General features: G+C 45.4%; 1 protein-coding gene across 1 annotated transcript; it reads right to left on the bottom strand.

The window, feature by feature from the left end:
* Positions 1-20,641: 20,641 nt before the first annotated feature.
* On the bottom strand, positions 20,642-165,736 carry FKBP1B (FKBP prolyl isomerase 1B). Its single transcript, XM_085610597.1, has 4 exons — positions 165,515-165,736; positions 145,221-145,268; positions 45,339-45,451; positions 20,642-21,313 (listed from the first exon to the last, which is right to left on the bottom strand). Exons 1-4 carry the CDS (start codon positions 165,549-165,551, stop codon positions 21,185-21,187), a joined length of 327 nt encoding a protein of 108 aa, XP_085466723.1. The 5' UTR covers positions 165,552-165,736; the 3' UTR covers positions 20,642-21,184.
* Between the last annotated feature and the right edge of the window lie 122,622 nt (positions 165,737-288,358).

The following is a 288,358-nucleotide window of genomic DNA, read 5'->3' on the forward strand; positions in this document are numbered from 1 at the left end:
CTCATACATACATTGTATTTGTTATTGTTAGTGTTAATATACCCCAGACCTGGCCACATGGGGAACGGAGAATGTTACAGATAATAAGAAATGAAATGAATAAATGGGACAGAGTAACAGGAGAGGGGATACGATATGATAAATGGGGCAAAGTAACAGGAGGGGATATGAGAGCATTGAGGGTATTAGGGTGAAACAGAGATTCTCAAGAAAGTGACTAGAGTTTTACATGTGGGATCGGAACATCTGAGTTTTCAGGTTCCTCTCAAAGGAAAGAAGGTTGCCATTTTTTGTCAAGTTTTCAGGCAGATTTTCAGAGTCATGAGAAGGCTTGGTTGAAAGTCTTGGACTTTTTCTTAGTTTTTGGATTTTCAAAATCAATTGTAAGGGTTTCTGGTATTTCTCTTCTCTCAGGTGTCTCAGAGTTTGTTTTTCAAGTAGCTGGGTAGTCCTAGGTGTATTGTTTAGGTGTGATACAGACCCTCTTGAAATGTATACTACTATCTAGGGGCAGGCACTGGAGATCTTTCAAGATGGGGGTGATGTGATCAGATTTTCTTATGCCCTTGACAAGACGTCTGGCCATGAGTAGAATGGGTCTGAATGGAGCAAATGCAGAATTGGGAATGCCAGTGAATAAGTCATTGCCACTATCTGGGTATGATAGGTCCAGGGAATGATCAGTGGCCCTGAAATCTTCAGGTGGAATGTAAGGTATGAGTTTTTGAGAAGAAGGCTCTGAAGGGTACAATTGCAGACTTGGCAAAGCCAGTGCGTAAGGCACTGCTGCTGTTGAGGTGTGATAGGACCATGGCATGAACAGTGCTGCTGACATCTTCAGGTGGAATTGAAGGTATGAGATATTTGAGAAGATGAAGCTGGAATGAGGTGGTTGTGGTTAGTTTGGATATATATGTTATGTTGTCAAGATATTCTAGTAAATGCTTAATCCAATAGATTTAGCTGTGGGGATCAACACTGGTGTGATGCCTAGGTCAGTCTTTGTAGCCAGTGATGGACTGGAGGAAGTGGGCTTGGCGAGAGAAGGAGGTGGAATTCAGTTGTACAGAAGCTGAGTTTTGGAGAGAATGCACTCATCCATTGTGCAAGGTTTTCCATGAATAGTGAAAGGGTGGGGATATCTGCTGTGTTTGTTCTTTTGAGGAAGATATAGATGTTGTCTTCATACTAGTGAATTGTTATTTCTTAGAGTATGTAGCGTACGTCCAAGAGGCTTCCTAAAAAGGTTGACTAAAAGAGGGGACACCATAAAGCCTCGAGATATGCTGCAGCATACAGGGGGTGTAGGGTATGGGGGGGGCAGGTGGGTAGGGATGTGTGATCAGAATTTGTCAATTTTCACAACCTGTGATCTAGCGGTGATGAAGGATTGGAACCATTTCATGACTGTGCCATCAATTTTTAAAGCATTTCATGGTTTATGGTGTTGAATGCTCCTGACACGTCAAGTAGCACTAGAACCAACATTTCCTCCATCCTTCTCATTTGCAACATCTTCATTTATTTGAGGGGTAGTGGTTTCCGTGCTGCATTTAGGCCATAATCCAGATTGGTTGCTGTTTAGGAGTTATTTCATGTGTGGGAGAGAAGTTGAATGAATACAGCCTTTCCAAGGAAACATAGTTTGGAAACTGGCCTCAGGTTTTTAGAACTCACTTGGGTCTACATTAGGATTTTCATAGGAGAGGTGATCTTTCTGGCTTTGATTAAGGATTTAAATATACCTCTATCCAAAGAGGAGTTGATGGCAATGAGGAAAGAGGGGCAATGTCCTTCTCACAAGTTAATCGGTCCTTATTACCAGTTTTTTTTCGGAATATGGTGAGGTATTTACCACAGATGGTAAGCACCAATATCACGTGTTAAATACCTCCTAATCCAAGTGTTTAAAAGGAAAATGGGGCACACCAATCAGTTTTTAACACTGAATTTCACATGTTTTGCCTTTTTGCTACAAGCTTTTTCCACCGATAACTTTTGGTACGTTTGGTCTGCCAGAATTTATCAGGGGAAAACTGTGAGGAGGTGATAATGATCACACAATTCGTAATTCTGATCCCTGGGCAAACACGTGTTTAAGCAGATAATGGAATTTAGTCCTTAACTGGTAATGACGGCCTCAGTAGTTTGGCTGGTGTCATCTGTGTGTGATAGTGTTGTTGAAAGTATGATGTTTGTGAATGAGTGCAAGTTTAATTGGTTGAATCCTGCCCACTTTGGAACTGGGAGAACGGCCTGTACACCGCGGTATGTTTACATCGCGGGCGTTACAACACAAGTCGTTACAACGACTTGCGCAGGATGGCGCTCTAAACTAAGGAATAGTATGATTTACTATTCCAACACCTTCCGTACTGTTACGTAAGCTGGAGTTGGAATAGTAAATCATACTATTCCTAAGTCCAGTGCCCTCCAGCGCAAGTAGTTGTTACGAACGCGGTGTAAAATACCACGTTGTGAATGTATGCGTTGTAACGTCATACATTCTTGGAGCTGTCCTGCCTGGGATGTAGGGCATATCTAGCATCACGAATGTATTTACGTTTTGTTGTGAATTTTAAGAATCTTTTTTCATCAAAGAAGTTAGCAATGTCATTAGCAGTTTTGGATACGTTTGGTATTCTCATTTCTTTTAAATAGGTTAATGCAATATTTGATTGATTGGAATAAAATCCTAGTGCTGTTCAATGCCTCACTTATCTAATTTGGCCTCTGTGTGAAGGACTAGGTTCTTGTGTGTTGTTTTTCTTCGGTTGTTTTGGGCTTGAAGAGGGTTTGCCATTTTCACCAGGTTCTTTCTAATTTTAAAGTTGCTCATTTACAGGTATTCAGTTTTTTGTTGCACCAGTGTGCAGAGTATTTTTTTGTTTGTTGTATTTTTAGATAAGGGGCTAGTTTGTTGATTATGTTTAATGTGTCTTGAGTATAGTAGTTTGTGAGAGCTCTGTACAGCTGTGTGTGGTTGAGGATGTTGAGTGGATCCTCTAGTTTGGAGGGGTGAATCTAGATCTAGGGTAGTAACTTTATTATGAGTTGAGGTGTGAAATCGGGTGGCATAAACCAAGTAGTGTACAGATTTCTTGTGATTTCGATGGGGCGGGTCTTGTTGATGTTCCAGGGGATATGAAGCCTCCTAGAAAGATACTGGTGGAGTACTGAGTCAACATAGAGTTAATGAGATCATTGACGCATTTGTGGAAGTTTATGTTGTACCTATGTGGGCAGTAAATGTTGTGAAATTTGATGGATTTGTTTTGGTTCAGCTTGATGAAGATTAAAAAGAGTTCAATGGATGTGAATGATAGAGAGTTAGCTGTCTCGCAGGGCCAAATATTCTTATGGATGATCGCTATGTTCCCATTGGGTCTGCCTTTGTGTAGGGGGGTATATCCTCCTGGGACGAAGTTGTGAAGGTAAGTCGAGGATGTTGGTGGTGAACAAGTTACTTACCTATGGTAATGGTTTTTCTGATAAATACTCCATCTAACTGCAGATTCCTCACCTTAGAATGTCTACCCAAAGGCCAGACTGGATCCGGAATTTATTTTCATAGCAGTGATCACATGCACCACTAGGTGGCACTGTGTGTTTCTGCATTGATTATGCACCACCTCAGAAGCGAAAGAGCGGAGCCATATATACGTGCCATTCCTGCACACGTACGCCAGTTTCTTATCTTTTCCCTTTCTGGACCCTCCAACGAAGAGTGAACAAAAAGTTGTTACTGCCTTATGAGTGCTAACTTAAATGTTAAAAGAAGGCCACTCTACAGAATGGAAAGGTTGGAGGGCAGTGGGGAATCTGCAGTTAAATGGAGTATCCACCAGAAAGACCGCTCCGGAACGTAAGTAACTTGTTTTTCTGATGGATACATTTAACCAAAGTGGTACCTTCTCAAAGTGGAACACCTGTGGAGTGGACTTGGACAAGAAGTCTTGCAGAACTGGGCAGGAAAAGTTCCCTCCCTGCTAGGCCTGGCTGTCAAGGCAGTAATGCTTCGTGAATGTAGACACCGAGGTCCATGTCACAGCCTGGTAGTTATAAAGGAGAAGCATTCCTCTCACTAACGCAGTGGCAGCAGCCTTAGGCCTCAAACATAAATGAAGTGCATCAGATTCTGCTGTAATTCGTAATTTTAATTAGGCACATTTCAATTTTTATGCATATTTTAATGGTGATTGGAATTTAATCGTGCTGATGTTGCAATGGTTTCAGACCATGCCTGATGTGTTCTCTCCGTACCATACGCACAATATATGGGTAAAGCACAACAGCACTTTAGGCACTAGATTTCATCTATTTCTCTGGTACCTTATGTATTGCATAAAGTGGTCAATCCTGATTTTTAAATTATGTGCTTAGGCCCTGCTGTAACTCGTAATCTCATTAGGCTTGTTTTTGCATATTTTAACATGTTTTGTATTTAACTTTGTTGGTATATTGTTATGGTTTTAATTAACTAAACAATAAAAAGATTCTGATTCTTAGCCCTGATGGAATGGGCTCTTAATCTTTCTGGGGGCTGCTTAATGGTCAATGTGCAGTATATCTTAATGCATAAATTGTTGGCACTGTCTATATGAAAGCTTAGAGCATTTTTTGGTGTTTAACTGATAGAGCCTGTATTCCTCTTTCGAGTGGAGAGGAAGAGCAAAGAACACTGATAGAGTGATGCATTGCAGAAGTGGATGACTTTTGGTAAGAAGGCCACCCAAGTCCACAGCACTACTTCATCTGATAAAAAGATGGGGTACGACAGTTGCACTGAAAGTGTTTGCAGTTCACTCATAGAGCTTTCAAGGTCAGGGGACGTAGCTAACTCTGATGCATCGGCTCGATGGTGGAACACATGAGAAATGTGAAGATCAAGTTAAGGTCCCACTGTGGCATCACAAATGACCAGGTAGGGAACCTGTGTCAAACCTTTACTGAACCTCATTACAATAGGTGATATGAACAAGGATGCTCAATGTGTCAAACGTAGAAAAGACGAAAGAGCCAACAAATAACCTTTTCTTGCTGGGTGTGATCTTGCTTAGGGAATTTAATGCAAAATTGGTTGACTTTAGGTTTTAGCCCAATGTCTTTATTTCAAAGTCTCAAAACAACTCACAAAGAAAAAGAAACAGGAGTCTGAGATTAACAGGTTTCTTTTCTTCTGCAGGGTCTTTGAACTTCCTGTCCGCCGGTACCCTCAACGGAAAGGAGAAGTAAGGTAAGTCACTATTATAAGTGTCTCAATCGTGTAGATCATAGTAATGACCTTTTTATGTCCTCTCTATAAAGAGAGTGAGGTTAATGGGAGGGTGCTTGGAAAAAAAAAGGAAAGGACCGGCGATAAAGTTGGAAAAAAACTCTCTCAATCCGGCCCTTCTCCCACTTGCAGCTTTTCCCTCCAGCATACAGGCTCTACTTAGGAGCCGCTCACGCACCTGGCTGAGCCACGTTCCTCCTGGGACGTGGCTAGGAGTGGAGTCCGACTGGCAGACAGGATACACCTTCTCTTCTACAGGTGTTTCCGGGTTCTTCCTGGTCTTCGATTTCTCCCGTTTTGGCTCCTCCTGTTCTTCAGGGCCCGGGTCAGTAATCCGTACTGGGTATTCTCCTCCAGTCACTCTACTTGCAGGCGCGCTTCTCGACTCTCCACTCTCTCTCTTCTCCGACTTTGTCCCATCTCCTCCTCTAGACGCGTCGACGTCCCACGGAATTTCCTGTCTCGACGGAGCAGTCCTTCAACAAAAGAAGGACGCAGTCGGCTCCAGGGAGGTAAATCGCCTCACCTTCAGCCCCAGGTTCGTGACACTGGGCTAAAGACAAAAAAAATAAAAGAACATCCAGCAGCTTCACCTGTAAAGGATCTGTATATTGGACACCACATCCGGTTACAAATTGTTCCCAGCACACGGCAAAAATGGATTTCACGGAGTGAAGCTTGGCAGCGAGGATGAGTTTTACCACAACCAGTGGCAAATCAATTGCAGTCAATTACCCTCTCTCAGTCTCCATGCATGGAGGTGTAGATTGTAGATTCAGGTATAGAAGTGCTGGACCAGATGCTCATGCTCAGGAGGACTGGGTACTACACTCTTCTGGCCCAATCCAGGGTCACCAGGATATTCTTGGGCCTGGTTGTTCCTGATCTTCCTCAGAACTCAGAGCAGGAGAAGAAGTGGTGGAAAGGCATACCGGAGTCGCTTGTTCCATTCCAGCCAGAATGTGTCTCCTAATGAGTGCGCTTCAGGACACTACATCATGCAAACTGTTGACACTGCACACTCTCTACAGTGGCGAAAAGATCAGCCAGGGTTATCCCCACTGTTGGAAGACACCATGTGCTACCTTGGATGTAGCTGCCACTCGTGATCTGCCAGACAATGGCTGCTAGTTTGTTTGCCCTGGCATTCAGGGTGGTCCTCAACCACAAAGATGCCCTGATGCTTCAACCATCTCCAGAAACGCAAGGCCTCCTGACACGGACCAGCGACTATAACCTTCTTGTTGCAGTACCACACCGTGTTGGCGTTGTTGACTTGCACACGCCTCCCCCTGATCAACAGCAGGAGGATCTTCAGAGACAGATTATTAACCTGCAGCTCTAGTGGACTGATGTGGAGCCAGCCTTCTACTGGAGACCAGAGACATCTGATCTCCACCTCCCGCAGGTGACCACTCTAACAGTGGTGGAAAGTACACACTAGTTGTTTAAATACCCCTCACACACCAAAAGGGTCCTTGGTGTCATGCTTCATCATAGGGGTCTTCCCGCCCCTCTACGGGACGGGGCGTGCTGCGACCTACGTTTGCGTGGGAGCACTGTTGTTGTTAGACAACTATGTGTTGTGTAGGGATGTGAGAGGAAGGGCCAGGAGTGGATGGGAGAATGAATAAAAAAATACCTGGCTAGGTAGTCTAAAAAACTTTAATATACCTTAGAGCTGGTATATTAAGGTGGGGGAGGAGGTGTGTATGCCTCAATGAACTATGCCTCCTATATCTGCCGACATGTTTCGAAGCTCCCCAAGCTTCTTCTTCAGGACCTTAAGGATCCCTTCCTATACTCACAGTGATTTGTTATATAGTCATAAATGTAAGGTGTAAGAAAGAATACTACAGGAGAAATTACTGCATGTAGTTATAAAACCTCAATGGGTCTTTGTAGTCGTTAACCTGTAAAAAAGAACAAACGGGGAAAGAAAGAACGTACTTTATAAGCTAAATACTTAGTCCATTATGAGCATTGGTGACCTGTAAAAAATAGTGATATAAGGTTCCATTAAAATTCATTTTAGTGCAATGAAGTGTCCTGGCGTGTAAAAATAAATAAAGGACGATGACAAAAGATAAACACACACTCAACATGAAGCACCCACTCTATTAAAATTGACTTCGGTTAATGAGCCCATAGAATTCATAAAAGGGCATAAGCCTTTGTTGTAGCGGTATGTTGGTGGCAAGGCAACAGAAAACAACCTACTTGAAGTTTGTAAGGTTAATGCACCATGAGCCTTTGAACGGGTAGAGGGAGTGCCTGATAGGCTATCTAGGAAAGAAAACAAGTTTTTACCAGAGAGGATTACTCGGTAGTCCATGGAGATATCCTCGCTAGAGTGAAGTCCCTATCAGCTGTGCCGTACTTACGACTCCTGGGACAGTGCCCTGCCTCGTGCGACCTCCCCGAACGGCTCCGCTGGATAACTGAGTCGTGTTCAGGGTGGGGTTTAAGTATGGTAGCTAATTGGAGTTGCCGCCTCAATTACGGTAGCGTGAAACGCTGGTGGCAGCACCTGTGTGTGGCTGCATGAGTAGGAGCAATTTGCGCTGACTCTACATCCGGTGAACCAGAAGCGGAAGTCTAAAGGCGATAATATTACGGGCGAAGATACAAATACTTGGAAAATATTCAAAAGTATGCCCTGTTGTTTAGTCTATACACCGGTTAGCGTGCGAGGATCTAAATTCAAATTGGTAGCTAATAGGAGTTGCCGCCTCACTTATGCTCTCGTGAAACGTTGGTGGCAGCACCTGTGTGTGAGTGCACGAGTAGCAGGGGTTATGCGCTGACTCTCCCTACGGTGAACTGGAAGCGCAAGTCTAAAGGCGATAATATTATGGGAGAAATTGTCCCTCAGAGGATATAAATATATGGAAATTGTGCCATGTTGTTAAACCTATACACCGGTTACCGATCGAGGATCTAAATTTAAATTGTGCTTAATGTATACTCGGCGTGACCCGGAAGTGAGGAGGGAGGAGGAGAGGAGAAAGAAGTTTCAAAGAAAAACTAGTCATTCTGATTGAATGTCTAGTACAGCCCGGGACAAACTGTAAATGTACACCAAAATGTGGTAGTCGCGTGTGGTAAGCGCATAACTATGATACATTGTTTATTAGATGCAGGCATGTTTCTGTAGCTATAACTACCCTTTGATATAACCAGTATTAGAATCGGTTATATACTGGCTATTTATAATGTGGGCACGTATCCAGACGTAGGGACAGGATGGTCCATCATTGCCGATGTAAGTTACCTAATGCGGTGTACAACATTGCCCCGCCTAAGAAATGCTAAGGGCCATGGTTAAAGTCCATTTTAATAGAGTGTGTGCTTCATGTTGAGTGTGTGTTTGTCTTTTGTCATCGTCCTTTATTTATTTATTCACGGCAGGACACTTCATTGCACTAAAATTAATTTTAATGGAACCTTTATCACCATTTTTTTACAGGTCACCAATGCTCATAATGGACTAAGTATTTAGCTTATAAAGTACGTTCTTTCTTTCCCCGTTTGTTCTTTTTTACAGGTTAACGTCTACAAAGAACCATTGAGGTTTTATAACTACATGCAGTAATTTCTCCTGTAGTATTTTTTCTTACACCTTACATTTATGACTATACAACACATCACTGTGACTATAGGAAGGGATCCTTAAGGTCCTGAAGAAGAAGCTTGGGGAGCTTCGAAACATGTCGGCAGATATAGGAGGCATAGTTCATTGAGGCATACACACCTCCTCCCCAACCTTTTATTGATACCAGCTCTAAGGTATATTAACGTTTTTTAGACCACCTAGCCAGATATTTTTTAAATTACTCTCCCATCCACTCCTGACCCTTCCTCTCACATCCCTACACAACACATAGTTGTCTCACAACAACAGTGCTCCCCCGCAAATGTAGGTCGCAGCACGCCCCGTCCCGTAGAGGGGCGGGAAGACCCCTATGATGAAGCATGACACCAAGGGCCCTTTTGGTGTGTGAGGGGTATTTAAACAACTAGTGTGTACTTTCCACAACTGTGGGGATACATGCTTAATCTGGGAGGACCTGACATACATACACACCTGTGGGTGGATCACTATGTTTATAAACTTAACTTCGGGAGGATGTATCCACCTCCACTACTCATGTTGAGTGGTACCTCTCTACTCCCCATTTTGTTCCTTTTTGGACCACTCCAACAGAGCAGTGATACGTCCATCACCACTGTCGTTTCTAGTTGGGGAAGGGAGATTGGCCTGCCGCAGGACAAAAAGTGGTCAGTTAACCACCACTATAGGTTTTAGCTGCCTCCTCCGAGATCTTGATGGTGTCAGAAAGTGGCATTGGTTATGGGCCCACTAGGAGTTTAAGCTCCTCTGTAGGGCCGGCATGTGCCACCAAATGTGGTTGACAAAGAGGCCAAGAAGTCACAGCATCACCCTGACCCAGATGCCGGGGCAAGCCCAAAACCTCCAGATCATAGCCCAAAAATCCGAGACTCATTGCTGTGAACAGAAAGTCCTGAACTCCATCTCATTCAGGATCATCCCAATAAATGGGTGCCTGGAAGGAGGAATCAGGTAGGCTTACAGATCATTGATGGTGAACCCCAGTCATGGCAGAATTTCTGCCGTCACATGGAGGTGATCCACAACTGACTGTGGCGAGCGCGTCTGTAGCAGCCAGTCATCGAGGTATGGGAGTACAGAAGTTCCCAACCTGGGAAGAAGAACAGCGACAACCATCACCACTTTTGTGAACACTCGAAGAGCGTTAGAGATGCTGAAGGGAAGCATGGTAAAATGAAAATGCTCCTGGCCCACCTTGAACCTCAGGTAACTTCTGTGGGACTGCAGGAATGATAAATGGAAATATCCATCCTGCAAGTCCAGGGAAACCTTCCAGTTGGCCGGGCCCAAGGTAGAGAGGATCTAAGCCAATGTAAGCATTTTGAATCTGTCCTTCCATAATGAGGCATTGAGACGGCATAGATCCAAGATGTGCCTGAGGCACTGTCCTTTTTTGTAATGAGGAAATAGCAAGAGTATCAACTCCTGCTTTTCTACTAGTCTCTACGGCACCTTGAGAAAACAACAGATGCACATCCTGTAGGAGGACGGCCAAGTGCTCCTGAAATACATTCTGAAGTGGAAGGGATATTGAGTGGAGAGGTAAGAAAGGGCAGTGCATAGCTAGTTTGAATAATTTGCAAGGCCCACCTGTTGGATGTGATGGATGGCCAACCCCGGAGGAAACGTTTGATTCTGCTTCCTGCTGGGAGGGCATGTACTGGTCAGGGCAAACCAAAGTGGTTTGTTGGCTGTGTAGCTGAGGAGGAGGATTTGAATGACTGGTGCCTCTGGTGGCCCATATCTATGAGCTCAAAAGCACTGGGCTTTCCTATGCTTCACTGGATGGGAACTTTAAAGCATTCCATTGCCTTTGTTTCAAAGAGGAAGGACCCAGCAAATGGCACATCTATCAGCAAAGCCTGCATATTACCAAGCACCAGGTGTATGTCATCCAGGCATGTCAACAAAGGACTAAACGGAACCAGCTGCCTTGTCATGGCAAACTGTGGAATCCAAAGCTGCACAGAAGATATATTTGGCTGTGTCGTGTCTCATGTATCATCTGGGCTACATAAGCCCTTAAATCATCTGGGACTGCCAGCAAGATCTCACTGGCCATGTCCCAAAGGGCATGGATGTAAAGAATCAACAAATAGACTGCACCGGCAGACTACGACGCCAAACTGAGAGAAGAAAACAAGCATTGCCAGTGGCATCAATTTTCTTAGAATCTATATTGAGACAAGTGATGTAGAATTAAGAAAGGATCTCTTGAGTGGGATGCTTGGGAGATAATCTAGGCCACCAGGCACAGGTCTATGATGTCTGGCCACCTGCCTGCTCACAGATGGGCAAGGATAACCATCAGCGTATCCATAACAGCTTCATTGAAAGGAAGCAAGTGCTCTGATTTAGCTCTAGTGTCAATGGAGGGAAATTGTAGCACTATCACCTCAACTGGCCATTGATTTATCACTGCAAATGAGGCACTCCTCGGTTAGTGGCCTATGTGGCAAGTCATGTTCTCTCTCGGGGGAGGAGTTAAGCCAACTAGCATTTTGTAAATCAAGGTATAAGGCATCATATGTGTATTGAACATCCTGGAATGCACCATGCTCTGGCACAAGTTCAGTCCGACCAAAAAGATAATGGAGCCTCTGTTGATAGTTGTGATGCAGTAGAGGAACAGTATTGGAGTCAGGCTGCATGACCACCAGTTGTGCTTTTGTAATTTTGTAGCGCAAAATCAGCTGAGTTCGGGCTGATGCTGGTTCAGGATCTCACACAGGTGGTGGTGGTGGTGGGAACCAGCGTGGGTCGTGCGGCAGTGTGAAAGTCTGTATTGGTGTCAGTATGGGCCTGGTAGCAGGTTACAAGGGGGCAGACCCAGTGTTGATAACTAGACCAGAGGCTCCTGTGGTTCCTTGGGACCCATGTCACACCAGAAAGAGCTGGAAGCGCACTGAATATCTGCAGCATGTCTCTTTGAAGGCCTCAAACTGTTGCTGGTTTGATGAGGACTAGGGAAACTCTGGTGCATTGGGATCTATTGAGGAATTGGCTCGCTGCCCGATGACCTCGAAGGAGCATGCCTTGCTTCGTGATGCCCTCCTGCCTTCTCCTTGGTGTTGGAGTGGTGGGATGGTGTTGAGTCCTACTTTGCTTTTGTATGCTTTCATTTGGACTTGGACTTACTGGAAGACTTCAAGTGAAATGGTCAGGAGAACAGCCCGAAGGCTAGGACAAAATCTGGGCCCGTGACTTGGAGTGGGATCCATACGAAGGCCGCAACTTCTTCTTGGGCTCAGCAGTGTACCGCTTTGCCTCTTGGTAACATATTGCATGAGAGTGCATGAGGGCTTGCTTGTCACATTACAGAGTTCTGTCCCTACCCCAAGCACCAAAGATGCCTCGTACAGATCTGTGACCGACATCGGGTACTGGTAGCATCATCGCTTGAAACCTGTTGTTTTCAGTTGGGACATCATTTCCTAGCACACTGTATAATATGTGGTAGTCATAAATACAAATAAAAATCGGTGTAGAAAGATAGGAACTGACATCAGCTCACAGGAGTAGCGCTTATATGTGGCTTTGCTCCTTCACTTCTGCAGAAGTATGAAGCCAATGAGAACCTAGCAGAGAGTGGGAACAATGCTGTAAAAAAGAAATCTCTGGATTCAATCTTGCGCCTGGGAGATATTCTAAAGTGAGGAATCTGCAGTTAAAATTATCCATCAAAAAGGCAGGTTTAAGTGACCGCAGTACGTTTTTTTAAATTAATGGTTTTGTTAGAACTCAGGTAAGAGTCAGACCTTAAGATGGCCACCTAATTACTGTTGCCTTTTCACAGTTTAAGATAGCCAGACCAAAAGGGCAATTCTGTCTCACAAGATACAGCTGCAGCTCAACCGGTCACTGATTGTTCCCACAGCTGTTCTGCTGCCGGTCACTGTATACACTTTGAGTGTGTCCAGGAGTTCATATGAATCATATTGTGCTCTCTCATTAAGGTCTACTGGGAGCTTATGCACAGGATATAGATCCCGGGGGCATATTAACAAGGGCTTTATCTCCGCTTTTTTGGCTTTAAAAGCCAAAGACGCGGAGATAAAAATATCGCCCCATCAACAACAGGGTGCTAACATGCAAAATCGCATGTTAGCACCCTTTTTCACTATGCTTCCCTTTGCATCTCTAATGAGATGCAAAGTGGGCGTTCCAGAGCAAAATAATAGGAGAAATGACGCTAAGCGACATTTCTCCTATTATCAAGCTTCACGCTAACCCTGTTAGAGACAAAAAAAAGCAGTGCTAACCACGGTTAACGCTGCTTTTTTACGTCTGCTAATTTTCAGACTTAGCCATGTAATCCAATGGGAGGTGGATTACATGGCCAAGTCCACCATGGGCTATCAACAAGGATATCCCTATCCTTGTAGTTTTATCGCTGCATTACCAGCGATAACCTCCCAAAATTCCGCCATCGCTGGATTTTTTATCGCCTTAGCATTGTTAATAACGCGATAACCAGGCGATATTATCCAGCGATAGCGGGCGTTAAAAAAATTAACGCTAAGCGCCCTTAGCGTTAATTTTCCCTGTTCCTTGTTAATTTGACTCCCAGTTGGGTGGCTCTTGCTCAGAGCAACTCACATGATGCTTCTGCATAGTACTTCTAGCTCTAGCCCACCCCGATCCTGCTTATTACTGTGGCTTTTTTGTTCTCTGGCCATGGCATACAATTTCATTTCTCCCAGCAGCGTGTCATATATTTTTCTATTGTGCTGCCCCAATGAACCTTTACTAATATAAGCACCATTTCGACTTCCACCTCCACCATTAAAATCACCACGACAACAACCGAAGCCAAACATCATGAGACCTGGCTTTAAAGAGAGAGCACAGTAAAATACAAATAGGAACAAATGCTGTTTACGTGTTAGCTCATTAAAACCAGACCTGTTGGCTTTGCCAATGCTGGTTTTGTGTTTCCGTCTGCGAAAGCCTCAGAAAAAGTCCTTATGTTTTGAGGGCATGTCACCTACTGTATTCTATTGTTTATGGAATTTTAGGTTTGGGATTTTAGTCTAGCGCTCCAAGCGGCTAGAACTTCTCTTTGGTGACATGTCTGTTGAGGAGAATTATTCTAGTGGGAGAGTCAACTTCCTGGGATGGTCAACTTCACGATGAGCAAAAGGCACATACGAGAAGTAGTTCAGAGCAAATGAGGCCTCAATTGAACGGATCTTTAAGAGTTTTCTAAAATACCAAGTAAACGTTTTTTTTGTTTTAATGTGTTAGTTATAAAATGTTGTCACAGATGATTCAGAGGAACAGAAATATTGAACTTTGTCTGAATGGGAAAAATAGTTACCTTCCTGTAAACATAACAAAAAGAATGAGGTATGAGGATAACATCCTCATGTAAAAAGAAACCTTTGTCATTCAAAGGAAAGGTTGCAGAAGATGGTTAGAAGAAACCAAGGAATGAGAAAGGTGTCGTTACCATCATAAAGAGGGCCTCTGCTCCAGAAGGCAATAATCCGGAGGCAAGCAAGAGCATACATAGAGGATGATGTTTAGCAAAATTGCTTTTTGTTCTCGAGATGGATGAGTTTGAGGATCCAGATGCATTGGGTGCCTATCTGGAAGACGCAGATGATGTGTTTTTGACAGAGGCTGAAGAGGTCAAAGTACCATCAACTTTGCAGATAATGGATCCACAAATGGAGTATTTTTCCAATCCTCAATATAGTCATCTTCCAAGATCAAATAATTGGTAACTTACATTCATAAGGAAGAGTGCATTCAGAAATGTGTGAGGAAGACATTGGAAAGTGATATATCATGACAGCAGATTTTTCCATATTTGATGTGGAAATATGGATTAAAAACCCCAGACCAAGACTCAGAATTGAGAATTTCCGAAAATCGGGTGTCACACCAAAAAGGGTTTAGCTGAAGCTCAGGAGATGTAAGAGGACAGGGATATTGATATAGTTGGGCCACTAGTTCCAATCTTTGATAAGAAAGAGGAAGCTAAGGCGAAAGAGGTTCAGGGGTCTTTCTCAATGCAAATCAGGATATTTAGACAGAGAGAGCTCATGTTCATTCTTAATACACGTGCCATGAAAGAGCCTGGGGCCGAATAGACTGCTCTTTTTTGTGAAGGTTTGATTAAGGACATTGCAAAGTATTTAAATGATTTTACTTCATTGGCTAGGGCCCAGACAAATTGAGGAGAGTTTTCAGCACAGGGCCAGGAAAAGGGAATATTTTCCCAGGGATGGGTTTCAAGGCCCCGGTATTATTAGGGGAAAGCATGAGGAGCAAACGATGGTTGTATGCTACAGGACTCTTTCCCAAGAGAAGGCGGTTCAGTAAGACTCAGAATATCATGCTAGAGCACAAGACGCAACAGCGCCTCGGACAAGCTGCGTACAGATTTTTTTACACCGAAAAAGTGTATCGAACAAGCAAGAATTTGTGGATGAATGCTGCAAAATAACATCAGGTGTGATAGTTTTATAGGAAGAAGGATGTTATGTCTTCGACTTTCCAGAAGTACAAGTTCAGGCAGAGAGTCCATGATTGGTTTGTCTTTCATGGGCATACAAATATCTGCAGATCAGATGTTCAGGAGTTTCTCCACAAAGGGGAAATTGTAGAGGTTCCAGTTCACTACAGTTTTTTATTGTTTAAGACCTCAATAGAGAGCAATAAAGCATCGAAAAATGATAGTAAATTGCACATTCAAAATATCGGCCCTTCCTGCATGAAAACTACCCTGCATGCAAATTAGGCATCGTTACACCATGGCTAGGCTGCCAAAATGGTGTAAGCACAGGGACAAAGGGAGGAATGTGCCAAATTCCTTTTAACACAGCACATTCGTGCCCTGTCACGCAGCGCAGCAAGGTGACTTGCTGTGCTGCGTGACATTCTCATAAGTATGCCCATTAGTGTTCAAAGGTATCTCCCCCAACAACACCCCCCACCCCAGCCACCCCCCCCAAGCATGTCGCCAGTATCTAATGTAGCCAAGTGAACCCTGAAGCCTCCCGCGCCGCCTGACGGATTCCCCTCCCACAGGGCACAGCGAGTATAACAAGAGGCCAGGGGGAAGCTGCTTATCCCGGGTCCAGAGTCCTCCCCTCGCCCTGCATTCCCATGATCATGGAGAGAGTCTCAAGGTTTGTAGTTACAATTCATCATGTCTGCACTTGGATAGGATTGTGATTTTTAAAATAAATCATTGAAATGCATCCTTTTGTTTCTTAGTGTTTTATTCCTCAATGAAAGAAGAGTTGGGGTTCCACTGATTTTCACTGTAATGTCTCATGGGATTTATAGTTACCTTAAACACATTTTTAATTTGCATGTTACCCCTTTAGCCTCCCTGATCAAAGGCCTTGGGTTCTCGGTTCTGTCCTATGCTGACAACACCCAAATTGTAGTGTCAGTCACAGAAAACCCAGACAGCACAGCAGAACGCTTCCACAACTGCATGTCACAGATTAGTTGTTGGATGTCCAACAACTGTCTGAAGCTAAACTCCGATAAAACGGAGGTGATGTTGTTTGGCAATCACCCATCATTTTGGTCCCCCAACTGGTGGCCTCAGGATATGGGCGCGCTCCCCACCCCTGTGCCTAAGGTGAAAAATCTGGGAGTCCAATTTGATGAAAAACTCTCCTTTGTAGGACACACCAACGCCATCACCTCGTCATGTTTCTTCATTCTTAAATCACTCAGGACCTTCGGAAAGCAGTGACCACTGCTTTGGTCGGATCAAATATAGACTACTGCAACTGGCTTTTTCTGACTGCCCATAAGAAAGCTCTAGACAAGCTCCAAATGGCCCAAAATGCGGCTGCCAGACTGCTTTTAGGAATACCAAAATTTCAATCGGTCTCCAAGGCTCTCCCTTCGCTTCACTGGCTCCTGGTTAGAAAGTGGGTGATGTTCAAATCTTTATGCATAGCCTTTAAGGCTCTTCATTTTAAGGGTCCCGATTCCATCAAACAACGTTTTGAACAGTACATCCCATCTAGGACCTGAAGATCCTCCTCTCAGGCTAATTTGGTTGTACCTAAATTCAGGAGAGCTACTTGTGGAGGCAAGAGCTTTGCAGTGGCCACTCTGGAATTCGATGCCTCTGACACTAAAGACCTCAACAATCATGCTTATCTTTCGCAAGGCGCTTAAAACCTAGCTGTATAACAACTAGCTCAGTGTTGGCTCTCACCTGGACCACACTCTTTGTTGTCCGGTGCTTCTTTTCCTGGTCTACCCTCTGGAAGTCCGCGCCTAGACACCCATGGGTAGTAGTCTACTACCCATGGGTGTAGTGCGCTTTAGAAATCCTCATTTCATTTCACTCACGTATTACTCAGTGGGTTGTAGGGTGTGTACTTGTTTCTGTATTTTTTTAAAAACTTTTTATTAAACATTTGTCAGATTCTGCATACATGTACATAAACATAGGTTGAATCATAGTGCCCTCGTGGCTGTCACAGTTTACAATTCCAAGACATATTATTACAAATAAAGTACAGGGAAAGTCTTCCTAAACGGTGTCTACTTCCCACCACCCCTTCCTTCCTAGTCATTCATACCCCCCCCCCCTATAAGCTTCCCACCCCTTTGTTTCTGTATTTTTGTGCATTATTTTGAGGTTCATGTAGTAGAAATGGCTTAGGGAGATGTCCCCAGTTTCAGTAGTGATTCTGAGGCTGTCTACAGAAGTCAAAAGGCTACGAACCAGTGCTCAAATGTCACTTACGGCTGTGTTTCCACCATGCCCCAGCTGAAAATCTAACATTCACTAAGTAAGGAAACCTTATATATGTGCTGCTGAAACTGTTTATATATCACTTCAATTAGGAGGTAAAAATTAGATTCCAGCTACGGGCTACTCGATTTTTCCTGGATATTCTTGATCTCTTCAAACACCATTTCTAGATCTCCACCAATCTTTGAGAACACAACGCCATCAGGGAGAGGCATGATGGGTAAACCCTCTGAGCCCCTAAGCAGCTCCTTGTAACATTATGTACATGTGGCATTTTATTTGAATAATACATTTTTTTTGCTTTTTCGATTTCCTCACGGAGATGCAATTACTTCTGCAATAGGGGTGCTTGCCTTCTTGAAACCTAGACTTTCTCCACTTTATTTGCCCCTTTCTACCGGCCTTCTTTAGTTGACGAATTGAGAAATTAAACCAGGAGTTAGATTTGAGCATATCAGGCAGACTGCCACCCCGTGACAGACATCACCTTCAAAGGTGCGCCCACACCTTAATTTAAAGAAAAAAACCTTAAGGTTTCTCTCTGCCATTAGTTGCTTTTATTTTGATTGCTTATGCTATATACGTCAGCTGATTGAGTCTCATTCCTGTCCAAGTTGTCTAGGCTCACCCATTTCCTCAAGTGAATACAAGAGAGCTATTCTACTCTTACGATTCCCTCTCTGCTGGCACACGCAATGCACTGACTGATTTGAAGAACAGTAATTTAAAGTCTAAGGGTTGCTCTTTGTTGTATCAGTGATAGGCCTCCTCGCCAGCATAACAGTCTAGTTCAGGGTTCTCCAATGCCGGTCCTGGAGGGCCGGATCCATGCCAGATTGTTGGCATTTCCAAATTTGATAAATGTAGTTATCTTAAAAATCTGCCATGGAGCCTGCCCTTCAGGTCCAACATTGGAGAACCCTGGTCTCATTGATGCCCTTCAGTCTGCAAAGTTTCACACAGATGACTTTGAAAGTTTACACCTTCAAAGATCGTGTACCGAACTAAGTCAGGAGAAGGTCGCTTTGTCGACTCCGTCAATAAAGTCGCACATCAATAGGACTCTCCTGGAGTACCCTTGAAATGCCTCGATGGAAGGGGAGAGCGGCAAGCAGGTAACACCGCCTGCAGAAAAAAAAGCTGAGAAATATTACTACTTTCAGGTCGAAAAAAACCTTAAACCAGTCCTTCCGGCCCCAGGAATCCTTACCACAGTTATCATGCCTCTAACGGGGGCCATCTTGGTTGTCAGCTCAGGCACGGTGTGATGTGTTATGGGTCAAAACCACTTTCATCTTGTCACCTGCCTGACCACTCATGTCCCACATATGCCTAATGCCTTCCACTTAGCACAAACCTTCAGTACAGGTGATGTGTCTGGCTTTGAGAAAGTAGGTTATTTTTTAGATGTTCTACATATTTCTGTAAGCTGCTAGGATGAGGCTGATCATGGGGTGATGAGTAACCTGTCTGGGGACACAAGATGCAAGTTACACCCAAGTGTATTCTCCAATGGTTAGAAACATCTGCAAAATTGCAAAACCCAGAAGACGGCTATAGAGCAATCGATGAAACTGCCAGGACAAAATACTGGATGTTGTGAGTCCACTTCCAGAATTATGTACATCAATTATGTTACACGGGATAACCTGTTGAGATGACAATATATCCAAAGTTAATAGGTTTCTTTCGTAGTAAGGTGCAACTGCAAAAGGTATATTGTCTATTAAGATTCTTCTGTTACTTGTAGATCATCCTGGTAATAAAACATTATTTTTTAACAAAATGTCTTGGAAAACAGCCATGTACAATTTCAATTTGGAGACTTTCTGACATCATTAGAAGAAAAATTTCTATTTACTCAGGAAGGAGTTCAGGTCACAAAAATGAGACAAAATAGAGTATCTTCGTAGGTACATTTGTAAAATCCCACACTGTATGTGGTAAAATGAGATTGAGAGAGTGCATTTTAAAATAAGAAATCATTCTTGCTCGAATTATGTACGTAGTTGGAACCAAAGTTTGTGCAAAAAAAAAAGAAAAAACGTAGTATTCAAATTTATGTTCATTAATGAAACCTACTACTTTGTGGAACCTGGATGCCAGAATTTCAGGCTTGGCCGTCAAGTTTATATGTTGCTTAGGGGCGATGAGGCTGCTGGATAGCATCCTTCAAGGATTTGAAGCTGATGAAGTTAACATACTTGCAGATGAACGTTGGTGTCCTGCACACATTAGGACTATTATCATGTTTGCCTTATCTGTAGCAGCCAAAAAGATAATGTAAAGAATAAACATTCTTCCCTGTAGGTCAGCAATTTTCCAAGGCTCAGAATTATTTTACTCATCTCAGGATCCTTTCTCTTAGCCTATGGTTCTTCCAATCATTAGACCACAATTAACTCTTGTCAGAACATCCCTTTTTCTTGGCTCAAGAATCAGATCAATTTCTCAAGAATCCTCCTAACAACTTTAGAACTTTATATATTTTTCACAGTAAATGAGTCATAATGCTCCATCCCCCAGCTATCACTGTGTGTTGAAGGTACTGCTTTATTCTGCAACAAGGCCCCACACCGCAATAGTCTAATACAAGCACTGGCAAAGCCAATCTATACATCCTTGGCGAGCTTGCAATATTTATTTTTGTTGGCAGAAACATGCAACAAAACTGAGAAAATTATGGAAAAAAGGGGTATCCCCGCAGCCTAACCACACTAGCACTGAAGTGCCTGTGCACATGTGATCAGACAAAATGCCTTCACTCACAGTGCAACACAGCTAATGAATGAAGTCAGCTGAGCCATGCTGCACTTTGTGGTGGTTGGAAGCAAAATGTGAATGACACCTGAAGGCACCAAATGCCTGAGGAGGGCAAACCAAATGCCTCTGTATGTATGTATATATATAGGTTTGTTTTTTCAGTAGAAATACTTGGAAACTGTTTATAAGCCAGATTTAAACAACAAAGAACAACAATATACAACTAGGATTTGAACTGAGTGCACAGAACCATCAACTGGTGTGCTTTTATTTTTCATATATATTTTTTTTCTCAAAACAAGACATTGCTTTTAAAACAGCAGCAAGCAAAATTTACATTTTCTTTTGAAAAGTGGCAGCGCAGGTAACTCTGTCTGGTAATAATGCCCATTCATGTGCACGCGGCACAATTCATTCTTGAGCAACGTCTCCTTGGTTTGAGTGTAGGTAAGGCAGTGGTTTCCTTGAGGAGTTTTTTGTTCCTAATTGTGAATCTGATCTCATGCAAATTAAATGAAATGTACAACCTGAAGATTGAAATCCGAGATTTCCATTAAAAGCAGAGAAGCGTATAAAGAAGAAAAAAAGAAACACAACAATTAAAAACAAAAAAAAACACAATTAAAATAAAATAAAAAAAACACAACCAGTGGTAGCCATTCCTGGCTTGAAAGCAGAAGCTAGGAAGGTTCTTGTTACAGGCATGACAATGATTTCAGGCTATCAGAGTAACAGGAAGTGGAAAAACTTTAGGACGCGCTCCCTGTCATGGCTACTCTATCTTCAGCAGCTCCACGTCGAAGAGGAGCGTAGCGTTGGGCGGGATGACGCCAGGATGACCTGTGGGTCCGTAGGCTACGTCAGGTGTACAGGTCAGCTTTGCTCTCTGCCCCAAGCACATCTAAAGATAGGAAAAAGAATAAAGAATGTGTTACAGAACTGCATGTGTGAATAGAAGTTCAGGTATTAATAATAAGAACTCATTCAGGGAACTTTTATTAATTGACTGCAGCGTTGCACCTTGGCACTCTTTCAGGAATGGAGGACAGGTTCTGGAACCATGGACTAGAACATTATGCCTGTACTGAAATGTGTTTATTGCTTAGACCGGCTCATAAGGCTATGATTCAGAAATCCAACCCCGACCTATACACTTCGTCAAGTGACTTATGTTAGTAATTTATCACATAGTTCTAGATATCAAGGGTTTTATTACTGAAAAGCACAACTAAATCAGGGGCCCATCCCTTGCAGTGCTGCAGGGCCACCTCTGCATCAAAGATGAGGTTGCAGAGGCAAGTGCACCACTGTTTCACGTTGCATGGGTGCACGTTTAGCACTTGTGCGATGTGAAGTGGGCGTCCCCTCCTTTACATGCGGCGCAGTCCCATGTAAACTAGGTATGGCATTCATCCTTGCCCCACGTACTGATACATGAGGTGTGTCTCCAACGGTGCTGTTTAGCAGTGGGTATGGAGGGTTTTGTGACACTTACTTCAACACAGCAGTGCAGTTAACAGTAGCCCCATGAGGTGTGATGCCTGGTACCTCTCTAATGGCAGTCCGAGGGTGTGCATAGACAGTGGAGCAGAAGCAGCCCTGTTATGGTCTCTGCATGCACACACTGCAGCCTACCTATGAACTGGGGCATCAGGGCTCACCTCACGTCAGGAAGACCACTGAAGGAAAATGCAGAGTAGTGATTGGCGCCGCTGCTCCATTTTCTGTGTTCTTGGGAGAGTTTTGTTTGCAAAGCGTGCACATGGCCATGGTCATCAGTGGTTGCAGCTAATAAGCACGTAAAGCTGTGAACCTGTTTTGGTAATTAAGGCCTTCTGGTCATAATAAATGAATTGTAGTAATGATGCAAGTCTGCCAACTTTGGCCATATTGCACGTCCAACACAATTCGGTCTTCCGAATTGACCTTCTGTAATACGTGAATGGAGTGAGGAACATCTTTCATCTGCACCATCAGTCGGGGAGGAATCTGATCTGTAGGTACTGCATTATTCGACCAACCCCTCATTACAGAACATGTGCTTGGGGGGGATAGCACAGAATGCAGGGCACTCAAGATGCAGCATGTAGTACAGTGGGCAACCCTATATTTGTAGGAGTGGTACTTAGAGCCCATCTAACACAGGCCCCCTGTAAGGGGGAGCATAATGAGCAAAAAGATTCCCACTGTGTGTTTTCCTGTACCATAGTTTGTGGCTCCATTTCTCAGTGTCTGTATCTCTGCGAGCCAATATTCAACACTTTCTTACAGAATCCGTGCTCCCTTGCCGCATGGACCCCTACTTCTTGTCCGTTTTTCACAGACTAAGGGGCTGTATATTCCTGTCCCAGTTTATGGCTCAGATGTACCTTTTGCGGGATGAACAGAAGATGGTTCCATATCATCAGTGCACCGCTTTTCCACTCCTGGGCTAACTTTTGTATATTTTATAAGATTGTTGGTCCAATTGGCTCAATTAAAAAGGACCAAAACTACAACTCCCAGAATGCACTGATATGTTAAATCAAAACCCAGAACTGGAAAAGCATACAAACTACGCCACTGGAACCAAGCTATGAGCCCTAAAATAAGGGTAAACCCGGTCTTGGGTTGCTTGTTCAGAGGACCTGCCCTGGCAGTTAGTGCTGGCCTTTTCCTATTTGATCAGGATCAAGACTGATGTGCATGTGGCTTGGTCCAAACTGAGGTGGCCTGGCGTGCAGAATGTGGCCCGAGTAATTTGTGTCATAATTTGTACTTTTAATTTACATGTTGTTTGATAGTTTGAATGATTGGTATGAGATGGATTGTGTATGCTGTTTTTGTATGAGTTGGTTGGGGTAGGGTAGCTAAAAAGAATCGAATTATGCGCAAAATCAATTGTGTATATTTATCTCAAACTTTGTTATATTTCCATTAAGTAATTTTGTGATTTGTGAACTGAATTATCACTTTTTGAAAAGAAAAATCAAAAAAATAAAAATAATGTTTTTTCAAATAAATTTGTTATTTCTAAAAGATTCTTTGTAGAAGGTAACAGCATTTGTATTTTTAGGGGCGTGTATAAGCTTTCGGCTATTCCTGAAAGAAATATAGGTCTGTTAGAGGTTTTTTCCTAGTTAATTCAAGCATTCCATCCATCGCTTTCTTGAATATTTTAACATCCAAATACAGCAATAGGAAAAAGAAGGTGACCAGTCAACCTTTGCGAAGGCCCTTCGACTTCGCAGCAAAGTGTTGCCACGTGTTTCCACCTTTTGATTGTTTTGAGCTAGAAATTTTTTTTTTGTTAAAGTCTGCAAATTATGCGGAAGATGATGAGTTGTGTGACAAATGCAGCAAATCCAGAAACTGCTTCGAGTGCTAAATGCCATATTTCCAGTGGCCCTGTCTGCATTCTATCCGCCTCACTGCACTGGCACCGTGCCGATCTATGCATTACAGTTAAGTTGCCTTGCCGGAGCGAAAGATATCTTACGCGCAAAGCTCCGGCGTGCATACACAAAAAGTCGAATGCATGGCTACCAGCCAGGGCGATGTCTGTGGTCCACCAATCCATGCCTTTGCAGTGTTTTTAGCAGCTAAACGCATTAGCCATAAGGGATTACAGCAGGTTTGTGTTTGGATTTCCTCTGCTTATTCCCACTTGCTCTTATTTTTAGGAAAGCCATCAAAATCCATCTTTTCCCCCAGTGCTCCATTGATATTTGCAGTTGGTAAGCAGTGCAAGTAAATTCACTTTAAAACGGCACACTACAAAAAAGATGCGTATATACTATACACAATACGATAATCGTGCTATATAACCTATCTCTTTTGCAACTGCCATGGTCACATCCAAACGGAGTCAATCCGCAATTAATACATGAGAAAGGGGACATACACACAGGTCGCCAACTATTTTCAGAGTTTAGCTTCAAGATGCCTCAAACAGAAGCTTTTCGCCATTTTCATTTTCCATTTGTGCGAAGATTAAATGCCAAATTCTAGCGCAGACTGTAATTTTACAGACCGTGGAGCTAAAAGCGTCCTCTTTTGCCATTATCAACTATTTTCCCATTCGGGGGCTTGTCACTGCCTGTCACTCTCCCACAGTAATTTCCATCACGCTTCAATGCAGTCAAAACCCATAATTTCCAGCATTCTCGCGCGCCCCCGGTACCCGCGCAGTGCGCAGGCGGAGCGCGCACGTGACGACCTTCGTGAGTCACTGGAAGGGGTCGCCGGTAATTTTACATCGTATGCTAAACTGATTCCCCTGTATTTCTCATTTATTTTTCTTCATAACCAGATGCAGCGTTTGATGTGGTTCATGCGCATAACCTTAATCAGCGTTCTACAAACTTTTTAATGCCACGCACCCAATGGGGGGGGGTGGGGGGGGGGATAATAATAATCATAGCGCCCCCCCCCCTCACAATTCGAATAAACTGGAAATGTTTCAATATGTCAGTGAAGTTTTGTTACCGTTTTAAAAATGCGATCAGATACATGACTGCCAAACATACTATTCTGGTCAGGCAGGCCTTACTACCTTGTAGAAGTATCCACAATGTGATTATTAGAAATGCGGGAGGGGGTTTTAAAGCATACTTGGAGTCCCATCCCTTTTGACATCTTTACCCAAATAGAATATAAATGACAAAAGGTTAGTGATGGCCCATTATAGAGCGGCTTATTGCCGTTCATTTTTCCCCCACAGAAAACATATTACTGTTATCAGCATAATGTTGCTTTTGGCCGTGCCCCGCCAGCCCCAATCACTTGAAGCATCCCTAGGGGGGGCCCTCTCCCCAGTTTGAAGACTTTGCCTTAAATAGAAATTGGTTTTGTCAAATTATGCGTTCAAATATCGCCTTGGCAGTTACCGTCAGAAATAACATTGGGTATAGACCTGTCATACACTGAATGCATCAGGCAACGGTAAGAAGACAGCTGTTTTAAGTACAATTGCGCCAGGCATAACAAGCAGTAGTGGGCCTGCAACACTTATTGTGCCACCCACTTAAGTAGCCCTTCAAAATAGGTCTCAGACCTTCCATTGCAGCCTGTGTGTTGTTTTGAACTACCATTTTGACCTAGCAAAATAAAACCTTTGCCAGGCCTACACCTTCCTTTTTAATAAATATACGTCACCCCAAGTATAGGTCCTGAACAGCCCATAGGGCAAGGTGCACTATATTTAAAAAGTTGGCCATGCACTTTAAGTTTTACATTTCCTAATTGGGAAAACTCTCAAAATTGTTTTTCACTATTGCAAGACCTACTTCTCCCATTGGATAACATTGGGTTATTTTATTACATTTATTAAGTGACAACATTTGCTTGGGAAGAGGTAGAAATGTCCTGTTTGGTCTTTACCATTAAAGAGGAATTTAAATTACAATTCTTTAAAGTCCGATTTTAGGTCACAATTCTCAAAATGCTACTAGAAAGCTGGCATTTTCTTGTCCTCGCCATTTGGCACATGCAGCCTGCGTCACATTACTAGGTGTAGTTGGCAGTTGGCCTTTGTCTATTCCTCCCAGACAAAGGGGGGACTGGGTATCAGCAGTAAGGGCCAGCCTGAAAGGATGGGTGGGGCAGAGCGATCACCTACCACACTTGCACTTCAATAGGGGCTGCCTTCTGCTCCTACAAAGAACTTCACACTAGCATTTTGTAATTCCAGATATCTTGGGGACTGGGCAGGGGAAGGAAGGACATTCCAAAACCCTATTGGGAAGGGGGACAGGGAGTTTAAAAAATTTTCATACTTCAAAACTGCTACCAGGTAGAAATATTGGACGCTGAGACCCACTCTTCTGAACACTCCTGATCATGCAGACTCTACAAGAAAAATAACTGCCCAGCCGTTTGAGGAATGCTCTTTTGCCTGATGGCGGTCTTGCGGCTCAGGGTTACCAGAATGTCTTCAAGGGTCAGTCGACTAGCCTCCTTTTCTGAGCTACAGGAACACAGCACTCCTGACAGGCTGCTTCATAGGAACGGATGCAGCACATTGCATACCAGCACAAGTCCTCACATCGTCTGTTCCAAACCGGTGACTTCCTTTGAACTGACCTAGCGAGCTCATCTAAGGTCCCTACCGGAGGATTCATCAGCATTGACCGAGCGGGACACACAACACAAATCTCTGCAACGCTGCCCCAGACTAGTGGCTTAATCAACCCATTCAGCATGAAGCTTCTCTACGCCAGCATTGTAACGCCAGTCAACTTTAACTGCACCAACCTAGTGCTACGCATCTTGATGCAGGACCACACACAGCAGCTCCCACTCTATGGCTCCTCAACGCAGCGTGGCGCAGGTTGATGCAGACTTCCCATCTAGATTCAAAGATTACTCTATTTTTCTAGATTGGGGTGGGATTTTTCTCGCTTTTCGGTTTCACTTTATTACGGTTTGAGTGCTGCATAAATATTTTACCCATCGTCTCTAAGTTAAGCCTGACTGCTTGTGTGCCAAGCTTGCTGAGGGTTAAGCATGGGTTGATTTAGTGACTTTTTTTGGTTCACACTGACATGGACTTGTTGCTTGAAGTAAATTTCCCCTCCTTTAACCAATGACCCAATTTCTCACAAGTATCGCAATGCATGCAGGAAGTTGTAGTCCAGCTATTACAAAAGACAACTATAAGTCCATGATTCAGAAAGAAAAAAACACTAGATGAAAAACACATTGCATAGGTACAGGGGTGCTCACTGGAGGGAAATGTGGGAACCCACTTAATAATTATAAGGATACTGTAAGTCAGGTTTTGAGCGCCATAAAGACCCTCGACCTGCTTCCTCATGCTTCTATGTGGCACCAAACTCCTTGGTGTTTTGCAATATCTCTATAATGCACAGTTTTGGGTACATGCTCCCATATACATTTACAAAATAGTGTTGCTTTGTGGTGGACTGGAGTTGAACTGAAAGATTCTTTTTAAGAAACTCACATTTGGCATTCATAATATGTATGACGCCGGAACAAATAATTGTAAAAAAAAAAAAAAAAAAAGCTTTTTCAATCAGAAGGTGTTAGGATGCCAAGGCAAGAACGCTTTGATAGCAATGTACATGCTGCATAAAATGGTATGGAAGGAGAAGAACTTTCAGATAGTGTGAAATGTTATTGAGCTACGCAGGTTCTTACTAGAAACTAGGAATCTGTGAGGAGGAATAACTCAATGATATGATTAAACCAGGGCTGAATGAATGAGAACGGCTGTCCTGACACAAAGATTTAAAGCGATTCAGGACCCCTGAAGAGTAAGGGAATGATAAAGATACTCTAATGTGGAGGACTATCCGCAAAAACAGCAATGACTCTTTGCTTTTATAGTGACTCATTTATTCCTAGTCTGTTACCTCTTTCCGATTAACAACTTGTGGATACTCTGCCACCTAATGGTGGGACTGGAAACTGCTTTCAGGGCTATCCATTTAGAGCATTGTGCCTCAGTGCAGGGAACAAATGCATCACGCGCAGCATCCCACCTTTCCCTCATGGTTATGTAACCCTCTTCTTGAAATGAGCACTGGCAAAACTAGATCTTTAGGTCTCGCCTGACCCAGCGCATGCGCTGGTCTGGCGAGACATTTTGTGAGGGCTCAAAAAAGTGCTACCACTGTAGCCTAGAGCTACAGTGCATGTGCGCTGGCACGCACGCCTCACTTTCGCGGCCGCTTCGATGTTTGATCGCGATCACTTTCACTTTTGCGCCCGCTTTGATGTTCTCCGTGAGCCTGTTTATTACTTCTATGTAGTAATGGTGGCACCCGTGCGCCGCCATTACTACAGAGCAGTAATAAACAGAAACAAGCATTGGCATAGCCAATAGGTCTCACTTTTGGGACCTTATAAGTATTCAGTTATGCAACTGTTGCATGGCTAAACACTTATAAGGTCCAAAAAGCGAGACTTATTGGCTATGCCAATGCTGGTTATTAATACACTGTAACTTAAATTACAATACACATTTGTTATTATGTGTATTCACCTATGTGATGCTATATGTCTTCTGATACTTCACCGCTTTACCCATCCTTTCATCCACCCAGCACAGGGACCTTCAGCCAAGAGGGAATTCACTTTTAATGAGGTAAGCAGCCTTTCAAGCACTCAAATGGAGAAGTAACCATGATGGAATTGGGTGTGGAAGATCAGCCCAAAATATTTCCATAAGAACACTTTGAGAAAACTCTCAAATCATCCACTCTCTGTAAACACATTAAGTACACCATGGATTCCCCAAGCCCACCCATTGGCTGCAGGGCATATAATACAGTTTTCTGATGCTTAACTTGCTCAAGACCTCTTTCATCTCATTGGACCTAAAGTGCAGATATTTCAGTATTTATAACTTTTGTTAAATCTTTGCATGCAAATTCACCCATCAAAATCGCCAGGACCACCGAGTCCAATGCTCACGAATCTTGTTGTAACCGACTTTGTGTAATCTACCAATATCACTGCATATCTTGCTGTTGGTTGCACTGATTCAAAAGGATCAGTGATATTCAAAACCAACTTCACCCTTAGATCTTTTGGCACTTCCACAGGCGATGATGGAGCATTTCTCCCTTTTTTCTTTTTTAATCCAATCACACTTTGAAGACGATCATGCATCACACTCTCAACTAGCCTATCTATGCCTGGCCACCAATTCAGTTGCCTCACTCTGGCTTTAGTAAGGCTTCTCACTAAATGAACCTCATGAGTTAGATTTGCAATATTTTCTCTTAGCTCGGCAGGTGGTGTCTACCTATTAACTCTTACATCACCATCATAAATCCCAATTTCCATCCAAAACAGCGATATTCAAAGTACGGCCCTCTTGACCTTTACATGCGGCCCCCCTGGGCAACAGTAGCACTGGGCTGCTGTTTTCTCGACTCAGCACCACCATAAATTATTTTTTAAATAAACTCCAAGCATTTATTTAAAGATTAATTGCAGATAAAGAAAGGAAGTAACTAGGTTGTACTGCACCCCTGAACTTTAGGAATACCTTCATTTTTAAACACAGCAAACGTGTAAAAATATGTCAAGTCTCTTCAATATTCGAGAAGTGTATTTCACCAGCCTGCAGAACAGTTTCCCCTGACTAAATCAGATTATAGCAGTGCATTCAGAAGTATATTTTGTTAAAGTGCTAGTTTTCAAACATGAATTTAGAAACGTTCATATTGTCTCCCTCACCACAATGCCATTAGTGATTTAATCCAAAAACACATAGGGTTTTGTACAGCGCATTTCGAGATCCTCTTAGATGTGACAATAAAGAACAAGCATTTACAATCAAACGGTCTCGGCATTGTTAAAGTTAGAGCTATTGGCATTGCTCATGACAATGCCGTTTCTTTAAATGTTTTAAAAACAAAAACATTAACCAAATGAATGTCATGAGCAATGCCAATAGCTCTAACTTTACCAATGCCGAGACCATTGCATTGTAAATGCTTGTTACAAGTTCACAACGGGTCTGATTTGGAAATGTGGCCACTGGTTTGCTCTCTGGTTCGCCAACGGTGGCCACTTTTATTTTATGTCCCAGTCCGACGCTGCGCTCGTTTCTGCAATGAAAGTTGAGTTCATTATTTCTACATGGATGGTGAGACCGCTTCACACGTCTCGAAAGGCAGAAAGATGTTCGGTGTCTCTCTAAACTGGAGTTTAAGGCAGGGGCTTGTGGTCAGCCCCTGAGCCTCGGCTCTCCGGGGCGTTATTGGGGTACCCTCGCCCCACCGACGGCACGGGCGCTGCCGGCTCCAGTACTCTGTGCGAGACAGAGTTTAACCCCGCGAACCACAAGTGCACACGATGTGTTAGTGCTCGTAAAAGGATGCTACAAACAGCTGTTTTGTTCATTCGAGCAAAAGCGTTCTACTCACGTGCAACTCGGAGGGGTAAACATTAAAATAAATATTACTTAAACAGGAGTATAAATAAATCACCGCCAGGCCGTCCTGCAATCCTAAACTGTCCAGTTCTTGCAAAATGCACAGACTGTTGTTCCGTAAATCAGGAATCTGCTTTAATTACAAAAAAAATGACGGAAGAGAATAAATAATAAAACGAAAATTCGACTAGATGAAGAAACGCCCCCCCCCCCCCCCCCCCCCCCCGGAAACATGGAAGCGCTTTAAACTAAATTCGATCTAAAATCCGAAGAAAACGCCACGAAACTAGACTTTCGGCGCATAGGTAGCACATTAAATTCCCAAATGTGTGGCAAAACGACAAAGCACACCTAGTTTAGCAAAAGTACCCTGTGTATTTGAGTATATTGTTTTCAAAGTGCGAAAAAAATTCAGTGGAACAGTCATTTAGCAAGTTGGAATTCGGTGTTTGCAAAACATATCGTACGCGTTAAATGCTCCTAAATTATTATTTTTTTTCAAATAAACCCTATTTAGAACACGGTTGCGAAATTAAATGCATTTCAATCAACAACAACAAATATTGGTTGCTTGTCGAATCACTGCGTGCGCCGCCAGTGATGTTTCCTTCAAAAACGCCGTTTGCATAAATTCACATTGAATTGCATTTGACCGCACTTCATAGCGCCTCGCAGCCGGCTCTCAGTGTATATTTGTTTTAAAGTGTAACGGTGCATGACAAATGATGTGTGGGGAGTCGGACCCTCCACACACTCTGTGGGACTCTGCCCTGATCCTCGCTCTTAACTGCATTTCCATCAGGACAAAGCGCCGTGAAGCAGCTGCAAGGAGATACATAGCGCTATCTAAACACCCACATAAATAGGCTCGCAAACAACGCACCTATGTTCCATTCAGAAACCTGTTACCTACAGGAGACCTATAGATGAGACGCAGCGGCGATGAAAAATGACCACAGAAAAAACCGTTTCGGAGTGCATTCTGTACATTGAAATAGCAGCCACGTCGATACAAAAAAACCTTATTTTCCCACAAAAAATAAAATTTCGATGCTAGACTGTCAGTCATATCTGGTTTAAGCTCTTAAAAAAAATTGCACGTAATTGTCTCAGGCAATAGGCTTTGGGATTCATTTTGCAGTTGGTTATTCTCATTTCCAAATAATATGAAAAGGATAAAACGGCCTCAAAAAACGGATATGGCTAATGCATTCTTGCTTTCATTTGGCATCATCGTCCCGAGCAATGAGAAGGCGCATGTGACTGGTGGCAGAGGCAGCTCGCAGGATATCCACAGCCCTATGGAGAAAAAACAAGCCGAGGGCACCGGAAGACACCACCGCCTTTCTCCGAGGCAGAGCAGAAATGCCTCGGAGAAAGGCAGCGTCCTTTTCGGATTCGGGGGCGTGTTTTGCTGTTGTCTCCTCCTTGAGACTTCTTGCAAAAAACATGCCCCCCGATCCGAAAAGGACGGGGCCTAATCTGAATGACTGACCTCTTCTCCAATGGCGGGCCAGCATTCAAGAGGCCAGCCAATGGAGAACAGGGGAGAAGAGGGGCGGGTTCAAGCCCCTCTTCTCCAAGTCATTAAATCTCTCGACTTCCGGTTCTGCCTTCGGCAGACCGGATGGTCCCGAGACCTAAAAAGGATTGAAATTGAAATAAAACCGGATCACACAATTTGGGCAAGTGGGGAAGCCGGGATTCACCGCAGGTTTTCTGGCTCCACATTGTGCACGTCACTTCAGCCACTAGATGTATAGACTTGGCTTCCCCTACACCCACTTTAGGCTCCCCCAACCACACCCTGCTGGCATCAGTGCGGCCCCCGGTCATGCCAAAGACCAAACTTTTTGTCACCCGGGAAAATGTTTGCAAGTACACATGATCTAAAACATACCATAAATTCCTCTCCTTCAGTCATATTTATCATGCACTTGACGACCATTCCTCACCCAGCTCTTACCTTTGTTCATAACTTTATCCCTGGATTTAGCCTCATTCCATTTGTTCCCACAAGAAAAACAAAATGTTCAATGGCACATGTATACATCAACGCCTCATGCTCAATAAACTAGTCGATCTTGCTCCTCTTAAAGATTATGACTTAAAGGCACAGCTTCTGCAACTTTGCCTATTTGTTTGAGCACAGCTCACAAATCTCTCACGCAAGCGTCTACAGTCAAAATAATTTTTTTCTGAATATCAAGGTGTCACAAAGTGGGCATCGTACTCATTTCCTTATTAACAATCTCAAACCCCACCTCAATTTGTTTTGTATGTTCGCATGTTTCCACCTTTTTCGTCATTATTCTCAATCAGTGGACAATGCTGATAAATTCTTGAATTAATTTAGAATAGTTTTCAGACAGGTCCAAAAATGACTCTACCTGGTCATTATCTGCTGGATTTGGCAATTTCACAATGGACTACACTAAATCGGATTTCGGAATAACCCTGTCTCTAGGCATGGCATGCTCCCAAGTATGGCTTAGTACCTACCTTGGAGGTAACTCTTTTCTTTACATCTTCAAGGCACTTTCCACGAATCTACCCAAACCTACCTCCCCACCTTCTTTGCATTGAAGCCACTTTCCATGAATGTATCAAAACCTGACCTACCCAAAACCATGTCATGCTCTTCACGGTCTCTGCCATACTCTAGGATATCATCTTGAAGAACATAGCATGTCCTACGCCTTCCAACAGAGCACAACAACTAACAGGACCCATTGTCACGGGCCCAGTGACTGGCTAGGAAGCATTTTTTAATCTGAATGCCCGCATCACAAGTTGACATCTAGCCAATCCAATCCCCAGGTCGAGGACAACATCCTTACAATCTTACAAGCACGTGCATTCATAGGATCCCACAACCCCGTGTTTTGCATATTAAAAAGGTCGGGGTTTGAGTTCGGGTAATGGAGAGGACTACAGTGAATATAAAGGAAAAGCTCAGGTTAGCGTGAGGTAGATTAATTGTGGAGTTAGGATTACAGTAAAAGTTTGTAAGAGCAGGGATAAGGGTCAGGATGAGGGATAAACTAGAGTAATGGGTAGGCTTAGAGTAATGAATCGGGTTAGTGAAAGGTTAGGTTCAGATATAGGGTCAAGGGTTAGGATTAGAGTAAGGACTGGTTAGGGTCAAAGTAAACTTTAAGGGATTAGTGTTAAGGTTGGAGTACATTTTGTATATTAGGTTAGGTCTGCTCTACAGTCAAGGAATGTAGGTGTTAACATTTGATTTTATCATCACTACAATTTTATATTTCACATTGAACTACATGTAAGCCAAGACGTTTTCCCATTAAATTTAATTAAATTGGCACTTGCATAGTGGGCACATCCCGTACCAATTCACACATGTGGGGTCATTCTGCAAAGTTTCAGAATATTCCGTGGTGAAGCTATAAGAGAACCTATACAATAAAGATTCAGAACAGGACTGAAAAGGTGGGTTACACATTCCTCTGCTGGTAACGGATCCTAGGAATCAAAAACCACTTTCCACATCTCAAGGTTCACGGTCAGCTATCCCGAAATTCCAAATCATCCATCCATTGTAAAGAAATATTAAATGTGGATATGGTCTAGGGTGGGATATTCAATGGGATTAAAAACTGCCATCTTGTTTGGCCTACAAACTGAAATACTTGTGTACAATGCTGGTCAAAGCATACCAGATTTCCAAGCTCTCCACATGACACATTTACAGCTACGGAATGCAAATGGAATTGAGGTTCATGGTCCAAGGTTATCAAACTTTTGGACCGATTATGGACCTCGCGTACCTACTGCCAACGAACAACCCAGGCTTATGGCAATGAAAGCAGCATCAAGGAAGTGGTGCTTGCATCTTTGCCGAAAGGTATCATTTGACCAGCTTAAAAGAGTGGTGGGACTGTGTGCAACTTCTGAGCCACATGCAGCTTACATCTGGGGTGGCCTACTGCGGAATGAAACTGCGAAAAAAGCCTGGTGGTAATTACCGACAACAAGCCTAAGAAAATAACCCAACACCTACCTTTTTATGGCTTTGTAAGCAAAGTGTCTAAGAAGTGTCGCCTGACATTTAGACTTGCGTCTCCATCTTTTGATGAGGATCGAAACCCTAGTAACGAGCACTTATGCTCTAAAAGAACAGAAGTACATTTTCCCAGCATCCCTTTGAAGACAAACCATGGCATGCCGAGATTAAAATGAAAAATCTCTATGTGGCGTTTGAAACGAACAGCACGCGCCAATTAAATGCATTTGCTGTATGTGTGTTCTTTCGCAATGTAACAGAGGAGACAGTGGGAAGTCAATTAGACATGAGTCGCCATTTACCAGGTGATGCTTTAAATGGAATCCACTGCTTCGATAATTTGTGTCAACTAGTATGTACTGTTTGGTCAGCTCCTTTCAACTATACCCCTTCTCCTTCTCTTGGGGTCTATACTAAACGATACAGATGTCCATAAAGACAGTTTCCCGCTGAGCACTTTAAACTTTTATCTCAATTCACCAAGTTTCATTTTGATGACCCCCAATCTCCACTTCTGACCAGTACGTGCTGACAGTGGTGCAGTGGAAGCCAGCAGCCCGCGGGCACACAACTGTATCTGGGTACGCCGATAGTACACACCTGTATCTGCATACACCTATAGTGCACACCTGTGTCTGCGTACGCCTACAGTACACACCTATATCTGCGTACACCTATAGTGCACACCTGTATCTGCGTACGCCTACAGTGCACACCTGTATCTGCGTACGCCTACAGTGCACACCTGTATCTGCGTACACCTATAGTACAAACACCTCTATCTGCGTACACCTATAACCGATAGTACACACCTGCATACGCCTATAGTGCATACACCTGTATCTGTGTACGCCTATAGTATACACCTGTACCTGGGTACGCCTATAGTACACACCTGTATCTGCGTACACCTATAACCTATAGTACACATCTGCATACGCTTATAGTGCACACACCTGTATCTGTGTACGCTTATAGTACACACTTGTATCTGCTTACACCTATAGCACACACCTGTGTCTGCGTATGCCCATAGTACACACCTGTATCTGTGTACGCCTATAATACACACCTGTATCTGCGTACGCCTATAGTACACACCTGTATCTGCGTACGCCTATAGTACACACCTGTATCTGCGTACGACTATAGTATAACCACCTGTATCAGTGTACGCCTATAGTAAACACACTTGTAGCTGCGAACACCTAGAGTACACACCTGTATCTGCGTACGCCTATAGTACACACCTGTATCTGCGTACACCTACAGTACACACCTGTATCTGCATACGACTATAGTATAACCACCTGTATCAGTGTACGCCTATAGTAAACACACTTGTAGCTGCGAACACCTAGAGTACACACCTGTATCTGCGTACGCCTATAGTACAACCTGTATCTGCGTACGCCTATAGTACACACCTGTATTTGTGTATGCCTATAGTACACACCTGTATCTGCATACACCTATAGTACACAGCTGTATATTCGTACGCCTACAGAACACACATATGTGCGTACACCTATAGTACACACCTGTATACGCATACGCCTATAGTAATTTGTTAAAACAGCAAAGTTGTACTACTCCGTTCTAAGACCATAGCTCAGGCTACGCTGCGGGTGCCCTGACAGCTGCACCCTTTAGTCTTGCCGACATTTTTAAGTGTTCCTGAACCAAGCTCTCACTCCTCGTCCTCGGAGTTCCCGAGAAGAGAACTGGGGGAGTGGAGATGCCACTTCTCTGAATGCCACAGGTGGAGAGTGGGAATCTAAAGGGCCACCAGGCCCCAGTCAGCCGCGCTGCATTTCTGTGCATGAGTTTACCAATCTTGCAGATACATACCTGGAAAGACAACAACATAAATATTAAACTAAGAAAAAGTCCATGCCTATTCGAAAACAAATATCTGTAATGGAGCATCGTGGCTGGAAAACACATCACCAGGAAATTTCACAAACAACTCGGGGCAAGTCGCATTCCAGGACAATAAACTCCATTGCCTTGGGCAGAGAAGTCAGGTGGTTTTTCCCTTGTGAAAAGGCTAATCTGGGGCCGTGATCACTTAATGGCTCTGCATATTAACAGGGGCCACCCCATCATGATGTAGCATCACTGAATGTTTGTAGAGCCAGGTACGTGGATTAGCTAGTCCTTCCTCTGGGTTATGCTTCGGTGTCACTCATGTTTGAAGCAAGCCAGCCCAGGGAAGCTTTGTTGGGGCCAAGAGAATGGTGGTGAGCAGCTGATGTTCCATGGGGGCGAGCGCCTGATGTTCCGTGGCGGCGAGCGCCTGATGTTCCGTGGCGGCGAGCGCCTGATGTTCCGTGGCGGCGAGCGCCTGATGCTCCGTGGCGGCGAGCGCCTGATGCTCCGTGGCGGCGAGCGCCTGATGTTCCGTGGGGGCGAGCGCCTGATGTTCCGTGGGGGTGAGCGCCTGATGTTCCGTGGGGGCGAGCAGCTGATGTTCCGTGGGGGCGAGCAGCTGATGCTCCGTGGGGGCGAGCGCCTGATGCTCCGTGGGGGCGAGCGCCTGATGCTCCGTGGTGGCGAGCAGCTGATGCTCCGTGGTGGCGAGCAGCTGATGCTCCGTGGTGGCGAGCAGCTGATGCTCCGTGGCGGCGAGCAGCTGATGCTCCGTGGCGGCGAGCAGCTGATGCTCCGTGGCGGCGAGCAGCTGATGCTCCGTGGTGGCGAGCAGCTGATGCTCCGTGGTGGCGAGCAGCTGATGTTCTGTGGCTGCTCGCTGGAGAGGCAAGAGTGTAGACATGGCCGTGGTGGTGACTGTCAATCCCTTCCCTATAGAAAGGGCACTGCAAGGCAGCGGTCATCCTTTGAATTTCCCACATCAACAGGGAAGAGGAACAACCTGTCAGGGGGCGTTTGCAAAGCAAAACAGGTTATGTGTACCAAAGGAGGCTAAGGAAGTGCCAATCACAGCCATGCTATCACTTGTGCCCCAGAGGCTGAGGCACAAGAGGCCCCTGGTCCCATTGAGGTAGAGTACCCTCTTGTGCAGGTGGAGATGAACTGGGAATCACCGAAGAGATAACTATTCCCAGGGTTAGCATCCACAGCATGGCGAAGCTTCCAGTGAACCTGTTTATCCCTTCCACTAGTCTAAGAGCCCTTGGTTGGAACAAGCCACTGACCAACCTGCTGCCCTGCTCGACCGGCGTAGGAACTGATGTTTCATGATGAAAACCAGGCTCCTGATTCTGAGCTGCATCTTGTAGTACGTCTTCTGGAGTTAGTCACAAAAATACGAAGGGAGTTTTGCCTCACTCATCCTCTATTTATCCTTTATGTGGGTTTCCTAGTCAAAGAGTCCTGCTCAGCTTTGTACGATGAGACTCTGCTCGTCAACCTTGACACACCTTTAGCGTTCTGGCATTTCTGAGTGCACACCTCTGTTCACTGGCTGCTTGGGTTCTGCGAAGGGAAGGGCTTCTATTCGGAGTAATGTGTGCCGATAAGCTGTGCAATGCCTTAAAAAAGTTCAGGGCCTTGCAGTAGTTCAAGCCAGTGAGATACCTTCCAATGGTCTGTGACTACCTAGGTGGTTTTCCAGGGTGAGGCCCATAGCTTCAGAAGCATGCCTCCAGCTGCCGCAAACATCTGTGAGGATGGCCAACAGTTAGGATTTCAGACTGTGGTAGAACAGTACAAGAGATCTTGTCCCAATGCTTTCATTTTGGATTTTAATATACAAGGTGGGGCATTTTGCTCAGTGGCCAAACACTGCTTGTGACATGGTCAGAATGGAATCGTCCAATTCCCAAGGCCTCAGCAAAATTCTATAGTGAAGCAAATCCAGTCTCTGACAGCCCTTTTCCCGCGTAGGCGACCAGTGGCCTGTGCCATACCCAAAAACAAAAGTATACAAAAAAGTGATGGGTGGAATGCTTGAATTCATCGCAGCCACTGGTAATTACTCAGGGTGCGACCCAGCCCATAGTTATTTTGCACAGCATGCCGCTCAGTTTGGAACCAGCCATATGTAAACCAGTCTTGATCCTGCTACAATAGGGACAGCCCAGCCCGAACTGAGAACCCAGGTCCTCCCTGAACCGTAATACAAGCAACCTAGGACGGGTTTCGGCCTAATTATGGATCATCAGCCAAGTACAGCTTTATTCCAGTGATAGTGTGCACAGGACCCATGTCTGGGCATACCCGGAGCACTTAGGGCGACACTAAAGTTCACAGAGAAATGTGGTAAGATGAAAGAGAACGTAAGCAGACTATTACTATGGAGCATGGACTAACTCTTAATAAATAAGAATATTTGCTGATCTTTGTTGAACTGCACCTGTTTTTAATATTCATTGAATGGAATATCTGGGCATTTTGGCTAGAAATGTTTGATTTAGGAATGGTATAAAAACACTTGAAGTTAGGGGTTTGACACAAGCCACAAACACACCTAAGCGGTTAATAGAAAGAGGAAGGTGGAACAATATAGCCTTAGAGCCCGACCTAGCGGTCTCTACCGGCCACTAAAAGTGCGCTCCAACATTAAATACCTGAGCCAAAGGCGAAGTCCTTTAACAAGGGAGCGGACCTTTAATGGCCGGTAGAGCTCGCTACGGAGGGCTCTTAGGCTATTAGAACTACGCCCCCTGACCCCTCCCCAGGGGGGCAGAATGTTGTAATTTGTAAAAACAAAGGCCTCTCGGAGCCAGAGGGGATTTAAATCCTCTCAGACTGAGAGGCCTTTGTTCGCAGCAACAGCTGTGAAATGAAAAAAGCACTAGAATGTTGCTCTTTGGGCTTCTACCAGGCATTAGAGGCCCGGAGCACTCCATTGTATTCAATACAGCACTGAACATTCCAATGTCCCATGACTAATACTGCTGAGCTTAAGAGGAGGACTAATGTAATTCAAATTGCTCACTATTTGCTGCCACTTGTATAATCCTGTTTTTACTGCTTTTTATCTCAAAAATGAAATCTCCGAATTATGATGAAATATCTTTATATCCTGTTCATTTTTAAACCATATATGGTCTTGTTTTATTATGAAAGATTTTAAACATACTGTACTTTTTCCTTTTATACACTGATTCATTGTCTGATGCTTTTATAATACTTGCTATCGAAATAAAGCTAGTTGACTTGAATACAGAGTAAAACACATACTACATACTAGTCAATGACAATAAATGTACATTAGCCCTGTGTTTTCCTCACTGCTGGCGTCAAAATTGGTGTGCATACTGCATAGCACCTGGTAATCTTACATAAGAAAAGGATATTCTTGAACACTGCTTTCCAAGTAAGCAGTAAGGTCAAAGGTCACAGCACAATTATCCCTCTTTGTGCCTTTGGACTGTATGCGTGCTGGCACCGCTTAATTTGTGAAATAGGTGCTGGTGCCCCAAGCTTATCTCAGGAGCACATGGCCAGAGCTACTGAACGCTGGGGTTGCCGAATACCAAGGCTCTGTTGCCTTCTTTCTTTTTGATGCCTCTTTCGTCCACCACACTACACTCCCTGCCCTTTATCCAACTCTGCAGGCTTTTTTCATTACTGCTTTCTCCCCTTTTCACGGTTTAAATTCATTTACTTCCTCCTTCTTTCCCCCTTTTTCGTTTTTTTTTTAGGTCTCGCCAAACCCAGCGCATTCGCTGGCGAGACTTTTAGTAAGGGCTTCAAAACATGCTACCATGGCCGGCCTATAGCTTGTGTGCATGTGCACAGGTTTACAAGCAGTGGCGCCATATTGCTTTCCTCGTCATGCTCATTATGCGCATCGCTCGCCGCGCTTGATCGCAATCACTTTCACTTTTGCGGCTGCGTCACTTTCACGGCCGCGCGGCCAATGCTTGTTCACATTCAAATAATGCTGCTTCTTTCTACAGTTTGCAGTCTCGGATTGCAGGTAGCGGGAGGCTAGAGGTAACACGGCAATCAGAGGCTCTTCCTGGGCGCGCCCCGGCAGAATAATACTTTTTGGAACCCTTCTCTCTCTCTCATCTCCTCTCGGCCCTATTGGTACCCTTGCATGTGCTCGCTTGGATCCTTTCTATAACGCATCCCTTCGCCTTATCTATCACTCTGCTTCTTTTTTTCTTGCTTTACTGATCTTTCTGCCATCTCTCACGCTTGGTCTATGCTTCTATCCATCTCCATTTTCACGTCTGTGTACTGTGCCTGCGTGTCTAAAATTCACACAGCACCCTGTTCTTCAAACGCTGCACTTTCTTGTCGAGCCGCACCTTCACACACATTACTTTGTTGCACACAGCCCCCTGCCCTTCGCATACAGCATCCTGTTCTACCCTAACAACATGCAGTTTTATTGCACAGCATTCTTTTTTTTCCACACACAGCACCCTGTTTTTGGTTCATACAGCTCTCCTTCACGCATGTGACCCTGTTCTACTCCCAAGCACCCTGTTTACCACACACCGCGCCCTCTCGCCCTCACAGAGCCCCCGGCCTTGGGTCAGGGATATTTTCAGCCTTTGCCGTGGCCCAGGCCCAACCGCCCTTTCTTGGCTCGCGCTGGTTGCCTGTGCTGATCATAGGCATCCTGGGACAGTCACACGGTGCGCGAGGACCACAAACAGCTATTCATTTCTGTTTACCATAGCCCGACTTCCATCGCTACCCTCGTGCTCTCTTCCGCCATTACTAGCTCGCTCCCTTATTTATGTATATTATCTCTCCTTTTCTAGATCACCCACTCTGTTTCTTCCCCCCCATTGATCTTTCTATCCCCTTTTCAAGTTCTGTCACTGCCTCTCTCTTTTTTTTCTATCACAGTAGCTATAACCATGTCCAATTCTCCCTTAACTTTCACTGCCTAAGTATCTTTGCGTCTCTCCCAATATCTGAATGTCCCTCTCCTTTCTATTGTTTGTTCTCCTCCATATTTATCTACACATCCCTCTGCTGCCCTCTCTCTCTCTGTCCATCCGCCACTCACTCTCTCATGTATGTTTTGGCTCTCGCTCTGTCTTCTTCTTCTCTAGCTTCCTGCCTTGCCTACTTTCTCATACTCCCTCTATTTAGGTCCTAAAAATAGTAAAAGTTTGCAGAAGGAAAACTCAAATTTGCATATATTTCACGAAATAAAAGTAACACATACTGAGGATGAAATGACCCATATCATATCTAATGTCTGTGCATTATGTTACTGTATGTATTACTCAATCATTCTGTCCATGTAATAGAAAAGAAAATAATTGTATTTGAATGTACAAAAGGCCCTTCAGGAGGAACATGAGTAAAGAGACGTGTTGTGATTAATAGTGCCCCAATTTTCTGCTTTGGTTCATCAAAAGTGAAAGATTATATCTGTCCAAATTCAAAAGTAGAAGCTACCAAAATATATCCTGCTCTTTTGGGCACGTTTGAGTATCGTGACCAAATAAGAGGGTTTCAGGTGAGCGTTGTGCCCAGTTCTGGAACACACTGCAGATTATTGTGCCCAGTTCTGAAGGTCACACCTGGAGTGTTGAGTAATGTTTAGACATCACATATAGCATATTATGCCTAGCTCTGAAGGCCATATCTGAGATACTATGTATTGTAGGATGCTACATGTGGCGCATTGTTTCGAGTCCTGAAGGCTACATCTCGAATACAGTGGAAGGTCTGGACAAACATCAGGCATATTGTGTCCACTTCTGGAGGAAAGAAAAAGGTTGAAAATAGTTCTCGGACAGGCATTGAAGAGTGCACTCTTTAAACCACACAATCTTTGAAGAGAGACTCAAGAGGGTAGCCACATGTACACTGATGGAAATACAAGAGGGAGGATATGCTGCAGATACCAATATTCACATATGGGAATAAATAGAGTTGATGGGGTTGCATCTTTCAGCAGATGAGATGGGCTGGTGCTTGTGTACGTCTTGCTCTCTTGTTGGAACCCATTCAACAAAATCAATTTTGTACATTCATTTGTTCTTTGTACAGTTGGTTGTTTTTCCCGTGATGAGAGTGTTTATTCTGCTGCAGTCCCTTTTTTTCCTTTTTTGGGTTTCGCCTACAGAAAGCTACAAACAGATCTATTTTCTCCAATTCATTAACAAATATACCTATAGTGAGCTTTCTTGCCAGACCTATGTGCTTGCTTCTTATTCAATAATTTTTCTTCTCTTCTTTTATTTGTCCCTCCCCGGAGCACAGCTTCTTTACCATCCTTTTCATTGAGTGACTTGTATTTTTCCACTGCTTACAATCTGGGCAATATGTAAGCAGATTTTTCTTATTTAGCGCGTGCGCCGCGCACAGTTGACCCAAAGGTATTGGAGAGCTTAACATGAGCACTAGTTACAACATAAATACACATCATTCTTTTTTTAAGAAAAACTAAGTGTTTAATTACCCATTAGCAGCCTGTATCATGTCCTTGATACTTTCCAGTCCATGGTCTCAAAATAAAATGGTAATTAAATCATTTTATTACCATTTTATTTTGCACACTTTCTGTGCCTGCATGAGGAGGAGGGGGGGGGCGATACTCCGCTGGTGCATGTGTTTTCTTGCTTTCTCTATTGTCTTCATGTTAACTCCTCAAATCCTCCCCTCGCTTAGTGGCGGCTCCTCCGCTAGGGCAGAGGAGCGTCACCCCACTGCATTTTTGCAGTGACACAAAGGGAGGAGTGGTAGCATCCTCCTAAAGTGCGCAGTCACTGCTTGGCCAGCCCTCTCGAGCTGCCCAAAACGGTCTTGCGCCTGCATGGAGGACATGCCCAGGCCCCCAGTCAGTGCCTGAGCAGCGAAATACGTCACTCAGACCAATCATGACGCTGCTAAAGCAGCGTTGTGATTGGCTGACAAGTCACCTGGGTGTACTTTCAGTAAGGTCAAGCAAGGGAGGACTATGGAGGTGAGGAAGCGGCGAGAAGGTAATTTATTTTTCCTATTCCCGCTTCCCCGGCGTCCACCCCTTCCGCCCCTTATCTCCCGCTTCCTCCCACCCTCCTGCCTCTGCCCCCCTACCTCCGATCAGTGCCGGCCGTCACTGACCTCGCTGTCTGTGTAGCTCTGTTCTACCTTGATCTATACCGTAACTTCTTCCGCCCCTTTCCACCTGGGTTTTATAATTTTATTTTTAACCCGCTGTCAGAAATTGGCTTACTAGCTGGTGAGGTTAGAGGTCCACCAGAAGTATTACAGGCACTATCTTGTTAAATCCAGTTAAAGGTTTCAGTAACATAAATGTGTTCAACCCCTAGTAGCTATGTCACAGAGCAGATAGGCTCAACTTATAGAGAATATGTAAAGCATGTATATGCTGCAAACCAGCTTAAAGGTCAAAAACACAACACAATAAAAATTCCACCTCAAATTTAATTAACAAAATGACAACAAGCATTGGCATAGCCAATAAGGCTCGCCTTTGGGACCTTATAAATGTTTCGCCATGCAACAGTTAATGTTCTTGCCCTGGTCTCTTCTACCAAGGAAGAGGTATTCGAGGACTACAAGGCAAGCAAGGTTTGGTGTGGCACTGACAGCCAACTTCCCAGAGGTAGGATAGCATGGCCTGGAGTCTGATCTGAACGAGGAATTACTGGACTGTCCTGGATTCCAAGAAAACCTGCCTGTGAACACGAAAGTAATGCCCAAATCTGCAGGTGGAGATGCTCATGGAAGGGATTCATGTAACTTACCTTGGCACAGCTGTTTAGTAAGACAGAGCCTCATTAAACAGCTGTGCTAAAGGAATCATATCGGCGGACCGGGTTATATGATTTTCGCCATTTATTCACGTTGAAGCTATGACGGCACCTACATCTGTGTGCTTGAGCAACAGTTCAGACAAAAGCTGGGAAAAGCGCCTACTGGTTTATCACGTGCCCCATAAGTGGAGTGCGCGACCACAACACTGCCAAAGTGTGCCATTGGCTCAGGACCAGCCCTGAAGATTAAGTCATCTGAGGTGTGCCCCAGGGTGCCTTGTGAAGAATCAAGGTCAAGGCCTTGTGTCACTGTGTGACGACAACAGCACCCGATGAACATCACACCAAAGAATCATCACCTGAGGGCATGTTGTTGCGCAGAAGAAGCCCCAAGTACTCACTGGAGTGCCAGAGTGAACTGCGAGGTAAGCAGAGGTCTACTGCCAGCCGGCTGTAAGAAGGCCACGGATAGAAGTCTTTGATCTTACTGTGACCCTTGGAGCGACACGCAGTGTGGCTGGCTGCCGCACAGCTTCTCTGAAGACTGCTGTGTGCCCCCTGGAAGCTCCCAGCTACTGGTGAGGTCCCACTGCCGTGGGACGGGTGGACACAGCCCAGCACTGCTCCTACATAAAGGGTGAAAGGGCCTAGACCCAAGAGACAGAGGTAAGCTGAACCAATAGGCAGTATCCTGAACTCTGGACCTGAGATGGGAGCACAAAAACATGGAGACCTACTGGGGAAGGTGGAGAGGCAGCAGATCTATCCAGGAGAGGCCCCTAAAAGCATAAAGACTAAACACCCATAAGTCAGGTATTCTTGCATTATTGTAGGTGTAGTTGAATGTTATTATTTCTGTGAAATAAAGCACTTGTCTTTTATACAAAGAGGAGCATTGGACTGCTCGCCCTTGCTACCACTGAGAGTCAAGTGTGGAAAAAGTTGTAATTGGCAGAACAGGCAGAGCCACAGAAGGGCTGACCCCAGGACAGCAGTGATAAAATGCCTCAAGGCCCATGGCTGTGGTCCAGTAGCCCCTGCTTGCCCCGTGGCCTCCTGAATGACAAGCAACATTGTGTGTGAATCCAAGGTCAGACAGGAGCAATGAAGCATTGCAAGTGCCACAACTAATGTCCCTACCTGTGCAGCCGGCCATCCCCATGAGGATAGCAACATTAAAAGCTGGCTGCACACATGCAGAAAGATCTACCAGACCGTGCTCCTTATGTGCAGGCACAGATCTCCGGGAGCCATGCCATTCTGCGAGCAAGGGCACAGAGCAAACAGACCCAGTCCTAGATGATCATCATGTGATAGACGTGCGTACAACCTGAGGTAAACTCATCCCTAACCATTGCATTACCTGTGCGACTCCTTCTTCCCAGCCTTTAATTACTTCTTGTTTTCCAATTCGAAACTTGAAAGGCTTGTTTCTGTCTCTTGACGAGTCAAACTTCTTTCCATTCTGGAGCATTCCTGCAAACAGAAGAATCCGATCGTGAGAAGGCAGTCTTAGGAGGTGCATGGGATGACTTGAAATGTGTTAATCTGACAGACAAGGATGTCAATGGTACATTTATAATGAGACAGAGGGATCACCCAAGTCCACAACTAATTTTTTTAACCCTATTAAGAAGTCTTTGTGATCATCTGGAAATGGCAAAAGCATCTCTGGAACCACTGCTAATAGATATTGGTTCTAGCCTTACCCGTCCCCATGATGCATACTGCTGTGGCCAGCCGCTTCCTTTACACCATGATGGATGCATAAATGCTATGTGGTGCACATGGTGTGCCCCCTGAACATTAACAAGAGAAGGTTTACCTAGCTGTTTCTTAGAACGTCCGGGAAAGAGGAGCTGGAGGCCTAGAGTGGACACTAGAACTACATGCTAGTTCAGGTCTCGCCTAGGCAGCGCGCATGTGCTGCTCTAGGAGATGACCTTTAGAAATTGGTCAGCTCTTTTCAAGCACGAGTGCTTGTCATGGCATCCACCTTGCGGGAGCGAGCAGCGGCTTGCAGGGGCCATCTGTTTCTCATTAGCGTGGCCGCATGCACTTGTTCTTCCACTGCCTGTCTCGCCCTCGCTCTCCCTTGTCAACGTGGCCATCTGTTTTAGTATAACAATGTATTTAATGCTCATGTGCTTCAAAACATCTCCGGACTTCTTACTGTTATCACGGTTTGTTTATTTTTTACCATATCTTTAGCGTGCTGCTTTTTTGATCAAACGTTTATGCACTATCTTGTTTTTACTGGTCTTAGGCATGATAACACAGTAATGAAGCACTGTATACCCACCCGATGTTATAATAACTTGTGTTTTTCTAAACTTTGAGGCACTCCCGTCATTTCTACTCTTTATAAATAGCAGGTTTTCCTATGATCCTGCTAACTTTATTTGATAGGTTGGGTGAGAAAAAACTAAACTTTCGAGTCACACTCCTCTCTGGAACAGGCACATTGACCTACTTAGCTTTTTGTACAGTAATCTATATCTGAAACTACTGATATTGTCACCCACTGAATTACGCCGGGAATATAATTCTCTGGATACCTATGGACAGTTTCAACAGGAATACAGGAGTGAATTCGTAATACTTGAGCTAAATTTTATTTATTTATTGAGGGTATTTTAATTTCATGTAATAATAATAATTCAGTAAATGATGTTTCACCATGAATGGATTCATTCTGTGCTGTGTTACAAGACAGAGGTGTGCATGTGACATGAGTTACTAGGGTGTTTTGTCTTCTCGGAAGAGCCCCAACATGAAATTGATGCATGGCCATTAAGCTGCGTGGTGTATTTTAATATAGGCCTAGGTTCCTTTAAGCCATGGTCATGCGTTTCCCAATTAAGAATGTGCACATAGAATGTTTAAGGTTTGATTTGAGTCATTTACTGCAGAGCAGTTTTGAATGAGATGAAGTAAATATCCTGCTCACAGTATACCTGCGTGTTTTCTTCTTTGGTGAGGTTCATTGTACATTACCACTCTGGCGACAAAAGGGATACTGCAGGAGAACAACACCTCAACACTACATGTCCACAATGGAAAAATCACAAATTGCTGTTGGGAGAAGACCTTTGTGGAAATTGTGCAGGAATATCAGGATAGAGTAGACATCTTCTGTGTAACATCTGGAAAGGTAATCTCAGCCTGGTTGAGCCGTGATTCACAAGCGCAAAAAGGAGAAAAACTAAGCCTATAATCAAAGTGACGTTTCCTCAACAGTCATCAGAAAGTTGGGCAAGTTTAGTTGAACACGACAGACGAAGGCGTAGCTAATGTGGTGGTCACTCACCCAAGAAAGGAGAGGTGCTGCGGGATATGTAAACACGCACGGTCAGTGTGTTACGTGATGATGCGCTTAAGCTGGCATGCTGTCATTTTGAAACAGAAGTATACAAAACAAGCATTGGCATATCAGGGGCAAGGTACTAATACGTATGGGGCTGTGTGCGGTCCTTTTGATTATTTTTCTGCCTAAATGTTTTACTTTTCATGTTTTCCTACACAGAGTATCGTTTTTTCTCAATCTGACCCAGAGATCGCATTAGCAGTTTCGCAAGCCTCACATTTTCAAATTAAATTCACTATAAAAACACACATATACACACACATATAAAGGGACTTTCAGTCAGCCGTCTTCATCTATTTGTCTATTCAAATGTTGTGACATTTTGTTTCCACCTATCACAGCATAATGTATGGGGCAATAGGCCAGCCCACTTCAGCCATCTGCTGTCTTACACTGAAAATGATGCCATTTTGCCTGCTCACATGTGTACCACTGCCTGAAAAAGGAGTACACTTCAGCGTCAGCGCTGGTGTTCATGGGCTGCAGGCCGCTCCTTTATTTTAATACTTCTGCAATTGTTTTTCATATTGTATATGTTTGGGGGGGTGGGAGGGGGGGGGGGTGGAGGAACGTAATAAAAACAGAAATACATATTTGAGAAGGCAAGACCTATTGGCTATGCCAATGCTGGTTTTTAATAGCTTCTCTGGTGTGGTGTACAAGGGGGGATTGTAGGAGGGTGGTAAAATGATTTAAAATATTGGGTACATTTGTCTCATTTCATCTGTATTTCCGTGTTGGGCATTCCATGTGGCAACACTGCCTATTTTATTGCAACAGTTCCATGGTTTTGTTTTTCTGAGGTTGTGTTGAGCTTTTTTTCCTACTACTCGTGTAGTTGACGATTTTCCTGAATACCATGTATATTACAACAAAAAAAAGACCAAAATGTATCATAAGGGGTGTAAATCGTGTAATCTAAAGCTCTTTCATCCGTGCTTAAGTACTTAGCATATTTTATGTATTTGCTTTGTATACCCTGCTGCATCCAAATAGCAAACGGTCTTGTGAATCTAGCTTGATCTGGAGTTTCATACAAAATTTATTTAATTCAGATCCTACACCCTTCTCCCCTCTGGGAAGGAAAAAGGCTTTGACAGACTAATATCTATCTCTCTGGCCCATTAAATGGTTGATGCGCTTTCCTTTTGTAAACATCAAATTATTATTTTATTTTTAAGCTACTGAATAGCCATTTTCCTCACAATCCAGTCCTGTTCTCTCCTTCCATACTGAGAGCAGAGCCGCAGCTGTCACAAATGATAGTTTAAATATGCGAAAACCCATCACAATTCACACCACCAGCGAGGTGCCCACAGTGGCACAATTTGCACATAGTTTACTTACGTATATGACATGCGCACTGTGGGAAGGTCACCCCTCTATGAACACTCTACTCTGGAATGGACTTGCCGGTGCAAATCGTCTGTTCCCTTAAAGGTTTTATCTTAATACAGCTTCAAGGCAAAAGGTTGTCCTCTGATGCCTTGCACTTTAACCTGCACGAGCCCTAACCTGGGGCAGGTGAACATCCACCAATGGGCAGTGTCCACAATGGTAGGACATGCCTACACGGGAATTAGGGATACGCTGTGGCAGACCACGCCCCTTTCCATGCTAGTGACCATGGACACAATTAAAGCTCCATAGGCCAAATTTACACGCAAGAGTGGCCAGTGTGAAGTGCTCTGTGCACCTTTGATTCAAATCTCAATACATTTTCTATAAACAGGTCTTATTCACAAACAGAAAAAAGCCTGAGATTCTATGAACCAAACTAAGAGAGGTGTAAGTAGTTATGGGATTAAACACAGCAGATGAGAACAGGCAGTAATATGAGCGGGAGCAGGAAGGAGAGTAGGGGAGTGACTGCGAGTCGAGAACAAGAATTCTGGAAAACGAATGTTTGCCCAACTTTGAAGTTGGACAGTGGTAAATCCACCCGCTATTGTGGCAAATTCTCTAAGGCGGAAGAGGATATTTTGCCCTATTTAAAGTTCTCCACCTCTGTGGCTGGATCTTCTATTGAAGCTTGCAATGGAGAAGAAAACTGTTGGAAAATCCACCAGTGCCCGTCTCTGCCTATACATTTTCCTGTGGTATGTGTGGCCACTAGAAACATGGCCCAAGAGTCAGGGCAGCCTCGGTATCCCCACATCAAGTCTTCCTAGTATAACGAGGGGTGATTGATGCAAGTAAGAAGCACCACCATTTCTTTCTTAAGACAGTCTTCCACTTGGTGGTGGATCAGCCAGTCAATGTGGAGTTGCTGACCCGCCACACTATTTGACAGTTACATCTGCACCAAGGCAGACCCAACAGCTGTGGTGGAGGATTTCCTGCAAGGGTAAAATCCACCATTAGCTGAAGTCTAAATCAGATCTCAGTTAAAGTAAATACAGTCAGCAGGGTGGTAGATACACTTTTACCGCACTCCTCTAAATCAGGACCTTGGTCCATGAGTGGGAGATTATAAAGCAAAGAATAAATAAGCAAAGGATGTAGGCAATGAAATCCCACTGCTTATCTTACTTTCATTGTACTGAATTTTAACTTCTCATTTGAGTTACTGAGGGGATTACAGAGAAGCAACGGAGATACAGCATCAGGACAACTGTGGGTAGAAATAGTTCCACGAGTCCTCAACCAGAGAATAAGCCCACAGCCTTAGTGGTGGGTTTTAGGGCTCCTCTGAACCTCTTTATGTTGCTTCATTGTGAAGAGGTAGAAGGCGAGACCTCCATGGGGAAGAATCTTAAAATTTTAAAGACTTACCGCAAACTCTGGGCATCCGGCATGTGCATGTGATGTGTGCAGCTGCTTTTAAGCAACTTGAATCCCAAAAAGCTGTTTGAAGCGGAGGAGTCATGGAACAAAAGCTGCAGCAATGGGTGCCGCTCTTGGTCTCCTGACCTGTTGCCGCCCATCATCGATATCCCAGCCCTGCACCAGGACGCTCAGACACAGGAGCAGAGGGAAAGAAGCAACGGGGTGCGATCAGCGTAGCGTGCATGCGTCATGTGTGAGCAGGATCATTAGGCTCAGGCACGTGTGGGCGTATGTAGGAGTCTGTGTGGGATTGTATGCGTAGGAGTGAGTGAGAAGTGCGTTTGTGTCTATTAATACATTAGGAGCATGTTTGTGAGCACCCACACAAACATGCTACAAACACTAGCACACAAAATGACACATGAGCATACTGTGGCCCTGACAGGTGCCTGGGGGCACTGGGCATATTATGGCATTGGCTTGCATATCTGGATAGCCTGGCACATAATTGCAATTAATAGTATGCGATGGAGCGATAGCATTAACTGCCATGTGATGGTGGCTACCTGGACATATTGAACAGGCTGGCATTAATAGGACACTGGGGCACACAGTCCCATTGGGAACACAATGACCGTAACTGATGTACATCTAGTTACCAAAAACAGAAAACAAAATTTGGCGACACGCTTAGAACATTAACCAAAAATAAACATATGTTTGTTAGCAAAATGAAAATGTTAAGCATATCTGCAGAAACCAAAGAGATTGTTTACTAAAGCGAATATTTTTGGACAAGTCTATTCTCAATAACTGAAAACATGATGTTCAGAGTTGGGGTGAGTTTATGTACTTAAAGTATTTGAAGCTGGTTCTTGTTTGTGAATTCATTTAGATTTGTGGACGTTTATAGAGATTGTGTGGCACAACTCCCTTCGTTGCAGCAAAGATCTTTTTTAATGCTGTGGTAGTTATTCACTGATAACCGACACTGAAGCATTTCCTAATAAACATTAATAGTTTTATGAGCGTATCTCTACTATACACAACTGCCTGGCGTTACCCTGTTCTGCTGCCTGTGCGTCCAAGAGTGGCCGAGCGAGCAGTCGTTTGGGTATCTAGAGAGTAGGATTGTGAGATGTTTGCCCATTTTCAATTCCCCAACCTTTCCATTCTTTGAAAATTCTTAGATCACCTTTCACTTCTGTCTTTTCCCGTCCTGTCTCTTTATTTCCTGGAAGATGACAGGAAGCTGTGTCAAATTTCATACCTGCGTTTAATGAACGGATTAGAACTCCTATGGCTATTAGTCAATGTCTTGTACTGTACAGTAAAATCCATATTTGGCCATATGTATTTTCACATTTTGCCTTATTGGTGGAGGTGATGTGGGTCGCTTTGGTCACACTGTGCACTTTGGTCGCCGGGGCATCTATGCACAAATTGTTTAAATGCTTACGCGGCGACCACTGGCCACGAGACGACCTGTTATTTATAAAAGTGAATTGTATAAAATGAGCAAATGACAAACCTATGGGATACCTGTGAGATATTTTATCGTCCACAGGAAAAACATTGAACTGGACAGAAAAGGATAAAACCAGGGTAAGTGTCATGAAGGATGGAGGTCTGGAAGGTTAAAGTATTGCAATATGTGAGGCACCAAAAATAAATTCAAAAGGAAGGACACTTGTATCAAAAGTGCAGAACACATTCAGTGGCTATTGTTACAGAAAGGTTAGTAGATGACTACCAAAAGTAATTTATAATACTGTAACGACAGACAATCGACCTGCAGGAGAAAAATCACAACTTTTTTGTAATAATGATAAACTTCAACCAATCCATCTTTATTGTTGGATTAATTAAAATCACTACAATGTGTAAGAGTAGAGGTAATAAAACGCTACTGTCATGATACCTCTACAATGTGCAATAAATATGACATAAGAATTAAGAGTAACATAAAACATGGATTATAAAATGGCAATCAAAAGTGCTAGTGCAAAAGAGACTGCTTGCATATGTGATCACACAGTTTGTGGTAGTTAAGTAGTGTTTGCTAGCATTGACCCACGTTTTAAGAGAGTCCACTTCCTTTTGGGGAAAGGCTGGGGGTCCTGGGGATGGAGGAGTGAGTCGATGGGAGTCCAGAGTGGTTTGCTTGCTAGCTGCCTTTTTCAGGACCCTCTACTCCAAGAATGCACTTTAGGGTTCATGACATTGGTCTCTGGTCTGCAGAATTGAGGCAGGCCAGGCTGGCTTGCCTGCGGGTGGCCACCCCTTCCTGGTTCCATAGCGGGCGCAGCCATTTTCGCTGTACGTCCAGACTAGACTTGCAGCGGCAGATAGTATGGAGCAGATTGTCTGTAGCAAGGCTACAAAGCCGGCAGGCCATGTCCCCTTCTGACCTCAGCCAAGGACTGTTGTGTGGTCGAGATGGTAAACTTCAAATCCATTTTAATTTTAGTAGGCAGCAGGCCATGCAGAGCACAAACCCTGCTTCTGAAGCACTGGTTAATGGAATATCCCACAAAGGCAAAGTACTCTGGGTTCTCTGCCTTCGTAAAGCCGCCCACTGCATCCAATTATCCATAACAAACATTGTGAATAGCACAGCAGAAAACCCCCATAGAGACGAACAGCGTGCCTGCATATCGGCCTGCATGCAAAAATAGAACATTCGGCTGGAAAATCTGTCCTTTGCCTGATGCTGCAGTGCTTTCTCTCCTCACAACCATGGTTTTATCTACTACGGAGAGCCCTTTTCTGCTCCTATTCAAGGCCCCCTCAGTTGGTATCCAGGTGAGGACAGGCCATGAGTGCATCCACAAGAAATAGGTTGCTTTCCACCGTGTATGGGGGCGAAGAAGGGATTCCAATTAAGAGACAATGCTCCCGCCTGGGAAGATCTACCAGGCTTTACTTTGGCTTTTTGATGCCTCCATCAATTCTCTCCTATCACACAGACAGATGCTGCTCCTACAACTGCCTACTCCAGATAGCGCTTCTCTGTGCAGCAACACGGCTCACTGCATCAGGATTCGCGGCTACAAACTACAAAAAAAGTGCCCTACTTTTAGCATATTGAAAAGAAAAACATTTTTTCTGTAGATCTGACGTCTAAGAGGTGATCATAAACCTTGATCCCATAAACCTTGGCTTTAAGTCACCAGCTCAGTTGGCTTACACACTTAAGTGCAAAATTCGAATGCCTGGATCTTTCCACAAAGCACTCGTCTCGATTGGCCTTCAACAAAGTGCTAGGCAAAGCAGAAGCGGTACCACTTGCCCTTTTACCAGCCCCCCCCCACCTTCCCTCTAGGACATCATAGGACAGGAAGTGCCACAAGATACACTTTAAAGCTACAGTCAGGCCAAGAATTGGCAACTAGAATTAAGTCAAAGTGCTTGACCTCTTTACTCCAGGTGAATGGCTAGCAAATTACCTTGGCAGGAGTTGTGACCCTTTGAATTTATAGAAAATCTACAGGCCTAGAGCCTGGATATCGCTGGCATCAGGGACCAGGTATTCCCCTTTTTTGTTTGGGTTTGTTTTCCTTGTGCTGCTAACGGCCTGCTTGAATTGGTCATATACGTTTAGTATTAGTAATCATGCATGTACATGAGCAATACCAGTCTGTAGTGTATTGCTAATAACATAATTTGCATTTTATTGCACGTATGACAGTCTCTCTATACCGTGCCTCGGTAAAGGGGATTGGGCTGGGAAACTATCATTCTTGAGTGATCACCTAACCCTAGGTCACGCAATAAAGCTCCGGGATTAGATGGGTTCCCACTAGAATACTACACGACATTCTCAGTACACCCGGTCCCTAGATTGGTAGTGATGTTTGCGGCGGCGCTGGAGAAGGGAGAGTTACCGAAATCTATGAGAGAATCAGTACTCGTGACGTTTTTGAAACCGCATCGGGACCCGCAGCAAATGGCCTCCTATCGCCCCATATCGCTGTTGTCTGCCGATTGCAAACTCCTCGGAAGATACTTGCGGATAGATACTGTTAGACCTGGCATCATTGGCATGAGTCTCTCCTCCATTTTTTTTCTGTTTGCCTCCTCTGTTTACGATGTTTTTGCTGGATTATTGCTTTGGGCACTGTGCCACTGCTGATCAGTGCCACAGTGCAAGTGCTCCCTATGTTAAATTGTTACATTGATTGGTGTTACCATGATTGGCTTGGTTGACTTACTGTTCAGACCCTAGTCCAGTGCACTGCGTGTGCCAAGGGCGTGTAAGTTAACTGCTGCTGGTGGGCTTGCAGCACTGGTTGTGCCGCCCACAGAAGCAGCGTGTAAAATGTGTCTCAGGCCTGCCACCGCAGCGCCTGCGTGCAGTACCTGACTGCCATGTCGACTTGGTAAGGAAACCTACTTGCCAGTCTCTAAACCTTCACTTTGCCACCTTTCAGACACCTCTATGGTAGGCCCTAGGGCAGGGTGCATTGTTGGTAAAAGGTAGGTCATGCCCTGATGTGTGTGGCATGACCTAATAGTGAATTACAGCCATTTTCGTTTTTCACTATTGAAGGGCTACCTGCCTCCCATAGGCCAGACTGGGCAGACTGATTATTAACTCCATTATAATCTATCTGACTCAGGGAGCATGGTAGCAAGTCGAGTTTAGTATCCCTGAACTCAGAATTTAATAACACACCCTTTAGGATGGATGGTTTTTAAATTCTATGTTTGAAAATAGCACTTTTAGAAAGTGGCTATTTTCTTGTCCAACGATCTACCGGTCTCTGCTGGTTTGGTGTGTGTGTCAGGGGCTGGGTGGCTCCAGAGGTCTGAGTGAGTCAGTGTGGGGTGAATGGGGCGTTTACACAGAGTGAGGGAAGAGTAGCCTGCCCTGCCTGACACAATACTGGCTCCGCCTCCTGCTGGGCGACTGATAGCCCTGCTCCTGCCAGTGATAATACTGGCTCCGCCTCCTGCTGGGCGGCTGAGGACTCTGCCCTGCTCAGTGAATAGGCCAGGTGCCTCTGCCTGGCAACACCCACAACAAACCTGAGATGGGGGGAATCTCCCTGCTTGGACAAAGGGAACAAAGGGAAAAAGGGGTATAAGAGAAGGACCCCTGAACCAAGAACTCAGATCACTTCTGACAAGGAAACCTGTACCAAGGACAAGAAGCCTGCTGATCTAAGGACTTGCCTCCCCTTTCTGCCAGAGTGCTGTTCTGCTGTGGAGGAACCTGAAAGCTGCTTCTTTATTTTTGCCAAGGAACAAGGAGAGAGGAACTTGGTGTGTACTCTCTGAACACTTGCTAGGAAATCTCCAAGGACTGGAAGAGTGCCAGTCTCCTGTTGAAGTCACAGGGCCAAAGGACTTCACCATCTGCTGAATTGCTGAATTGCTGGAAAGTGTTGTTTCCAGTACACAAGGGAAAAACCTGCAGTCTCGACGCCAGCAGCAACGCCAGTGAGCATTGGGTATCGGCCCCGGCTCCAAGTGACCCCGTCTCGACGCCGGTATCGACGCCAGTGAGGAGTGAGTATCGGCTCTACCTCCAAGCGACCCCGTCCCGACGCCGCTGCTGATCGCATCGACTCGACGCCCTACTCGACGCCGTGAGCGCTGCTCCGGCCCGACATCCCTCGACACCGCTGCGGATTGACCCGACTCCGAGGCACGATCGACGCCGACCTCGACGCCGACATCTCGACGCCGTGGATCATCGTTTTCTTCGGTTCTCAAGGTACTGTACTTGTGGGGTCTGTTGCAACTCCAGGCTCGACGTAGCGCTCCTCGCGGTCGACGCCGAACCTTGGGAATCTTGTAGACTCGACGTCGTGTGACTCCTGTGGGGGTTACATTGTTGCCAAAGAACTGTGCTCAGAAGAATACTTTGCTAAAGAACTATTTGCCAAGAAGAAACCTTACTTGAACTATTATTTTTCCTTCCAAAGAGTATTTATTAAGACTGTGGTATATTTTTGTCGTTATTTGGTCTTGTGCTAAGCCTTATATAAAAATACTATTTTTATAATAACTTCTGTGTCGTGTCCATCTGTAGTGTATTCACTTTATTACTGTATGTGGTCATAAATGCTTAACACACTGCCTCTGAGATAAGCCTGTCTGCTCTGCCAAGCTACCAAGGGGGTAGCAGGGGTTATCTGAGTGTGTAATCCCCTTTCCCTGACTAGAGTTGGTTGGTCCCTATTTGTCAGAAGTGTATACCTCTGCCAACTAGAGACCGCCGGTTCTAACATTGGTGGTCAGCGGTGAGGATTTAATTTTGCATTTATGACTCATGTGCAGTGATTAGTGTATGCTACATAGTGAAAGCAGACCATAACGCAGCCACAGTCTGTTTGGTAGGATATTCTATTTTTGTTCTCCGCTTTCCTGGAGCTTATTTTCTTAAACACTGCCAGTTTTGACCATGGAGAATGCCAGAGCTGCTACACCTGTGGAGATTGTTGTGGGGGAATTTGATAAGGAGAAGATAGATTCCTACACGCTAAAAGATCTAAAAGGATTTTGCAAGCAGTTTAAAGTTCCTACCACAGGTGTCTCAAAGAAAGAGGGCTTCCTCAAAGCGCTGAAGGCCTGGTTAGAGGCCAGAAATCCCTCTGATCCGGTGGTGGTACCGGAAGAGGAAGAAGAAGAGGAAGAGGAAGAGGAAGAGGAAGAGCCCACAGGTGGGCCAGTGTCATCTCCAGGCAGTAGTGCGTCCTCTAGGAGCCTTTCCCCCGAAGAATTAGAAGACAGGGAGAAGGAGAGGGGGTACAAGTTAGAAATGGCAAAACTTAAATTAGGAGGGCAGTTGGAATTAGAGAATGCGAGAAGCAAGAGAGAAGCTGAAACGGAGAGCAAAAGATTAGATTTTGAGAGAGAGAAATTAGCGTTTGAACGTGAGAAGATGGTGAGGGAGATGGAGCTTAAAACTAAGAGTTTAGAGTTGAATCCCTCTGGTGGCAGCACTCCATCTGTGCCTGCAGAAAGTAGGTTTTATTTTCCTAAGGATGTGATCAAAGATTACAGTAAGAATGAAGATATTAGCCAATGGTTTAAAGCGTATGAGTTAGCATTGTTGGCCCACCGGGTCCCTGAGAAAGATTGGGGAACGGGGTTGTGGAGCCGCTTTACAAATGAAGGGAGAGATACCTTGTTGAGCCTTCCTGCTGAGGATAGGATGTCTTATACTCATATGAAAGATGCTTTAATGCTGAGATATGGCTTAACTCCAGAAAAGTACAGACAAACCTTTAGAGAATGTAAGAAGTTGCCTGGTACTACGTGGGTTGAATATGTGTCTTTTTTCTGCAGAACCATGGATGGTTGGATAAAGGGTAGCAAGGTTGATAGTTATGATGCTCTTTATGATTTGTTTGCTTGGGAGCACTTGTCTAATAACTGTTTTCCAGAGCTACGCCAGCACCTTGTTGATAGCAAGCTATCTAACCCTAGAAAACTTGCTGAGGAGGCGGACCGCTGGGTCAGTACCAGGGTCCACAAGGGTCCAGTGGGAGACTCAGCCAAAGGTGGGCAGGGTCCCCAGCAGAAGAGTGGGGGGGACAGGGGTAAACAGAGGGAGTTTCAGAAAGGGCCCCAAAGTAGTCCCCAAGGGAACCAAGGGAAGGGTTCCCAGCCTCCCCCTGTAAAGAAGCCAGAGGCCCCGACAGGTAAACCTGTTCACAGGGGCCCCATGACCTGCTATGCCTGTAAGCAGGTGGGACACCGTTATTATGATCCCCAGTGTCCCATGAAGGATTCGAATGCACCGCCGCGTGCACCCCCTCGGCAGGTAGCGAGTGTAGCCCTGGGAGGGGAGGAGATGGGTGCCCCCGGTGGGTGGGGTCCCGCAGAAATGTCCCTGGTCTCTTTAGGAGACGTGGAAATGGTCCCTCCAACCCCTCTGCCTAGTAACACTAAGAAATATAGGCAGTGGGTGACCATTAATGGCCATAGGGTGGAAGCTCTCAGAGACACCGGAGCGAGTGTGACAGCTGTCAAGTGTCACTTGGTGTCCAGAGAGCAGGTGGTCCCTCATGCATTCTACCCCGTTGTAGCTGCTGACAACTCACAGAGTCAGTGTGAGGTAGCTCAAGTTCCCTTTGAGTGGGGGGGGGGGTCTCAGGTACTCTTCAGGTTGCTGTGAGGCCCGCCATGCCTGTTGATTGTCTCTTGGGCAATGATTTGGAGGACTCCCCTTGGGCTAAGGTGGAGAGAAAATCGCATCTGGAAATGTTGGGTCTGCCTGAGTGGGTGTGTGCGACCACCCGGTCCATGTCAGTTAGTAAGGGTGTTGATGGGGGCCCGGAGCCTGAAAGTATGGCCCAGGTCCCAACCGTGAAGAGAAGAGGCAGGGGGCGCGGGAAACCGTCCCCCATCGTTCCCGCGGTCCAGGAGGGAGCAGACCCTGAGGGGGATGCCCTGGAACCGACAGGAGAACAAGTGGCCGAACTGGGAGACCTGCCCGAGCTGACCCATTGGCAGCAGGATGGTGTTCCCTCCAGGGAGGAATTTTGTGCTGAGCAGAAAGTGTGCCCTTCTCTTGTGGGTATGAGGCAGCAGGCCTCAGCCCAAACGACAGGTGATCAGTCAGGATCACATTGGGTCTACTGGGAGAACGACCTCCTGTATAGCGAGCCTAAGGCTGCTGAACCTGGGTCAGCCCGTGTGCTGGTGGTACCCCAGCGCTTCAGAGCCTTCCTACTGGGGTTGGCTCATGACGTTCCGTTAGCTGGACATCTGGGGCAGGACAAGACCTATGACAGGCTTGTCACCCATTTTTATTGGCCCCAGATGAGAAGGGATTCAGATATCCATTGTAGGACCTGTCAAACTTGCCAGGCAAGTGGGAAAAGTGGGCGGAAGCAGAAGGCTCCCCTCCAACCTTTTCCCGTCGTCAGTACCCCCTTTGAGCGAGTGGGAATTGACATTGTGGGGCCACTGGACCCCAAGACAGCCATGGGCAACAGGTTTATCCTGGTCTTGGTGGACCATGGCACCCGGTACCCGGAAGCCATCCCTCTCCGAACAGTGACGGCCCCCGTGGTGGGACGGGCACTGATGGGTGTTTTCTCCCGCATGGGGTTCCCCAGAGAGGTGGTGTCAGACCGGGGCACCAACTTCATTTCGAATTATATGAAGTCTCTGTGGAAGGAGTGTGGGGTAACCTACAAGTTTACCACTCCTTACCACCCTCAAGGTAATGGGCTGGTTGAGAGATTCAACCGGACCCTAAAAGGCATGATCATGGGTCTTGAAGAACCAATGAGGCGTAAATGGGACGTCCTCTTGCCATGCCTGCTGTTTGCTTACCGTGAGGTGCCACAGAAGTCTCTAGGGTTCAGCCCCTTTGAGCTTTTGTATGGTCACCCGGTAAGAGGACCTTTGAGTCTGGTTAAAGAAGGCTGGGAGCAATCTCCCAGGAAACCTCCCCAGGATGTATATAGTTACATGCTGGCCTTTAGGAACCAGACCCGGCGCTTCAGAGATCTTGCTCAGGCAAATCTGGAGGCCAGCCAGGAAGAGATGAAGCGATGGTACGATCAGAATGCCACTCTGGTTGAGCTTCAACCTGGTCAGAAAGTTTGGGTCATGGCCCCTGTGGAACCTTGTGCGCTCAAGGACAGGTGGACCGGACCATTTGAGGTTGTGGAGAAAAAGAGCGATGTCACCTACTTGGTGGACTTGAAGTCTCCCAGGAACCCCTTAAGGGTCCTGCATGTCAACCGGTTAAAGCCCCACTTAGAAAGGTCCGAAGTGGGCATGCTCCTTGCCACAGATGCTGGGATGGAGGAGGAGAGTGAGCCTCTTCCTGACCTCCTGTGTGCAAAAGAAAAAGATGGGTCAGTGGATGGTGTTGTCCTCTCTGACACACTGACCCCCGAGCAGCAGCAAGATTGTCGCCATCTGTTGGTACAATTCCCTGATCTGTTCTCCTTAATCCCTGGTGTCACTCAGTGGTGTGTCCACGATGTGGACACTGGGGACAGCACTCCTGTGAGGCACAAGGCCTACAGGGTGACTGAAAAGGTCAGAGCATATATCAAGGAGGAGGTCTCCAAGATGTTTGCCTTAGGGGTGGTTGAGTCCTCTAGCAGTCCTTGGGCCAGCCCAGTGGTCTTGGTCCCAAAGGCTGCCGCGCCTGGTGCTTCACCAGAACTTCGGTTCTGTGTGGATTACCGAGGACTCAATTCGGTCACCAAGACTGACGCGCACCCCATCCCCAGAGCTGATGAGCTCATCGATCGGTTGGGGGCTGCCCGGTACCTTAGTACGTTTGATCTAACGTCTGGGTACTGGCAGATCGCCTTGACTGATGGGGCAAAAGAGAGGTCTGCATTCTCCACACCAGATGGGCACTACCAGTTCCGTGTGATGCCCTTTGGGATGAAGAATGCCCCTGCCACATTCCAGAGGTTGGTTAACCAGGTATTGGCCGGGCTGGAAGATTTCAGCGCCGCCTACCTGGACGATATAGCAGTGTTCAGCGCCAGCTGGGAGGAACACTTGCGCCACCTCCAGGAAGTGTTGTTGGCCCTGCACAGAGCAGGCCTCACAATCAAGGCTAGTAAGTGCCAGATTGGGCAGGGTTCAGTGGTGTACTTGGGGCACCAAGTAGGGAGCGGCAAGGTGGCCCCCCTGCAACCCAAGATAGATACCATCCTGGCTTGGGAACCGCCCAAAACCCAGACTCAGGTGAGAGCCTTCTTGGGTCTCACGGGTTACTACAGGAGGTTTGTCAAGGGGTATGGCAACATTGTGCACCCCTTGACCTCGCTGACTTCCAGAAAGCAGCCGAGACTTGTGATCTGGACTGACGCCTGTCAGAACGCCTTTGACACCCTGAAAACTGCAATGTGTACAGCACCGGTCCTCCAGGCACCCGACTTTTCAAAAGAATTCATTGTCCAGACAGACGCTTCAGAGCATGGTGTGGGGGCTGTTCTAGCACAGATGAATGAGGAGGGCCGAGACTTACCTGTAGCCTTCATCAGCCGGAGGTTGCTTCCCAGGGAACAAAGGTGGAGTGCGATAGAGCGTGAGGCATTTGCTGTGGTCTGGGCGCTGAAGAAGCTAAGACCCTACCTGTTTGGGACTCACTTCCGGGTTCAGACAGACCACAGGCCCCTCAGATGGTTAATGCAGATGAGGGGTGAGAACCCAAAGCTGTTGAGGTGGTCCATTTCCCTACAGGGGATGGACTTTACGGTGGAACACCGCCCTGGTACAGATCACGCCAATGCTGATGGTCTGTCCAGATTTTTCCGCCTTAGTGATGAGGACTCCCTGGGTGAAGGGTAGTTCTCCCCACATTTCAGCATGAGGGGACACGTGTTAGACCTGGCATCATTGGCATGAGTCTCTCCTCCATTTTTTTTCTGTTTGCCTCCTCTGTTTACGATGTTTTTGCTGGATTATTGCTTTGGGCACTGTGCCACTGCTGATCAGTGCCACAGTGCAAGTGCTCCCTATGTTAAATTGTTACATTGATTGGTGTTACCATGATTGGCTTGGTTGACTTACTGTTCAGACCCTAGTCTAGTGCACTGCGTGTGCCAAGGGCGTGTAAGTTAACTGCTGCTGGTGGGCTTGCAGCACTGGTTGTGCCGCCCACAGAAGCAGCGTGTAAAATGTGTCTCAGGCCTGCCACCGCAGCGCCTGCGTGCAGTCCCTGACTGCCATGTCGACTTGGTAAGGAAACCTACTTGCCAGTCTCTAAACCTTCACTTTGCCACCTTTCAGACACCTCTATGGTAGGCCCTAGGGCAGGGTGCATTGTTGGTAAAAGGTAGGTCATGCCCTGATGTGTGTGGCATGACCTAATAGTGAATTACAGCCATTTTCGTTTTTCACTATTGAAGGGCTACCTGCCTCCCATAGGCCAGACTGAGCAGACTGATTATTAACTCCATTATAATCTATCTGACTCAGGGAGCATGGTAGCAAGTCGAGTTTAGTATCCCTGAACTCAGAATTTAATAACACACCCTTTAGGATGGATGGTTTTTAAATTCTATGTTTGAAAATAGCACTTTTAGAAAGTGGCTATTTTCTTGTCCAACGATCTACCGGTCTCTGCTGGTTTGGTGTGTGTGTCAGGGGCTGGGTGGCTCCAGAGGTCTGAGTGAGTCAGTGTGGGGTGAATGGGGCGTTTACACATAGAGTGAGGGAAGAGTAGCCTGCCCTGCCTGACACAATACTGGCTCCGCCTCCTGCTGGGCGACTGATAGCCCTGCTCCTGCCAGTGATAATACTGGCTCCGCCTCCTGCTGGGCGGCTGAGGACTCTGCCCTGCTCAGTGAATAGGCCAGGTGCCTCTGCCTGGCAACACCCACAACAAACCTGAGATGGGGGGAATCTCCCTGCTTGGACAAAGGGAACAAAGGGAAAAAGGGGTATAAGAGAAGGACCCCTGAACCAAGAACTCAGATCACTTCTGACAAGGAAACCTGTACCAAGGACAAGAAGCCTGCTGATCTAAGGACTTGCCTCCCCTTTCTGCCAGAGTGCTGTTCTGCTGTGGAGGAACCTGAAAGCTGCTTCTTTATTTTTGCCAAGGAACAAGGAGAGAGGAACTTGGTGTGTACTCTCTGAACACTTGCTAGGAAATCTCCAAGGACTGGAAGAGTGCCAGTCTCCTGTTGAAGTCACAGGGCCAAAGGACTTCACCATCTACTGAATTGCTGAATTGCTGGAAAGTGTTGTTTCCAGTACACAAGGGAAAAACCTGCAGTCTCGACGCCAGCAGCAACGCCAGTGAGCAGTGGGTATCGGCCCCGGCTCCAAGTGACCCCGTCTCGACGCCGGTATCGACGCCAGTGAGGAGTGAGTATCGGCTCTACCTCCAAGCGACCCCGTCCCGACGCCGCTGCTGAACGCATCGACTCGACGCCCTACTCGACGCCGTGAGCGCTGCTCCGGCCCGACATCCCTCGACACCGCTGCGGATTGACCCGACTCCGAGGCACGATCGACGCCGACCTCGACGCCGACATCTCGACGCCGTGGATCATCGTTTTCTTCGGTTCTCAAGGTACTGTACTTGTGGGGTCTGTTGCAACTCCAGGCTCGACGTAGCGCTCCTCGCGGTCGACGCCGAACCTTGGGAATCTTGTAGACTCGACGTCGTGTGACTCCTGTGGGGGTTACATTGTTGCCAAAGAACTGTGCTCAGAAGAATACTTTGCTAAAGAACTATTTGCCAAGAAGAAACCTTACTTGAACTATTATTTTTCCTTCCAAAGAGTATTTATTAAGACTGTGGTATATTTTGTCGTTATTTGGTCTTGTGCTAAGCCTTATATAAAAATACTATTTTTATAATAACTTCTGTGTCGTGTCCATCTGTAGTGTATTCACTTTATTACTGTATGTGGTCATAAATGCTTAACACACTGCCTCTGAGATAAGCCTGTCTGCTCTGCCAAGCTACCAAGGGGGTAGCAGGGGTTATCTGAGTGTGTAATCCCCTTTCCCTGACTAGAGTTGGTTGGTCCCTATTTGTCAGAAGTGTATACCTCTGCCAACTAGAGACCGCCGGTTCTAACAGATACCTACAAATAATACGCCCCTTGGTCCACCCGGATCAGTGCGGATTTTGCACATCCCAGAAGATACGCCGGGTTTTCCACATCCAAGATTAGGTGAAGGGGATTTACCCCCGGGCGGCCTGTCTCATCCTAGAGCTTGAGAAGGCCTTTGATTCCCTCACATGGCAGTTTTTTTGCGATTCTGCAGCGGGCGGACATTGGTCCCACCCTCCTCGCATATACGCACCTACTGTACACTGGACTGACCTCGCGAGTGCGCCTGGGCCGCTACATCTCGGCGGAGTTTGCGGTCCAGAGGTGCACGCGGCAGGGATGTCCATTATCCCCCTTACTTTTTGCCCTGGCAGTTGAGCCCCTAGCCATACGACTTCGGCAGGAGGGGGAGCGCTGGGGCATCCCTATAGCAGGCACGGTGCACAGTGTTTCATTGTACGCTAATGACCTGTTAATATATGTGCGCGACATCACGGACGACTTGACCCCCCTCTGGGAGACTTTGACGGAATTTACGGCGGCCTCGGGACTAAGGGTGAATTGGGATAAGTCCACGATATACCCGCTGCATCCGGATCTACCCCCACAGGAGGTTAGTCTGGGTGCTCAACGAGTGCCCTGGAGTGCGGAGGCCCCTCGGTACCTTGGGATCCGTCTCTATCACTCCTCCACAGATATGTTCGAGGGTAACCATAACAGGGCATTGGCGGGCATTAGGGCTACAGTTGGATTTTGGAAGAGCCTTCTGCTGGCCCCAATTGGGCGAGTGGCATTGGCCAAAATGATTATGGTCCCACGATTGTTATACTTCTTTACCAATCTGCCAGTAATCCCGCCCAGAGCCTTTTTTCGGGACTTGGACTCCCTCCTCAGTGCACTAATTTGGGGGTCTGCCAGACACAGAATAGCTCTGAAAAAATTGCAGTTGCCCACCACACAGGCCGGCCTGGGAGCTCCCTCATTCGAGGCCTACTTTTTGGCGGAACAGCTGCAGTGGCTTTCTCACTGGACGGCAGACAGGTACACTGTGGAAACTCACACCACCGCAGGGCGGATATCGGTTCCAGAAATCCGTCGCCTACTACTCCCAGGCACTAAACCGAAACGTACCTACCCACTACAGCTGGCGGTGGCACGTAGGTGCATGCAGAGAATTCACCGCATGTCCACGGGGACCCCATTGTACTCCCCTTCACTCACTTTGGTGGGATGGCCCAAACGGGAACACTATTACACAAGCAACATGCTGCGCACGTGGACATCTTGTGGCATTACAGAGATGGAATCCCTTTTTGAGGACGGGTAGCTAAGACCATTCTGCAGTCTTGTGGATGAATACGACCTTCCCCCGGGGCAGTTCCTGCTTCACCGCCAATTTCTAGATAGCTACCGACCATACCAGGACCTTGCCAGGGGGGAACCGCACACACATCCAGTTCTCCACACGCTTCTACACATGGGAGTGGGGCGCCATCTAACTACATGGCTCTATAAAGCCATACGAGAACTGACCAACAAACCACTGGAGACCCTGCGGGCCACATGGGAGACTGAAATTGGGCGCGTGCTTCACGAGAAGGAGAGGGCTTTGGAGTACCCCAAGAAGGTATCTAGAAACGCACGCTTTAAAAACATTCAATATTACATACTGCACAGGGCTTATTTAATACCTGCATGCCTCCAACGATTCTACCCCGGCACGCAGTTCCTTTGCCCCAAATGTCATGCGCAGGATGCAGATTTCCAACGCATGTTTTGGAGTTGCTCTACCATCAAAGTTTTTTGGCAACACATTCACACTGCTCTGGGTGACCTTACAGGGCTAACCTGCATGAACACATGGGAGGCCAGTGCCCTAGGCATCTTTCGTGCAAGCAAGCAGCACAAGGTGCGGACTCGTTTCCTCTCCCTTGCGGTGCTATTAGCTAAACGCAGCATCGCCATACACTGGCGTTCCCCCACCGGCCCTCCGTTGGCGGCTTGGGTGGGAGCCAGACACAAACGGGCGGAGGAGGAGACATTGCGGGAGGAGGAGGTGAGGGGGGTCCGCAAAAACCCTATATCTATGGAATGGGCCATGTTAATATATCATTTCAAGCAGCTAACCCCGGGCGCGAACCCCACAGACGACCCACCCACATTGTCAGCCCTGCAAGCGCAGTCACAGACCCTACCCGATCAATCTCATGTTATCCCGACCACGTGATCACGTACAAGGCCCCAGAATTGGGTATATTATCGCAGTTGCAGGTCGAACCTAAGATTAACTGTAAGTACTGTCATTTACCACTGCTGTCCTAGGGAGTCAAATATTACAGCACTTTGGCTGAATAAAAAGGTTAGCTAGCCCTTATGTACTCCTGACTTTCCAACAGAGCGCAATCTAGGCTTACTTCCAGTAGTTGGTTACAACTCGGCATGTATAAGAAATGCAATTACAAAAAAACAACACAGCTTTCTGCCAGATCTAGATCTTTTAAAAACTTAATTGCAAATACGAAAGCAAGGCTGATAAAACCCAGAAACACCACAAAAAGCCTCCTTGGACCGAGACAGGAGCAAAACCCAATTAGAACACTTACACAGTAAGGCGTCAAGGAGGCAGGGTGGGTTTGCTTGCCACAGTGAGCAGGTGAGGTCTGGGCTGCCCTCACCTCCTATCCTATGACCCTGCTACCCTTTACCCTCTAAAACAAAGCTGGTATCACCTGGAAATTTAAGAAGGGGTAAACCTAATTCCTAAAGAGGCTTCCTCTGGGACCTTCTCCTGGGACAGCAAAGTCCTCTGCATGGTAAGAGACGTGAACTCCTACCCTGGGTGGTCAACTGTTCTGCTGTCTGGATCCCTTATGCTGATTTTTTGTCATAGGCAAACATGGATCATCCTTGTGCACCATGACATAGGCCTGTTTTATGGATTGCGGTCTTGTTGGACCCAGAGGGGCGCCCAAAGCACTGCGCTAAAGCCATCACCAGGAGTTAAGCAGTACAAGTGCGGTGGTGGCAGCATACTATCAGTAGAGGGGCGCGGCCAAGCCGTGTACCAAGATGGCCGTGCGGCGTGGAAGCTCCGTCTGGTGGCCCGGCACAATCCTGGCTGTCTCAGCTTTTATGGACCTTTAAACTGCTGCAATGCCAGTCACGCGCACCTCTTCTGATGGTGCCACTGTGGAGCCGTTTCCAGCTGCATAAATCACCCACAACCTGCTAAAAACCGCTCCGAGACCTGGGGAGGCAGAGTCTTCAGCGGCCCACGACGCGGCCTACTGGAAATCCTGCGCCGACGACCCCAAGTTGCGCCTGTGTCCCGAGGCTGGGACCGTTGAAGACCTCCTGGACGCGGCCCTACCAGCAGTGAGTGCACCGTCAGCTTCCCCTCCCGCCTCCTAATCCACAGCGGCCATCACGGCACCCCCCCCTTCCAGCCCCCATGGGGGGCCATATACTTCATCATTGATGCTCCCGTAAGCCTCCGGGTGACCGGGTCCTTGGGAGTGCCAGGGAGGCAGCCACCCGGCTGCGCTCGGTGACGAAGGGGGGGGAGAGCTATTTGGAACACCGCAAGCCCACCATCAAACACGCGGCGGCCTGCCGGGGTGCGACCGCGCTCGGCCCCGCCATCTGCCCGGAAGAATTGCTACGTTGGTGAGCTGCCCCAACTGTGCTCCGCGACTGCGGATAGAACTTACGATTTGTGGCCCATCCTAAGGGGAGATGCTACACGGCCCACCAAGTCTCCAGAATCCCCCCTTATGCTGATCAAGGTGGTCATCTGGAGCACACTGTACCTGGGGCTAGCCTGCCTGCCTTCCCTGCCTAGGCCCAGGCTTGTCCATCGCAGTGAGGCTCACCCTCCGAATCTTGGCCGCTTGACACCCGGGCCAGCAGATAGCTGAGGCAGTCAAACCAGCCCGCTGATACCCCAACGGTCATAAGCCAGTGCCTCACGCCTTCCACGTGGCAGACAACAGTGCGCCTACGAGCTCACCACAACGCGTCCCCACCCCACATTGAACCTGCAGCGATTTTTGGCTCCAATTCTGCCATCATAATAATTGAGACCGTATAAGTATAGTTAATTTCTATCATTCTGAATATGCTGGGCACCACCGGAGCGTTGCCTCGCCCCAAGGTGCGTAGTACACTGTTGTTTTAACAGATTACAATGCATCAGTCTACGACTTTGTATTTCCAAATAGGATGTTTACAGGATGCATTAGATATTTGGCTGTTTGCTTGCGAACTGGGTCTCGAGGGTGGGGGGTGGTGGGAGGGTAAGTTACCCGTTTCAATTACGGCTCTCGCATGACATTCACATATTTTCCGCCACTATCCACTTTTTCATTACACTAACACATGACAAATGGTCACAGCCCCTGATATAGTTGATCATTCAATCCTCTCACTTATCACCTGGAATGTAAGAGGACTCAATAACCCTAAAAAATGCAAACACGTGATGCATTATTTGCAGCGGCATAACGTCAACATAGTCTTCTTGCAGGAGACACATTTACTCAGGTCTGACACCACACATTTTGCGTCAGGATGGGGAGTTCACGGTTTTTTCTCCAACTATAATAACTATGCCCGAGGCACTTTGATTCTCATGCACAAAAGACTCTTTCTCCTTTACTTGCTGCCACACTGACCAAGAGGGACGATATACCATTGTGGTAGGCAAGCTGATGGGCCACGTAGTTACTCTGGTGTGAGTGTACGTCCCAAATGTTGACAGCCCTGACTTCTTCCACGAGCTTGACGCCAAACTGATGTGCATGGGTTCTGGCGGTTTACTGCTGGGTGAGGATTTTAATTTGCTCCTAGATTGCACCATTGATAGATCATCCAGCGCGGCGATCTCCAAGCCCCGGGCACGGCAAGTATTACTGGATACATGCGAAGCGTACCAGCTTTCAGATGCTTGGAGAGTCCGCAACCCAGCGAATCCGGGTTTCATGCACTACTCTGCCCAGCACAACACCTGGACCAGACTAGATTTTTGGTTACTCTCCCCCACCCCCATCACCTGGTACACTACACTAGAGATACTCCCGCGGACCTACTCCAACCATGCCCCTATCGTGCTTAAGCTTCGCTTCCCCAGACTTGAGGGACATGAGCGTCAGTGGAGATTCCCGGGCAGGGTGTTAAATGATGACCTATTTGTCTCTGAAATTAGGGAAGCCACTGAAGACTACTTCGAATTGAAAACTGGGTCGGTGGACACATGGGCCACTCTCTGGGGAGGCCTTTAAGGCGTACATTAGGGGCATTGCCATCGCAAAGCATGCTGGGGTCCTGAAAGATCTGCGGAAGACTCTAGCCAAAATCGAGCAACAGGTCCTCCCTGCCTCTATGCTTCACACCACTGAGGGAGAGCGGCGCCATCTGGCGTTACTGGTAGAGTTCCGGGAAGCTGCGGAGAAACTCATTTCCTCAGCAAATATGCTGTGGCACTCGGGTATGGCGAGGGCGAAAGACCGGGACGCACTTTAGCACAGCTGCTGAGATCCCCATATTCCAAATCATACATTACAGAACTCCGATCTGATTCAGGGGCTATCTTAACAGATACATCCGCCATCCGGGACGCATTATTAGCCTATTATGAACGTCTATACACTTCCAAACTAGCACACACCTCAACTGAGCGTGAAGAGTATTTTGCTGAGATTGCGCTAGTGTACATGGATAAATACATGCAGGACTTCCTCGCAGAGCCATTTTCAAAAGATGAAATAATAGATGCCATAGATGCGCTAAACGGTTCCTCTGCCCCTGGCCTGGATGGCTTCACAGGGGACTTTTACAAACGTTATAAAGACATCCTAGCTCCGAAACTCATAGAAGTTGAATCATGAATCTTTAGAACGGAACCAGTTGCCGCCTACTTTGCGAGAAGCAGTGATCGTCTTATTACCCAAACCTGGCAAGGATCCCCTGCACTGCGGGTCGTATAGGCCATTATCACTACTGAACTTCCGACTATAAAATACTAGCGAAAACGATCGACACGTCTTGCTCAGCTGATGGACAAAATAATATCCCCTGTCCAGTCAGGGTTTGTCCCACACAGATCTACTTCCCTAAACCTTCGCACACTCTTCGCGGTCCTGCATAGAATCAACCTGGCTACACTGGGCGCAGCAGTTCTGCTGGATGTGGAGAAAGCATTTGACTCCCTAGAGTGTCAATTTTTATGGACGGTCATGCGCAGGCTGGGAATGCCCTTTGGGTTCATCAACCTCACAGCGCTGCTGCACTTGGCCCCTACTGCCAGACTGCTCTTAAACGGCACGCTCTCCCGTTCCTTCACACTATCACGCGGTACCAATCAGGGCTGCCCCCTGTCCCCACTGCTTTTAATACTAGTGATGGACCCACTCATTCGACACTTCCAGGAGCGTCATCTCCATAGAGGGCTCCAATTTAACACAGGCCCACTACAGGTATCCTTATACGCATATATTATCCTATAAGTCTGGGACCCCAAAAACTATTTAGATCTTCTCATCCGAGAGATCATCAGATTTGGCGACTTCTCAGGCCTTGGTGTAAACTAGCACAAGTCTGTGATATTCCCCATCACCGCGGGCACGGTCCGCTGGGAGTGTGACAACCTGCTAGCCTGGTGCTCGGACTCCGTTAGGTATTTGGGAATAAACATACACTTAAATACCAATGAAATCATATTATCGAACTATGGCACGGTGATTCACATACTAGAGAAGCAGGTGGATAGGTGGCTCAAACTTCCACTCTCAATTGCTGGGCATATCGTGCGGATCAAAATTATTGTCCTGCCCAAATTCCTGTATTTGTTAAATAATATTCCTATTCCACTACCGAATAGTTTTTTAAAATCCATACACACCCACCTTATTCGGCTGACTTGAGGGTCAAACGCCCCAGAGTCCATTGGGAGATCAGGACGCTCCCTTACCACAAGGGTAATTTTGTAGTTCCTAATATTCAGCTATATTATTTGGTGGCTCAGTGCAGCTATGCTCACGCCTGGTTCCACCCTGATGCCAGAATCCCCCATTAACGCTCTGAGACAGACCTAGTCCTTCCGGATACATTACGCACGGTCTTACCCCTGGGCTACCCTCGCAACCCTCTCGATATTCAGACAGTCTCCACTACCAGCTGGGCTTGGCTAAAACTGGTTCGGATATTGGTATCACCGCCACTGTACTCTCCGAGCCTACCGATCCCGAATAAACGGTGGATACCCATCACTGGAGAGAGGATAGTGCAGCGCACCCTTTCCCGATTCGACATGACTACCATTCGGGACCTTTACATTGACAGCCACGTTTTTTCTGTCTCGGACGGAGATAAGTTTACAGAGGTATCGTTTATGGACAAATTTGTGCTTGCCCGACTTCGAGCCACTGTAAGGGCAAAAATCCCTGGTTTCCCCATTGAACCCGACCCGTTCACTCCCTTGTCCACAGTTTTAGATAGCGCCACTGGAGACCACCTGATTTCCAAACTATACAGATCCTGTGTGGAGCTGATACCAGTCCACGATGCTATGGTGCGGGTCGCGTGGGAGGCGGATCTAGGTCTCCCAATTACTGATAATCAATGGGCTGCGTGCTGCCTGCAAACCAAGGCCGCATTAGGGTTACTCCTAGCAAAACGGGAAATAGCGTTAAAATGGGGGAGGAAGGTGGCACCGACAAGTAAAGACTGGCTAAACAGTTTGGCATATTGTAACCTAAATTACGATTTGTAAGCCTCCACTCTGCCAAGCACATCCCGCCCACATGACATTTGGGGCCCTCTTAAACAATACACGGCGACATCACAATCTCAACCTGACACACGGCTTGACGCTGGCCTGGTGTCTGCAGGTATTGGTTGATCCAAGGCCAACTACACAATGGACACAGGTCTGTGCTCTCTTCATTTTAAAAATATGATTGTTTCCCATTTTGCCGGCATCGCAGGAACAAGTCCTGAAGGTGTGGTGAGCGAGTTAGCATAAAATGCAAATGTAACTTTGCTTGAACGGACTATCTAACTTTCTGTGGTACTGAATGTCATGCATCATACGACCAATGTAACGCGTACTGTTTTCTATTAACTGTCATGGGACTGGAGCTGGAACAATATATTGTTTTCAATCTGAAATTGGTAAATAAAGGTTTTTTTTTTTTAAATGTAGTGATCAGTAGTAGTGAACGGGACCATTTTACCCTGTGTCACTGGAGTAAGGCCTACAGGCTCAGTCACCTTTTTAAATGTTCTTATACTGTGTTCTTAACTCACCTCTGGCCTACATCAGGTAGTTGTAGAAGATCGAACGGATAGAAACGTGCTGAGTGTATGTATGCTCAGTGGAAATACAGTTTTTAAAAGATCTAGATCGGGCAGAAAACTGTTTTTTTTGTAATCTCATTTCTTATACATGCTGGGTTTTAACCAACTACTGGAAATCGGTCCTAGGTTTTTTGTGTTCTGGTTCAGGGAGGACCTGGCTTGGCAGTTCAGGTTCAACTGTTCTCTTTGCAGCAGGGTCAAAACGGATTTACAAATGCCTGTGTGAAAACTGAGTTAGTATGGTATGAAAAAAACACAATGGATTGGGATGAGGCCCAAGTAATTACCTGTGTCTGGGATTAAATCAAGCATTCCATTCATCACTTTTTTGTACATTTTAGTGCGCCCCTCTAAATTATTCATCATCAGTGGTGCATTGCATAGAGTAGTTTCTCGACCACACATCAAGGTCATGGCTAGGGTTATGGAATTTAGCCCCTTAAAGGCTAGCCGCTCAGCCTGTATCATGATACCCGGACACAAGAAATTTGGGTATTTGTTCATCTTTCCATTTCAAGACTCAACTGTCCCCTAATGCAAAGCAACACACAAAAAAGGCTTCAAGTGTTGTTATGTAAATGTAAGTAAATCCAGTATTTGTAAAGCGCACAGCTACCCGTAGGCATCCCGGCACTGGGGGCCGTCGGGAAGATTAAGCGAGCTGTTGCCCAGAGTCACATGGTGCTGGGCTGACCTGCCACCGGTGCCGGGGATCGAACCGTGATCCCCAGCGTCCGGCGTCAGTCGCCCTGGCTGCTGCGCCACACCTCTTCTCCTTTATACCTGTGTTAATCTATACCATGCTTCAGTCTCTAATGAGCTAGCAAGTTGTGTGCTTGCTTCAGAAATTGATGCTTGATCTGCAGGTTGCAGGTTTGATTCCTGGCAAGTCTAACTCAGCCTTTTAATTGTATGAGACCAAGAAAATCAGTACAGGTTTCGAATGGGCAATAATTGTACGTAAAATTGTTTGATGCAAAGCATTTGGCATATAAACAGTACATAAATAACAGATTATTGTGATGCACATAGAACTGGGCAGTCCATGCTGAGAATAGTTCCTTCAACATGAGCTCAGACGACGGCATGTACAGGGAGGGGGGCAGGCTGTTACAACTCAAAGCACAGTTATGACAGTATGGAGTAGGGTAAGAGAGTCGTATTTAATTCATTCTACCAGGGGGGTTCATTTAATAAACACTTTGCATCCCCCATCAACTTCCAGCCACTGAAATTAGTTTGGTAATATGGGAGCATTGCTGCCAGAAAAGCACTTTAATATCTGCAATTCTGTAGCAAAAGAAACAGCAACTTTGAAAAGCAATTACTTCTCCCCACCCCCTTTCCAGCAGTTCTTTTAACAAGTTTTCCAGTAACAAAGGAAAAGGTCTCCTTGGAGCGGCTCTGACAGCCGCCCTGCCTGCCCGGCCTGAGCGGGAACAAACTCCCACAGAGGAGGCCGGCTTGACATGACTCACTGGCGGCACTGTGCCTCAAACCTTTGCCGCGCGCGCTGCACAACAAAGGGCTAAACCGTGTGCGTAATTACACCAGCATTGTTTTACGTCTTTCTGAAGAGTGCGCTGCTTCCATTTCATGAACATGTACAAAATGGTTTCTTCCTTTCAGCAAAGAAAATGTGAAGACTGAACAAGGGGGGTGGAAAAACAAAGTGAAAAACAAGAACTCTCCAGTGAGGGATCCTCCCTCATCTCACACTGTGAAGATAACAGGAATTTTGACATTGGCACAAAGGGGTCATTGCAATGTTATGGAGCACAATACTGAATACAATATAATAACTATATTTGTATGCTACACCTTAGCCTCAAATTAGATTTTTGTTCTATTGAAAGATAATCGGCGTTTAATAGAGGTCAACTCAAAGGTACTCACTTTATTTGCCTTGGAAAGACGAAAAGGCGCAGTAGAGTTGCCAGGATTTTAACATGTGATCATAGGGGTCGAACAAAAAATCTTGCAGTGAGTACTAGTCCACTGAGCACTCAGACAAGACCCTATCCAGCTCTTCCGAGCAATTGATTATATATTTTCCAGGCCTACACAAAATTAAGAGGACAGGGCAGAAAGCGAGAAAAATTGATGAATTCCCATAGGAAAAAATAGGCTCCCCACATCACAACTGGAAGGATACTAGTCATCCAATTTAAAAAAATGAAAAAAAAGAAGAAGATGTAAAGAAGAAATACTCGGAGGTGGGACAAACGCAAGAAAAGAGATGAAAGCCACTGAGAAAAATAGAGTAAGGAACGGATATATATAAGGCACCTATCTCGTCATTAAGAAGGGGTTGACCCAAGCATGCTATAAATTTCACTGCAGATAACTAGCCTTTAACAACATACAGCTCCGCATAGGTGGCACCTTAAAATAAATTGCCATCTCCTCCTATGCATCCAGGATCTGAAATGATATCCCCCAAATCTATCAGGACCCCAAACCTTGCTCCCATTTAGGAAAGATAAGGCCAAATGTTATGTTCTACAAATTTGTAGACTGCACTATCACACGGAAGGGTATCCTGGCACCAGAGCTTAATTTGTGCAAGTAGTTTCCCTTTGCTCGACACTGTTAGACCCATCTGCTTTAGGGTGGTCTTTCCCCCAACTTTTTGGCTTTCTCCTCCATTTTTTCTGATCTCGTTTTTGCTGGCACTGGGACTCTGCACACTTTTCCACTGCTAACCAGTTTTAAAGTGCAGGTGCTCTCTCCTCTGAACATGGTAATATTGGCTTATCCCCATTTGGAATATTTAATTTACGTATATGTCCAGAGTAAAGTTCTCCTACATGCATATAGGGCCTGTAAATTAAATTAAAGTAAATTAAATGCTACTAGTGGGCCTGCAGCAATGGTTGTGCCACCCACTTAAGCCTGTGTGTGTGTGTGTGTGCAGTTTTGAACAATCCACTGGGGGCACCAGAATAAAGTTTTCCGCCAACCAGGAGATATTTTTATTCACTTTTTCCTTTGCATTCTACCCCTCACTCTGCCCACATAGGAAGTAGTACTTTAGGTGCTGTAGAACACCCCTGCTCCTAGGGGACCCTATGATGGAGCATGTCACCCTAGGGTGAGTGAGGGTTCTCGTCCAAACACAAGCAGTGCTCCTCATTTTGCTCTGTATCTCTTTACCCCGTACATAGTGTGTGTTGATTTATCTAGATTGGAGCAGTACGGTAGATGTCGGGTGAATAATGCTCCCTTCAGACCCCCGTGTGAGACAATGCAGTTTTGAACTGCCATTTCGACCAGGTGAAATAAACCTTTTGCCAGGCCCAAACCTTCCCTTTTAATATATACATCAGCCCTAGGGTAGCCTTGGACCGCCCCTGAGGGCAGGATGCAATGTATTTAAAAAGTAGGACATGTACGTTTATGTTTTACATGTTATGTTATGTTGCCGGATTTGTAGAGCGTGTAGCTGCCCCAGTAATGGGGCATCCCAGCGCTAACCACATTTCCTGGTAGTGAAAAACTCATACATTTGTTTCTTACTACTGCAAGGCTTATCTCTCCCATAGGATAAGGTAACATTGGTGTTGCCTTATTACATTTTAGAAGTGTCATTTCATCATCATAAGCTTTATTTCAGCAGTCGCCAGAAAAGCAAACAATAATTTAAACTGTAAAAGAGCATGAAATAAAAACATATTACATAGACTGTAGAATAATTAAAATGTTGTAATATCCACAGTTGAAAATATTTATGGTATCCACAATTAAGACTAGCAGCATGTTGGGGGGGAACATCACAACAAATTTAGGAGGCAGAAACTAAATTTCATTCAACAACTCCTATACCGGTTATCTTCTGCTACTCAGTCTATAAAGAGAGAGAACCAAAAATTACAACAAAATGCAACCAGGACGCACAAGGATGTACTGGGCAACAATAGGGCAGTCTTTAGGTCTGTGTCTCCACATGTAGAACAGAAACCGGGAGACAGAAAAGACTATTACTTGAGCTTTGTCAGCCCTAAATACCCTGGTTGCAATTTTGTAGTCCGTGATGCCCAGGTTATGGCATCACGGCAAGATCCATTTCCTCTTGTGAGCTTGATACTGCGGGCAAAAATACAAAACGTGATCTACCGTTTCCTTATCTCTGGGCAAAACGGATAGCTTAGATCAAGTACAGCATTACAAGAGTATGCTGCCACTTTGCAGTAAATGATCGAAGTGGCAAAGTCCCAACTCGGAACTTGATGTAAAGTGTCTTAGCACCCGGAGGCTCAATTATATCCATGTACCTTTTCGGAAAATATATATCTTTAAATTCCATGAGGGTAGTAGTTAGAGTACCTGCTCTCCCATTCTGGTGCAATCTGCCATCTACATATCTCCATTACCGCTCCTTGAGCATACACTTAGAAATGCCACTGGTCATTTCTGAATGAGCCCACGTCTCCGCAACCGATCTCCACCAAGTGTGTTCTTAATATACCTCAGCCAAGGAATTCTGGCGGACCCGGAAAATTTCATAATCTCTTCCAGGCCTAACCGATAGGGTAATAAATCCAAAGAGGACCAGATTCTCCTCCAGTACATCAAGGGTTTGAGATTTATTTGGTCGGTGACTGAGCGAATACAGAGATCAAAGTGAAGTGGTACCAGTGTTGTGCTAGGAAGAAAGTTTGTGAGCAGCCAAAGGAAACCATTTTCATTCAGCTCCAGATTGTGGACATTAGCATGCCTCCAAAGCTCCCCACCATATAAGGACCCCGTAATGCTTGCAAGTTGTAAATTTGCAATGCGACAAAGCTGGATCCCTTTAGGGCTCTCAAAAAGCTGCCAGTATAATGTTCTAATCAGAGTTTAGCCTTGTGAATCTGGGATGCCCAACTAAGTGCTCGTTAAGAGTGAGCCCAAGAGATTCAAAAATATGGACCCTCTCCCAATGGGTACCATTAAAGAATGGGTGCTATCTAGCCGTCTTGCAAGGGTTCAATACCATGTACTTGCTTTTGCTAGTATTGATCTCCAGCCCTCTCTGCTTACAGAAGACTAGGAACTGATACAGAAGATTTTGGATATACATTGGGGATCTCAAGACCAGTAACGTGTCATCTGCAAACATGAGTACTTTCCCGTTGGCCAGGCGCGAAGCGTCATGCTTACAATGTACTAGCATGTTAACAAAGTCATTGATTTACAACAAAAACAAGGTGGGGGCTAGAACACACCCTTGTCTCACCCCCGAATCACTGGAATTGGATCTGTCAATTCTCCTGTGGGCTGTACCCAACTTGGGCATAGTTGTCCAGGTGTAGTCTCCTAAACCTGTGTTATTTCCAAATGTGAAGAGATAACCAGTTCATGTTTGGTGTCTCTAAAATCACAATTTTAAATCCTAACCTCTGGTGGAGTCTGATTTTAAATTGCAATCCTGAAATTGCCACTTTTAGAAAGTTGGCATTTGTTGGCCTTCGAGATTTAGTGCCTGCAGCCGGTCTCTGGTCACATGACCGGGTGCACCTGGGCTTTGTGTATTCCTCCTAGACAGCCACACTCAATGGGAGCTTAGGTGTGACAGTATGGGTCATCACTGGCAGGATGGGAGGGAGGAGCTGAGCACAGGATTGCCACTCTGCTGGACTCCTGCTTTGCCGTGCTGATGCCCTCTTGCCTGGGCAAGAAGAACTGGACCTGTATCTGTTGAACCTGGAGTGACTCCGAGGGATAGTTGGCTGGCCTCCTGATCTGAAGCCTTAGGGACATAACAGGCTTCCAACCACTTTGACTCTGCACCTGGACTCTGCCATCTGTGGACGCAGCAGAACTGAGACTTCCTCTGCTGCGCAACCTCAAGCAGAACAGACGCGTATCAGCTAGTATGTGGCCTAGACCCGTCTCAAAGACTTGCATCACCGCCACAGCCTGCATAGCCTTCAGAACCTCCACTGCATGACGCATCCTCAGCCCAGGTCCTCGCATCTCTCGTCACCGGAAGACTCAACGACAACGCCGGACTCCGCATTGCAGCCTCGCAGCTCCCTGGAACTGACACATTGCCCCGAATGCGCCACACATCCTCAACACCGGACATCGCATCGTAAGCCCTGTCGACGGGATCCTCGACATCAGCGCAACAAGACCTCACAATGCAGCCTCGCCGCCTCTCAGACTCGATGCATTACCCCAGCTGCGCAACACATCTTCAACCCGTATCCACGCAAGGCTCTTCAACCCAGGATTTAAGGTACTCTGTTCAGCAGACCTAACTAGGTCCCTGTAGGCAGTCTGGGCTCCATCGCGGTCAGGATGAACTCGTGAATGTCTCCCGGTCCAGCGCCATTTCCTCTAAAAAGAATTATAATTCAATATTTCTGGTTCTACTAATTGGCTTTTTAGCCATTTTGGTCTGGTTTTATTCATCAAACTCCACTTTATTTTTCAAATACTGTTGTGGGCTCCCTTTTTGGTGTGTTTTCACTGTTTTACTGTTTGAAGTGTTACACAAATACTTAACAGTACACATTGCTTCCAAGATAAGCCTGAATGCTCTGGACCAAGCTACCAGGGAGTTGAGCACAGGTTAATTTGGGGTTGGCTTGAGTCTTACTCTGACAAGGATTGTGGTTGCTGCTTCACCGGGGCTCTCGCCCCAGTCAGCCAACAATCCAATTTCTTACAGGCACTTAATTGTCAACACTGGCACTAATGAAAGCTGCTGTTACACAGTTGCACAGTTTGTGTAATTTAGAGATGAGCTGAACAACAGTTGTTTGCCAATTCAATATACAATAAAACATCTAATATAACTGCAGCCCAAGCCATTCTTACAGCTTTGAGGGCCTCGAACAGTCTAAGTTGTCACACTTTTAGTAGTGTGATGGCTAGTACTTGTGTAGGTACTGTCACTGTAGCGCTGGCAGTAGCAATGGGAGGTGCTATCTAGCCACACCTAGGGCCTAGTGGGACTACTCGAATAGCCAAATCTTCTTGCGGAATTCAAGATGTGAGTGCACGCTTTTATGTATAGTGGGAGAGGTTTCATGCCTTAGAAACAATGTAGGAGAAGGCTCTACAGCCGGATCTAGTTTTCCGTATGAGTGGGTTCTGTGCAAGTAGGAGTCTGGATGAGCGGATGTGTCTGGAAGGAAGCCATACCACTACATCACGGCACAGTAACAGTCTACTTCAGCTCTCGGAATCCAACTACCCCATCCAATCACTGGCTAGCTATATCTTTGCCCTGTTTTAATGTTTTCATACGAATACAACATAAATCATTTCAACTACGGAAATGAAGAGCAGGCTGGTGTATATACTCATGAGGACATTATAGAATGAACAGTTATGAATGTAAAAATTTTGGTCTACAGCACAATAGAGAACAGGGTAGGAGAGAGATGTATGTACATTTGTGTACAAAAAATGGAGAGCCTCGACAGTGATGTAGGCCACCTAGGGTTATCAACAATGAAGACCTTGGAGATAGAGTCACTGTCTACTAGCCTGATGTGCCGCAGATTAGGGTTTCCGAATTCAGGCATAGTGTACATGCACTCCACATGCAGCCAGATGCTACAAGGCTTGAGTTTAGCACCAACCCATCCAATAGGGGCCAAATAGGTCATCAGCATGGCAGAAAAGGATGAGAGAAGACTAGGCCTCAAAGTTAAACCACCTTAAGTTTAAATTAGATTTGTAAGAAGGACATAAGTCTAATATAGGGAGGACAGATCCCGAGTGTGTTCTATAACATTACCCCTTCGAGGGTGACCATTTATTTATTTTTTGAAGCTGCAAGTTTTCAGATGTAGATTTTCTTCTCAGGATCCTATTTTTGCAGGATATTTGCCCATTTTTTAAGAGAAGTTTGCAAAACACTGTGGCTTATTACAATACACAATCGCTAGCCTTCTTAGAGCGTGTAAAACAGCAGCAAAAATGAAATCTACATAACAACTAGCCAATCTTGAGTAAGGACCAGAGCCAAACCTCACTCTATCATACAGTACTATATTCCTTAGATGGAGGGGGGGGGGGGGGGGGGGGGAGGTTGGGGGAAATGCTGGCGTGATTCCTGAGCGACTTCCTCCCTGCGATGGCCTGCTGGTACGAGCAAGGGGGTGGGGGGAACCGCCGCCCCCAAAACTCGTGTCGCCTGGGGCAATGCATCCCCCCCCTCTTGCTACGCCACTGCAATCAAATTGTATTTGATATACAGCGCTCTAAACCTCGTGTTACTACTACATTTAATAATTGCAAATACATACCAACTAAAAAAAAATATTCGCTCATTGTCTGAATAGCACATGTGATCTTGTGGCTAAGGGTTGTTTGCTGCAAAATCTTTGAGCAATAGGACCATAAGCAAATGACATTATCTGAAAGCCCCTACTATCCCAACCCAACCATAACATGGGGGAGCTCATAAGGCGGCTGAAATAACAGTATTATGTGCAGTAAAAACCACAACATTGTCATTGGCTTTAGGTGTCATAGTGTTTAATAAAGTTATGCATTCCTTAACTGGTTTACAGGTAGTGCAGGGCCAGTTCATCTGAAAGGGTTACGGCAGTACAGAATCTGCCCAGGAACCATAAAGTAAGCAGGAACTTCGCCATTAACAATCTAGTGACAGGATTACCATCTCCCTAGCTGCTGAGGCTTTCCATCCCCAGTGCGGAGCCCTTTCTTGAAGCTTGTTGCATGTCACTTGGATCTTCAAAAAATGTTTCCACAAACGTTATCTAGGTCAGTACTACGCATATTTTTTTGAACAACGACCCAAATTATATGAACAAATGTTTGCGACCCACCTAGCTTGTTGCATGTCACACTTAGATCTTCAAAACAATTTCAACAAATGTTATATAGGTAAGTACTACCCAAATTATTTTGAACCACAACCCAATTTTTAGAACAAATTTTTGCGACTCAACTAGCTTTAACGGACATGAGGTGGGGTGTTTTTTTAGTTTAAGAGTAGACATGTGTTCAAAATGCAGCGAATTACCAAATTAACACACTAGATCAGTTCTTATTGAACTCTGGTCAAGATACTGATCTGCCCATAAAAGTGGCAAATGGTGAACTGCGCTGGAACATTTTTCAGAAAGGGGGTTGGCCTGTGGCATCTGTCCACTAAAATCACAAGGCTTCTGAAAAATCTTGGTATTAATGCCAGTGATTTTACCAAATTTGAAAGAAAACCTTTCTTTAGCAGTGTATAGGGCTAAACCAGCATATCCACTTTTTGTGTTAAAAAGAGGCTCAGTGGTACATTTTGGAATATTTATATAAATCAGCTCATATGATGTAAACACTGCCCTACAGCATTGCAGCATTTCACATGAGCACCAGATTACATTAAATAAGGTCAGATTAATTTTATTTTAAGCACAGGAGAGAACGTAGTTTGTTCAGAGCCAAGACTTGAACGCAAAGTTGACACCTCTGGCCACATCTATATCTTACAATTTGTGTGTGAAAGTCATACAGAAGAGGGATGATTGTGTATGTCCACACGTATAGTAAGCACATTCTCTCGTGAAATGACTAAGTAAAAAAACAAGCATCGGCATAGCCGATAGGTCTCGCCTTTGGGACCTTATAAGTGTTTAGCCATGCTGCGCTGAGTACTGGCTTACTCTTGGGTCTTGTGGTCCTGGTGCATCACAGGGAGCCCGTGGTAACAGAGAACCCCAGATTTAAGCATGTGTCCCTAGTGAGGCGCATGGTGATTGCCATTGCTGTTTGTGGTATGTACATGCCCCAACAGATGTCAAAAATAGCCAATACAGTGTATTGGTCTCTTTGACCTTACAAGCTGTGAAAGTTGCGTGAGCGCCACTATGATGTCACAAACCATGTAATGCAAAGTTTTGTCTTACCCAACTGCCGGTACAATACACCATGCGCCTCCTCTGACATCTCCAACAGCAATGGAGGGCATCGTTCTAAGCTTATGACATCACAAACAGGTGTGGTAATTAAGCAGTCTGAGCTTGTAACATCACAAGCACCAGTTGGAATGGAGCATGTTAAGATCATGACATCACAAACAAGTATTACAATGAAGCGTGCAAAGCTAATGACATCACAAACAGCCAGTGATATGCACCGTTCTAAGCTCATGACATCACAAACAGCCGTTGGAGTGACGCAGTCTAACCTCATGACATCACAAACAACCATTACATTTAAGTGTTCTCATATGAAGACATCACAAGCCGCTGATGGAATGATTCATTCTAAGCTCATCAAATCACAAACAACCGTTGGAAGGGAGCGCTCTAAGCCTATGACATCACAGCCAGTGGGCAGTACGCTGTAAGTCTGACATCACAAAGCCAGTGTAATGCAGGGTTGTGAGCTATGACATCAGTCATTAGAATGTAGCGTGAGGAATGCCAGCAATGAGGAGTGAGGCGAGAGGGAGAGAGAGAGAAAAAGGGAAAGAGCGAGAACGTGAAAGAGAGCGGGGGGAGAGAGAGAGCGTGCGAAAGAGAGCGGGGGAGAGAGAGAGCGCAAAAGAGAGCGGAGAGAGAGAGCGCGAAAGAGCGGGGGAGAGAGAGAGAGCGCGAAAGAGCAGGGGAGAGAGAGAGCGCGAAAGAGCAGGGGGAGAGAGAGAGCGCAAAAGAGCGGGGGGAGAGAGAGAGCGCGAAAGAGCGGGGGGAGAGAGAGAGCGCGAAAGAGCGGGGGAGAGAGAGAGCGCAAAAGAGAGCGGAGAGAGAGAGCGCGAAAGAGCAGGGGAGAGAGAGAGCGCGAAAGAGCGGGGGAGAGAGAGAGCGCAAAAGAGAGCGGAGAGAGAGAGCGCAAAAGAGAGCGGAGAGAGAGAGCGCGAAAGAGCGGGGGAGAGAGAGAGAGAGCGCGAAAGAGCAGGGGGAGAGAGAGAGCGCGAAAGAGCAGGGGGAGAGAGAGAGCGCGAAAGAGCAGGGGGAGAGAGAGAGCGCGAAAGAGCGGGGGAGAGAGAGAGCGCGAAAGAGCAGGGGAGAGAGAGAGCGCGCGAAAGAGAGCGGGGGAGAGAGAGAGCGCGCGAAAGAGAGCGGGGGAGAGAGAGAGCGCGAGAGAGAGAGCGCGAGAGAGAGAGCGCGAGAGAGAGAGCGCGAGAGAGAGAGCGCGAGAGAGAGAGCGCGAGAGCGAGAGAGAGAGAGAGAGAGAGAGAGAGAGAGCGCGAGAGAGAGCGCGAGAGAGAGCGCGAGAGAGAGCGCGCGAGAGAGAGAGCGCGAGAGAGAGAGCGCGAGAGAGAGAGCGCGAGAGAGAGAGCGCGAGAGAGAGAGCGCGAGAGAGAGAGCGCGAGAGAGAGAGCGCGAGAGAGAGAGCGCGAGAGAGAGAGCGCGAGAGAGAGAGCGCGAGAGAGAGCGCGAGAGAGAGAGCGCGAGAGAGAGAGAGAGAGAGTGTGTGTGTGTGTGTGTGTGTGACCGGGAGTGCTGCGTGCGTGTGCACGCAGTCTGCTCATTTTCAAGCACTGCACTTGTGCTTGTGGCGCGCCCCCTGCTCGCTCCCGCAAGGTGGATGCCGCCACAAGCACGAGTGTGTGCTTGAAGATGACCCGAGCGACGGCTAAAGGTCCTCCTATGCAGCGCATGCGCGAGCTAAAAATGGCAGCAGAAAATACTGTGCGTATCACCCAGTGTCTTGCTTGGGAATACGTGCAAGGGTTTGTTTTAAAACTGGAGTTAGGGACATAGTTCAGCACCTGTTGCTGGAACAGTTTTCAAATTGGAGGTGCTGACATCAATATTACAACAATGAAGTCACAAAGAGTGTGAAAAACCCTAGCTTTACACAAAGTATAGCAAATGTATTCAGCAGGAGAGTTGAAAGGATGTAGTATGTAGCTGGTGGTGCATTTTTTAGCATACTGTCGCAAACATACGACTAAAGCATCATGTGTTAGCTCACTATCATTTACTGACAACACATTTGCCATTGAAATGTGCACTAAATGGGCACATATATACCGTTTTACTGGTATAACTACACAGCACACAAATAATGTGTGAAAATAAGGTTTCAGTGAATATTTATCATTTGTGCATCAAGTTACGCGTCTTTATTTGTTTAGATCCTATTGAAATGTTTGTTTCCATCACACTTAAGAATTTGGAAAAAAAGAGCTTTATGTGTGATTTCTTAACTGCTAATATATTCTGAAATGTGCAGAGTGCATTTACAGGCCTTTTTGTTTTGTGTTACAAAAAAAGACATTATACAACCATTCCTTTCACACTCCCTCTACCCTAGCAAAATTGTCACATAGCTCACTTTATAAATTGGGCTCCCGGTTTTATGGTATTTATTTTTTGCACATTTTTTTGCAAATTTTATCTGTATTTATCCATATTTATTTTGGGTTTTGTGGAATAATGAAGCTCAAATTAGTATATTTGCACGTTTATTTAACCGATAAATATGCACTCATGCTTGAATGCCAGCCAGATTTCAGTGATATAAACACTCGCTAAAGATAAATCAATGCACTTCTATGAAAATATGCACATTTCATTATCAACCTTGTGCATATCTACTGGTGTTAAAGCCTCTATACTAAAATTACTTCCTTTTTTAACCCCCTCACCTATCAATTCACACAGCTATTGGCCTGGCAGTCATGGCAGACAGTATTTAGAATTACTCAAAAGGCAACCCAATTTCTGTTTGTATCCACTTTTAAAAATAAATACAGACAAGAACATAAATGTTTCATGTCTGTAATTATCTGTTAAAATCAGTAAAAACGGAATACAGGACGCCTTATTAAAGTACTCTCACTTTGCAGTCCAAGAAAAAAAGGAAACTTCAATCCCCATATTAAAAGAATAAGCAGCAATTTGCCAGATGACACAGCCGGGCATTTGACCTCTGTCTTTGAAGCACAGCAAATGTGACAAATTGATACAAAATTTAAAGCAATCTTTATTTATTAAGGTTTCACGACTCACCAGAAATTGGCTGGCGACTCACCAGTGGGTCACAACCCAAAATTTGGAGAACACAGCTAAAGACAATTGCAAGAGAATGAGCCGAACCTTCTGGGACTTCTTCTATGATCTACGGGTCTAAATATTTGGGGATCTGATTATCTCCTGCTGGCCCTGCCCTACGTCCCAGAAAGATGGCCTTTGCGCAAGGTGTACAGCGTGCGACGGCCATTCCGCGAGTTTCTCCGGCTGTGCCTTATATGTGCTTTATGGAGACAATTCTACTTTCCATATGTTCTATCACAATGTTCTTGTTCTTTTAGGAGAAATGTTAATAAAAAAATGCATTATAGAGTGGCAAGGTGGTCAACTGGAGAGAGTAATCCAAAGTGTTTAATTCAATTTACATTTGAATGGTGAAATAATATAGATCCCTGTTTGAGCGGCGACAGACGCGGTTGCCTTGTGACTGATGGCTTTCATACGCTATTAGTCACAGTATTATGTTTTGTAACCCCCCGTTTACAGGACCTTTGTATGTAGATGTGTTTTTTTCCCCAAAGCGCTGTTATTCAGAGACTGGTCCAGGTTAGCAGTGATCTCCTTACCACCGTCCCAGGGACACTGAGTTTTGCTTTTAGCTGAGATAATGTTCTCTGCCTTAATGCTTCTCACCATGACACCTGCTATTTTTCCAGTGTTTACAACTTGTGAGTCATGTACCAAAACTATCATAGCAACTATTGTGCAGTTGAACAAAATGTCAAAACCCTGAGACAATAACAGCATCTTTTTCTGCAAATGGGAAGAGTGGCGCGTTCCTGAACCTTTTACGACAATTACAGCGCTGATTGGGAAGTATCACATTGGAGTCAACAATTCAATAGGCAAGGACAAGTACTGTTGCAGCTGTGCAGTAACGTGTGTGCGCGTGCAGAAGAGAGAAAGAGTCGGAAAGGGCAGAGGGGGTGTTTGTGTGAATCAGAAAGTTGAGACGACAGATTTGGGACATCTGCTCTGAAGAACAAGTTACTTACCTTCGGTAACGATGTATCTGTAAGAAACATTAGTTAGTTAGATTCCTCACCTTAGAATATCCCCAGGCGTCAGACTGGATCCGGAAGATTTTTCGTCAGCAATACCCCTTGCGCGTCGCTAGGCGTCGTCTGCGGCTCCGCGTCCGTCGTCGGCGTCGTGCGCCGGAATGACGTCGGAGTACTTAGACGCCGCCCTCGCGCGCTGACGTCAGTTCTTGTACATAGCTTTCCGCGCAAGGAACGCAGAGCCATGCAAAGGCCTACACTGGTGCCAAAAATAAAATCTAGGGGCCTGAAAAGGACAACCTTAACCCTAGATGTCAGTTCGCAGAACGGGGAGAATGGGTAGGTCGGTGAGGAATCTAACTAACTAATGTTTCTTACAGATACATCGTTACCGAAGGTAAGTAACTTGTTCATCTGAAAGAAACACGTTAGTTAGATTCCTCACCTTAGAATAGATACCCAAGCAATACCATCCCCGGTGGTGGGTCTGCGAACCAAGATCACACCAGAAAGTCCTGGAGGACAGAACGGCCAAAGAAGCCATCCCTCCGGACTTGGCTGTCAAGGCAATAATGCCTGGCAAACGTGTGTAACGAAGCCCACGTCGCCGCCTGACAGATGTCCTGCAAAGGGACTCCCCGTCCCAAAGCAGTAGTAGCCGCTGTGGCCCGAGTAGAATGGGCGCGCAGCCCAACAGGAGGGTCCTTTTTTGCCAAAGAATAGCAAATTTTGATACACAAAACGACCCACCGAGAGATGGTCCGTTTGTGCACAGCTTTCCCCTTCTTAGCGCCCACGTACCCAACAAAAAGCTGGTCGTCCACCCGGAACTGTTTTGTGCGGTCCAGATAAAAGGAGAGCGCACGTTTTGGGTCCAGACGGTGGAGCCTCTCTTCCTCTTTGGAAGGATGCGGAGGCGGAAAGAAGGTGGGCAAGGTGACAGACTGCCCAAGATGAAATGGAGTCACCACTTTCGGAAGAAAGGAGGGACGAGGCCGAAGGACAACCTTGTCCGGATGAACAGACAGAAAAGGAGGCTTTGAAGATAAAGCCTGGAGCTCACTCACCCGTCTAGCCGAGGTGATGGCTACCAGAAAAGCAGTCTTAAGAGTCAGAAGACGAAGAGGACAATTGTGAAGAGGCTCGAAGGGAGCGCACATCAGGAATGTCAAGACCAGATTCAAGTCCCACTGAGGCATTACAAAAGGGACAGGAGGGAACGTGTGAGTAATGCCTTTCAGAAAGCGTGTAACCACAGGGGACTTGAAAAGAGAAGGCTGATCAGGAAGCCGCAAGAAGGCGGAGATGGCAGCAAGATAACCTTTCAGGGTGCCCAGGGCAGAGCCCTGCCGGGCCAAAGAAAGAAGAAAGAGGAGAACCTCAGAAAGAGGGGCGGAAAGGGGATCCACAGCCTTTGCTGTGCACCATGCCACAAATTTGTTCCACCGGCAGGCGTATACCGTCTTTGTGGAGGGACGCCTGGCTGCCAGAATGATATCACAGACTTCAGGAGGCAAGTCAAATGGCATCAACTGCCGCCGCTCAATCTCCACGCATGGAGGTGGAGGCTGGACAGGTTCGGGTGGAGGACCGTCCCCTGCTGCTGCGACAGAAGATCCTCCCGAAGGGGCAGACGTATCGGGGGATCGGTCAACATACTGAGTAGCTCGGGATACCAGTCTCTTCGTGCCCAATCCGGAGCCACCAAGATGACTTGGGCCCGGTCGTGCCTGATCTTCTTCAGCACTCTGGGCAGAAGTGGTATAGGCGGAAAGGCGTACAACAGACCGCAACTCCACTCGTGACGAAAAGCGTCGCCGAGCGAGTGCCGCCTTGGAAATTCCAACGCGCAGAACTGCTGACATTGCGCGTTCTCTTCGGTGGCGAATAGATCTAACCAAGGCTCTCCCCACTGCAGAAAGAGACCTTGCGCCACTTCGGAGTTCAGACGCCATTCGTGATCCATCATGCACCGGCGGCTGAGTTCGTCCGCTCTGGCGTTCAGAGAGCCCGCCAGATGTTGAACCACTAGGTTCACGCCCTGGTGTTCCAGCCACGTCCAGAGGCGCAGAGCCTCCTGACAAAGGGTCCACGACCCCACCCCGCCCTGTTTGTTGCAATACCACATGGCGGTGGTGTTGTCCGTGAACACCTGCACGACACTGCCCCTGACAGAGGGAAGGAAGGCTTTCAGTGCAAGTCGGATCGCTCTCAACTCCAACAGGTTGATGTGGAGACGAGACTCCGCCGGAGACCAGAGGCCTCTGATCTCCGCCTCTCCCATATGGCCACCCCAGCCCAGGAGGGACGCATCCGTCACTACGACATGCTCCGGTTGGGGAAGGGAGAGGCTCCTGCCCATGACCCAATCGCGGTCCGTGAGCCACCACTGCAACTGTTGTGCAGTGCCCTCCGAGATCAAGACATGGTCGGACAGGTTGCCGTGATGCTGGGCCCACTGAAACTTCAGGTCCCACTGCAGAGCCCGCATGCGCCGCCTGGCGTGATGCACTAGTAGGATGCAGGAGGCCATCAGCCCCAGAAGCCGCAACACTAGCCTGACCGAAACCCAGGATAGAGGCCGAAAGATGGGAATCAGGGCCTGTATATCCCGGACCCGCTGTTCCGGTGGATAGACCCGGAACTGCGCCGAATCGAGAACTGCTCCGATGAAGAGGAGCTGTTGAGAGGGACTCAGGTGTGACTTCGGCACGTTGATGGAAAATCCCAGCAAATGCAGGAGATCCGCCGTAGTCTGGAGGTGGGAGACGACTGCCTGGGGCGAGCCCGCCTTCAACAACCAGTCGTCGAGATAGGGGAAGACTGGAACCCCTGATCTGCGCAGATGAGCTGCGACCACCGCCATCACTTTCGTGAACACCCGAGGGGCACTGGTGAGGCCGAAGGGGAGCACGGTAAACTGAAAATGCTCGTGGCCCACCGTGAACCGCAGGTAACGCCGGTGGGCCGGCAGGACGGGGATATGGAAATAGGCGTCCTGCAAGTCCAACGCTACCATCCAGTCTCCGGGGTCTACGGCAGCTAGAACCTGAGCCAAGGTTAACATCTTGAACCTTTCCTTTCGGAGGAAGGCATTGACGTTCCGTAGGCCCCCTTTGCCCTTCTTGGGAACCAGAAAGTAGTGGGAATAACAACCACGACCTACTTCTGGACTCGGAACGCGCTCGACGGCCCCCTTGGCCAAGAGGGCCGAAACTTCCTCGCGGAGAAGATTCAAATGATCCCCCGAGATACGGTGGAGCTGCGGTGGAGCTGCGGTGGCATGGCTGGAGGGGTCGTCTCGAAGGGGAGGGAATAGCCCCTTCGGACGATTTGCAGCACCCACCTGTCCGATGTAATGGACCGCCAGTGGAGCAGGTGATGGCGAACTCTGCCGCCCACTGGCGTGGAATGGGCCTGAAAGCTCGGACTAGGAAGGCTTTGAGGCGGATGCTGCCGGGGTGGATGTGGGCTGACCACGTCGTCCTCCAGATCCGCCACGGCGGAAACCACGTCCGCGACCGCGCGCAGGTTGGTTCTGCGGCTGGTGGCTGGGAGGACGTGAGGAGGCGCCCCTTCCTTGGCCACGAAAGGGGCGAAAAGCGGAGGTGTGCGCCCGCGGAGCCGAGAGGCCCAAGGACTTGGCCGTAGCCCGGGAGTCCTTAAAGCGGTTCAGCGCACTGTCCGCCTTCTCACCAAACAGGCGAGTGCCATCAAAGGGCATGTCCATGAGGGTGTTCTGGACATCCCCGGAAAATGACGTGGACCGCATCCAGGCGTGGCGACGGAGTGCCACCGTGGTGGAAATCGCCCGACCCAGCGAGTCCGTGGTGTCAAGCCCACATCGTATGGCGTGCCGCGCTGCATCCCTCCCATCGGCCAAAGCCTGGGTAAGACGTGTCCGGACCTCCTCCGGACACAGGGGCAGCACGTCCTCCACCGTATCCCACAGAGAATGGGAATAACGGTCCAAGAGACAGGCGGTGTTTAAAGACCGCAGGCCCAAACTAAGGGACGAGAACAGTTTCTTGCCAAACTGCTCGAGTCTCTTGGAATCCCGGTCCGGCGGAGCGGTCGGGAAGGAGGATTGGGAGGTAGAGGCCTGGATAACCAGACTCTCGGGGGTGGGGTGTTGGGACAGGAAACTGGGGTCGCCCGGAGCAGGGCGGTGGCGCCTGGCAACGTTCCTATCCACAGGAGGAACTGTGGAGGGCTTGGACCAGGTGCCCTGCAGAACGTCAGTGAGGGCCTCATTGAACGGCAGCAGAGGCTCAGTGGAGCTTGCTGCGGTTTGCAGCACCTCAGTGAGGATGTTAGTCCTCACAGCCACGGCAGGCAGCTCGAGCCCAAGGGCTGCGGCCGCCTTGCTCAGCACCACAGAAAATGCTGCACCCTCCTCCGAAGCCACAGTCGGAGGAGAAGTGAATCCAGTGTCTGGCGATGTATCAAGACCACTGGCCTCCCCCAGTTCATCTGCCCAGTCCTGTGAAAGCTGCGACTGAACAGCCAGAGGGTCCTCAAACCCCTCCCAGTCGCCCCCGTCGTCCGATTCCTGATAAACAGGAGGAATGATCGGAGCCGGACTGTAGAGATGAAGGGTCTCAAGCGGCGCCGGACGCGGCGTCGGTCGACGCCGTTGCGGCGCCGGGTCCGGAATAGGGCTAAACTGGGGTTGGACGCCGTCCGGAGTCGGCACCAACGGCGGCGGCGTCGGCGGCACCGGAGGTGTAGGCGTCTGCGCCGGCGGCGCCGGTGACGGCGTCGGTGGTTCATGCGCCGGCGGAGGAGTGGTTAGGTCAACCGGCGTCGACGGGGGCCCAGGCATGGGCCCCGCGGGGACCTGCGGCGTCGAGACCGGAGTCGTCGACGGCGCCGGGGCCGAAGCCGCTGGCAGGCAAGGTCGCCCAGTCGAGCCCGCGGGGCCCGAAGGCGCGCCAGCGGGCATCGACGGCGGGGCCAGGCTCCTCATGGCCGAGAGGAAGGCACTGACCTCCGCCGGCGTCGCGTTAGTCCCAGGGACCAGAGGGTATGGGGACGGGCGCGGCGCCTGCGGCTCCGCCGGAGCCGCGGGGGTGGAACCACTTGGACCCTCGGCCGAGTCGCGCGACCGGCGAGGGGAGTCCGAAGAGCGATGTCGCCGCTTGGACTTCTTAGAGCGTTTGGACTTACCCGACGACTTGGAGCCCGACGATCGATGGTGGCGTCGGCTAGGGCTCCGCGAGCGATCCTTGGACCTCCTCCTGGACCGGGATCGCGCACGACGCGGAGCCGAGTGGCGAAGCTCGAGAAGCTTGCGGGACCGCTCCCGCCGAGCCTTCGAAGTCAGGGCCTGGCAATCGGAACACGACTCCGCGTCGTGGTCGGGGCCTAAACAGTAGAGGCACCGGCGGTGGTGGTCGGTCACCGACATCAGTCGATGGCAATCCTCGCAAGCCTTGAACCCAGGCATCCTACCGGCACCAGATGTCGACAGACAAGGATCAAAAGTGATCAAAAAAGATTTAGTCAAAAAAGACTAAAAAGGGGTAGCTCTCCCGGATCTGCGCTTACTGGCGCGGAAAAAAGAAGAACTGACGTCAGCGCGCGAGGGCGGCGTCTAAGTACTCCGACGACGTCATTCCGGCGCACGACGCAGACGACGGACGCGGAGCCGCAGACGACGCCTAGCGACACGCAAGGGGTATTGCTGACGAAAAATCTTCCGGATCCAGTCTGACGCCTGGGGATATTCTAAGGTGAGGAATCTAACTAACGTGTTTCTTTCAGATAAAGATGTCGACACCAAGAGTGACACTGACGAAATCTCAAAGGAGTTTCTGCACTCATGGCAATGTAGCATATTTCCTGCAATAGCATCCCCTGTATATTGGGAAAAAAAGACAATTTTCTCTGCCTTTTGCTGTAAACTGTAAGTTGCTGCCTCACCTTGCCTTAAGGAAGCACATGCCTTGACAAAATTAAAACTCTAGGCCAAGGGAGTAGCCAGGAAATTAAAATTACCGCCACATTGACCCATACCTTGAACTCCATTGGGTGTGTGAAGTAAGTAAGCCCTAGCCACTCCAGCAAAGGTCTCTTCATCCCTCCCCTCCCCCCCCGCCTTTTGTTTATCTATCTCTACATTCTTTAAGTAGGGTCACTAGAATCTTGCGGCAGAGGAGCACCAAATTACGCGGCAGGGTCGACCAAATTATGCAGCAAGAAAAGGCAAATGATGCAGTGTTAGATATTGGGTTGTTAGTTGACTGGGGTGGGACCCCAATTGTTTTACCCTTCCATTCATCAGTCCTTTCGTCCTTCCTTGTTGACAGTTTCTTCCTTGTATTTATATATGCCCTTCCTTTCACTCTTCCTTCCAGTCCTCTCTCTCTTTCCATCTTCATTTCTTTGCTTAGCTTTGCATTTTTGACCTCTGTTATCGTTTTCCCTTACTTTTCTTTTTTTGTAAGCTTCTGTCTGCTCATAAATAAGTGTCAACACCCCTTCCGCTTAAGCTGTAAAAAGGGAGGGGATTCACAACGCCGCTGCTATGCCACAGCGAGTACACCAGTCCCTGCAGTGCAGAACTTCCTCCATATCAGGCTTCTCACTGGCTTACAGGAACAATAGCTAGTTGTGGTTTAATGGCTATGCTTTGAGTATGGAAATAAGGTACCTGGTTTCAAAGCCTGGCATCTTCCCCTTGACCCAAAATGCGTGATACTGTCTATTTGCATAGAATATATAACAAGTAACTGTGTAATATGGTATAATATTGCTATCAGTGGTTTCTGGTAACATCATAAATCACGAGGAAAAAGGCAGAGTGGTTTAAAAATGTGATCAGAACCCCTGGATGACAAGATAGGACCATGTAACACATAGTTAAAATTATGTATTTTTTTTTAGATTAGATTTTGTGATAGCTTAAAATGTGTTTCTTGAAAGCGCAGGAACAATGCGCACTCACTGAAATTAGAACGTTTAGGTTTTGAATAAATTGTTAATGAAACAAGCGGATTTATGCCATTCTGTGGTTTCAGTGTTTACCATATCAATATAGATTTACAGCATTTGTCACATAATTTGCAAAATGTGACGATTTCAACAGAAATGTTTGTTTAGCTCAACTGGATGAACAAAGTACTACAAGAGAATGTGTGTGAGACCGGCCTCACGGCGTGGCCCTCTCCATCATCCAGCCAACCTGCAACCACCCTCAAGACACGACATCCCCGACTCCGGCCGCCCCAGCCACCCCCGATCCGCGGGCCGGCCAGAGGCCTGACCAACTCACCACCCTACCACGAATGTCCAACCAAGGAAGCGGGAGCCCTCAACACAGACCCAGAGGCGCCAGCCCAGTCACACCTCAGGTCGCCTTCCCCGGGAGGACTCAATCGGCCACCAGGCCCCTGGGGAGCAGGCGCCTTCCCTACCGAGCGTCTGGGGTCCCTCCCAGACCCACTTGAAAAGACCAAAGAAGTGAGCGGCCGGAAATCCCGCCGGAACCCCTCCGTCACCCCAGTCCCCCCTCTGCGAGCACTCCGGACTTCAAAGAACCAGCGGAGTATAACAAGGGGTGCCGGAGAAACAAAGAGAGAAGACCTGGAACCATCTGAGCCTGCAGACGCTGTCGCGGCTCCTGAACGCTTAAGTCACCTGGGCCTGCTGAGTGACTCGCGGCCTCTTGCTATTGAACCATCTGAGCCCTGCGGACGAGGTCGCGGCTCCCGAACACTGAACCACCTAGGCCTGCTGAGTGACTCGCGGCCCCCAGCTATTAAACCATCTGAGCCCTGCTGACGGAATCGCGGCTCCTGAACTCCGACCACCTGTGCCTGCTGAGAGACTCGCGGCGCTCCCCTTGAGGACGACTCGGGAAGAGATCGCCCAGAGACACAACACCCTCCGGCTCGAGGATTGTGAGCTTCCGCAGGGTATTTCGCAGAGACACTATCTTGAAAGACTGTCCCGCTACCCCCATTCCCCACGACTGACTTGTGGTACGTTGTGCCACTGCTGTACTATTTGCCTTTTGGGTCATAAAGATCCCTTGAAATCATCGATAAAAGAACTTATCGTCCTACAAAGAATACGTGTGGTGTCCCTCTGTTCACAGTGCAGTTCAGGGTGTGCGCGCCTGGTTCGGCTTACTTGGGAGAGGTGGGTCAAAGGGGTGGGCAAGACGTGTATCGAACCCCCTTCCGGCGAACGCCTTTCCAACATTTGGTGGCAGACGACGGGATCCGAGCCGACACCGAAAGAGAGCGTGCAGGGAACGACTGACGCACTACCAAACAGAGATGGAAGGAGAAACCTCCCTGGGTGCCGCAGGTACCGAAATAAGCTCACCGTTCCGAGAGGATCAATTGGACTATTACACGCATAGAGAACTAAAACAGTTTTGCAAAGACCTTGGCATCGCTACCACCGGACTGAGCACAAAGGAAGACTTCCAGAAAGTACTGAAAGCCTGGGTCGAGACGGGGGCGCCCCCGACCCAAACGGAAGGAGACTCTACCCATGAACAGACAAGCACCCCGACGAGAAACAACGGGCCAGAGGGGAACCTGTCCCCCGAGGAACTAGCGGACCGAGAGAGAAGCCGCAACCACGAACTGGAACTGGAACTGGCAAAACTAAAAATCGAGGGAGAGATAAAACTGGCAGAGAAGAAGTTAGCAGTCGAGCAGTTACGGCTACAAGGGGAACTCGAAGAGAAGAGACTCCAAAGGGAGCACGACGAAAAGAAACTCCAGCTAGAACATGAACGCGGCCTGAAGGAGATTGAGTGGCGGGCTAGACACGAAAAGTCACAGCCGCCCGGGAATCCACAGCCCGCTCCCGCCGGGGAAACCAAAGTTCACATCCCCAAGGATGTGGTCAAGGAGTATTATAAGAACGATGATATTCAGCAGTGGTTTAAAGCCTACGAAGTCGCCATGACCTCTCACCGAGTCCCGCAGAAGGATTGGGGGGCTGGCCTATGGGGCCGGTTCTTAAGCGAGGGAAGGGACACTCTGCTCGATCTGCCCTCCGCGGTCATGAACTCCTACAGCCACATGAAGGAAGCCCTCGTGGGCCGGTACGGACTCACCCCCGAAATGTACCGACAACGGTTCCGAGATTGCAAAAAGATACCGGGCACCACGTGGGTCGAATACGTGAACTTTTACAGCCGAGCCTTGGACGGGTGGATCAAGGGCAGCAAGGTCTCCACCTTCGAAGAACTGTTCGATCTGATCGCCTGGGAACATTTGGCGGCCAATTGCTTTATAGAACTGCGCCAACATCTCCTGGACAGTAAACTCACCGACCCTCGGAAGCTGGCCGCTGAGGCTGATCGGGGCCCCGTGGGGGACTACGGCCGCAACAGTCAGGGTCCCCCCCGCCAGAGGGGCGGAGGGAACCACGGCCGACCAAGAGACTTCGCCGGGGGGTCCTCCACCAGCCCCCCCAGCAGCCCACCAGCGGCGGGTTCGGCCCAGTCTCCAGCCAGCACCGGAGCCCCAGGACGACCAGGTCCACGAGCTAGGATCACCTGCTTCCGCTGCCAGTAGCCCGGACACTACGCCAATGACCCCCAGTGTCCCCAGTATCAGCGAACCACAACGACCAACCCCACGACCCGGCAGATGGCCTCCGTGGCTCTGGGGGAAGAAATGGAAGACTCCGAGGAATGGGAACCGGCGGCCATGGCCCTGGTCTCCCTTGGTGATCGAGAAATGGTCCCCGGGACACCCTTGCCCGCCAACACAGAAAAATACCGACAGCGGGTGACCATCAACGGCCACCGAGTCGAGGGCCTTCGCGACACCGGGGCGAGTGTCACCGCGGTCCACCGCAGCCTAATTTCCGAAGACCAGATCCGGTCGTATCCTCCGACAATTCTGAGAGCCTCTGCCAGATGGCCCTGGTGCCCTTCGAGTGGGGAGGGGTCTCCGGAGAGCTGAAGGTAGCGGTCCGGACCTCGCAGCCCGTAGACTGCCTCCTGGGCAACGACCTGGAAAGTTCCCCGTGGGGGCAGGTAGAACGAAGAGCCCACCTGGAGATGATGGGCCTACCAGAATGGGTCTGCGCCACCACGCGCTCCATGACCGCACGAGTGGCCCCCTCCAAGGGCGGTGAAGCCCTCTTACCGAACACTTTCCCCGAGAACAGGGACCCCCTACCAGAAGCAGACAACCCTCCTTCCGAGGAAGAAGGAGACTAACCCAGGGGAAGGACCGGAACCTTCCGCCCCAGAGGCCCCGATGGAACCCGAAGAACTGCCTGAGTTGGCCCAGTGGCACTGCGAAGGGGGGCCCTCCCGCGAAGAGTTCTGCGAGGAACAGACCACTTGCCCCTCCCTCGAGGGACTTAGACAACAAGCCGAAGCCCAGGTCGCCGGTGACCAAACCGGAACCCATTGGGTCTATTGGGACAATGGCCTCCTCTACAGCGAGCAAAAGTCCGCCGAGCTAGGCGCAGCACGAGTACTGGTGGTACCCCTGCGGTTCCGGAGCCTCCTCCTGGGCCTGGCCCACGATGTACCCTTGGCAGGACACTTAGGCCAAGACAAGACATACCAGCGATTGGTGACCCACTTCTATTGGCCCAAGATGCGAGCGAATGTAGAAACACACTGCAAGTCCTGCCTCACGTGCCAGGGCAGTGGGAAAAGTGGCGGAAAACGCAAAGCTCCCTTACAACCGTTCCCCGTTGTAAGTAGCCCGTTCGAGCGGGTCGGCATCGACATCGTGGGACCCCTGGATCCGAAGACCGCCCAGGGCCACCGATTCATCCTTGTCCTGGTGGACCATGCCACCCGCTACCCCGAGGCCATTCCCCTCCGCACCGTGACGGCTCCCGTGGTGGGCCGGGCTCTCATGGGGATCTTCTCCCGTGTCGGATTTCCCCGCGAGGTTGTAAGTGATCGCGGCACTAACTTTATATCCCGCTACATGAAGTCCCTGTGGCAGCAGTGCGGAGTCACGTATAAGTTCACGACCCCCTACCACCTCCAGGGCAACGGCCTGGTGGAACGCTTCAACCGAACTCTGAAGGGAATGATCCTGGGCCTCGAAGAGCCCCTGCGCCGGAAATGGGACGTCCTCCTCCCTTGCCTCCTGTTTGCGTACCGGGAGGTTCCCCAAAAGTCTCTGGGGTTCAGCCCCTTCGAACTGCTGTACGGACATCCCGTTCGAGGGCCCCTGAGCCTGGTCAAAGAGGGCCGGGAGACAAGCCCCCGGGGGACACCCCCAGAGGTGTTCCGCTACATCCTGGCGCTCCGCAACCAGACGAGGAAGTTTAGGGAACTTGCAGAGGCTAACCTCGAGGCCAGCCAAGAAGAAATGAAGCGCTGGTATGACCAGAACGCAACCTTGGTCGAATTCCAGCCGGGCCAGCAGGTTTGGGTCATGGCTCCGGTGAGACCCTGCGCCCTACAAGACAAATGGACTGGTCCATTCAAGGTGGTCGAACGGAAGAGCCAGGTCACATATCTGGTCGACGTACAGTCCCCACGGAACCCCCTCCGGGTCCTCCACGTAAACCGTCTCAAGCCCCACTTCGTAAGGACAAAATTGAGTTTGCTACTGGCCACCGATGAGGGGGCAGAAGAAGACACTGAACCCCTGCCCGATCTCCTGAGCACGAAAGAACGGGACGGTTCCGTGGAGGATGTGAAACTGTCGGCCACCCTCACTACCCAGCAGGCCGACGACTGCCGCCAGCTGCTCGGACAATTCGCAGACCTTTTCTCCCTCATTCCAAGGGTGACCGACTGGTGTGTCCACGACGTGGACACCGGCGACTGCCCGCCTGTGAGACACCGAGCCTACCGGGTGCCTGACCGGGTCTGCACCTGCATCAAGACCGAGGTACAGAAAATGCTCAACCTAGGGGTCATCGAGCCCTCCGACAGCCCCTGGGCCAGCCCGGTGGTTCTGGTCCCGAAGGCGGCCTCCCCAGGGGTCGCCCCCGAACTAAGATTCTGTGTAGACTATCGGGGGCTCAACGCGGTCACCCGCGCAGACGCTCACCCTATTCCCCGAGCCGACGAGCTCATCGACCGCCTGGGGGCCGCCCAGTTCCTCAGCACCTTCGACCTGACCTGCGGGTACTGGCAGATCGCTCTCACGGAAGGGGCGAAAGAGCGCTCTGCCTTCTCCACGCCAGATGGCCACTACCGCTTCAGGGTCATGCCGTTCGGAATGAAAAACGCCCCAGCCACGTTCCAGCGGTTGGTGAGCAAGGTCCTGGCCGGACTCGAGGAGTTCAGCGCAGCGTACCTTGACGACATCGCCGTATTCAGCTCTCAATGGCACGAGCATCTCCAGCACCTCCGACAAGTACTAATGGCCCTGCGCCAAGCGGGCCTGACCGTGAAAGCCAGCAAATGCCAGCTCGGACAAGGCTCCGTGGTCTACCTGGGGCATCAGGTGGGCAGCGGCCAGGTCGCCCCTCTCCAGCCGAAGATCGATGCCATCAAGTCCTGGGAGCCCCCCACCACGCAGACAGAGGTTAGGGCCTTCCTGGGCCTTACGGGGTACTACCGGAGGTTCATTAAAAATTATGGTAGTATCGCAGGGCCCCTCACAGAGTTGACCTCCAAAAAGCTTCCGCAGAAGGTGCAGTGGACCCCCCAATGCCAGCAGGCGTTCGACGCCTTGAAAACCGCCATGTGCACCGCTCCCGTACTCAAGGCCCCCGACTACTCCCAAGAGTTCGTGGTCCAGACCGACGCATCCGAACATGGCATCGGGGCCGTGCTCTCGCAGTTCGACGACAAGGGCATTGATCAGCCCATAGCCTTCATCAGCCGAAGGCTGCTGCCGAGAGAGCAGCGTTGGAGTACTATAGAGCGAGAGGCCTTTGCCGTAGTCTGGGCCCTCAAGAAACTGCGGCCCTACTTATTCGGAACCCATTTTCGAGTACAGACGGACCACCGGCCCTTGCAATGGCTAATGCGGATGAGGGGGGAGAACCCCAAGCTACTACGATGGTCCATCTCCCTCCAAGGGATGGATTTCACGGTCGAACATCGCCCCGGGACGGATCATGCCAACGCCGACGGCCTGTCCCGGTTCTTCCGCTTCGGCGAGGAGAACCCCCCAGTGGATGGGTAGTTCTCCACGCCTTTCAGCTGGGGGGGGACGCGTGTGAGACCGGCCTCACGGCGTGGCCCTCTCCATCATCCAGCCAACCTGCAACCACCCTCAAGACACGACATCCCCGACTCCGGCCGCCCCAGCCACCCCCGATCCGCGGGCCGGCCAGAGGCCTGACCAACTCACCACCCTACCACGCATGTCCAACCAAGGAAGCGGGAGCCCTCAACACAGACCCAGAGGCGCCAGCCCAGTCACACCTCGGGTCGCCTTCCCCGGAAGGACTCAATCGGCCACCAGGCCCCTGGGGAGCAGGCGCCTTCCCTACCGAGCGTCTGGGGTCCCTCCCAGACCCACCTGAAAAGACCAAAGAAGTGAGCGGCCGGAAATCCCGCCGGAACCCCTCCGTCACCCCAGTCCCCCCTCTGCGAGCACTCCGGACTTCAAAGAACCAGCGGAGTATAACAAGGGGTGCCGGAGAAACAAAGAGAGAGAAGACCTGGAACCATCTGAGCCTGCAGACGCTGTCGCGGCTCCTGAACGCTGAAGTCACCTGGGCCTGCTGAGTGACTCGCGGCCTCTTGCTATTGAACCATCTGAGCCCTGCGGACGAGGTCGCGGCTCCCGAACACTGAACCACCTAGGCCTGCTGAGTGACTCGCGGCCCCCAGCTATTAAACCATCTGAGCCCTGCTGACGGAATCGCGGCTCCTGAACTCCGACCACCTGTGCCTGCTGAGAGACTCGCGGCGCTCCCCTTGAGGACGACTCGGGAAGAGATCGCCCAGAGACACGACACCCTCCGGCTCGAGGATTGTGAGCTTCCGCAGGGTATTTCGCAGAGACACTATCTTGAAAGACTGTCCCGCTACCCCCATTCCCCACGACTGACTTGTGGTACGTTGTGCCACTGCTGTACTATTTGCCTTTTGGGTCATAAAGATCCCTTGAAATCATCGATAAAAGAACTTATCGTCCTACAAAGAATACGTGTGGTGTCCCTCTGTTCACAGTGCAGTTCAGGGTGTGCGCGCCTGGTTCGGCTTACTTGGGAGAGGTGGGTCAAAGGGGTGGGCAAGACGTGTATCGAACCCCCTTCCAGCGAACGCCTTTCCAACAATGTGTCTCATAATTTTCATTTTCTGCTGCATAATTAAGATAACCTTGTTGCATAGGGGCTCATTACGATGGCAGGCGGCCCCGAGTCCGCCCGCCATCGTTGCTGTGTTTGGAACCGCCTGCCAAACATGCGGCAGTCCCACCACTGCAATTAGGATGCATTTAATATTGCAGATGGTGCTGCTGGCTGCAGCACCATACGCAATGTTAAAATGTGATACTGTGCATTTCCCTGCACTACGTGGCAGGCACCACACGTTGCCTGCCACGTAGTGCAGGGAAATGCAGGGGGGTACTACCCCCCCAGTGCAGCAACACCTCCCCCAAAACAAGGGGGGCCCGCAACGGGCCCCCAAACCCAATCCCCGCCAGCCTTTCCATGGCGGCATCGCTGCCATGGAAAGGCTGTTTCTTGACAACATCCTAATTTGGTGGACGGTGCCTGCTAGGCACCGCCACCATTTTAGGCACTCTGCACCGTCTGCCAGGCAAAACAGACATTTGAGTTGGCATATTTGGACTGCTGGTGGGGTTATAGATATGTTCCTTATAAACAATTAGGTCTTGTGATCTTCGGGATTCGGCGGGCTGGAAAAGCAGGCAAGGAGGCCGTATATAGTGTGCAATAGTCTACTTTATTGTGTTCAAGGTACGGTGTGCAACAGGATAGAATACAGGTCTTCTGCAGGAGGAGGGGTAGAAACGATGTGGGGCCCCGTCGGTTGTGGTCGTCGTCACCGAAGGTCTTCTGCTGTCCAAGTCGTCGACGTTGGTCCCAGGAAGGGGAAAGGACGGACACCTCGGAGGGCAGTGAGACAAAACACAGAAGGAGCCGTTAGTCCTGCGGACACTCTATGTCGCTGCCGTAACCTTCACCGGGAGTGATAAAAGTGGAGGGGAGTGTGAGGAGAAGGGACGAGGAGAAAGAGGGACAAGTCGAAGAAAGATAGGTGTTCGGAAAAGGGGTTAAGTGGGGTACTATTTACAAAGCGTGAGGTGCTGTACAATGGATACGGAGAGATCCTATCAGTGTGCAGGGGTGCTAACAGGAGAGAGGCTATATACATCTATCTACAGAGAGTCTAGGGTACACACGGGTACTGTAGAGTACTATACGGAAAGAAAAGCTGGTACTCGCGGGCTCCGCCGTAACTCTCATCCGAGTTACGGCCGCTCTTCAGCCTCCTCCGGGGGACTCCACCAGTCTTCCGACCACTCTTCTGGTTCGCCGCTCTCGTCCTCTCCTGTCGTCGTATCTCCTGCCGAACTCTCCTGCCACGATCCTTCGACGACTTCTGCTTCCTGTCTTCCGGCTTTTCTGTCTCCGGCGGGGAACGGGTAGGAGGGACTTCCGGGAATCAGGGGTTGTCCTTCCGGTGGGTCGCTGTTCGGGATTGGCTCCTGTAAGAGAAAGAGGGGCGGGGTCCCTGGGGTCACCGAGGCTGTGGTTGAAACCCTGGATGGACTGTCCGGGCAGGGAGGATTGAGCGGAAAGGACGCCCCGGACGGGGTAAGTAAGGGGGGCCAGATCCGAGGTAGGGAGTCTCCGTTACAGGTCTCCACTTATGAGTGGGAACATTATGCTACGACTTACACCACCTTCCTTCCTCGCCACGTTGCTGATGTTATGCTACTGAAGAAAACATGGTAAGTGGCTTGAGTTACGGTGTGCGTTTTACACAACTGGTGAATTTCAGGGCTTTTACGGGTTTGTGTTTGCTGAATCATAACTTCTCCTTAACTGTGCTTGTATTCACTGTTTTTCTGTACCTTGTTTATCTGCCATGTACTTATAACAGGCGACAAACTTCCTTTGGCTGTGTGCAGGAAGGAGCTGAGCATAGGGTCTAGTCACCAACCCTAGTGACTGGACAACTGTCAGGGATTCGGTGCACGACCTGACCTCTGTCCAGATTCAAAAACAACAGTTGATAGGCAGAACAATGTCATACATTCACCCCAGTACAGAGATCTGGGCCTAAATCCATCGTTTTTTTGCTCACCATGCCATTCCAGTTTGAACCCAGCCATATGCAAATCAGTCTTGACCCTGTGCCTCATGGGAACAGTCCAGCCCCAACTGCCAAGCCAGGTCCTCCCTGGACTGGAACCAAGCATCCTAGGACCGGTTTCGGGGTTTCACCCCTCTTCCGCCAGGATAGCTGCAGTCCAGTGGCATGGAGAGCACGGGACTCACGTCTGAGCATACCCGTCCCACTCGGGTTGACAAATGCAAAAACAACAGTTGATGGACAGAATGCAGAACAATGTCATACATTCACCCCAGTACAGAGATCTGGCCCTAAATCCATCGTTTTTTGCTCACAAAGCTGTCCAGGTTCAGCATCCGGCCCCTGTGAGTGGACAACATATGCGGTGTTTGGCCAGACCCTGCACCCAAACCCACCAGGCGGACCACCTCCCATGGTTCCAAACCATCTGCAAATTTCAATTCCGTAAAAAAAAAAAAGAATATACCTGCACGCAAATTGGAGTCCGTGTCCCGTCCTTCGGCTGAGCTGCTGTCGCTGGGAATTTGATGAAATCATATATATATATATATATATATATATATATTATATATATTTATTAAAGCTCCAGGTTTGCCCCACAAACGAGAACGCACTTGGGCTGCAGCGATTGAGCGATAGCTCATTGGAGCAGCTTACCGGCCTATCAGGAGGCTAGTAATTGAATAAAGGTGTGGCAAGAAACGCTACGAACTGTGGTTACCAGCCTGTGAAGAAGGAATTTACTCCTAAACGCGTCGGCTACATCCTGCAGTGTGTGGAGGTCCGAGGGGGAAATCGCTGCTATATATATATATATATATATATATATATATATATAGTTTAGACTGGGTTTTTGAACCTTAAAGTGTATCCAGTTTAAGAACCCAATCAGTGGACAACAAGAACAAAGGCTCTCATCCACTTACTTCTCTAACTTTTCTTCATTTGGGTCTGCAAATTCACCTCAGAGATTCAGGTACAGTTCGAGAACTCAATGGCCAAGATAAAAGGGTTAACCCTTTCAAGCCCATCCAGTACCTTTTTTTAAATGCCAATATCTCCAAAATTACTTCGAGGATTTACAGCAAATCACAAAGAGCACAATTTCTGTATAAAGTTAATTGATGCCCTGTTTCACATGAATCTGTCCAGAAATTAGCAAAATCTTCTATGCTAAATTGGGAAAAAACAAACACATCTTTATAGACTCTCTACATTTTCTTTTTCCCCGGAGTTTTATATAGCGCAAAACTGACCTGAAGGTATCCGGTAGAGCGCTTTACATAAGCACCAGTTGTTTTACATAAGGACACATTCATTTTTGTTAGGCATGGGGAGATTGAGTGATTTGCCCAGAATCACAGGATGTTGAGGGTTGTTGCCAAGACTCAAACCTGGTTCCCCAGATTTGAGGTTGATCGCACTAGCCATTATGCCACATCCGCTCCTTAACATTTTTTCCCTTCGCATGGCAGACCATAGCTGCACAGGAGAAGCAAGTGCTAAATTTGGTGCAGATGAGTTATAGGCAAATCAAAAAATGACTTTTCAATGGAAATTGTAGCGCAACCTTAATGCGTATTCCCTTTGCCTCAATCCTCTAATCTGCCTAAATTGGGAGCCCACCAATATCAGGAATAAGCAATTTACAAAAAACTGGTCATTTTGCATGAAAGTGCTGAATGCTGGTTCCGTGCATCATAAATGTCTTCTCTCGTAGTCCTGGACATGGATGCTTACTAACTCAAACTCAGATCCACACTCCACCATCCCATGCAAGTGGGAGATTGCACAGTTGACAGCACGGGGAGCCTCCTCAGAAATCCTTTGACCCAGGTCAGACTCTGGAAACATCTTAAACCCATTTCCTCTCCCAAGCTTTCGTCTAACCAGCATCTGTCCTCTCGCTTCTGGGCAGAAAGACTAAAATGTCAAACCTCACTCTTCCCGAATGCCTGTCCCTCAAATTCAAACTCGACAGGACCAGGGTTCCCACATTCTAAAGACCCCATATGGCGCTTCACGGACTCTACATACCCCCTCAACACAACGTGTTTTATTATTGGTATGTGTCTGACACTAAGTGCCAATATTATACATTGTAAATCTGCGCACAAGTTCGCACAGACCTGTAAGTGCGGTCAGTCAGTTGTGCCCGATTGTTGGTGTTTGGTTGTATGATGCTAGTAGCAAGCAGTGCATAATTTGGAGAAAAAAAACATAAGTGTGAAGGCTGTGGTCGGGCGACCTCTGCAGCTTGCACCACCCAATCACCTGGCCAGCGCTGCCGGTGACAGTACAAACACACCTACGAGTATCAAACTCCTTCAAGTGTGGCAGTTCAGACTATTCCAGCCCCCCTCCCCCAAAGCTGTAAGAATTGCTTGGGTGACCAGTATTAGTAATTTTAATGTATATTAAAGGGAATAACCAACTGTTGCTGTGCTCATTTCTGAAAAACACACAGACAGCGTCACCATGTGGCAGACTATCCTAAGAACAGGAGTTACCAATTAAGTGCCGCTGCCGAGTACCGGAAACCACTACCTCAAATTAAGCACTGGTAGCAAGTTTGTAGAATGTTGCATTCAGAAGTGGTTTGTGTAAGTTAATGTGAAGGTAAAATCAGTCTGTTCCTGGAAAATATTTCTAGTGTCCTATGTACATGGATGGATTGGTGTCCGAAAGGGGGATGGGGTGAGCGAGAGAGAGGGGCGGGGGGGGAGGGGGGGAAGAGAGACATATATATATATATTTGTTTATACACCATCTTGACACAGTTCTGGGCACGGGATGTGCACAGAAAAGTGTCCGGATGTGATACAATAGTAGTAGGGCTTCTCAATCCTGGATATGCAGCGGGGCCACCAGGGTCCCAGTTACATGAGGATTTGGTAGAAATGTGTGTATGTGTGTGTATGTATATATTTTACTTTAGGTGATTGGTTATCTATTGCTAGAGTAAAGTGCCTTCTATCCCTGTAGTTAGTTACAATGCAATGTTTTGGGTCTATGGGTGTAGTAGATTTATACTGGCTTTTTGGCGTAGTTCCAAGATGTGTGGTATGTTGGTGTGGTGTGTGTGTGAAAGTGCTGTTATTTGGCAGCGCTTTCACAAATGTACAGCTTCCATAGTACAGGCGCTATATTCTTAACTGAACATAAAACTCCTCCTCAGCTTGGTCTTTCAACCTCTGAGTTGTCAATGTCAGTCCATGTCTTAACGTGCCTTGTGTGTGGGGCCATGAGATTGATGGATAACTTTATATCCTGGACTCGGTGAGCACACTTGTAGGGACTGCATCTGAAGCCTTCTTGCTAAACGAGTCCCTGGGCTCCTCGCTCAGTGGAGTCTGTAGTTAACAGCCAGCTTGGCAACTGCTTGGAAAATGGTGTTTTTTATGGATTTGATAATGGATATTTGAAACTGAGGAAGGCAAGATCTTTATTTCGGTGCAGCCCTGGACCTTGCATCAGCCTGAGTGCTACACTGAACCTAATGGATTTCTGCAGCTTTGCTAAAAATAGAGGCATTAACAGACACCCAAGTGATATCAGTCTGGGAGGCAGGATCCACCCCTGCCGACAGCTGCCCGCGCCCTCCTTTAAGTACAGCTCTCTGAATGACTGCAGATCATGTGCAACCGAAAAGGCCATCACATCTGTGATTTGATTCCTTGCACCGAGCAGAGTAAAAAATAAAAAATTACGTAGTTCCTGGAACGGTGAATCCATTGTATTTCCCCAATGTAGTGCAGAGAGCACGCGGGTGTGTGGAGGCCATACGTACATCAGGAATGGGATTATCTGGTCCTACAACAGAAGAGATTGATTTTTATCACATAGCTGCAGCAGGATAATGTCTGCCTGTGCGTGCCCCGAGTCAGTAGAAACACAGAACCTGAGAGATGGGCTAATCTCCCTGTCACTGGAGCTTGCTTATTTCCTCTTCTTGAAAAAGGGACATATTCTGCCAGCTAATTCTGGTTTATAGGTCTTGCCCAGAGACAGCTTTACCTGTCTTTATAGCCTCTTGTACCATAATAATGCCGAAACGCGCATGTCTTTTATCTGTGATGGCACATTATACTGAAGAAAACAATGCGATAACAAGAAAATTAAAAAAAGATTTCTAAGAGCTACAGTTTGGTGTGGTCTTGCTTTGTGGAGTACTGCCTTCCTGTGCACCTTGGTCATGGCGAGGTAAATAAAGACGTGGGAAGCACAGGATACTCGATATAAACACACACACACACACGTACACACAAAAACACACACACTTAATTCATAGAGACGCCATTTTCTTCTTTATCACATATGAGAGCACCGTCAAATAAGCAAGTTCAGCTTGACTGCTGTACAGAAAACTCTTGTTTGCTTTAATAGACCAGACTTTTGCTCCATATACAATACAAATCTAGCCACATTTAGGATACACATGACCACTGACTTGCCTCAGTTCATTAACTGCATTGTCATCTGTGCGGGGGCAGGAATGTTTCTCAACTCATGTTTTAAAACTCTTTTAATAAATACGTAGCTAAAGCATAAAGTAGCAGCACACTTATTTGCAATCAGCAGATTTTACATTGAAATGCCCACGGAATTTCCCACTGACATCTGGTTTCTAAACTATATAGTGTACAATGTCTGGAAATCCAGTTTCTGCAAACATATGTCATTTGTGTATCACCAAGTTAAGTATTCAGATTTGTTTTGCTCTTATGTAAATCTTTGTTTGCATCACACTTCTGAATTACCAAAAAAGTTATTTTATAATTACTGACAGATTAATTGTACTATTCATTTATAAGCGGTTTAATTGTGTTAGAAAAAAAACCTGACGTTTTACAGTCTTATGTTTCACAAATAACTCACTTGACAAAAATCACAAACTAGTTTAAGACAGAAAAGGAAACACCATTTTCCAGGAACAGACAAGCAACAATTAGTAAAAAGACAAATTGACATTTGACCTCTGTCCCTACAGACTGCAAATGTGCCAAGACAAAAAACAGATTTAAAGGAGCCTTTATTTCTCATTTACTTTCTGAATGATCGGAACACATGTTCCTTCCAGTTTAAGTTAACATGCCAGCACAGGCTACTAAACGCTAAAAATAGCTTGGCCTGCTAAAAATAGCTCGATCTCACATATTGTTATTGTGTGAAATTCAGCAGTTATAGTTACCTGAGCCAACTATAACTTACGCCCGCAATGCACTGCTTATGTCCTCATAAATTACATCACTCATGACATGGTCAGTGACATCACTGACGGCATATCAAATGACATCACTGATGACATCATTCAGTGAGTGTTAGTTTTTTGTAAAGGTTTCTGAAACTTTAAGATAATACTAAGCTACTAGAACGTTTAAATACTACACTTTGTGTACTACTAATGGGTGTTACTATTTGTAACATATTATGTGTGTCTGTGTGACTGTGTATCCGTCTATGAGTGGCTGTCTGAGTGAGTGGGTGTGTAAGTAGTTGTGTGGGTGTATGAGTGATTGTGCGGGTGTGTTTGGTTATATGGGTCTGTAACGGGTTGTATGGGTGAGTGAGTGATTGAGTGGCTGTATGCATGGGTGTGTGTGAGTAGCTGTATGGGTGAGTGAGTGGCTGTTTGAGTGGGTGTCCAAGTGAGTTGGTGTGTGACTAACTGTATTGGAGTGTGTGTGTGTGTGAGTGGCTGCACGGGTGAGTGAGCGGGTGTGTGAGTGGTTGTATGGATGGGTGAATGGGTATTTAAGTGGTTGTGTGGGTGTTTGAGTGACTGGGTATGTGAGTGGCTGTATGGGTGAGTGGCTGTATCGGTGAATAAGTAGGTGTCTGAGTAGCTGTATGGGTGAGTGTGTAGCTGTGTGACTGACTTTATTGGTGAGTGAGTGGCTGTAGGAGTGGTTGTATTCTTGGCTGTATGAGTGAGTGGGTATGAGTGGCTCTATGGGTGGGTGTGGCTGTATAGGTCTGAGTGGATGTGTGAGAGTGGGTGTGTGAGTAGCTATATGGGTTGGTGACTGCATGTGTGAGTAGCTATACAGGTCGGTGACTGCATGCGAGTAGCTATATGAGTCAGTGACTGCACGTGTGAGTAGCTATACGGGTCTGTGAGTGGGTGTGCGAGTTGGTGAGTGGGTGTATGAGTGTGTCTGTGTGATTGGGTATGTTTGTCTGTGTGGGTCTGTGAGAGGGACTGTGAGTGCCTGTGTGAAAGGGCTTGAGTGCCTGTATGGGTGTGCGAGTGGATCTGTGAGTGACTGGGAATGGGTCTGTGAGTGTGTATGGATCTTCAAGTTGGTCTATGAGTGCATGTGTGGGTCTGTGAGTGGGTGTGTGGCTGCCTGTGTGTGTATGGAAGTGTCTTTGAGTGGGTGTGTGAATGGTGCTATGGATTTTCGGCATTTGCATACTTAAGAGTATTTAAAAGGGAGAACCTTGGACTCTGCTCTCACCAGGAGATGAGAAGAAAGTAATCACTCATTACAGTCACTACAGATCAAATTGCGCTCCAAGAGATCAACAATGAATGCACTTCCGTTAAGGATTTCATATGGTTTTTCAACGTGGAATACGAGAGGAAACACTTGCTTTGCCTTTGTTGTCACCGCTTCTGCCAAGCTAGACCAAATAGCTATGTCCCCGGGCTGGGCACCACAGGACATAAAGTGCCGGCTCTGATGGGTTGCGGTCCCCAGGGCCATTACTGGCTCCAGGAGGGTGGCCCGCTCCTTTTGTTTGCACAGGGTCAGCCCTTGGAAAATGGTGTTCCCTGGGCTGTAAACGCCCCCTCTCACCCTTGGCTTAGTGGCCATGCCCCGGGCAGGTGGTGGTCCCTGGGTCAAATATGGCTCGGAAGGAGGGCCCGCACCATTTTTTGTATATTTATGGTCCAGGAGGTGGTGATCCCCGGATCTCTTAAGGGGCAATGAGGGGGGTCTGTGTGGCCCCCTCCTATATAATTAACAAGCCCTGAGGGGTTGGCAGTTCCCAGGGCACTGTGAAGTGGATGGAGGGGGCCACGTGCGCCCCTACATTTCAAATATAAATATGCATGCCCCCGGGACTTGGCCCAACCAGGGGCTCAACTAGAAGCAAGTGCAGGAGAATGTGCTTTTTTTCCAGTTCTGCTGCAATTAGCAAATCTGTTGCGAAATAGCTGCAAAATTATAAATATTAAAATGTTTCTTGCCCTGATTGGGTCCCCTAGGGGGCCTAGAGGTCAGGGTATTCCTACCCTGCCCTCCCCCCCCCTTTTTTCCTTTTGCTCGGGAGTCAGCTGAGACTGAGTCCCAAAATGGTTTCTAACACTTCCTGGTTGAAGTGTTGGCAGCAAATTTGATCTCTGCACGAGATCGTGAGGATTCATACCTCTAGATATACAAATGTGTTTTTTCTTTAATGTCTCCAAAACCACTGAACAGATTCACACCAAAGACCAAGAGCTAACTTTCTGTCAAATTTGGTGTAATTCCGTCAAGCAGTTCAGGCTGTAGTCGTGTTCAAAATCCCTATGGGAAATTGCATGGGGAAACAGCATTTTGGGACCACCCTTTTTTTCATGGCCCCCGCTTGACGAATCACCTAAAAATTTTCAATACAGCAGCTGAACTAAATGTCATACTAATTTTAAAAATGTTGCGTAGATTCATGAAATGGCGGCAAAATAAAAAACGTTTTTCCTGTGAGAACTCGGTCCTAACTATAACTACATACTAGCGACTGCCAGTAGGATGTATATACACATATATAGGGGAGAGAGAGGGAGACACAAATTTTTCCAGATTTAGAAATCCCCAAGGGGCATTTAAGAGAAGGAGGCAAATTCTGTAGTTGTCATCAGCAAATTCTGTAGTTTATTAGGCAAGTCTGTCAGCCATAGGCCAATACCAGCAGATTGCCAAAACACTGGAGGCTTAAAGGAAACATTAATTTGCACATTATGCCAAGTGAAGTATGTCATTTTCCTACACCCATGCAAAACATGGTTATCTTACGCCCTTTCCAACCCTAACTGCACCACATATACCAACCCATTTTAGATAGAAGTTTGCATTTACAGGTAGGATGTGAAATGCATAGGAAATGTTTGTGAACATCCACAACGGTGTGACTTTATGGATGTTCATCACATTTGCAATGGACACTCCCACAGAGTGATGGGGTGATTACAGTGGGGTGGGGTGGAGGTGATTGCAATTGGACTGTGGAAAGTCTGGCCACATGGCACATTTTCTACAAGTGTAAGAGCCACTAACATCCATACATATCCGTAAATCCTGTGAATCGGGAATGGTAGGCATAGATATTTTTCTATGCATCCAAGTGACAGTTATGTATGCAGAGACATTTGCGTACAGAGCTTTTTAAGTGAAGAATTTGTACTTACAGCGTTGGTATTGAGGTGAGTTTCCCTCCCATTTCCTCATGATCTATTGGTGCTTAATTTGAGCCTGTGGTTGCCACTGGCACTCGTTTTAGGGGGATCAGCACTTGTTTTTCTCCATCAGATATTGAGCAGGAGAAAGGGAAAAAAAACACAAGCAGAAAAGGAGGAGGAAGATAAAGACTGAAAATGGGCACAAAAGGAGAAAGCAAGGACCGGCAAGAGTGGGATAAAGGGGCAGCAGTTTCTGGTAGTGGATTAAAGAGGCATAAAGGGAATTCAACATTATGCAGCCTTGGTATATGGCGCGCTGATTTTCAATAACACAGTGCTCATTCTTTTGCAATGCAAGCACTGTGATCACTCAAGTGAAATCGATTTAGGAGTAAGGTAAAGGTGATGCAGCATAAGGGCACTGATTTTTTAGATCAGTGGTAATGGAGTGGTAGCAACAAGTCTTAAAAATAATGAACACTTTTTTAAATTTAAGTTACCACATTTATTTAAAAATGAAATTGTCATGAAAAAATAGCCCATCTAGTTCACATATATGGTAAAACTGATACTGCTGTTGGAAAGACGAGAAGATGACATTTAGAAGATCTTCTTGGAATGAAGCGGTCTTTCAGATGACTGTCCTAGGGAACACATAAGCATTATTTTGTACTTCTAATGGAAATGTGTGCCACACCTTTTGCAGTACCTGTCGGCCATCCAGAAGTCATCAAGATTGCAAAAACCATACTCTACTGTAATGTAGCATTAAGCAGTGGGTAGGATCACAGCAAAGCTGCAGCAGTAAATGCTCGTTATGGTGCTGCACATGGTCCAGGGGCGAGTCTGAATGGAGTGGTCTATCCAGGAAGAGCCTCAGATGCTTATACGGATCCTCTGCTGCAGGTGCCAACAACTTTGAGTTAGTCTGGATTTGGCAGAAGCTAATAAGAATACATGAAGCACCAGGCCACCAGTCCAGTTCCACACTTATATACTGAACACAAACTTTTCTTAGTTTTCAAGTTTCTGCTAGTGTGATCTTTATTTTTGGTTTCTTCGGGGGGTGGGGACAAAGCTGCTGTATCTGAGGCTGATAGAACCTTATCTAAAGAGTGGATGTTGGAATCTAGCAGTAATTCTGCCTAGGATGGCAAAGTTGGCCACTGTAGCCTGAACTGATGTGCAGCAGGAGGTGCTCAACTCGCCTGCGACTCTTTCTCGGACTCTTCCATCACCACCTCCGCTCCATTTCCCTTGGTCTAACTTCATCAAACGAACATGGACACTATGTTGGGGCACGTGTCACACTACTCATGAACAGTGCACAATCGTGACGTAGAGCGGAGTGGGGTTTTAGCAGCCCAACTGCTCCAGCACCTTGAAGTGATTGGCAGGTATCCCTCGATGCAAAGCCTCTGCTGGAACACCTTTAGAATGAGGGATTATAAAGGCTGAAAACAGTGGAGGTGTCATTAACAGCATAAATGTATTCATAACATTTCAACAACAAGCAACAACCAGAGCACATGCTTGACCAGAGGACAAGATTATTTTCCTCACATAGGTCAATGTTATTCATTTCTTCTCTTGAACATGATGGGCAATTTCATCTGGCTTGAGTTCAGAGTGCAAGAGAAGAGCTACGCGTTCTTGGAACACGGCAAGCGTAACCACCCCTGCCTTAACCACAGATCGCGTTCCAGTGTTCAGGATGGCTGCGGAAGCATCGGAACAGGAAGATCCGGACGCGGAACAGGTAAGTGGGGCTGGAGCCGGGTTGGGGGTAAGGGGGTATTTTTTACGGATGGAGGTCGTTTTTATGGGTCAGGGCGGGGGATTTGGTACTTTTGGAAAGGTGGAGTTTTTAGGAGTGGGGCAAATTTAGGGCTCAGGGCGGGTGGCAATCGAGGTAGTTTATTTTTAATTGGGAGGCATGGTTTTAGGCCTAAGGGCAGTGAAAGGGGATTGGGGTAGTTTTGTAAAGGGGGATGTTTTTAGGGATCAGGGTGGGGAAAGTGGGGGGTCGGAGTACTTCTAGGCTCAGCGCGAGGGTGGGCGGAGGGCAGGTAAGATATGGTAAGATATGGTAAGAGGCTGGTTTTAGGCCTCAGGAGAGGGGGAGGGAAAGGGAAGGGGTCGTTTTAAGGGCAGGATTAGACCTTGGGGGAGCGAGATAGGGGGTTTGCATTTTAGGGCTTATGGGGGTAGTATATGGCAAGAGGCATGGTTTTAGGCCTCAGGTCAGGGGGAAGGGAAGGCATAGTTTGCAGGGCAGGTTTAGGTCTCAGGATGGGGGGGCGAGGTAGGGGGGTTCGAAATTTAGGGCTTAGGGCAGGGGGTGTATGGGCGAGAGGGATGGTTTTAGGCCTCAGGGGAAAGGGTAGTTAAGGGCAGTGCAGCTTTAGGCCTCAGGGCGGGGGGCACGAGGTAGGGGATTTGAAATTTAGGGCAGCGGTCAGAGTAGTAGTGAACTTTAACCACACATACCCCCTCACTATTCACGCTTTTACAAAGAAAATGCATGGTAATTGCATGCATGGTAAAGGAATGCGTGGATATGACGCATTCGTGTGGCACGCGTGGTTTAACCATGTGTGCCTCTGTCATACAACCCACCAGAATTAACCAATCCTAATACAGAAACTTTCAAGAGGAGACTTTGCTCTAAAAAGGATGGACAACACCAGCATCGTCAACATAAAGGCCAACTGAGAAGAGGAATTAACCTTCAGATGTACCAAAATCAGTACAATGCTTAATTTGTTCCAGTGATTGCAGATGGCAGGCTCGTGTCCTCTTTCCTGGGGACTAAGGCTTATTTTTGATCATTAGACTTTGACCGAGAAAAAGAGAAAGACCGAAAAGGAAAAAAAAAGAGAGGAGGAAGCAAAAGAGAGGAAAACATGACAGAGGAAGAAAGCAAGTATGAAAAAGAGCCTGTATGAGGGAGATGAACAGGAAGTGTGGGAGAAAGAGATAAAGGTGAAATAAAGACTAATGAACCCTGGCATTTGTCACAACCAGGAATGGGCTTCAACAAGAAATGGGCTTCTATCCAGAACTTTTTCTTAAATATAAATGATGAACCGTGTCATTATCACTAATGACAATATCATTTACCTGTGGCTATTAAAAACAAGCACTGACAAAGTCAAGCACTCTGGCTTTGGCATCCAGCCTTCTGCTTTGTCAACGCTTTACTTTTATCATGGTTTTTGCAAACTTTTATTGTTGAGGAAGCTGTGGGGCTCTAGTCAATCTAAAACCATTAACTAAAATCAAGAATAGTTTTTTGGTCTCATAGTAGTCCTTGGCACTTAAGGGAACTACTTTTTGTGTGTAAAGGATTCTACAAGGAAGATCTTGGCATTTGTGATTCTACTCCAGCCTCCGTGGAGTCCACCTCCCACCTAAAGAAATTTGCAAGCAAGTGCCATATTCGTATTTACAGGACTTTGTTTAGTTGCTGTGAGAAGCACTGCAAAACCACAGCACTTCCTTTGAAACCTCCCAGATCTCCTAATATCTTGGCTGTGCAACATATGAGCCATTCTGGCTAGACCACAAAAGTAATGCATAACTTGTCCGGAAAGACAATTAGGCAACAGGGACGAATATTTTTTTGTAGGGATGTCTTTGCGGAAATAAATAAAACAGTGCTGGCATTTAGGGAACTCCGTAATTATGGGGTTTACTCCTCAGGTGATCGAAGAGGGTAGATGTTTTAGTCTAAACATATCAAATCTCTCAGCACAATGTTCACTTGTGAGTGCAAAGGGCTGTGTCAAAGTGATACGATGTCTAGGTTCGTCCCTCAGAGGTGCAGGCCCTTGTCCAGAACAAGTCAGTTTCTTTCCTTCATCAATATTGACAAATATGTTGGTCTCTGTTTCCAGACATGATGATGTACACAAACTTGACATTTACTCTGAGAACTCACAGAATATCATAGGTAGGACATGGTAGTTGACAAGTGTGATCTGACGTCACTGATAACTTCACCTAGGTCATTGTCACTGATGAAGATACCTGTGGTTTGTAAGGTCATGACCAGTGCTTCGAACAGGTATTTGTTTTTAAACAAAACATCTGTATTGAGTTTTTGTCATGAAACAAACACAGACAGTCCAAAGCGTAGTCATTATCGCTGTGACATAACATTACAATATTACTGTAATATGAGGAGTTACGGAATGAAGTGGATAGCAACTACCATAGAGCAATGATAAAGATAGAAGGTGGACTATCCCAGCAGTTCCAACACAGCATCCTTTGTCATCTCCCATTATCAGTCCATGTGTTCACAGAAGCCAAGTTGTATCCCATGCTATGCGGCTCCGTATTTTCTCCACTTCCTGTTGCATCCACACTCTCAAAATAGAAACTTTTTTGCAGTCATGCGCCAATCCTATTTTCTTCTCCATATGGCAAGGTTTGGCACAATATAACAGCCTGATTTTTTGTGCAATATCACCATCATTAATCTTTGAGCTTATAGTATTTTTTTTTAGGTTTAGACAAGGAAAGCTTGCTGGCCACCCTAGGATCCCTCCCAATTCAGAGCGAATCACTCACCAGCACACACGCAGTCACAGCTCATACTGTGTGTTAAAACATGCCTCACATCTATTACAACTTAGGCGTTTGAGCTTCCCAATGCGTTTCATGAAATTCCTCCATACTGTAACTTTAGATACTTAACATGCTGATCTTAATGCCCTATCAACCTAAATCTTTATGGGTTTAATTGATTAATTTAATGTTAAACCAGAAAAATGCCCTGGTCCATTTCTGCACGCTCCATCCAAGATCTTGGATTCCACTTTTATGCTTTCATAGCAGGATGTCTAAACTAGGAGAAAACGTTTTACTTGTAGATGGCTTACAATGACAAGGTCCCTTTGAGTACAGCATGGCTAATTTTTAGCTCATGGACACATGGCGCACCAACCCTTTGCGATACCCTGAGACATCTGCATCGAGCTGCAGATGGCCACTGCTGTAGGAATTGAAGCAAATTATATGGCCTTCGCCGGTGCATGGTCTGAATTTATTTTTTCAGATAATTTAATTGCTTTTCATAAAAAGCGTAATATTGAATCGCTCCTGCACAGCAAAAGCAGGTATTAATATTGCGCAATGGCCCTCACTCTATTGATTTCATGATGGTCAAAGGCTGAAGCAACCCCAAGAGGATATGAATAATTGACTTGTAGGGTGCACACTAATCTCAGGCGCTATGGGCTAAAGAGATGTTACAGGCAAATCCTTCTTGCCTCATAAGAGCATGCATTTCCCTCATGCACTTTATAATATAAGATCAAAGATCTGGCAAAGCTTTTGAGAGGACTTGATTTTACTTCTTAAAATCAAGAATTAAAATGATGTATATCACTGCAGATTAAGACCTTGACTGTGATGGATTTGGCAATACTGCTTTAGGTGCAAACTCCTGTATGACTCAAAATAGGATTTATTTAAATTTGAGTTTTATATAGCGCCAGCTAGACCCGAGGATACCGGGTAACGGAGCCCTTTACATGAGCACCAGTTTTGTTACAGATGGACACATTCATTTTTGTTAGGCATGAAGAGATTAAGTGATTTGCCCAGAATCACCGGATGTTGAGCGTCGTTGCCGAGAGTCGAACCTGGTTCCCCAGCTTTGAGGTCGACCGCTCTAGCCGGAAGGCTACATCCTCGTCCCTGCGGCCTCGAGGCCCCTTAGTGTACTGCCCAAAAGCCTTTGAACATGCCACCAGCCAAGAAGTGATAGCCGCTTGCAATATGGTTGCAAATCGTAGGTGTTTGCTCCTGTGATTTGCTGCAGGCTAAGCCTGCCCATGCACTTGTGATGCTTGTGCACCTCAGAATGGAGAACACCATGTGTTATTGGCACGTTAGTCCCCTGGGGCACAGTGTCAAGACTTAGAATTGCGTTCAAATTGCACACCTGCTAATTTGCATATCCTGTGCTAATGCAAATCTGCAGGTTCTCATTTGCTCCTGCATTTTTCAACCCCATCATGATTATACCCCCAAGAAATGACCAACATAGACGTGGAAAGGGGATCCGGGGAGGACGGAGATCTTCAGCGAAGCAGTTTGATTAAGCTTCATTTCGGCAGGATTAATACAGCAGAATGTGGGACAACAGGAAAAGAAGTCAACGAGAAGGATTAGACCCCTTTCCTCCCTATTTTGCCCTGAAAGGTAAGTTTTGGGCACTGGGAAGACTAAACCTCGTGCTTATAATTGTTACTTATTTTCATATTTTTTTTGTAATGCAGGCTTATTTTTAGGAAAATTTGGGGAATTATTTTTACAACGATACAAGCAATTCTCAACATCAAGGGTTTCAAATGTTCCAATTTGAGCAGAAGGGAGCAAGGCTGATATATTAATTATAAAAAAAGGATACCTGTAATCCAGAAAACAAGACTGACGCTCATGGATAGGTAGTACTGCACCACATAAAAGAGGTGCAGATGGTAAAGAATGGGGTACACACCTTGGCTATTAAAATCATGGCGCCAACATGAAATGTTAGGCGGACGTAGAGGTTTGAGGGAATATTAAGGGGCTGCCATTCAAATTACGAGTAACTAACCTATTTTGATCAGTACATGTTTGTATGTAATACATAAATTAATCATCTGTTGCCATTATCAATTATCCTTCACCAAACCTGCCACCTTCCCTATAGATACCCAAGAACCTGATTTGATGTCAACACCTATGTATCGTTGCCTGAAGGCTCTGTAAAGGGTTGCGTTTGCAGAAATGCGCCTGCTGTTCAAAGAAAAAACACTGATCAACAAATATGGGGTTACAACACTTGTACGATCAATTTGCAAATATTCTAAGCCAGATTTAGTAGACATAAAACCAATAGTGTGTGTGGGCAATTCAGCTAGTGAAGGAGTCCAGAGGTGGCGGGATCCTGAGCTAAAATGACTCCAAGTTATAAACTTGCTGGACTCCCAGATTTATGTTTTTTAGATTTGAATGGGGATGCCAAGCTCAGATCTACAAACATCTGTGGTTATGATCTCCACCTGTTTATTTAGGTGTTTGGAATGATGTCTTCAGTGGGAGTGGATGTAAGCACCAATGAAGATTTTAGGCCTAGATAATTCTTAGGACCAGTAGCGTATGTGGGTCTAGATAAAGATTAAAATTGCATGGGCTTCAACGATGGGTGGTAATTCTACTGACAATGCAACAGAAGGCCATCAGGAAAGGCAGGCTTAGGCCCTAAATTAAAGTCTGGTGGAAGCAGGACATCCGTCTAAAGAGCAGCGGCAGTCCCGCCCACCATATTGAGTGCGCGTACACATCAGAGTTTGGCAGATGCAGGACATCTGCTGCTTTCTTGCAGATGTGGTGACATGCACCAAAATAAATCCACCCTTTAGTTCTCCTCTTTTCTTTCAATTCTGCTTGTCGCTGCTCCGCTTTTCTTATCAACCTTGGCTCATCTTTTTGGACCAGGAGATTTAATTGTGATGGTCTAGGCCAGTGGATCCTAATCTGTGGTCCGGGGGCCGCGAAGCCTCCTCAGGTGTCCGCGACCACTTAGAAAATTAAATAATATTAACAGATTAATAAAGTGTATATAAATAAAGAAGCTAAATGTGCACTTGAATTTTTTTTTATGTATTGTAAATGTGAAGGAAATTGAAGACTGATTTGTGGGAGCAATGCAAGTGCATCAAACAGAATATAGTTTTGATGGTATCAATTGAATTTAGAAAAGTTCCAAACTTCACATTAAAATTTGGATTCTTTTTTTTCCAATGTATTTGTGAATTAAATAAAACGTGTCCTCGTTTGTGTATTTATTTTAAAAAAAAATCTGTGTTTTTTGTGTATTGCTTTGCAGTTCAATTCATCGACACTGGGGTTCTCAGCTAGCAGTCATGACTCAGTAGGGGTGGGGGTGCCCGGATTCCAATAATGATTCTGGGGGTGGGTGGCCCCTGGGTTCCAGTAATGATTAAATGGGGTTCCCCAGAAGTCAAAAGGTTGAGAACCACTTGTCTAAGCATTGTGTCCTCTGTCTGTCTGTCAATCCAACTAGAGCTGGGCGGATCAGGGAAAATGGTAGCTTGGCTCCACGCTCTGTTTATTAGACTAAGCGAGTCCTCGCGAAGCCAAGATTGTGCTTCTGTTGAAGCAATGCACGTACAGCTCTGGATGACGTTCAAAACAGTAATCCTACGTTATGTTTTTACAGCCGGTTCCAAAGTTGGGCGGAGCTTCGTAAATGCTGCGGGAAGGCAGATTTTCCTGTAACTTGACTCATGATAAACATTAGCTTGGCATAATCTTTTACAAACTGAGCCAGACGACGTTATCAGCTGAGTCCAGCAGTACTTCTGTCTACATCTGCTGGCTCCAAATCTCTTCTTCAAACACTCAGTGTCCAGATATAACGTTCTGGGTGAAGTCGGCTCACCAGACACCCTGCCCCCCTCACCGTCTGTGAAATGGCCTTTTAATAGAAACTGAGTCACTCACATACACTCAGCACTTGGAAGCAGAGCCATAAAAACTTTGTGAAATCCCAACAATGAGCAATGAGGCTAGAGGCCGCCAACCAGGAAGCACAGCATGCATCAAACACCCAAAACGTACACACAGACCAGTCACATGACCAAGAACAGAACACTGGCCTAACACGGTCATACGTGACAGGCTCATCTAACATCATCAGAATGTGGATTTGCATCAAAGACAAGGTCATATATTTCAAAAGAAGACCAGGTTAAGGAGAACGCAAGCTGCCCGAGAGTCGAAGTGTTTTCAGTGTGCCACAACGGTAAATTCCAGAGAGCACGGTAGCCTGCAAGACTCATTGTAAAGTATTTCTAACTTCCAGGGTGGCCATGTTGTCTCTGTACACCACGTTTCCAAGTATAGTTAAGTCTTTTGGTGGTGCTGACAGGCTGCTTTAGGCTGGGCAGGTCTGGCAGTCAAATGCTTGTTACAACCAAGAGAATGGTTTGGGAGGAGAGTTGCTGGGTCAGAGAAACATGGAGGGTCAGAGCAAGGGACAGAATGGTGTATAGAAGTCTTTTCCATGACAACACAAGCACAAGAGGCCATTTGTGGGGAATGTAAAGGGATGGCGTGGATAGCATCACGACAGACCAACTCAACATGTAGGAGGAAGAAAATGATGAGCGGATTACTTGAATAAATCTTAGCTGATGGTACTGACATGCAAATAATCCATTCCCAGTCTCCTATGTCCACAAACAGCGCGAGTGGTTAGCTCACGAAGACGCGCCTGGCAGTAGTAGTGCAGCATGGCAGTGCACAAACTGGGCACACAAGAGCAGTGTCTTCAATGTCCCCGTGATCTCTGCATGCCTCATGTGCATTGAAGAGCCAGCGAGGAAGGCACGCAGACACCAGCAAAAGCGGCATCTTCCTTGGCTCAGGGTTTGACTATCGTTCCAAGCATACTACTTACTGTGCGACTTCACACTTTATTCTGAGATATTTTAGTGTCACGCGACTCTCTCCTACCCACACACAGGCTTACCTCGCAGGGCTCTTTGCTAAAAGGTTGTTGCCTTATGTATGTTGTGAATAGTTACTTAGAGTCATCTCTTTGGGGTCCTCTTAAGCCCTACCTATGCCCTGCCTGTTCCTGCACGACTGGTCAGTCAGCTCTTGCCACTGACCTCCAGTAGGGTTACCACCACCGATCAGTCTCCTGAAGCCAATAGGACTGTTCTGTCACTACTTGCACTGATCCCCAAGTAGAGTTAAGCGCCACGGCCCAACTTGTTAAATGTAGTAACTCAGCAGTGCTCTCTGGCATGACCGGTCCCTTCAATACACTCAACCACCATTCCCCAACTCCACGATACTGCTGTCCCTCCTCAGAGGTTTATTATTGATGACCACATCCGGCAGTCACTGCAAAGGGTCCAGCACTCCTGGTTACATCAGCAGCATCTGCATTCTAAGCTTACAAAAGGGTCAGGGTCGAATTGAATTGGTGCACCATAAGGTCTACCATGGAAGATCCAATTTGCTGACCTCAGCATAGTTTGAAATACTACCAGCCACCGGACAGCACTTGGCGCCCACTTCTACTCTCGCCTGAAAGCATTCTAAATCTTGCTGACAATCAGGGCCCTCCTAGCTGTCAAAATTATGTATAGTTTTAATTTAGCCCAGCCACCCACCTTCTGACCACTTCAGCGCCGGACACGGCTGGTAAGGTCAGATCATGGGCGCTGTGGCTAGCCAAAGAACAAATAGACTCCTCTATACAGCCCTTGGTGATGCACACACAATTAATTTTTCCACTAACATCGTATTCCGCAATATGACCCAGACTGGTGACTTTTCTCCACTAAACATCTCACTTTACAGAGCACCACCACTAGAGGGCAGCACAGAGACCATTAAGGCAAGAAGAAACACAAATAAGGTCAAAGGAGAGGAAGACCATCAGCGTAATGTCTTCATGGGGAACAAGACCATCATTTGAGTTTTGCAGGTGGGGCAATGTTCTTGCAATAGGAGGGGCGGTGACGTGTTCCACTAGAGTGATGAGAAGTGAAGGAGGTGGATGGGAGAGAAGATTGAGCAATGCAGGGGACATGAGGGAAGTAAAGGGTGGCAAACAGGGAGACATGCAGGAGAAAAGAGAAGCTCCAGCTACACCCAGAGGAGAGAACATCAAGGCACGGTGAGAGAACGGGACCAATGCATGGTTGTAAGTCACATTTAGCTTTTGCCTCAAGATAGGTGTGGAAAGCACTATATAAATAACAATAAAGTACAATAATGGCGCAAGATGGTTGAAGGAAATACCACTGCACTGCACCAACCCACATTCCCACCATGCGTGCAGAGATCATGAGCGACTTAGACTTATCCTTTGACCTTTTTCAAACAGTATGAGATCTGGGAGACTCCCATCCACAGGTTCAGGCTAGACCTAGTCTATTGTGTAGGTCAGGATGCTTGAAAGCTTCATAGGACAGCAGAAACACAGGATGTTAGATCATCGCAAAGTGCACTTTTTTTTTCACCAATGCGCCTTTACGGCTGTGGACAGGTGTAAACATGCAGCCAGTAACTGGCAACTGCTATAGACGACCAATGGCAGACAGGGTCTGGGTGCGACTGCACAGCTGGAAAGCTCAGCGGTGACTTGAGGTAGATGATGGTGTTCACAACCGCTAGGAGCACACACTTTAGTTTCATGCTTCAGGGTGGCAATTTAGTCCGTAGCAACAAATAGGAGAGTTCTACAGTCCTCCTCTTTAAGGTGATATTATAAATAAGGCTCGAGTTTTAAATTTTTTCTGATAAATACAGGACAGAAAACAACCTATTTCCTGCCTGTATTTATTTTCAAAAGTGGAAAAATACAGAAAATTGTGCTCCTTGTGAGTGACACCCCTTGTCCTTCATGAATTCCAGACCAACTGCTAAGCAGATACACCATGGGGATTTAAAAGTAGACTAAGATTCCTTTAAACACAGGCATATGTTACGTGTATTTGTATATAATGCTAATATTTACCTGTCGGTGTAGTGTTTTGTTATATTTGGCAGCTTAATTTGCTAAAGCGTGACAGACATCAAAGTACGAGTGCTTATCCGTTAAATAAATGTGGAAATGGATCATTTTAAAACTCAATTTATTCTCAAAACATAAAATACATATAGATAAATACCAAAAAATAAATAGGGATAAGTACAGACGGAAATGTTAAAAGAACAAAAAAAAAACAAAAAAACAGGAGCCCTAATTATAAACATTTGCCTTGGAGATGCCTAGAAAAGCCTAACAATGAACTCTAAAATCCTATCTCCTTTTTTAACAAAAAAAAAAATATGACAAATTCCAGATATTCAGGTTTTACTGCCCAGTGAGGAATTGTTTAACATTACAGTCTATGCGGAGAGGAAACGTACCCCATTATTAGCATGAAGAAAACAGGGAAGGAACAGGTTGGTACGGACGACTTTTTTTTCGACCGCAACTATGCAAGTGTTTAAGATGACCTCTCTTAAACAGGGCTGCGACATTTATCACAGGAAGGTACCGGGCACTTGTTAATAATTAATAAGATTTTATGTAACGTTCTCTTTTTCTTTTTAGCATGTAATTCTACACCAGTGTTCTTTAAAACCCAATTAGAAGTAGTTTAAACAGCTCTAAAGGAGGTTGTCGCCACATCCGCCGTTTTCAATTTTACATGGGGGAAACATACCAGCTATTTCTGAATTTCGTTATTTTTATACCGGCCTTAAAATAAAAAAAATATACCAGTTGTTAAAGATGCAAGTCTCTAAGAACAAAATGCGCAAACCGAGCTGCTCGGTTCTTAATAATGTCCCCCGCCATCTTGTCAAAATTGGGCCCTGAACGCAAAGCACGAGGCCGGGGCGGCCGCGAGGGCCACTCGGAGACTATGAGCAGAGGAGGAGAAAAGAGTAGTAATAAGGAGAGGCAGCTATACAAAGTTGGGAGAGGGACCGGAAAAAAAAAAAAATGATGTCGTTTTATCAGCCAGAGCTGCCGACTTTGATGCTCGACAAAAACAGGTTCGAGTCTCGGCGGCGCGGGCTCAACATCCTGTGATTGATTCTGGGCAAATCATTTCATCTCCCCGCGCCTAGAAGTGAAACGTGTCCGACTGTAACGCAACTGGTGCTCATGTAAAGCGCTCCAATACCTTCGGGTCAAGTTCACGCTATATAAAACTGCAACAACAAAAAAGATTATATAAGTGCTAGAGTATGGGCTTTTGAAAGTAGGGGTGGATCATGATGTGCCCCTGTTTTATTTCTTTCAAATCCACAGTAAGAAGATTCCCAGCTTCGGGCAATTCCACCCGTTTCTGCAGTGTTCCCAGCAGCCTGCCCCGACTCTGAACAAAGGCGGAATGCAGCCAGGGTATCCCGCAGGGCTTGAATTCCTGTCCTGCCAGCGAGGAGTGCATGGAAGGAGGGATTCTTGGCAGTGTCAGAGGTTGGAAAAGGAACTACCTTAACAGTAATGCCATTAAGTTAATTACACCGACTGGCCCCTGACAGTGCATCAAAGCAAGTTCCCCAGCAGGAGAACTCGTCCCTGGCACCTGCCTTGTAGAGGGCCAGAGAGAACCTGCAGGCAGGCGCTGTACGCAGGCCCCCCTGCAGGGAAAGATGCTTTCAAGGGCACGGTCAGGGGCCGGACAACGTGTTTACCTTAATGCAATCCTTATTAAGGTAAACAAATTGTGGGGCCCCTCAGAGATCCTAAAAGTGTTTTTGGCTTTGTCTTCGGACTGTGGAGCAGTTTGTTTATTTCAAAATTTGCCTGAATATTTTGCAAACCCCGAAGGATAACAAGCATTTGCAATGCAATACGCATTTACGAGAGTTTGAGCTATTGGCATTGTAAATGGCAATACCTTTTATTTATGTGTTGTTTTTAAAACAGATAAATTAACCCCTTTGCCGCGGCGCTGGGGGGGGGGGGGTTAGCGTGGCGCCGCCATGCTCGTGACGGAACCACGCCGTCATGAGTCACGGGCGCGCTGTGCTCATGACGGCGTGGTTCCGTCACGACTCCGCCCACTCGTTATTTCGCCCGCACAGGCGGGGAATCAGTGACGCGTTGGCGGAGCGGCCACAGCATGACGGAACCACGCCGTCATGTGCAAACGCTGCCCGTGGCTCATGACGGCGTGGTTCCGTCATGCGCATGCAAGGGGTTAAAGGCATTGTCATTTACAATGCTAATAGCTTAAACTCTCGCAAGTGCAAGATCTATTGCATTGCAAATGCGTCTGTGCTATAATTTTTTTTTTTTTTTTAAAGCATTAGGAGAGAGTGTGTCTAAGTTATATGAGAAAATAGTGCTTGGAGGCTGTAATTAAAGCCTACCGAGTAACAACACACGTAACAGGGGGTGTCACCATGGGATGTTACAAAATGAGACAAGGCGGTACTGAGGAGGGACTACCAAGTCTAATGACCAATAAGCAGCCACGGTTTATGGTGGACAATGACACAAGCCAATGAAAAATATGGGGGGGGGGAAGAGTAGGCAGAGCCTCTGGTCCCTCCCTAAATACAGCATGCCGAGCAGAGCAGCGCATGCACTGCCCAGGCTCGACCTAAAAACCGTGTGTTTGCTGGTCTGCCTGTGAATGCGTACAAATCTCTGTGCATGTGTGTATTAAAGCAAGAGAGACACCATTTGCTGACCGTGAACCAGCACATACTCACCAAGGCAGTGTGGAAAGAGCCTTTGCAGAAATGAGACACACCGTCACACACACCCCACATAAACGGAAACGCAGCGCTCAAACTATGGGGGATTCTGAAGGGAAATCACTAATTGGCATAGTTGAAAAATAAAGACAAGACCCAATTTCTGCTAGGAGAAATCTCAGAGCTGGCAGATGAAGGAGCATAGCGCTTGCCAACCTGTGACACTACCAGAGGCTGACATTCTGCATAAACTGTGTCACTGATTTGGAGTGTGTAATGCTTTGACAATACATACAAACTTGCATGCCACGCCAAGAAGTCCTTATTGAATTAAATTAACAGAGAAAGAGGTTAACAGCAAGCGAGAGCTCGGGGAGGGGGTGCATGAGTGAACAAAACCGCAAGAGACAGAAATACTAGGGTGACCAATCGTCCGTAAATTTCATGGACCGTCCGTTATTTTAGTACGATGTCTGTAAGGTGTCCGTAATTTGGGGTTCCCAAATTACAGATGCCTTACAGATATCATACTAAAATCAATTTGGGGAATTTCAGTAAGGTATGCTGTTCCCCTGCGAGAGGCCCCATGAGTTTAAAAGTTTCCATTGGGGGCCTCTCTCACTTGTCTTTTAATCTGAAGACGGAGGCTGCCTGCAGCAGCCCCTCCCAGGCCTTGCAAAGACTGGACTGGCCCATTGACATTCTGTGACTGCAGACGATTGTCACAGATAGAATGACAATGGGCCCTATTATAGTGACAGCATGCGGTGTGCCTTTTCCTGCACAAATCTGGATTGCAGAAAGGGCCTGATGTCTCTTTGCAAAGTTGCGCGCATGCTGAAAAATTGTGAAGTGCACGATTGTCTCAACCTTATTTATATAAACTTATTTTGACTTGTACTTATTTTGGTTGTCTACTTATATACCATTGTGCAGCATCCTCGGATAGGTCTGTAAAACATATGTTTTGTCCCAAGTTTTTTTGTCCTGAATTTTGACCTTCTGCCCTGAATTTTGACCCTTTGTCCTGAAATTTTACACTGACTGTCCAGAATTTGCACCCATGCCAGTTGGTCACCCTAAGAAATACTGAAGCTTTGTTATGGGCACAAACAGTCTCCCGAAAATCTGAGATATAGCTCTTTTCTAGAATTTAAGATCACCACATTTCTTTTTCGAATTCTATAAAATAAGTACCAAATTATTTGGATTTGAAGATGTTTTTATTTAGACATTCAAGTCTGTTAAAGTGCCAACAACATAATATCGAGAAAAGCGTACAGATAAAAACATTAAAATATGGCAAGCAAGTAACTCTTTCTACAGTCCTGGCATTTCATAAGAAAGGTTGAAAAAGCAAATACGAGTCATAATGTGCTATTTTAAAGTGCAAGTGACTGTTAACTTGGGTGTAAATTGATGGTTATCGTAACATTATTTAACCAAAGAGCCATTTGGGCCCAGATAATTAAAATTAACTTTGTACATTTGATTATATTTGCAGCATATCCAAACTAGAAAAGGATATAAACCGATGTGGCAAGGACCATGGTTTTGAGCTAATGTCATCGTATACTGGGTTCTGTGCTTTGAAAGAATAGAGCATTAAGGGCCTCATTACGATGTCGGGCAGATGTTGCGGAATCGTGACCAACCGACCTCCGGTCTGCGGTCCCGACCAACCTCCGGTCTGCGGTCCCGACCGCAGCATTAGGATGGTTGCACACTCCCATTTCTCTATGGGAGTTTGCGCTGCGGTCAGAAACCGGCCGCAGCACAAGCTCCCATAGAGAAATGGGAGGTTTTGTAAATCCTTGAACCGAGTGGCAGCCACCATATGGTGCCTGCTACTCGGTCTAGGGATTGACAGGGGGGCACCATATGTGCCCCCCAGGCCCCAACCGAAGGCTGCGGTTGCTAGGGGCCCCTAAAGTTGCTTTCCGACAGGTTTTTCATGTCGGAAAGCCTGACATGAAAAGCCTGTGGGAAACAGACATCGTAATCCCAACGTCGGAAACGCCATCCATAAGGGATTGCATGCCGGTTCTGACAGGCCGACGGGCTCCTGAGCCGGTCGGAAGCCAGCCGAATGACCGACCGGTTTCAATTCTGACTGCCGTATTTGTAATACCGCGGTTGGAAAGGCCTAAGTCTGCTACAAGGTTAATGGTAAGTGATGTTCGTTTCCCTGGGTGCTAAAACCAGGTTAAGCTTCACTGTGTGCACATATGTAAGATACAGTTAACTTTGATCTTGGGCATGAATATCATGGCTTAATCTATGAAAATCTAAGATTTTTCAATAATCCAACTTTTCAGCCAAAACTTTAAGCTAAGTAACACATTTAAATACATCTAGCCACATTTTCCAACAATAAGATTGTGTTTCGCTGTCGAATTCACATGGGAATACACCAGAGGTTGTACCACAGACTGGCTCTAATAATGTTATTCCTGAAGCGACAGGTTAGTTGCGGTTTGTCAAGACTAGTGAATGACCAATAACCGTCTCAATTAAAATCTGTATAAAAGTGATAACCTGCCCCAAGTAGCAGGTTCACATTGTTCGTGCATGGGCCACTGTTCTGCAGGTAATTTTTTACACAAAAAACAAGATGTCTACACTGCTGATAAGCGATAGGCACAGGACCTAAGACTCCATCACTTTAGTTCTGTCTTGCTCTTGGGGCATAAGGCCAAGGATCATGTAATGAATGATCTCTGAAGTTATATACCTAATGGCGACAGAGAGGTTGTCACCTTAACTATAGACACTTTCCAGCGATGATCTCAAATAAAGTTTGGGTGAGAATGACAACAGTCTCCGAGCAGCCCAACTGCTTTATTCATACATGAACTTTATTCTTTAAATAATGTCCACGTGAAAAAAGGCTAGAACTTGAGGGATTAGAGGATGTGACCGAGTTCCTGAATGCTTTATCCACTATAATCAGGTATTTTATAAGACTGGCGATTGCTTGCAGGTGGGCTTCATTCAAGAGGAATTCGACAGCCGCCTGAATCAACTATGTCCCTTGGTTAGTCCGAAAGCAGGGAAGAAACTTTCTGCGTTCATCGATTAAAAAGGGAGGATGTGATGTCTCCTCAATTAAGCCACATAAACGACACTTGTTGATGGTGGTTTAAGGCACCCAGAGCGGCAGCAAGTCTAACGATGAGAAGCATCTTAGGCGTAGTTGACAAAACTTCATTTTGTTGTAGCGGAGAATGGTTCAGTGATGTATTTTTAGATCCCTCTTTGATCATAACTGTTGATGACAAGCTTAGTGTGCTTTCTTCTTCTGAGGTTCAGGCAATAAGAAATGAAGAAAGATATTTGAACCTCTCTATTTAGAGCAGCTTTGATCTGTTGGTGAGGCAGGTATACATTCCACAGAATAGCCACGCCTTTTAACTTCAATCTGTGAGGGCATTTGACCAGGGAATTTAAGATGACAGGCGGTTTGCGGATGTTAAATTTCAACCAGATTAGATTCTTTAGAGATCCTTCTTTAGCAACTTGTGCCAAGTGCATATACTCCACGAAACTGGATTTCTGGGCAAGATGTTGGTCATTCAACTTGAATTCCAACCTAATCTGGGCTGGTGAAGTATTATGTGCAATCTTAGACAAGGCCCTGAAGATTGTGTTCTGAGCATTGCTTAGAAAAGCACCTAGTTTCCATGGAAAAGCTTCTGCGCCGTATGCCAACGCCAGAATAAGATTGACATTAATTATCTTCGGCAGTGGTTCCAGAGTGGGCTGTTTGTTTTTAGGGCTTAAATCTAGCTTGAAAAGCAAATTGCAAAAAGGCAGATTTCGGCTTTAATGCATTAAGATATGTCCGGTGGCTTCCTTCTTTATATTGGTTTGATTTAATCAGACAACGGTTGTTCCCCCAGATGAGAGCTAGTATTACTAGCATGATCGTTCTATTTCTGTTAGTATTAGGGTAGTTATGTTTACACTACAGGATTTTATCAGAGTGATAAAAATATAAGAAAAGAGATTAGTGATTACTTTGCAGCCTATGGTCACCAACATCACAGATTTAATTAAATCTGCATCTTGGCCATCTTAGAGAACCTGGGGTAAATATACCTTAATGTGCAAACCGCTACTTATTGCCAAGGGACGAAAGTCGACAGGCACTTAACGTTATGTACTTGGCCTCAATTCTACTAGGATTGAAGTGAAGAGAGTCAATTGAACCAGCCCCAAGTAAAGATTTTTGCAAGAATTTTAACATTTTTGCAGAAGGACTAACTGTGTGTGTGTGTGGACATTAATTTAGTTGAAAAGTTTCCTGTAGACATTTGCGTAGCAGACCGTTTTGTTGTCAAAGGTATGACTTACAAAGGGTAGAGCTGCATCTGACCCTAACAAAGGAGCGCAAGCCCAAACTATTAAGGTAAAACCAAACTGGTGTAAACTCTATGGCACTACTCTGAAAATGAACAAGCAGATTATGTGGCTCCAGCAGGCATTTGTACACATTTCTGATGTCTTCCCTTGCCAAGGTCATCCCATATCAGATTTAAGGTAGCGTAACTTCCATATTTAACAGTGATCGCTCATTGCACAACACACTAGGATACGTAAATACATCTAGGCAAAGAAAACAGGAGACCAAAGCAAATAACTGAGACCACGCCACCTTTTGTTGGGGAAAATTATGCTGCAGGTTTATTAGTGAAAGCCATGAGTTAACTTACGGGCGATCCAAGAGCAGCCGGTAATGGCAAGACTTAAGCTGGCTGCCAGTCTAACTGGTCACCAAGCACTAGGGAAATATCGCAACTACTGCTGCTGCAGATGTTCGGTCTGTAACTGAACCCCAGTAGCTAAGGAATTTGTAACCCCCACACTCGGGGCAATACCAGGCCAGCCCCGCAGCTGCTGAGGCTTACCATGGAGGAGGGATAATGAAAGGAGTTCTCTGGCAAGAACAAGAAGCGCTGAGCTGCTGCCCTGCCAATTTGTGCCCTCCATGCGATATGGCTAGCTCCATTCCTTCCTCAAGCGCCTACTCACCATAAGATACAAATCACTATTTTAAACTTTAAAACAGCCATCTGGTGAATGAGGTCACAATGGGGCCGATTACGATGCGGCCTTTAAAGGCTCCAACTGACTGTCGGAGCCTTCCTGGCCGCATCGTAATCGGCCACTCTGTTTACTTTCCGACCGCCACATTACAATGCTGGCGGTCGGAAAGTAAACTGGCCGGTCATTCCGGCTAGCTTACAACGGGCTCATAGAACCCGTTGGCCATTCAGAGCCGGCTCGTAATCCCAAAGGGTGGGCTTTTCCGCGCTTAGGATTACGATGCATGGTTTCCATGCCGGCCTGTCTGACATGGAAACCATCTTGCATAGCATGTTTGGGGGGCCCCAGCAGGGCCCCCTTGTGTGTGTGGCCTCCGGGTGGGGGCGTAGGGTGCCCCCCTGTTGATCCCTGCACCTTGAGGTGCTTGCCACGGGGTGAAGGAATGAACAACACCTCAAATTTCTTAATGGAAGCCTGTGTTAACGGCCGGTTTACAGCCGTAACACGAGCTCCCATTGAGAGATGGGAGTATGCGACCGAACAGTGTTCGGTGGTATTGTAATTAAGCCGGTCCGGACTGCCGACAGGAGGTCGGTCTGTCCCAGGATAGAGGCATCCGCCGGACATCGTAATCAAGCCCAATATGTCTAAAAACCCAAGCATACGTCATCAAACAAAGCAACATTCTGGAATGCTAATTGGTGGCGGTTGCTAGTGATGCAGGACTGGGTAAAGAGAACTAACTTTTCCTTCTTTCTCCACTGGATAGCCCCTTTAATCCACAAGCATTCAAGATTTATCTAAGAGACCCTTCTCATAGTCACCTTTCTGTGTTGAAGTGTAACCGCTTCCTATAATCAGGGCTCTTTGATTTTACATTCTTCCTAGCCACAAGGAAGCCGAGCTAGAGACTACGACAGCTGCCGGTGACTGCATGTCCCACTCTGACTGCATGAGTTTCCCTGGCACCACACCCCTTCTGGTGCTATCAGTTCAACTGGTCTATGTATTCTTGGAGCTTTATCGGGCAGTCGCATTCCTGATTTGACCACGTCTGTAGCTCGGATTACCGCATACCATTCCAAAAATATATATACATACACGCACCTCAGCAAAACCCACATTGCATAAAGCTACTCACATACATCCCATAGTATGTACATACACCACTTTAAACACAGGCCTAGGAAGGGTGGATGTGCCAGCCAGTCATTTAGATGTTGCAATCATTCAGGTGTGTGCCCTCCTAGTCTCAAGCTGAAGTTTTATTAGGAAGCCCTTTAAATTGAAGAATTTGTGGGTGGAGGACTAAAATAGAGCTTGCAGATACACATAGATACTAGCAGTAAGAAGATAGCAGGCCATCCGCCAATCATATACATTTCATAGAGCATTTTATAATCTGACCTGCCCCCAAGTGCTCCACAAAATACATACTTCTTCAGTGAACTCAATGTGTCAACCTTGGTAGAATGAAGGGGCGAGCCCGCCATGTCAGAACTTTAACCTGTAACACAGCAGGTCCACACACATCTGCGCAACAGGCACTCGCCTCACTGAGCCACCTTACTTTAACACATTGCAGGATGCAAACGTTCGCTCTAGTTTGTACCAGTGAAAGACAGGGAGGCGTTATTACTGTGGCCATTAGGTAATGTTCTGACTACCATTTTGACTTAGTCATATGTTACAGAGGTGGTGGTAGCACCTGTGTAGTTATGGTTAGGTCTGCCTTTCCACTTAAATGCAGTTCATTGTCTTCTTAATAGGCTTGGTGCGGTTGGACAAATCTGCAAGAAATTTTACAAACAAATAAAAACTCATGAGGTTGGAGTTTGTCATTGCCAATTTCATGCAGATTCACTGGGGGTGGTGAGATTAAAAAAAAGTAACATTTCCAATTTTGATTTCCATAACAATCTTTGCTCACAGCTACAAAAAAACTTCTGTGTGCGATTTCTGCTATCCATAGCTGTTGTGCAAGTTAAGGATTGTGGAGTTCACCATAATTGGCGATTTTTAGGGTGCATTTAGAAACCAACACTTCGCTTCAATTGGGTTCTTAATGTGGATTTCTGGGTTTATTTATACATGTTAAGTTCTTCCAACCAACCTGTGGTAAGCTATAGCAAGGGCGGTTTGTACATTCTGTATTTGGTAACATTCATGCTTACCCGTAAGAACCTATCGAACAGTAAGGTAACTAGCCGGTGTCCTATTCGTTAAGCTTCGTTGCTTATAGATCATTCCAAGCTCTGAGTCTTAGTTGTCAGCTGGATTTTGCTGTGAAGGCAATTGGATGCTTCATTAAACAGCTACTTCTTATTGACACCATCTACGGGTGTATGCGCTTCCTTGGCCTTACCATCCAATCTCAACCATATCTCAAGTTTAACCTTTTTCAGAAACTATACTTCCATATACAGAAACATATCATGAGGCTACATCACTAATCACCAAACAGTATGAACCTCATAGCTTAAAAGGTCACAGAACAGAGAGGTTTGTGAGGCGTAATCTCTCAACTGGCTACAAAAGAAGGGTATCTCAGATTTGCTATTCTGCACTATTCAGTAATTATTTAAGCAAACCAGTCGTGAAAACTGTTCATTATCACAAATATTATACATTAAAAACTGGTGAATTCTCAGCAGAGAAATATAGGTTAAGAAAGAAAGGGAAACAACTCTGGCCTCCTTATGTGCATCATGAGATTTATTCTTGACTTTGTTTTTCACAACTTGATGAGCTACTGCGGGAGAATTAGCATAGCTTGTTTCCCAACCATCACCTCAAGCAAAGCTGCCTTGTAAATAATCCTGATGTAAAGCACAACTCACAACAACCTGACAGGCTGTTGCATGAGAAGTGGCTCATGCTGATTTTTGTAGAAATACAAAGCTCTTCCCATCAAGTTTAACAGTATATTTGCCGGAGAAGAGAACACAAACCATTTGCTAAAGTCATTTTGCTCCTTCAGCTTTAGAAACCAGATTGTTCTACATACTTCTGCATTTATTTATCTTCAATATACAGATTATACCCCCTCGGAGGAACTGGGGTTTCTTATAGACGATCGTCGCCACACTCTACGCTCACACGATCCCGAGAAGACAAACGCCGGGAAAATAACATCAGGAGAAAACAAAGGAGAAAAGCCCAGAGGCAGAGGGAGCAGGGGGAGAAAATGGTAACAACAGATCTTAATCAATCAGCCCCAGACAACACTGTTATCAACCTATCTAACATCGAACTAACAGTAGCAGAATTACAACTACTTTCACTGGGTCTCTCTTTCTGTCCAGGCGATCGATTCAAATACCCGCAAACCAGAGTTGAAATCTTTAAATTCATAAGAACAATTGAAACTGAAAAAACATTTCAAACTAAATAAGGTGTTGGACAAGTCCACCACCCCTACAACTACCAACACCATTGATGAACTGTTTCAAGTGTGCGATATCCCACTACTCCGCTCTATGCACACCCTAGCACAAGGAGAACCTGACATCACCCAACCAACACAAGAGGACATGTCAGCAATGGGCATGCAAGACAATGCAATTATTCCAACACCATTTCGACCACCATCTTCATTCATCCCGATGATGCCCCGGGATGCGATTGACATTTTCAATGATTGCGTTAGAGGATTGGAAAAAATTGAACCTAAAAACTTCGCGCACAAACAGACAAAGAAGATAGAAGGAAATACAATACTCCAAATTGATGCGCAAACTCCAATCACATGAAGACTTGATTATTAATAACTCTGACAAAGGTGGTAACATTGTCCTATGGCCACGGCAGATGTATATGGCGGAAGCACGCAGACATTTGGGAGACAGTGAATGCTATATCAAAGCAACCTTCAATGACTTGAAGAAAACCAAAGAAAAAGTATTCAAAGACCTATCCAAATGGAAAAGAATGGGACTGTTGACCAAATATGAGTTTGAATTGTTAAAGAATGATCATCCTATTACTCCGGTAATTTATTTCATCCCTAAGGTACACAAAATGACTAATCCAGTCCCAGGGAGACCTATAATTTCAGCTCAAAGGGGACTCCTGGAAAATATGTCCAAATACGTGGATTTCTTCCTACACGAACATGTGGAAAAATTGGACTCGTATATTCGAGACACTAACCATTTCTTATCCAAACTTCAAACTATTGAATGGCATCAAGAATATATCTTTTTGGTTATGGACATTAGTTCCTTATATACCAGCATTGGACACTCTGATGGTATAGCTGCCAATGAATACTATTTGTCCAAGCGCCCCAGTATGTTTTACCAACACAATGTTATGCTACTTAACATGATTAACATATGCTTTTTCCAGCAGCTACGCGGAGTGGCGATGGGGGCATGTTTTTCCCCCAGCTACGCGTGTCTCCACGTGGGCTGGTGGGAGGAACATGTCCTCAGAACCACCCACAAGGAGCTGTTTGACACTCATGTCATCAGATGGTGGCGCTTTATAGATGATGTGTTTTTATTTGGAGGGGCAACAAAGAAACAGCGCTCAAATTTGTCGAAATCATAAACGTCAATAATCTAAACCTGAATTTCACGGCAGATATAAATGACAAGTCTATACAGTTTTTAGATGTAGAAATTTGTATCAAGGACAACTCCATTCATACCAAACTACATAGAAAAAGCACAGCGGGCAATGCCATACTGCATGCTACGAGTTCTCACCCCTATCATTTGATCAAAAGTATCCCTTATGGGGAATTCTTGAGGATCAAACGCATATGCAACACAGATGAGGACCTCAAGATATGTCAACTAGGGGCATATGACAGATTTATCCATCGTGGATATAATAAAAAGGAACTACTCATAGCTATGGATAAAGCCATTACACATAGCGATAATGTAGAATTGAATGAAGTACTATGTCCCACTACTAATAAAACTGAATCTGAAAACACCATTAGACTCATTACACCGTATAGCCAACAAAATAAACAAATCAAAAGGATTATTTATAAAAATTGGCACATTATTAAAACTGACCTGACTATGTCCCAATTGGTGCCCGAATTGCCTAACATTACTTTCAGACGGGCACCCTCCATGAGAGATGCATTAGTAAGATCAAGTCCAGAAGTTACCAGAACCACTAGTAATTGGTTAACCAACACCAAAAATGGCTTTTTCAAATGCAGCTCATGCAGAGCTTGCAAATTCGGCATCAATACTCATGAAGTTATAGGAATGGTGGCATCTAACCCTATTAAAATCTCTAAAATGCTCACATGCCGCACTGAGTTTGCAGTTTATGTCCTACAATGTACTTGCAAACTCAGATATGTAGGGAGTACCAAACTCCAAGTTTTTAATCGGATCCTACAGCATTTGAGAGCAATAGTTAATTCGGACCCCAGTTACCCGGTGGCACGTCATTTTAAACATGTACACAACAACAATCTCAATGACCTCAGCTACTTTGTCATAGACATGATACCCAAATCCATCAGAGGGGGCAACAGGGAGAATAAAATTGCGGCAACTAGAGTCCTATTACATCTTGACTCTAGATTCCAAAATGCCAAATGGTCTGAACAATGGTGATGAGTTGCATCATTTCCTGTAATGTATTTATCTGGAATTTATTTATCTGGGTCGTACATCTTGTCTTATTACCTTTCTTTATATCTGTCATTGTGTTTTTACTATTATGTCTAATACCATTACACTGTGTTATTTTATCGGGTTTTTATTGTTAGATGAGTTTTTACCAAGAGTTTGACTGGGTTTCCGGTTCTACTCGAGATTTCAACAATCTATTGATGATATGATTACCGATAATAATACATGGGACTGGTTTAACACATACCCAATATCCGCCTATATTTGTGCACATAAATCATTTGTAAGCTCATCCTAATTCTGGCAAATTTGGTTATCATCTTCAAACATACCATACTAGCACTAGCACTTTATATGAGGTATGTACTTTGATGTGAAGTATACACCACAACCTCACATGAGGTTGTTCAAATATGGACATTTTCAGTCTCATTATCTACTTCACTCCCATTAATGCCATTAGAAGAGTCTTTATACAAAATTTACTTGCACAATTCATGAATGTAGCTTCTCTATATTGATTGATTTTCATATGATTTTAATACGGATATTTTATCAATAAGATTTTAAACTTTTGTCGGTGTTTGAATTTAATCTTTTACAACTTTTTAGCACTTGCACTTACACCCTGTTTACATATTTATTATTTTATTGTAAACTGCGAATTTTGCACATTTGCCCGTATACAAATACTTATTTGTAAATCTCTAACAATATGTCAATTAATATTGTGTCATATGTTTACATTCGAGATTTCAGGAAATTGCGGCACATGGTGTCTGTTTTCACTGTCTTTTCACCGATATAAAAGCTCTGATTGGCCGCATGCATGTCATGTGATCAAGACATTAGTTTACTGTCGAAACGCGTAATGCTGCTACTATGCCAAAATTGCTGACAACTTGAGCAATAAACTGCACTGAAATCTTCAAAACGCTGTGGTCTGTACCTGTTTTTTCCGGGACTCCGAGATCAGACGGGACGGTGATGCTTTGTGTGTGTGTATATATATATATATTATATATATATGATTCATTGATATATTGTTTACATTTTATTATTAAAAATAATGTATTTGTTTCTTTTTATTTGATTTGTTTTTGCAACCTCTAAACTCACTCGAGACTGGGAGTATGAAGGTCTTTTGATTGGGTGTTTGAATTTGAAATAATAGCTCTACATCATCTTCCAAAGGGAGTGGTTTACGACTGACAGGTGAGAAACATGGCCATCTCTACATCAAGTGAAATATCACAGCGAGCCGAAAAGCCTTTTTGTTGTAGATGATGCGCCAACCCTAACTGATACCACGTAAATTGATGTTCATATGTATGTCGCTATCTCTTAAAACCATCTGCCAGATCTGCTTCACAAGTTGTGCTCTAAACCCAAAGTGTTTCCACCATGCACACAAACCATCTCACACCCACAAGCACAAATAGAACTGTTGGAAACTCCCTCTTCATCCCGATTGGCGCGTTCACATGCTTCAGCACCGGCACACTAAAAAAAAAAAAAAGCCTGAGCCTTTATTTTCCCAGGGGTGTCCAAAGTAGGCCAGGACAGCTGGATCCATGTCTGATTTTCAGGATAGCCACATATTTGTTTTTACATTTTTTTTCATACAATGATTGGTTTTGGAAAGCACGTCAAGACCATATAAATGGTGATAATGTGGAATATAAATGCCCATAAGAATATTTTACTACGGAGGTTCCAGTCTCTGTCAGAAGTTGGTAGGAATCCACTTGATTGCATGAAAGAATCTCAATAAATAAAACAGTATGTGTATACAAAGGAGGATTTATACAGCGCAATCCCAGCAAAGGAGCTCTATAAAAAATTCACATAAAATAAATTATGTAAGAGGAGCAGGCAGACAAGGAAAGGCAGGGAACAGCGGGATATTCCTAAGGGAGCAGAAAGTGCGGCTAGGTTACAGGAAACATACTAGAGAAAAACATTAGGGTGGGAAAAGGTTTGCAAGCCGCAAGGAGGGTTCACCGACACACACAGCACCATTATTTTTAAAGTTTAAACTAAACTTGATTGAATTACAAATGAAGCAAGTGAAATAGTGATAACATTTTACAATATGATGAAGTAACCGTAGGTTAAATACATTGAGTTCTCTACAAAATTGCATACTAAAATATGATGCTTATGCTCAAAACATCATTTAACAAAAACCGTGGGAAATTGGTACATGGAAAGAACGTGAAAACACAGAAAGAAAGATATAGTGAGAGTAGGGGAAAAGAATGTTTCCAAGTTCAGAACGGAGTGATGACAGAATTCAGATAACAAGGGAGGCAGACTGTTAAAGACACTACCACCACAGGCAACCATGGAGCAGCAGCAACAGGTCGAGTAAACATTAATCTCCTATTCAGAAAGCCTGAAAACAAACACAAGGCCACACAATCGACTCTCTTTACTGGTGGCATTATATTAACATATGTAACAATATTACCTATTAATTAGCCAAATTAAAACCGAACCATGTTTGGATTTTATTTTAAGATTTGACTAACAAGGTAGCAAATATAACTTTAAATAAACACACCAATATGCAGGCAGAGTAAATGTGAGTTGTCCAGTACTAATCATTTCTATGGTGTATGTGTGTGTGTATATATATTACCTACTGGCGGTCGCCAGTAGGTAGTTATAGTTAGGACCCTGTTTCCATAGGAAATCCGCAACATTCTATTTTGAATAACTTTGGCGCCGGTCGACGAATCCTCGCGAATATTTCAAAATAGGTGGGGCGCTACGCTCCGCTCCTACCCTGAAAGTCTTGGGGGGATTCGTCAAGCGGGGGCTGAGATAAAAGGGGGGTCCCAAAACGCGTTTTTCCCATGCATTTTTCCATAGGACCTTTAGACACAGCTACAGCCCGAACGGCTGAACAGAGTTCCTTGAAATTTGGCAGAGAGGTAGTCTACAGGTCAAGGAAGTGCCTTTTGTAGGTTTGGTGTAAATCTGTTCAGTAGATTCTGAGAAAATAGCCTTTAAATCAATATATATATCTGAGCCAGCTTACGGTGCGCTTACCGTACGCGTACGGTGACGTGCGCGAGCGCGATTCTGATTGGCTGTTAGATCTTAGTAAACATTCGAATCGGGTCGAAACCAGGAAGCGGCGGCCGCCATTTTCTCTCTCGCACTCAGAGTGTGGATTAAAAAACAAAGGACAAAAACATGTAAAGGGGCTGTTTAGACAGCTCCTAAGCACCTAGCCATGTTGAGGGAGTCCCCAAAGATCCCCCAAGGCCAAAAATGGAATTTTAATTTTTTCGATAATTTCGCCGATTACGCTTACCGTACGCGTACGGTAAAAATTATATAAAAAAAAAAATTATCCATACTCTCCCCACCCCATGTGCAAATGGTGCCCGAAGGGCACCATTTGTGCATGGAATAATACAGATATGAAAAATTAAAATATTACCTTTCACAACGAAGCGCATCATATGTCCTCCATGTGCGCACGGTGCGCGAAGCGCATCGTGCGTACATGGCCCATCTAGCGTAACGTGGGCACGCGGTGCACGTAGCGCACCGCGTGCCCACCATGCGTGCACGGCACTAACTGCGTAAAGTGGGCGCGCGGTGCGCGAAGCGCACCGTGCGCGCACGGAACGAACTGCGTTAAGTGGGCGCGCACGCCACGAATGGCGTAAAGTAACTTAGCATTTTAAAAAACGTACAAATTCACTGAAAAAAACATAGGTTTCACACATGTTATAGTTAGGAATTAGCATTTAAAAAACCTTGCAAATTCACTGAAAAAACCATAGGTTTCACACATGTTATAGTTAGCGGAAATTTTACTGATAAAAAACCAATGAAATTCCCCCGTTATAGTTAGTGCAGGCAACTATAACTCACGCGACCGCAATCTTCTGCTGATGACATAAGTGTCTTTATGAAAAAAAAATATTTGTAATATATGTATAGCTAAAAATTTATGGAAGAAGACATGGGCAAATAAGTGTCTAAATACAGTATTAGCATCAGCAGAGGATTGTGGTCGCGTGAGTTATTGTTGCCTGCACTAACTATAACGGGGGAATTTCATTGGTTTTTTATCAGTAAAATTTCCGCTAACTATAACATCTGTGAAACCTATGGTTTTTTCAGTGAATATATATATATATATATATATATATATATATATATATATATATATATATATATATATATATATATATATATATAATCCTAATCCTTCCCTCTCCTATCCCTCCGCTATCCTTTTCAATCAGAATAACAGGCTAGCATGTTCACTTCTCAAATTCCATATTCCACTATACTAATTCACCACTAATCCTTTATGGGTTTCAGAGTAGTGTGCTACTCGCCAACAAAGAGTTTCAACACCCCATCAGGGTTACAAGCTCTATATAAATGCAAACCTTTTTCCCTTTTCTACCCCTCCCCAGCCCTTCTCAATCCAAATAACTGACCAAAATATTCACCACTCAAATTACTGTCATGTTTCACCATACTAATTCAACACTAATCCTCATGGGTTCCAGAGTAGCGTGCTACTCTGCCAAAAAAGCGCTTCAAAACCCCATCAGGGGTAGCAAGCGCTAGATAAATACAAACCTCTTTCCCTCTTCTATCCCACCGCCTACCCTTCTCTATCCAAATAACTGAATAACATAGCCACCAGTCAAAATACTTCATATTTCACTATACTAATTTTCAACCCTAATCCTTTATGGGTTCCGGTGTAGCGTGCTACTCGCCAGAAAAGCGCTTTAACACCCATCAGGGGTAGCAGGTGCTATATGAATACAAACCTTTCTTACCCTCCTCTCCCTCCGCTACCCTTCTCACTCCAAATAACTGATTAACTTATCCACCACTTAAAATTACTTTCATATTTCACTATACTAATTTAACACTAATCCTCTATGGGTCCCGGAGTAGCGTGCTGCTCGCTGAAAAAGCGCTTTGACGTCTCGTCAGGTGTAGTAAGCGCTATATAAATGCAATTACAATACAATACAAATACAAAATGTCAAAGGACAATCAAGTGATACAGAACAGCAACAGAAAAGACTCAAGGACAATGGGAAGGCAAAATTATATAAACCAGAACGAGGACAGGATTATGCAAAAAATGTCAATCACCTAGAGTTTACAAAAGGGGTGAAATCCAACGTACATCATGTCAGCCCTTCTGGGTGTGCTACTCCCGAGCCTGCCGGCCACAGTTTGAGACCGAATACGGAATGCAAAACAAAGAATTAACCAGAGAAGACGTACAAGAACTGGAAAAGCAGCATTCTTTCAAGTGTTATATGTGCAATACAAACACCTCACATGCTTGAGATACAAACACAGTCCAATGTCACAGAACTGTGCCAAACACTGCATGTATTTACAGTGATGTATACAGCTACCAGGGCAAATTCAACACTCATTGTGGGTGTACAGGACAACATTTTCCTTAACTATTGGACATTTTTTCCCCGTATATAGCGTAAACTTGACCAGTTGCATTACAGACGGCCACATTCCTTTTCTTAGGCACAGGGAGATGAAGCGATTTGCCCAGAATCACAGGGTGTTAGGCGTCCCTGCTGAGACTTGAACCCGGTTCCCCAGCTTCGAAGTCGACTGCTCTAGCCCTAAGGCCACACCCTCACACTTCCCTTCCCATAGATTCCAGAGCATCCTATAGTATCTCAGTGTCACAACACTACTTCACATGAAACTCTAGAAAAGCAGGCCTTTGTTTCTGGTAAATTTAAGGGAGCATTCCCAAATCTTTGAGGATGTAAAGATTCCTATAGATTAAAAACAGCCTATTGCTCACTAACTCCAACGAAGATGTCCCCAATGGGTATTCACGAAGCGCCAAGTCAAAGAACTTAACAGATGCCTTATGTGAAAAACATTAAAGATATACAATACCTTTAAATTTGTGCGCGTCTGTAAGTGAGCTAGTATTAGCCTATTGGTTTACTCGCACAATAACTATGTTTAAAGTATTAGTCATGCAACAAACAGACTTACAGTGTGGCTAAAAATACAGGTGAATGTTATACTTTGCTATGTACGCGTCTTCCTTTTATAACATATAGTATAGACCGGACCACTGGAGTTATGCAGTGGTGGAGAACCAAACTACGCAACACGGCTGACAAAATTATGCAGCAAGGAAGGGCAAGTTATGCACTATAATGTGACCCAGTCTGTAGCAGTATAAATTTCAATAGTTTGTCAACAACCTTTATTAGCATACAAATGCCACAGCACCGCAAACTAAATTGCACAGTAATAAATACAATATTAAATATGCAACCATTAAACACAAACAGCAGCCCTCTCATTCTTTGAATCACAGGTTTCCATAGTTCACTCTAAAGAGGCATTAAAAGAATAAAAAGAGGTTTTCGTTGCTTGGGTATGACTCTATAGGCCAATAGACATATAATTACTGCAAAGGAAATGTCAGCCTAGTAGAACATTAGCTGGGACCTAGGTTATGGAATGTCTTCCAGTGGCTGTCCAAGCAGCCAGGATATAACTGGACACTGCCATGTATATCTCCAGATGATCCATTCTATATCAAAGTGCAAGTTGCAATCGAGGGCTGCTTGAACAGTGAAACAAGCATTTAGAGCGAAGGTGCTTCATATTTGTGCAAAACAGCATAAAGTGCATCAGAACATTGGAATGTTGGGACCTCCATTAAAGACAATGGAGTGCTCCAGGCTTCTAATGGCAGGTAGAAGCCCGGAGCTCCGACATTCCAATGTTTGTTCACAGCCATTGCTGTGAACAAAGACCTCACGGAGCCCGAAGGGATTTCAATCCCCTCGGGCTCGTGAGGCCTTTGTTTTACAAATTAGAATATTCTGCCGTCTAGGGGTAGAAAGTTCTAATAGCCTTAGAGCCCTTCGTAGCGGGCTCTTACCGGCCATTAAAGGCCCGCTCCCTGGTTAAAGGCCCTCAGCTTCGGCTCTGGAGCAGGCCTTCAACGGCCGGCAGAGCCTGCTACGGCAGACTCTAAGGCTATATGAACGCCTTCCGCCTTCCGCCCTCCAAACATACAATCACAGCAATCAGTCCCAAAACAGTTAGCAGCAAACGTGGCCAGATATGCTCTGGCAGGTGAAATGCTCAAGCGAAATTTCAATTACTCGTTAGTCATTTTAATCATGATTAATTAGTGTCTGGTCAAATGTACTCCTCGCTGGTACCAGTGTAACATCTCAATATAGCAATTCGCAACCAAATGTTGATCAGTTAAACTTTGCAAAGAGCCCTCGAGTGCCTAAAAGCACCTGTTGCGCTTTTTGTTTAGTAACTTTTGATTCATTAGAGCTTGAAACTCTTTATTTTGCGAAATCTGCAAATTATTCAGCAGATGGTGGATTATGTGGTAAATCAATAATTACGTGGTAAACGTTGCAGCCGCAGAATCACATAATTCCGATGGTCCTGAACATAGAGCATTAATTACATCGTTGTTTAAATACGATCAGTGTCTCATATTTAATGGAGACATCAGTGTCCACGAGATTTAAAGTAGGGGTTGTAACTGCAACATTCACGCTTCATGCTACGCACTCATTCCTCATGCAACATACTGCAATATTACACCACTCATTGGAAGGCGATGTGCGGGAGTCGTTAATATCTTTGAGGAGCTATAAATGTCTGCTGCGTCACTCAGGTGGCAGGTCTGTTTGCCGGACGGTAAATAACTGCTCTGTGAAAGGCCCGAGTCTTGCTGATGACCCCTAGGTTACGTCAGAATACCGAGGCACCATAAACAAGTTATTCGGTTAATTTGTTAATAACCAGACTCCATGCTAATGTTTGAACTGGCCAGGCTGTACAAAAAACAGAAGAAACAAAGAAATCCGACAAGTCAGTCAATCAACACACACAAAAAAAAACAAAAAAAATCACATAAATGCGGCGAACGATAACATATAATTTTTTTTAAAAAGTCTGCTATGTCCGGCTATTCGTTGAACTAATTAACTATTATTGTAGTGTACCCACGGCACGAGTGGGGGTACACGCGGGTGGACGGCGTCCACCCACTATTTGCGCAGGGTGGACGCCGTCCACTCTGCCAATTAGTTGGGCCCCACTGACCAATATGCTGAAATCGTCCGGGTGTAATTTGCAAACACCGGGACACATTCGGCAGCGCCTGCATTTTGTGGTCTGCTTTGATCCGCGACAAAGTGCAGGCGGGGAGGGGACTTTCTTAGTTAAGACTCCTGAGGGGCCCTTACAAAGGCGGAATCTGAGGGGCCACCAGGCCTGCTTCTGTTCCAGTCTCTTGGCTGGGAGCAGCCAGGAGCCTCACACCCGATGCAAACGCACCAGAGGGGAAACAAAGGCTCACACCTCGTTAGATCTTCACACGTACTTAGGAGAGGCAGCTTTCCACTTTGTTCAGCCCCTGCTATGCATTCACTGTAGGAAGGTCAGATGTGTTGGTCTTTCCATGTATTTACACAAAATAAATGTCATTTTTTATAGTGCTTATCACCCTTCGGAGGCGTTGAAATAATTTAAGAACTTCTATTTTTTCTTATGAAGCACTATGGGTGGGGGAGTTTACGCTGACAAAGGGCAACACTGTTTTATGTGTAGCTTACAGAAGTGTGAATCTTCTGCCTAAATCATGAGGGGTTCCCTGCATACTCGAAATTTGCTCCAATGTACTTAGGATAGACATGTTAAACATATATGTAAGATGCTTAAGATCTGATGTCACTTCGTATGATGGCACTTCCTGACATGTCACGCGCAGTGATGCCCCTTGCATTCTGATTGGATAGAATGTCACTCTCCCTGACCCAGGTCCTTTGGAATGTCACCCTGCTTGACCCAGGGCCTTTTGAATGTCACTCTGCCTGACCCTGGGCCTTGGGAATGTCACCCTGCTTGACCCAGGGCCTTTTGAATGTCACTCTGCCTGACCCAGGGCCTTTTGAATGTCACTCTGCCTGACTCAGGGCCTTTTGAATGTCACTCTGCCTGACTCAGGGCCTTTTGAATGTCACTCTACCCGACCCAGGGTCTTTTGAATGTCACTCTACCCGACCAAGGGTCTTTTGAATGTCACTCTGCCTGACTCAGGGCCTTTTGAATGTCACTCTGCTTGACCCAGGGCCTTTCGAATGTCACTCTGCTTGACCCATTCACTCTGCCTGACCCTGGGCCTTTCGAATGTCCGTGAGCGAGGCTGCGCCGGGGAGTGTTCGGGCCTCTTGCCAAATATAGGGATGGCCTGTGTGTGCAGTGTCTGCTACGAATTCGGAGTGTGTCCGGCCGGAGGGCCGATACTAGCCCTGCTAACAGGTGTGGAGAGTATAGGGTCTCATTTGGTTTTTAAATAAAGACAACAGAGAAGGGGAGGGCATCCCCGAGAACTAAATCTTTTCTCGAAATGTTGTTAAAAGAAAACACCCTCCTCTGGCCCCAAATGTGCAGGGGATTTGCAACATACCACATTTCACTACTTCATGCCAGAGGCGCTTCTGCAGCATTTGTTAACCAAGCGCTACGCCGTCGCCAGCGTGAAAGGCTCATTAAGACCTAGCGGTGCCAGGGCTCGCTACACACAGACAGGTGTCACCGGCGGGCCAGCTGCCTTCAATCAGTTTTGTGCAGACTTGAGCAGGGCTATTTGGAGCCGTCTGCCACCCACACAAGGGGCCACCTGTCGGCTAGCAGGGTAATTCACACAGCCTAACTCTGCCTGAGAGACTAGTAGGACGCACTCCGGATACAGCGGCTCACTCGCCCACAATGCACCTTACCTGTGTAGTGTACAACGCAGGTCTGCCCCTTCTTCGGAAATGTTCTTCCTGCAGGAAAGGGAACACAGGAGGCTGCATTTAGAGCACTGTGTGCATGAAAAACATAAAAGCAAACACATTTCTGTTAACCTTGGTAACTCATTCTCCCAACGTCTGTTCATATTATTATATGCGTAAATTATAAGCCGGTAGTTGTAAAGCGCCAACTAATCACCGGTAAGGGTCTCAAGGCGCTGGGGGCCATTGGGGAGATTAAGTGAGCTATTGCCTAGAGTCACACGATGTGGAGCTGATCTGCTGCCGGCGCCGGGAACGAACTGTGAGCCCCATGCTCCAGAGTCAGCCGCTGCGCCACACCTCTCCCTGTATATATGTATATATAAAGGCTAAAGATCAGGCGGAGTGAGTGGCGGAGCCGGGCTTGAAAGGAGAACCCTCAGACCCCAAAAATGGAACACCAATTCATCCAAGGACATTATCGCTGATGAGGCATAAATACAGCCAAAGTCTTCAAAAACCACTGAATTAATAGTCTACTTCTACATAAAGTACTAAATGTGCAAACATGCCTTCATCCACCAACTGTGATGAATGAATAAACACATTTATGTATTTCCATAATATGGAAAGACTATAGTACTTCGATAACCCTAAATGAATGCATGAATGCTTGCAAGCTATTCCTTCCATAAACTATAATAAAATATTAGATGTACTTTTCTTCCACAACAAGATCTCAGCCATCTACGAAAACTTTAAACCCCAAATCCTTGCCACGGACAGAATCAGCCTGTTCACACCCACGAACACTAACCCCAAACTCCTGCTCACCCGCTGGGACCCTTCTCACTACTCAAGCCACGATCTCCATCACGAACTCCGTGCACTCGGGAGCACCCACGGACCCGCGTCCCCACGGCAACGTCAACCTCGGGAGCGAGTCGATCGATCGGCAACAAGCTCAAGAAAGTCCAGAAAGAATGAATGAATGGAGTTATTTCTAAAGTGCAAATGTCACTCGTAATTGCGCATCCAGGCACTAGGCTCAGAAGTAGCTAGGATCCTTTGTACTTGGCCCTAGATGGAGCCATTAAATGAGAGTATGACAAAAAGCATCTGGTGCTTGAAGGAGCCAGGACTTCAAGGCTTTTATAAATGCAACTTCCGTATCCAAAAAGCAGCGGTGCAGTGGCAGTCGGATCCACGCTTTAGCATCTAGTGCCCTAAAAGACTTTCGAAGTCGAGTTTTTAATCTGAAGGAGGGAGACTTAAGCAGATTTGCATTAGAAGATCTCAAAGTTCAAGGTCTTGTAGTGGCTAAATCTGGCAGTAAGGTATTTAGGGCCCGTGCCCTTGAATGCTCTGAAAACTAGCAACAAGATCTTAAACAGAATTCTTTTATGAATTAGGAGTCAATGAAGTATTTTTAATGTGACCGATGTCAAGCTCTGTTTTGGGAGCTGTAGCACCACTCTGGCTGCTGTGTGTTGGACCATCTGAAGTTTGTGAATTATTTTTTATGAGCAGTCAGCATAAAGTCTGTTGCAATAATTCAGTCTTGACGAGATGAGGGCAAATGCTACAGCTGCTTAGCGATAAGTGAGAGGAGAGGTGTTTTGTCTGTATGTTTGTTTAAAGAGATTTAATGATATTAAAACACATCCCAGCTATTGCAGTCACTAGTGTGGGAAAGGAGAGCTCAGTGTCAAATTCGACCCCCGGGTTATTTGCCACCTTAACCAGGTCTGTTGGAGGGGGAACGGAGTTAGGCCAGCAGCCAATGGGAGAGAATAAACTGGATTTTCCAAAAAGCAGGATCTCCATTTTCTCTGAATTGCATATTAACATGATTTTTCTGCATCCATGAGATCACATTGGAAAGACACTTCTGGAAATTCAGTTCAGAACGAGTGAAGCCCTTTTCTAATGAAATGATCAACTGGGTATTGTCTGCATACAAGGTGGTTGCAATTCCATAGTAGTCAAATCAGACATATAAGGGGGGGGGGTGACATGGATATTAAAAAGAGCAGGGCTAAGAGATGACCCCTGTGGCACACCACTAGTGATGAGTTTTTCTTTAGACAAAAACTCTACTAGAACTACAGTTTGTCTCCTATCGGTAAGAAAGGATTTGAACCACGCTAGGGCTTTGTGGGAGATCCCTGAATCTTGGATTCGCTGGATAAGGATGCCATGTGAAATCGCTGTGGCAGAGGTCCAGCAGTATCAATACTGCATCCTTCCCAGCGTTGAGTCATTTTAATAGTCTCCAAGACCTCAAGTAAGACTGATGAATGTCTGGGCCTAAAGCCCGCTTGGCGTGCATGGAGAATAATATGAACTTTCCAGAAAGGAGGTAAGTTGCAGGTTCACAATTTTCGAGTACTTTGGCTAGTACAGACAGCAGAGAAATCGGTCTAAGATTAGATAAGGTAGTAAGGTCTGCAGGGCCTTGACAATTGCAAATTTCCAGGCTGGAGGGATCACAGCGGAGGCTAAAGAGGGGTTTAGCATTTTATTAACCCCTTGCATGCCCGCCCCTTTCCCCGCCCAGTGCCGCGCTTTGCATTAGCGGGCGGAGTTCATGACGAGCTGGACTCGTCATGGGCAGAGCGCCACCGCAGCCCATGACGAGTCCAGCTCGTCATGGGCACTGAAGGGGTTAATCAAAGGATTTACTAGATGAATGGCCTCATGGAGTACTGCAGACGGACAGTGGTCTGAAGGCGTACTTGATTTACAAGAATGAGTCATTTGCTGTAACAATGTCAGCGAAATGTCATCAAATGCAGACAAATTCATATTAGGAGCATTATGGGTACGGCCAGAAACAGGGTCATTTAAAGGGTAGGTTATGAGGGTGGATGCAAAACCCTGTTGTGCAGCTTGGATCTTTTCCTTCAAAGATTGACATTCGGTCACATAGGGCCTGGGAGGGCAGGATGTCTTGAAAGAGTTTTGGGATGCAAAAACATTTTTGAGATGTTGAAAATGACTTTTGGATCCTGATTGGCCTCTTGAATTTAATTAGCAAAAAAAAAGCTTTTTTTTGCCGATTTAATCAACTTATGGTATATCTTCTGAGCATCTTCAAAAAGGGACAAATTGTCCATGCTGTATGCCAGTCACCAGTTCCATTCACATTGTTTACAAAAGGGCTTTTGCTCAAGAAATGTAGGGGAGAACCAGGGTTCAGAGTGTTTATGCTGGACATTTTTTAGGCGGATGGAAGGAGCAAGATCTAAAACCATTTCAGTAATCAGGGTGTTAAAAGAATTTATATCTTCCGCCAACTTCCCTTTAAGGGTCGGGCCATGAAGGACAGGCAAGCTTACAGCCTAGGGTTAGCTTTCCTAGCTATTTATTTTCGACAAGTAGAGGTAAGGAAGTCTGGTTTATGAAGAATATGATTTTGGGACACAATTTTAATGCTGAATGGGACTAGACAATGATAAATAATAAATAACCCAGTATTTGTAAAGCGTGAACTAATCACCCGCAAGGGTATCCAGGCGCTGGGGGCCGTCGGGGAGATTAAGTGGGCTATTGCCCAGAGTCACATGATGCTGAGCTGATCTGCCTCCAGCGCTGGGGAGCGAACTGTAAGCTCTGCGCTCTGGAGTCAACTGCCATGGTCGCTGCGCCACACTTCTCCCATGATCCATCCAAGATAGTGTAATGGGTGCGCCAGCCATCAGGCTAAGATAATTGGTGCAAATCCCATCGAGGGTATGGCCACAAAGGTGGGCTGAGGCATAAATCAATTGGGAGAGATATTTTTAAGGTTTCTTGAAGGGAGTTGACCTCAACGTTATCAAGGTGGAGGTTAAAATCTCCTAAAAAGTAACATTACGGGGGTGGTAAGTGCTTCCCTCATCATAGATAAAAAACTAGTGCTAGGACCTGGAAGGCAATACAATAGGCAGCCAGCAAAAGATTCTGATGCACTGACCCTCAAGCAAAAGCCCAGGCTTTCTGCGCCCTCGAGGGTGTCCAGGTCTAAGGTGGTACATTGAAAACTTTCATGCAAGATAATGGCTAATCCGCCACCCCTTCCACCTGTTCTGTCCTTGGCAACAATTGTATAACCAGATGGAATTGCTACAGTAATATCGGGATTACCCCAGGGTTTCAATCAGTTTTAAGAGGTGAACAGAAAAGCCAATCATTCCTCAGTAATTAAATAAGTGTTGCCTTGTGCATCTTTACTGGGAATTGATAAGCCTTCAGGCAAGGGCAGTTTTGGGTGAGGGGAGGGCCTGCAAGGCCATCAAAGGCAGCTCTGGAAGACAGCTAAGCTCGTTTCTGCGGCCAATGCATGCAATAAGGCCCATTAAACATGCTGGGTGAAGCCCCCCCTGATGAGACCTTCTGCCGACCCAGCAGAACCGAACAACTACCAGCCCAACTCCCTGCTCCCTTTTCCAGTGAAGGTTCTCGAGAAGGCAATCAACCAGCAACTAACTGAACACCTGGAACACAACCACCTCCTGGACCCCTCTCGATCCAGATTTTGAGCCAATCACAGCATCGAGACAGCCCCGATCTCAGCCAACGACGACATCAGGGCCATCCTGGACCGACGTGAAATAGCAGCTCTCATCCTTCTGGACCTGTCAGCTGCCTTCGATACAGTCTCACATCACATCCTGATCAATAGACTCCACCACATCGGAATCCAGGGAGACGTCCTCAAATGGACTACCTTATGCCTTACATGAAGAACCCAGAGAATCCGTTTCCCACCGTTCACCTTGGAACCCAAGAAGATCATCTGCAGCATCCTCTAAGGATCATCCCTCAACTCCACCCTCTTCAACACTTGCATGACCCCCTTGGCCAACACCATCAGATCGCACAGACTCCACATCTCCTAGGCCGACGACACCCAGCTGATCCTCTCGCTGTCAGAAGCTCCCTACACCACTAGAGCTAACTTCCAAATTTGTGTGATGAACGTCGCCGACTGGATGAAGGACAACTGCCTCCTGCTCAACACAAACAAGACAGAAGACCTCATCTTTGGGAACAACACCTCGCCATGGAACGGCGCATTGTTGCCTGCTGAGCTCAGCCCATCCCCCACTGACAGACCATGCCCGCAACCTCAGCATCATCCTGGACAGCAAGACATTTATGAAGAAGCAGGCCAACGCAGTCTCACCTGCCTGCTTCTACACTATGTAGGAATCACCACACGCCTCCTAAAGAAACTACAGACAATACAAAATTCATCCGCATAACTAATCCTCAACCTCCCCAAATGGACCCACATCACACCCCACCTCAAGAAGCTACACTGGCTACCTATCCAGAAGAAATGCCAGTTAAACATGTTGACCCACGCATACAAAGCCCTGCACAATGAAGAACCATACATCCACAAAGGCCAGACCTTTTACCAACAGACCAGACACCTACAATCCGCCTCCCTTCTCTATGCAGACCCCCCCCCCCCCCCCCGCCGGACCCATGGAAGCAACAGCAGAGGAACCTCCTTCTCGCACCGGACAGCCAAAGGTCCCCTGCACCTCAGGACAGCCTCATCACTCCAGCAATTCAGGAAAGAACTCAAGACTCGGCTGTTCTAATGTAAAGATCACCCAGAAACAGCTAGCAATCGAACGCCTTGAGACACTCATGGGTGATTTACGGTGCTCTATAAAGCCCCGATTTATTGAAAGGAGAAAGTCAACCAAAGTTAAAAATGCATACCTGCATTCTGCTACTTCGACAAACAGGAGAGAATAAATTTACACAGTCAACTACTCTTCTTCCAGAAACAGGAGTGAATTAATTCACCCAGTCACTTACCCTACTTACAGAAACAGGAGTGAATTAATTCACGCGCTCACATGCTCTACCTCCTCAAACAAGAGTGAATAAAGTCATATATTCAGGTACTCTACTTCCACAAACAGGAGTGAATGAAGCCACACACTCATGTACTCGGCTGCAAACAGGAGTGAATTAATTCACCCTCCCATCTATTGTACTTCGACAAATAGGAGTGAATGAATTCATGCACTCAGCTACTCTTCTTCCAGAAACATGAGTGAATGAATTCACCCATTCACTTACTCTGCTTACATATATGGGAGTGAATTAATTCAGGCGCTCACCTGCTTTACAGCCTCAAATGAGAGCGAATAAAGTCACACACTCAGACGCAATGAGGAATGAATACATCTCCACTCTACTACTTCCACAGACAAGAATACATACATCTCTTCTTTTTCCATAGACAGGAATTAATGAATATCTGGAACCTGACTACTTCCATAAACAGGAGTGAATGAAACATGCACAGAAGGGCAACCCCCATCACTTCTCAGAATGGTGATGCTGAGCTCCTGCCTAACACAAACAAAAGCATCCTCTTCATTGTTTTAATCAGGTATGTGGATGAATGCTCTCTGCCGTTCCCATTAACATGAATGGTAAATGCAGATGTGGCAAACCAATGTGCTCCGCTCCTTCCATTAACATGAATGGAATTATGAATGCACAGCCTGAGCGTTCTTCATAGGGAGGGGTGTGTTTAATATGTGCTTTGCATTTGCCGAAAGTGTTAGCTGTGCTCCGATACCTCTACAATGAGAAATTACTGACTGCAGTAATAAAATGACTAGAACATGAACTTCTGGGCCAACAGTGTCATGTACTTGGAAAGTATCTGTTAGGTGAACATTTACTATAGTCTTTCTTTTTTGTATCTCCACTGCTAGGATTCAAAGCCCAGGCCTGTGGGGAGGGTCAAGAGCAGTTCTGCTCATGTGTGTTGACTGAAATAGATGTGTATCCTGGGAAACGCCCTTTAGGACGAAGCTGGAATCACACTGTGCCTTCACAGTGCCGGCAACAGAATGAATGAGTCTTTAACAAGCAATCGTTTTGCACGCAAGTCGATACAACGACTTGCTTTTGGAGGGGGCGCAATGGAGTTAGGATTAAAGTGCAACACCTTTCTTACTGTTGCGCACACTAGAGTTGGAATAGTAAATTAAACTACTCCAATATCCAGCGCCCCCCTAAGGAAAGTCATTAAAACTACTTGCGTGCAGAACAAAATGTGTGTTTAAGACGCATTTGTTCAAATGACAAAGTTCCTAAGGCATGCATGAAAAACGCATGCGGAATTCCATCATATATTCGTGTATCACATCAGTATAGCCTTCACTGTCTGAGGTCAAAACAATCACAAAAAGCACGTCACCATACTTCATGATGAAATCTCCTTAGAAGTAGCAGGCGTGGCACAATTCCCAAGCTCCATTAGGACATCCTCTGGGAGCGAGGACGTGTCAGCGTGCTGATGATAAACCACCATGATGTGCAAGATGATTAGTTTTTTAACCATGTACCAGGTTCATTAGCTCTGTCCATTGCATAGGACCCCTCAGGACCACCAATGCACAAGACTACAGGTGATGTGAGAGAAAGAACAAAGGTGCTTCAAGTTTCCACCCAAGCGACATTTTGTGGCACATCTTAGGGCGTTCTAAGGAGAACGTAGACAGCATTGGGATGCATGCATCATTATTAAGGCTCCCTGTTTTCCGTTTTTACTGATTTTTACAGATAAATACAGACAGAAAACCATTTATTTTCTTGTCTGTATTTATTTTTAAATGCGGATAAAAACGGAAATTGGGTGCTTTTTGAATGATTCTAAATACACTTTGCCAAGACCGCCAGGCCAATAACTGTGTGGATTGATAGGTAAGGGGGTTAAAAAAGAAAGTGATTTTAGTAAAAAGGCTTAAACAGCAGTGCCTATGCACAAGGGTGATACTGAAATGTGCAAATTTTCATATAAGTGCATTGATTTATCTTCTGAAAGGTGTTCATATCACTGAAACCTGGCAGGCATTCAAGCATGACTGCATATTCATTGGTTGAATAAATGTGGAAATATACCAGTTTCAGCGTAACTTTTTAAAAAAAATCTGTAATAAATATGGATAAATACAAACAAAGTAGACAAAAAATAAATATGGATAAATACAGACGGAAATGACAAAAAAATAAATACCATAAAACCAGGAGCCCTAATCATTATGCCTCCCCAGCAGCAAATACTTCAACAGTCCAGGTATCTCATCAGCATCCTGGTGGACCCTCTCACGGTCTGGTTAGCGAGCACTCTCTCCAGAAAGGCAAAATCACAAAAACCCGACCAACCTTCCCTACAGAAATCCTGGCTTCAACACAACATCCCAAGGTGTGAACTGCACACTCAGGAGGTAAGGAAGGTCCTAGATTTCTCCTTACGCATTTATATTTAGATAGGAATTCACTCTCGATTCTTCTATAGATACACAGTGTATATAAAGTATCTAAAACACTGGGCAAAAAACAAAAAAAAAAATCAAAATTTTTAAGTTTAACAGTGTAAACTGGAAATACCAATGTTCACACGGGGAGTGTGGGAATTAATGGGCTTTAGGGTTCATTGGCTGGCCTCCTTTATTCAAACAGGAACACAGAAATACAGTGAAAGACTTAGCAACAGTCAAAATAAATATTTTGTAGAGTGTTACAGGTTTTGGAGTTTAGGCATGCATTTGTAGGACTTTTTCAATGCGTTTTCAGTATTTCTAGGTAAACAAAACGTTGAACAGGGACTCCACAAGTGAGCACAATGAGTGCCTATCAAAGCCCATAAGCCAACTTTCATGCGATCATCCTTATTTTAAGGTAAACACTTAATTTTCAGGGTAAACGTAGTAGGTCATTATCCAATTCCTCATGAAAAGATCATAATGGAAACTAAAGTGATGACGTTTATCTCATGGAAGAAATCAAATGAAATCTATTAAGAAAACAATTCAAGAACAATTCTGAGGCATGCACAGGTAGGGAGGGTGCAGGTCAGAGTATGGCTAGCAAAGTAAGTGCAGAGCAGGACAATGGGAGAAAGTGAAGAAGGACACAGACTGAAGCCACTAAAAAGGGGAAAACTGCAGGACATGCTGGCACTTGGAAAGAAAGTGAGAAGAGGTGTGATGACCCGGGACGCACCTAATAAGAAGGGCCAGCAGTAATTACCACTGACGAATACAGAAAAATAAACGAATCTGTGGAGGAGAGGACAAATGAAACTGCAGAATGTCTCAGACCTACAAAAACAAACTAAATAATTTCCAAAGCAGTAAGCTTTACAACAATCAAAGCAAATAGATCTGGCGTTGGCTGCTAACCTTTTGGTTTTCTAGTGGTTATTTTTTGGGTGAATGGCTTTTGTACGAAGAATCACGACACACAAGTGGTAGCAAAGTAGGGGGAGCTGCAGCTCCCGTGACCAAGTGAAACAAGCATATCTAAAGTCCCAACAAATATACAACTGGTTGTGGACATTGCGCAAGAGCATAATGCTGTCACTCACAGTCAGGGAAGCCAATGGCTGAAGGAGGCTGATTCTATAGCTCTTGCTGCGTCATGCTGGGCCCAAGCAAAATGCAGCAGAACAATGTATGAGGAGGGCTGACGAAAAGCCCCTAAAAGTATGCATAGTACATGCTACTCCAAGACATAAAAACATAAAAAATAATAAATATTTGTCAATTGTTTCATAAATCCAGCTAGGCCAGTATGGAGCCCCGCCCATCTTTTTGGCACACGAGATAATTCTACTCCCTGACAGTTGCAAAAAGGAGCAAACTGCAAATCGGTCAGTTTGAAAATCTCCAGCTCAAAACCCGCCTAGCATACAAACGGACAACCAAGATTTCAAATGCTTGCGAAGCATTTGGGGAGTGACAGGAGAACAAAGTCGTCCTGTTGATGTCAAGTACACTGGGAAGTACAGTATGGAGATATTTTCATTTTTGTGATATTTGAGTAGATTGCGCGAGTTAGGAGAGCTCACTTCATGTGCAGCACCTGCATGGACCCCCGCCTCCTCCATTAGACCTGAAAACCCTCCAAATGCTGAACATGCCTAGGACAGTAGTTAATTAAGGCTTTAAGCACTGGATTAAATGTTTTTTTGCTTCTCGGGTTTGTTCATATTTTTGAAAATATTAAGGCTTGTATTTAAAGTCGGCACCTGTGTCAAAGTGCTGTACCGAAGATATCTTGAACAATACATTTTTACACAGTAATTTTCAAAAAGGCAAAAAACCTACTCCAGAGACACATGGTTGGGAGCAATCCTTGTGTGGTCCTTGCCAGCCTTGTATTTATTGTTGTGGAATTTGTGAAAAAGTTTATCAGCTTCTGGGAACGAACATTCTAAGTCCTAGCCATAGTGCGGTGCATTTTGCAAGAACAAAACACCAACCAACCACAAAAAAACACACACACACACACACAAGATCGCTACTGTGTACTTACATGCGAGTCAGAGTTTCCATAGGAACACAATTCACATAAGGTCCGGGGTAGGGATACTCTAACCCCATTGCCCTGGTGTGATGGTCCCAGAGGAACACCCACTAGGCCAAAAATCAAATAATTTGGGCTTGCCCTGGTACAGCGGGAGCCGGTGTGCCCCTTACACGTGGTCACATTGCAAGACCCACAATTTTTTTAATTTTTTTTTATGTAGGTTGTGGGTCTGTGGATGAAGTCCGTGCACAGGGAGAAGCCAACCCCAGCCAAACCCCAACATTGCAGTGCGCGGCAAAGGGATGGACACAAACAAGATATTAACTTACTTTAAAAAATTTGGGGGGAAAAGTAGAAATTCACTGAGAAATCATGAACAGTTAAACATAAAACGAGGACAATTCACCACTATAATATGCACTGCTTTATGCACTGCTTATGACCTCACATACGAATTCACTGATGACATCTGAAATCTATGGCAAACGCAATTTTGCTTCGTCTCTGAGTGTTCTAAAATTGTGCTTGATAAATCGCAAATGCAGTTGCACATGCCTTGTGATTCATTTGCGCACCACACAACTGCCGCGGGCAAATTGTAGGAGATACCTTGCACATGCATGTTTCTCTGTGCGGTTCTTATTACAATGCTTAATGTGCAGGTCTTTTCTAGGTTTTGTTTGACACCACAGATCTCAATAGACCTTATTTAATCACAAAAAAAATGTTTAAGAGGCAATATTGAGAGGCTCAGGTGCCACACAATTGTTGATCTTCCTTTCGACTAGCTTTTGTTTGTGCAGAAGGTGTGTAATTCCACTGAAAAAGAGTGCTTGTTTTGAACTTTTTTTTACCTCGTGGGAACCCTTATCTTCAATACAATATACCAGAGGTGCTCATGGTGACAAGCCACTGTTTAACGATGATCAGTTTATTGTGAAACGTTACACAAAAGACTGTTAGCCCGACTTATTGTTTGTGAAAAGCATATTCTACAGCCAATAGGTTTTTACTAGTGGATTGCTATTACACTGTGCTAAAGAACGTCGGCAGGCATTTCATTATATGGAACCTCACAGATTACTGTAGCAGGTAAGGGTTTTGCACTTACATGATTCTTGCTAGGCCATCTTAGGAGGGACGGTACATTCTTTCAAAAATGTAATTGTGGACAAATGTGTACTTTTATGACTGTATGGTTGCCTTATAGAAAAGCTTATGCTCAATACTGTAGACTTCAGTAGGTTATCGTGAGAAGCCTGTGATAATAGCTTCATGTTTGTTTCACTGAGATAATATACATCAGATGGCACAGGTCTGCTCCATTTTTTTTATGGCAGGACTGACATACTTAATATGAATAGCATATTTTAAAAGACAATAGGCCTTTGAGAGTGGATTCTTAATTATACTGTGTATACATAATACAGTTTAAAAAAAGGCCACCCGCTGCTCAGTTTAAATGTTCCACTCACTTTTTATTGCAAGTATACGACAACGATGTTCAGGTGGATGCACTTTTTTTTTCCTTTTTCTTTCATTCTTTTATTTAACTTGCATATGCCATGTCTGTGTGTATGTTTACAGTGGATCGGGTAGATCGTGATGGCAAGAATGAGTCAGTGTGAGGATGATGAATCAATCCAGGAGTGGGAGGATGAGTGACAGAGTGGATGTACGATGAGTGACTAAACTCACTCGTGTAAGAAGGGGCACTCGAGTTACAAGACCGGTCTGCTGGCACCGACAGTGCTTGTTGCAACAATGAGTCAATCTAAACTAGGAGCGGAGATTGCAAGGGCTGATTTAAAAAGCATAACCCCACAAAGAAAGACAGTTTAGGCAGTTGAAACTTCTAGTTGAGTTAGCAACTTGCTCTACTGCAATGAGAGTGAACAATCCCTTTGCAAAGGACTGAAGGACAACAGACAACCCTTCTTGTACAAATGTTTCTTTCCAAAAGTGGAAAAATACTACTTGTAAGATAATTATGTTTTATTAAAAGATAACCCACTGAGCTTTTAGCCTAAAACCTTAAGTAACGATATGTGCGTGCTTCCATCCACATTATTTTTGGAAACACAAAATATTAAAATTTTCTGATGTACAAAGCAGTTGTGATCTCACAGAAAAACAAATTCAATGAATAATTACTCAGAAATCAATTTATCTAAATTGATTAATGGAAATGTGAAAGATGAATGGCATTTACCATTTCACAGAAACCAATACATAAAAAGCTTTTTTTTAAATGGACTTTAGCATATTTACATTTTAAAGGTGTAAATGCAATCTTGATAAACAGTTCTCTGTTGGTTTGTTGGGCCACCCTTTTATCACTATATAATATATATTTTGCAATGAAGTAGTGTTCCTCCTCAATATACATATATATATATATATGCTGATGTCTATTGAATTAATATCTAAAAGAGTTGGAGACATCAATAGCCCACTTGGGGGCAATGTTATGAATTTGGCAGTAATACTGTCCCAATTAAATAACAGAACTTTTGTGAAATTAAGATATATATGTAGACTATATTCAGCTATTACTTGTTTGAATGTAAACGCATTGCAATAGTCTAGGATACCCAAATGATTCAACTCCAATTACAAGTATTTTTTCTATGTTTATTTTCACTTGAGTATGTTGCCTGTGTTTGTTGGTCACATGAGGTGGTAATCCCGATTGAAAAGATAACAGTGTTCACTCTCATGAACAAGGATGCTGCACAACCAAAACATGTTGTATAACAGCACTTAGTTAAATGACCGCACACATGACATCACTTGTGACATAGTCAGTGACATCACTGATCACATCTCAAATGATATCACTGATATCATCCAGTGAATCTCAGACGCACCCACTCACACACCCATATAACCTTTCATACTCCCACTCCAACTTCAACACTACCATAATGTTCTTGCTTGCTCAAAGTGGAGCAGTGTTTGCTATGGCAGTGCAGGAGTACCGCTCCCACCATGCCATAGCAAACTGCAATTGCTAGAAACGGCCCGAGAGTGGCGATCCCCAGGGCCATCTAGGGCTCCACGAGGGGGGCCACGCGGCTCCCCTCCTTTCTTAATTAAGCCCAAGGAAGGTAGTGTTCCCCCGGCTAAGGCCTGCAATGGACCACTTTCATTGTTGTCTTTTTGTGCCCTGGGCAGATGGCGGTTCCCGGGGCTCCGGGGAGGGGCATTCGTAATATAAAAAACCCTGTGGAGGTGGACATCCCCCGGGGAGGCAGTAGGGCCTCTCCCGCATTTTATTTTAAAGAATATATGTGCCCCGGGGAGGTGTCGGTCCCCGGGGCTGCAGGGGATCCATGTGGTCCGCTGCATTATTTGTCATTGAAGCCCAAGGAGGTGGCAGGCCCCGGGGCAAGCAGTGGAGACGCGAGGGTCCCCGTATAGAATTATATGACTGCACTGGGGAGGTGGCGGTTCCCGGGGCTTTGAACAACCCCCGTGCTCCCCCTCTTATATTTTCATAATGCCCCTGGGACCTGGCCCACCCGGGGACCTAAGTTAAACGAAGCGCAGGAGCCCGCGCTTCGTTTTTTTTCCCATGTTGGGCAGCAGTCACAAATCCAACGCAGCTCCTCCTGAATTTATTTTTTAAATAATTATTTTTTGGCCTATGGGGACCCCACCCCCAAGAGGCCTAGGGGGTCAGGTAATTTCTACCCTGCCCCCTTTTCTTTTAACATTTTTTCTTGTGACTCGGTTCAACCAAGTCACAAGATGGCTGCTAACACTGCCTGGTTTGAAGTGTTGGGAGCCAATCAGAACTAAGGCAGAGATCGGGAGGGATCGCGGATCCAACCCGGTCACAATTGTACATGTGAGAAAGCTTTACATTTCTCAGCAACTATTGAACAGATTTACACCTATTTAACAAAAAGAAGGCTTTCTGGACCAAGAGCTACCTTTCTGCCAAATCTGGTGTAATACAGTTCAGCAATTCGGGCTGTAGCCGTGTCTAAAGTTTCCTATGGAAATAACCATGGAGAAAAAGCATTTTGGAACCCCCCCCCCCTCCCGTTTTCTCAGCCCCAGCTTGACAGGTCACCACGAAATTTTCAAGACAGCAGCTGAAGTGACTGGTGTATTAGTTTTGAAAATCTCGCAAGGATTCATCAAACAAAGCCAAAGTTATTGCAAATGAAAAAACGCTCTTCCTGTGGAAACTGCATCTTAACTATAACTACCTACTGAAATGATTTAATTAGAAAAGCATTACTATGAAACCATGCATTTTTTTCTTTGTAGTAGATTCTGAAATGTTAGAAATATGTATTCACCAACTGAGATTTCATATGGGGTACACAACTGTGTCCCATTGTTAATTGTATACTTTCTAATCATAGTACAATAAAATATTACTGCATAGTTATTCCAGTTTTTAATTTTAATTTGTCATTTTCATTGTATGTGCTTAAAATAATTTTTCCACCAATATGCCTCCTTTAATTTACGATTTATTTGTATTTCCTTAAAATTGGCTTTCCTTAAAAGTGGAATTCCATGATTTGGTTTCCTCAGATGTGTTTACTCAATTTTCGGTTTTCCATGAAATAACATACATCAGCACACAGCATCCACTTATGTTTAATTACTTCTAGGTGGCGGAGTATAGAGTAGTTTAATCCTAAAAACAAAGTAAGTATTATTTAATTCTACGATTGTCTTGATTTTGCCTTCCAATGTTCTGGTGAAACATTTTCTCCACGAGAAGTGCCAGCTTCGCACTGCTCATTTACGCTACCCTTATGAACTTAGTTCTTGCAGGATGCAATCTATATTAGTATGTATATGCGCGCAGCGGACAGTGTATTTTTTTCCAGATGTGATCCTACTTGAAAAGACTTGGTTATACCTTTTTTCTACATAGCGTCTGTAGATAGCCAGTGTGGAGCCTTTTGGCAAATACTGCACTGAAGCAGGCTGCAAAACATCAAATTATGTATATTATACCCACAGCGCATGGTGTGCAGGTGGCAAGAGCTGTAGGTGCCACACTTGATCTAAAGGACTCAGAAATATCTGGCTGAAATCTGCCTAGAGACCAAAGTGGATGTGTCTTGTGTCATAAGGCCAGGCAGAGGTCTCAGGAAAACAATGAACAGCAGATGGCTGAAATACATGGGATCATGCAACGAAAACTGTTAATGGAGTGAAAACCGGTTATTAAAGTGTGTGAGTTGTTGTCTAAGATATGAGATCCACGGTAGCGAAGACAGTTGTATTCCTGTGACTGTCAGTCATTGCACCAGTTGTTGCGACACTAGCCGACTATACATCTTGCAGCATTAGTACCACTTGGTGCAGGTCAGCCAGTTACAGCGAGTCATGCACTAACCACATTAGATTCCATCTATTGGCCACGCAGGACCCCAAGTGGAAGCTATCCACAATGGCCACTATGTCCAAGCAATCCTAGAACTAGTTATTCAGCTGGACTAAAAATGAGACCTACAGTACTACAGAAGTGAGCTACATAATCATAACTACTGTTAATGATTGCAGAAGAATTCTGGTTGAAGGGCGCATGCAGTGCAGTTTCAAGAAACCATAACAAGAATGAATTTCAAGTTATCTCCATTGGGCAGTCCTGCAAATGTTATAGTGAGCATCTAATTTTCCCAACTATGGAAAGGAATTCTTCATCTGATGAGTGGTGAGGGAAGGCAGTATGATGGCAACATGGGAAGTTGTGTCTGTCTGGCTGAAAAAGGTTTGCTGGACAGTTTGGGCTTCATGGTCAGGACAGGACCTTTACACACATTTTAACCTGAACCGTCCTCTGAGACTGACTGACCCATTGGCTGGCAAGTTTCTGATATGAAACAGGTAGACCCATTCAAATGAATTGAAGCTTGAAGGTTCTCTCCGCTGTGGTAAACACATCTCTCTTATGAATGGATGCACTAGAGCTTGCTCAACAGATGCAAATAGATCCCTCAAATGGACAGATGTTTGGGAAGTGTCTTTTCTGTAGCAAAAAGCTCCCTCATGTGAATGGATGCTTGAGAGATTTCTCAACCATGGTAAATAGATCCTGGTTCTCATATCAATGGAGGCTTGGGAGCTTTCTCAACAGTACTAAATAGATCCCGCAAATGAATGAGTATATGGGAATTTCCCATTAGTAGTAATTAGAGACCTCATATAAATGAGTGTTTGGGAGCTTTCCTAATGATAGTAAACTTGTCTATTGAGAATAGATACCTAGGAGATTTCTTAATAGTAGTAAATACATACTGCACAAGCGCTTTGGAAAGTATATCACACATACAAACGGATGCTAACATTATGCACTATGTATCCAAGAAAGTGCTTCAAGGTACGAGTCTGATTTAGATGGGAACACGAATGTCAAATCATAACTCAGTGCCAGGAGTTAAATATGACTCCTATATTAATCTCTGGTAAAATGTGTTTAAGCTCTACCACTGATCTTAAGAGTGTACTTGCGGCACATCTCTTGGTATTCTCCAATCATACTACCAGCCCATGGGCCTACACCTAAAGATATTTATCACATCAGCCTTTTTTTACCTGTTTTTATTATTCCCTCATATAACAGTCACTGAATGTATTTATTCAAATAGTCCAACAAAGTAGCATTCTTTCTCTTTGTTGTGCCACTGTACCTTAAGAGATGCCAGCAGGAGGCTAATTATTACTCAATATGTCTTTTGTATTTAGGAAGGTAAACACTTGGGTGTCCAAGTGGACAATAGGTTAGAGGAAGCTTGTAGTTCGCCGGTGGGATTTTCCTGTAATTTTTGTTTTTCATTCTGGTAGGATTGTTTTGGGTTCCTCAGAGGGGGAATGAGAAATTTCTAAATAAACAAGAGGCAAAGTCTATGTTGGGTTTATTTTAAGATTCTTGCAGGAATTCCTGTGGGTCAGAAGAATCACTTAACAGGGCAATATCAGACAGTCAAACATGATAGCAATCACTAGGCAATGTGTCCATGAACGGCCCAAAATGAGCTAAGATGAAATAAAGCAATGTTCAAGTACAGGGATGATTTAGGCTCATGTACATTTTGGGGGAAGGTGGACCCAAGGGCCGGGGTGAACGTTAGTCTATTCTCGATGGTGTACAAGAAAGAGCAGGCTTGCCCTGTAGGTGGTTGAAGATGTGCCATATTGTAGGTATAAAAAAATGGGAAGTCTTGTTCCTGCGGGATTTTATTTTTGTGTCGCTTGATTTCCACTCTGGAGAGGGTACGGCTTCTTGGTTTGGGCTGGTGATTCAGAGGTTTGGATCTTAGCCAGGTACTGTGGTTTGCGGCTTGTTATGATGTTCGGCTTGTTATGGGGTAGCAGCTTGTGTGGCAAGTTTTGAGGATGACTATGTTGGCTTTAGTGGCGTGATAATGTAGAATCAAGTCCCTTCATGAAATCTGCACACATATCCCAAAAAGTCCTTACAACAAATTCTTAGGGAACAGTGATGTGAAAGTGATGAAACGGAGATCCCTAATCTTCAAAATGAGATAAATTAGTTCCTTTAAAAGGTTGTTTTGCTAAGGGTTGCCACACTATGACTTGTTTATGCTTTATTTTGCTGAAACTTCAATAATAAAAACATGGCTTTTCACAGGCCATTGTCTACAGCATCTCTTTCCCCCTTTGACAGGGCTCAGTCCTATCTTATCATCCCATCTCCCCCATGTCCACTGAAAAGTCACGAGTCTCCAGTTGAGGGTGGCACTTAGATCTTGTTGATCTAACTTCTTGCTGGTCCAGTGGCTACGCATCCTCATGGCACTACGTCCTAAATCCGTTGGCATATCTCGATGGAGCCAAGATGTCTTCCTGATCAGGTCTGGAGTGAGAATCTGGTATGCCAACTTTCCATGCAAAGCGACACCCTATTAAATTCATTCACATTTCAAGATAAGTCAAGTAAAACAAGAAATTCCCTACGGTAATAGCACTGGCAAGAGTCACTCGATCAGAGTTTTAGCGGGTACTTCTAGATAGCACAGAAGATACATCCGCACACCTGCATGCTCCTATGTACTAAGTAATTCATGGTGCACTTAATGACATGCATTAGTGGCACTTTGTAAAGAAAAGGTTACTAGTAAGCAAGCGACATTACAACCAATAAGGTTTGAACAGAGATTGAATGGATCTGAAGGAACATGTTCACCATTTCTTGAGCTTTACAAGTAATGTTCTTTTTAGAAACTGACTTATATTTACGACAATGTCTTTCGGGTATTATTGGATCAGTACATTTTTGTGCGTTGTTGGCAATGAGTAAAGTTGAAATATTACGGAGTTTTTATGTCAATGTGTCAATTTATTTTGCAAAAATCTGTCCATACATCTTTTGTGGAACGTCGCCGTCTCAAGTGAATACTTAAAAAGAAGGAACATGCAGTTTACAGCAGATAGGCAATGCTGCAGCTACCTCATCCTATTTCAGATTACGAATACACCGCCGATATTCCCTGTATAGCATGTTCAGAAGAGACAGTAGGAAGCGAGCAGCAGGCGGTAGCACTATTTAAAGCTTGTCCCAGTAAGGCAATGTTCCACATGCTGGAACTACAGCAGCCTCCTCTCCCCTAGTTAGCTGTTCATTGTTTCTTTTTCCAAAGGAGGATGTATTAAGGCTTTCAGGGGAGACACCGGTTAGCAGTGTACATCACTGCAAAATATGTTTGCAACTAAAAAGACAGGTCTGGGGGCTCACTTAGGCTAGGAGACTTGATCTAATGGTTCGCAACTATACAACGAGAAAATGGATTCTAGTACCCGTTTTGCTACTTCTTTAAAAGCGCGTGCTCCTGGGAAATGCCATTAGCACTAGCACATCAAATCCACTTAATGTGATACACTTATACGTTTAGTCTTCCCAAACAATGAGCATAGAATCAAAAATACAATTTATATTTGAAATTAATTGTACTTTAGATGTCCAAATCCTCTACAGGTGTCAGATTCGTACATATAAATACTTCTTGGCGCTTTTTTTTTTTAATCGGATGACAGCCAATCTCGGCTACCTAAAAAAACATATCGGATAAGAGGCATAGGAAAACAGGTAACATTAAATTAGGAAATCAAGTAATTTAAAAAAAATGTCAGCGAGGCTTGCAAGCAAAGAATGTGGGAATTCCCGTTGACATTGTATTCAACTACCAATAATGCAAAGGATCATATCTGTCCTTACGACAATGGACGTTGGCAGACAAACACATTTATTAAACCGATCCAGGTTGTGCTGCCAGGATAAACAGTGTATCCGACACAGCGACTTCCCTTAGTACAGAACAGGCAGCCCGAAGTAAATATGCTTGGAATTTCTATGGGCAATTGCAGCCATGATATGCGACCCATAGAGGACAGATAGAGCTGTGGTACTTGGAGAGATCGGTCAAAATCTTGGTTTCCCGACTAAACTGAATTAATGTGATCTAGGGCAAATGTCCGACTCCCTCAATTTCCGCATCTTTCAAAAACAGATTCTCACAATCTCTTCGCCCAAACATGCTTCACAAAGCTGCCGTGATCAGGGTACAGTAAATGCATCTCAGGGTACAGTAAATGCATCTCATTTGATGCTGTTCGGTTTAAAAGGGAAGCCCCAACGTTATTGAAAGTGGGAGCGCGGCGCGTGCTGTCAGAGGGGACGGCAGACCTCCCCGGCTAAATCCGCCGGGCAAAATGGGAGCAGCTGAGCAAAAGAAGCAGGTCTAAATCCGGGTTATAAAGAAGGGTGGGCGCCCCCTTTTTTCATTTCCGCAGCTGTCAACGCATGCCATTTAAATCCCTGCAGCCTCCCAGGGCTGGGCTCGGAAAAGGGGCCGCTGGGAGCGGATGCTCCCGCTAAACTGTAGCCGGAGAGCTTCCTGCCCGGCCGGCCCGGGATCCTCCCTGCTCGGCTCGGACCCAAGCGCACGCGCCCCCTCCCGCCTTACCATCCCCGGGTGAAATGGTCTCGATCTCCACTCCCATGGCGGCGCTTGCAGCAGCTGGAAAAGAAGGGGGGGTCCTCGCGCGGGCTGGCTCTGGCTGTCACCCTGGGGCTCTCGCGGACGCCTCGCGCTGCTGCTTCCCGGCTAGCAAAAAGAGCTGGCTTGAGGCTTCTCCGAAAGTAGAATTCCGTCTCCAGCTGACTGACAGGCGCACGTGACCCAGGCGGCTCGGCCAATGGGAAGGGGAGGCTGGCTCCAGGAGGGTGGGATAAAGGGAAAGGGTGCTGCCACCATTACCTTTCTCGGGCACACAACGGAGCCGGATTGTTTTGTGCTTTGAAGTTCACGGAGGTGAAGTTTTTCAGGAGATGTTTTCCTTTTTAAAATGGTCAGAGCAGACTACCTTTTGGTCTCGCACCTCCTGTGGCGCTTCTTGCAGGGTGTCTTCCTCTTGAACAAAGTAGCTGAAGTTGATAATCTTTCTGTTTTGAAACCGCAATAGAAGTTGTAGATAGTGCTCTAAATAGAAAAAAAATCAAGTGCAGATACTCACCAAATGGAGCGTGGACTAGGGGTGGAGTTTGGGGCTGTGATAAGGGAAGTGCTATGGGCTAATCTATGATTTTATGGCAAGGCATGGAGGCCAATATTATGCATATTTCTTTAATTGCAAACTCACAGCAGAAAAAGCAAACAATGCAAAGAACTTAGAACACATGTTTAACATTCCACTGTCCATATAATCCTCTGAGAGGCAGCCATATTCCTTCTTTGTTGCTGCTCACAGCTGAGATAAGTTCGCTCTCCTTTGATCTAACTTTACGTTTGTATGAGGATGTTTTTGATCTAATTTGTCTGAATGTTGTTGACTTTGTGTTTATGGATCATTGCCTTGCTTGTTCAATCTTAAATCTGCTTATTTGACTGCGTTTAGGTAATTTATTATATCGGTTCCAACCGCTTCTTGTTCGTTTTATTATATTCCTTCGCTTTTCATGGTTTATTAGACAAGCTTAAACCCGTTAGCTTTCGTCTTTCACTATTTCGCATTTGCTCTCGACCTTTCTCATTTTTACAAGGCACTTTGAGCGCGAGCGTGACCGTTGCTCAGCGCTCACACTCAGTTATTTGATCTGCATATTTTCGCTCGGCAAGCTCTGTGCGCAAGGCATAACATCGCCTCTTAACACACACTGTAGGGCGTTTGAATTATAAACAACTTTCTTGCTCGCGCTTCACTCAGCAAGCTCTGTGCGCGAGGCATAACCTCGCCTCTTTCCGCGCACTAAAGGTAATTTACATTTTTTTAATCAACCTTTTCACCTCTTATCTCGTGCAATAGGGCGCGTGTTAATAAACAACTATTTACGCAAGTTAGATCGGCGAGGGCTCATCAAGTATTGACTCCACAATTTAATTTCATTTAAATACCACTTACATTATATCACTCGTGTTGATTTGGGCTGTCTTCACTCATGTTGTTTTGGACTATCTTGACACTTAGAGACCACCGTATCTACATCACATGATGCAGCGGCCATCTTGAATCGGGCACCTCTACCTTTTCGTTATGAGATCGTGGCAGCCATCTTTTGGACATGCAAAAGAGGCAGAAGTCCGTTTTTTCCTGTCAAACTGAGGTGCCTTTCAGTTGAGCTGTCATACAGAGTTCAGCTGGGAGTCTTTGACGAAAGTGAAGTTATTTCCTACAATTTACTGATTTGTCTTGAAAGGCTAATCTTTGTGTCAGGTATTTAGAGTAGTTATTTTTAGTGATTATTTTTTTAAAGGATTATCCTTGTGAGGTTTTTTTAAATGACTGTGTTCTCGGCTTATTTATCAGATTGCTTACCTTTTTAAATTGTTTGTTTGGATTTATTGAATTATTTTTTAGAGAAATGGACCACCCTTATGGTAATACTGATGAATTGGACTTAAAAGTAAAGGAATGTGTGGATAAAGCGATGTCTGCCTTAGCATCCCAACTTGGGAAAAAGCTGGATGACTGTGTAGATAAAATAGAGGGCAAGTTTTCAAGGGCTATTGCTAATGATGAGCAGTTTTGGTCTGTGGAGGCGGTTCTGGATGGTTCCACGGCTAGTGGCTCTGGCAAAAAGGTCGCCCAGAAAAGAAAACATTTATCCTCTGAAAAAGAGAGGAAAGTCAATGGGGCCTTTATAACGAAAGGCACTGGGATTAAAACTCGCAAGGAGTTAAGTAAATAGGCTATAAATGCCTCCAAAGGGGATCGGAGGGCTATTGTCTGCGACGAGTCCTCAAGCAGTGGGGACATTATCACTTTCTGTTCCTCAGAATTTGGGTCCTCTGATGAGGAAGATGTACCTAGAGAAAGATGTTGATTTGTTGGATCAGGTAACAGACCCTTTGGGGGAGCTCATGTTTGACTCTAACACCATTCAGCACCCTCTCTCTCCACAGGTGTGGCTCCTTGACTACTGCGGCAAAATGGACAGGCCAAGAGAGCAAAATGCATATCAACTACCTGGAGTTGTTGGCAGGCTCCTTTGCAGTGAAGAGCTTTGCAAGGGATCAAGTCAAATGTTGTGTTCTCTAAAAGATGGACAACATTTCTGCAGTGAGATATGTAAACAAACTAGGGGGTCCTCGTTCAAAGGCCTTAGCGGACTTGGCAAGAGAGTTTTGGAATTTTTGCCTGAGCAGAAACATTATGCTTTTCGCTTAATATTTGCCGGGGGTGAACAATTCAATCATGGATTGGAACTCACGGCAACTGAAGGACTTCAGCGATTGGAGACTAAACAGACAGATGTTTTTGTCCTTGAACAAGAGATGGGGTCCTTTTGTGCTGGATCTTTTTCGAATCGTGTGAATGCGCAGATTCACAGATTTTACAGTTGGAGGCCGGACCCAGCTGCAGAGGCGGTGGACGCCTTGATGCAGGTTTGGAACGAGTCTCGTTGCTATGCGTTTCCCCCCCTTTGCTCTGATTCAGAGGGTCTTGCTAAAGGTGAAAAAGGACAGGGCGGAGTTAGTTCTAATAACCCCGTTCTGGACATCTCAAGTTTGGTACCCAGATGTTATAGAACTGTTGATTGCCGACCCGGTACTTCTGCCGGTTGTGCCGGAGTTGCTAACCAACGCTTCAGGAGATTTCCACAAGTTGGTTCTTCAGGGTCATTTAAAGCTAATGGCTTGGTTGATTTCGGGAGAGCCTGCAAATGTCAGGCTTTTCTTCAGAAGCCTCAAAGCTAATTAAGGAGTCATGGGCACCAGGGACCTTAAAGGCCTACAGGCTGGCTTGGGGGAGATGGGTTCGTTGGTGTGCTTCACGGAATCTGGATCCAGTATCAGCTCCTTTAGTTGAGGTAGCTAACTATTTGTCTGATGTTTTCCATGACGGTAAATCCTATAGTTCTGTCAATATTGGAAGGTCTGCAATTTCAGGAGGTCATGATTTAGTGGATAGTGTGCCTGTCGGTCAACATGATGTGGTTAAGAGGCTTTTGAGAAGAGTGAGAATTAAGGCTCCTCCGGGGGCGAAATACTCTTCCCTTTGGGATGTGGATGTTGTATTGAAGGAAGTGGTGAGTTGGAGTGATAACAAATTTCTAAATCGCAGAGATCTTTCTCTGAAATTGATTATTTTGCTGTCTCTGATTTCCTTCAGAAGAGATTCAGACGTCAAGGCTTTAGACATTACAGGGCGTAGATTTGTCCCAGAGGGTGTTTGTTCCTCTATCTCCAAAAGACACAAAACTATGTCTAGAACGATTTTCTGTCCGAGCTTTGATAAATGTAGAAAACTTTGTGTGGTGAGATGTATTCGTGAGTATGAACGAAGGACTGAATGTCTAAGAGATCATGCTGATCAGCTGTTGGTTATTTCTTTCAAGCCTCCTCATAAGGCAGTCTCCACTCCTACCTTGGCCCGTTGGGTCAATGAGGTGATGAATAGAGCGGGGATCTATTTAAATAGGTTTGGTGCACACTCTACTAGAGGGACTATGGCTTCTAAGGCCTTCATCCTGGGCGGTGGCTTACCAGGCATTTTAGCTGCGGCTGATTGGTCTTCTGACTCTGTGTTTAAGAAATTTTATTTTAAACCTGTGGATTGTCTAGTAGTGAATATTATGGCAAGGCTTTGAACATGCATAATATTGGCCTCCGTGCCTTGCCATACAATTCAGATTTTCAACAGCCTGGGTGGGTAGAAAATCATGATTTTATTAAAGACAAGGAGGCTGATATTATCCCTCCCTGTGTTTCCCACCCATTCATTTTTGTTCTTGACTCTTTTCAGGTGGAGACAACAAGAAGTAATATACGATAATGAAGGATCTTTGGGTTATTGGATTTTATCCCCTTTTTTGTTTCTGTTTCTTGACATGGATCGAATTTAAGGACATGTTCACAGCATTAAAGAAGGAATATGGCTGCCTCTCAGAGGATTATATGGACATTGGAATGTTAAACATGTGTTCTAAGTTCTTTGCATTGTTTGCTATTGCTGCTGTGAGTTTGCAATTAAAGAAATGTGCATAATATCAGCCTCCTTGTCTTTAATAAAATCATGATTTTCTACCCACCCAGGCTGTGGCAAATCTGAATTTTCTGCCTTTTTAAAACTTTTTTGCAAACAATGTACGTGCACTGTAAACAAGCATTGGAAATGCAATTGGTCTCACATTTGTTTGAGTTAGAGCTATATACTGGCATTGTAAATGGCAATGTTTTTTACCTATGTGTTATGGAGTGTGTGTATGTGGTATGTAGTGGAATTATGTGGGTTGGATTGGATTAGTTGTGGAATTTTGTGGCGTGGAGTTGTGTGGTGTGCAGTGGATTTGTGTAGTGGAATTATGTGGCATGTTGCACAGTGGTATTATGTGGATAGTAATGATGTGTTTTTGAGTGTCCTGGAATTATGTGGAGTGGGATTGTGTGATATGCACTGTAATTATGTGGAATGGTATTTTGTGTTGTGGAGTGGTATGTAGTGGAGATTAATTATGTGGTGTGCTTTTGAATTTTCTGGTATGATTTTTTTTTTTTTAGCTTTATATTGTGGGAACTCGACCTGAAGGTATCAGAGCGCTTTACATGAGCACCAGTTGCGTTACAGATAGACACATTCATTCTATCAGGCACAGGGAGATTAAGTGATTTTCCCAGAATCACAAGATATTGAGCGTCCCTGACTCAAACCCGGTTCCCCTTGAATTGGATCCATGTTGTGCAATGCTCCCTTTAATTTCTTTCCTCTGTGTGTGGGAGAGTAAGGTCTATGTGCGCTGCAGAATGTTGGACATCACAGACACCTGTAGCATTCATAGTGGAATGTGCTACCCTCGCAATGCGTGAAATGTTTTTCCAATTTCAGGACCAACTGTATCATCAGACCCAGAGCACTTGTATGGGCAGTACATTCGCGCCAAGGCTGGCCTGCCTCTACGTAGCAGAATTTGAACGCCTACACTTGACAGAGAACAATATTTTCAAACATAACATCGTAATGTGGAAGCGCTACATAGATGACATCCTTATCTTCTGGAAGGGAGATACACAAACTTGTGACAACTTTTTCGCATGGGTCAACACCTTGGATCCTTTCCTTTTCTTCACTAGATCTGTATCTACCACTGAGATACATTTCCTGGACTTGACCATCACTCTTAATGAAGGAATACTATCAACACATACCTATACTAAACCCACGGATTGTAACAATCTATTACTGTATGGAAGTCACCACCCTAGAGCACTAAGGAATAATCTACCTTTCGGCCAATTTCTGCGTCTTCGCAGGAACTGCGAGTCAACTACGGATTACAAAAAAGAAGCAAAAATATTGAGTACAAATCTAGCAGCACGTGACTATCCATTGAACATAATCAAGCAATCCAGGAAAAGAGCACTAAATAACAATAGAGAGGCACTTTTGGAAGTTCGACAGAGGAATACCGAAGAGGTAGTTACTTGTGTCACGACATTTACTCCAGAAACTAATACCATCCAAAAGATCATCCGAAATCATTGGAAAATCCTCTCCACAGGTACATTATCATTACCCTTACCAAGGTTTGCCAACAAACGAATGAACAACCTGCGAGACATCCTAATCCACACTCGCCCAAGAACTGTACAAAAAACCACCCAAGGTACGCTTTGGAACACTACACCAGTGCGGGGACACTACCCCTGTGGACAATGTGGAGTGTGCTCTCTTACGAGGACTACCAAGGAATTCAACCTCGAAGAAGGAAAGACGTGGGTTCAAGGATCACACACGAATTGCAATACAAAGAACAGCATATATCTTATTAGTTGTCCCTGTAATCTACAGTACGTGGGGATGGCAACACGCCCGCTAAAATCAGGATTATGGAACATCGCAGCAACATACGCTGTGGTAGAACAGCAACTAAAATGAGTACCCATTTCCTGTCCCACCCTCATGGGGCAGATGAGCTGGTATGGACAATAATCGAATGCAATACAAACTGGTCAATACAGAAGTTGTTTGAGACAGAACAACGATGGATTTTTCGCTTGTCTACTCAGAAGAAGGGTCTGAACGATGCCATTCCGTGGTCTGAAATTCAGACTGGACACTGAATTATAATAGGATTAGCCAGCCTGGCTCCTCCTAAGCATGGAACCTTGCATCTTTCATGTATTAACCTTGTTTGTCAAGTACTAATCTATCTACATTACATGACACATGTACTATCTCTACAGCCTATGACTCATAACAATCATACACACCTTTCTATAGACATAGACACATGTATGATACTTTTTTCCGCCTCCACTTTTATCCGTCTTAGTACAACTTATATATGACTTTTCATGTATAGCCACCTCCCTTCTAATTCGTTACATGTCTTCTTTTGTTTTAACTTTTTTACCAAATATAGAATCATGTATTTGCCTACTTCCCGGGTTAACTTCCCTGTTTATAGAGTCAGGCAGTGCTCCGAGGACAATATGGCGTCAGTTGACGCCCACTATCACGTCAGCGCGTGCACTGACGTTGGGCCGCTTCCTGGCTGTCTCCCTACATTTATGGTAGCGCCGACAGTCCAGTTTACATCCGGAAGCGGGGGAGACCAGGACAGAGGATACTTTCGCCTCTGACCACAGGGTGAGTTCAAGAAACCTGTAGTTTTCAATTTTCTGTTCTGGCTGTCGGTCCCCCTGTATACATCAAGGCCCCCGTGCCCTTAGACCGATTATACACGTTCACGATCGTGTGATAGGCAGGCTGGGCTCATTCCCTGCATCTTACCTACAGTATGCCGGGTCCAGTCCTGCCGATTTTAATATCCGTGCTTACTTCTCATTTGACCCTCCATGCGTATCGTTGACATGCACGGAGGGTTCAACTCAATTAGAACTCTCTTTTTTTGAGACGCCAAGTAGGGAAGGCTCACGACTTCCTTAAAAACGTGCCTGGTAGATGACTTTTCGCGTCACCAGAGGCTCGTATACGGGTCAATTGCACCTCAACTTTGAGTTGTTTATGATTGTACATACTAATACGAGTACTGCACCTACAATATAACATATTGAGAGGCATACAGCCTCACCTGTACTGTTCATTCAAACGCTGAACATTTGTTTTTCTAAAACGGGTCACATATCACTTTCTTTTCTACCTTTCACTTGTGGCGCAGTAATACTCTCAACTAAAGTGTGCCTTTTCCTTCTCTTATGACTGTAGTTGGTAACCCTAATCAAATATTGGGCCGATTTCCCCCCCCCTCCATGAGGCATAACCTTCTGCAACATTAAGGTAAGACCAGCACTACCTGTTGTGTTGTTGCTTGTCCCCTAAAGGTTTTACAATTTTGATTTGGCGTTTTGTTAATGGTTTGCTAGTATATGCGTTTGTTCTCGCCTACGATTGGTTTTTCGAAACTATTGTATTTTAATCCTATAGCAATTCCCCGTCAGGATTTTCCTGTTCATGAGGGTGGCTATTGTCGCAGTCCAACGTCCTCAGGGTCGCACGATGCTGTAAGGGGTCCACCTCCCGATAGCCCCTTGGTCTGATGTATATATCACAGACACAGAAGGGTGATCAGGCGAGGGAAGGAAAGGAAGGGAACTGCGGGGAGGGAGATCTGAAAGAGAAAGCACAAGCGTTTTGGTTAGGACAACCCCAAAACCCCCACTATTCCAGGTGATCCCTATTTTCCCCTGGTGTACCTGTAAATTAAAGAGGGCACTCTTGCCTGGCGGACCCGAAGAGCCGAGGATCAGACTGTTCAGAACCTAGAGAAAGGGACACGGATTAGCCTGCGATTACCCCCCCTCCAAGCCACGGCCCTCTGGTTCGCTCCCAGAACAAACTGACATACCACAAATCTGGAACCTCGGGTATCACAGGGGGAGGGGATGGACGTATGCCAGAAGTCTCCTCTCCGCCCCTGTTTATAAGATAAAGAAACAATTGAGGTGCAGCTAAGCGTCAGACCATAATGCTGCCTGTTGCTATTCCCACCGTTTCTGCACGCACTCAGAGCGCTAGTCCCATACTCCTGGGAGGCGCTAGCCAAAGACAAAATCCCTTCAGCTTTCTCGGGGAGGCACTTCCTCCGAAAATCCAGCGGGCGTGCCTTGCACGTTTCCCCTGGAAAGGTTCTCGCTGTTGCTTGAGCAATAAGCGACTCGGATCCTGCGAGTCACTACGTACAACAGAACATGACCATGATCAAAGTTTACACCGCCACAGCGGTTCCGCAATGCCAAGGCAGGCGTCCAACGGAACCGTAGCGGTAAAGTCTCAACTTGCACTCGCAAGGACCGGAAACAATACTGTTCGTTAATATGTAACACAATCAGCGCAAAAGCAAAGTGGTGCCGAGCACCCCTACCAGTACGCCAATCGTCCTCTCTCGAACACGTCCTCTCTGGAACTGGAACCAAAATAACCGGCACCCGCTTGATGCCGGAAGTTCCCTTTTCTGCTTCTTCGCTACGTGCGTGATGACGTTGGAGCGTCATCACGCAATGCGCACCGGGATTTGTAGTTCTTTCTCTCCCGTGTGCCTCGGACTGTCAGTGCTCTCCTGTGAGCTACAACAGTACATCCCTCCCCCGAAGAGCACTGACACAAACAAGGCTTTTTGGGATGTTTTTTGTGGAACAGGGCGACAAGCCTAGGTGCGTGGATCTGGGATGCAGGTTCCCAAGAGTTTTCTTCCTCACCGTATCCCTCCCAAGCCAGAAGATACCATAGCCTGTTGCGGTATATCTTGGAGTCAAGCACCTTTCGCACTTCATACTCTGCTTCGCCCTGCATTACCTCTGGGGCTGGTTTACGAGTGGGCCCCACAAGAGCAGGTTTCACCAGGGAGACATGGAATGCCGGATGTATGCGTAGCATAGAGGGTAAAGATAGCTTCACCACCACCGGGTTCACCAGTTTAAGCACTCGATAGGGACCTAGGAACTTGGGATTAAAAATGCTGAAACGTTTGAAACGTATGTACTTTGTGGACAGCCACACATAGTCCCCCACCTTATACCTAGGCCCTGACCTCCTGTGCTTGTCTGCGAATGCCTTGTAGCTGTGTTTTGCGGCCCTTAGATTGCTCTTTGCTATTCGGAGATTTGTCTGTATGCGGTCTATCCTACTCTGCGCCTCAGGTACCTTTGCAACGTGTGCTGGGTTCAGGAAGGGGGAAAACCAAGGATGAAACCCATAAGAGCAAAAATAAGGCGTAAGTTTGGTGGACGTGTGCGTAGCGCTGTTATATGCCACCTCCGCTAACCATAGGAAATCCACCCACTCGTTATCCGAAGCGTTGGAGTAACACCTCAGGTACTGCTTGAGGGTTTGGTTAACCCGCTCTGTTTGTCCATCCGTCTGCGGGTGGAAGCTGGTGGATACGTTGGATTCGATTCCCAAGGCTGAACACCAGGCCTTCCAGAAATGGGCCGTGAACTGCCCGCCTCTATCTGAGACAATCTTCCTTGGCAATCCGTGTAAGCGAACCACGTTCTCCAGGAGCAAGTGTGCCAACTGACCTGACGTGGGCAGCGTCTTACAAGCGATGAAGTGCGCCATTTTAGTTAAGTAATCCACCACCACCGTGATCACGGTGTATCCTTTATCTCGAGGCATGCCCACTATAAAGTCTACTGAGATGTTCTCCCAAGGGAGGTCAGGCGTGGGGAGTGGTTGCAGTAAGCCAGCTTGTTTGGTATGGGTTGCCTTCATTTGATTGCATACCCCACATTCCTGGACCCATGTGGACACGTCTTTCCTTACCGACGGCCACCAGAACTGTCGTAGGATCCTGTCAAGGGTTTTGTCCCGGCCATTGTGTCCCGCGCAGGGCAGGTGATGGCACCATTTGAACGCTTGCAGCCTTAATGATCTGATGGGAAGGAGCAATTGCTTTCCTCGTAGCGGGAGTCCCTGTACCCGTTTCCACTCTGGATTGGCGTGCAGCCAGGTCTTCCATTTAGATGTTCTACAGTTCAATGCTACACTCCGTAAGAACGGATCCGTGCACGTAGCCCCTATTACATGATCGGGGCTAATGATGGGCCCTGTTGTACCCGCTACGGTGCTGTCCTGGGATGCTTGTCGGGTTAACGCGTCTGCCTTCCTGTTATCCTTTCCGGGTCTGTAAGTGACAACAAAATTGTACCCTGCAAAAAAGAGGGTCCATCTCAGTTGACGGGGGGTGAGATGTCTGGCAGCCGTCATAAACTGTAAATTCCTGTGGTCGGTGTAAACTGTAACCACGTGTCTGGCCCCCATCAAGTGATGCCTCCATTCACTGAAGGCGTTTTTGATGGCTAGCAACTCCTTTTCAGCAATGTTGTAGTTGCATTCAGCGGGGTTCAATTTGCGGGACATGTAAGCCACCGGATGTAATCGTCCTGTTTCGCAATGTCTTTGTGACAAGACGGCTCCCACCGCTGTATCGGACGCGTCTGCCTCCACTATGAATGGGTATTCTGGATGAGCATGAGCCAACACAGGGGCTGTCGCAAAGGCTTCCTTTAGCTCTTCAAACCCCTTTTGAGCATTGGCCGTCCACTGAAACGTCGCCTGTTTACGCAGGAGCAAGGTAAGAGGGGTTGCCAAGTCCGAGAAGTGATCAATAAACCGGCGATAAAAGTTAGCAAACCCCAGGAAACATTGCACATCCCTAAGGTTCTGGGGGATTGGCCATTCTCTTACCGCCAGCACCTTCCTTTCCGACATTTCCTGGCCCCAGGGGGTGAGGTTTACAACTAGGAACTCCACCGTTGTTACCCCAAATTCGCACTTGCTGATTTTGCAGAATAGGTGATGTCGTCTCAGGGCCTGGAGAATGGTCTTGACGTGTTGTGTATGATCTTGCGTATTCGTAGAGTAAATCAATATATCGTCTATGTAGCAGATGACGAAATGGTCCAGGTATTCCCGTAGAACATCGTTCAAGAAGAACTGAAAGGCCGCGGGGGCGTTGCACAGCCCAAACGGCATCACTAAGTATTCATAGAGACCGAAGCGTGTTTTAAATGCGGTCTTCGACTCGTCTCCTCTCCTCATACGGACCAGATGATAAGCCCCTTTTAGGTCAAGGCGCGTGTATATCACCGCCTCCTTTACCTGCTCCAGCAGAACATTGATTAAGGGAAGGGGGTACCGGTTCTTCACTGTTACGGCGTTTAATGCCCGGTAGTCCACGCACGCGCGCAGTTCGCCGTTTGCCTTAGGGATAAAGAAAAGAGGTGACGCCGCGGGAGATTTTGACACGCGTATAAAGCCCAAGCTCAAGTATTTTTCCAGGTACTCCTTGAGATGTTTATGTTCGGGCTCCGTCAGGGCATAGACCCGTCCAGCGGGAATCACTGCTCCGGGAAGTAAATCGATTTGACAATCGTATGATCGATGCGGCGGTAAGACCTCGGCCTTGTCTTCATTAAAGACGTCCTCGTATTCCTTGTATGCCTGTGGCAAGGTAACAGCATGTTCCACTGCAGTGGCCACTTGATAACCGATAGCCAAGGAGGTGGCTGGATTCGAAGACGAGACGTAGCAATTGGATAAGCAATAGGCTGAGGAATATAACAAGGTCTTCTCCTGCCAGTTGATGATCGGGTTGTGAAGACATAGCCACGGCAATCCTAGAATTAATCCGTAATGGGGTGCGGGTATGACGTTGAAGGAAAGAAGTTCCTGATGCGCGGTCCCCTGTCTCATCGCTAAAGGTCCCGTATGGTATCTTACTGGACCGGAATCCAACATCTTCCCGTCCACTGCGAAAACCATCTCAGGCGTGTTTTTCTCCTGCAAAGTGATTCCAAGCCTTCCTACCTGGGCTTGGTCCATAAAACACCCCGTGGCCCCTGAATCCACCAGTGCCTTAACCGGGATCCACTCGTCGTCCACCAGGAGGTGCACTTGGACGAAGAGGTGGTGTTTGTTGTGTGATTGTTCGTCGTCCAAAGAAGGGATATGCATGACGCTCAAAGGACTCCCTTCTTCTACCTTTAAGCCAAGTCGTTTCCCGCAGGGAAGCCTTGTGATCGGGTGACAGCGGCCTTTTGTTCTGGTCGGGAGACCTTAGGCCTTAGGCCACACTCCCGTATGAAGTGTCCTTTTCGCCCACAGTACAGGCACAGCCCTCTCTTCCTCCGGTACTCTCTTTCTTCCGCTGAGAGTGGGGATCGCACCGCGCCTATTTCCATGGGCTCTGTTTTGTTCGGCATCGCAGAGTTTGTTGATCTGGAGTATTCTGCAATCTGCACGGGTTTCTCCCTCCTTCTGTTTTCCCCTTTTCTTTCGCTCATGCGATGATCCAATCTTAGGACTAAATTAATGAGGGCTTCACAGGAGGTGGGTTGTGGGTCGATCTGCGCCAACACATCCTTCATGTTCTCACTCAACCCCTGGTGAAAGATGACTGCATGTTTCTCTTCCGGCCACTCAGTTTCTGTGATCAGTCTCCGAAAGTCGTTGAGATAGGAGATGACATCCCTATTGCCCTGTCGCAACTCCAGGAGATCTCTATCGGCCGAGAGCGTGGCCGCTCGTCGATTAAAGGTTTTCTCGAATTCAAACAAGAAGGCATTCCATTCATATAAAAGCTGGTCGTCTCTTCTCACCAAGGGAACAGCCCATTGTGCAGCGTCTCCGGACAAATAAGACAACAAGAAGGCGACTTTCGAATGGTTAGTGTTGAAGGCTCTGGCCTTGCAAGTGAAATGCAGCATCACCTGAGTGAGAAAGACCGGTAATTTCCCGCTGTCCCCACTATACCTTTCGGGGGTGGCTAGTGGAACAGGCGTGGGGATCTCAACTACCACAGGGGCGGCTGGAGATGAGCGGGGGGGCCCGCGTCAAAAGGATTACGCTCCAAGCGGTTAACCTGCGCCTGTAGTGTGGCAGTTTCTGTTCTCGAGGCGACTACCTCGGCCTGTACTAGGGCCAAAGAAGCCAACACGTCCTCTAAGGTGGCCATCCCACCGTGCGACTGGGAGGACTACTATTCGTGGGCCGGTTATTTTGTCGCAGTCCAACGTCCTCAGGGTCGCACGATGCTGTAAGGGGTCCACCTCCCGATAGCCCCTTGGTCTGATGTATATATCACAGACACAGAAGGGTGATCAGGCGAGGGAAGGAAAGGAAGGGAACTGCGGGGAGGGAGATCTGAAAGAGAAAGCACAAGCGTTTTGGTTAGGACAACCCCAAAACCCCCACTATTCCAGGTGATCCCTATTTTCCCCTGGTGTACCTGTAAATTAAAGAGGGCACTCTTGCCTGGCGGACCCGAAGAGCCGAGGATCAGACTGTTCAGAACCTAGAGAAAGGGACACGGATTAGCCTGCGATTACCCCCCCTCCAAGCCACGGCCCTCTGGTTCGCTCCCAGAACAAACTGACATACCACAAATCTGGAACCTCGGGTATCACAGGGGGAGGGGATGGGCGTATGCCAGAAGTCTCCTCTCCGCCCCTGTTTATTAGATAAAGAAACAATTGAGGTGCAGCTAAGCGTCAGACCATAATGCTGCCTGTTGCTATTCCCACCGTTTCTGCACGCACTCAGAGCGCTAGTCCCATACTCCTGGGAGGCGCTAGCCAAAGACAAAATCCCTTCAGCTTTCTCGGGGAGGCACTTCCTCCGAAAATCCAGCGGGCGTGCCTTGCACGTTTCCCCTGGAAAGGTTCTCGCTGTTGCTTGAGCAATAAGCGACTCGGATCCTGCGAGTCACTACGTACAACAGAACATGACCATGATCAAAGTTTACACCGCCACAGCGGTTCCGCAATGCCAAGGGAGGCGTCCAACGGAACCGTAGCGGTAAAGTCTCAACTTGCACTCGCAAGGACCGGAAACAATACTGTTCGTTAATATGTAACACAATCAGCGCAAAAGCAAAGTGGTGCCGAGCACCCCTACCAGTACGCCAATCGTCCTCTCTCGAACACGTCCTCTCTGGAACTGGAACCAAAATAACCGGCACCCGCTTGATGCCGGAAGTTCCCTTTTCTGCTTCTTCGCTACGTGCGTGATGACGTTGGAGCGTCATCACGCAATGCGCACCGGGATTTGTAGTTCTTTCTCTCCCGTGTGCCTCGGACTGTCAGTGCTCTCCTGTGAGATACAACAGCTATATCCTTCACAAAACAATTAAGATGAGACTTGAGATATCTTTTGTTGACAGTATACTTCTTTGTGCCTTGTTTGAAGTATATCACCACATGTCGCTTTCCTTTACCCTCCCCCCCCCTTTTTTGTCTCCCGATTGACATAGGTGGAAAGGTTGGGTTATGCCCTCTACAGGGATTTCCCTGTGAACCTATTATGTCCTCCGACTGAGGAGGCTTATCCCCTGTGACGTATACTACTGGGATTCGTCACTACCTACCCAAGGTCCTGAAGAAGTGTCGCTCGAGCTTGGAGCCTCTTTGACACGAAACATGTTGACCTAATACACTTTAATTGCCACCTAGGTACCTTAAGTCCTGATGTTGGCACCACTGCTTTTACTGAGACCCAGTTCTAGTACCGAATAAATACTCTACAGACCTGGAATCTTTTTTACTATCACTTATTCACTTCAATACACACATAGTACTGATTGCCCTAAAAACACACTTCACATACGGCATCCTAAAGATCAAATGAGCTCCGCCAAAGTAGCCACCAGGCCCGTTGGATATTGCAGCGCCGGTCCGACGAGGAGTGCCCTATGATGAAGCATGACACCCCTAAAAAAGGTGTGTGAGGGCATTAAAGATCTGGAAAAAAGATCCCCTAGCGACAGAGATTTCTAGGCATACAGTGACATCTTTCACGTATATGCCATTGAGACTACAAGAGAGGAACTGAAAACCCTTTATGTTTTTCCTATGTGCGCGCCTACGTGCATCAAGAACTCGACTGCATGTGTAGACCAGGGCTTTAAGTGAGATAAAAAAAAACTAGGGGGCCTCTCAAAGGGCCTTGACCGATGCAATTAAGGGCGTGGCTTAAAAGCAATTAAGCTAAAAATGTGTGCGTCGCATAGTGTGCTACCGCGTCGCGCATATTTTGCTGCTGCTGTCATTGCAACCAGATATATAATACAAGTAACATTACACCTACAGGAAGCTAGGAATATTGGCTTTGTCATTGGTCGCTTGTTGCAAAAAGTTGTATATAATATTGAAAATGCTTCTGCTCTTGTAGTAGAGGTTGAGGATAAATGCTCAAGCTGCTGACTTAGGAGATGGGTTTTGAGTCTCAGGTCAGCTTAACCCCCCAAAAACAATATTAATCATATAAAGTGCTCCAATACTTTTGGGTTGAGTTTGCTCTTTATAAAACTGCAAAAGAATAAAAGATGCATCAAAAGCAGTGAACTGCTGCAGAGTTAAGATGTTTTTTCCACCCTGAGGGTGAGGGCACAAATGGAGAGCCCGATAGGGACCCGTCTCAGCACCTGCTTTTTAGAACTGCCGGTGCTGAGCACCATCAGGACCCGGCCCACTTCTGCTTCTTGTAACCTAACACCTGAACACTCCACCCTTCCTAACTTCACCCCCTCTAATTGTGGGCTCCTAAAGAAACATCTGTCTATTTCCAGGACTGGTGACAAACACGAGGTGTGCTTTCAGAAATATCTGAAAGCAAATGTTCATGCTTTTAAACTTGCTGCATTTCTTTTCTAAATAGAGCGCGGCTGCGGGGCTGATGGTTTGCCTTTTGAAAGTAATTATGTTAAATGCAGGCCATGACGGGCGCTGTGATTAACATCAATTCTTTCAAAAGGCTCACAATTAGCCCGCAGCTGCACTGCAAAGAAATGCAGCAAGTCTGCAAAAACAATGTGTGCTTTCTGGATCATCTAAAAGCACACGTTGTGCTTTTAAACTTGAGGCATTTCTTTTCTTACAGCGAGGCTGCGGGGCTGATTGTGGGCCTTTGAGAAAGTATTTATGTTAATCACAGCAGCCATCAAGGGCTGCATTTAACATATATACTTTTCAAAAGGCCCTCAATCAGCCCCGCAGCCGCTCTATATTTTGAAAAGAAATGCATCAAGTGCAGGAGCATTTTAAAACCGGCTGCTGCAAACGCTCCCATGGAATGTGCTGTGTGCGCTTCACACACAGCACTGAGCGCTTAGGGGGACAGAGGTGTATGCGTGCCCCTTACAGGGGACAGTGGTGAGGTAAAAGATTTGTTTCTGTAAGAACATTAAAGGCTGGAGTCCAATAATGGCTCTTTTTAAACAAAGTAGGGCTCAGGAAGGATAATGTACGAAATACAAGTGATATTGCAAACATGCAAGTTAGCTGAAAGGATTATTTTGGGATGGAAGTTGATTGCCAGCAGGGCTTATTTTCTCAAAACATTAATGCTTCAGTACAGGGGTTAATGCTGTGTGGCATTCAGTACTCTTGTTATAATACTGAATAAGCAGCTACCTACGTCATTATCGTATGTAATCTCTTTATTGATATCATAACTACAATTTCACAATTGCTTTAGTAACCTTGCTTTCGCAAATTTGCTTGCTTGAAAATGCACCATTTGCCCACTTTTTAAAAAAACATTTCCCAGGGCATTTGGCTCATTCGCTACGCTCGCTCGTCACAGGGCACTCAGCTCAAACCTTTATGCCTCACCACTTTCAGATGTCACCAGCCGCCACTGGAAAAATATGTCTGCTACTTTCAGGCTGACACCATCTGTTATCAACAGAGCCTTCCAGACATTGTGAAATGAAGGTGGTTTCCAAGATGAGCGCAGGAAACTGTATAGCACACTAAACATGAACCGTCCGGACGCGGACTGCTGCTAGAAAGAAAATGACAAAGGGGAGACGCAGCGCGGAGACAGAGCGAAGCAGAGCCCAGCGGACTACAAGGCCCAGGTGTTAAGGGGCCATTGCCTGCATTCCCGGTCCCGCCCCTTTACCCGTAGAGTTCTGTATAGGAGCCCCGCCTACACGCAACGTGGAATGTGCGCGGACGGCGCCGGACGAAGTCCGGACTAAGGGCGGGCCGTCTGTGGCCGTCCGGGGCCGAGAGAGGCCGGGCTGGGCCACAGCTCTTGGTTCAGCGATCCTGAGGAGCATATACTTCGCAACTAATGTACACGTGAGACACTTTTATATTGTGGACCTTGCTTGCCTTCTTGCTAGAGTAATTACTATTTGTATAGCTTGGTATTTGCCAAGGTTAAGGCATTTTTATTGTGCTGTTGCCCCCATTAGTCCTATTATTTTCTGCTAGTTATAATATTCCAACTTTGATCATGCCTATTGGTAAACCCGATAAAACTTTAGCTGGGGCAGGTCTAATTGATAATTATCTGGTCAAAGTGGTTAATAAAATTAATAATGACCGGAGAGCCTCACTTGGTAAAGGGGGCTATCCTGCCCCTTCCGATACTATCTTCAATCCTGCGGTTGGAAGTTCAAGAGAGGATATCTCCGGCATGAGCATTCAGCCAGTCACAATGGTTGAAGCTCAGGTCCACCCTGAGCCCTTGGTGGATCCTTCAGTTATACCTAATATTGACCTAGAGGAAGTTTCACCTAGCCCCAGACCAGTGAGAGCCTGTAGGAAACAACCTAGCAAAAGGGAGGGAAAGCACATTAAAAAAAGAGTGGAAACTTTGAACCAAGTCCCAAATAGTACTGCTCATGGAACTGTCTTCAGTCAAAATCCTAGGAAAGGTTATTCTAGCCAGGATATCAAACTGGGCTACAGAGAAAGGTATAATTTCCAACGCCCAGTATGGATTCAGATCTGGGAGGTGTACAGAGGATCAATGCCTTAACTTACATCTAATTGTTGCAAAATATACGAAAGCTAGAGGGGGCTCGATTTTTCTAGGTTTTATGGACCTGTCCACGGCTTTTGACCTGGTTAACAGGTCTAAGCTATGGTCTATGCTTTTGGAACTGGGACTTGATAGGCCCCTTGTGTATTTTTTGGCGGAATTACATAAAGATCTGAAAGCCGCTATAAGGATGACTCAGGAGGGGAAATGCACTGCTAGTTTTAAATCTGGAAGAGGGGTGCGTCAGGGATGTATCCTTGCTCCTATGTTATTTACATTGTATATAAACTCCCTAGAAGATAATCTGTTAACTGCTTCTCTTGACATTCCGCGGATGGATGGTACTCCTATACCTGTACTCCTCTATGCGGATGATACAGTTCTATTGGCCCGGACTCCGCTCGGGCTTCAAAGATTATTGGATTCTTTTGGGGATTTTATGAAATCTTTGGACCTTGTGGTTAACAATGGTAAATCACATATTATGGTACTGGGCAAGGGAAAAATCCACCTGAAAACCTTCTATTGCAGTGGAGAAGTTATTACTAAAGTGAAAGTGTTCACCTATTTGGGAGTTGTCTTTGATGATAAAGGAACCTGGGCGCCTCAACTCTACCAAGGTGAATGCGATACGTAGCTCTTCAGCTGCAATATTGGGTTTTGCGAAAAGGTTGGGAGGGAAGCCTTGTGAGGCTATTTTAAAAATATACCAAGCTAAAACTGTTTCAATAGCCAGGTATGGGGCTGCAATATGGGGGTATACTAAAACTGATTCCATACAAAAGGAAGAAAACAAATTTTTACGTGCCCTTCTTGGGCTCCCTCAGTCTACTGCGACACACGCGGTCCATCTTGAATTGGGGATAGGATACATCTCTGACATCATAAAAATAGCTCCTATTATGTTATGGATCAGAACCTGGTTAAATCCGGATCTTATGTTGAATCATAGTATCCTGAGAGATTGTATCAAATTAGATAATATGAAGGAAATCCAGTGGCTGTCATACATTAAAATGCTATCTAAGAAAATTGGGCGCCCAGAGATTTTCTCCAATCCTGAAGGTCTACGTAAAGCTGATTTAACGTGGGTTAAAACTAATCTTATTAAGCACTGCGAAGTTGAGCGAGAATCCCAGGAGTTAAGCAAACCTACAGTAAGGGCTCACTTCTTGCTTAATCTATCTTTGGCTATGCACCCTTATCTGTCAACAGTTACGAATTCTTATCATAAATGGCTATTGACTAAATTCCGTTTCAACCAGATTCATTTAGTATTAAGTGATCCACAGGGTTGGTCTAGGCCGGAAGATGCGGCCCCATGCAAATGTGATGACTTTTCTCACCATGATACCATGCATTTCATGTTCTTCTGTCCCTTGTATCTTGAAGCTAGGAAAAGGTTTATTGTCCCTATTCTGAGAGAGAAAGCATTTGTACAAATTAAACCTACACTATAGTTTTTACAACTAATGGAATCCCCTGTGACTATGTTTGGCGTTTCTAGCTTCCTCGTTGCATCTATTAGGTCAAGGAGGAACAGACAGGTAGCCATATTGGAGGAAATTAATTAGTTTTTACAAAATGATTCACCGAGATAAATTATTTTTTTACTTATGAAACTGTTAGATCGTTTTTAAATTGTTTAATCATGTATTGTATACTTTTATGATTTTAAATAATCGAATAAAGTGGTTTTGATTGATTGATTGACAAAGGGATGCCCACTGCCTCTCTGTCTGATACACGCTGTTCGCTTTAAGCAGGCTGATAGGTGGGCTGTTGCGTCAAACTGAAAAAATCAGGGGGCGTAGCTTGGTCAATAAGACTGAGGGGTGTGAGCTTGATATTTTCTGCCAATCACGCTGACATATCATGTTAATCATTATATAAGAAGCAGCACGTGAGGGGGGCTTAAGGGCCAGTGGAAAGGAAAAGGAGTGCAGATTGTGAGGGGGTACTTAAAAAAAGTTTTTGTGTAAAATAATCATGTTTTAAAACCTTCAAAGCGAAGATGAAAGTGTGTGTCTGTTTTTGTCTGAGTATTTAAAAATCCCAAGTGAAATCCGACAGACACCTTACAATACCCAAGTGAAAGATCCCGTGCACAACTTTTTTATTAAATAATACATTTGTTGGGGGGTGTAACAACCCAAACACCCCTACTGAAGCTTCGCCCCTGGAACAAGGAAGCTGTTTCACACTACTTGCAGCATGCACACACCCTTTACAGTAGTAGTCACACTACAGGAAGCACTCTCATCCTCAAACTGACTGTGAGTCGTTTCTAACAGCACACCAACATCCCTCAGTAGAAGTCACAGACAAGCAGAATCACTCTCACACCCTTCACAATAGTGCCAGTTATTGAGGATTTTTGTGCAAACCTGAGCTGTTCTGCTAAGTCCTGATGATATAAATTGACTTTGGAACCTTATTGTCTGGCCCGCCTGTCAATTCACAAAATGTGTGGTGTCCGAGCATCATTCTCTTCAAATAAAAACACACACAAGGTGAATCATAAAGTAGATAGGAAAACTCTAAAATTGGGGGCTCAAGTCATGAGGGCTTTCATTCATTCCTTGTTATGGATAACATTAATCAAGCCTGTAATCCCAAATGTACAACTGGGGCCAGAGGGAGTACAATCCAGGCTAGCTTATTGCTGCTGAATGGAAAACTAGGACTAGCAACAAAAAGTCAAAAGGCCCACAATCAGCCGACAGCCGCACTGCATTAAGAAAAGAAATGCAGCAAGTCTACAAACACAACGTGTGCCTACAGGATCATCTGGAAGCACATGTAGTGCTTTTAAGCTTGATGCATTTCTTTTCTTACAGTGCGGCTGCGGGGCTGATTTGAGAAAGTATTTATATTAAGCACAGCACCCGTCAAGGGCTGCATTTAACTTAAATACTTTCAAAAGGCAAAAAAACAGCCAGCAGCCTTGCTTTATTAAGAAAAGAAATGCATCAAGTTTAAAAGCACGAAGATGTTTTTTCAGAGGATTCTGAAAGCACACCTCATGTTTGTAGACTTGCTGTATTTCTTTTCTAAATAGAGTGCAGCTGCGGGACTGATTGTGGGCCTCTGAGAAAGTATTTATGTTAATCACAGCTCCCGTCATGGGCTTCATTTAGCAGAATTTCTAAAGGCCCACAATCAGCCCCACAGCAGCGCTCTATTTAGAAAAGGAGCGTTTTAAAACTGGCAGCGCAAACGCTCTCCCAGGATGTGCTGTGTGTGTGTGCGCACTTCACACATGGCACTGTGCGCTCGGGGGACAGAGGTGTGCGCGCACTTGCGCACCTTACAGAGAACAGTGATGTGGTGTGTAATGGAATTGTGTTGTAGAATGGAATTATGTGGTTTGGTGTGGAATTATGTGGTGTGGAATTGATTTGTGTAGAGTTGAATAGTGTGGCATGGAACAGTATTGCATTGAGTGAAATTATGTTGAGTGGTCTTATGTGGCATGGTGTTAGGTGTATTTATGTGGATTTTTATATGACAGAGTGGATGTATGTGGGATGTATTTATGTGGTATTGAGTAGTGTGTAATTAGGTGGAGTTGAATTATGTGGTGTTGAGTGGTATCATTTAGATTGTAATTATGCTGTGTGGTGTGGAATTGTGAGGCAGTAGAATTGTGTGTTGTGGAGTTGTGTGGCATTGTGTTGAATTATGTGGAGTTCAATGCTAGTTGTCTATCTACAGCAGTACATCATGTTGCACAGTATTGCTGAGAAATCTATGTCCAACACCCTACAATGGTACGAGTGGTGCTTTAAAACGGATCAGGCAGATTGAAAAAATAGGGAGAGAAAGAGAAGGGGTGTGGGAAGCATTATCCATCGTCACCCCGTATCGTTCAAAACAGACCACTGGCAGGTAGAGATTTTAAAGATGAGGTCGTTTTATGGTTATTATGAACAGTCTCTTGCACGCCTATGCAGGTAGTGCGGGTAAACCAGTTCACAGTCTCTTTTGTAGAGATTGTCTGTTTCAGTCATGTTTTATTTATATGCCTGTACTAAAAACCCACATTTTAATAAACTAGGAAAAGCTAAAATAATGGAACAATATAAAAACAAACCGGACTGGTTAACACATTTCTATGAAACTCCCTGTTCTTTCAGCTGTGTTTTTTTTATTTTTTTAATGAGTGGGATCGATTGTACAAAATGTAAACTGTTTTGGCAAAGCACAAATTGTATTTAACAAAATAGTAGCCTCTACTACATTAAGAACTATGTTCTGGGATAACACAACTAAGATAAGCCTCCCTTGAATCAACATTTCTTAAAGGTGCAAAGTGCCGCTACATAAGCCTGTGCAAACAGAAACTTTTGACACAAGCAGACAGAACCTGGCACAGAAAGGCAGCTGAAGCTACACACGTGCACACACCAGGAACACAAACGGACCCCAAACAAGTATCTGGAAACACCCATAGGACTTGAAACAGAGGTACATAACCATGTAAACTAAAGTCAACAGCCACACCAGGCAGACTATTTCTAGCTTTGAAGATTCCACAAACTACTAATTAACCAATCACCATATACGATGGGAACGCACCCACTTAAGTTCAGCTGTAAAGAGCAAAATAAATCAGACAAATCTAACAAGCATAAGAAAAGAACGACAACCTTAAAGAATCACACACTGTAATTGAAAAAGGTCATTTAGCTGAAAAATTGCATATAGCCACTACTTGACTTCTGATTCTGCCTTACGCTCAGAATACCTGACCACAAGGAAGGTGGCGACCCTGTATTCCAATTACACAGCAGTTACTACTCCATAAAGCACTGTGCAGCGTTTGGCATGGTACTGCTATCCCAGTAATTTCGCCTTTAGAAATGTCGCAGACTGAGTGTGTGCAGCTGCTTACAGCAAAAAAACAGCTGCTATATTGCGAACGTTATTTAAAGTTTAACCATATAGACTATTAGACTGTCTCCTCTAGAATGAATCAAGCAATTTCTCCTCCTGCAGGCTTTTGGGAAACGAAATGGAATGCAGCAGCCATATTTAGATGGGTGGTGTGGGCTTATGTAAAATGGCAAAACATCAGACAATTTCATTTTTCGTAATGAAAAAAGGCAATACATTTGAAAGAATGTTTTAGAATGAACGCAAAATACGTAGTTTATAACAAGTAGATGCAAAAGTAAAAACAAAAATGTGTACTATTTAAAGTTCACAAATTAAAATGAGTATATTTTATAATTTCAAGATGTGTAGTGACGACAGGAGCCTCAGGTGGGAGCGTAATGGCTGGTTTTCCACAGAGAAATGAATGTTCTACAAACCGCATGCAAGTTTGCTCCAGCGCACAGTCAGATCAAGTGGGGGGGAGCTGAGGCAGGAAAAGAATTATAGGATCCGTTTTTTTTTAGCAGGAGGGAGGAGGAGGCAGCTGTAGCCGAGGAGAGGGAGCGAGCGTTCGAATATGTGAAGAGCAGCTGTTCAGAATAAAGAGGGAGGAGGCAGCTGCAGCCCGAGGAGAGGGAGCAAAAGTGGGCGCAAGCAAGTTCCTCAGCCTACAGAAACAAAAAGAAAAAAGAGTGCTCAGAAAGTAATAATTAACATGACGAGTAAGAGCACATGTAAAAGGGGCATTCCTCACGGGAGGTTACAAAAGTAGAAAAGGAGGGACTACTGAGCATTTTAACCAAAGAAAAGCAGCCATTTACGAAGGACAGTAAAAGGAGCCAATTAGAAAGGTGGGCGGTGCTTAAAGCCCATATCTAGAGACAGCATGTCTCGTAGAGATTGCGCATGCGCTGCCTAGGCAAGACCTAAAAATGTCAGATGCACCAGTCTATGAGGTATCACACTAACAACTTGAAATACCAAAAGGTTGAGAGAAAACAGTAAGTTTCTAAACTATGCATGCATTGTAGTTTTCACGCAGCTTCTTGATACAGGGTCATAACTCACTAAGCTAAAGTACAAGGATTTTAACTTGTGGCCTGCAAGTAAAATAAGGATCTCTGCAACAAAAATGTTAAACAATAGAGCGAGCTATATAAAACAATTTTGTGATCTGCATGTTGAATGCTGTGCCTCACAACAGGCACCTTGAACCTTTACTATTTTATGATGAGTCTAAACTTTAACTACATTACACACAGATCGCTTTGGTAAGTGCACTAATCAACAGAGGTATCAAAGCGCTATTGGACCCTGAAACTCGTAGTGTTAGTTTTGCAGGACCTTAACAGATGTCTTTATTCTTCAGTATACGATCACACATTGCCCTCTCCTTAGGTCCTTCACCTTAACACCCAGTGGCGGCTCCTCAGGTGGAGGAGCGTGCGCTACTGCTTTTTAGCAGTGGAATAAAGGAAAGATAAACTGATAATAACTCAACGTTATGATCATTTTATTTGTTCCTGCTGCAGTGTCTTCGTGGTGCGGGCTGCTCTGCTCTCAGAGCAGGGAGAGGAGTGGTGGACTCTCTGTGAGTGTGCAATGACTGATTGGCCGACCCTCTCGGGCTGGCCAAACAGTCATGTGCACCTTACATGTTCTCCACCCAGGCTGCATTACAGCCTGGATGGAGAATATGTCCAGGCTGCCATTCCCTGTCTGAGCACCGAATCACAGCACTTGCAGTGTTGTGATTGGTCAGGGGAGCCTGGGTGCTTCCTGGCAGTTTCGGATGCGGAGGAGGGACGGTGGAGAGCTGCGTCGATAAGGTATGTTTTTTTTCTTATTTTTGAAAACCCCCCCGCCTAAAGCCTCCTGCCCGCCACCTCCAATCTTTGCCGGCCACCACTGTTAACACCTCCCAGCAAGTTACATAATTCCTCTGTTGAGTGCGCCCAGAACCACATAGTCTCCCCCTTTGTTAAATAAAAAGGATAAACAACAGTTACATCATAGTTCTTCAATAAGTCATGGCGGTGCCCGCACTAGTAGCCAGATCAAGTCCTATTAGGTAGTAGAGGTGCACTTAGATTGTGCACCGATGGTACAGGTTCTGATGCTTATTCTTGACTGTCAGGCAGAGTCACATCATTCATGATTGCAGGAGCTGACAAACGTAGAGAGAGATGCTTAAAGTGTGATGAGTCCCACGTGATGGACTTTCTGGGATGATGAGCCGTCACCATGTGTCCTTTGCACATCACAACCCGGAGTGTCTGTTTTCTGCTTTGGTGTCTGCTTGACCAGGACCCAGTCACCTTGATCGAAGACTGTTTCCTGAGCTCATCATCGTCAATCGGCATATGTTTTCATTTTGCACTTCCGAGAAGTCTCTGTGACATGAACTATATCAGCATTTTTGGATCGTTTGGCTGTCCACTGTGGCAGTTTGGTTCAGATAGCTCTCCCAAATAGCAAGGTGGCAGGACTCTCACCAGTTGTGGGGTGAGGAGCTGAACAATAAACATGAGGGCTTGGCAGAGGGCCTGGTTTAACTCAATTCCTTCCATCAATGCTCATCGAACTACCTTTGAGAAGTTGGCCTGGTATATGCTATCCACTAGTTATAGTGGGCACCTTGCACCAGTCCAAACAACCCCTTGTTGATGATAGGTTAAAGACAACCTTTATTGAAAGGTATCCTCGTGGTAGCTATGGAGAGCAGCCTTCAGGCTAAGCCTTGAAGGAATGTAAAGCAGCTTGTTGTACCAGTCTATAATCTCTTGAATGACCAAATGAAAGGGAACCACACCAGGTATATATATAAAATATATGTATTTATTACTAAACACACCCCTCTAGTCTCTTTATGAGGCTAGAAGCAAAAGCACATAAGTTACACTTCAAATATTACAGTAAAATAGCACAAATACACGGTAGGCCCTAGGGGCGAGCCAAACCATATACTAAAATAGTGGTATAAGAACCACGACTTAACTAAACACAAGGCCTAGAGCCTGTAGAATCGCTGGGACCCCAAGGAACCACCCAAGGTAGTGACACAGGGACCCACGGGGGCCGTGTGCAGTGTGAGAACACAGCAGCAAGCTCCCATTAGCTTCTACGGGGAAAGTCGCGGTTAGATTTTTAAAGATAAAGGACACTTAGAATTGGACTAGGACCAAACCCTCTTGGACGTAGGCAGTTCTAGGGTCAACACCCACGGGAGCACCGGAGTACTCAAGTTACCTCACCCAGGGAGGCCGGTGCATAGGTGTCAAATGGTGTTGGGTCGCGTCATCGTTTTCAATGGAAGCTGGCGAAGAAGTGCTGCTGCCGGGAAGATGCGAAGTGCCTAAAGAGATCCAAGCCTGGATCGAAGATGTGAAGAACCTGAAAGCAGAGGGGACAGAGTCTGGGTCACTTGCCAGTGACCAGGGGCACGATAGATGAATGCCCACCGATGTCGGGTGTTTCAGGTGAAGAAGGTGAAGCTTGACTCTTCAGCCACGAGGACCAGGAGGTGTCGAGGACAACCAGGAGCTGGATTCGAGCTGTCCCACGAAGAATGCCGAGTGCTGCTGTGTCGGTGCCCGGATTGGACCCAACAAGTCTTGGCAACAGCAACCCATGCAGAAAAGAGAAAGATGCTTCGGTGCAGACCAGCATGGTCTGAGGGACTCACCACGCAGTGGGGAGTCAGGGCACGTCTGGAGCAACCAGGAAAGCCCAAGGAAAATCAGAGTTGCCTTCCCAGGGACACACCAGTCGACGGACAAGGGATCGCGAAGGAGCCTCGAGTGGAAATGCAAGAAGCGGGCTCACGGAACACTCGTGGAGTGTAGGCCCACAATCTTCAGTGCAAAAGGTGCTCGGGCTTGGGCTACAAGTAACCCAAAGCACAACTTCAAGAGACGTTGAGGAGTCAATGCACTTGCAAATGTGCACGGTGTCCAGGGGTTCCGGTTCCACGTCACTCACGAAGGCTGCGGGTCTCAGCTTTGCTGGGGATTCGGGTCGGCCTCTGAGAAGTCTGGAAATCCTCTTCCTGGGCTGCAGATTCTTCGGAGTCCGTTGGGAGCTTTGGAGATGCAGACCAGCAATTGCTTTGTTGGTGCCTGCCAAGCAGGGGAGTCACCCTTGACCCCAAGGGAGATTTCATCAGTCCTCTAGTCTTGAGTAGAGCGTCGAAGTTCCAGAATTCAGTTGCAGAGTTTCGTCCAGGGATATCTAAAGTCCTGTTGCCAGGAGTTCCTTACTTATACCTAAGAAAGGGGTTGGGCTAACTCAAGGGACCCATCTATGGGAGGGTTTGGAAAGAGGGGTGGCTACACCCATTTCTTTTGTCCAGTTTCGCACCAGAGCAGGGGCTGGTAGCCCCTGCAGCCGGTTTGAACTGGACTATGCACAGGGACACCAAAAGTGCCCCCAGTGCAGACTTCAAAGCACCCTTGGAGTGCTCCCAGCTAGCCCCAATACACTAAAGCCTGTCTGGGAGGTGGTTACACCTCCCTGTGATGGGAAACCTATTGTCCAGGCCTCCCCTGCCGGAGTTTCGGTCAGCAGCAGGAGGCCAGACTCATGTCTGTGGCTGCAGCATCCATTTTGTTATGCCAGGGCTCTTTAAAGTTGGTACCGGGTATACCGGTGCTATCATGTCTCTCCCTCTAGAAGGGTGGGATCGGATTCCAAGGTGTTTGACACCAAACACAACATGTTTCCGTGCAGCCATTCCAAAGTTAGCATATAATGCATTTAAGAGTATATGGTCAGGCTGCACTACTGACAACCCCGGAGGATAGATTCCGAAGGCTGCAGAGGGGCTCAGCTCATGCCTGGGCACCCTCTCACATATCACCAAGCACTCTGCCTTCAGGATTGATAAGGCCTGCCATGGGGTGACTGATAGGTTTCTATGGGCAGTGATAGGTGAGATATAGTGAACCTATATCTCTGTAAGGGGTGCATGCACCACCTTACCCAGGCTGCAGTAGCAGACCTGTGGTGTCATTTTGGAGGGCTTCCCAGTGGTGGCACAATACATGCTTCAGCCCCTGGTAGGCCTCTGGGGTACCTATGCCCTGGGTACATAATATACCATATACTAGGGACTTATAAGGGTACCTCAGAATCCAATCTGTGGGGTACCTAAGGTACTAGGAATCAATTTAGAGAGGAAGCAGCTAGGCTGGGTACCTGAATAGCAGGTTCCCAGCCAAACTAAGTCAAAAACCATCACAACACCAGGAAAAAAGTGGGGAGAACCATGTAGTCAGATTCCACCTTCCTACATAACCCCCCCCCACACACAAATGGCGATAAGGCTAACCTTGCCCAGTTGTGCCTTGATTGACTAAGTGGCCATGTAAGGATGTACCTGCACCAGCATGGTTACCCCCTGGCTTATGGTCCACTAAGCTATCCCTCACCCTAAGGGTATGAGAGGGTCTCCACCATGGGTAATTACTACCTGTGGTGTGTTTTGGTAAAGACAAAGGCTGGTGAGGTGTCTGAGTAGGGAAGTGAGGCCCTAATAAAGTTGGTCTCAGCTTCCTCAGATCACTGGTCACCATGTATGCCTCTCTTTCCATGACTGAGTTGCACTTTTCTCTAAGCGTCAACCTTTGGCGGCCTACAGCTGGGGGTTGGGTCCCTTTGGGTGGAACACTGGAGGGACATGGCAGGTTTGGAACCTTTTGGTCCCAGGTTTGCCCTTGCCCAAGAGTCCTTTTGGGGGAGGTCCCTACACAAAGGTATGGGGGGTCCCTCAGTGGGTTGAGGAATTTTCACCTGGCTAGGGCTACTTGTCTGGGTATCTCTAATCTGCTGATGGGGGGTTCCTCTGGACAGGGGGCCCTGTGGGGTCCACTGACCTACCTGACCTCTGCAGCCCTGGGCTGACTGAGGCAGGGTAGAGAGGGGCAGGTTACCTGCTCCAGACTGGGTACCACCTTGAAAGGGTCCCCTACCATCAGAGGTGTTGCCAGGACAGGCCTGACTACCTCTGGGGCTGTTCCTTCACTAGAGGTAGGATCAGTTCCCTGAGGAGGCTGACCCTTATCTATTGTCTGGGGGGAAGAAGACTGTTCTTCATCCCTTGTGCTCTCTTGTGGAGGAGAGTGGGCCATTCTTTCAGGCTCCATCACTCCAAAATCTCCCTGGGGTTGGGCTGTGGTCATGACAGCCCCACCAACTCTCTCAGGGAAGTCTAACATTCTTAAATGGGCCTGGATTTCAACTTCAGTCCAGGCTGAAATCTCTAGATCATTGCTCAATATGCAATCTACAGGCAAGTTTGGGGACGCTGCCACTCTCTTTAGGCCAGTCACCCCCACTCCCCAGCTGAGATTGAATATGACCATGGGATGATCTGTCCTGATACCATCTATGTTGGTCACCTGGTATTTAAACTCAGGTAAAAGCTGTTGAGGGGGGACTAGTTTCCCTGTCACCATGGTGACACTAGCCCCTGTGTCCCTGAATGCCAAAGCTTTTTGACCATAGATTAAGGGCTCCTGTCTTTACTTGTCCAAAGGTTTGCAACCCATAGTAAAAGTGGCAAATCCCATGCCACCATCACAGACTAAGGAGGCTTGTGAGGGGGACCTGTAGAATGCACCTAACTCTTTGGGTGCAATACTACCACCTGGGGGATTACTACTAGTAGTACCAGGAGGAGTGGTAGTATTAGTTGGAGGAACATTTTCTTTATTGCCAATCCTGGGACAATTGGGATCAGTTTTCCAGTGGCCAGGCTTTTTACAAACATGGCAATATGGTTTCTTTTCAGGAGAGGAAGGAGTTTTGGAACCACCCCCAGAAGAGGACTTTTGGGGCTCTGTAGGGAGCCTGTCTTTAGATTTATCCCCACCTTTCTCTTGGGACTTGGTAGAATCTTTCTTCTGGTCACCACCCTGATTCTTAGGCCTTACCCTGGTTCTGACCCATTTATCTGCCTTCTTTCCCAATTCTTGGGGAGAGGTCAGATCAGAGCCCACCAGGTACTGGTGTAAAAGCTGTTTTTCACAATTATTAAGGATCTGCTCCCTCATAATCAAATTGTACAATCCTACAAAGTCACGCACTTTGCTGCCATGTATCCAACCTTCCAGAGCCTTAGTAGCACAATCTACAAAGTAAACCCAGTCTTGAGTCTGAGTCTTCTGGGTATCTCTGAACTTCAACCTATACTGTTCAGTGGTTAGGCCAAACCCATCAATCAGAGCACTCTTCAAGAGCTTGTAATTGTGAGCATCCTCTTCTCTTACAGCGAGGAGCTTATCTCTACCTTTGTCTGCAAAGGAGAGCCACAAGATTGCTGCCCACTGCTCCTGGGGGACCCTCTGAACTTTACAGGCCCTTTCCAGTGCCCTAATCCATTTGAGGATGTCATCCTCACTCTAGTAGGGAGGGACAATCTTGTTTAGGTTTCTATGGCCATGAGACCTCTCCCTATCAATAGGGATGTTACTGCCACCATGGGACATTAGTCCCATATTTTTTCTAGCTCTGTAGAGCTCTAGGGACTGCCTTTTTAGGGCTCTCTGCTGCTTTTTGATCTTAAGCTGGGCTTCCTCATACTTCAGCAGTCTCTCTCTCCTCTCCTGGGAGGTTTCCCTCCTATGAGCAGAGATAGAGGTCCCTATAGATGAACCAGAATGTTTAGACTCCACTGAGGGAGATCTGGACCTTCTAGGCCCACCACCAACTTTTCCAGGAGGGACAAAGAGAGGACAATTGTGGCCCTCTTCCTCATCTTCCAGGGGAGCTGGATTTTCCAGGTCAAGATCATTGTCATCTTCCTGGTCAGCATTAGAGGTCTGGTCATGGGGAATTTCACCCCTAGGCCCCTCCTCATCTGCTTCCCCACCCATTCTGCCTACCCCTTCAGACCCTATAGGTCTTCTGAGATCATCCAGCCTGAGTACCTCTATGAGGCGTTGGGTGGTTGGACTTTTGCCTGTCTTCAGTCTCCTAGTATTGCATAATGCTCTCAATTCCAAGACTGGGAGGTTATCATACTTGGAGGGAAGACGCCCATTGGCTTCTGGCAGGGACCCACTGGTTCCTGGCCTTGAAGACATTACTATTGAGGTGTGGTGTATGCACTACCTACTCTAGTGTGGCCTACTAAACCCTCTTGAGTTATAGAAAGAGTGTGCTAAGCCCTTAACTCACAACTCTAAGTTCAGTAGAACTTACTGTATTCTAAGCTTGTATTATATGTACCTTAGGTACCTTTAGTGGTTTTCAGTTAGTCTATTCAATTGAGACTATCTGGTAAAACAATAGCAAGCTGGAATCCCACACGCTGCACACCAATGTGAGAAGTTGGCCTGGTATATGCTGTCCACTAGTTATAGTGGGCACCTTGCACCAGTCCAAACAACCCCTTATTGATGATAGATTAAAGACAACCTTTATTGAAAGCTATCCTAGTGGTAGCTATGGAGAGCAGCCTTCAGGCTAAGTCTTGAAGGAATGTAAAGCAGCTTGTTTTACCTGTGTATAATCTTGTGAATGACCAAATGAAAGGGAACCACACCAGGTATATATATAAAATATATGTATTTATTACTAAACACACCCCTCTAGTCTCTTTATGAGGCTAGAAGCAAAAGCCCATAAGTTGCATTTCAAATATTACAGTAAAATAGCACAAATACACGTTAGGCCCTAGGAGCGAGCCAAACCATATACTAAAATAGTGGTATAGTGGTATAAGAACCACGACTTAACTAGACACAAGGCCCAGAGCCTGTAGAATCGCTGGAACCCCAAAGAACCACCCAAGGTAGTGACACAGGGGACCAGGAGGCGTTGAGGACAACCAGGAGCTGGATTCAAGCTGTCCCACGAAGGATGTCGAGTGCTGCGGTGTCGGTGCCTGAATTGGACCCAACAAGTCTTGGCAACATCAACCCACACAGAAAGGAGAAAGATTCTTCGGTGCAGACCAGCAAGGTCTGAGGGACTCACCACACGGTGGAGAGTCAGGGTACATCTGGAGCAACCAGGGAAGCCCAAGGAAAATCAGAGTTGCCTTCACAGGGACCCACCAGTCGACGGACAAGGGATCGTGAAGGAGCCTCGAGCAGAAATGCAAGAAGCGGGCTCACAGAACACTCGTAGAATGTAGGCCCACAATCTTCAATGCAAAAGGTGCTCGGGGCTTGGGCTACAAGTAACCCAAAGCACAACTTTAAGAGACATCGAGAAGTCAATGCACTTGCAAATGTGCACGGTGTCCAGGGGTTCCGGTTCCACGTAACTCATGAGGGCTGCGGATCTCAGCTTTACTGGGGACTCGGGTCGGCCTCTGAGAAGTCTGGAAATCCTCTTGCTGGGCTGCAGATACTTCGGAGTCTGTAGGGAGCTTCGGAGATGCAGACCGGCAATTGCTTCGTTGGTGCCTGCCAAGCAGGAGAGTCACTCCTTGACCCCAAGGGAGATTTCTTCAGTCCTCTAGTCTTGAGTAGAGCGTAGAAGTTCCAGGATTCAGTTGCAGAGTTTCGTCCAGGGATATCTAAAGTCCTGTTGCCAGGGGTTCCTTACTTACACCTAAGAAAGGGATTGGACCAACTCAGGGGATCCACCTATGGGAGGGTTTGGAAAGAGGGGTGGCTACACCCATTTCCTTTGTCCAGTTTTGTTCCAGAGCAGGGGCTGGTAGATCCTGCAGCCGGTTTGAACTGGATCATGCACAGGGACACCAATTGTGCCCCCAGTGCAAACTCCAAAGCACTCTTGGAGTGGTCCCACCCAGCCCCAATACAGTAAAGCCTGTCTGGGAGGTGGTTACACCTCCCTGTGACAGGAAACCTATTGTCCAGGCCTCCCCTGCCGGAGCTTCAGTCAGCAGCAGGAGGCCAGACTCGTGTCTGTGGCTGCAGCATCCATTTTGTGATGCCAGGGCTCTTTTAAGTTGGTACCGGGTATACCGGTTCTGTCATGTCTCACCCTCTAGAAGGGTGGGATCATACTCCCACACCAGTTATTGGTGTGGGGGTATGATTCCAAGGTGTTTGACACCAAACACGACATGTTTCCGTGCAGCCAGTCTAAAGTTAGCATTTACTGTTTAGTTATAATGCACTTAAGAGTATATGGTCAGGCTGCACTACTGACAACCCTGGAGGATAGATTCCGAAGGCTGCAGAGGGGCTCAGCTCATGCCTGGGCACCCTTTCACATATAACCAAGCACCCTGACTTCAGGATTGATAAGGCCTGCCATAGGGGTGACTGATAGGTTTCTATGTGCAGTGATAGGTGAGATATAGTGAACCTATATCTCTGTAAGGGGTGCCTGCACCACCTTACCCAGGCTGCAGTAGCAGACCTGTGGTGTCATTTTGGAGGGCTCCCCAGGGGTGGCATAATACATGCTTCAGCCCCTGGTAGGCCTCTGGGGTACCTATGCCCTGGGTTCATAGTATACCATATACTAGGGACTTATAAGGGCACCTCAGAATCCAATATGTATGGTACCTAAGGTACTAGGAATCAATTTAGAGAGGAAACAGCTAGGCTGGGGACCTGAATAGCAGGTTCCCAGCCAAACTACCAAAACACCAGGAAAAAAGTGGGGGCAACCATGTAGTCAGATTCCACCTTCCTACACTACCCTTTTGAGACTACCCATGAATCGTTACAGAACACCATTGGCTTTGGGGCCACAGAGGAGTACTCTTCTGATACTTGACATTGAGTCTGACTAGAAACTCCTTGAATTCTTTGCTATTGAACTGCAGACCATTTTCAGATTCGAGACTGACGGGGATTCCGAACTCTGGAAAGATGTCATCCAGCCACTCAATTACCTTGTCATGGGTTGTTGACGATAACTCCTCTACTACAGGAAACAGGAATACTCATCAATAACTCCATGAGATGATGTCCATATCCTAAGGACCCAAAGAAATCAGCTGCAACTCTTTCCCAGACATGTGCAGGAAGGTCAGACATTGTCAATGGATGCTGCATCACTTTAGGGTAAAGGCAGTTGTAAAGATGGCACTCTTTTAGCTCCCTCTCAATTCGTGTCAGAAATCTCACCTGGATATTCCACAGGAGCGAGAGGAGGCCACAATGCTAAGTTCACAAAATGTTCAAGGGGTATTTGGGTCCAGTTAGTGCCTTGCCTTTAATTTTGATTAGGTTCATTCTGTTTCCAGATGCTCTAGGAAATGGGAGGAACCCCAAACCAATTTATTTGAGTAACTTGTGAAAGTAATCCTGAGCAACATGTAATATCATATTAATGTACATTGTAAACAAGATCCTTGGTTGTTGGGTCGTCCAAAGTTGGTAATACAAATTGGATGTAGTTTTGGCATTTTTATACATATTTGACAGGTCAGCCTCTAGAAGTAGTTCTTCAGTATCACATATCCAATTAAATATGTATAAAACAATACCAAAACGATGTTTAATTTGTGTGACCAACTTTGGAAGACCCAATAACAAAGGATCTTTTTAACAAAGTACATTCATATGAAATTACATGTTGCTCAGGATTACTTTCACACAATGCTAAAGTCCCAACTTCCCTATCAATCGAGATGACTGAACAAAGGTGAAAGTTAACCCCAACCAAAGGGAAAGAGGGGAATGGGAGAGAAAAGAGAAGACACCCACTGATGACTGTGCTTCAGGAGGTGTGTCTATCGGGGCCCTTCAATCTTTTACCTCTATGAATAAACCAAATAAGGCGTATAGATGAAAATGCCTATCTGTAGATTTATAATATTTCCTGTGCAGGCGGGTTTACCATGTAATGACCTAATACTTGCATGACTCCCCTCTTCTGTCTAGTGTGGAGATAACAAAGTTAACAGAAAATACCAAAATCTAAAGGTGAGAAAGAAATGAAAAAGACTAATGTGTAGTAAGCAAACATATTCCTACTCTTTCCTCAGCTATAGTGTGTACAATAATCACAGCATACGTTAAGCGCTAGTTAGGCTTATATGGCATGGCTGGAAAACAACTCAAAAAGAGAACAACATATATCTATCCATATATTCAGGGCATTAATTGATGCACCTAATGTTCAACCAATTCACAAAGTCAAAAAATATAAAACAAAAATAAGCCTAAACGAAATAAGTTTCATAGAAGAACATCAGACGTTTCCTTCATAACCATTGTTGCAGGGATTCTGCGTATGCACAGAACTATGCGCAGGAAACCAGGACCTCAGAGAATTGTGGTGTACCAGAAACTCCCCTCAGAACCAAGAACCCCATATCCGGCTAGCTTAGTGTCCCATTCGTTAGCCTAGATCTAGCTAGGCGGTCCCAATGTATAGACAACCCAGAACATGCGACTTAGATATTTCTCAGGAGTGGTGGGAATCCGAAACACCTGTTTGTACTTATTTAGCAGTCCACAACAGAATAATACAGACACGGTAAAGTTTAAAGAGTTTATTTTATAAACCTCGTGTCCTAAGATGCAGTACTTTGGCTAACACTAGCAGACAAATGGTTAAGATCAGAACCATCAGCATTGTTACAATACCATACATAATGAAAGGAGCAATCATAATAATAATGACAGTGGTAAGTAGCCACACTCCTTTCTCTAGTAACTAATAGGTTTATTATACTAATAGAAGGTCTCTTAGGCTAACAGGGGGAACCCCATACCGTATAGATCTGCTTAGTAGAATCACATCACACAATCAGCTAGGCTCTCTCATGCATCAGCTCTTCGTTTCGAATGAATCTAAAACATTCTGTCTTGTAATATTAAAGGCACCTGTCCTTCAGATATTGGCAGCTGCATGCATGATATGTCTAAAAAGTGGTACGATCAATCTGAAGATAACACTCTGCACCGTCTAGTGTCCTAGACTTGTTCTTTACATGATGGACAGACGAAGGTCGCAGCACACTCTTAAGAATGTTAAACAATAAACTGTTATCCTGTAAGGCAAAGTCGAGTAAGCATTTCTAAAATGAATAACATATAACAACAGTGTCGCGTGCAAAGCAGCAGAAACGGCAAGCTGGCTTTTCTAACAGTTGTCTCGGTTATGCTAACTTAGTGTTGTAAATAGGGAGTGGCCAACCCACACTACACCCCCCTTGATCGAATCACTAACCACTAGGGGCGCACTTATCAAGAATGCAGAGTTCAAGTGATATAGAACAGAACCAAGGGCATGAACTATAAGTCCATATAAGGTAAGTGTAAAGTTCGAGAATAAAGAAGAAAAAAATCGTGTAAAAAATAAAAACGATATCCCAGAGAAAAAAAAAAACATTAAAAAAAATTGTTCGATAAAAAAATTGACATCTCTGGATGCATCCTGTCTTGACTATGTGAAACAGTCAATCCATCAAGGTATATGCACCATAAGTTGCAACAGCTTCCAAGAGGAAATCATTGGAGCGTTCCGCAAAAGTCTCTGCCATCCAATTTAGTAAGGGAAAGGAACACATGTGTTCTTCAATCATCGGAGCCTCAAGTACCATAACAGGACAACTGTCAGCATCCTCGAGATAACTTCGTTCAAGGAATTCAATAGCGGCCTCTCCGATATCCCAGTTACCAAGAACTCCTTGTGTAGCACCCAAAGCCATGAACCCAATTCCAGAACAAGCAAACTCATGATCCAGTAATGGATACATTAGTTCATCAAAATCCGGGTCAGGTGACACCAAGTTTGACAGACACAAGTCCAGAGCCCATTGGAAGGGACAATCTAGGCAATGAAAGACGGGCTGCACACAGGTAAAATAAGCAAACCGGAATGACAATCCATACTTGACGCTTAAGGTCGCCAGAGGTAAAGTGCCGTAATAATCAAGCATCCGGCTACGAAGAAGGAGCAGGCGGCGCATTCGGTCCTGTAACCCCAGGCGTGCAGCCATAACGAAATGCGCAGATCAACAAGAGGATCCCGGCCCCAAGAGCGAGGAGCAAGGGAAACCCTCCGAAAACACTCGAAAAAATAGAATGTAAAAACGCGGGGATCACACCAAGAATAGTTTGGAAAGATGTCACGAGGCCTGAGCCGACAATTTTAAAAAAATGAACAAGGCCAGTCGTAGACGAAGCATTAAAGATAGTCTGTATCAACGTTCCAAAATGTAGTGGGAGGTCAGTATTTAAAAGAGCTTGTACTTCAGTACGAGTGTTTGCTATGTGAAGAAGATATGTTTCACGGGACGAAGTCAAAGAAACTTCTTTTTGAGACAAAAGAGCTCTTATTCTACTCATCCTGTTGAACTCTGCGTTCAAGGTTGGAATCGCCGGCCAGATGGATATATCGAGCCTGCCGTGCGGGGGTGGGAAAAGGACGTTATTACAGCAAACCACCCTTTGTGAAACGGTGACCATGTAAGGAATACCCACTAGCATCCCACAGCAAGCTTCATTATTTAAAAGCAAATAACTACCGTTGGCAAGCAGCTTAAATGAAGACGTTATAACAGGCATTGGAATACCTTTTAGGACACAAGCTAAATTAGGAGCGTGTATATTGCAAGCACCATGTAATTGTATATGTCTACAAACCACAGAATGATCAGGAGCGGAAGTGCATTCTTCACCTTTTAAGTAAACCTCCTTGCCATCCCTCACGCATCTATATGTGAAAGGAAGTGACCAAACTTCGTGCAGGAAGGCATTACCAAGCTGCTCATATCTGCCAATGGCATAATGCTTCATGCACGAACTGAACATAAACCGTGAAAAAGGCAACGTGATCAAACCGTGTACGAGCCACACAGCCGAATTCAACTCAGCAATAGAAGAAAGGTAAAGGTGCTAGTTTTTCAATGTGCAGTAATGCGTAAGTTGCGTCTTTCATGGACATGAACTGTTGTTTATCGGTCAAATTAAAAGGAAGGAATAACGAAGACGTATTCATGTAATCCCAAGGGACTTTCCCTGCTTTTAACGTTTGCAAGGTCCATGCAAACTGCATAATTGAACGCAACTGATTTTGACCATGATATAACACAGACACATCTTCTTGCACAATGTCTACGATAGATGAAACAATATTATCTAATGTATAAATTCTAGAAGACAAGGTATTAATACTATTATCTATAACAGCCAATACTTTCTCCATATTGGCCTGGTCAATAGCACGTAGCCTTGAAGCAGCTTCAATTTGCGATAACTTCCAAACGTCATTGTAAATAGCATAAACCCATCTCTTGGACCTGCCAGTCGCAGGACCCTTAATAAAATCATTTAAATCTATTTTGTCATTTAACCGTGATAAATGAATCTTAACTGAAGCTAATGTGGAATGTTGCAACCATGACTGACATAACTTACCTACCGAGTGGCTAGTTACCATGTGTGACGATGGGAAACGAGGGTCTACCCTGGTGTCAAATCCAGAAACCGTCGTTGACAGGAATCTGAACCCGTCTGCCATACCCACCATCCTTCGGGATCTATTGCTGAAATATTGAAGGTGTTGTTGGAGACGAGTGACTGCAACATAGTAAGGGAAAGAGCTGTGTGATTCGCCCAATTATGATAAGCACCCAGATCCTGGATTGTGGGGGAATTCAATTTTTTAGACATAGCCAATCCAAAACAGGTGGTCTGAAAAATAGTTGAATTTAAAAATAACATATGATTTGGGATAAGACAGGCACGATGCAAAGCTTCTGTTCCTTGTACCTGCCACGGTTTAGTTCCCCAAACCGATTTAAGATCGACAGTAGCTTTCCAGAGGTCATAACCTCCAATAGCCAATTCATCCATAAAGGATTTGGAATATAACAATTTGGTGTGTGTCAGTCTAACCTTAGAAGCTGGTTCTACCGCCACCTTAAAATAAAAAGAGGCAGGGTGAGACACACTAAAATCTGAAAAGTATGTGAATTTTTTCACTAATGTGGCAGACCTGCCAGGCATAGGGACAGGACAATGTTCCCACTGAGTGAAATTAACAAAATTCCGAAAGGTATTTGCCCTGTGTAGGAAATGTGTGCCATAATGTTGATAGCAAAATTGTTCATCATAATTTGCATTATTCAAATACAAATCCTCAGCATCAAATGCAGCATAATATTTCAAATCAGAAAACAGTGCTCCTATCGCGTGCACATCCCAATCATCTGATCGGATGTTCTGTTTAACTACATCACCCATAGAAACACGAAAAACAGTTGGTACATTAATCACTTCGGTAGGACCATGAATTTGAAAGTTCACAGCATCCCAAGCAATTCCATAACGTATAGGCCAGGCAGTGATGTTCACAAAAGTCTGGTCCCTTTTCATGATGTGTGATGAGGAATGTGGGGCTAAAGTTCCATCAATTAATCGAATTGTAGATCGTTCATTCAGGTAGTGTCCATTGATCAATTTAAAAAAACACTACCACAAAGCCAATGGTCATGAACAAAAAAATACTTATTAGCACCAGCCAGATGTAAGTCCATGGTGCAACCAAAAAATGTCTCTTGAACCAGGCAAACAATTTAGAAAATTTGGAAGGGGCAGTGGAGGTCAATGATTCAGTTTCAAAGGAAGAATGTGACTGGAAAATTGTTGTTGAATGTAATAGAGGCAAAGGTACTTCTGTTGGATAAGCATACTCAGGATCATCAGGTAAACCACCAGCATTAGATGACATAGAAGGACCAGTAACTGCAAGCATCTCAATGGAAACTTCAGGCAAGATGTTAGAGGGTGGCACCACAACAGAGTTTCTCAGCATTGAAGGGCAAGAAACTGAAGGTGTCATACTATGGAGAATCGGCCACCCGCTGTAGCTTGACATTGTCAATCGAGATGTACCTGTTATCCTTGCGACCAGGAAGTGGAGGTAAAATAACTGTACGCATACCCAGGACTCAAAGCACCGGGCCCGGTGCACGATAAGAGGGGCCAATGTCCTTCTTGTTCTCCACCTTCTCACGGACCAGGTCACCAACTCGAGGTAGCCAGCCAACTACCGGAATCTGGAGCGCAGCTTCGGATGTAGAGGGTATGTGTCCTTTCGCTAGAGTGTCTCTGGCTTCTTGTAGATTCTGCAATACAGCACAGTGGTCATCTAGGTCAAAAGGGGCGGCTGCTGCCGCCATGTCTAGACCATCAAGGTCCGGGACAAACATTCTTACTCCAAAGAGCATCATGTACGGGGTCCTCCCACCCAGAGACCTTCTAGGGAGATTATTAAGTGCACGTTGTACGTCATACAAGTGGGAGAGACAGTTCCGGCCTGTACCTAATACCCTCGCTGTCAAAGATTGCTTTAGGTCACGGTTCATCCGCTCCACAACACTGTTGCCCTCAGGCCGGTATGGAGACGAAATTTTGACTTGGACCCCCAGTTGTCTCATGGCCTCCTTGTACGCCTATGAGGCGAACGCAGGACCCCGATCAGAATGAAGGGTGCCACATGCAAAACTCCCTACAAAGACACGCAAATCCTTGATGACAGTTCTGGCATCAGCACTCCTTTGTGGCCATACCCACAGGAAACGTGTGCACGAATCAACTGCAACCAAGATATATTTGTACGCAGTATCAGAGGTAATAGGACCGCAGTGATCTAAATAAACGCACGCAAGTGGTTGATTAGATATATGCAACTGTGTTTGTGGTGGACGCGCTACAGAGGAAGGTTTAATCTGTTGGCAAATGTCACAATCAAGAACGTATGCCCGCGCTTGTTTGTACAAACCGTACCACCAGTAACGTTGCTGCAAAAGAGATATAGTTGCCGACACTCCGGCATGCGCAGACGCAACACCCTCGTGGGCAGCTGATATCAAAGATGGTCTGCAGTCCGCGTTGGGAATCAATCTGTCACCAACGTCGTTAATCCTCACTAACGGGACGTTATCAGGACTTAAGCGATAATGGTAGCGAGAAGGGAAACCCTTCGGAAAGTTTTTCCCAGTCTCGGAAGCGGCAATAGCCGCCAAGATGTCATCATCGATCTTACTTTTTGATCTTGTAACTGCTGCTACTAGATATGTCGCCACTGCTGTTTTTGCTGCCTCGTCAGCCAGACTGTTACTGACAGCATGGACGCCAACTCGTTGGTGACCAAGAGTGTGAATTACATTCACGAGTGGCAGCAGTTCTTTAAGTGCCGCCAAACAAACCCAAAGCGTTTTATGCTTTATTGTGCTACCTTTGGAATCATGGAAATCATTCTGAATCCAAAAATGTAGATTGTCATTGTAAGATTGAACACAATAGAACGAATCACACACCACAAGAGTGGGGATTCGAAGATCAGCGTACTCCAGTGCAAGCACCAGAGCACGAACTTCAGCCAACTGCGCGGTACAATCACCCAATGTCTGTGTATGCACAGCTGCAGATTGGAACTCTCCATTCACGAAGGTACCCACAACAATTGCGCAGGCAGCTGAATAGGCGTGCTTCGATCCAGTAGCGGGTTGCGCCGACACATCAGTGTAAATGACACAACGGTACTCCTCAAGTGGGCGCAAGGTCGAAGGAGTCGGACGAACAAATTCATAATCCAAGAACTCCTGAGACTGCAATGCCGCGTCAAAGATATATGTGACGTCTTGCGAAGCCAAGGAAGTTGCCCATTGTATCCACCTTGGATGCAAAGCCTTAGAATTTGGTACACTAGCCTTAGTGACTGCCTCAAGGGCAGCGTACGGTGTTACCACCAGCATGTGCTTTCCTTGTGATAGCGCTCGTTCTTTCAGGATCGCCATCTGAACTGCTGTCAGTACTTTTTCGACAGCGGAAAAGCGCAGCTCAGCTGAAGTGTACAGATGAGATTTGTAAGCAATGGGAACAGTGTCGCCCTCATTGAACGTTAAGTACGTGAAACCCACTGGGCCTGGCACAATTCTAATGACCAGGTTAGTGTGGTTATCACGAGTTTGTAAGTATTTTGAAGCAAGAAGATCAGACTGCAAAGTTTGCAATGCAGCTGTATGCTCTGGCAGCCAGCACGGTTTGGTAAAAGTAGGTTGTACCAAGGCATAAAGAGTCTTGATACGCTGGGCATAATCAGGAATGTAGGTACGACCGAAATTCAGAAAACCCAGCAATGATTGCAATTTTTTCAGCGTTGTAGGAGTACAAAGGCGCGCGCACTTCTCAAGGAAGTGCGGAGCCAAGCCACGACCCTCATCGTTGAGTTCGTACCCCAAGAACAACACTGTAAGCTCGGCAATGTGGCACATCGCAAAATTGAATTTGTATCCGAAGTCTGCAAACATAGTAATTATGCTATCCACGCGAGCAAGGTGTGGAAGCAACTCGTCATCTGTTAGATAGATGTCATCAACATACGAGTATGCATCTGGGTCCATATACTCTAAGAGTGAGACCACTCGAGCAGCAAAGACCCCAGAGCTGTTCTTATAGCCCATCGAAAGCCTTTTAAACTTTCTTTGTTTACCGCCCGAGGTAAAAGCCGTCCACTCACTACTCTGAGGGGACAGGTTATGGCTGTAAAAGCCATTGGAAATGTCAAGTGTGGTTTTAAACCGTTTTCTCACAAGACTATCGACGAGAGCCGACCCGTGAGTATTCTGTACCGCACACGTCCGGCAGTGAGAGTTTAAATGCCGGTAATCCAAAACTAGGCGGTACGAACCGTCAGGCTTCGTCACAGTGAATAAAGGGTTATCCATAGGTGACACGCAAGTTTCAATTACTCCCTGATATTCCAATTGTTCAAGGATAGTCGCGACGTGAGATCTAGCCTCGCGACGCATGGGATATTGGGGTTGAGGCTGGGGATCGGACCGCAACGGAATTGTATGATCGGGAGAAATTTGGTCCCAGCCCACTTGATTGCGATACAACGCAGGCGCTTGCGCCTGCGCCCACTCTCCGGCCAATCTGTTAGCATGTTCCATAGGCACTGTGTGCCCAAAGGCGGGGAGAATCACCACCTCCCCTCTGGGAACATTTAAAATGAAAGCCGGAGGCCAATCTTCCTCCGCTAACAGAATGTCATAAGTGGAGGACAAATTATCCCAAAAGACTACTCTAATTCTACGATGCATGTCACCCTCTATCTTAAGGATTATGTCAAACATCTGTTCAGGGGCAGCTACGCGAGTATCAGCAGTTTCAACACTCACGTATGTATCAGTTGCTGTCACCTCCAGATACGGACGCAGTGCTTGCCGCACTACTGTAACTTCCGCCGCGCTGTCTAACACCGTTAGAGCCCATGTCCGGCTCTGAAGCAGTGTCCGTACCATCTGAGGCATATCTCGCAGTTAGAGCAGCAACTTTCTTTTTCTGAAACGGAGGTCTTTGACGTGCAGCGTCGTCCTGCTTGCCTTTTACGTCAGTCTGGCGGGGTTGCTCACGACCTTGAGCACCCCTTCCTCTTCCTCGGTCTCCGCCACCGGATTGTGAAGCCGATGTTTCCTGTGAAAAACGAGGAGAGCGTTCAGAAACCTGAAATCTATCAGGTGACTTAATATTAGCATGATCGCGCAAATCATATTTACGTTCCGTAGACGACTGAACTGGCAAAGCAGAACGTGACCTACGTTTCTGTTGCTGTTTTCCCTGTTTTTTGGTTCGCCAACTTTCCTTCAGAAACTTGGGCTTTTCGTCTTTCGCAGACGAACTCACCTTAGTCTGCTGTACTACATCAGGAATCTTAACGGTGGGTTTCACGCCCAAGGCGCTACGTCCCACCATTCTGTAGGCCTTTGCAATAATTTTTGCAAATTCCCTAGGTTTGTCGGCAGGAGCCACAAGTTCCAGCATATTGCCTACTTGGAACTGCAGAGCATCTCCTTTTAGGTTCCCCATCACCATGGAAGAAACCACATCGAAGCTGTCGACAAGCCTCATTCCCAATTCAATGGCCGCCTCTACACCATGATTTTCCTGAACCTTCTTGATGACAGAGGGTAGTACAGACATAGACGGAGTGCCGTAGCACTTCGAATAGGTCGCAGCAAAGACCGTGCCCCAATTGTTACAATCGACAATATCAGGTACCAGATCTTTCGGTAAAGTAATGGTGAGTATCCTGTGTTTATCCACAGGAGAAGTGTTAGGAAACACGGCTTCTAGTTGATCAAACTTTTCAGCAAGCCAGTAAGGAAATTGATCCTTACTTTGGGGTCGCTTGCCAACAACCGCATTAACCATCACTGGACTAATGACCACAGCTCGGTGTTCATTCGTCTGACCCGCAACAGCAGGTACCCCCACCTGCACGTTGCGCGACACGTACTGCACCAAAGCCCTATGGACTGTAATCAGGGCAGTGTGTAGTACCCGTAAATCTGCCACCCCAACTGTCATGTAGTTGGGATGGGGTGTAAAACCAGCCAGCACCGGCCAATCAGCCCCTGCAATGGACAAAGGGCCAAGTCTTGGCGGTGCCACCGTATGCGGAAGGGCGCCATTAAACCAAATGGTATGCTGCCAGGCAGATATAGGTATTTCTAGTGTCCTATACGGAGCATAGGCTGCAGGTACTTGTGTGGCAGTGTAGGTGTGGAACGTATCGTCGTCAGCATTCACCTCTGGAAAAGTTACCCAAGAGTAAAACAACTCATATGGGTGTGCTGCGTCAGCAGCTACCACAAAGACCACAGCCAGCCCGTCATCAGGCACCCCATACGTCCGCAAATGCTGACGTAGAGGAGCCCGACTATGTGCGGCTATATCGACCGCCATTAGGACACACTAAAGAATGACGACAAGTTCTACAGTAGCACTTGGGTTCAGTAAAAACTAATCTTTTTAATTGTCAAGCTTGAACAAACCTTTAGTCGAAACTCAGGTAGATTAAGCCGTCACTCCCGTTATCCGGAAACCAGAGTGAGGGCGTTTTGGACTAATAAAAGTACTAGTAGGGCGTATCAGAACTTAAACACGTTGGGCGCCATGTTGCAGGGATTTTGCGTATGTACAGAACTATGCGCAGGAAACCAGGACCTCAGAGAATTGTGGTGTACCAGAAACTCCCCTCAGAACCAAGAACCCCATATCCGGCTAGCTTAGTGTCCCATTCGTTAGCCTAGATCTAGCTAGGCGGTCCCAATGTATAGACAACCCAGAACATGCGACTTAGATATTTCTCAGGAGTGGTGGGAATCCGAAACACCTGTTTGTACTTATTTAGCAGTCCACAACAGAATAATACAGACACGGTAAAGTTTAAAGAGTTTATTTTATAAACCTCGTGTCCTAAGATGCAGTACTTTGGCTAACACTAGCAGACAAATGGTTAAGATCAGAACCATCAGCATTGTTACAATACCATACATAATGAAAGGAGCAATCATAATAATAATGACAGTGGTAAGTAGCCACACTCCTTTCTCTAGTAACTAATAGGTTTATTATACTAATAGAAGGTCTCTTAGGCTAACAGGGGGAACCCCATACCGTATAGATCTGCTTAGTAGAATCACATCACACGATCAGCTAGGCTCTCTCATGCATCAGCTCTTCGTTTCGAATGAATCTAAGACATTCTGTCTTGTAATATTAAAGGCACCTGTCCTTCAGATATTGGCAGCTGCATGCATGATATGTCTAAAAAGTGGTACGATCAATCTGAAGACAACACTCTGCACCGTCTAATGTCCTAGACTTGTTCTTTACATGATGTACAGACGAAGGTCGCAGCACACTGTTAAGAATGTTAAACAATAAACTGTTATCCTGTAAGGCAAAGTCAAGTAAGCATTTCTAAAATGAATAACATATAACAACAGTGTCGCGTGCAAAGCAGCAGAAACGGCAAGCTGGCTTTCCTAACAGTTGTCTCGGTTATGCTAACTTAGTGTTGTAAATAGGGAGTGGCCAACCCACACTACACCATAGTAAAGCAGAAGACTTCAATATCAGATTAGTATAAACATTTTCAAGGCAAACTAACGTTTCTGATGCTGTTCAACGGTGAAATATGTATCATGCTAACTTAGCCTATGCTGCCATCCATTTTGTCGATGAACATCCATTTTGTGTTTCTGTGGGGGGCTTTGTGAAGTCAGGGAGTTACGTGTTCTCTGAAAGCTGGTTGTGCTGATAATACTTGCATGCCAGGATAAGGGCCTGGCCCGAGCACGCAGATGTTCCTATCTGCAAACCCACCAATGCCTGTAACATCCTCTATCTATCTATGAAAATGACGTAGGTGGGGGCTTAGCAGATGTTAGCAGTTTGCATTAATCATTCGTGAAGAGAGCACATTTAATTACCCCTTCAAGAGTATCAAATATTCATTTTGAGTACATCTGACATCATTTTCAAAATATCACAACAACAGGCACTTATTCAAAGAAAGACACAATGACATATATCACACAACATCAATTCTATACATAACACACAAAATCTACTACACATAACAATTAACCTACATACAGATTATTAACATCAGTGTCCCCTTCTGAATTGCAGGCGGACCACTGGGAGGTAGTCGAACACAGGGGGAAACACAGGAATAAGGGGGCAAAAATGGCCCGAAATTTTACAGGTGTCCCAACAACAGTCAATGAGTCACTAAGGCTCTGGTGACTCCTCCATCCAATGTCTGTCGACGTGACCACGTTTCAGCCAGAATAAGCTTATGGCCTCTTCAGGCCATAAGCCAGGCTTATATATATTGTCCCTTATACCCAGGTATCATAGGGTGAATTGGGTATAGCCCTGTTGTTTATGACTAGTTTGCATTTGGGCATGACAGAGGAGTTTTTGTGAGTGTCATGCTGCACCAAAAATGTATAAAAGGGTGTTTGAAAACCATGCTTAAAGAGTTCCCTCTCAGACACTTGCTGTGTCTGTAAGACGGAGCACGCTCATGAGTGTAATAAACTTTTATTTTGTTTCCACTCCAGTGTTGATCCTCATTTGTGAACCCGTAGACAGAGGGTGTCCCTGCACCAGTGGGATAGAGATAAATCCCGATTTCTACAATTGGCGCTGCAACGTGGGGCCCCATTGAAGACCACGGCTGGACCAGAAGGAGGTTGTTTCGATAGGACAGAAACGCAGAGGGGCACCCCGCAAAAGGAGACTTGTACTCGCAGCCGAGGTGATTTTCAGCTAATCGACCTGACCTTCGTGGCGGCTGTGGGTCTCAACTGGGGCTCTTCGGTTGGCATTTGATGGTGATCTATTGATCTGAGGATCGGCAGGTGGGAGTTGAAGAATTGGGATCTGGTAGGATCGAAACGGTTGTCTTTTTGGTTTTGTCTTGATAAAACATTTGCAAATGTTTTAGGCAGGTAATGTGAGAATTTTTTCTCATTTCTTAGTTTTGGTATAAGAGTCTCTTAACGACATTGTTAAGAAGAAATTGGTAAACATGCCTGTTTTTAGCACACTTCGTGCATTGTATTGTTGTTGTTGTGACAAGAATAGAATATTGGAAGAAAGACAGCCAGCACCTATAGAAGGTACTCCTAATTATGAAATGTACGTTAAATATGGAATTTCTTCCATACTGTTTAGCACATTATGGAATAAATATACGAAGGCAGATACCAATTTACAGTGGCCACTTAATGGTACCTTTGACTTAAATGGATTACAATATGTAGAAGAACAGCTCTTTAAGAGAAAGAGTATATAGAGCATGTTTGACGCCTTAGGATTATGGAGAAAACAAATTAAACAGAAGCAGATTTAGGAGGAAAAGGATAGGAAGAAATCCGAAGAACTGACAATTTTACAGAAAATAAGAGAGTTGAAATTAAAAGAACAAGAAGAGAGTATAGAAAGTGAAGAGAGACGATTAAACTTCAAATGCAAAAGGTATATGTGGCAAGAGATGGGAAGCTTAATCAGGGCTTAGATGATGACGATTCAGAACTTGAAGAATTACTCTGTCGATCATCCCTGCTTCTTTATGCGCAGAATTCCAATGGGAATAATGCAGCCCCAACGGCACCTTTCCTGCCACCTCAAGTACCACAAATGTATCCCCCATTACCTACTACTTCTGCCGCGACCCCCATACTTGTCAGAAAGGTTACTACACCTAAACTTACCCCTAATACTCATAGACGATGTCATAGATCCGCCCTTACAGAAAATGACACATTAATATTAAAAACTCAGGCTCATGATTTTGTCCAGGATGACGATACATGTGTGGGTGAGGTTCTCACGTCCTTGACCCAACACCCACAAATGATTCAGCAATATATCGTAGGGGAAATGGCCAATGCGATAATAGAGGACTGGAGATCTACTGTTAATGGGGAGACACCTAGAGTTTTAAGTAGAATAAAGTTGAATGAAGGTATGTTAACTGCCGTTCCTTTAAAACAAGCGGTGGAGGATATTTTTTCTCATAAGAGGAAGCTCAAGAGGCTTATGTCAGCTTCAACAAAAACCTTCCCCATGTGGGAAGCGGCTCCTGTGTTTCAGCCAACCACAGGAGATAGTCAGGGTGCTAATGCGGCCCGATTTAAATTCCAATGTATCTATTCCTCTTGAAAACGATCAGGCGTATTGACCCTTAAAGCTTCCTTGCCGACCCTAGAAAGAATCCCAGTGCATTGTATGAAGAAATGAGTGCTGCATTGACTTCTTGTGTCATGACCTTGATAGACATTGACATGTTTTTCGGACTTACATTGCCCCCCGACCTTTGGCATATAGTTCGTAAACAGGACCATGCGGACTTCGGAGGCACCTGGGCACAGCTGGAAGCAGCTGATATTGATAGGAAACCAGGGGAGAAATCACCAAAGATTATATTAGATCTACCGGATCACATAATTACCTACATGAAGACGGTGGTGCCCCCAAAGAAAATGTCATGGGCAAAATTGGCAGCTTGTAAACAGAAGAAAGATGAGTCAGTCTCTGATTACTTCACCAGGTTTGAGGGGACTTTTCATGATTATAGTGGGCAACACACAGCTTCGGACACAGGCAAACACCTATTTGTAGATATATTTATAGCCATCTTGTTACCCGATATTTCGGAAAAGTTACGAGTGGCCGAGAGTACATGGGCCACTTCCACTCCACCGAAAAATTCTGGATATGGCCCAGTATTATGAAAATCAAATTAATGATGAATGAGACAAGAAAGAAGTTAAAAATAAGGAATTGAAAACTAAAATATTGTTTTAACAGGTCTATAGATCGCAGAGAGGTAGGGGTCAAGGGGTTTTCAAGGCTGACCCCCCCAGAAGGTTTATGCAAGATTCCCTGACGTCTGACCCATTAGGGCCAAACCAATGTGCATACTGTAAGAAAGAAGGACACTGGCAATCTGAATGCCCAGTACTCCGCCTACAAGGTAGAGGAATGGGAAGGGGAATGACAAGGGGTCCACTACAATGGCCTTTTGTTAGCAATAGACGGAATCACTTTGATCATACTGCCCCAACAAAAACTTATTATGCAGACGACTTTAGTGCATCAGATGCCACAGGCATGAGTTTTAAGTGGGACAGCATAGGACGTGAGGAGGGATCAGTTTCTATACCGGTAGATAAGACAGGCCCATATGTTACTGCTGAAATATTGGGGACCCTGCAGCAATTTCTGGTAGATACTGGGGCTACATGAAGTGCAATTTCCCAAAAACTGATCCCTGGGACTCCCTCGTCTGGCGATAACAATGTATCTGTAGGCTTCGCTGGAAAGCCAATTCTCAGTCCCGTGTCTAAGCCCCTGGATCTTACTATTGGTCCGTTCACTACCAACACGCCATTCCTTCTCGCACCAAATTGCCCAGACAATCTGCTAGGATTAGATTTACTCAAGCATTTTCATGCACGTATTTATTGTTCACCGGATGGTGTATACATTACGTTTGGCACGCCTAGTCGTGATAAGCAGTATGTTATTAATGAATTGCCACATGAATTGTCCACTGTACCGGCCTCTGTGTGGGCAGAGGGTGATACTAATGTTGGATTATTATCTATTGGACCGGTATACATACAGGTTAAACAGAATGCCGTTTTGCCTCGAATTCCGCAGTATAAGATATCGCAGGGAGGCGAAGGTGCATTAGTTCAAATAATAGAAGACCTCATTGAAAAAAGGGTGGTGGAAGAAACTGATAGCAATATCTGTAACAGCCCTATTTTACCGATTTTAAAGCGTTCCACCTATGATGATATGAAAGAAAAAGTCTATAGATTTGTCATTCATCTGTGTGAAATTAATAAAATAATGGTGCCACAGTTTCCTGTAGTCCCAGACATTACTACTCTATTGACAATGATCCCGCCAACAGCTTGTGTTTTTTCTGTCATTTACCTTAAGAACGCATTCTTTTCTATTCCTATTGCACCTTCTAGCAGGTATTTATTTGGATTCCCCATTAAAGGACGATCCTTTCAATTCTGTCGTGCTCCTCAAGGGTATACAGAAAGCCCGAGCATTTATAGCCAAGCTCTTAAACGCCGACTTGATATCTTACAGTTACCCATAGGCACTTCTTTGTTACAATATGTTGATGATCTGCTATTAGCAGCCGACAACACAGAACTTTGTATTGAGGCTACATTGATGTTATTAAATCACCTTGCTAAATTGGGCCACAAAGTGTCAAAGAATAAGTTACAGTTTTGTCGACCAGAGGTTACCTATTTAGGTCCACTCTTGTCGAAGGAGGGAAGAACGTTGACCAAAGACAGAATCAAGGCTATCATACACACACCTGTTACTCAAACACAAAAGAAAGTTAGGGCATTGATTGGTATAACATCCTATTGTCGCCATTGGATTCCAAATTTTTCTCTCATTATCAAACCTCTCCTTGCCCTTACGACTAAGAATATCCCATCCCCTTTGTCTTGGTCTTCAGAGTGTCAAAATGCATATCAACAACTTCGAGCAGCACTATGTTCTGTCCCTGTATTAGGAACACCTGATTACACAAAACCATTCTCTCTCTATGTACACGAACGCAAAGGTTGCACATTGTCTGTCCTAACACGGGGACAAACTACACCCATGTGCATACTTTGCTGCAGTTCTGGATCCCATGGCCAGGGCACTCCCTGGTTGCCTGAAGCCTGTGGCAGCAACTGCCATTTCAATCAGACAATCAGCAGGACTTGTACTGGACTACAAATTGACGGTTTTGGTTCCCTCTCGGTTGATGTATTATTGAATCAGACTAAGACACAACATTTGACAAGTATTCGTCATACTGGGTATGAACTCACTTTGCTAGTGCCACACATCACACTTAAACGCTGTTTGACCTTTGTTCTGCTCGATTTTCCCGGCCTTCTTGTGAGGAAAAGATGATTAAATGTGACTTCAGTCTCTTACCATTCAAGTCTAAGGGTTAGAGTAGTGAATGGAGCCTATTTACTAGGCACTTCGACATGATCCTGTGCTCTTCCCCATAGATCAGGGCTTGCACACATAGCCTAGGGGATAGATTCGTTAGTATTAGGGATAACCTGTCCTGTAGTGAGGGTATTTCATGGAGCTGTGCTGAATTCAGGCCTGGTAGGCCTCAAACGGGAGAGACTCCATCTTTCTTTCTGCTCCGGCAGCTTGGGATGCTTCTAGGTCAAATGTAATGTTTTAGTTATGAGGTGTTATTCGCTTGGAGAGAACCGGTTCAGGCCGGCCCTTATCGAAGGATTGTATTTTTTCTTCATGCCGAAGACACTACATCAGGCCGGCCGGCTGGGAACGTGTCCTTGGTACGGGGAGGTACAAGAATTTGGTGGGCGGCAGGTTACAGGCCGGAATTTTCCATGAGAAAACGCACCTCTATATTAGTGAAAGTCTGAGGCAGTTACATGTTCAGTCCGTAGGCGGCATCTAGCCGTTAGCAGTAAAGCTACTACTTATTCCAGGGAAGACAGACGCCATCTTGAAGGCGGAGAAGAACCGAGAGACAGATGCTCTCCTAGCAGAATAGCCAGAGAGGAGAGAGTAGCCGATAAGGAAGAGGTCCCAGTGACTCGGAGAAGGGTGACTTCCAGGCGAGCCGAGGCACAGACGAGAAGGGAACCTAGATGACCACTGAGTGCAGGCTACATACTACTAAGGTGATGTCGACCCTTTCTTATTAGAGTGTACAACTTAATCTTTCACTTTTCTTTGCAGGTTATGTGTTATATCGTAATGTTATGTGATCGTGTATGTAATGAGTAATAAAGTACCCAGTTTGTAGTGAACCAACATGTGCTGCGTGTTCTTGTATGAGAGGGTAGCCTATTTTTCTAGTCAGCTGCGGCTACATGAACAGATGTTAACCCTGATCAGGTAAGTGGTAACTGAATAAGAGAAAGAGGAGCCCCTCGAACCTGAGAACAGGCTATGCTCGAACTGGCAATCCTTGTGTGATCTGATGAATAGTGAGACTGATTCCCTTTTTGTATGTTATGGTAATCATAGGATGAATTGTCGTATGAGACTGCCGTCTAGGTAGAGAGGTCTGGATTCGTATAGGATCGCGAGGCCGCCACTTGTGAGACTGCCGTCTGGGTAGAGAGGTCTGGATTCGTATGGAATCGCGAGGCCGCCACTTGTGATACTGTCGTATGGGCAGAGAGGTCTGGATTCGTAGGGGATCGCGAGGCCGCCGATTGTGCTGAGACTGCCGTCTGGGTAGAGAGGTCTGGATCCGTATGGGATCGCGAGGCCGCCGATTGTGCTGAGACTGCCGTCTGGGTAGAGAGGTCTGGATCCGTATGGGATCGCGAGGCCGCCACTTGTGATACTGTCGTATGGGCAGAGAGGTCTGGATTCGTAGGGGATCGCGAGGCCGCCGATTGTGCTGAGACTGCCGTCTGGGTAGAGAGGTCTGGATCCGTATGGGATCGCGAGGCCGCCACTTGTGATACTGTCGTATGGGCAGAGAGGTCTGGATTCGTAGGGGATCGCGAGGCCGCCGATTGTGCTGAGACTGCCGTCTGGGTAGAGAGGTCTGGATCCGTATGGGATCGCGAGGCCGCCGATTGTGCTGAGACTGCCGTCTGGGTAGAGAGGTCTGGATCCGTATGGGATCGCGAGGCCGCCACTTGTGATACTGTCGTATGGGCAGAGAGGTCTGGATCCGTATGGGATCGCGAGGCCGCCGATTGTGCTGAGACTGCCGTCTGGGTAGAGAGGTCTGGATCCGTATGGGATCGCGAGGCCGCCACTTGTGATACTGTCGTATGGGCAGAGAGGTCTGGATTCGTATGGGATCGCGAGGCCGCCACTTGTGATACTGTCGTATGGGCAGAGAGGTCTGGATCCGTATGGGATCGCGAGGCCGCCGATTATAAGAGGTCTTGGTATGTATAGTAGGAATTCCCTGTCCTTAGGTGGTAGATATATGTGGTTGCACTATTGTAAATAGGCCCTAGGGAGGGGGTAGCGTTCTGTCTGGGTTAGTGAGGCTCTGATGAGCGGGTTCTATCTGATCCGAAAACCCAAGCAGAACATTTGGCGTCACGAACCGTTTACGAAACCTGTGTGCGTTTTGGTTGTATCGTGTTTGCTTTCGGCGCGTGCGTGGTTTCGTTTGTATATTATTTCTATATAATTGTGAGTGTAGTTTTTGCTCTTTCTTCTTTCTTCTTTCTCTTTTTCTCTTTTTCTTTCTTTTCCGAAATGTTTTCTAGAAAGTCGAAATCTACTTTTAAATTGCCCGTTGATATTCCCGGCTGGGATTCAACGCCTTATGAAGCCTTAGCCCGTGAGTGGGCTGATTCTACTGGTTTGAGTGAGAATTGGAATTCTTTTTTGGAGCTGGCGGAGCCGGCTAATGTGATTACTTGTTTACAGAAGGCGCCGGTATCTAAGGGTGATGAGCTTCCCGTTTTGGGGCGCAGAGGTTGGATTGTTCTGTCTGCGTACAGGATTCTGCATGAGAGGTTGTTGAAGTTGCAGAAATCGCATAAGGATGTGGAAGCGAACTTTGTTGAGATTCAGAATGCTCATACTTTGTTGCGGTGTCAAAATAAGTTGCTTGCTGACAAACTTGAGACGTACCAAACTATTGCCGAGAGGGCGGCTGTGCGAATTGCTCGTTATAAATACAAAAATCGGCGTGGTCGGGTTTCGAAGCGAAAGGTGCGTCTGGTCGTGGCGAAAGCCGGACTGGATTGGAATCCTGATGAATGGGATGGTAATATCTGGAACTCGAGTGATTCTCCTTCCTCGGGTGAGGAGTCTGCCGGGCGCGAGTCCTCTCGCTCCGGCCGTGATTGTAAGTCTGCTTCTTGCGCCTCTGATGGTGCACCCCATGATTGCGCTCGTCCTTCGAGTGGGGTCGATGCTTCTTACACTGATTGTTCCTCTACGTGTACTGGTCGAGCTCCTTGTGATGCTCGTCCCGCGGTCTCGGTGCATCCAGTTTTTCGGCGGAAGTTGCAGCAGGCTCCCGGTGCTCCGAATGGTATTGCTTTAGACTCTTTGGAGGATTTTACTCAACAAGAAATTAGTGATATTTTGCAGCGATTTCGGCAGCGAGCTGGTGAGACTTTACTCACATGGATGGTGCGCCTTTATGAACTGGGCGCTGCTGGCATTATGTTGGATACTGGCGATTGTTTGAAGTTTTGTTCCTTGAGTTCGGATTCTACTGTACAGGATCATTTTCGTAACTTTAATGTTGGTGGTCAAATTTCTTTGCTTCAATTGGCGACTGAGGGTTGTAATCAAAAATATCCTACTGAGTCTGACTGGCCTGTGAATGACAAACCGTGGTATACTTTGCGCGATGCTGCGCAACGTCTCAAAGAGGAGGTGATGAAAACGGCAATTTTTCTAAATACTGCTGACAGGTTGCTTGATGGTTTCTTGACATCTTCTGTGCGGAATCGTATTATTCGTTCTTCCCCTGTTGCTTATAAGCAGGTTATGATGACTTTATTGATTAATCAGACTGGTAACATGTTATCTGTGGTGCTGGAATCGGTACGCCAACTCGGTGAGTTGGTTGAGTGGTTTAAACCTGAACGGCAATCCCGGCCTGACACTCGTACTCCTGGTGACAATAAACTTACTAGACGTGATATGTTTTTTGGTCTTATGGCCGATGGTGTGCGGAAGGAGGACATTGATGGTGAGACTACTTCTCGTTTGTGGGAAATGTTTCGCAAACGTGGCTTGGATCGAAAGGAGGGTGCCCGGCGTGTTCGGACAACTGAGTGTGATCGTGGTTTTTCTGACGGTAGCGGTGATGACGACCGCCGTGGGCGCTCTGATCGTCGTGATGATCGCCGTTATGTACGTGATTTGTCCCCCCGTCATGAGAGAGACAGGGAGAGAGAGGGGGAAAGAGAGAGGGGGAGAGATGATTATGTTAACAGCAGACGTAGAGATGATAGGGATCAATCCCCTGAGTTGAGAAGGAGAGAGGATCGACACAGATTGGCCGATCGAAACCCGCAGTACAATGCAGAGAACAGGAATCCATTTCGTAATGGAGATGGATATGAACAGGAGGTATCGATACCTGGGAAACGTGAGAATCTTTATCCTGATTTATCCTGGTACACAGAACGCAGTAAAGATGACTAGGAAATAGGTCAAGCTCCAGTACACAGATGGGCTCACAGAGATAATAGACCCTATGTAGATATTGATATTTATTGGAGACATCGTAATGTCCAAAGGGCCCGAGCATTGGTAGATACAGGAGCGGAGGCCACTCTTATTCATGGAAAATCAAAGAAGTTTAAAGGTCAGCCTTTTACAATTACCGGATTAGGTGGAAAGGAAACTCCCGCAGTTCAAACTTTACTTGAAATGAGAATAGGTAGAATTCCTAGAAAAGAATACTCTGTATTAGTGGTACCGCTCTTAGAATTCATAATTGGAATTGATATTTTGAAAGGAATGACTTTGCACTTAGATGATGGATGTTACCAATTTGGAACTAAACATTATATATCGTCCAGGCCTGTACGGGTTGGTCGTTTAAGAATGCCCCCCATAAAAGTTCCCCAGGCGACAAAAGTGGTTCGTCAGAAGCAGTATCGTATTCCAGGTGGTCATGAAGAGATTAGTACCACTATTCAGGAGTTGGTGGATGCAGGAGTTATAACCCCAGTTACTTCTGCTTGGAATAATCCTGTTTGGCCTGTACGTAAGAGTGATAATTCTTGGCGCATGACTGTTGATTATCGAGAATTGAATAGACACACACCCCCTTTGACTGTTGCAGTACCGGATGTTATTACCCTAATTGAAAGAATCCAAAAACATCCAGGTACATGGTATGCATCCATTGATATTGCTAATGCTTTCTTTTCGATTCCGATTGCCCCTGAGTGTCAGGAACAATTCAGTTTTACGTGGAACGGGCGTCAGATGACGTTTAGAAGTCTTCCCCAGGGCTATGTGCATAGTCCTACGATATGTCACCGGCTGGTGGCAGAGCATTTGGCTGAGGTACCGGTTCATCCGCGAATTCAGATATGTCATTATATTGATGATATTTTGATCCAAGGTGAAACACAAGAGGAAGTTCAGACCCAATTGGACAGAGTCATTGAGTGCCTGCGTGAGAAAGGTTGGGAAATCAACCCGGATAAATTACAAGGTCCGTCCCAGGCTGTGAAATTTTTGGGTATTAATTGGCATGAGGGGCACCGAGAAGTGATCCCTCAGGTTAAACAGAAAATTCTTGATTTTGCAGTTCCGAGGAACAGGAAAGAAGCCCAAAGCTTCATTGGTTTGTTTGGTTTTTGGCGCCAGCATATTCCTCATTTGAGTCAAATATTGGCCCCTTTGTACCGTGTCACTCATAAAAAGAATGCATTTGAATGGGATAAACCACAGCAAGTTGCGTTCAGTCTGGCAAAAGAAGCAATTCAGCATGCTCTGGATTTATGGCCTGTATGTGATGGTGATGTGGATTTGAATGTGTCTGTACAAGGCCTTTATGCGAATTGGAGTTTGTGGCAGAAACAAGGCAAGAGTAGAGTACCGTTAGGTTTTTGGACCAAAAAGTTACCTGATGCTGGTGAGCGTTATACACCTTTTGAGAAACAGTTACTTGCATGTTATTGGGCTCTGGTGGATACCGAGCAATTGACTTTGGGACATGATATAGTTCTGCGACCTGAAATTCCTATCATGCAGTGGGTTATGAGTTCGCCGAAAACTCACCGAATTGGACACGCTCAAGAGGCGAGTGTGATTAAATGGAAATGGTATATACAAGACAGGGCACGTGTGGGACAAAAAGGAGTTGCATCTTTGCATGAGCAGGTGGCACGGGCGCCATCGACTGAGACTGAGAGTGAATGTTCCGTACCTTTAGTACAGGAGTCTCCTGTTAAGTGGGGTAGACCTTTTGATGATTTGTCGGCGGAGGACAGAAACCATGTCTGGTTTACGGATGGTTCAGCAAGGTTCATAGGGACGAAACGGCATTGGAAGGCAGTGTCCTATAATCCGATCACACAAAAATTGCTGAGTACAACTGGTGAGGGTAAGAGCAGTCAATTTGCTGAACTCTATGCTGTTTATCAAGTTCTGAAACAAGAGTTACCTGGCACATGTCATATTTTCACCGATTCTTGGTCTACTGCCAATGGACTGGCAGTTTGGTTACCGACTTGGCATTCCCATAGTTGGAAAATCCATTCAAAAGAACTGTGGGGAAAAGAATTATGGCAGGAGATTTGGGAAATGCTCCCACAGAGTACTGTTACAATCTTCCATGTGGATGCTCATACCCCGATAGACTCTCTTGACAAATTCTTTCATAACATTGCAGATGAGAAATCTAAAATTGCTGAGGCAGTGGTGGACAGGCAATATTCTGATATTGCGGGATTGGCGAAATGGGCCCACCAGAAAGCAGGACACTTTGGAGAGAAAGCCACTAGCAGGTGGGCTGCTGATCGAGGAATTTATATTCCCCTAGATTTAATTAAAAATGTTATTCTACATTGTCCCATTTGTCAGCATATCAGGCAGCGCAAAGTGCCCCAAATTGTTAAAGGTCATTTACATCGCGGGAAATTACCCGCTCAAATTTGGCAGATTGATTACATTGGTCCACTTCCGATGAGTAGGAATTGTCAATATGTTTGCACTATTGTTGATACATACAGTGGCCTGTTGGTGGCCCTTCCCTGTAAGCAAGCTACCCAATTGAATACTATTAAAACAGTGGAATTGATTATGATGTATTATGGTGTGCCATTCCAAATTCAATCTGATAATGCATCCCATTTCCGTGGAAGATTGGTACAGGAATTCTGTGTGGAAAACAATATTGAATGGGTGTTTCATATACCATATTATCCACAGGCCTCGGGTCTTGTGGAGAGGTTGAATGGCCTGCTGAAAGACCAATTACGTAAATTAACAGATGACAAGTATAAGAATTGGCGAGACTTTTTGCCTCAAGCGTTATTGATTTTGAATAACCGTCCTTTTCTAAATGCTGAATCCCCACTTATGCGTTTGTTTCCTCCGAATGTTGATGCTAAGCCCAATGAAATCAGAGAGACTGTGATGTACTGGGAAATTACTCCCGGAGCTTTGGCTCCATGTAGAGCGACCCCAGGGTCGGCAGGTTTAGACTTGCATGCCATGGATGACACCGTTATAAAAAGTAAGGATCGAGTCATCATTGAAACTGGTGTTGGTGTTCATATACCAACTGGAAATTTCGGATTAATAGCCCCTAGATCGGGGCTGGCTGTAAAAGGCATTCAGGTGCTTGGAGGAATCATTGATAGGGATTATCAGGGAGAGATTAAGGTGCTCCTGCTGAATAGCAGTGAGGTTGACTTACTGATACATCAAACTGACCGAGTGGCTCAATTGCTAATAATGCCTGTTTTCAGTGGTGAGATCACAAAAGGCACTGCCCCAACGTTGCTAACTGTACGAGGCCAGAAAGATTTTGGCTCCACAGATAATCCTGGGGCCAGAGTTTGGGTGCAGTCGCCTAAGAATCCCCCTGAGCAAGCAGAAGTCATTGCAACCGGTCAAGACAACACCATTTTAGTTATGAGACCAGGGAAAGATAGCTGGGAAGCAGTCCCGGCTGACAAATGTTACTTACGAGAATGAATAATGCTTGTATTTGATTCTCTTTCAGATCATTCTTTGGACTGTTGCTGCAGGATGTGTCGGCGTTGGACTCCTTTTGGGCTGGTACGACGAGAGAGGAGGGATCCCATCAACCCGGGCTGAGTTGAGAACCCGAGTGTCGCGTTCCTTCGCTGCGTGGGATTCGTCGTCGAACTTTTGGATTACATTAGCCAAACAAGTAACTAAAGCCCCTCATTTCTGCTTGACACCGATGAGATCGGTGACGGACATTCTAGCGACTTGTTTAGTTGCTGTCCCTGCTTCATTGGAGACTTTGACTCATATTTTTAATATATCGAGTGCTCGCCCCAATGTTCTTCTGGGCGATTTTCCTGCCCATGAGTATTGCCCCTTGTGTACTGTACTGTCAGACCCGATACCCCCCATCCAGTCCCAAATAGTTACCTATAATATCACACAAGGTGATTTGTGTTTTTTCCTTACTTGTGATCCTAGTGCGATTTCTGAATGTATGCGTTTAAGATTGAAAGGTGCCACTTCATTCACCGCTCATGAACGAACTTTGTGCCTTCAAAGGACACCGAAAACATGTACTTCTGTTCGGAATAACATGACTTGCAAGAGTTTGGTAGTTACCCCCAGTCATTATCGCACGATGTTACTACCTGCCGGATGGCTTTTCTCATGTGGTAATACTTCCTGGCCATATATTCCCGCAAATATTTCTGGAGGCCCTTGTGCCATTACTAGACTGAGCTTGTTAATGTTCTCATCACATCCGAATGCCAACTCTCGTGTGATTCGAGATACAGTGAGGTTACAGGAGGATTGTGACTCATCTTTGCATTTATATTCCAAGTCTGAATACCTTAGCCTGGCTATTTCAATTGTTGGTGTTCCTGCTTTGGCAGTTTATAATGCCAAATCTATTGGGAAAATGGCCTGCTGGATGGTAAAATCCATCAATCATACTTCTACAGTCCTGTCTGACATGCTATTAGACGCCCAGGGTGGACGTAGGGCTATCTTGCAAAATCGAGCGGCCATTGATTATCTTTTGCTTAAACATGGACACGATTGTTCTGATTTTGAGGGTCTTTGTTGTTTTAACTTGTCGGATCATACAAAATCCATTCAAGCTCACATTGATAAACTACATGACTTGACAGAAGAAGTTAGAAAACACATTGACCAGGGCTGGTTTGACTGGCTCTTTAATTGGTTACCTGATTTGCATATGTTACGTCAGATATTAGGAGGTATTCTGATTACTATCGGCATTTTGATTTCTATCTGTTGCTTTATTCAGTGTATTCCTTCACTACTTCAATTCTGCACACCTGGTACTAGACATAGATCAGTTAGTCTTGTTTCATATTATTCTTCCACAGATATTAGTTCTGTTTAATGAATGTATAATAGACTGAAGTCAAGGGTGAAATGTTCTGCTCGATATTCCCGGCCTTCTTGTGAGGAAAAGATGATTAAATGTGACTTCAGTCTCTTACCATTCAAGTCTAAGGGTTAGAGTAGTGAATGGAGCCTATTTACTAGGCACTTCGACATGATCCTGTGCTCTTCCCCATAGATCAGGGCTTGCACACATAGCCTAGGGGATAGATTCGTTAGTATTAGGGATAACCTGTCCTGTAGTGAGGGTATTTCATGGAGCTGTGCTGAATTCAGGCCTGGTAGGCCTCAAACGGGAGAGACTCCATCTTTCTTTCTGCTCCGGCAGCTTGGGATGCTTCTAGGTCAAATGTAATGTTTTAGTTATGAGGTGTTATTCGCTTGGAGAGAACCGGTTCAGGCCGGCCCTTATCGAAGGATTGTATTTTTTCTTCATGCCGAAGACACTACATCAGGCCGGCCGGCTGGGAACGTGTCCTTGGTACGGGGAGGTACAAGAATTTGGTGGGCGGCAGGTTACAGGCCGGAATTTTCCATGAGAAAACGCACCTCTATATTAGTGAAAGTCTGAGGCAGTTACATGTCCAGTCCGTAGGCGGCATCTAGCCGTTAGCAGTAAAGCTACTACTTATTCCAGGGAAGACAGACGCCATCTTGAAGGCGGAGAAGAACCGAGAGACAGATGCTCTCCTAGCAGAATAGCCAGAGAGGAGAGAGTAGCCGATAAGGAAGAGGTCCCAGTGACTCGGAGAAGGGTGACTTCCAGGCGAGCCGAGGCACAGACGAGAAGGGAACCTAGATGACCACTGAGTGCAGGCTACATACTACTAAGGTGATGTCGACCCTTTCTTATTAGAGTGTACAACTTAATCTTTCACTTTTCTTTGCAGGTTATGTGTTATATCGTAATGTTATGTGATCGTGTATGTAATGAGTAATAAAGTACCCAGTTTGTAGTGAACCAACATGTGCTGCGTGTTCTTGTATGAGAGGGTAGCCTATTTTTCTAGTCAGCTGCGGCTACATGAACAGATGTTAACCCTGATCAGGTAAGTGGTAACTGAATAAGGGAAATAGGAGCCCCTCGAACCTGAGAACAGGCTATGCTCGAACTGGCAATCCTTGTGTGATCTGATGAATAGTGAGACTGATTCCCTTTTTGTATGTTATGGTAATCATAGGATGAATTGTCGTATGAGACTGCCGTCTAGGTAGAGAGGTCTGGATTCGTATAGGATCGCGAGGCCGCCACTTGTGAGACTGCCGTCTGGGTAGAGAGGTCTGGATTCATATGGAATCGCGAGGCCGCCACTTGTGATACTGTCGTATGGGCAGAGAGGTCTGGATTCGTAGGGGATCGCGAGGCCGCCGATTGTGCTGAGACTGCCGTCTGGGTAGAGAGGTCTGGATCCGTATGGGATCGCGAGGCCGCCGATTGTGCTGAGACTGCCGTCTGGGTAGAGAGGTCTGGATCCGTATGGGATCGCGAGGCCGCCACTTGTGATACTGTCGTATGGGCAGAGAGGTCTGGATTCGTAGGGGATCGCGAGGCCGCCGATTGTGCTGAGACTGCCGTCTGGGTAGAGAGGTCTGGATCCGTATGGGATCGCGAGGCCGCCACTTGTGATACTGTCGTATGGGCAGAGAGGTCTGGATTCGTAGGGGATCGCGAGGCCGCCGATTGTGCTGAGACTGCCGTCTGGGTAGAGAGGTCTGGATCCGTATGGGATCGCGAGGCCGCCGATTGTGCTGAGACTGCCGTCTGGGTAGAGAGGTCTGGATCCGTATGGGATCGCGAGGCCGCCACTTGTGATACTGTCGTATGGGCAGAGAGGTCTGGATTCATAGGGGATCGCGAGGCCGCCGATTGTGCTGAGACTGCCGTCTGGGTAGAGAGGTCTGGATCCGTATGGGATCGCGAGGCCGCCACTTGTGATACTGTCGTATGGGCAGAGAGGTCTGGATTCGTAGGGGATCGCGAGGCCGCCGATTGTGCTGAGACTGCCGTCTGGGTAGAGAGGTCTGGATCCGTATGGGATCGCGAGGCCGCCGATTGTGCTGAGACTGCCGTCTGGGTAGAGAGGTCTGGATCCGTATGGGATCGCGAGGCCGCCACTTGTGATACTGTCGTATGGGCAGAGAGGTCTGGATCCGTATGGGATCGCGAGGCCGCCGATTGTGCTGAGACTGCCGTCTGGGTAGAGAGGTCTGGATCCGTATGGGATCGCGAGGCCGCCACTTGTGATACTGTCGTATGGGCAGAGAGGTCTGGATTCATATGGGATCGCGAGGCCGCCACTTGTGATACTGTCGTATGGGCAGAGAGGTCTGGATCCGTATGGGATCGCGAGGCCGCCGATTATAAGAGGTCTTGGTATGTATAGTAGGAATTCCCTGTCCTTAGGTGGTAGATATATGTGGTTGCACTATTGTAAATAGGCCCTAGGGAGGGGGTAGCGTTCTGTCTGGGTTAGTGAGGCTCTGATGAGCGGGTTCTATCTGATCCGAAAACCCAAGCAGAACAACCTTGAATCCAGCTACTTTGTTGCCATCACCCTTCGAACAACCTAGTGACATACATGACTGCATTTTTACCACTGAAGAACAAACAAAGGGTCGAGTAGACCTTATAGATAGTCCACTGCCTGATGCCCAGGGTGACTTGTATGTAGATGGATCTTGCTTTAAGCTACCTGATGGTACCACTACTGCAGCCTACGCTATTACTACATTGCAAACAATTGTGGAAACAGCTTGTATACCCTACAAATCTGCGCAAGCAGCAGAACTCATTGCACTCTTGAGGGCTTGTGAACTCAGTCAAGGTTTAATTGTCAACATCTACACGGATAGCCAGTATGCTTTTGGAGTAGCACACAATTTCGGATTTTTGACATCACATGGCAGCAAGATACAACATGGGGAATTAGTTAAAAATGTGTTAATTGCATTAACACTACCAAAGCAAGTGGCCATCATTAAGTGTAGTGCACATGAGAAAATAGTAGATGATGTGGGCCGAGGTAATGCTTTTGCAGACAGTACAGCATAAAAAACAGCATGTAGCCACCAGGAGAAAATGTATGTGATGCACTCTACCGCAGAGAAAATTACAAATGTGAACGAAGAAGTCAGGGAGATCCAGCAGATGACGACCACTACTTTGCCACACCTGAGAAACTTCTCTTTACGGATCTAACAACAGCCGGAAAGAGAGAGGTACAATTTGAGACCTCGTGATACCAACTGAATAAAGACTTTGAGAGAAAAGGGTTCCGGCGAGTCTGGTCTGGTTAGAGGGCCTTCTTGGCAGGAGACTCTGCGTTACGGAAGCGGCCGAACTAGGTTCAGGTGCGGTTTGTGACCTGAGCATCCTGAATCCATGAGATACCCTGATTCTCAACATCATCACTTCTACATTTGTGGTATCCATCCTGCAGTATCTGAATGGAAAGAATAAGAGGATTCACAGTGCAGAAAACGACTGACACTATTCGTGTTTGCCTTACAATACTCTGTCCATGATTGGAAATAGAATCTAAAATTTCCACTGCTTGGCCAAGGGATCCGGTGAAAAGTAAAATAGCTGTTGCCTGCCTTGGACCACAGCTTCAGTTCCCTGTCTGGTCCCCGACTGGATATTACACGGGACCAGAGTTGCATCCTCTGAAAAAGATAATATATCTAACAGTCCTTCAGGCTGTCGTCAATAAACTTGTGGGTGACCTTCCTTGAGTACTTCTATACTGACTTATCATTGCCAGTCATCCTTGCACTGCAAGTTCCAATAATTTTGTTCAGCTCCTGGTTTGGAGCCTGTCGAGGTGAATTTGCGTTTATTCACCTCAATGTTTTGTTTTTCTTCTCATCTTCCCCACGGAATAACATATGCAGTGTGCATAGAGTGCAAAATTTGAGAAGAAATATTTACAGACTAAGTCGGCAAGTTATAAGCGACAATCCAGTTAGAGACATTTTTGATTTTGATATTGCAAATGCCCACCATGGAGGAAGATCGCCAAGTATAAGTGGACGATTATTTGTTTAATAGCGGGTCTCCTTTGTGTCATATATATTTTTGTAATAGCTTGGTTTTTGCATGCAATAATTTCCTGTGCATATGCTTGTACTGCCGACACCAACACCCCTAGAACATTACTACTTCACCCTTTCACCGCTAGAGGAAAAGCATATGCTCTCTTATAAGAACAATTCATTCATTCGAATGTTGCACTATACCCATAGCATTGCTAACATTACCAATTGTTGGTTATGTGGATTTTTACCTGCATACCAGGAAAAAGGGGGAACACCTCTTATACCACTCTCATTTTCTCACAATGGCTCCTGTTGTGCCTGGTTCGAGCTCCTGTGGGCTGCATAAATTAATAATGTTTCTAAACCTGATGTAGGGGGTCTTAATAGGGAGCTAAATACAGCATGTTATCCAAATGACGAAGGCAACACACAAGCAAATGGGTCAGCAAGGGAAACTGAGGAATATGCTGGAGGTAACTCTGCCACAAAATACGTCTTTGCGAAGACACAAACTAAATTGGGAAAAGGATTCCCTGTTGTAATAGTAATGGAAACACAGGCTTCCCTTTGTGTAAGGAGTGTTGGCATCATTCCCATAGGGGATAGCAACTGTACCACTATTCTGATGATGAGAAGTCCCAATCATTGTAGTTTTCAAGCGTCCCATAATACATATTTTATTTGTGGGAATAAGGGTTATTTCTATTTGCCTCAAGGTTGGCCAGGAACATGCTACGTGTCTTTCCTCCTCCCTCCCGTCCATCTGGCCCCCGCTTCTTATCACAAAACTCAATTACTGCCCCTCAGTCCTACCTTAGCCAGAATCAAAAGAATGATAAACGTTAGTGCAGTAGACCAGACTGACACCTCATTGCAAGAGTATGTTGAAGTAAATTTAGCTTTCTTTTTCTTTGTTTGCCTGCCTCTTAATAGTAGGAACATCCGAAGACTCACCAGGGTAGTTGAGGCAGTAGTTAATCAGTCCACAACAGCTCTCAGTAACATTACTGAGGAGCTCCAAGCTACTAGACTCGTGGCTTTGGAGAACCGTATGGTTCTAGAAGTCATCCTCACAGATCGCGGTGGTGCATGCCGCATTATAGGTGCCAGTTGTTGTGTTTACATACCTGACAACACACCTTCCGTTTATCAGGCTATCTCCAAATTACATAAAATAGCAGCTGAAATACACCAACCGACCGGAACATGGACCTGGTGCGGTTGGTTCTGGGGTATTATTATGTCAGGGGGATGGAAATGACTTATCGTAGCCGCCTGTGTAATAGGTGTTATTCTAGGCTGTTGCCTTTGCATTTAGTGTATGCCCATTATATGCTCTCGCTGCACTTCTTTATGTATGCCCTGTAACCCAAAGAAAATAAACACTCACGATGTTAATAAACAGCTCATGTTTCAGCAACAGATAGACGATTTTATGAATATAGATATAGGAAGCAAAAATGATGATAATGCTGGCGAAATGGCCCAAGTTGTTATAGTACAGCCACATACTTCGGCCCCGCTTGTTACCCTTAACAATTCTTCTTATGCTTGCATACTTTCACCTGCCCAATCCGCTTATTGTACTAAATCCCCACCTGATTAGACAAAATTTGTTTAGCATAGGCTGTTGAACGGTGAAATATGTATCATGCTAACTTAGCCTATGCTGCCATCCATTTTGTCTATGAACATCCATTTTGTGTTTCTGTGGGGGGCTTTGTGAGGTCTGAAAGCTGGTTGTGCTGATAATACTTGTGTGCCAGGATTAGGGCTTGGCCCTGTTGAACCGCCCGAGCCACAGATGTTCCTATCTACAAACCCACCAACGCCTGTAACACCCCCTATCAATGAAAATGACGTAAGTGCGGGCTTATCAGAAGTTAGCAGTTTGCATTTGGGTATGACAGAGGAGTTTTTGTGAGTGTCATGCTGCACCAAAAATGTATAAAAGAGTGTTTGAAAACCATGCTTTAAGAGTTCCCTCTTAGACACTTGCAGTGTCTGTAAGACGGAGCCCGCTCATGAGTGTAATGAACTTGTATTTTGTTTCCACTCCAGTGTTGATCCTCATTTGTGAACCCGTAGACAGAGGGTGTCCCTGCACCAGTGGGATAGAGATAATTTCCATTTCTACAATGCCAGCGCACTAGCACATTGCCAGAAAATATTCTTATCATCTTGATTGTTTATCTGCATATTTTCTTTTGCAGGAGCGTCCCATCGAAGAATCCAGAGACATGGTTTGAAAGTTCACACAAAGCGGCTACCTACGAAATGCAACGAAAGGACCCCGATGGCACGAGCCTCCGGGGGATGCTGCCGCCAACGAGAGAAAACCCGGAAGCAAGGTAATGAGCGTGAAAGGAGGAAGCAGCTGAGTGTAAACAGATAGCATGACAAGCAGCTTTCTGCCCGTTAACGCCGTAGTTATGTCAAACATGCCCCCCCGCTGCACCTGGAAGGCAGCGCAGAACACTAGCAGGCATGACAACTCACTCGTCTGGGCGTGGGAACCACACTCAGTCTGTTAGGGATCTTTTGGTGGCTACAATGCCACAATGTCCTTTATTGACTAGTTCAAGGACTTGCTGTATTAGGCTCTCAGGTATGATGATTCTCGAGCCTCTCAATACACCTTCCCTGGTACTGGACAGTTTATTCTGTAAATTTTAGAATTTTTGAAATTCAACATCGTCAGTAAAAGGTTGAGTCCTCTTCTTTCACGACTGAGTTGAAATACTGTTTTTTAGGATAAGCATGTTGTTATCAGCATTAGTAGCAACAATAATCTGTTCAACAGATAGGCCTGCTGGCGTAGTACCCCTCACAATGAAGTTGATGTTCTCCTCCGCCCATGTGGATGTCGAACTGTGGCGCTGAAGCGATACTCGTGAAAAGGAATCCAGCAGGGTTCTGATCTTTACCTGGCTTATGTACAATTGCATAGTCGTCCTCTTGCAGTCGCAAGCTCCACCTCTCAATGTGAGGGGGCATCTTGGCTTTCGGGTTTCCAAAATTAGTGAGCAACGCTTGGTGGTCTGTAATGATAGTGAAATGTATTCCGTATAGAAACACATTAAAATGTTCGCAAGCCATCACTACAGCCAGACTCTCCTTCACCGGCTCAGAAAAGGCACCTTCTGTGACAGTTTCCAACTGACATAGGCCAAAATGTGTCTCTGAGCATTCGGATGATTATTATGTTGCCCCCAGCCCTAATGGGCTTGCATTGACTGTAATCTCAGTATGTAACTTTGTGTCAAAATAGGACATCTCAGTTGCATTATCAATCGCATGTTTTATTCTTTTGAAACTTTGATCACATTTAGGAGACCACTGGAAAGGGACATTTTGTTTCGTCAAGTCTCTTGTAGCAAAGTCATGAAGGTACCTTGAGCAATAACTGGCCATGCCAAGGAAGGATAGCATCATGGTGACATCTTGTTGGGGGGGAGGGCGCAAGGAGCTGACATTGCTTGCACTTTATCTTGTTCAGGAGCAGCCGCGGTCCGTGCAGGTAACAGCGGTGGGGCGGTGGGGTTGCACGGGGGATTTCGAGGGACGATGCTGAGGGAAAATTAAATAAATACTTAATTTCCCCTCATCATTGTCCCTCAAAATCCCCCCCATGCGGCTCCACCGCTGTTACCTGCAAGGACCCCGGCTGTTCAGGAGTCATTCCCCCATCAGAGAATGTGTGCCCAAAGAACTTAAGTTTGATTGTGAAGCTCACACTTTGCTTTACAGCATTTCCATGTCTTTCTCAATGGCTTCTTGCAAGTGAAAAAACGACTCTATGATGCAGCTGGGCTACAGGGCAAATGTCCTCATTAATATGAAGTTGCATTTTCATTTTCTTAAGCCTCCCCAGGCCATGAAATGACGACGGGAACTAACTCACAATTTCTGATCGAGAATGGAGGTTATAGTTGAGGGACATCAGTTCCATGTCAGCAGCAGTGGCAAAACTGAGTAAGCATGCACTGGCTTAAGTTATTTGAAGAACGTGAATTGTCACTTGCAGTGACGTTGTGTTATGTTGCATGGTTGTTATTGACTACCCTTGACTCTGCAACTGTTTGGCGGCAGCCCACAGGTATATCTTTGTGTTTGACAGGTTGAAGTCTGGTACAGGAGACAGGCTGTTAAACTCTTCGAATGGCATGATGTTAATTGACGCACCACTGTAATAAAGGTTATGGGGCAACTGTTGACCTTTATTGTAATTGGGGCAGTGTCCACATCAATTCTGTTGTTTCATTTGTTGATTTGTCCTTTGTTCTTTTTTGCAAGCAGCCAAACCTACATGTGCATGCCGTTCTTTAGGCGATATTATCATTGCACATCCATTTTTTTACTGGTGCTTGATAATGACGTTGAAGAGCCTTTGCAGGATGAATTTGATGACAATCGACTTTGTGTGGGTTCTACTTGTCGTAACTGATGTTGCTTTTTGGCCTTGCGAGCGTGGCTGGAATGCTTCTGGAATCGTCTGTCGTCCATTTTCTCTTCTCGCTGTGAGGCAGTTGGTTTCTGTTAGACCTGTCATCTTTAGGGTGGTCTTCCACCAAACCTTATTGCCTGCTTACCTCCTCTTTTTGCTGCAATTTTGTGTTGGCCGTAGGAGTCTGAGCACTATAGCACTGCAAGCCAGTGCTAGAGTGCATGTGCTTCTTTCCTAAACATGGTGACATTGGTGTATATCTGATTGCCATATTTAGTTTACGTATAAGTCCCTTGAAGAGTGGTATACCATATACCCAGGGCCTGTAATCTAAATGCTACTAGTGGGCCTACAGCACTGGTTGTGCCACCCACACAATTTGCCTTTCAAACCTTGCTCAGGCCTGCCATTGCAAGACCTGTGTGTGCAGTTTACTGCCACTTGGACTTGGCATTTAAAACCACTTGCCAAGCCTTAAAATCCCTTTTTATTACACATAAGTTGCACCTAAAGTAGGCCCTAGGTAGCTCTAAGGGCAGGATGTTGTGTAGGTGAAAGGTAGGACATGTACATTTATGTTTTACATGCACTGGTAGTGACAAACAGCTACATTAGTTTTTCACTACTGAGGTCTACTAGTCTCATAGACTAGCATTGGGAATTCCTTAATAAACTTTTAAGCTGTCATTTCTGATAAGAAAGGAGTAGCTATGTCATGTTTCATATCTTAGGCATGGTAATGATAAATCCTCTTTAATGGTGAAGCTGGATTTAACATTACTACTTTACAAATGCCACTTTTAAAAAGTGTTGTATTAAAAAAACGGAGCTCTATTCTTGCGCTCTTTTACTGTCCACTGCAAAAAACGGGAACAACTTACCTCATTGTATTATATTCATCCAGGTAATCATTCACAGCACTCTTTGTAATCAATGTGTTTTTTTGGACTTACTACTATGGAAGCAGGAGGACGTAGTTTTTCTATGGAGAGGAGCTAAAGGAGGTGAGATTGTTGCAGGCGGTTGCACGTAATAGCGAGTGGCATCACGAAGATGTGAGTGAGGAATGAAAGTGGTTTGAAATGTGGGGAAGTGAGGGAATGTCATGAAGGAAGGAGTGCGGTAGCGAAGGGGAGTATGTGGTTTTGGATTGATTATGTGTTTGCTTGTAATTAGTGAGTGTCAGTGTGCAGATTGATAGTGACGGATAAGGTGCAAGAGTGGGAGTGATAAGAAGGAAGGAGAGAGGTAATGGAGGAGAGTGAAGAGGAGGAGGTAGAGGAACAGGGAGGAGTATGAAATGTGGTTTTGGATTGATCAGGTGGTAGTTTACAATCAGTGAGTGCTTGTGTGCAGATTAATAGTGAGGGACAAGGTGAAAGAGTGGGTGTGATACGAAGGAAGGAAGGGGTTAACGGAGGAGAGGGAAGGTGCAGAGGGAAAGGAACGGGGAGGAATCATGTAAGTTGAGATGAGTTTTTGCAGCAAGGGACGTGCTTGGGTTTTTGGTATGATTGTGAAGTTTTTGGGGAAACGTATGTTTGGGCAGTGGGGTGCAGAGTAGGGTGTTGTCTTCAGTATCATGATTTTCTCTATTGTGGGTGAAGGGAGGGTGTTTTAAGCAGATTGTGTGTTTATGAAATGTATTACTGTTAGACCTGGCACCATTGGCGTGGGTCGCCCTTCCATTTTTTGCTGTTGCCTCATGTGTTTTTGCTGGTTATAGATGCTTTGTACCAATGCTTCTGGTGGGCTTGCAGCACTGATTGTGCCACCCACCGGAGCAGCTTGTAAATTGTGTCTCAGGTCTGCCACTGCAGAGCCTGTGTGCAGTCTGGTACTGCAATGCTGACTGGGCAAGTGCACCCACTTGCCAGTCCCTAAACCTTCCCTTTTATACATATTAGTCACCCCTATGGTAGACCCAAGGGCAGGGTGCATTGTAGGTAAAAGGTAGGACATGCCCTGGTGTGTGTGGCATGTCCTAATAGTGAATTACAGCCATTTGCGTTTTTCACTATTGCAAGGCTACCTGTTCTCCATAGGCCAGAATGGGCAGTTTGATTATTACATTTTATAATCCTAACTGACTCAGGGAACATGGTAGAAATTTGAGTTTAGTATGCCTGAACTCAGAATTATAAAATACATCTTTTAGTGAAGTTGATTTTAACATTCTGTGTTTGGAAATACGACTTTTAGAAAGTAGGCATTTCCTTGTATAACCATCCAAACCTGCCTCTGCTAGGTTGTGTATTCCTTGTCTGGAGTTTGAGTGACAGGGGCTGGGGGATTCCAGGAGAGAGGCTGAGTCAGCACAGGACTGAATAGAGAGATCTACATCTAGATGGGTGGGAGGGGTTGCACCTGGGACCTGAATAGGGCTGGGCCTTCCCTCCACAATGCTGGCTCCACCTCCTGTGGTGTGTCTGATGTCCCTGCCCTGCACTGTGAAAGGAAAGTAGGAGTCATGTCAAAAAAGTGCTCCAGGACTGACCAGAACTGGTTTGGACTAGGCAAAGGCCTCTCTGCCTTCAGAGAACAAAGGAAAAAGCAGTATAAATATTGGGACCCAGGAGAAGAACCAGGAAGCTGAAGGAGACTACCCCTGTGCTGTGTGTTTGGGGTTTGGCCTGCAGTGGTTGCTTCATTGCCAAAGAGAGGAGAAAAGGACTGAGTGTGCTTTCTATCAACTTGAGGAAGAATCTCCAAGGGCTTGAACTAGAGCTTGCCTCCTGCCTGAAGGCTCAGGGATACAAGACTTCACCAACCAGCTCCCCCCTGAATTCCCTTGCTGGGAATTGAAGTGCCTGCTGTAGTGCTGGGCCTTCTGAGAGACTGCGTGTCGCTGGGAGCTGGAAGCGCAATGCAACAACGAGAAGCGTGTCGCCGCGGCAGCCGCTGTCATCGCATCACCGAGGAAGCGAGCCGCCGCTGCCGCTGTCATCATCGCATCGCCGTAGCGCGGCGCATCGCCGGAAAAGCGGAACGCTGCCACAGAGGTCATTGTCGCATCACCGGAGAAGCGCGTCGCAGGGCCTGTCGCGGCTCCAAAGATCATCGAGTCGCCGCACGGCCGTCGGGCGTGTCACATCACTCCAAACGTTGTCGCATCACAACCAAGACGCCATTTTGTCGCATCGCACCGGAGAAGAGTATCGCATCGAGGTGCCAGCGTGTCGCATTGTACCGGAGAGCAGTAAGGAACCGACGCATCCACTCCCCTGCGTGTAAGGAACCAACGCATCACCTTCCCTGCATTCCTTTTGTTTCCCTTGCGCTACGCATCTAAGGTACATTGAGAGTAAAGTGTTGCATTTACAACTTGAGAGAACTGAGCCATTTTATAACATTTGAGAGACTATTTTTAAGTGCAGTATTGTGGATTTTTGTCGTTTGGTCTTGTGTTAAGTCTATATAAAAATACCTATTTTTATAATACAACCTGTGTGGTGTCCATTTGTAGTGTTGTCACTGTATTACTGTGTGTGTTCACAAATGCTTTACACACTGCCTCTGAGATAAGCCTGCCTGCTCGTGCCAAGCTACCAAGGAGGTGAGCAGGGGTTATTTTAGGAGTGTAGCCCCTTACCCTGACTAGACGCAAGGGTCCCTATTTGTCACAGGTACCTACCTATGCCAACTAGAGACCCCCAAATCTAACATTGGTGGCAGCGGTGAGGATTTGGACTTGCATTTGTGATTCATATACGGTGATTGGTGTACACTACTAGTGAGTGCAGACCATAATGCAACCACATACTTTGAGAGAATTTTTCCTTGGAACTTCTTTTCTATTTTTGATTCCTGAGAACTGCCAGTCTTTTTGCTACCATGAGCAAGTCATCATCCATAGTATTTGTAAACATTATGTTGGAAGAAGAGAGAATTGATACTTACACTGTGCCTAATCTCAAAGCTTTGTGCAAGAAATTTAAAATCTCTGTGAAGGGCCTCACCAAGAAGGAGAAATTCCAAAATGCGCTGAGGTCCTGGTTGGAATCTAGGAATGCCCTTGAGCATCCTGAGGAGCCAGCAGTGGAGGCAGAGGATTTAAATGGGCAGCTTGTGGGGCCAGTGGGCCTAGCTGGAGGGAAAGCACCTTCAGGGGCGGGCAGTAGTGTTTCTTCCAAAGGATTGTCTCCAGGAGAGCTGGAGGACAGAGCAAAGGAGAGGATGCATACGTTGGAGCTGGCTAGGCTCAAAATGAATGGGCAGAAAGACATAGAGAGCAAGAAAATAGAGTTTGAGATGGAAGTAGAAATGAAGAAGTTAGCCTTAGAGGAAAAGAGGATGCATTTTGAGCATGAGAAAGGATTGAGGGAATTGGAACTCAAGGCTAAAAGTTTAGAGGTTCCTCCCTCTGGTGGCAGCATACCGCCAGTGCATGTAGAAGCAAGAGCTTACATCCCAAAAGATGTAGTGAAAGATTTCCACAAGAATGAGGATATTGGTCTATGGTTTAGGGCTTATGGAGCTGCAATGTTGGCCCACCGGGTCCCTGAGAAGGATTGGGGAGCGGGGTTGTGTGGCCGCTTTGTTAGTGATGGAAGGGACATTTTGTTGGATTTGCCTACAGAGGGGCAGATGTCCTACACCCACAAGAAGGGAGCCCTAATGTCCAGATTTGGTTTGACCCCAGAGTTATACAGACAAAGGTTTAGGAATTGCAGAAAACTGGAGTCTACCACTTGGGTGGAATATGTGTCTTTCTTTTGCAGAGCATTGGATGGTTGGGTGAAGGGTAGCAAAGTGGATAAGTTTGAAGCGCTCTATGATTTGTTAGCATGGGAGCACTTGTCTAATAACTGTTTTCCAGAGCTATGCCAGCATCTTATTGATAGCAACCTACCTAACCCTAGGAAGCTTGCTGAGGAGGCGGACCGTTGGGTGAGCACCCGGGTCCAGAAGGGTCATGTGGGAGACTTCACCAAAGGTGGGCAGGGTCGCCAGCAGAAGAGTGGGGGGGACAAGGGTAAACAGAGGGAGTTCCAGAAAGGGCCCCAAAGTAATCCCCAAGGGAACCAAGGGAAAGGTTCCCAGCCTCCCCCTGAGAAGCAGGCAGTGGACCTGACAGATAGGCCCGTTCACAAGGGGTCCAAAACCTGTTTTAAGTGTGGTCAGGTAGGCCACTGTTCTTATGATGCTAGATGTCCCTTGTATGGGAAGACAGCACCCATTGGTGCACCACCCTGGCAGTTGGCTAGTAGAGCCCTGGGGGAAGAGATGGGTGTCCAAGGTGGGTGGGGTCCCGCAGAGATTTCCCTTGTCTCTTTAGGAGACTGTGAAGTGGTCCCCAGGACCCAGATGCCTGATAACACTAAGAAATACAGGCAGTGGGTGACCATAAATGGCAAGAGGGTGGAAGCTCTTAGAGACACCGGCGCCAGTGTGACAGCTGTCAGTTGTCGGCTGGTGTCTGAAGAGCAGGCAGTCCCAAATGCATTTTACCCAGTTGTTGCCGCTGACAACACAGAGAGCCAGTGCAAGGTGGCACAGGTTCCCTTTGAGTGGGGGGGTCTCAGGGACTCTTTAAGGAGCTGTGAGGCCAGCCATGCCCGTTGAATGTCTGTTAGGTAACGATCTGGAGAGCTCCCTTTGGGCTAAGGTAGAGCGGAGAGCTCATTTAGAGATGTTGGGTTTGCCTGAGTGGGCCTGCGTGACCACTCGGTCTATGGCAGCCAGTAAGGGTGTTTAAGAGGACCTGGAGCCTGAGAAAATGGCCCAGGTGCCTGCCTTAAAGAGAAGAGGTAGGGGGCGCGAGAAACCGGCCCCTGAGATTCCCATGGCCCAGGAGGAGGGGGACCCTGAGGGGGATGCCCTAGAGCCTACCGGGGAAAAGATTGCTGAACTGGGAGACTTGCCTGAGCTGACCCATTGGTAGCAAGAAGGAGGTCCCTCCAGGGAGGAGTTCTGTGAGGAGCAGAACAAGTGCCCTTCTCTTGTAGGTTTGCGGCAGCTGGCTGCAACCCAGGCAGTAGGTGATCAGTCTGGATCACATTAGATCTACTGGGAGAATGGTCTCCTGTATAGTGAGCCTAAGGTTGCTGAGCCTGGGTCAGCCAATGTGCTGGTCGTACTCCAGCGCTTCAGAGACTTCCTACTGGGGCTGGCTCATGATGTGCCTTTAGCAGGACATTTGGGGCAGGACAAGACCTTTGAAAGGCTTTTCATCCATTTGTATTGGCCCTAAATGCGCAAGAGTTCAGACACTCATTGCAGGACCTGTCAGACTTGCCAGGCAAGTGGAAAGAGTGGGAGGAAGCACAAGGCTCCTCTCCAGCCATTCCCTGTGGTCAGCACCCCCCTTGAGCAGGTGGGTATTGACATTGTGGGGCCACTTGACCCCAAGACAGCCATGGGCAACAGGTTCATCCTGGTCTTGGTGGACCATGCCACCCGGTACCCGGAAGCCATACCTCTGAGGACAATGACGGCCCCGTGGTGGGACGAGCACTGATGGGAATTTTCTCACGAATAGGATTCCCTAGAGAGGTGGTGTCTGACAATGCCTAACAAGGACTAATCTGACTTTCTACAATTACACTGAATCCCCAAGCCTGCATCACATTTAAGATATATATATATATATATATATATATATTTTTAGTGCAGAGTCCACACATATCAAACTTGTAATAGATGCTGCGAAGCTCCACCCTAGAAAGCTCTGTAGTCAATTGCCCAAATAATCCCCTATATTGAAATAACAAGATACAACAGGTAAATGTGAAGAATCTGAAAATCTAGCACAGTTTGGATTGGCACATGCACATTCTTTTCTGTAGTCCTGTGAGCTGTGACAGCTGATTATCCATAGGCATATGCTTGACAGAAGACTTAACCTCTAACATTAATATTATGGCTAAGAGTGCATTGTCTAATTGAGATTACTGCAAAGGATGAAGCAGTTAATTTCAAAACCAGATCTTATGACCATAGTTCAATCCCTTGTACTCTAAAGACTCCATAGTTTAACCCCTTTTTCTCTGAAGACAGCTGGGCATGCAACAGATCAATTGGTAACAGGTAGCAAACTCTGTGATCACATCACCCCATCCTACAAACAATTCAGTGGCTTCCCATTGAAGCCAGATCGGGCTACAAGAAGCCTGACTCACCCATTAGGTCATACACAGGCACTCCGATTTACCTTACCAAAATGTTGAAAATCTTAGGACGCCTGTATTCCTGACACAGCATTATATCCCTTCTTTTGGAATCACCAATATTAAAAAATAAAAAAAGTACATTAGGTCTCAGTAGTACTCTGGTAATGTTACTATAATGTGGCTTTCACCCCCACCTGTTCCTGAAACTAGTACATCTCTTGTGATATTCAAGAATGATCTTGAACAGGTTCTTTTCAAAATATTCTTTCATTCTGGATCCTTCTTATGTGCTTTGGATTTTCTTTCCCTCTCTATCTTGTATTGCACACCACAAGCTACTACTTATCTCCTTCTTCTTTGTAGTATGACACATTTTCTTCTCATGTTTATGTTTTATGTTCTCTTCCTTCTCGAAGTATTACTCTCCTGTCCTCTTCCCTTTTGCCACCCCACTCCATTGTAACAACCATTTTGTCTATTCCCTGACCCCATGAAATTCCCTTCTTGCAGCTTCATTTTCTGGGTGTATGCCTTCAGGGCCATGGCATTTCTTCAGGCTATATGCATTGGTTGTCTTTACGCAGAGCATCGAGATGTAACCCTTTGCCAGCAATTAAGTCTAACACCTGATATGGTCTTGTGTCAACAACACTTACTTAGCTACCTGGTCATTATGTCTTTGCTAAAATTCCCATGTCCCGAACAACACTACCTTCTTGTTACTGTATATTTGTAATTGTGTTTCTTTGTACCTGGACAGTATCTATATATATATATATATTCACTGAAAAAACCATAGGTTTCACACACGTTATAGTTAGGAATTAGCATTTAAAAAACCTTGCAAATTCACTGAAAAAACCATAGGTTTCACACATGTTATAGTTAGCTGGACATTTTACTGATAAAAAACCAATGAAATTCCCCCGTTATAGTTACTGTAGGCAACTATAACTCACGCGACCGTAATCCTCTGCTGATGCTAATACTGTATTTAGACACTTATTTGCCCATGTCTTCTTCCATTAAATTTTAGCTATACATATATTACAAATATTTTTTTTTCATAAAGACACATATGTCATCAGCAGAGGATTACGGTCGCGTGAGTTATAGTTATAGTAGCGCCCCACCTATTTTGAAAAATTCGCGAGGATTCGTCAACCGGCGCCAAAGTTATTCAAAATAGAATGTTGCGGATTTCCTATGGAAACGTGGTCCTAACTATAACTACCTACTGGCGACCGCCAGTAGGTAATATATATATATATATATATATATATATATATATATATATATATATATATATTCTTCTCCGTTTGCCTCGTATATAATTCACCTCCACCAGAACGAGAGTTGCTTCGCCTGCACGGACCCCACAAGGCTCGGGTCCTGAATATACATTTTTTCTTTCAAGAAGAATGACGACGCCATGTGCGGTTCCACAGATTTTATTGTCGGCCGCTACCAGACTCGGCCGACAATAAAATCTGTGGAACCGCACACGGCTTCGTCATTCTTCTTGAAAGAAAAAATGAATATATATATATATATATATATATTACTGTGCATTACAACTACTTTACGTTTTATTCCTACATTACTGTACACTTGCAAAATCTTATGTTTCATTTTATTTATTTCTAGTGGTATCTTCTATGTCATTTAATTGCAAAGGACTATGCGGTCTTCACAGTATATTAAACTGCAAATAAATTAATACGGAAAATAAATGCTTGCAGGGTTTAGTAATTTGCAGAATCCAGGTTCCATTAGGGACAGGGGCATATGTGCTTGCAGTGGTTCATCAGATCTGCACAGTGTACCTGTAAACTAGTTCTCATCCAACTATGGTGAGCTCTGTCTGCCCAGGACTGCATTTGAATCAACCTGGGCCTGAAATTTGAGTACTTTGACACCTGCTGTCTCTTTCTAAACACATCTTCCTGGTTATTCCATTCTGCCTGCTGCCTCCAGTATTTTGGTCCAGTGTCTTGTGTTTAGGCAACCCAGACAGGAACAGCAAAAACCTCATACAGAAAAACCTGAATGTCAATCTTCGACATGGAGCAGTCAAAAATAATTACTCCCAAAAATAGAAATGTGCTGTCTGTCCACATCTAGCACCGTAACATTACACATATCGTGACTCTCATCTTCGTACTTGGATGAGCGGAGTTCTCAGATTATGAGCATTGTTTCAGCATTGGATCAGCTGGCAAATTCCTATCTAACTGGGCAACAATGAGTCAACCTCTGTACTGATGGATCAGTCAGGAAATGCCAGAGCAAGAAAACATTATGGACAGCTGACATGGGTATTGTTGTCTTGGCCCCTTGTAATACCTCTGTAAACAAAATTGTTGTCCAGAGATTTTCATTTTTGATTTGTGTTTTTGTATCATTAGAGAAGTAATTTAGCTTGGGTAGACATTGCTAATCCAGGCCGGATTTTTGAAAATGGTGGATGTGTTGCAGTGATGATGTAATATCATCACTGCAACACATGAAACCATGAAACCTATATATTTCGTTTTGGTGTCAAAACATAGGTTTTGTGGGTCAAGTAGTCTTATAGAGACAGAAAATCGCTCCTTAGAGCAACGCTTTTGCCATTTTCCAAAATGGCGGCTCTATAATGATGTGTTTTAGCCATCATATTGGTAATTTATTTTAATATTGTTTTTGTCTCAGGTTTTCTGTTGATTCAAATTTCTAAACACAAGCAAGCACAAAGCTTCAGTGTTTTCCCCAGAGAAGCGTGAGTAAGTATTTAAGCCTTGCTTAAACAACTTTGAAGCGATTCCCCTAATCAGTGAGATTCCCAAACAAATAAAGTAAAAAGACATATATAAAGATTAAAATAATAACAAAATATCAAACATTGGCTAAGGGGGCCAGGGGATATCAGTGTTTGAAACACAATTAGCCTCATATGCAAAGTGTTTAAATGGTCAAACACTTTTTGAAATGTACTAAACCCAATTTTCAATCAGAAAAGGTTTTCCGAATTGTTAAAAGGATTTAGGTAACAATAAGGAATTGGTATTTGGAATGGGCGTGTGTAGGGTGTCCCTTCCGATTACCTTATGGTATGTATTAATAATTTAAGACCGACAACATTTTGGTGGAACATTATAAATAGTATGCCAACGAAACACACATTTTCTGGCTCCCTGCATAGGAAGCCCATATAAATATAGCAGATCAGTTGAAGCATTTCCAATACTCCAGAGTTGATGTTTTATTTACAAAGTCCCCAAAATATTGTTAATCTTCCAGGTTCTTAGATTAACCTTTAGAAATGTTTTAAATAAAGCTATAGAAACACTAGAATAAGGATGTACCCCAAGCTGTTCAGCATACAGAATGGGCCACACACCCAAAGGGTTGACATATTTTGCTTCAGAAGGGCCCTTTTGATGTTTAATTTATAGCATGGTACAATGATAAGGAGATTTGTAGTTGAATGTCAGCACCAAAAGGGACTAAGATTGTCTGGTTTTCTGTGTGTAACCTTATTTTGACTACCATATTTTACCTACCCATTAAACAAGGCCTGTTTATTTTTAGTTAGAACATTGGAATGTTGGAAGCTCCATTGAAAACAATGGAGTGCTCCGGGCTTCTAATGGTCGTTAGAAGCCCGGAGCTCCAACATTCCAATGTTTGTTCACAGCTGTTGCAGTGACCAAAGTCCTCACGAGCCCTAAGCGATTTCAAAATCCTTGGGCTCCATGAGGCCTTTGTTTTATTTGTTAGAACATTCTGCCCTTTAGAGGTGGAATTTTTGAATTGCCTTATAGCCCTCCATAGCTGGGCTATACTGGCAGCAAAGTCCTGCTCCTTTGTTAAAAGTCCTCGCCTTCGCCTCTGGCCTGTAACACTGGCGCAGGCCTTTAATGGCCGGTATAGTTTGCCACGGCGGGCTATAAGGCTATAGTAATCACTTGGACTGCATATTGAATTTTTTGTCTGGTATTTCATGTGCAATGCTGTTCTAAATTCCTAATCCAAGGCCTCCTATGATAAGCTATCACTGTTCAGTTTCATTAGCCCTGAGAGTCATCTTCCTGAAAGGCGTGACTTGCTTACCCATTGAAGCGAAATACTATCCAAGGCGCTGGGGATTGAAGCCTCCATCACAGATACTTTCCAGTAAACACTGACTACTCCAGAACCCACAGCGATGATTCACAGACTGCCGAAAGAAGAACAGATGCACCCAATCATATGGTATTTCTCAACTGTATATGCCTGTGTGTGCATGTAAAGTACAAATTACCACAATTGCCACATAATTCTTGCAGGTCCCTGTTCTCCTGTGAGTCTACATTTGTGTATCAGTAGTTCAGTGAAGGACACATTCTCACTCATCTTTTACAGGTCTGCAACCCTCCCTGTTGCTTGTTGTGCACGGTTGAGCATGTGTTGGGGTACTGATAAAGCACAGGTTCTGCACCATCTCAATCAGGTACTGTTCCACTAAGATTCCCTCAATATTAGACTAAAATCACTTACTATAGGTTCTGGAAGAGCTTTGAATCTTGGTACTTATCCTTTTGGCATGGTGTGTGCTGACGGCCTCACATTTTCATATGCACCATGTTTATGCTCAAATATTCTGCAGTGTTTAAAAGTCAACTTGATTACGATTTAAGATATTAGAGCATTCACTGTTCAGGAGGAAGATCCATGGGTAATATGGCCATCAGACTGCTCTTGTCATTTTACTTGTGCTGAGAGCGCTCCAATCATTGGCTGCACCAAGTCCTTTGCATTTTCTTGATTCAGAATGTGACACATCCAAACCATTTGAATCTGCATTTCTCATTATTTTCTTTTCTGCAATGTCTGCCAGAGCACACAGGTATCCTTTAGCTTCCCTGAGCTGAAGGAAATCATATCTTTAATGTCTAACAAGTATAGTCATTGTTGGAAAATAGAGCATATTGCTAGATATCTGTTCCATTTGTGCATCTTGAGGAAGTGGAGGGTATTTAGTGGATCAACGGGTACAATGGCTATTATGAACATGACTTTAATCATGCAGCGCATATATATGAAGAAATCCCCTTTTTTAGGTTGAAGCCTACTAGACAGGGCAACTGTCTAGTTTGCTAAGGACATCTTGGGGGCATTCAGAAAGCTGACCTAGGAATGCATTCCGTCCATTAACTTTGTGGTTTGTAACTAACATTTACTGGCTTTCCATTTGCTGGCTTTATTTGTTTTAGGCTACTTGAGTTTGTCACTCCCAGTGCCCAAACCTTGTTTACTGTATTCTTCCACAAACTCGTTTTCTGTAAACAGGTCTTTAAATCGTGTTCTTATCTTGTCACATTTGCTGTGCATTCAAAGACAGGGGTCAAATGTCAAGTTGGGTCAGATGCAATGCCACAATGCTCATTTTCAGGGCAAGAAGTGTATGATTTTATTGGAACTATTTCTATGGGTATCTCTGGAGTTTTCGTCTAATTAGCTTAGGGCTCACTGTCAGCAGTAAAGATTATACCCCATGTGAAAATCGACAGTCCTGCAGTCATTCATGATGCTGTAGGTTAGGTGTAGTCCAATGAAACAACCTTTACCCCATTAGTACTCTTGCCTGAAATGACACATTAGGGTTTCAAAGCTTCCCTTCTGCCCCTGGCACTCCCACTCCATTTTGTGGGAGAGGGACCCTCTCCCCTATTCAAGACATTCTGTAATTTATCAAAAAACCTATTTTCCTGGGAGCTAGTCCCGGATTGGCTGACAAATACTTGTTTGTGATCTAAAGGCCCTATTCTATTTTTGATTGGCCGTTGACTCCTCACGGACCTTTAATGGTCTCTCCACCTCACTTCTTTGTAAAAGTAGGCTACGTCTTTTACACTTTTACAACACTTTTAAAAAGACATCTGTGGCACGGTTAACCACACTTTCCAGTGCACAACTACTAAATACTGAACCAATTGCCCACCTCCACAAACTAGCTGCACACGGTTCATATGTCATTAAATTGCTCAAGAATGGAGAGGCAACATTAGTATCATCTCAATGTAAGTAGACAAGCAGGTCTTTGTTACTGGGTTGCAGAAAGACTCTACAGCATGATACATGTTCAGATGCTTGTATCTATTTGGAGATTCTTTAGTTCACAGTCGTAATAATCTTTTGTTATACATCTCAGAGGGCAACAGCCCTTGGGGGGTCACTTAGCTGACTAGTTATACAACCACTAGCGTCTGTATACGTGAATGTTGAAGCAGATATGTTGAAACAGATAGAGGACAATTGGGGAGCACCGTTCACTAAGTGACAGTTCAATGTTGCCCAATTGCAACATTGTTATAATTTCCTTGTTTACTGTTTGCCTTCAGGCCTCTTGAATCCAATATAGTCATGTTCTGATATAAACTGTTACTGGGGATGTTAATATTCTGTTAATCTGGATTGGTATACTCTGGAAGATTGGAAAAAAGTAGACGCTGAAGGTGTCAGGAGGTAGATAAGGTAATCTTTTTGACAGCCATAGAAGCCTGCCCTACGAGATGTTTCCAGGAGTTGTAAAGATGCACTGTAAACATTTCCACATCTTCATTTTCTGGTCTAGATCTCCCGCACGGACTAGGGAAGAGAAGTGTGGTTCTTCCCTCTTAATCAAGAGACTGTGTTGTACACTTGTATGAGATGCTTTCTTTCTGGTTGTTCTATGCAATAAGATACTTAACCCAAAGCCTTAATGACCTTGTAAATTCCATACCATTTGGCCAACATTTTGTTTTTTAATGAAGGTAAGTACTAGTACTTTATCGTCAGGTTGCAGTATTCACACTCACGTACCCTTGGTAAATGATATAATCTTGTTTTTTTTGCGCCTTCTCAAGTTAGAAACTGGCTCTGTCCCAAATGCCCGTAAACCTGTTTTTTAAAGACAAGATAAAGGGGACACTTCCTGTTCCTCTTCTTCCATTGTTCTCTGCCTTGCCTAACAAGGTCCTGGGCTGTTGGCCAAACAACAATTCAAAGGGACTATCCCTGAAGAGGCTTAAGGGTTACTTTGTAAAGTGAACAGAACTAAGGATGAAACTGTATTCTAGTCCTTCCCATTTGGACACTGATTTTTCTCAGCATTTATTTGATGGTCTGGTTGTACCGCTCAGACAAAAGGTCTTGGGTGGTCGACTCTGGTACCAATTTGGATGATATTCAGTGTTTGACATACCTATTTCAATAACATATTTCAGGGACATACAATATGTAGCTGATAGGTGAATGCTTCAGATGGGGACTCCCTCGACTCCCATGCAAAATAACGAAGGATGAGATCACATGTACAATCTGAGTTGTACCTTTCATAGGCAACGCGCCTAAGGCAAGCCCGTCTGCGCCCGTCATCGCCAAGACATCGCCTCTCGCCTGTCCCCCTGGCCAAGCATTACGAGAACCCTATCAATATGATAGAGACCTCCTTATTGCCCTGAACCCTGGACAGAGCTGTGATAAGATATCAGGCTACCTTGGACAGACATGCTTGCAATGTAAGTCCTGCCTTTTTGCTACACCCAGCCCCTGCTATTCTGAACGGAAAATAGGCACGTCCAAACTTACCCCTCTTATCATCCTCCAACTCAATGTTAGGTCTCTCGTCAAACATTATTTAGAGATAAATACTCTTCTACTTGATGAGAACCCTGACATTCTTTTTCTATGTGAAACCTGGCTGCGTGATGACATGACTAGTCTACCTAACCTCACGTTACCAGAGAGTTACATAATAAAAATCTTAAATAGAGACGCGAGAGGAGGTGGTATCGCAGTCATCTATAAAAAGCAATTTATTTGCTCTTTCATCAAGGAAGAGATCATGGGCTGCGAATGCGCTCGATTTAAGATTACAACGGGCCCTCACTTTGCCCTGTCTGGCCTCTACATTTATCGTCCCCCCGGACCTGCCTCTAGCTTCATCGAAGCTCTTCTTGAGGTGGCAAATTCCTTGGTGGTGAGATCGGCCAATTTTACTATATTAGGAGACCTTAATCTTCATTTTGATTTGTCTCAAGACCCCATCATCAAAAACTTCCTTGCCGACTTTGCTGCCTTACAACTCAACTCTCTAATCCAGGCTGCAACACATTCGGCCGGGCATATATTAGACCCTGTTTTTACTAACATCCCGGAGGTTAGGACAGAAGTGCCTAAACCTATGGGATGGACAGATCATTACCTTATTAAAATGATCATGCCAGTTAGAGTAGCGTTTAATAAGATTGAGCCAACTCGACGCCTAAAAAGACCCTGGCATAAACTTTCAACCAGTGATCTGCACTCCACTCCAGGAGATTTCCATCATGAGGCCAACTTGGATATTAATATGACCTATGATGCTTTCCATGATTGGATTACTAGAGGACTAGATGCTCTTATTCCAGCCAAATGGACTAAAAGGCGCAGCTCTCCCTCCAATCCATGGTATAATGATGATCTGAAATCCATGCGAAAAGAATGCAAAAAAGCCGAGCGAATCTGGAGAAAGGAATACAATGATAGGGATAAAGCTTTCTACCTTTCCAAACAAAAACTCTACCATAAAGCTATTTGCTCCATGCGAGCTTCCTTCTATGCAGAAGAAATCAACTCTAGCTCGAATCCTGCTAAAGTTGTTTTTAAACTGGTACAGGAATTGCAGAGTAGTAGATCTCCTTTCTCCTGTATCACCTCTGCGCAGCATTGTGAGGACCTTGCTACGTTCTTCGTAGAGAAAGTACAAAGGATATATAGATCATTTCCACAGCACTTCTCCAACCTGCCTATCTCCACTAACTCCAGCACCTATGGCACCACTATGATGCTCATACCAGAAATTTCGTATGAGGACCTATTTAAACTCTGCAGGAAAGTCAAGTCTGGCTCTCCAGCAGACCCGATGAGGCTGACCCAATTTATAGAATCGCTAGAATTCTTTCTGCCTTCCCTGGCCTCTATAATGAATCTTTCCTTTACTTCGGCTAATGTTCCGATTGCTTGGAAACAAGCCTGGGTCTCCCCTATTATAAAGAAGCCCACTCTAGACCCTTCCAAGCTGGAAAACTTCAGACCTATCTCGCTACTCCCATGGCTATCAAAACTTGCAGAGGCTCATGTTAACAACGTCCTGTCCCTATATATGGATCAAAACAACATCTTGGATCCATCTCAAAATGGTTTCAGGCCGGGCCACAGCACTGAGTCTGCCCTCCTGGCTACGACTGAACATCTCCGGACGATTCTCGATGCCGGTCAGAGTGCTGCGCTGATTCTGTTAGACCTCAGCGCAGCCTTTGATACAGTATCTCACAACATTCTGTTAAATCGTCTGGCGACAGTAGGGATTTCCGGCCTTGCCCTGGACTGATTCCGTTCCTTCTTGAAGGACAGATCCTTCCGGGTCTCAGCCCCCCGTTTCTTTCAAAGCCCCATTCCATCGAACAGGGAGTCCCTCAGGGCTCGGCTCTTAGCCCATCCCTTTTTAATCTTTATGTGCAACCACTTGCGGTAGTGGCCAAGGAGTGGGACCTAACGCTGGTGTCATACGCAGATGACACACAGCTGGTCATCACTCTCACTGAAGGCCCCTCTACTTCGGCCTCAAGATTTAGGGACGGCCTTGCTGCAGTAGCCCAGTGGATGACGGACAATTGCCTGCAGCTTAATGCAGGCAAGACGGAGGCGCTGCTCCTCGGAAGGGACACCAGCTATTGGAACGAGCACTGGTGGCCCTCATCATTGGGCACCCTTCCACCACCTAAAGCCTTGGTCAAAAACCTCGGCGTCTGGATGGACTCCTCGCTCAGCTTTCTAACCCACACAAAAAAAGTGGCAGCTACTTGTGTGGGCTTGCTGAGGAGTCTCAGACCGATACATGGCTTTTTTGACTCTAAGGTTCGTCAACTTATTGTCCAAACTACAATTCTCTCCCGTTTGGATTATGCCAACGTTCTACTTCTGGGCGCCAATAAAAGGGAGATAGCGAGACTGCAACGCGTGCAGAACTCTGCGGCAAGAGCCTTAGTTGGCCTTCCTCGCAGATGCTCGGCCAGAGCCACTATTCGAAAGCTACACTGGTTACCCATTGACTCTCGAATCCAGTTCAAAACCCTTATCATAACATTCAAAGACATCAAATTCGGATGCCCAGAACTTCTGTGTCCACTTCTTACATCGTATGTTCCACAGCGCAATTTGCGCTCATTAGGCCAACACTTATTGGCTGTACCTCGCACAAAGCTCTGCCGCACTGGTGGTCGCTCCTTTAGGGTTTTAGGAGCCAAACTCTGGAACGCTCTGCCACTGAACATCTGTTCTTTGGAAAACCTGTCTACCTTCCGGAAGGCCATTAAGACCCACTTGTTCCCCCTCCCTTAGGACTCTTGTCCGTCCCACTCCTCTCTTCCTCAGTATAGCGTTTGTGGTTCCTTAGCGCCCGGACGCCCCTTAGCTGGGGCAGCTATTGCGCTTTACCAAAACTATAACATAACATAACATAATGGGTAGCATAATCCACAATCACAAGAATACACTGACGTCTTCCTCCGTAGGAAACCTAGATTACCAGGAGGAGTTGTAAGGGAGACAGAGGTATGTAAACCCTGTTAACCTTTTGGCGTATCGAAAATTGCAGCAATTTGCTATTCTGTTGTACACCTCAACTACTGGGTGTTTTCTGACTACCAATGACGCCAAGTAATGTGCCTCTAAGCTAGTTGGAGGTTATACCTTTTTTGTATGTGGGTACCAATATTTATGGATTGTTGGTAGTACCTGTCATCCAACAAACCAACCACCATCTTTTCTTAAAATAGGGCCCTATTGAGCGTATAGATGGATCTTGCTTATCTAGGGTTCCATTGGGTGTATTGGAGGGAACAGTTAGCAGTCTGAACTTCAGCAAATACCGGTTTCCCATGGTGTTTTTCTTCTTTTCTTGAGCACAGATTTTCTTGGCTTCCTAATACTTGAGGACAGGCACCCTTTTGAAACAAGGCCACCTTGCACCACTGTCCTAGTCAGTCCACCCCATAGAAGACGTCTCAAAAGGTGGGAATTTTGGTGTCTTAAATCACATGTTGTGGTAGATGTGATACAATTCCAATTGTCAGGAAAAGGGAATGACTTCCCAGCACCCTAGAAACTGATGTCTAATGGAATTAATTAGTGTCCCCATGTACATAGGTAATGGAGATAGGATCTCTTCTTTCCCCCTTCACATAATGTGGGGCTAATATCTGTTTGGAGACCTCTTCTGTACACCTGATCCGTAGCTTGATGTACATATATACATACGTCAAAGATGAAAAGTTTCTGTTCTCCCTAGTCAGCTCGCACAACTCCAACATCTATGGGTTCCATGGAAGACTTGTTTGAAATGACACAATAGGGTTTCAAAGCTTCCCTCCTGCCTCTGGTTCTTCCATCACATTGTCTGGTCCTACATCCCTATATATATAGCACTTACCCCTTAATCCTGGGATTAAATTCCTGAGAGAATGAAAAAACGTGTGTGATATAAAGGTGTTATGTTTTTGTAATGGACCCTGACTCCTCAACGCCCTTCCTTGTCCTGTCTACTTGAAAAGTCGGTCACACTGTCTCAACACCCTCTTGTATTACTTTATTAGAGGCAATCCTTACTGGTCCTATTTTATTCCCTAACTGGCTCCTGATGCTGTTCATTTCCCTCATGCTGTTAGTTTTCTGGGCCCATGGACCCCTCTCCCTCCTTCTTTCATTAATGAGGTTTCCCAGATCTGAATCTGTGGCATCAAAGCCCCACCTCCCTGTTAAGTGTAGCTTCTCGGGAGAGGAGGAATCCCATCACTAGGTAATGCTCAGGATGCCATCGGAGCCTCACCCCACAGCTCTGGTCGTTCTCTGGCCGTGAACACTGTTCCCCGCTGATGCTCCTGGGGTGGATTCGGGCTTAATACCCTCACCACTCAGAAGTGATATATAGAAAATCACGCTTGATTCTGTATCCGCCACCATCCCATTGGCAATAAATCTTCCATAGCAAATGATAACCTGACCATTTCTTAAGCATCATGCTACCTGATAAACAGGTAAGGGGTGTGATGACTTCCCTCATTGGTGTGTCTGCAGAAGGCGCCTAAATATGGCACTAGGATGGAAAGCCTAAGTTTGATTTTTGTAGGAAAATTTCCAGGTTTGGGTAATTCTCCAATAACTGCCTAGTGCACAGGATACGAATTGCACCTCACCACACCATCATGGAACATTCCTGGATCTGGATGAATACCTGAAGGAAGAAATACGATTTTGCATGGCTTCTGGGGAAAGACAACGGAAGGACTCCTGAGCTACATCAACACCCTGGGACTGGCTGGTTTCCAAGGGTCATGTGGTTTGTCTCCTGTTCACCGATAGAGGGACAAAAAAGGCAGAAGGGCTCTATCCTGTGCAGGGCCGGACTGGCTGTAGCAGACACCAGGCATTTCCCCGGTGGGCCGGACAGGTGAGGGCCGGTTATGTGCCTGCGCGAGCTGCTTTTCTTACTGGGGGCCGGTTTTACAGCAGTTCTGCAATATAGGCCCCCTGTAAGAAAAGAGGGAGGTGTGCTTTTTGCTAGCATCCCCCCACCCCGCCCCCCTCCCAGGGCCGGTCGAGGAGCAACCTGCCAGGGCTGGTTGCTGTTTCCAATCCAGCCCTGATCCTGTGAAGATCCAGGTAGCCAGTTGTAAGTGGGACTGCAGAAGTCCATTCTGGTGAGAGACCTGCTGCTTATCAGCTTGCTTAATGACTTCGGGGGCTGCAAGAGGTACAATTAGTGTCTTTCCGTGAAAAAGCTAGATCCTCTGTGGGCAGGATTTTCAGGTTTGCCCCACTCTTGGCTGTGAAGCTACAGTGGTAAGCCTTGCTCTACTGCAGGAATTTGAGAATCAAAAAATTGACTGCGTCCGAATGAAAAATTTGGGAACAGAGTGAAGAGGCAAAGTAATCCCAGTTGTAAATAATTTCTGAAAGTTGAAATATTTTATGACTTTATTTTTAGAACTGTTTTTTAGCCATCGGATTGTAGAATAGTTTTGCAAAATGAATCGTTTGACTACATTTTGTTTAAAACCAATTCTATAGCAAATAGGGCTAATTCACGGCATTTTGTCAGCTCGTTGTGGAATTGTTACTAAAACCTTTTCACGGGCTGGTTGTAACTCTGATTGGAGTGGTGGGAATGAGACTGTATTTTCAACTGTCTCTGAGTTTGTGTAATAAATATGGGCCAGATGTACAAACATTAGGCAAACCGATTTCCTAATTGCGCTTCTCTCTGAATCACCATTAGGAAATCGGTATTTTAGCGATTCTAAGTGGGTCGCAACTCATGCATATTAACGAGGTAGGTCACAATTTACGACCCATTCGGAATCACAGCCATTACAGGGATGGTGGCCTGCTAAGGTCAGCAGACCACCATGTTTGGGAATGCTTTTTAATAAAGCAATCTTTTTTCTATGTTTTTTTAAATTTTTTTAAATGAAGCCTGTTCTTTTGGGGAACACATGTGGACTCAGTAACCGCAACCTTAAGGTTTACTTATTCGTTTGTGTTAAAATGAAGGATGATAAGTAGACAGGTCAAGTAGGTAAAGGTTATGGATTTATTCTTCAAGTTACTTCTTCAGTCATTGCACTGATTCTTCCTCAAGCACAAACACTCTGAACACTCCAATGACCTCACCATTGGCTGAGCAGCAAGGCAGAGAAGAACAATAGGGAGGATGCATTAACCAACAAGTAGATTATAACACATCTACCCCCTTATAATGATTATAGAAAACAAATGTATGTTAGATGAAAAGACACACATACGACATGTCCAATAAATTCTTCAGAAATTACCTGCCCATCCAATCTAGGAAAAATAGAAAAAACACAAGTGAAAATGTTCCATTCTTTAAAAACCCACGTTAACTCACACTCCATACACAACTCAGCACAGGGAATATCTCACACCCCTCCACAGCGGGTACCACACCACCTCACTTCCAAATGGTACCTACATCGCCTCACACCAAGGCAAAACTAGACACAGGGTATGTTCACAATCCCCAAACAGTGGATAACTAAAACCACCTCGCCTCACACACAAGGCATAACACAAACAGCAGGACCAGGGACTCCAAACCCTCTACTGCACTTTTACAACTCATAGCAGGACCAGGGACTCCAAACCCTCTACTGCACTTACATAGCTCATGGCAGGACAGGTCTAACCTCAAAGCTAAAGGGTATGACTCAACCCATACCAAAACAGGGTATCTTTAAACCCATCACAATCACAGGGCGTCTTTAAACTCAATACATTCCCACTAACACAGGGAAACTCAGAAACATGTAGCACACAACGCACAGTCATAAACACCTCACACAAGGCAAACAACTACACACAGGGTATCTCTCACCCCTTCACAGTGGGTACCACAAAACCCACCTAGCGTAAATAACAACACACTTAAAAAAACATGGCAAACATTGTGGCAAATTGAGCATGGCATACATCCGAAAATTATTAAGCAATAAAAGCATGAGCTACTCACTACAACACCACGACACACATAAAATTACCAGCATCATGCCACACACTTCCCAAGATCTGGAAAATTACTTAAACCCCCAAAAACAAACGTGATAATACATGTTTGCAGTAATTTAAGAATGGTAAATAGAAGTCCATGGTGAGCGACTTCTCACCCGAAACTCCTCACAGCATACCAGATCTCCGAAGACACTTCCAAGCCTTTCATGGAAAGTCTGACAAAGCGTGAACATCACCTAAGATGGCCGCACGTAGCCAACACTGAGCTGGATGGCTCTCCGCATGTCCTTGGTGCAGAGCGTCCCTAGGCACCACAGGAGATGTGTTAACAAACGAAGACGTCACTGGAAACAACTGTGGTATCGCAGACAGGTAAAGTACACACGCACAGTTACAATTTAAAATTTCTTCCTAACATTGTGAACCGCTTCTCAGCAGCAGCAGCGCAATAAAGCTATTCAGGCATCACGTAGATGCAGGCAATAAGAACGGGTTTCTAAACGCGCACAGAGCCAATCCAAAGTAGTAGTGACATTTCTGCTCCCATATCAAACAAGCGTGAGAGCACACTAGACTCCAAGGCAGCGTAATTCACTTCTGTGCACTCACATGTCTCACCTCCAAAAATCTGCAGGGCATCATAAACACTGCACATCCAAGAACACAACGTGTTAAATCCTTATTGCGCTATTGCCTCTTTTCTGGACACACACCGACCGTTTCTTCACCAACACTAGTCCATTTATTGCCGATACCACAGGAGCCGGGTGCTTCCAGATACACAGGTACTGTTTTTTAAGTCGGGAGGATAAAAACAGCTTACTGCTTGTGCTGTGCACTGCACTGGCTGTAGGCTGTCTGTTCCAATAGACACTGGTGCGGCTGCAAGGCACAATTCCTCCATACAGGTTCACATCTCAAGTCTTCAATTTCTTTATCCTCATGTCTTCTTCTTAAATTCTTCTTTGCTTCTAGTGACACTTCGAATCTTTTGTGGCCTTGTATTAAACCTCTCTTCATGCTTGGGTCTTTTCCGCTCATTGCCAGTGTTAAAATGAAGGATGATAGATAGACAGGTCAAGTAGGTAAAGGTTGTGGATTTATACTTCAAGTTACTTCTTCAGTCACAGGTTACAGGATGATGGTAAGATCCATGTAATGCCCCACAAGGAGCAGCCTCCTTGCTGCTCAGCCCATCCACTCCAACTGTTCTTCCTCATGCACAAACACTCTGAACACTCCAATGACCTCACCATTGGCTGAGCTGCAAGGCAGAGAAGAACAATAGGGAGGATGCACTAACCAACAAGTAGATTATAACAGTTTGCTGCTGCAATTTCTAATGAGGCAGTACCTCTTGTTGCTATTATCGAGAATAAAATTGCATCTTTTTAATTTATTACTAAGGCTTGTTACTCCCAATTTTTATATTCCACATTTTTTTCTTTTATGTATAATGAAATTAAAGTACTTTTGATCCCTTTGTGGAACACTGCCAGGGCTTCATGTTTGCCCTACATTTTTCGGAATGGAGAGGCTCCCTATCTATGGCCTTTGCTATGACATTTCCCACAACTTTCTTTAACAGAACTGCTTTGTGTGGAATTGTGGTTTCTCCTTAGGAAAGGATAAAGAGACTTGAAGTAACTACTGTAACCAGGTTTATTATAATCCCTTCCGAAACACGTTCAGAATGTTACATCATGACTGGGATTTAAAGTAATTTATCTCCAATCCTAGGTCATTCGCAGTCTTTCTTTCAATTAGTGTTGTTGAAATATGATAAATAGGGCCAGTTCACAAAACATTTTTGACTGGTGTTATATTATGTTCTTGGTGGTGAGCTAAGGCAGTCCTGTCAGCCTTATGGTGGCTCTCCCCCATACTTTTTTCCTTCCTCCTCTATTTTGTTGCTGATCTAGTTTTTGTTTACCCTAGGACTCAGTGCACTTTACTACTGCTAACCAGTGCTTGAGTGCCTGTGCTCAATCCCTAAAACATGGTTAACATTGGCTTACAAACAATTGGCTCTTGGAATTTACTTATAACTCCATAGTAAAGTGATACTGCTTGTAGCCAGGGCTTGTATATTAAATGTAGTAGTGGCGCGACAGCACTAATTGTGCCACACACTTAGGTAGCCTGTCAAACATCTCTCAGGCCTGCCATTGCAGCATGGATGTGCAATTTTAAACTGCCATTTCGACTTGGGAAAATAAATCTTTTGCTAGGCCTAAACCTTCCTTTTTAGTACATTTGTCACCCCTAAGGTAGGCCCTAGACAGTCCATAGGGCAAGATGCATTGTATTTAAAATGATGGACGTGTACTTTTAACTTTTAAATGTGGTTATGAAACACTCTTTCATTAATTTTTCACTACTGCAAGGCCTAGATCTCCCATAGGATAACATTAGGTTACCTTATTAAATGTAATAAGTGATAACTTTCAATTGGGAGCAGGTAAGAATATAGAGTTTGGTGTCTAATTAATTGCAATTTAAAACCCTCTTTAATGGTAAGGTTGGATTTTAAGTCACAGTTCTGAAAATGCCTCTTTTAGAAAGTTGGACCTTTCTTGTCCTAACCATTTTGTGCCTGCAGCCTGTATCCCGGGTCACATGACTAGGTGTAGCTGGCAGATGACCTTTGTGTATTGCTCCCAGACAGTGAGACAAAGGGGTATAGGTGTTAGCAAGATAGACCATCTCTGACTTGATAAGGGGGAGGAGATGTCACCTACCACACTTGCACATCACAAAGCCTCTGGTCAGTCCACTCACAAAGGGTTTCATACTAACCTTTTGTGCGCCCAGATGAGCTTGGACCAGGGCAGGGATGCAGGAAATTCTAAACACCTCTAGGGGTGCTACCCTTCAGAACCTTCTCCTGCTTCAAAGCTAGTACTCAGTATAAATATTGGACCCTAAGACCCAACTCTTCAGTACACCTCTGTGTCTGTGGAAGACTTAGAAGAACTGCAGTGCTGCAAGTAGGACTGCTACTCTGCTGCCCTGCTATCCTGCTGCTCTGCTGCTGGGGTAAAAAGGACTGGTCCTGCATCTTCAACCCAGGACCACCTGAGCGACTCCAGGGGCTAATTGTCTGCCCTGATCACAGCCTCAGGTAAATAAAAGGCTCCAACCACCTTGAACCCAGAACCTGGACTCTGTCTGCTGTGAGTCTTGCCCCCCAAGTGATGCCACCAAAGTCCTTGACCCTTGGATTTCGGCCTGCAGGTGCTCTGCCAGTCCAGCTGTTGTCTTTTGGGCAGAACTGACGCAATGGGACGTATCCCCACATGGGAACATCTGCTGTGTGACGCATTCCTGATGCAGGCTTTTGCAACGCTTTCCCTCGTCGACAACATCCTCAACTGTGCAGGACATCGCATCACAAGCCCCTCTTTTTACTTCAGCTAAACCACCGCTGCGTAATGCATCTCTGATGCAATACCTTATATTGCAGCTCCTCTGAACCGTCGCTGAACAACGCATTCTCAATGCAGGATCTCGCAATGCTCTGCAACCAGGATTCAAGGTACTTTGTTCAGTGGGCCCAACTTGGTACCTGTATGTGGCCCACGCTTCATCGCGGTTGGCCTGAAATTGTGACTTTGTCCTGGTCTGGTGGGTGCGACCAGATAACCACAGATGGTGCTTTATGCTCTTAGCCACCATTTCCATTTAAACTTTTTATCTCCGGTTCTATTAATTGGATTTTTGTTGTTTTGGTCTCAAATAATTTATAAAATTTTACTCTATTGTTCTAAATTAGTATGGGATTTTTTTGTGTGTGGTGTTTTCAATTTATTTCTGTTTGAATTGTTACATAAATACTTTACACATTGCCTCTAAGTTAAGCCTGAATTATTTTGTGCCAAGCTACCAGAGGGTTAAGAACTAGTTAATTTAGGGTTGCTTGTGACTTCAGACTGACATGAATTGTGGTTGCTGCTTGAGTAGGGTTTCTTCCCCCTCAACCAGTAGCCCAATGTCCTACACAATGTTTGCTTCAAACACCTTTTAACACCATATTATGGAAGCAGTTTTCTGGCAGTGGCAACGTGAGAAAAGAACATTTGTGCATATTTGTTGTGTGGCATTTTGTTGTGGTGACAATGTGTTCTGTTGTTTGTTTGTACTGCTGTGTATTTTTACTGCACTATTGCAATGTGATTCCGTCTGTTATGTTGTTGTGCAGTTATGTTTTCATGGTATTTTGTGTTCCTTTGTGTTATGTTCTGTAATACTAGATTTCCAGCCAAAAGCAGTAGCTTTGAAAGTTCAGCTGACAACCATTTACCACTGTTTAAGATGGTAAAATAACACTGTTTCAGCTCTTCAACTACTTAGGACACCAGTCAGCCTAAAACTGTGCCAGGATGTCCAAATGTGGTCCTCACAGTGCTCACTTTATGTGATATGGTCCATTCATGCAAAATGTTGCTGTAACCTGAGTGTTTGGCACCCCTCCTCCCTGGAACTCAAATTGACCAGTCAGCAATGCACCCCCTCAATTGGTTAGCTTCTACATTACTGACAGGTAAGGTGGCCAGCCAACTCGTTTTTTGCAGGTTTGTCCAGCATTTGGTTGGTTTGTCACATTAAGAAAAGTTTTCCCTTGGACTGACTACCCAACTATGATCCACATTCAACCATACATCATGCAAACTTCTTTCTTCAATGTGTGCTATCGACAGCCCCACATATAATTATAAAAATACACAAATTTATACAAAAATCACATACATTTATTAAATGTACATTAACATCGACCAATAGTTCAATTATTAAAAAGAACAGCAAAGCACTGTACACAAATCATAAAAATATTTCCTATAACAAATTCATTAAGAACATAAAGAGACAACAACAGGTGACATTAAAAATCATTAAAAAAAAAAGTTAATTCGATTGAATCTATATTGTAGTCATGTCATAGGCAACATCATTTGACTCAATAGTTCATCGAATTTAACACCCCAGAAGCGTCGAGGCGTTTCGGTGTGCAAACAACTATAGCACCATCTTCATCAGGACTTTTCACTATAATTGTCTCTTTATAAGGAGTAGCACAAAAGCATGTGTGCCTTAAAAAATGGATATAAAAGGTAGAGCTTAATTTCTGTTTAATTTTCACTTTAGGCTCTTCTCGAATAGACGTTGAGTAGTCTGAATTAATGTAAATAAGTATTGACGGCAGCGTCACCATGCATTACGGAAAAGGCCGTACTGGACCACATCAGGGCCTATCTTTAAATGTGTACCTTAACGTTTTTCTTGTTTAAAGCACCAGGTTGTTTGAGTCCAAAGATTAAAATCTGTAATATTATTTGTTTATTCTTTGGGTATGTAAAATCCTTCACATAATTTAATGTAAGAAAAGGACGTCTTCTATTTCAAATCTGATTTAGTCCTTCATGATTTCTTCAAGCCCAGTTTCAAACGATATCTCTTCGTATTTGCCTGCATCCGATGCCGCTCCGCAATCCGGGATTTAATGTATCAATGGTATATATTGGGCACCCGGTCCCTTGGGTAGTAGGGCCTCTCCCATTCATTTACAAAAATGGTTTGTCACATTGCCTGCACTGAGATGTTGCAGGTAGCCAAATGTTATGCTTTTTGCTGCTCACTGCTAGCTGCCTGATAGGACACTTTGAGAGGCCTGGCATTGTGTTCATACATCTTTCAACCATATGTGGGCAGTGAAAGAGGTGCTTGTCTGTGGCTGGGAGGTAGGAGCTGCAGCATTAGAGGAGTCCTGCACAATGCAGCACCAGGGACAAATCTGTTTGGAATGTGGGCACCTGTAATTAAACAAACCAGACAGCGTGAATAAAAATTATGTTAGGGGGCCTGTGCTGAAAATGTGACCTTGGTGTTTATTTCTGCCATTAAGTCTCCTTGAGGCACAGGAAGAGTGTGATTTACCCAAGATCAAACAGTTGGAGATCGAAGATTGTTATGCAGTACTGCTTGTTCCAAAGGCTATTATTTTATCACCATGTTACATTTTGATCACTACACAATGAGTGGACACTTTCTACTCACCCCCTCCGGAAGTAATATCCAGCCTAGCTTTTTATTCATTTTTTTATCACTAATATAATATAATAGAATATTTAGGCTGATCCTAAACACTCCCAATCTTGGACAATGGTGGCTGGTGGGCTAATAAGTTCAAAAGCTGAATGGCCAAATGCACAGTTTCCCCACTTGGGAAGGCCAGGATTTAAAACAATGTCTCTTTGTTCTACATTTTCCAACTAGCCCACAACACCCCATTTAGGGTGGCAGTGGTTCTAATGGAAAGTCCATATATATAATTCTGTGTTTGTTTCAGCATATTTAGTAAATTAGATGTTAGGTTTAATGGTGGTGTTTGCCCACCCCAGTAAATAGCTCACTTTGGGTTTCTTTAATAGCACCTGCTACCTGTATTGTGCCTATTTCTAAGCAGCCCTCAATCCTCAATATTGTTATATAAGTGAAAAAAGATGTAGATTATGAGAAATGTTCTTAAGATCCTGTGGCTCTAGGTGGTTACTGGGCAGTATTCATGGTGGATACAGTTGTTTACTAATGGTGATTTAGGCCTTAAGACTAATTCCATCTGGAAGATGAGTTTTTAAAATGTGCAAATAGCAAACAGTCAAGGCTTACTCTAAGAGGTGGTAAGTAAAGGTGCTGGAACTCAAACACAGTATAGCATAGTAATCAGACTTGATAAGCTTAATTACCATCTGAGCTATGCCTTTTATAAAGGGACTGGTTTAAAGGAGGGTTTATTGAATTAAACCCCCAAAAATGACATCCACAACTCAAAATACCCCCTGCTTCCCAACAAACATCTTTGGATTGTCTGTTCGTGCAAATTGTGTCAGTGTGTGCAAGGTGGCTACAAGTGTGCAAAGTATCCTGCAAAGTGATAATGGAAAGTTGGCCACCCTAGTGAAAGGATGCAGCTGCATGTTTAAGGGATTCCCAGAAGTCCAATCCATGCCTGACCATGCCTCTTGGAATAGTTTGTGGGGTGCAATCCCTTCTTTCTTTAGGATCAGCTGTTACCCACAAATGCATAGCTATTAATAGTGCAGCAAGGGAAGGATGCAAGGGTCCCACCTCAACCCAAATACAGCAGTTGTTTTACTATAAACCCAGGAGGCCAGCGAGGTCATTTTCTTTGCTTGTATTATGACCAAGGTCACCTTTGCTATGCCGCTGATAACCCAATTGGTAGCAATGCAGTTTGTAAGTCAGGAAGCTCATCCCATGTTACATGACACCACCTGCCCTTGATTTCATTGAAGAACAGCAGAAACTGATCTCTCCTGCAACGAGATACAACTAATCCGGACCACATTCCCCTAAAGATAATTATGAGAAAGCTATGGGGAGATTTACCTCTGGAGTCAGCAAGCTTTGGGGCACAGAAATTGGGACAGAATCTTGACTTGCAACCCAAAGTTAACTAAATCTCAGTCAATATCAGGATTCATCTCTGATGTTTATTCCTCAGGTGCTCTGCCCCAAACTCCTTCCTACAGAATCTTTAATAAAGATCCTCATATGTCATATCAGATGTCATATGCCTCATATGACATTGTGAGGTCTCTATCCAAACAAATATTGGGACATCTTCCATTGTGTTTAGTTTGCAAAGACCTCTGGAGTTGAGATTAATAGTAGTGTTTTCTTTAAACTACCCCTCTTTCATTTCACTGGTAGATCCTAAATTATCAGAAAGACCAATACTTTCTCTTGACGGACTTCACACAACTTCAGGTATTTGTGCTGTAATTAATTTAAGAGCTTTTCTTGTAGCTTCTCTCATATTATCTGTTTCAAGGCGTTTACTTGTTAATACCAAACCATTAATAAGCCAAAGGGTATGGCCATCATTCCTATTTTTGTCTATCTTTTCTTTTCGCCCGCACACAACATGATTCTTCGTTTTCACCTCAACGTTCTAAGGGATATTCTAAACCTGATCATCAGACAAAGACGAAACATCGTTATGTTGACAACTGCTCCTAACTATGAACGATACTTCCCCATTAGTCCTTAGCAGCTTCACAGCCTATATTTGAGTCTTCTATTGCCCTTCTCTTTTGTCTACTTACTGTGGCACATATTTTCCCAACTCTTGCTTGTCATCACTGGCACCGCTTTCTTGCCCATATTCTCTGTTACTTCTTCTGTATCACCTTTTAGGAAATACATGGTCCTAGGCTCCTTTTCTGTCTTCCCTTATCTCTACTTCCCAAGCAGTAGTCCAGAGCCTCCTCTACAGTTCTGTTTTGTTTCAATTTGTTCTCCTTGTCACCATTCTCACTTTTCTCCCATGTCACGTCATGGCCCTTAGCGCTGGAATTCACTCTCTCCCTCTGTCTGCTCTACACTTAGACCAGTCTCTTTTCTGTCTCTCCAAAAAGTATACCTTGGTTCTACTTGTACATGCACTGCTCCTTTCTCTTGTTCTTTGTGTAGCCATTTGGCCAAGCTTCTTAAAATGTTAGTGTAATTAAATAAGTGAAATAAAACAAAATCTCTTCCCAGCAAAGTTAAATTACTTTGGTCATTTTCCTCTCAATTAACTTTCTTTGAATTAACAAACAAGCAAGTGGAGAGTACACAGGCTTCCACCCACCAGTTTTATCCATTCATTCTATTCTAATTTTGTGGTCACTCACTCTAACTTGCTTTCCAAGCGCCATCTCCATCCAGTGGCGGCTCCTCCTCTAAGGAGGAGGAGTGTTGCCTCGCTGCTCCGTAAGCAGTTCAAAAATGGAAAAATAAAATGATTATAATGCAATGTTATTATCATTTTATATTTCCGTCCTGGCTCAGCTGGTTTACATTTTAGGTGCAGGCAGGGCTGGGCAGTCAACGTAGCAGGGGGAGGAGAGGTGGGCACTCTCTTAAGTGCGCATGACGGTTTGGTCGGCCATCTTGGGCAGGCCAAACAGTCATGCGCACTTAGCATGTTCTCCGTCCGGCTGTATTGCATAGCCAGGGAGGTGAACATGCACAAGCTCCCAGTTCTTGTCTGAGCGCCGAACCACGGTGCTCAGATCAATCACGACGCTGCTGTCATGCTGGTGACAGCAGCTTTGTGATTGGATAGGGGAGTCTGGGAGCCTGTGTGCTTCCTGCTTCTGGAGTCGACCAAAGAGGACCGAGAGGCAGAGGGAGGCCAACCTGCATATAAGTGATTTTTTTTCCATCTCCCCAACCCCTGCCCGCCATTCCCGTTAAGTAGCAGCCGCCACTGTCTTCATGTATGTTCATCATACAATCTATTTAATTGAGGAAAAAATCCACCTACCCTTCACTCTGATAAACATTTCTTTGTGATTCATCGTTAATTTAGGGAATAGCATGCTGTTCCATCTCTGTTTAAAAGCATCTGAAGTAGCAAGGGATGTGTATGACACTCACATTTGCTTTTTGACTCTTATGTTTTCCACAAAACAGGCTCAGTTAATTAAGTAAAAGTGTAGGGATCGACACATCTGCAAGGACTAGACATTAATCTGCATGCTATTGTCATCACCCAAGGTAAATTCCAGCAACATCATTTTCTCAGCTTTTAGGGACGATGACCCAAAATTATTATTCTAAATATAAGTATTGGTCAATGTTAAACCAGAATGCTTAGGTTTTTCTTGTCACCAGCTACCTCTGCCTACAACTTACACCTACATCTTAGTCACTCCACACAATAAAAATGGATATAATTAAATAGGATCTCACCAGGAAGAATCTCCATGATCACAAACTAACAGAGAATTATGTCATTAACCTGCCTCCTCTAGTCTTGGCTCACTTGTCAGATTTTGTGCAAACAGCTCATGTGCTTATTAAGGCCTACTTCAGTCCCTACTCTTTATCGTTGCCGCTGGCAAGCACCGAGGTCAAGATCATCTGTCAAGTGCCGATGGATTCCTCTTTCTCATCCATTGCTTTTCATGAACCAAACTAGATTGTAGACCTTATTCCATTCAATTTACTCTGCAGCATCTTTGGAGACAAGTCATGTGCATTTTCCAACATTTTTGAGATCCTTCGAATAGGGCAAGTATGTTTCAAACAAATCTTCATCTCCAGTAATGCCAAACCAGATGACCAGGAATAGCCTGGAATCCTTTTTGAGGATGAGGTAGCAGGAAGCGAACCTACTGGATTAATTTTCTATGTAGTTGTAGGCACATATCAGGATACATTTTGGTTGAACCTTCTTGTTTAGCTTTAGGGTTTGAAGCCGTCCGTCTATGCATAATCACGGGTATGGCCCTGGTCTTTGGTCTTCACTGTCAGATCCAGATTGAACCTAAGAAACCTGCTCCCGAATTCCCAGCCCTGTCCAAAGTGTTGCCTAGGCAGGAAACAGTCAAGACATGCCTAGCAAAATGTTCTGTTACCGAATGGCTATTCTCTACTGCTCAGCTGTATGGTGCTAATGATAGAAAGTCCAAGCAGGTCAAATCAATAGACGTTCTGATTTTGATGGGGTTTTTTTTTACTCCGTGGCACTTTTGGGTTGAGTTTGCTTGTGATACAGTAATAGAGTATGTGCACTGTAATTACCATAGGTGGCTAGACTAGATCCCTAGAACTTTATTTGGATCAGGTTGAACATCCTGTCATATTCTAAGTATCCATTGTCGTGATGGTGAAATCATGTATTTGGCCTCTTGGGGTTGTTATAATAGAAGTGAGAGAGACCCCTTTGACCAACCAGGGGAATAGGGTACTACTGTCTGGTAGAAATGAAATTCCCGTGGTACAACTTAATCTAAAAATTAGTATTGTTGGGAAACCAAATTATTGTATCCAAATACACAGTATTTAGCCCATGTGCTAGGATATGACTAATTCATGCAAATCATACCATTATACAATTCAGTAAAAACAAAATATTTTATTAAAACCCAGTTAAAAACAGACAAAAGCAATTTATGATCCTGTCACAAATGCATCTAAGACATACACATGTCATATATACTTAAAACAAGTTCCTCTAAATTCAGGGGCACAACTATTACCCCTTGTTAAAGTGCAGTTTTCGGACCCTACAGAACACAATCGCTACGTCTAACAATTAACAATCCTACAGATTTATAACAGAGAGACAGAGACAGACAGTATAATTTGTCATTAGGGTAACACATCCGTTAATAAATTTCAAAAGGCTTTTCATACACACAATCTGAAAATATAGTGTTTACAAGAAAAGCTGTTCCCACAGATTGTGTTGTAGTGCTGCGTCGACGCGTTTCGATGGTTTGAATTAATTATCCATCTTTTTCAAGACAAAATATATTTCATCGAAACTAGCTGCGGCTAGTTTCGAGGACAAGAGGAACCCATTGGAAACAACACAGGATTACCGAGACGGCACTGTTGTGGCCAACTAAAGAAGACAATACTGTAACTAGGCAACGATCCGCTTTATACCGCAACTCCATAAAAATATGCTAAGCGGTTTCCTACAAACAAGACGGTAAAAACTACTTAAAGACGAGTTGAGGACGGGTTAATAAGCAAGAAAAAATCTGCTTCATACTGACAAGACGAAGAATAAGTGTCTCGGATTACTAATTCCATCGCTGAATAAGATGGCCGTGCGACAATTTATAGAGAATAAATAGACAATAGACGAATCCGAGGAGAACGAGTTATGGTATAAGGAGTTTTTTACAATGGCAACCAAACAGTGCCTACAATAAGAGAGACGATGAAATATATTTTGTCTTGAAAAAGATGGATAATTAATTCAAACCATCGAAACGCGTCGACGCAGCACTACAACACAATCTGTGGGAACAGCTTTTCTTGTAAACACTATATTTTCAGATTGTGTGTATGAAAAGCCTTTTGAAATTTATTAACGGATGTGTTACCCTAATGACAAATTATACTGTCTGTCTCTGTTTCTCTGTTATAAATCTGTAGGATTGTTAATTGTTAGACGTAGCGATTGTGTTCTGTAGAGTCCGAAAACTGCACTTTAACAAGGGGTAATAGTTGTGCCCCTGAATTTAGAGGAACTTGTTTTAAGTATATATGACATGTGTATGTCTTAGATGCATTTGTGACAGGATCATAAATTGCTTTTGTCTGTTTTTAACTGGGTTTTAATAAAATATTTTGTTTTTACTGAATTGTATAATGGTATGATTTGCATGAATTAGTCATATCCTAGCTCTTGGGGTTGTAACAGTCATTGATACCTGTGATTATATGTGGGAAAAAGGATTCTGTGTTTCTCCCTATGGGATCCTTCCCGACACAATCAATTTGTCCCAGTTATGAAGGATGGTGCAAGTCTCTTGGTTAGCTCAGTTGACAAGTGTCACCAATTCCCACATTATTTTGGGATTCAGAACAGTTGAGATGCTGGTATCCCTCAGCTGGGCTGCTCCAATATCATCATGGTACAAAGAAGTGCGGACTTCGACTCCGAGTGCAAGAAGTTGCAGGATGCTGCTTGAATGCCCTCAGTCCTCCTTCCCAGTACCTCCACTTCTCTGTTACTGTTGGCTACTGCATTGACAGGCTAGAGCCCATGGCTCTGTAGAGTGTTTTAACTCAGTCAGTTGCCATTGCTAACCAGGCCGGCTCTGAATCCTTGAAACGCGAGTGATTTGACAATGTGTTGTCATTTCTTTTTGCTTCGCTTGTACTGTAGCTGCAAGTCAGGGATATAAAAGGCATATGTTTTTGGTACCCAGTAGCACTCAGATTGACTGTCTTCTTAATGTAAGTTTACTCAAGTGAAGGAGTTGTTGTACGTTCCCATTGCAAACATGTAAGTAGTCAGGAGACATTGTGGTTACCAGTTCTGCTAGGGAATTTCAGATTGTTCACAGATTAGGTATTTCTGTCCCTGACATGCCACACCTAGCCGCTTGGAGCTAGACATGCCGGAGACTCCGTTCCTAAGCGGGACCAGCTTCATTACTTTGCAATAATCCAGCTAGAGATATTATGTACAGCTTGATTCTTAGGTGACCCCAAGCGGGGCATTGGAGAAAACCACCCGCACAACCGTTTGCATGGTGATTGGCTCCTTATTATTCACTTTTCCATTATGGAGAGTAGATATGGGACACTTCTGGGAAAGTTTAGCATCACTGAGCCTGGGTTGAGGTACCTTTGCTCAGAATGGAGTAGAAGGAGAGATGCTACCTCACTTGTACATAAACAGTATGAAAGTGTGTTTACCCTAAATAATGTTTGCACCCAGCTTTCCAGCTAACTAATGTTTCAATATGTTCACCTTTTTTCTCTGCTCCATAGTATATATTATAAATAAACATTCCAAAATATGGTACCCAGTCTTCTTTGTTTCATTTGGGAGATCCCCATAGAGGATTTTCTGGGCTCCATTCCAGAAAAGAGTGTCTTGGATTTACTTTTTTTTTCTCCCCCAAACTTTATTGCATTTTATAATAGGAATCTACTTGCCTTACAGAAACAGGCAGGTATTATAAATTCCATTGTGATATATATCGTAGAATACATTCAATTCCCAATCTACATTTGGAGTACAGTCAACTGCATTTTGATCTATGCCAAGCATATACATTTTATGACCCTGGGCATAAGATCAGTAACATGTAATATCCCACCCACCCAGAGGCTCTTGGATTTACAGAGACTTTGATTAACTCATGGACAAAGAAGTGGACCTGCTTCTGTTCTGATTAATGCCACCAGGCCCACCCATAGAGGGTTGCCAGTGGAATTCCAGGAGGGGACACTTAATGATGAAATCTCTTGTGTCTAGGGAACAGACAATCCAGTAAGGTCCATAATTTAGTCCACTATCTCTTTCCAATACGTCTGCAAATTCCGACAAGATCGCCATAAATGAGGAAAAAGTACCTTTATCCTCATATAATTGCTAGGAGCATATTGGAGGAGTGTTTAGATGCACAATAGTCTATTTAGAGTCACATACAACCTATGCAAAATCTTGAAGGAGAATTCTACTGACTGCAGTGACACTATTTTGATGGTTCTCATACATCTTCTCAGTGTGGTACATAGGATGCAAATACCAGGTAGAAGTAAAACATAGGAGGTCAGCTTTTGAAAAAGTCAACAGCCCCTGAAGAGGACTGAGGAATAAGCTGTTTACTCCCTTTATACTTGAAAGGTAATACCTTTATTCGTCAGAAGTCACGGATGAGCTAGTCCTTCCATTTACGGTCTCCTAAATAGCCTTTGAGTTGAGGATTGGTCACAACAGGTAGACGTGAGAAAATATTTCATTTTTATTAGAAACCAATAACCCTTTGATTGTCCTCCTCTACATAGAGCTGATTGAAGCCCTCGGTTTATGCATAATCATGGGTATGGCCCTGGTATTTGGTCTTCACTGTCGGATCCAGATTGAACCGTATTGTTTTACAATAATACATTTGTCATTTTCGGGTGTTCAAAAGGAGAGAGCCACAATGAGGGCATGTCGAAGAAAGTCTTGGTTTGTTAAATTCAGGACATCTATGTTTTCGTAACAAGAAAAATAGAAAATGGATCATTGGAAAACCACAAATCTGAGAAAATATGGACTCTTCTTGAGGGATCGGGGCAAGATGGTGTCCGCCGGGCCAGACGTGTGAGCTAGCCCTCCCGGGCTCCCCAACAGACAAAGGATAAAGCAATAAGGGGAGGAAGAAAAAAACCTTCGATAATCCATACAAGCGACTGACAACGTACCGGAATCCAAGGACGGCCCATCCGGCATGCTTAGAACCGGGGCTGCAGCGCTGACAAACAGGCTTCTGCAACTGGTCGGGCTACGCTGGAGAATGCCGTAGAATCGGCATTGGTGGTGTGCGGCGGATATGAGGGGAGAAGGTGGAGCTGGCTGGACGATGCCTTCCAAGGCTGAGAGAGGGAGGGCGCGCCCCCTGACGGACATCGCCGGGGCTGGAGCTGGAGCCGGACCCATCAAGAGTAGGGGTGGGCGGAATTTGCGAAATTAACTTTTGCAAATTATCGCGAAAATGTTTAAAATTATCGCAAACAAGCGGAAATATCGCGAAGATGCAGAAGTTTTTTTCCCGCATGTTCGCGAGATTTTCTGCATGGTTGCGGGTCGCCAACTTACCCATGTGGTTGCTTGCGGGCGCGGCCATCTTGTTTTGAGTTGTCTCGCGGTGCATGATCGCGAGAAGAAAGACGTGATCGCGCGACGCATGACGTCAATGCGGGCGCAAACTGTCGCGAGACAGCGCAAATGGCTAAAAACAATACAACATCTCATGGAGAACGCGACCGGATCAAGAAAACTTGCCGGCGAACGCAGGGATTCAGGTAAGGCGATCGCGCGTGCGCGAGAATGTATTATTTTACAGCGCGAGCAAGAAACAAATTATCGCCAAGCTGCGGAAACCGGAAATTTTGACATTTTCGCGCTCTCCGCGGAACGCGAATATGTCAAATTATCGCAATTTCCGCGAACGGAACGAAATTTTCGCCCAGGCCTAATCAAGAACTCTGTTAGCACATCTACATCAACCAAAACAAACAAGAATTGCACCGTGGGTGATACTTTAGGTGAAAAGTGGGACTGGTACCAAAAGAGAGTACCGGTGAACACACTATTCCTCCTTTGTTCTCTACTGGAAATGATAAGAAAAGGGCACAGCACGCTGTATCATACACCCCTCAGATTGATAGTACCCAACAGATAGCAGAGAAGGGTAAAACCCCAGTCTTAGGGGTGATACATGCCTCAGTGGAGGGGGGTACACCCCTCAGATTGATAGTACTCAACAGATGGCAGAGAAAGGTAAAACCCCAGACCTAGCGGTGTTACATGGCTCAGTGGAGGGGGACCCTGCTGTTGATAATGTGAATGTACCTGACGTTGACACCTTGATTCAAGCTCTGGGAGGTGCAAATCTGATAAAGGAAGGAGCAGGAGGGGATAAACTCCAAGCTACTATCTTACTAGGCACACCTAACCTCCCTAAATTTAAGGCTGGGTTTGAGACAGTGGTCAGTACAAAATCAGAGATTTCTGGGGCAAGGAGTAACAACAACGAAAGAGATAGACTCAGGGGATAATTTGTACTCTGTCAGATCACTCGGACTCCTCCAGTGACGAGCTGGAGTCAATCCTGAAATTCCGGGCTCGGGGAAGTTCCCATGGAAGTGGTGACAGTGACATTAGCAGCAGGCACCCCGATGATATGGGTGGGGAAACCCCGGAAGCCAGCCCACGGAAGGTTCTTAAGAAGCAGGATGTGAGAGAAGGGGCTACGCGGGTGGATGGCAGTGATGCTGTGCAATGGGACTACTCCTTTTCGTCAGATATAGGTGCTAGTAGTGGGTGCATCTTAAAGCCCAATGAAGAGAATGCATCAGACCAATATGAGGAGATCTCATTAGCCCTGATATATCAAACTTTAATGACCCACAAGGAAGAAACACCAACAGAGAGTCAGCGGACACAGAGTGCGTGTCATAAACTGCAGAATTCTGTCCGACGCATCGCAAAATCGTGTACCGAATTTTCCACAAGGTTCAATGAAGCGGAAACCCGGATTTCGTGCCTGGAAGACGAACTGGCTGCTCAGAAGGCAGCAACAGAGACCTTGCGGTCACTTAAGGATGACACACAATGGAAACTGACCGACATGAAAATCGCCTCCAAAGGAACAATCTCAGAGTCTTGAAAATTCCAGAGGATGCGGAAGGCCAGGACCCCTGCAAATATGTCATCTCACTCTTCTCAGAAGCTTTTCCGGAATTGACACAATGAGACTGGCAGAGAGAAATCCAAAGAGCTCACCGATTCCCTTTCTCTCCTCGAGCAAGAACATGACAAGAAGCACCCTGACCAAGAGCGATATTAATATCATTTAATAACTTTTTGGCCCGCGAAGAGGTATCTCAGCTGGCGCGCCCCGATAGAAAGAGGTCAGGGAAAGGGGTAGAGTTTTTTGTTAGGCCAGATTTTTGCCATCAAACTGTAGAGAGGCGGTGGCAGTTATTCCAGCTTATTGCACCATTTCAGCCCAAACGGGGTCAAGCTTTCTTGTTAAATCCCGCTAAGCTAAAAGTGCTATATAAGGAGCATATTCGCTTCTTTACCTTTGAGGTGCAAGCAAAGGAGTATTTGCAGTCTATTTGAGAGGTGGTAAAAAAGTAAGAAAATCAATCCACAGCATCATAACCGAGACAATGATGAAAGAGCAAGAATTACATAACAGAAGTTTCGATCATGGGAACGCAGCCACACTTAACTGGGAGATAAAATGGTCAAATTAGGATTACGTATCTGCTCTCTGAATGTCTGTGGGCTAAATAATAATAATAAAAGACAAAGAGTAGCAGCAGAGCTGCGGGTGATTCATCCTGACCTAGTGTGTTTTCAGGAGATGCACATACCCTGGGGTAGGTGGAAAAGTTGAACAGAACTAGGCTATGCGGTTTTGGCATGTTCACAACAGTCCCCTACGACTATGGGGGTTGTAGTACTAGCTAAACGAGAAATTCAGCAATCAGGACGGAATTAGGGCTGAGAGAAGTACTGAGATTAAACCTGTCAGTGTAGGGCAAGATCGCTTTTGTGCTCTCGCAAGCGCTGACGACATAGTGATTGTAACACCGGACCCGGTCGCAGATATGCTAGAAATAGAACATCTAGCATATATGTTTGGCTCCATCTCAGGTTATAAAATGAATGTTGCCAAAACCCAAATTATCTACACGAATCAAACAGTGGCCAATGCTCCCAGAATAGTTAAAGAGGCAACATATTTGGGAATCAAGATCAGGGCGTGTTTAAAGGAATTGGTTGAGGTCAATTGGGGGGCCATTATGGCGAACGTGAGGCAACTTTTGGAGAGGTGGGAATGCCCTACATCTTACACTAGTTGGATGATGTAATATTCTCAAAATTAATATATTGCCCAAGGTTCTGTACAATTTCAGGCCAGTTCCATTGGAATTGTCTCGAGAGCAGTTACAACAATTGCAGCCAATGTGCGCCACATTCTTATAGGCCCCAGGGAAACCACGCAGAGCGATACGATTTATGACTCTCCCTCGGGAGAAAGGAGGGTGGTCTGTCCCAGATTTCACATTTTATTATTATGCCTGTATATTACAGAACATGCGGATACTCTTAACAGGAGAAGAAGTGGGCAACACTGTGGAGGCCCCATCTATATATCAGATGGTCCTGGGGACTGAAGATAATAACTGTTTGTTTAAAATGCTGGAAGGCAGCTACTACAAAAAAAACGTTTTAAGATCATGGTTTCAGCCTTTAAGGTATGGATGGTAGTACTGAAAAGCCCCCATGATTGAAGGGGTGTCCTATTATACGCCCACCAATCTATAACAATTTTTTGGGATCAGATGGTGGATAACTGGAGATTAAAAGGCATTATGCAAGTTGGGGATTTTTATGATGAAGGCGGTCAGTGCTCCTCCTTCTCAATATTGGCGGATTGATTCTTAGGCAAGTTTCACTTGCCTAAGAATCAATTTTTTACAAATTTGTGATTTCTTGGGCAAACGGAAAATCATGAGCAAACCACATAAATTAGTGGAAGCTATCAGGCGCCATGGTAAGATAGGGGCACTGTATAATCTGTTGTTAGAGACTAGGAGGGGCGATCTTGATAGGCCTAACCTCAAATGGGAAAATCGATCGGTAGAACTGGGGGTGTCTGTGGAGCAATCGATCAACACAGCAGGGAACATATTAACTTCAGCCAAGCTAAAAGCACATCATTATCAGACAGTGTTTAATCTGTTCTATACTCCAGCAAAGATGTTGAAGTGGGGTGGAGTCAATGACAGGAAATGCTTTCGCTGTGGAGCAGATTCCGCTGATATCATACATATTTTTTATTCACGTGAAAAACTGATACATCTTGTTAGACATATTGAAGGATTTCTGTCTGTAATAACAGGGGCTGGGATAAAGATTTCTACCTCCATGATGCTTTTAGGAATTGGGGAAGACTTGCGGCAAGGGCTACCTGTGTGTAAATTTCGTTATTTAATTTTTCTAGCCATGGTAGTGGCTCTGCTGTGTACATTGTCTATGTGTTTACAGCAAGACGCACCATGCTTTGAGATGTGGAGGGCTAGGTTTTATAGTATGTTTAATCTGGAGTATAGCCTCTACTCTGTCAAAGGGGTGAGAAGGCACAAACTTGGTATATATATCTGGGGTCCATGATTGACCATATGAAAGATTGAAATCAGTTTAAATGAATTATGAATTGGTTTTTTCCCCCTCTATTTATTTCATGATCTGATGTGACACAAGATGTTTACCTGTTTATTCATGTTGCTGTGGATTGAATAAAAAAAAATAAAAAAAGAAGAATAGAAAATGAGGAAAGGACAAGGTTGAACCCTTTTTCGAAGTCAATCAAATGCCTTGTGCCCTGTCTGGAGACTAGAGGTCAAAATTACTATATTGAGCCACAATCATATAAGTAAGAAACCACTCTGGCCAATAACGAGGTTAGTGTGCAATCCTGAAATGCCTAGTATTCCTATGAAATTATTGAGTATCTTGTTCTGTAAAAGTAGAATCCTTGATGGTAACAGTTAGAATCACGAAAAAGAAGTGGAAAGTTTATCTGCTATGGACATCTTTCCCAATCACAATACAATTTGAGTAGCCACCTATTCAGACATTTTGTCATCCAGAATAGCAAAGGCAAAATGGTAATAAGATAGATGATGGACATTCTCTTTTGGTATAGCAGTTAACAGAATCACACATTTTATTAGGTTAACTTAAAACCCTCAAACGTAGCCATAGAGATCAAGATCTCTGAAGATAAACCAAGGAGGAAAGAGATATAAAAGCAGATATTTGGTGAACAATACCTTTTGACATCACAACCCCCAGGCATGTACCGGTTGACTTTGATCCTAAAAGTAAAAGTCTTCATAAACAGTGTAAAAAGCAATGGAAAAAGAGGACCGCCCTGTCTAATATTCCTGTACAGCACGAACAAATGGAACCTCATTCACTGAGACTGAAGAGTAAAGTGGACAGAGGCAACGGCGGCCACTGCCACAATAAAGTGGTGGGGCTGCAAATAATAATATATATTTTTTAAAAGCAGTTATCTGCTGCTCTCGCTGTTGGCCGCATCGGTGGTCCTCTCTTCCCAAAAGACATCCAAGGGCCAGCACAGTCTCCCAGACTCCATACCCAATCCAGGCACTGCTCTCCTGCTATGAAAGCAGCATCAGGATTGGTCTGAGCAGCCTGATTAAGTGCTCACTAAGGGACTGAGAGTCTGTGCCATTTCTCCATCCGGCTGTACAATACAGCTGGGTTAGAGAAATTTAAGTGCCCATGGCGGTTTGGCCATCCTAAGACGGCCAGCCGAACCGACATGCGCACTTACAGTGCTGCTGTATGCCCAAAGAGGACAGCCTGGTCCAGCCCCTCCCTAGACTTAGCAGCATCGGCTATAAGTGAAAAATAAAAAATATTAAAATAGGGTCTTATCTCAAAGAGTAAAAGATCCACTGGTTTTATCCAGAGCTTTCCAAAGGAGTGCCCACTTCTCTCACAGACCTTCAGAGGATCATGTAATATAGTGCCATATCCTCTCCACCCTCTTCTGCTGGGAAAGTTAGATCTGAGGCTCAAATAACACAGTCCAATTACCACTGTCAAGCGGAAGCAAACTGGTCTCTGTCATTTTGGCTAATGCATGAGATAGGGCTTTAAAGAGTACATACATCTGGATCACTGTCCTCCTTGTGAATAACTGAGGCATCAGGCATCATGACTATATACTCAACATGGGGAAGCTATAATGCCTTTAAGACGTTGTGCAAAGATATTTTAGAATTTGTAGGGAGAGACAGTGAAATACTCTTCCATTGGAGCCTTGTCTGGTGATTTGTATAAATAAGACAAAAAGAGAAATGTAACTTAGTTTCTACTGATGTGTCAAGAGTGATTTACAACATTAAACATATATGGTGAGGGACAGTGAATGCAAGACAAGTGGACACAACAATGGAGGCAGAGAGATTCAATCTCACCTGCAGCAAGTAACCAGAATTGAAGCCTCCCACCAATCACTGATAGACAGAGGAAAGGATCATCATCTAATTACTGCCACAAAGGAACCCGCCAGTCCCTCTTCCACTCATCCAAAAGTGTTTTGGGTTGAACAGAGAGAAATAACACGTAGAACAGACTATGAGATGCTTAGATTGCCTAGACTGTGCAGAAATTCCCTTACTGCAAATTTTTCCATCATCTTAGAGGGTTAAACTATTTGCATCACAGTTGCCAAAGCTCTGGTGCCATTTTCTTAGTTAGTTTGCTTTTTGTGGTTTGTATTTGGGCAACAAAGAAAAGAATACCCTTCACAAATTTGCCCACGACCTCAGCTTTAGCATGTCCTACTTCACCCAGCCATGTCCTCAACATATATAGCTGCCGCACTGGTTAATAAAAAACAGAAACCAAGGAAAGACAAAGTCCCTCTCTTAACATAACTCAACATAGTGGCTACTCAGCCCAATGCCAAGCAAATCAGTAGTAAAGGCAATCAACAAGGGAAATGCAATGTGGTATCATTGGAGCTTGCGTTGGCCAAATTCACTGTGCGTCTTTCAATATCAGTCATGGATGTCAGTGGGTTTCCTGAGGCTAAACCCTACTAGGACTGATATCTCTTTATCAAACAGGATTCTCCATTTTGCAGCTCCATCCTCTGGCTTTCCACAATGGGACCAACACTGCAACCATTAAAATAGGTAAAATATTTGGCCATCATTACTGATCACAAACTGATCTTGGAAGCTCAAGCAACAAACACCACCAGTGTGTTTCTTTCATCTGAAAATTATTAAAAGGCTACTGCAATCTTTAGAGCTGGTCCTACATGCCACACTGGTCAATGCCTGGTGCCATTTAGCTTAGGAATCAGCATCGACTTGGTGAGAGCAGAAACAATTCTAAATAAATTGCAAATGGTCCAAAATGTTGCAGTTTGGCTAGTCTTAGATCAAAGCACATATGGCAGAATTCAGTTGAATTGTGCAACTGTTGGAAATTGGGTTAGTGGTTAAGGGGTGTGAAACCCTACTCAAGCACCAGCCACAATATCTGTCATGGTGAAGTCACAAGCAGAACCCCAAATGTCCTTTGGTAGTTTGGCACAAGCAGACAGGCTTAACCTAGAGGCAAAGTGTTAGGTTTTTATGCAACACTTCAAACAGTATTAAAGTGAAAACACAACACAAGAAAAATCCCACATTAATTTAGAAAACTTTAGTACAATTTAATAAATTATTTGATACCAACACAACAAAAATCCAATAAGCTGGACAACTGGCGACATGCAATTTCAACTTTTTGAGTAACAACAGTGCCTAATTGAACAAAGCGCTAACTGGGGTTATCTGGTCGAACTTGACCGGGACATAGTCATAAGTTGAGGAACTGCTATGGAGCTCAGGGACCAAGTTAGACCCGCTGAACCAGAGTACCTTAAATCCTGGTTGTGGAGCGATGCAAAGTCCTTGCGTTGAGTTGCACTGGCCGGCATCAAGAAACCGTTGACATGGAGCTTGCGATGCAAGGTCCTGTGCCAAGATGCGTCGAGCAACAAAGTTAGTGACCGTCAATGGGAGCTTGTGATGCGATGCGACATACTGCATCGTCACCAAGGAAGTCTCTGAGGCTTGCAAAGACTAGCTTAGCGATGCGGCAGCGCAGAGGTCAAGGTTGGTCAGGCTTGCGGATCAGCCTAAGCTATGCACGGTCCATATTCTGAGCTGCGTTGCGCATGGCCCGTTGTCGGTGTCAATATGTGTCAAGCTTGATCATACTTGCAGAGCAGTCAAGGCGATTTGTGGTCCTGCGCAGAAGATGCATGGCGCAGAGAAGCCTGTTTGGACCCTCTGGCTTTGAGAAAAGGAGATCAGTCAACTGACCCTTGGACATCTTGGAGTCCTAGTTCACAAAGACAGGCTGGTTTCAGCAGGGCAGCTCACAGCAGAAGCGTCCTGTTGCAGCATCAGCAGTCCTTGGGCAGCATAGCAGTCCTTGCGCAGCACAGCAAGTCAGTAGTGAAGACTTCACGGCTGGGCAGACCTTCTCCCTGGCAGAGTCCACAGGTCCAAAAATGATCTGAATAGTTCGTCTGAGGGACCATTATTTATACCTGGTGCCCACTTTGAAGACGGAGAAGGTTCTGGAGGTTTCCACCCCTAGAGGTGCTTGGAATTTCTTACCTCCTTGCCCTGGACACATATTGTCTGTGGTCACAAAACACTAGTGTCAAAACCCTCTTTGTAAGTGTGCTGGGCAGAGCCTTTGTGATGTGCAAGTGTGGTAGGGGACAGCTCCTTCCCCTCATCAAGTTAGAGATGGCCCATCTTGCTAACACCTATTCATCTTTGTCTCACTGTCTGGGAGCAAAACACAAAACTTCCAGCTACAACTAATTATGTGACCCAGAGACAGGCTACATACACCAAATGGTTGTGGCAAGAAAATACCAACTTTCTAAATGTGGCATTTTCAGAATTGTGACTTAAAATCCATCCATAGGGCTTTAAGTTACAATTCTTTAGACACCAATCTTGACAATTCTTACCTTTTCCCAATTGAAAGTTATCACTTATTAAATGTAATAAGGAAACCCAATGTTATCCTATGGAAGGCCTTGCAGCAGTGAGAAACAAATATCAGCGTTTTCAATACCAGGACATGGAAAAATGAAAAGTTAATGTCCAACCTCTTAAATACACTGCACTCTGGCCTCTCGACTGTTTAGGGCCTAACCTGGGATGACGTATATGCATTAAAAAGGAAGGTTTAAGCCTGGCAGTTTTAAAATGGCACACACAGGCTGCAGTGGCAGGCCTGAGACATTTAAAAGCCTACTTAAATGGATGGCACAATGAGAAATGCAGGCTCACAAATAGCATTTAATTTACAGGCCCTGGGTACATGTAGTACCACTTTACTAGGGACTTAAAAGTAAATGAAATATGTGAAATGAGTGTAAGCCAGTTTTACCATGTTTAAAGGAAACAGCACAAGAAGTTTATCACTGTTTAAACTGGTCAAGGATTTGCAGAGTCTTAAGGTTAAACAACGAGATCAGCAAAAAAAATAGAGACGTGAAGGCAAAACACTTGGGGAAGACCACCCTAAGGCTGACAGGTCTAACAGCAACCTTCAGTGTCTTCCTGTGAGAAATTGTGTGTTACTCTGCTGCGGCGCTTCCTCGTCCACCTGCCAGCGCCAGCAGTAAACAACTTTTGGTAATGTTTCCAATTGACAGGTGACTTGCTGCCTATTCTATGCAGGTCTATGTGACTAAAGAGCAATTTGAATGTGACATTAAAAATTATATCTATTCAGTAGGAAAACAGTTAGAACAGCAGATATGGTTGTGACAGTGGGAACTAGATGGGAAATCCCACTCTGACAGATTATATTAGAAGGTGATTAGAAACAGGCTTGGTGACCAGGAAACAAGTGAACCGTATGCACTGGAAGAACAACCAGGCATCCCAAGAGTGAAAATGAGAAGAGTAGATGGCAAAACAGTGTCATACAAGAGCTAAATTACCAGGGATCAATATGTGGGACAATATGGGGGTCTGTGTGAAAATAAAAAAAAAATATTCAAGAAACAAATTACCATTTTTTAAATATTAGTCTAAATTGTTTCTTTTTAGGGAGAATCCCCTTCCCTGGTAGACCTCTCTCTCCTTACCCCCTAATTCGGAATGCAATAACCTGTTTATTAACCTCCCACCCAAATTATTCTTGCTAATGATTTTCTTGATTATTTTTTCAAGGTAATGGGTTTCTTGGTTAGAAATTCAAGATATTTACATACTATTGAAAAATAGGCAGGGTACCTGGAAGAAGAGAGGGTAGAGGCGAGTAAGTGTGAGGGAGCAGATGAAACAAAGCAGAGAGTTGAGAAGCTAGGAGCCCTAACTAACCACACAAAGCATCTGGAGGGGAGTCAGAGAAGAGAATAAGAGCATTACATCCTACTGGTCACAGCAGAAATGTGAGAGAACTGGAGCCTACTAGACAGATTACTATTTGGTTAACATATCACAGAGATAAAGTAATAAGCACTGGCAAAGCCAATAGGTATCACCTATGGGTGTGCTATTGGCTTTGCCAATCAGATGGGATGGACAACAGGATTGCGGTTGGTTGGAGTGAACGGGACAGTAAAAAAAGCAATATGAAGCAAGAGGGCCACTGAGATGTTGGGAGGGGAATAAGCAACACAGCAGGGTTTTGGAGGGGGAATAAGCTACACAGCTGGGTAGTGGGGCGAAGAAGAATAAGGATTGTGGACAGGGGTTGGATGGGAATAAGCAACACATACGGGTGGGAGGAGAATAAGCAACATGGATAGGGTGGGAGGAGAAGGAGCAACACGGACAGGGTAGAAGGGGAAGAAGCAACACTGACAGGGGGTGGAAGGGGAATACGCATGAAGGACAGCAAGGGAAGAAGAAAGAAAATAAATGAAGAATAGTACCTCCGTCACAGCGCCTGCAGAGAGGTTAAGTCACCGTTATATTAAGATAACATCAATAACTGTTATTTTATCAACAAAGCAGTAAGGTAACCAGAGCACAGAATTCATTTTGCGGGCATCTTTCTGGGACTGCTACACAGAGGCAAAGAGGAGCTGGAAGAACCTGGTCAGAGTTAGGTGAATGAGCATTAGAGATCCCTTACCTCAGACCTAAGAAATGACAAGAGCTGCTACTTCATCTTGGTGATGTCTACAAGGTGGGAAACCACCATTTTCTGTAAAACATACACAGGCACACACACACACATATACACACACATGTTTTTTAAACAATGGACTATACATGGTAAGCAGAAATTAACGTGAGCAATTCTATTGGCTACGTAAAAATGCAGCCTTGCATTGTTTGTGTTCACTTTGGGAGGCAATGTGGAGTCATGTCTCTTCCCAGCCCGTGTAGTCACAGACACAAGCAAAGGTTGAGAGTGTTGGTGTACCTCACTATCCAGCACTCTAGGTACTCCCTCAGTGATGGAAAGTTGACCTCCTAACCCTCCTTGTCAAAGTAGATGTCGATGAGCAGTCAAGGACTAGTTCAAGAGCAGTGGTATACATGAGTCAGCATAGAGTGCAACACAAGTATGACAGCTGCAATAATGATGGGAATGTGCAGACAGAGTTGTGAGAATACAACGCTTTAATAATCTCTCTCTGTCTGTCTCTCTCTAAATATATATATATATATATGTATATATATATATATATATATATATATATATATATATTAATTACCTACTGGCGGTCGCCAGTAGGTAGTTATAGTTAGGACCCTGTTTCCATAGGAAATCCGCAACATTCTATTTGGAATAACTTTGGCGCCGGTCGACGAATCCTCACGAAATTTTCAAAACTAATGGGGCGCTACGCTCCGCTCCTACCCTGAAAGTCTCGGGGTGATTCGTCAAGCGGGGGCTGAGAAAAAAGGGGGTCCCAAAATGCGTTTACCCCAGGCATTTTTCCATAGGACCTTTAGACACAGCTACAGCCCGAACGGCTGAACAGAATTACTTGAAATTTGGCAGAGAGGTAGTCCGCAGGTCAAGGAAGTGCCTTTTGTAGGTCTGGTGTAAATCTGTTCAGTAGTTCCTGAGAAAATAGTATTTAAATCAATATATATATCTGTAAGCGCGCTCCGTGCGCTTACCGTAAGCTTACCGTAAGCTTACCGTACGCGTACGGTGCCGTGCGCGAGCTCAAATCTGATTGGTTGTCACATGACTGTAAACATTCGAATCGGACGAAATCAGGAAGTGTCAGCCGCCATTTCGTGTGTTTCACACAGAGAAAAAAAGGGAGATAACTAGAAAAGGGGGCAAGGAAGAGAGTTACAGACCCCCTAACATTTGAAAGGGGGTCAAAGAAGGACACAAAAGTACAAAAAATACATTTATTAATTTTTAAAAAAAATCGCGGGGTACGCGTACGGTAAGCTTACTGTAAGCTTACCGTACGCGTACGGTGCCGTGCGCGAGCTCAAATCTGATTGGTTGTCACATGACTGTAAACATTCGAATCGGACGAAATCAGGAAGTGTCGGCCGCCATTTCGTGTGTTTCACACAGAGAAAAAAAGGGAGATAACGTGAAAAGGGGGCAAGGAAGAGAGTTATAGACCCCCTAACATTTGAAAGGGGGTCAAAGAAGGACACAAAAGTACAAAAAATACATTTATTCATTTTAAAAAAAAATCGCGGGGTACGCGTACGGTAAGCTTACGGTAAGCTTACCGTACGCGTACGGTAGAAAAAAAAAATAAAAAAAGAAATAAAATTCAGATTGAAGTATTTAGATATTAGCGGGCTCTAAACAGAGCCGTTGTGTTTTTGAAGTGATTTTTTAGTGGTACCTACAAGTAAGTACCGACGCAGAGTCTAAGGTTCAAGAGGAAGACTCTGTTCCCTTCATCATTGAAGTGTACACCATCTCCTCTATAAATGTCTTGCATGTCGTAACGCAAGTTGTTGTGGTAAATGGAACCCATACCATAGTCTCGGAGGAAAGCAGAAACAGATTTGTTGACGTGCTTTCTTGCTTTGTCAATCTGCGGACAAAAATGATTGGACCAGTTCCATTTTTGCCTTTGGCATATGTTAGAATACACAAAGGCAGTTTTTGGGAAAAGTGAAAACAGTTGTGCAAAGGTCTCCTTCATAAGCATTTCCAGACCTACCCCAGTCAACCCCAGTCAAAGTGCCTAGGTCATTGCCACCACAGTGCACTATTATGAGGTCAGGGTGTTGGATTTGCATGAAGGATTTCACCAATGGCATCAATTGGTGCCACTTTAACCCTCTCTGACCAATCCATTTAATGTCTACATTTGGCAAAGCAAGGTCTCTCACCATACCTGTTTTCTCTGCATACTTTTCACTCCAGAAGACATAGCTGTGCCCTACAATCCACACTGTGAACATCTTCAAAGGAGATCTGGATGCACTCAGGAGGTGTATTTCAGTAGAAAGGGAAAAAGAAATGAAAGACAGTTTGGAAATGGAGGCATACATATTTTCTTTTTTTTTTTTTTTTTTTTTTTTTTTTAAAACCTTTATTGACAGTTCAATAGAGAACAAGTATGGGCCTACAACCCCCCGGGGCCGGCCGCTAAGCAATCAGAGCAAAAACAGGCAAGTATAAACACAGGCAGCACATCGGGGAGCAGAATCGTGATGCTAATACTGTGAACAGCGTAGGTAGGGCACCAGGAGAAAAAGGTTTTCGTTTTATAATGAAACAAGGCAGAAGGATCAGGTGCCAGACAATTTTCAAACAGCAATTACAGGTACGCAGAGTAATAGAAGTAAACGATTTACAGCAATCTATTAGGTCAATGGCGCAAACACAAGAACATCAGGATGAGGAAGAGTATCATAAGCAGTTGCGCCTGCAGTCCCCCGCCAGAACTCCCGGAGAGCACCCCGGAAATTGTGGTACACATGGAGCGGCAACGAGTCATAGCAAAGGAGGTGTATCACACTGATCCCAGAAAAAGAAAAAACAAAAAGAATCAGAGAAGAAAAAGGAGGCCATGGAAAAAGAGATAAAAGACGAAAGAATCCCCTCCCCCAACCCCCCACCCTGCACCTCTGCAGATGAGTACGGCCCCCCCCCAGCAGTGTGCCTGTCGCCCTGGAACCAGACCCGAAATATAGGAGAAGAGGGAAAAAGAAGTAGGAAAAGAACCCCACCAGACGGGGGGGTGGAGAAAGTATTAATAAACTGGAGGAGGGCCTTCAAAACATACCCCCGGCTTCTCCCTCCCGCACGGTAAGTTTCCCCCAAAGTGGACAATAAACAGCACAAAAGCGATCTTCTCAAAGCAAGATGGGGAGCACTATGCACCTATTATGCTGTTAGCTATGCCAGGAGAGCACGCAACCCCTGAGCCCGCCCGTCCACTAGATGACCACCCCTGAAGGATCAGCCTTATCCCTGACCACTCTTTGGAATTCTGCCCATGCCTACCCCTCGACCCAGCACCATATCCAACGTTCCAAGGTAGAGAATAGTCCAAAAACGTCCGAGAAGCGACGCACACAGGTGGGGTGGAAGTCTCTGAGCATCAACACAGTCCGCAGCGTGGAGAAACAGGCTTCCCAGTGCTGCCCCAGGATATGCACTGCACTCAAGGTCCAGGAAGGCAGAAGCAGCCAAAGCAGACAATAGTTGCTGGAGTTGTCCCTGGGTCGCAGGAGGGCACGTACGGGACGAGGCTACCACACCCCACTCAGGTCCGACGCCTCCGGGACAGATCAGGCCCTCAGCTGGACGAACACACTGTAGCATACTGGCCTGAGTGTCCAGCCGTGCACTAACCTCAGGGGTGGCCGCCAAAGTGTCCCCCTGTGCGCAGTGTGGGTAGGCCCTATGTACGTGCGGACAGGCGGGCCGCCTTTGCCCCAACGCCGACGCCACACCGTCGAGCTTACTCCCCAAGACCCCGACACCATGAATCAAGGAGGAGTGAAGAGCACCAAGGGCCTCGAGGAGGTCGCCGTACCCCAGCACAGCTCTCTGCGATCGCGCCGCCACACTCCCAAAAGTCGCACTCTCACAATCCCGCTGCGACCCAGCGGACAGGATGGTAGGCTTCATCGCAACAAGATGGCCGCCAAGTACGCCCGACCCCCACCGGGGCCGGGACCCTGGGACAAGCGTCCCGATGGCCACGTCGCTGGTGACCGGGTTCCGGGGGCAGGCGAAAAGTTATCCGTTGCGTGGTCACGGGCAACAGTCGTCCCCACTACGGACCCGCTCCCGTAAAAAGCCGGGGGTGGCCCGCAAGGATCAGGGCAGGATACGGGCGGCAGCCGGGCAGCTCACCATCAAAGGCAGGGGCAGCCACCGGAGGATCTGAGAATTGCACCCACGGGCATGCACCCGGACCGCTACACTTGACAGTAGAAACGACCACGACAAAATGTAGGCCGAGTTTGGCACCGCTCCGGTGGACCGCCTCCGCCCAGTCACAACAGGCCGCTGTTGTTGAACTGCCACCCGGCCACGGCGTCCACTTGAGGTCCCGGCTCCAGGGCCGCACAGGCCGCAAAGTTCAAATGCTCGTTTCTCCGGCGATACCGCAGCCAGAAACCTCGGAGTCACACAGTTGGGTGCCACTCTCCTTCAGAAACACAACCGCGTAGCACAGGTTGAGGATCTCGTGCAGGATATCCGTGCGGGATGCGGAGGTTCACGGAGCCGGGAGTCTACGCTGCCGTCCCGGTCGCCATCTTGGCTCCTCCATACATATTTTTTTAAATAAAAAGAACTCATTGGCTGTTTCATACCATTCTACACTAAAAACTAGGCTGTACGTGTCAATTTATAGAAGCATGTTTTGTATTGGTACAGAAAAATGTGTTACCAAAGAACATTACTATGGATTTGCTGTTAGGTTAGAAAAGTCAAGCACTCTTGCTCTTTGAAAATGAAACATTGTGTGGTGAACTTCTGACCTGACTTCACAGAGCAGTGTTCCATGAGCTGTTGCTATGGTAGCAGGCAGAAGTCAAGTTGGGGGAAGGGTGCTAGGCAGAAGTCAAGTTGGGGGAAGGGTACTTTTGGAAAAGGGTTGGTTTTCAACCAATAGAAATGTGTGATTACATTTGAAAAAAAGGGGGAAGCACTGAAATTTGAAATTAACATGTATATGTGTGGAAAAAGGGAGGGAAACATTGCCATTATCTGGTTTTGCTGAGAGGAGAGAGGTGTACAGAACAGAGATCCTGGCTCTGATAATCTGCTGTTTGAGTGCCACATTTCTTTCACAACTAACTAATTTTAAAGGTGAGTTATGAGTTTGAGAGGGGATGTATGTGGTAAATTAAGAAATGAATAATAGAATTGGGATTCCTTTTGTTGAAGTTGTGTTTATCATTTTGTGTTTTGGGAGAAATTTAAATGTAAGGAACATGTAAAATATTATGGACTATGTTTTTACCATAAATTAAGGTGTACTGGTATAAATGAGGAATACTTTTAGGGTTTGAGGTTGCAGTCAGTAATGCAAACACATTCAGCATCACTAAGGCTGGTTGCCCTTGCTGGAGTGTAGTCAGTCACCCAGGTAACACATGTTGCTGGTCTCAAAAAGCTGTTTGGACATGTGCTGTTTTCAGAATCTGAAAATTGGATTGAAAATGTGTCAGACTGTAAAAGTACTTATCACTTGTCAAAAAAAGAGTAGTAAGTGTGCTTTCAAATTGGCAAAGAAATTTCGTTTTCTGACTAATATCAAACCATGACTCTGTGTGCAAAGAGGAATTATAGACAGAGATTTATTGCGTATTACTCTGGTAATTTTACATTTGCATTAGTAGGAAAGGGGCACCTATTTTTCTGCAGAAGCAGACTCTTAGCACACACCCAGCTGCTTATCCTGTAGAATCATGCATAGTATTCACAACCGAGTGGGGTTTGAGGTTGCAGTCAGTAATGCAAATACATTCAGCATCACTAAGGCTGGTTGCTCTTGCTGGAGTGTAGTCAGTCGCCCAGGTTACACATGTTGCTGGTCTCAAAAAGCTGTTTGGACATGTGCTGTTTTCAGAATCTGAAAAGTGGATTAAAAATGTGTCAGACTGTAAAAGTACTTATCACTTGCCAAAAAAAGAGTAGTAAGTGTGCTTTCAAATTGGCAAAGAAATTTCGTTTTCTGCCTAATTTCAAACCATGACTCTGTGTGCAAAGAGGAATTATAGACAGAGATTTATTGCGTATTACTCTGGTAATTTTACATTTGCATTAGTAGGAAAGGGGGAGCTATTTTTTCTGCAGAAGCAGACTCTTAGCACCCACCCAGCTGCTTATCCTGTAGAATCATGCATAGTATTCACAACCGAGTGGGGTTTGAGGTTGCAGTCAGTAATGCAAATACATTCAGCATCACTAAGGCTGGTTGCCCTTGCTGGAGTGTAGTCAGTCACCCAGGTAACACATGTTCCTGGTCTGAAAAAGCTGTTTGGACATGTGCTGTTTTCAGAATCTGAAAAGTGGATTCAAAATGTGTCAGACTGTAAAAGTACTTATCACTTGTCAAAAAAAGAGTAGTAAGTGTGCTTTCAAATTGGCAAAGA

This window comes from Triturus cristatus, chromosome 6 (genome assembly GCF_964204655.1).
Source record: "Triturus cristatus chromosome 6, aTriCri1.1, whole genome shotgun sequence".
NCBI classification, from domain to species: Eukaryota; Metazoa; Chordata; class Amphibia; order Caudata; family Salamandridae; genus Triturus; species Triturus cristatus.

Bases quoted from the DNA above. Each gene is read 5' to 3' on its own strand.
- FKBP1B (XM_085610597.1), bottom strand. From the start codon at position 165,551: ATGGGAGTGGAGATCGAGACCATTTCACCCGGGGATG. The intron at 145,269-165,514 runs GTAAGGCGGGAG...CCTTTCCTGCAG, and splicing joins GACCATTTCACCCGGGGATG to GAAGAACATTTCCGAAGAAG. The intron at 45,452-145,220 runs GTAAGGTGCATT...TTCTGTTTGCAG, and splicing joins CTGCGTTGTACACTACACAG to GAATGCTCCAGAATGGAAAG.